General features: G+C 41.2%; 1 protein-coding gene across 2 annotated transcripts; it reads right to left on the reverse strand.

Annotated features, from left to right (window-relative positions):
- Window positions 1-25,677: 25,677 nt before the first annotated feature.
- Window positions 25,678-188,615, reverse strand: KCNJ6 (potassium inwardly rectifying channel subfamily J member 6). 2 transcript variants are annotated; one of them, XM_074602114.1, is made up of 4 exons: window positions 188,101-188,481; window positions 138,729-138,777; window positions 66,509-67,429; window positions 25,678-28,656 (listed from the first exon to the last, which is right to left on the reverse strand). In XM_074602114.1, exons 2-4 carry the CDS (start codon window positions 138,751-138,753, stop codon window positions 28,331-28,333), a joined length of 1,272 nt encoding a protein of 423 aa, XP_074458215.1. In that variant the 5' UTR covers window positions 138,754-138,777; window positions 188,101-188,481; the 3' UTR covers window positions 25,678-28,330. The 2 variants fall into 2 exon arrangements, with proteins under 2 accessions (XP_074458215.1, XP_074458226.1); XM_074602125.1 differs by lacking the exon at window positions 138,729-138,777 and having other exon boundaries at window positions 188,101-188,615.
- Window positions 188,616-288,358: the final 99,743 nt, after the last annotated feature.

Below are 288,358 nucleotides of genomic sequence, written 5' to 3' on the forward strand. Positions count from 1 at the left end.
AATTTTGCCTTTCCATAGGGGTTCAAAGACCTACTCCCGTACTACTACGGGGTATCCCTTCTTCCATGGGATTTCAGAGTAGAATAGAAGGTGAAATGAAGAAGAGGCACAGTGCACCCCACCTCTTAAAATTACTTTATTGAGCGCTAAGGGCTCAAGATTCATTTGGACAGGCAGAGAATCCAAAAGGAGGAGAAGGGCGTCGCCTTGTGGCTTTGAAGCATTTCCTAGAAAATGAGAGGGATTAGGATTAATGTCATTTGTATAGAAGAGTGATGTGAAATGGGTGTCAAGTATCTTCCATTAATCTGAAAACAACCGAAGGGTAGCACAAGGGCAGGGAAGGCAGAGAGATAAAAAGTCAGCAGGGAGTTAATGCAGGGCTCTAGGTCACTGTAAAGGGAGGGAAAATGTCCAGGTACTCTCTCTAGTAGCGCTTGATGCTTTCAAATGTCTAGGTCGTCGGCAAAATGGTGCAGATGGCTGGAGGCAGCTCTGCGGAGCTTATGTGCATCCTGCAGATTCACCTCTATGGGGACTATGGACACATACCGGTTTTACATTGGTGGGGTTCATTTCATGAAGACTTAAGAGCAACTTTCATTTTCACTGCGTTTTCTATAAATGCAGTAGGTATGCAAGTTATTGGTTAAATAATAATGTAATGCTAAAAAAAACCCCACCTTTCAGACATACTGAAAAATTAATCTCATGCTATTTGGCTATCATCACAATATCATCATGAACTATCTGCTTGCTAGCTTTTTGCGTCATGTTACGACGGTATTTGAGCATCACACAATATTTACAATACACCTAGTGTCAAGTTCTCAGATTTATAATTTCTTTGGGGGAAAGGAAGGAGAAAGACATTAACCCAAGGCTTCTAGGTATATTTTACAACAAATTGCAAAAACTGGCAGTAATGAAACAGCCAGAAGATACATTTGCTTCTACATTTTTTAAAAATTTATTTTTATTGGGAATCAAAGGATCGATATAAACACAATATAGGCCTTAAATGTTATTAGTTACAGCTTGAAAGCAAACACTTGAATACAAACCATGTAGTTAAAGGAAGAAGAACGAGAGATGTGGAATAAAAAAACCTAAAGGTAATACAAAGAAGCAACATGAAGTGAATAAAAATTATAGCGTAATTTGTTTCTTAAAAATAGAAAACACTATTGAAGAACGAATAAGTCATTCAGAACACCACAACAAAATGAAAATCTGAGACAGGATGCAGCAGAAGAGAAGGCAAAGACTTTCAAAGGTGAGTAATTATATATAAAGGAACATTAATGGTAAAGTAAAAGGGAGAATAATGCTGAGAGATCCTGTTTCCACCTTAATTCCTGAGGCTTATTTACTTATTTATTTAGTCTTTAAAAAAAGGAGAAAAGAATAAAGGGAAAAGGGAAGAAAAGTCTTGACTTCATTCAACATTCTACTATTTTTCTCATTGTCTTTTTTGTCACCTAAAGAAAGGCAAAAGGAGCGAGAGGCTTGTCAATAAGGCTGATGTATTTAAAATAGACTATTTTTAACCCGTGGATGCCTGGAAACTAAGCTACTTAAAAGTTTGTAAAGCTAACCATAGGAAGCAAGTCTGTTGTCAGTAGGTTGAAATTTGCTTTGTCTAGACTACAGAAAGTACTGGGAACTGAAGAAAAGCACAATAGGAGATAGTAACAACAAAAACCAAAATTCAGGACCCGGGCACCATGATTTTTGGAACGTGAGATGGAAACATGAGTTGAATTGAGAACCCTGCCATATTTCCAGTCAACATTTATCTATATTGCAACACTACCCTGCACTTTTTTTTTTCATATAGAATATCTACCAATGAAGCATAAAGACCCTGAGAAAATCCATTATTTAGGTAGATTTGTAAGATTATTTTAAAGGTAGTTGTCATGTATATATTATGATTTGATGGTGCAAGACAGTATTTGTTCAAATTGTGGTTTATGGTATGCATCTGATTCGTGCTCTCTGCTTCCCAGCATCCTCCCTTGCACCAGTCTTTCAATGACAAGTGCAGCTTCTAGTAAAACACGCTGCATATAAGGCAGATACAGAGATGGTGTAGAATGGCCAGTTTATGGCCCATAACCATGGGCCATTGGGAAGTAGAGAAGTCACCACAACTTACTTAACCTTGAAGACCCGAGGCAGCCTATGAATTAATAAAATTTAAAGCAGAGTCAGTCCTCCCCTTGCCCCATGCCTTTCTTCTCTGCCCCTGTGATGCACCACAGAATTTCACTCTTTGTCTCCACTTGAAGTGCTTGAAGAATTCAGTGTTGCTTCTGCAACAATATCTTGTCTCTGAGGAGGACGAGATATTTTCCATAGTAAGACGAGTATTCACACAAGTTGTGCAAATAGTTGAGCATATGTCCATAAAACTTGCTTTCCAGGAGCACATTTGGAATGAAGTTTGATTGCTTGGATCTTCAAGAAAAGCAGAAGCTAACTCATCTGAAACAAATTTTCTGCTCTGATCTAACAAGTTATTGTTGAAAAGGCTCTTCGGCATTTACACAGTTCTAATTATTCTGATATTTTGTATGTGCTCTGTCTCTCATCAGGGGCTTTTGGCATCTATGGTAAATCCATTTTGTTTTATCTTTCTCTCATCTTTCTGTGCCCTCAGGTGAACATATCTAGTCTCTGTCTTTCTAACAATGAATCTGCCTGTTCACTATTTCTTCCTCTCGATGTTGTTAAAACGAGAAAGTTTTAGTAGTTTTTCTTTGTAATGATGAAAGGCTTGTTGTGCCAAGGTTCTTACTTTAGCCGCTTTATACTGGGTGAAAATCAGCTGTAAAACCAAAGTATCCAGTAATGAAATCGTCCAGTTTTAGAGATTAACCTCGGCAAGACGTATTATTCTCATCCAAGTACCAGTTGCTCGGGCCATGACTGTAGTGAGTTTAACATTGTACCTCACTTTCCGGGCAGGTTTTGCTTGTGGCTTTGAGCTATAGAAGGCAAAGAAGCTTCCTGTTTGCTCAAATCTCTGCCAGTTTGACAAGAGTTTCCCTTGCTAAGAGAACTGGCGTCGTGATTTTTATGCCTTGCTGTTCATTGCCTCTTTCACAAAGTACAGCACGGGCAATTTAATCTCAGTAAGGGCTTTTCCTGGTTCAAATGTCAAAATGTTTCCTGTTCAAATGTTCCAAAGTTTTATGGCTCTAGGCTTTTTGGCTGTATAGGTGTTTTAAAAACAATGCAAAGCATATGCTTAAAGAAAATGTTTTTCTCATAGTGGAAAACACTGTGATTTTAGTCATTCTAAGTGGAAATTATTTGAGTGGTTTAGTTGCTAATTACAGTAGTTATCAATAATTTGAATAAATGACTGAAAATAGGAACACATAGGATAGAGGTGATTTATTTAGCCTTATCTATGACTATTAATCTTGTCATAAAATGAAATAATGTTTACGGCATCTTGTTTTCTGGGTTTTTTTTTTGTTTTTTTTTTTTTTTTAGTCACTTTTCCTCTGATTATTAAATTAAATTCAGAAAGGTACAAAAGGTACCTGCTGTAAACAGAAACCACTGACTTAAAAGAACACAACCAAGAATGATGTGGGTTTTAGCACATATTGATGAAACAACAGCAACTTGTAACTGTGTATTCCCAATACGTCTCCCAACACTTGAAGAGAATTTTATTTGAACAGGCTTTCTTTTCTTTTGTGATAGCTGTTCTTCTGTTCTCGTATGTTGCTTCGGTCGAACAATCTAGAATACCTTGAGGAGGTAATGTGATAATTTCCATGAGCAGAAGTAGTTATTTGGTTCTTACCGTCTTTGAGCTGTGCAATGGAAAACGTGGTTGAGAAACACGAAGATTTTTTTATTTTTATTTTTTTTTTTTCTTTAACAATGTTGCAAACCTTAGGCCTTCACCTGGCTGGTTATAATCCCTGGTGCTTCTCATGCATTGAGAATGGTAACAAAGAGAAGAAACACAGAGAAGAAAATGTAATTGACTGTATCATGATGACCCTTGGAAAAACTATGCTCTACTTGGATCGCATTTCTGCATTGACATATTTCTCCTCAGTACTATAACCTTGGAAATTTTTCTGCACTGTCTGCCCACTGCTTTGTTTCCTTTCCACGAAGGATTCCTCTTCTCAAGACTTTCTAGTTCTGGCAGATGACAATAAATGGGGTGATACATTACCAAAGTGCTCCACTTTAATTTTCAAGGAGGAGTTGTCACAGAACCCAAGTTCTGAGGAGCTAAAGAGGAAAGGAGGAAGAAACCAAGCAGTTACTCATTAATTACACTAAAGTTTATCCATCTACCTGCCAACTGTGATACCGTGTTTGTGTCACATCATCTGTGTCCAAGATTATGAACTCATTGCAGTAAAAATTGTGAGGAAATTGTCCTGTCTGACGTGGTGTTATGTGAAAGCAGACCTGGTTAAGGTGTCTTAGCTAGAGAAGAACCTAATTCTACTGTGGGGTGACTGGGAGTGGTGAGATTCTTGTCCTCCCAGAGACTGATGCACCTGCAGGTGATCATTGCAGAAGGAGAAAACCTAGGTCAGGTAGATATTAGTGGTCCTTAGTGTAATTTCGGGAGCCCTCCAAACCAGCCAATACCTCTGAGAATTTCTGCAGTCCCCTGGATTTTAACTCTGCCCATTTTATTGCCAGGAGGTCCCTCCTCTCCCCATTCATCTTGTGAAAGTTTTCTAAAAAACTTTTGCATGGCTCCTGTCTGAATGGTCTGCTTTTGGGAAGCCCTTCTCCCTGGAAACAGAGCACTCGGCAACTTTCGGTCTGTTGTGAAAGGGCCATCTCAAGGTAAGGCTCCTTTGAGGCTTCCTTTTGGGTTTCTTCCAGCACTGAGTTCTCCTTTGGCAGATTAGTGAACAGGCTTCTTCAGCCTGTGGAAATAAATGTTAGAGCGTGCGGATGAGCAGTATGTGAAAACCAAAGAGCTCTGATGAAAGTCTGCTAGTGAGTCGTGCAGCAGTTATGCCGTCTTTAGATGGTACCTCCACAGCATATGCCAGACATCAGTCACTCTTGGACCAGAACAGGGCAAAGGGAAGGTTTCTTCCAGAGTGAACTTGGGCCTGTGCTCACCCTGCTAATGCAGTCATGTTTACATGAAGATGCCGGGCAGTAAACTGTGACAGAGGTGTAGGAACATATTCCCTTCTGCTGTGCCTGCTTTGGCAGCATTATGACAGACAGCTGCAACAAAGGTGCTTAGTTGCTGGTGTGAGATTCTGCAGAGATTATCCATCAAAGCTAATAGGTCTATACAGAAGCAGCGTTTCCAGAGGAACTTTATAGCACAGTTTGCACTTTTTTTTCCCCACCAAATTTTTAGTGAGCTACTTAGAAATGTATTAGGAATGACTGTAAATGGAGAAACAGCTTTTAAGCTAGTATTTGCAGCTTTGCAACTGTGAAGTCCAGAATAGCTCACTGTGTTGCTACCTGTGACCGTACTGAGATGGGCATCTCAAATAAGGAGTAATAAAATAGTTTCTCTCCTGCTGTAAGATACATGTGACAGTTGGAGCCATTCAGTATCTTTGTAAAGCCATTTATCTTGAAGAGTAGAAGTCCTCTTCAAATTCTAAAATCCTTGTTACAAGCAAAAAATTAATTTACATTTCTTAAAGCAGTCTTTCTTAAGGATGACACCACCAACAACTTTGCTTTTTGACAAGATCATTGCCAGCAACTATAATAAAATAAGAATTCTGCAATAAATATTGAATCTTATAAACGGTACAAAGCACTTCTAGCCAAACACTCTTTAGAAAAGTTGGATTATCCAGTAGAAGAAATGTTTTGTTCTTAAAATTACTCATAATTTCCAAGCATAAGTACAGCCCCTGAACTGTCTTTTAAGACTTTTAAAAAGAGGGGTAGAAGACAGAATGATAAATAGGAGAACAGAAAGGACAAGTATATCATTCATCAGTGTTTAAAGTTAGAAAAATAGAAATGATTGTAGTCCAAAATATCATTTATTACCACTTCTGTTGAGGTAACATTTTATTCTGCTAAGTAAAGAAAAATATATGGTGGCAACTGTCCTATAAAGTACATAATGTCCTTTTTTGTTATGATAGTCACAAGCAGATGTGGCTAGTACACAGGGGAGTCTGGCTGGGAAGTCTCTTTTACTTTCTCAGATTCTGTTTTCCTCATTTTTTCCTCTCTGAATGTTTCTTCTGAATGTTTCTAGAAGAGAAACTCAAGCCTCCAGGTTGGAGTTTGGATGAAGGTTAAAAAAAACTATATTAAAACTATATGCCTTGTGATTTGGTACAAAAAGTTGCCCAAGTAGCTTGAATAAAGAGTCAGCGAGGCAGGTGACAACACGTGTCTTCAGCCTGTTGCACACGCTGTGCACGTCAGATTTCCTGCACTTGTACAGGCCAATTTGCTTTCGTGTGTTGTGTTGTTATTTCTGCACGTACAATAAAGCTGAGGGCGTCCAGAATGCCTCAGACTGGCAGAGTCACTTAAGCAAAGGCTGACTGCGTTGCACGCCCTGTGTCTCGCTGCAGTTGTGCAATGGCTTCCCTGTGCCTGCACTGCTCCTTGTATGCGTGTGCCATTTCTGTAAGGCTGCTAGAAACTCTGTAGATTCCTATTAAAAGTGGTTGTCTGACACTCAAAGCTGTAGATTCAGAAGTTAAGCAAAGGCACAAGTAATTTCTGGAAGGTAATGTCTGGATTGATAACAGTCACCCCATTTTATCATGGTCAGAAATAAAAATAATTATGGATAACTTACGTACTAATCTTTTAGGTCGAAACTTTGAAGGTTACTGTAAGAAAGTCTAAAAATCTTGTTTCTTAGGAAATAGTAATAAGAAAACAAGTTTTGACATCTATCCTTAATTCTCATGTCTTCTGAGAGAACATCCGCTTCTGTGGGTAAGGGCTTATGCTGCCCTGAGCTCACCTCTTCTTGGCCCTGTCCATTTTCTGCTCAGAAAATAAAAATTTTCGAGAGTATGAACAAGTAGCTCATGACCTCTGTAGCTGGCTGTAATTTGAACAAGGACAACTAATAGAGTAAGCATTGGAAGAGCGAAAGGACCCAGTTTCCTTGCCCTGAGGGAGGAATGGTTAAACAATCAGACAGCATCCTAAGGTTGAAGGCATTGGGCTTATATTACAACAAACTTTCCACACTCTTGTTTCCCCTCTGAAGTGGAGGTAGTTGCGCTTTCCTGTCTGACAGGGTGTTACATGAAAGCAGATCTGCCGAAGATGCCTTGGCTAGAGAAGAACCTAGTTCTACTGCTGGGTGACTGGGAATGGTGAGACTCTGGTCCTCCATGTGTGGTCAATTTTGCCAGTGCAGGCACATTTCAAGTCCATTTCTGAGCACTGTAAATGCTTCATTAATGCTTTTTAGTTCTCTTTCAAATATTTCCCTGTTTTCTGTTCAGTTTTGTCTTTATAGCATTTTGTTTTACAGGTGTAAAAAGTCTGAGGGGACTTTGTTCCCAGAGAACTGACACGGAACTTCCCTAAGCAGAAGGCCAGTCTTGTCCAGGGCAAAACTTGGGAAACACGATCCTTTGTGGTCCAAAGTAGAGCAATCTGTAATTGTCTAACCTAGGAAATGCTGAAGTCCAGACTTCTCTCATTTGTCTACGACTCCTCTCAGTTGAAATATATTTATGTCTAAGTCAAAAAGAATATGGCATGTCCTTAACACTGATGACTGGTCTTGGAATTACTGCCTTGAACCCAACATGTTTCCATTGGGAGCTGACCAATTTTCACCTGCAGTCTAATTAAGTTTTGAGCCTTTTGCTCAAAAACATTCTCTGTTTCTGACTTCAGGTGATAAGTGGTACTTTCTCTGTGACACGATGCAAATGCTTGTGGAAAATTAAGGTAAGCCCATTTAAAATTATCTTTTATGTGGCCCAATCCGTGTTTAAAATGGAAAAGGAAGATTAATGCCATAAATAGTTCTACCAGACGTTTGCTTCACTGCTGTGTAAATTCAGACCAGAAACCCCAAGCCCTTGTTTGTTTGGGTCAGCTTGTTTCAAGAGATATCAAAAGCTTGACGTCCTCTCAACTTCCTTAGGAGAGGTGCAGTTGATTGGGGAAAGAAGCCAGAGTGTGGCACAAGTTCAAAAAAACAACACCGAAAGTGATGGTGAAGAGATAAATGGCAAACCAAATTGTAGTGTCTGATAACAGAACAAATAGTAATACAAGTGCTCTGACTTTTCTCCAGCTAATAGAAAGTTGAGCCGTAATCACCATATTTTATTTAAATGAAAAGCAAACCCCCCTTATTTTTGACAGAGAAGCGCGTAGGTCTTTTACTCTGCTCCATCGTCTGGAAAGCAAAGGGAACAGGATGATTCCTGTCCTCTCTGCCTATCTCTGGCTCCGTACAGAAGGCTCGAAGGCACCTGTGTAAATGGGTTCTGCTCATGAGGAGGCGCTTCATGGGAGCCTGAGGGCAGGGAGGGATGGCAGGACTCTGTTTTAGAGGGTAGAAATTACTGCAATGCAATGCAAATGAAAGCAATAACAATATTTGAAGTGACAAGCGAAAGGTCCTGGACTAGGAGACCTGTATCCTTACTAGACATTTGGAAAGAGGGTGAGGAATACAATGGCAAATCCCGTAAATGACACCGGGTGGTAAACTTGGGCAAAGTTCATGAAAGCTGTGAGAAACTTGAGAGGCACCTCAGCAAGCTGGGGAATTCACTGAATGGCACGTGGCCTGCAGTTGGGTATCTGCAGCTCAGCGAAAAAGTCCAGGGCGAAGGACTCGGAGAGGAGTGAGAAGAAAGGATGAAGGGAATGGAAAAGCTCTCATGGAAAGAGACTGAAAAGACTCAGGCTGTTTATTTAATGAGAAGTGGCAAAAAGCATGTAAAAGAACTAAAAATAAAGCCTGGTATGGCGCAGTGGAACTTTCTACTCACCTTTCTATCTGTGAGGTGAAGTATTGTTAAATTGTTTTGCTTGCAAAATTGAAATTGAGTTGAACTTAAAACTGACAAAATCAAAGCTTTCCTATTCTTTGCCTTGCTAAGCCAATATTGCTCGTTTCCATAACCTTCATTGGAACTAAGGACTGAAAAGAAAGCATTAGATAGCATATGGATAGTGATTAATCAAAATGAATAACAGATAGTGACGAGGAAAACGAAGACTCAACCTTAGAGGCATTAATTAGTCCTAATTATTGAAACTTAGGAGAAAACTTCCTTGCCACATCTTGGTACAACAAGCTGCCCGTGATGCTTTCTACTGTAGCTACTCTCCTTGAAACTTGGGTGCTTGCTGTAGTTGGGGACAAGATACTGAAGATCTATGACCATCTAAGGGCTTTGTCAAAGCCTGCCTGTCCTGCAATCTTCTCCTTCAACACCGAATCCACATTCGGCTTCAGCTGTATTACATAAAAAGCTCCTTGTCCCTTCTTTTGACTGTTGGCCAAACTCACACAGCTGTGAGTTCAAGAAGGCGTGTTTTAAAATCCAAATGAGAGAGAGAAGGATTTAGGAGGGTAATAGGAGAACGAGGAAAAAGTAGATCTAAGCATGCACATTTCTACTGACTTGTTTTTCCTCTAGTTTAGAAAGCAAACCCTGACGAGGTAACGCTTCACCATTATCTGAAACAGGTTTCAGTCCAACTCAGTAGAAGGGCGTATTTGAAAAAGCTTAAGAAATATTTGAATTAAAGTGGGTTGTTAACACATCTGACATGGTTTGCTCGTGTCTAATTATAGCGACCGCTCTCTGTGTGTGTTTGATTTTTTGCAGGGTGGCTGGAGTAGCTGTTTCGCTTGGCAGCGGGTGTGCTGGGCTGTCACCCCTCTCTTCATTCACTGAATTCTGACACTATGTTTAGAAGCACCAGCCATCCAAATTATAACGGGCCTCATACTTTGCATTGAGACTGCAGAAGTGAAAGCCAATTAAAACAAGTGCCTCAGCATTTGACTTTTTTTTTTTTTTTTTTAACTTCATTTTAAGATGTTCTCTTAAGGGAATTTTTTTAATGAAATCTATTTTGGTATGGTACACTGAAGATGCGTTTATTAAACAGGCCTATTTTTTTTAATCTAGTACGTTTCTCATGCATTCAAGGCAATTTCCCCTCAAGTATTAATTTAGAAGAAGGAGAGAATATTTCTTAAACATGGGTTTGAAGAGGAGGGAAGGAAATGGCTTCAGTCATGTAACCTCTTCATTCTCCCAGTAACACTGTCTGGAGCGGTACCTGCCTCCAGGCACGAGAAAGGAGGGGAAATTCCCATGTGCAGCCCCCTTCCCATCTGCACTGAAGCAATGTTGACTCCTGGTTATTCGTTGTGTGTGTGGGATGAGGGTTAAGGCACTAAGCTGATTCTTGAAAATTAAGCTCTATACCCAGCTCTGGACCAGATTTTCAGCATAGCTTTAGACAAGCTACTTCAATTCCGTCCCTGCGTTACGCACCCTGCAAAAATCTGCAGCAAGGCAGCTTTTTATAAAAGATTTTTTCCGTCTTGCATCTTTTCGGTTATGATTTCTTCATGAAGTTTGAGTAATTTCTCTTATGGGCACAAGCCAACAAGCAAATAAGGTGAAGCATTCTACTTCTTCTGAATGGGTATCTCCGCTCATTCTCTCTGGAAACAGGGGAAAAGCACTTTGTAGTTTGTGACTGCTCTCAAGTAAGAGACAAAGCGAAAGCTTGCAATACTCTGCCAGCTGAAGAAATGGGGCAACCAGTGAAAGTACACTTGAGTCCAGGAGTTCTGGACTTTGTCTAGGTGTACCATGAGCAAAAAAACATCACAAGGCTGAATTCCTCAGCTTGGGAAAATTAAAGGCATTAAGGACTTTAAAAAGCCATTTGCTACAAAGTGGTGAAAGTGGAATTTGTGCTGTATTTCTGGGGCAGAAAGACAAAAGTGCTAACTCAGTCCCTGATACTTCAGGAGAACATAATTCAAGAAAGGGAAGACGGTAGATTAGATAAAGTGCAGAGGCTGCAACTGTCAACACAGAAATAACTGAAAGTGAATTTGAGGTAAGAGATATGAAGGATGAACGGCTATTAATAATAATGAGACATTGAAAAAATGCCACAGCCGTCGGGGGAAGAAATCTGAGAACGTAATGCTATTAGAAGGATTTGTAAAAATAGTAAGATATGTTTGCAGGGGATGTTTCTCAGTCATGTCGGTGGAGTAATGGAATATAAAATGCAAGTTTCTAGAGCTGGTGCATTGGAGGTCCATAAGCAAGTTGGACTTCTGGAACTAACCAAAATCCATGCCAGAGAAAAAACGTTACAGAAATAGCTGAACTGCTGTATCAGATGACCGCAGTGAGACTGCATTTGATACAGCATGGAAAGCAGAAACACTTGTACACATCAGTCAAGAGCGGAACGTGACAGGAAGAAAGCGGAGTGGATAAAGCTCAAAGAAAGCAAAGAATTTAAGCTAGCAAAAAAAAAAAAAAAGAGAAAAAAGGGAAAGAAATAAAACCTATGAAATCCATCTATTCTTCTGATGCAATTAGAATTTTCAATGGGCAGGAACCATTTTTTTCTAGTCGTTGAGCCTGGACAAGAATATGGAGGGGAAAAAAAGTAGTGAAAATAGTGCAGGCTCAGTGGAAAAGGTATCATGCTGACTGGCTGGAGTGATAACAGGGTTTTTTTCCCTGAAGTACAACTGAAAAAAGTGCTGTCTGGCTGATAGCTCCCTCTTTTCTTCAAAGTGGAAGTTAAAGAAATGTGTTGGTATGCATTTGAGCAGCTTTGACCTGATCTGCAGTTTGCAGAAGAAACATTTACCAAAAAAAAAAAAAAATCATTTCTCTCCATTTCAATATTAATATAAAAATACAGGATGCCATTATGGTAGATCGTTAACCATCAACAGCATGAACATTTGACACAGGGCACCAAATGACATAAAGGCCTTCCTGCATGTCTCTTGGACCTTCAGCTTCCAAGCAACCAGGCTCTTAAGAAATTTAAAGGAACCCATCAATTTTCATGGTTCACGATGAGGCCAAGGTAAAATAAAAAAAAACAACCCACTATGAAATGGATTATTTGACATGAATAATCATTGTATTTGCTTCTGTTCCTTGAGAACAAGCCTTACCAAAACAGCAAGATTTTTTTTTTTTTTTCCCTTCGGTTCCAAAAGAAGCACATTTGCCTAGAACAACTTCGGCCAGCTCTGTCAATGGCTACTGGTCATTGCATGAGAGCATCCCTCCCTTGGAGGGAGATGTGGCTTCCCTCGCTGATCTCCTGGGCAGCAAACACCTACACACAGGCAGCAGGTTGAGTGTGTCTCTGGAATTAGACCGGTAACTTGCATGCCTTGGTTATTATTGTTCAACGAGGATGAAATATAACAGCTTTACAGCCCACCGTGTTAAATGGAATTCAATGATGCGTCATTTACAAAACCACATGGTTTTAAGATGATCCCGCAATGTGCTGAGTAGCTCTTATAATGTTCATAGATGCTAATTTGGGAAAGGTATTTGTGCCCACCCATGACCTTAAGCGCACAGCTCCACTCCTGTGCTTAAAGACAAAATTTCCTAAATTGGTGTCGCAATACCTTCAATTCTTATTGAAAAGATCACAGAATTAAAATGAAAATGTTGATGAAAACGTGACCATCTTGCTCTTCTTCCAGCACATTTTAGCAAAACACAAACAGCGTTATTGCTGCATGTTACGGTAACAAAATATGCATGTTGTTTGGAGGGTGTAGGCTCGCGGTTAGTTTGCATAGCAGCAACCGTTTTCTTGTGCTTGCGCAACATAATTTCCTCTGAAGAGTCGGCTAATTTATTTGCTATCCTTGGTCCTTTTACAGAAGTTATCTTACGCGACGTAAAATTTGGCATGAAGGAAGTAATAACCTATTATCATCGTATAAAATTATATGTGACTATACTCAGTTCCTTTATACCAGTAGGGGACTGAATCATGGATAATGCTGTTTCTCCTCTTCTTTGTTTAGGTAACAAAATAAAATAATAGAAATTGATTTTCAGTTATTTACCAACTTAAGAAAAAAAGTGTATTAGAAGTCAGGTGTGGGAGTTGGTATGTATTTTAAAGATTCATATTCCCAGGACTGGGCTTTTTTGCATCTCCATTCATTTTGGTACATTGAATTCACTTAAATTCTTATCTACTTTTCATGATTTTTATAAAAAAATAGTTTGAATCCAATCATTCAATTTGAATATTCAGTTTAGAGGGGATATAATGCTATCAAGGGGTTTGAAGTCCACTCCCCTGTCATATGTAAAGCAAACTTGAAACAAATGTTTGCAAAAAGGTGAAAAACAGCTAGAACTTTGTGGAACAAAAGCAACAGCTTATGGAAAGACAAAAGGATCTTTGTTTTTGTTCTCTTCCTTCCCTTGCCCCTGAAAGGACTCCTGCCTCTGATCTCTCAGAGACATTTTTTTTCCGTCTTCCCCTTTTTCTTCCTCACCGTGTTTTTTTTTTTTAACATTTTATCACAGCGTGACTGCTCTCGCCCATCGTCCTCCGTCTGTTCATCTCCAGACTCGCTGAGTGTGCTCTTTGTATCCATTGGCATCTTTCTCTTTCTGTGCTGTCCCTCGTCCCACTCTTGCCCTCGGGCAGAAGCACCCTGGCTGGGATGCGGTGAGGTTGCTCTGCAAGCAAATCTTGGAAGGGTGGTCCATCTGCCTCCAGCCTTCACATCGGAGGCACATTGTGGCCTTTGAAACACCAAACTGCCATTGCCTTGAATTATCCCTCCTGCTGGCTTTCTTCTGGGGTGTCTCCTGCTATCTCTAGAGTTGCTTCTTCAGAATTTCTACAAAGGTGTATCTCAATCCCTCCAGGACTTTCCGTAAGAGATTACTGGGCCTCTGTCCTCGGACCCCCTATCTTCTCCCTACCTGCCCCCATTTTTCTCCCATTCCATCCTTGGACAAAAAAGCAGCCGCCATCTCTGTGGAAGACTTTGTAACCTACCTCTCTGCTCCAGTCCTGCCTTGTCTGTCCCTTGGATCAACTTCGCTAAAACTCAGATATATGGCCCAAAAATTTAAATTAAATTGATATTTAAATGCAAATTTCTGTGTTATGAATTTAAGGGTAAATTATCAAAAGCCTTCTCGTCTTCCTTGTGTTCCTCATTTGCATTTGAGAATAACTCTCCATATATAGTACCACAATAGTTTTATGTATAGCTTTAATTTTCCTCCTTGTAGCTTCTATTTTTTTGGTGACATTTACAGAAACCTTAACACTGGTTAGTCCACACGTTCACTGATACTCAAGCCTTACCCAACTTAACAATAATGCTGCATCGCTTCCTTTTCTCTTCACATTTGTCTGTTGTCTCTAGCTTTACAGCTGAGACTTGTCTACTTGGGAAGTTCATCTAAATTAGCTAATACTATAATTTGAAGTGGATTAGTTTGATTGCGCTGCATCAGTTTATGGCACTTACTCAAAGTTTAAATGGGTTTAATATGATTCAATTTATTCCGCTCTCCAAATGATGATCAAAAAAGGTTCAGTTAGAGTTAATTCTTATGGACTTTTCAGAAGAAGCAAATTCTAAAGAACTCAAGCAATGAGAAGCAGAGATTTGCCTTGGGATGTGGCGCAGTGGGTGGTGAGGATTTAGTATAGCAAAATGACTGATGAGGCAAGGGACAGGGTATGGAATGGAAAGCTGAGTTCTCTGAAAAAACTGAGTCCTGGTAAATTAAAATTTGCTTAAATATAAAGCACATTTAAAGAAATCTCTGTTTGTTTGAAGTCTGATTATAGTATGTTACATAATAACCCAGTGTTGTAACATTTAGAGAAAGCATAAAAGAAAATTTACTTTGATACAATGTGAGAAAGTGCCACATGAAACTGTCGAAAAGCAGTTTCAAAATGTCTCAGAAACCCAGATCATTACCCACTAAAACTCATTATTTAAAATTTTGTATTTGCAGTTTATTAGCTGTTTTTCTGATATAAATCAAAGCAGAACTCCACAGCCATAAGGGCTGTAGAAAATATCCTCATCCTTTTGTCCTATAACCTAATGCAACATTATTAAATTTGAAGTATCCTAGTAGCAGTAATGAAGCTCTGACTAGGACAGTGCTTGGAGGCCGACCTTTCATAGCCATCTTAGCAATTTAGGAGCACAAGCTCTATTGAAAAGCATCTTACCAATTTAAATGTTGTGCTTGTTAAGATAACCTTGTAATTTTTTACCTTTTTAAACACTGGAGTTTGTAATGCTGGACAATGGAAAAAGCACAAACCAAAAGAGGTTGTATTTCACCTACTAGAAGCGTTAGAGGGAGAGTGACACTTTTTTTCTACCTTGCTTCTTTTCTTTCAGCAAATTATCAATGTTTGCATGAAATGGTACGAACCCCCAGTGGCTAACGATGAAGAACCGCATTCATAGGAGAGAGGTGACCTGGAAGCACAACACACAAACCTCATCAGTTTTGACCACGCGTAGGTTCCTGACAGATAATTTCTGTGACTGAGTATCCTCTGTTTTCAGGCTAATGTCGGTGCATATTCCTGTAGTGCCATAAAGGCAATGACTGACGTATGCCTACATGCGTTGCACCAGCTTTGAACTGAGTAGTTCAGGTCCCAGCAAGGCAACCCCAGGAACAGACCCTTGGAGACCTGTGGAGCAGTGTAGCCTGCATTTAAGCTGTGCGTGCCGCTCGCTTTTGCAGGTCAGATGAAAGTGATTTTGCAGGCAAACTGGACACGTTTACTCAGATGACGTTTTGTCAGTTTCCCAATAAAATGATTGCCAAATCGATCAAGAGTAAAGCGTGACGTACTGATGAGGAATGTGGCTTGCCTTTGGCTGAGGTGGGTAGAACATGGGTCAATGAAAGTGTCTGGCTGCGGCCCACCTCCAGACCTGAGGCTGCAGTGAGGTCCTTGTTCACCCCCACGTGCTGCGACATCCATCATTTCTCAAAACGTGGAGCCTTGGATGTACACTACCTGCAGGTGAATGCAGCCTTGAAAAACCACTGGTTTGTCTGTGATAGAGATGGGAAGAAAACCCAGCTCCAGTCATACTCAAGCCAACTTTAATTAATATTGCAATTAATCAAAGCCCAGTGAAAAATTGTATGCAAAATAGGTGCATGAGTTTTTCCCTTGGGTCCTGGAATTCTGTAAGAAATACTCTGGAAAACCAAAGATGCAAAAAAGGAAGCCTGAACTGTAGGCTATGAACTAAGGAAAGCAGATCTGCATTCTGAGCTCTGACCCGTAGCTGTCCTTCCAGCTAAGAACACAGTGGTATTTTGGTGGATTAAGCACAGGAAAATTATAACAAGACAATGTCCAAAGCTGTTTATTGTTCCAGAGGAAAGAATTTATTTATTTGTATCCCTCTTTTTTTTAATAAAAAGAATTTCCTAGAGCAGTAGTTTCATATATATTTTATTTAAAAATATAATTAGTTGTTGAATTTTCTTGTGCTTTCTTAACAGATATGCTGTCATCATTACCCACACACAGGTTTACCAAAATTGTTTCTAGGGAAAAAATAAAAGTATGTGAAAGTAGGTTAATAGCCACACAATTACTTTTGCATACCTATCTCATATCTTCTCTTACCTAACACAATAACTATACAGACACTTCTGTGGCAGCAAGTAGGTAACTGCGTCTTTCAGAAATTTTTTCTGATTCCTCCCTATTTACTGACTGAGATGATTTGTGCATGTGCAGATTTACTGATTTATTAATAAACTTCTATGTAAGTATTTTAGAATACATACAATTTCCTAATTTGATAACCTAATTGTATTAACATTCAACTTCTGAGATTTATGTGCAAAAGCAGCTGAAATGTATTTGATATTTGAATAAAAAGAAAGGGGACTGTCCCTTGAAGTGGTTTAGAAAAAAGGTCTTTGTCTGCATGTTTTGCTTATCAGTAAAAAGCTTCTAAAGGTTATAAACATGTCTTGAAACAAAGAGGTACGGGAAAGGTTTCACTTTTATCTGAATAAAATTTCCACCAACACCTTAAAACTGAAGTGCTGATTACATTATTATTTCTTACTCTACTGGGAATGATACAGCAGACTTCAGGCTTTGAAAAATTTGGAATCCGTGACTATGAATAAAGTGGTTTCTAAACCAAAGTCAAAGTCTTTATTCGTGTTTATCTAAAATAGTTGCTTTATTTTTGTCCGTTTTCTGAATTAAGTTTGTCTGTTTTCTGAATTAAATGGAAGAAAAGCTGATTGTAATTGCCTTTCAGGCTCTGACTCTAGTCATTGGTGATATTAAATTACAGCAGACTTTAAAATACTGTTGCAGACCTTTAAAATACTGTCATTTGGTAGTTCAATTAGCACTTAAATTACTTATAATTTTGATAATAAAAATTATTTTTCATAGTTAATTTTTGTAAAATGACCACACTAAACAACAGAAAAGTGATTTTTAGGTGGTTTTGTGTGTCAAGTGGACATTGTTGATCCATACCATGAAGACTTCTGGGCACGTAATTTTGAAAACGTTAGCCTTTCTCCTTTCTGTACCCAGGTGAGGTTCATTCTGTGCCACGTGGAAAACTTGAAGAGGAAGGACACGTCAAGGGCTTGTTACCAGCTGGCTGCCTGCAGCGCAGATTACTGAAGGGCCAGCATGCCGAGAGGAAAATGTTTCTGGTTTTGAGGGCTCCACCCAGGGCTTCCAAGAAAAGTGTCAATTATTTGCTGCTAGTAACTTGAATTATGAAGAAAAAACCTTGATAGTAAGTTATTTATTATTGCTGAAGGCACTCTAAAGTCACTGCATTCACCATCAAACAGGTGCTTGTTCCTTAGGAAAAGCGGGCCTCTCTTCTCAGGCTGTTTATCAAGAGCAACATCAAGAACACAGCTATCAGGCTGAGGTGATAAAAAAAGCCCCAAAACAAAAAAAAAAACCCACCCCAAAGAACCCTAAAGTATACAAGTTAGTGAGATATTCAGGGCATCATTTGGAGAAGTGGGAGCAAGCCCTCTTTTTCCCCTCCCTTTTCTCCTCCTTTTCCTCCTTTTTCCCTTTTGTTCTCTCCCCCTGATTTTTTTTAAACTCCTTTTTTTTACTTATTTTTGGCCTTTTTTGCCCCACAATGGCATTTTTCAATTGCGGGACTGCCGCAACGCAGAAAAATGTAGTTGGTGCTTCCTCGGTGTTTCAGATGTGACCTGGTGGGGCCGTTGCTGGAACATGCCGGCATTTCCATCCCTGTGCTCGGTAACCCTTCCCCTTTCTCCCTCAGCTCACAAGCTGTCAGCTATGATGATTTTTTAATCATTCATTTCTTAGACAGCTATCCACTCATTCCAGGTAGACCGGGATAGAGTATTGCCTTTCAGCCTTTAGAGGCAGAGCTCCAGTTTCAACCAGTGATTAAAGAAAGTCTTTGTATCTCCCTGTGAATTTTATGGTAAGTCTGCTCAGAATTTTTCAATTTAACCCCAATTACTGTTATTATTTTTTTTTTAATCTGGATACCTCTTCAGAGATTGCAACAGATTGACTGATAATTCGTAACCTGATGGGTGCAAACTGCTGAGGAAGGAAGGAAATCTGGCTCAAGCTTCTGCAACTCTGTCTTTAAGATGATCTAAGATTAAAAATTTCTATCTGAGTCAGTTACAGCAGGAAGTTGAGTCTACGCTTCCCAAATCCCAGGTGGGTCCTTGACATTTTGGTCCAAACCCTTTACAAGTCCATTTTTGTGAAAATGTTCGGGATGTCATATTTGGAATAGTTTAATTTTAGCTGTAATCAGAGTCATGGCAATGACTGGTTCTTATTGTAAGGGTGAGCTTCACTACTACAGATTTCTTCACTACTATATATCTTCTGCAGGGCGTTTTATTTAAAAAAATATTAATACCTATTCTTTTTTACAGTAGGTAAACTGACATTAATTTGATGGTGTGAATTTGTTCATTCTTTGCAAAGATGAGCAATAATGGATCTTTCAACCTATTTCAAGAAAGAGTCCAGCTGAACAAAACATTTTGTTCTAATCTCAAAATGCTTCATTACTTCATTTTGGAAATGTGAGGAGAAAAAACTGTGAAGGGGATATTTCCTTCTGATTTGTGAAGTGATATATTTTTTTCCTCTGAAAATTTTTTCTCTGAAGCCGTTCACTATATTGATCTTGTTCTAATTATCAGTACTAATCCACAGATTACTCAATAATTAAAGACCCAAAATGAATTATGTCTTTACAAAACTAGAATTACTTTTGAAAGGTCACATTTTTTGGCCATGCAGATTTTTAGCAAATCAGTCAGAGTGATGATACAAATAGAGAACAAACACAATCATTAAAAAAGAAAAAGGAAATTATTTAAATTTATGAAATGAAGCCATAGTTTTCTCTGCCGTTTTTCAGGAAAATTTCTATGTAGTTTTCTTTTTCTGTTTCTGTTTTATTGTTTTTTCTCTGGGAAATAAGGCTAAGCAGAAGCTTAACTCCTTTTCTATGTATTAGTTATCATATTAGGTGATCTTTCTGTGATTTTTCTTCACATTCATTTTGAATTTGTGCCTCTTGAGAGATAACAGCTTTTTACAATCGGTACTATAGGTACTAACTAGCATACAGGTAGTTTCTTCCCTGTCATGTAGATGGTGGCAAAAACCCCTAAAGACGGGGTCTTGAAAAGGCACAAATTTTTTGTGTGCATTGAACAGTTTCCTCCTTTCTTTTGAATTCAGTAAGTTTAAAACAATGCTGTCTCTTGTTGGTATTACTTTAATGTATTTCATGGGGGGAAAAATTGCTGAATGGGTTTTAAGTGATGAATTCTCTCCCTTATCTCTTCTTATTATACAGATTTCATTTTGATGATTTGGCTAGCTAGCCAACTTTTTTAAGCAATAGTTTTGCTCGTGCTTTCCTATATTTATTAATAGTAATTTTTTCTATGTCAAAGAAATGATACTTGTGTAGAGAAATTAAAAAAAAAACAGCAGCATTGCTTAGCTTTGAACTGTTGATTCTAGTGGCCCTGCCCTTTGGTCAAAACTTCTGTTGGGTTTCATCTGTAGACTTTGCACTTGTTTATATTCCTTCCTTTCTATTTACAGGGATCTTTTGTATTTGCTATGAACCATTTTACCTTTTTGATTAGAAAGTGTATTATGTTGTTTTCGCCTGTTTTTAGTATTGAGTTTGTTAGAAGTAAGGATTGCTGGTTTGTCTGCTAAGTGGTGGCTTCCGTTCTTTCCTACGGAAGCTATAGGACAAGCATCCTCTTCTTGCCCCACTGCTGTGCCTTAACCCGATTTCAATAAAATGCCTTGCATTGGGTTTGAGTGGCAAGGTTTTGGGGTGTGTGTGTGGGCTACAGAGGTGGCTTCTGTGACAAGCTGCTAGAAGCTTCCCCCATGTCTGATAGAGACAATACCAGCTGGCTCCAAGATGGACCCACTGCTGTCCAAGGATGGGCCCATCAGCAAATGTGGTAGTACCTCTGTCATTACATATTTAAGAAGGAAAAAAAAAAGCCCTGGGTGGCAGCAATCAGAAAAGAGGAGTGAGAATATGTGAAAGCAACAACCCTGCAGACACCAAGGTCAGTGAAGGAGGAGGAGGAGGTGTTCCAGGCACTGGAGCAGAGATTCCCCTGCAGCTTGTGGTGAAGACCATGGTGAGGCAGGCTGTCCCCCTGCAGCCCATGGAGTTTAACTGTGGAGTAGATATCCACCTGCAGCCTGTGGAAGACCCCACACTGGAGCAGGTGGATGCCCAAAAGAGGCTGTGACCTCATGGAGAGTTCATGCTGGAGAAGGCTCCTGGCAGGACTTGTGACCCTGTGGGGCAGCCGCACTGGAGCAGTCTGTTCCTGAAGGACTGCACCCTATGGAAGGACTCATGCTGGAGAAGTTTGTGGACAACTGTCTCCCATGGGAAGCACCCCATGCTGGAGCAGGGCAAGAGTGTGAAGAATCCTCCCCATGAGGAGGAAAGAACGGCAGAAACAACGTGATGAACTGACCGCAACTCCCATTCCCTGTCCCCTTGCACCACTTGGAGGGAGGAGGTAGAGAAACTGGGAGTGAGGTTGAGCCCAGGAAAACGGGAGGGCTAGGGGGAAGGTGTTTTAAGATTTGGTTTTTATTTCTCATTACCCTACTCTGATTGGATTGGTAATAAATTAAGTTAATTTTCCCCAAGTCATATCTATTTTGCCTGTGATGGTAATTGGTGAGTGATGTCTCCCTGTCCCTATCTTGACCCATGCGCTTTCCGTTATATTTTCTCTCCCACTGTCCAGCTGAGAAGGGGAGTGATAGAGCAGCATTGGTGGGCACCTGGTGTACAGCCAGGGTCAACCCACCACATGCCTTTAAGAGAGTCAAGTCATTCTTTACTCTTGGTAGCATCTTTAGCACATTTGGCTGTGCTTTTGGTGATCCCTAGGGTGCCTAAAAATATGTGCCTACAGCCTACTGCAACGTGTGTGGGTTCTTTAGACTTTGGCACGTATTTGATGCGGATGGCATTTCAGTCAGGTGGAGACCTCTCCTGACTCCGTCATCTCCTAGGGAGCCTAAAAGCAGGAGCAAAAGGCAGCACCAATTCTTACGTCATCATCTGAGCAGATGGTCTCCCTTCACAGAAATGCCTCCTAATTCCTACTGATCTTGGTAAGAGCTGGTAAATGTTCAGGACTTCTGAAAATCACAAGCAGAAATTTAGGAGGTTAGCTCTAGCATCCCATCCATCTAAACCAAAAATGTTGCCATGAAAAGGAAGTAACTTCTATCACCATCTGAATAAGATTCATTGTGATGACTTCAAAGTGTAACAGTTTGGGGGTCCCACCCGCAATCTTACTGATGTTCTCAGATTAGAGATTTCTCATTAAGATACCATAATCTTTTTTAGAAAAGGTCCTTTTCACTTTGAGCTTAATTTGATTACAGTTACGTTCTTAGGAAGATTTCTTAGGCGTTTTAAAGAGCTCTGGCAGCGGTGCCATGCTCCAGCTCCATTTCCTCAGCTCAGCAGAAGGCTGTGTACGATGTGCTGCGCACGTGAAGTAGATCAAACACTGTGCATTGCGTTGCCATCCTTTCGGAACTAGAACGGTGCCATCTCAAGCACCGCATCACACATCCTTTAATATGGATATTTCAGTGAGGAATTTGGGTCCTCCTTCCTGGGGAAGTGGCCAGGAAGGGCGGCTGTGAGGATTTGTGCCTGTGTGCCAGGCGCTCTCCTTTTCTCAGCTGGAAAAAGTCCAGAGGACTCCAGTCCAACAGGCTGTGAAAAGCACGCGGAGGAAAGTGTGGTGGGGTAACAGTTCTCCACCAGTTCTTCCAGTTTAAATGTTCCAGAAAAGTAAATGCAAGTGACTGCCTATAATAATTTGAGGGAAAACAGCTCTATGCCTTGGAAGAGTGGCTGGTACAGACTTCAAAGCAAGCTGGTGGCAGGATTGTGCCCACAGCTTCCAGAGGACTGCCCATGAGCTGCATCTATGAGTTTGGAGCTGCCATCTTTGACTTAAAAAAAAAAATAGAAAAAAAGTGCGGAGGGCTCTCCCCAGTCCTGCCCTCTAAGAAAAAAAAACCCTCAAAGCAGCTAGTATGATTTGAAACACTAAAGTTTTTATGCTGTGTGGGTAACACACAGGTTAGAGAAGATGAGGAAAGAACTATGGTTTATATTTGTGAATTTGCTTAGAATAGAAAACAAATTTCACACTTGAGATGAAATAGCAAGATATTCGTGTCTCTCTATCTTTGGATACCATGTCTGTGTGCTATCTGTGTGAAACTATACTAGAGCATCAGTATACAGACAATAAATGGGAGAATGGCAAGTGGTAAAATAAATATGTTGTTACACTGAGGTTGCCACTAGATTATAATTTCTGGAAATCTAGGGGATCTGAAAAAGTGGAAATTGCTAGAAGTAAACTTGAACTAAATGCACAAAATTAAGTGTGCCCTGGAATGTCTAACACCACCCCTCCCCTCCAAAAAGCCAAATCCTAGAAGTTTAAAATTCACTCAGGAAGCATAGAAGAGCATCATTTAATGCGAATAATAAAGACCAGCTTTCAGGTCTTGTTTTTAACAACTAATTACAGTGCCAAGCCTAAATTTATGCCTGCTTTCCCAACGCATGTTTCCAAACAGCTTGTTTACAAGCTGAAGGATCGAGAGTGGAAGAGAAGCCAACTTTTGGTTTTGTTATTAAATTTGATTTATAGCCTAAAAAGGCTGAATGAGGTGATGTGGTTGTTAAGGAAGCTGATATTCTGAAAAGAAAGATATTTTGGTGGACAGAGATTACCATAATAGTAAGAAGTTTGTGTTTCACAGTCAGAAGCTCTGGTGGCAGCTGCTGAGAAATGTCCTACCTGAGGTGCCCGACTCCTCACGTTGCCCCATAGACAAATGACATTTTCAGCCTTCAGCATCTAATTCACATCCACATTAAACAACTGGAGGAAATGGTATAAATTCACCACTTGCTTAAATTCTAATCTGCGAAAGACAGGAGTCTCAGATACACCTTCCTCCTGCCGGCCAGGGTTTCTGGGCATAACATTGTGCATCCTCTCTTGCTGTACTCATCTGACAGCAAAGCTGGAGTGATATAAAAGGCCTTGGCTTCCCTCCACCTCCTGGCGAGGCTGGTGTGGTGGAGGGTGTTCAGAGCGCATCAAACAAAGGCCTCGTGGGATTTGCCCTCCTAGGGCGTGGTAGGTGGTTGCATTCAGAGATGTAGGCGAAGGCCATGGTGCTGCACCTCTGCAGACGGCATCTGGCTCAGGAGGTGAGAAACCTGAGCACCATGCTGTTCCCAGCATGAGGTCTGCCATTTAGCCAGGGAGCACCCTGATCAATAGGATGGAGGCTGCTATGGACCCAGGGAAGGAGGAATTTTCCACTCTTCTGTTAAAAACAGAAGGATTTAAAGTTCCTTTGGGCTAGCAGGAGCTATTCAAGAGCCAGTCAGCCCTTGGCCTAGGGGCTGGGTCTCTGTCGTTGTTATGGCAGGGTTAGTTTCTCAGGAGACGTGGGAAATGGCTTTGAACCTCCTGGGCTGAAAAGAGCAGGACTTCCCTCTCCTAAGTAGCTCAATACCATGCAGCTGAGCAAAATGGGAACTTCTGTCCTGTGGCTGAAAAGACAAGAGGGATTTCTTCCCTGGTTTTGAAGGATCTGCGTTTCCTTTTTAACTCCAGCAGAGGAACATGGGCAACCCCAGATTTGGGCGCCTCCCTGCACCAGAGTTAAATCCAGAGCCTGTCTTGAAGTTAACTGCAAACCATCCACCAATCGTTTTCCTCTTGCATTTGTCAGCACCTTGTCCCACCTGGCTGAGCAGCTGGGGACCCTCCTGTGGGTGGCCACGTCCTTCCTCTGCCTTGCAAAGGGTGCGCAGAGCTCTGCCGCGGGGCTGTGCAATCCTCTCTGCATGCGCCGCAGGTACCTGCACGCTTGCAGCAAGGCCCTTCGTAGAAGCAGACTTTCGGCTTTGATTATAGAAGTTAAATTTGTTGACACAATGCCAATGACTACGGTTTTGTAGGGCAAAGATCTAGATCATAACAGCTTTATACTGCTCAGAGAATGTTTGCTTTTTTTTGTGTGTGTGCCTATTTTGAAATCATTTATGACATTTATTTTAATGCTGGTAAGATGGTATTTACTGCTAAATAATAAGCCAGAGTTTCAAGTATTTGCTGAAGGTCAAATTCTCACCTGGTATAAATTTGTGTTGCTCCATTAAAAGCAGTATGTCTGTGTCTATTATCAACACCTGAAAGATCTGGTTTGGAAACTTGGATGGGGAGAAACAATTAGTGTGTCATGCAGAAAAAAGCCCATTTCTGTTCATTGGAAGAAGGAATTGAGAGCTGCATTAGATTACTGAGAGCTCACATTTATCTCTGCAAATTCTTTTGCTTCTGGAAATCACAAGATACTCTGAGAAAAAGACATCAAAATGTATTAGTGAAGTACATAGAGATGGGTCTTGATTAATTATGTAGTCAATTATATTAAGATGTTGCATTATTCATGTTCCTTAAGTGTGATTTGCCAAAAATATTCCCATATGGCACTGATATTTCGTAGTATATTGTTTTTGATTAGGAGATGAAGTTCCCGGGGTAAGTTATTCATTGTTAATGAAAACACCACTCAGTATATACGGCTTGAAAATCCATTGTTAATTAACAGCATTCAATTCTTAATTGTCTTTTTACCAGTTCAGTTGAAATCATTGACACAAAATACATTGTTAAACTGCTTAATCAATCATTGTAGAAAAATAGAGGTGTTTGATAGGGACATTCTAGTACAAAGTTTACGTGAAGCTTCCCCATTGAAAGCTTTGGAGGCTTCTATTTTTTTTTAAGCTTATGTTACAAAAATGAGATTTCATAAACTTTACAGTCCATACTACATTAATACCAAAGACAGTAAAATACAAGGGGAGAGAGAGAGAAAGAGACGAACACACACACCTTAAGCTTTAAGTGCCCTATTCACAAAAATATAGCTTACACATGCGCATGCCCCAGTGGCAGAAAGTCTATTTTTTATTTTTTTTTTTTTGTGCTGAAGGACACAAAAAAGGTTGAATTAGGGCCCTGAGCTGCTGTTCTAATTAATGCAAACTTTTGTTAAACTGCAGCGATGAGTAATAGGGTGGCCCAGTAAATTACAAGAGCAAAAAGCAGGTTTGTCCTCAGAGGAATGCTTTGCTTTCAGCTCATGCACCTTTAGCCAGGACTGACACACGCGGGCGGCTCGTCGCTATCGGTGCCGCGCTCCCCACCCCCGGCTCCTCTGCTCTAGGGCTTCCGTCTTCCAGTGGAGCTGGGGAGCCCCCCTTCCTTCAAAACGCTCAGTACCCGCCATGGGTGGCCTGACGGGCGGGTTGTGATGGGTGAACTGGAGCACTCGGCAGCCGCTGATGCTGGGGCAGAAGAACGAGCTTTGAAAGGTCTGCAGCAAAAGACGAGTGCTGTTTCACAAAAGTTAAGCGTAAGTAGCCTTTACCACAAAGTTGGCAGAATCAGCCAGCCCGGGTGGGGGGAACGAAAATCCGTATTCTGCACCATTCCTCACATCCTGCTGCTTTGTGAAAGCCTTCTAGGGAAAACGTTCAGAGCTGAAACAAAAACCTCTTTCCGTTCGGCCTCATCTGCCAGTCCTTGGTGTGAAAACCCTTTCCCCACACCCTGCTCTGCCCATCTCAGGATGAAGCACAGCTACGGGACCTGCAGAAACCCCACTGATTAGCCACACGCTGTGAAAACTAGCAAGGGGCAGTTGTTTCAGCAAAAAAAATCGAAAATCGGTGTGAAATTAATATGAAAGCTATATCACAGTGCAAAATTTCCACCTGCCCACTAAGTTTCTCCTGAGGTTATTATTTTTTTTTTTTCTCTTCTATTTTAACGTAAATGAGTCTGTACAAAAATGCTTCGGATTCTCTTCAGTGTATTCTTCCTTTCTGGAGTAGGCAGGCATTAAAAAAAAACAAAATTAAGGCTGCAGCGTCTTCTCCTTCGCTGACAGAAATGCTGCTCCCGATGGGCCTGAGCGAAAGCCCGCCGAAAGCAATGTTTTTTTCAACAGGCAGTATTTTATGCACGCTGGGCCTGACTTGAGTGGTCCTTAGCACTGGGCGATGCTGCACCGTGTAAGCAGCCCCGCGGGGAGCGCGTCCGTGACCCTGTCGCCGTGCTCACCAGCTCCCCTACTCGCATGAGCGTTGCCGCGTAAGCGATGCAAGTTATCGCTGCCCCGTTAATTTTAAAGTCGTCAAGTCGGGATGTACAGGATTTACACGCATTTACAGCAGCCAAGGAGCGAACCTAAGGTGAAGAAAGTCATCAGGGAACCGCTCTCCTGAGCACGGGTGGCAGGAACCGTGTGTTTAGCTGAGAAACCCTGTTGAAGCTTATACCCAGGGATGTCGCACCACCCGTGACTCTGCTGGACCGGCCAAGCACCGGCGCTGTCAACAAATGGATTTCATTGATTACGGCTTCAGATGAAATTCATCTGTTTCTTTGCCAGCTGAGTATAGCTAAAATCTACTTGCTAAGGTGCAACGTTCAGTTTTCAATGGCTTGTGCTGTTTGTGTAGCAAACTACTCCACTGAAATCCCATGGTTTGGGTGGGGAGAAGGGAGAAGTTTCCCTAGGTATTGCACATAAAGGATAATACCTCCACATGAAACATGCTCGCTATATTCAGAGTGTACAGGAAAGTCTGGTTTGCTGTGAGTTTGCCACAGCCTAAATTTTAGGTCGAACTGCCAAAAAAATAACCAGGAACGGTTTGCCTTATTTGTAAACATTTTCACAGTATATCAGTAATTATGTTACAATTTCTCTACCCTGCCCTCTCCCAGACTTAATGGCTTTTTAGAGTCAGCGAAACGATCTGTTTGGCAAACAGTGAGGTACTCTAAATAGCTGCCAGTCTGGTACACTGAAGAAAATGTCATGCACTAGAAGAGCCATAGATATAGGGGAAAAAAAAAATAATCAATATTACACTCCAAATATTTGAAGAGAAATACCTACTTGATGGGTAGTTAGTTTTTGCATCCCAATATTTCTAGAACTCTTTTTCTAAACCTACATTAATTACACATCTATGTACATTATTTAGAAGTTCTTTACTACAGTACTTTTGTACATGCGGTGTTTATTACTAAATGTAAAGTAATTACATAAGGCATATGTACAGTATCGTGTTGGATTGCAGATCCCTCTGCTCACCTTCGTCTTAAAGCTGCAAGGCCCATTTCATAGACGCTTGTCACCCAGTTTGTGAGACTGTCCTGAAATACATAAAAACTGGAGCCGAGGCCCATTTCTTTGATGAGCATTAATTAGACTTTCCTTTTAAATCCCATGTATATGTTCCCATTACTTTTTTTTTTTCTGTTGTTTTTGTGGATAAACCTGGAGGTCTGAACTCAGAGGCGTGCCGAGGAAGCCAGCAGTCATTACCAGGGTGGGGGTCGAGATTCCACCATTGATAATGGGTATTGCAGCTTTAACCCACGCCTTTGCTTAGTCTGTGAATCTCTTGAGTTTAAGTTGGGCAGGTGGCTATTTCGCATCTTAAGTATTTATTTTCCTGGAATTAAGAATAACAAGGAAGAAAAAAAAAAGGCGTGTTGGAGAAAGAAAAGGGGAGCAAAGAGGGAGAAGATAAAGAGGTGGTGTGGCCCTTATGCCTCTGGTGGTTCTACACTTTGGACTCATTCTCCAGGTTGGCCACATCACCGTTCCTTTCATTTTGGTCTTCTTGATTCTTTTCTTCCTCTTCAGTTTCCAGCTCAGCATGCTGGTCCAGCTTGCTGGAAACAGACCACGTCAGGGGCAGTTCTGCTCGGCTGGCCATCTCTGCCAGCTCTTTGGCACTGTAAACTGGTGTGTTGGTCTCATATGTTTCATGAAAACTGTTGTAGTCAACTTCATAAAATCCATCCTCCAGAGTGAGGACAGGGGTGAAACGGTAACCCCACAGGATCTCACTCGTAATGTATGAACTCCGAGCTTGGCAGGTCATTCCTGTAACAGAGAAGTAAGAAGTGCTGTAATAAGGACCCGCTGCTTTCACAAATCCTTACTTATTTATTCATATAGGCAGAGAATTGTTTGTAAAAAGACATATGCTAGGAAAGAAATAGGTTTGACATCATATGAGGTTGAGTTTATAAAGCAATTTTACAATGTGTAACCTACTTGATGCCCTTTCCTTCTCTGCATGTATATAGTAAGTCTGTAAGCATGTATATGGTAAGTCTGCGAACAAAAAGATTAACATTTCTTTATTAAATGCAGTTCTTCTTCCTGTATTTCATCAATGAGTAACTCACCCGCTGACGAGTCTCAGATGGCTTATGGAAAATGTACATGACAAGCCTGCCCCACATCAGTTATTTAGAAGGTAATCATAAGCAACTAAAAAAAATGTTTAATTTTAGGGGCACAAATGGCAGTCCTTAGAAATGCACGTTGTTTCTCTGCACTGCTGGCATCAGATAAACTCACATGGAGAATCTTGCGAAGAACAAACATTGGTAGTTTAATGTCTCCGATCTTTTTCAGGGCTGTGCAAACTGCTTCAGATAATTCTGCCCTCCTTCTCTCGTGCCTCCTCTCCAAGCTCAGATAGCTTGCTTCTGACAGGTGAAAACTGCTGTTTCTTGGTGCTCTGTCTTTTTCACGTGTAACGTTACGTTCAGAAAGGCATTTACCAGCTGTTACCACACTGTGGTACTTCAGCCCTTTTCCAGCGTTTCCCTCCGCGTGCTGCAGCGCCCCAGACCCTGCGGAGGGGCGACTGTCGGGGAAAGCTTTAGCATGAAACCGTTGCACCGTACCTACCTGCTACAGCCAGGCAGAAATGAGAGTGTGCTTCTATTGTACTTACTGATCTTAATTTCTCTTTCCTTGTGCCTGACAGGAGCACTGAAGCCTTCTTTTTTCTCGGTTTTGCAGGACAAGACGTGTTTGCATTTCAATTTTCAAGTAGCGGACAAATGGAAATAAAAAAGAGCTTACCGTCTTTCTGTTCATTTCACAGGTGGGAAGGGTGGAGGGACATGAAGCCATATGACAAAAATAATCTCTTGTGAGATTTCCTGTGTGATTTTTTAGTCTAAAGGAGATCTTCTTTCCCACAAAATGACAGAGGGAGAGGAACACGGGGGCTCGCAGAGCACTATACATACGAGAAACGCGGTAGTTGTGCATCAGCTTCCCCAAAGGAAGGTCATTTGTTTGTTTGCAGCGCTCTTCTGGGCAGACCCAGAAGACAGGATCTCCCTGCCCCCGGAGGAAGGCATCAGCAGGCTGGGGACAGAGAGGGCCGGCAGCAACCACTGCTGTCCCGGTGCCCTCCCTGATGTCTCAGGCACCCCTCTGGGCAGGTCTCCTACCAGCTCCTTTGTGACACCCCGAGACCAGTGACCCCCAGATGGGTTTCCCCAAAGGGGTGTGCCATTCCTGAGACTGACGTCTTTCTAATCCCTTTCTCTGCTGCTGAAATTTGACTTTGAAGCGAGTGGGAAATTCGGAGTTTTCATTACAAGGGCAAGGAGATTAAATACAAAAAAATTGAAGTCCCTTTGAAAGAGTATTGCCTTCCTCTGCTCAGATCAAGTACTCAGTGATCCTGCTGCTTTGGTTGGAAAACTTCATTTGACTGGTGGGAAAGAGGGGGGCAATTTTCTGCAGAAGTCAAGAAGATTAATTGAACTAACGGTAGAGTTACACCTCATTAAAACCAAACCCTCATCTGAAATTTTGACCTGTCTCAGTTTTTAATTTGGTCTCCCATTCAACAATGATTTAATACCTATTTCTTTTCCATAGCTAGACAAAATACTTTCAGAGCTAGAATGAAAGAGTTAGGATTTTTCAAGCAAGTAAGTTGAAATCAAGAAAAAGACTTCATCAAGTGAGGGATGTGTGTGAGAGAGAGACCTTATTATGCTCTCTAAAGGTTTGAGAAAGCTAATACAGAAAAAAACTTGTAAGAAGTGGATCACAAGGATTCCAGATTAAAATGCGTCACAGTTGTGGAGACCCTTGCAGTGATTGCCAGTGTGCCTGGAAGCAGAACAGAGGGAGCTCTGCAGCTCTGCATGGCACGGCTTTACCAGTCTCTGCCTGCGCTGCCTCAGAGGTCCTTCAGCTCCACAGTCAGCAGAGCTTCTGGGCTGTCTTTCCTGCATTTAAGTCCTTATCACATATTATGGTCTAATTTACACGTTTCATTATACTCTCTGGTTTTAATTGCCCTGTGAAAAGAAATGTGACTTTTATTATTTGTTGTAAGTTCTGAACGTGCTCTTGGTTGACAGGGGAGGCTGCATCTTGAGTGAGGGCATTTTACGCTTTAGGTTTCCAAGTATTGTGTGATTTATTCGGAAATTGTGTGGTTTATATGTAGCTATAGATCTGTTGCACAATGACTTTAAAAATGACTGTGGTTTGACATTTTGACTAGTGTCTCATTTTAATTGGACCCCTTCAGGGCAGACGAGAGCTGGGGAGCCTTTGGAGCTACTTAGCTCAGCATTAATTGGACTTCTTCAAAATAAGCCGGGAAATTAAGAGACCCAAATAATTCATTCTAAATTAATTAAAACTGTAACTGGAAGGAACGGTCTATTTGAGAAGGAGTGTCAGAGCCCAATGAAAACCTTGAGGCTGGACTCTCAGGTTCTGTGGTGAGGGGCATGGATTGAAGCTGGGCAGCAGGAGGTGATGGAGGAGCATCCCCGCTGGGCTGGGCAGCTGCCCCATCCCACCCATCCTGGGGGCTTCAGGGGTCCCCGCACCATGTGTCCCTGCTGCCTGGCACGGGAGGAAGACAGCGGCAGGATTAGGGCTACAGTGCTGTGGGCTTGGACCTGGTCACCTCGCTGCATACTGTGTTTTAGATGCGCCATGAGCTGGTGGGACCTCTGATGGTTGCCCTTAACTGCTGTCTCCCTCCTTTAAACCGGAAGGATTTTTAATGAGCAGTAATGAGCCATTGTATATGTTGCAGCTTTCTGTTAGGTCTTAATGACATATTTGTGGTTTGTTTGTTTTATGTTTGCACAGGCTAGGGAATCACGACTGAGTGTTGTGCAAATACTTGATTGCTTGGAAAGTTACCTAAGAAGTAAAATTAATTGCCATCTTACTTCATTGTGGGTTTTTTTAATCATGTTTAATGTTCAGTTAGGGCTTTGTGGGCTGTAACCAGTGTCATAAGAGTTGCCACTTCTCTGTGAAAGAGACACACCACGGTAAGTACTGTTCCTATCTCTCCCCCATCCCTACTGCTGGGTCAGAACTATGCAGGCAGAGTTGCAAGTTGAATTTTGGTCCTTGTTATACTGGAAGAGGCAAACTAAATTACGAGGATTAGGTGAAGGAGAATTTTTTTTTTTTTTTTTAGGCAGCCAATCTGATATGGCAACATTTTTATTGCTTTGCTTTCAGATGGGAACAAAAAAGGTCCTACTGGCAGTGCTCGGATTAGCTCCATGTATCTGGAATTAGCAACTAGATCAGGAGCCAGCCTGCTAAGCCACTTTCTGTCTGCTTTGAATTTGACAAACAGCTGGGCTCCTGCCACAAGGTACCTGTGCTGAGGCATCTGCCCATGGGTTAGGCTGTAGAGGGCTTGGTCACATCCCTGACATTATGTCCTTTTTGCTTCAACAAGAAGGTGTGACCGTGCCCTGGCTCCAGACAACATGTGGGTTGTTCCTCTCTGGAGCACGGTCTGCGCGGTGGCTCCCTCTGCCTGACTGGGAGCATGGACACTATTTCATGGCACCCCATCAGCAATTTTTCTTGCAGCTAGAATGAAAGGTTTTATCAAGCTTAATATTTGCACCATGCAGTCTATGAAAATGACAGAATAATTCCCTTAAACTGTTGCCGGTACGTGGGTAAGGTTATAACCCCACCCTTGACTGATTAGAATTAATAACAAAGTTGATGCCACCTCCAGATTCATTACTCTTGAAAAGTTGCCCTGTGCAGTTATTTTGAGGTTATAGCTCGTTCATGCTGTCTACTGTTATTTAGGCTTATGCTTTGCACTGTCTTACAGTGCTACAAGGGTTTGGTGTGGTGACCCAGTGTGACTTGATGCATTTCCTCACAGCGCGCTTAATTTAAGATTTCATGGTAGCTTACACAATAATATGTTGTGTCATGCACTCTTACCATATATTATTTCGCTTTGTGATGGGAGCCGTCAAAACCAAAATGCTACAAAAAAGTTATGGGGAAAAGGGTACTGCAGAATCATGGCATCAAATACATATTTGGGCCAAAATACAGTGATTTTCAGCTCCAGGTCAGGCTGCTGCAGACTACACAGAGGGACAGCCTCATTCAACTTTTGTTTTATTTGGGGCCGTCTTTATTACCACAGGACTTTTTATTTCCAAATTCCACTCCTGTGATAAAAAAAGGACTGTAAATGAAATGAGAGGGGCAAGAGTTACAGACCATTACTGTCTGCGTCTTTTTGGCTGACAGCCACGATGTCAAGCCGATTTCAGGGTCTGGCGATTTTCTGCCGGGACTTAGCAGAACGAGGCAGACTTTCCGCTGCAAAAGTTGAATGGGATATCCCATAAGAACGACCAGTTTTCAGTCATTGCGTGGGAAGTTTGCTTCACAGTTCAGTTTGGAGTAAGGCCTCAGCAGCAGAGAACTCAAGTGTGCACAGAAAATAGTGGTGTTCCCATTTCTGGGGGCACATTCGGGAGTACAGAATTTGGTCTGGGGTCTCCAGCTGGGAGCTGAGACTTCCATGTGCACACGCGGTGCTCCTGTTAAATTACTTTCACCCTGTCTTTATTCATAATTTCCTTTGCTGAACTATCACTGTAGAGATTTTTATCTACTTTGTCAAAAGTTCGTTTGTATGATTAGAACTTTTTTAAAACAAACCTAAACATAAGGGAAATTTTCTACCCCTTGAGATTAATTTCTATGGCCTCTGTGTCAGTGTTCACGATGAAACTAGTTTACTGTAGGAATTATGAAGAAGGGGAAGTGCTGACCCATAGCCTTAGAGCTGACTTTTGCGCCTTGCCTGGGGCAAGGGTGAGAAGATGAGAGAATTTTACTTAAACACTGTGATAATGGCACCGATATTGAATTAATCAAATGAATGTGCACCAGTATGGTGCTCAAAAAAGTTACAGTGACTTTCTAGGTTTGTATCTGGGCGTTGCTCCTGTGTTCATTAAGTATCCTACAAGGCAGAGAGATGGTCTCTGCCCAGGTGACCTTTTAGTCTCTAATATATTTGGTGCGAGATTTGTCAGTCTGCTATTTTTAGGTGTTAAGGAGAATGAGAAAGCAATGTGTGCTATTAAAAACAAGCAAAAGGCTAGGAGTCAAGAACTCCTGATTGATATCTTGGTTCTCCTGCAGACACTGTGTGGGCTTTGGCAAATTACCTAGCTTTGCTGGGTCTCTTTTATTTGGTGGGCCACAAGGGACGTGCTGAGATTTAAAGGCGGTAGATGTGCTTGCTGTATATTCTCTTCCTCATCTAGACTTTCACTGTCGGATTTGTACTAAACAATTCTCCCTGGTGTGAAAATGATTGCCTCAAAAAAGGACAGAGATTTAGAATAAAATTTCCATAGTGCCACCAAGTTATTGTCAGAAACGTTCCATATTAGTTAATTCATTCTCTTTAATCAAGCTAAAAAAAAAAAGATAAAAAAATCATGTTGTACCCTGAATTTGCCACTTTTTGTAAAGCCCAAAATATCAGTTGTCATTGCTGGAAAATGTTGCAAATACCATGTTCTGGTAAGACATTTCCCCCCTCCTTTTTGTACTTATGTACATCTGACAAGGAATCAGTGTTTTTTTTCAGATTTATTTCAGTAAAACCCCAATAAATATGTATAACCTCTCTTTCAGAGCTAGTGATGGGAAATTCCCAGGGGTTCTGATAACTTGATTCAGAACACACCTGGAAATTGGATGCTTATGTCATCCTGAGCAATGTCTAAAGCTGTTGAAAGGAATAAAAACTGGACAGGTGCCTGCAAGCATTTTCACCGTATCTTTGCTTCAGCATGCCTGGGAATCCGTGCACAACATCCTTGTGTTGTGGGTTATGAATGGTCTTCTCCATGTCCCAGCTACATTGCAGCACGGCCACTCCTGGCCCTGGCCCTGGTGCAGGGACTGTCTGTGTGAGTGGGAGAAGAAGGGGTGGGGATGATTTTTTTTGTCCCATAAGAATATAAGAAATTAACTTTCATTGCTTTTTTGTTTGGTTGTTTTTTTTTTTTTTTTCCATTTTTAGTGTTAAAACCGGTGCGTTTTTTCCCCCCTAAATTGAGTAATTTGCTATTTCTATTTTTGTATTTCTTATTTAATCAGACCAAGAAGCTGATTGCTATATTTGAAATTTTATAGCTTTGATCTAACGCCATCTGTGAATTCTGATCAGAGGTCTTTGTGGTAGCTGCTGTCTTTGTCTCACAGCTGATGACAGGACCAGGGACAAGCGCCACATCAGAAAATGCAAGTTGCCATTGAGTGGGCTGGAGCTGTTGGCCTGACCACCACCCCCAGTAATAAAATCACACCCCCTGTGGGAGAAGGCACGTGTTATTATTAGGTCATGTTTGCCTAAGAGGCGACTATGCACGGGAAACTGAGCTGGTGAGAAGCCGTAGCGTCAAGTCAGTGGGACTTTCTGACACTCCAAAATCAATTTCTTTCTAAGCAAGGTGAAAACAAATAGCAAGTATAAAAAAATGCAATTGATAGTAAGTTAAATTCTTAAAGTTAAGAATTCTTAAGTTAAACACATTTTCATTCTGTCTTCTGCAAATGTGATATGTTGTATAATGCAGCATCTAAATTAGAAAAAGGTGGACGCGTTTTAGTCTTTTTCAAAATATTAAAAAGATGCACATTTTTTTACTGCAGTAGAAGATTTCAATGCCAGCGTAATGATATTTTCCAATGGAAAAATGCTGAGTTAGAAATGTTTCATTTACTTGGTTAATATTTCTCCTATCAGGAATTAAATATACTGCATTGAGCATTTTGTGTCTATTTTCTTGCTTTCTAACACTGCAGTTAGATGTAGCTTAGTCTGAGGAATTGTACACACATAAGGCGGAAAATCTTGTCTGATTCAACCTCAAATGTGCTGCCACTTTTAGCTAACAGTACCATACACATTCTCAATAAACCGCTTCTCAAAGAGATGGTACAATTACTTTTCAGACAATATTTAACCTTCATTTAGCCTTATATTCAGGCCATGCCCAGCAAATCAAACTGCCTGATGTGCATGAATTTTAATCATTTTTTCAGCTGCGCTTTTTTAAATGGATGATGATTACATTTTTCTGTCGACTAAATCTGGGGAAATTTAATATATCAAATAAAGCAGTGTCTGACCAGAGAGAGAAGCTTGTTCCAGAATTGGCACTCAGAGTCCTTGGAAACGGGAGACTTAATTCGGTGGAGCTGGAACATGAAGTACCAGGATTTTGTACCCGACTCTGTGTTTGACTGTTGGGATACATTTATAGATTCGGTGCTTTCTCAGACATTGAATCGGCACCAGGCAAGCGCTTTATTTCTCCTAGCAGATACCCACCTAGGAAGATATAGGGGAATCGTGTTTTAAAGAAGCTGCAGTACACAGTTGTAGCTTCAGTGGCTCTGCTTTCAAAATAGGAAGTACTGAGTAAACAGAAGACCTGTCCTGACCTTTTAAAAATACATTGCTATCGATCCATGGGTTTCCTCCTGAATTTTGGCCCACAGATGGGATGCTCTCCTCCTGGCGCGGTGCGCAGGCAGCCTACTCATCAACTCCGTGACAAACAGCCGGGAGCAGGCAGCAGAGGCACCGGGCTCCAGCTGAGCCGCCTGCTGCCGCCTCGCCGGAGAAGGGTCTTGGTAGGATTTTTCTCTAAGCAGCGCAACCTGAACCCACCAGGACAGAGATACAGCATGGAGCAGAGAGGATCCTTGGTGGCAGGGGATGTGGAGAAGACCCCTGGCAGTACATTGAGGCTCATAGTCCTGTTTATGTTTTTGCACCTATCCATCTCTCTCACCAGGTTGCTTCCATCAAAGAGAGGATGACCAGCCAGCAAGAATCACAGACTTTGCATGAGCTCCTGTTGGCTTCTTATTTCTTTTCCACAGTCATAAGCAACATCTTTAATTCTTATACCGGAGAACCTCAGGAAATACATAGTTCGCTCAAATATTCCAGTTTGGTTACCTCGGCATTTGAAAGCACTTTGGGCTTAGTCTGTTTTATGGTCTCTCTTCAGTCACTAGATTCACTGCTACTGGGGAAAAACATCTCATAAAAACACCAGGAGAGGAGAGGATGGTGGGGTATGCTCAGCTGCACACTGGTGTGAAGGGATTCTCTGCCACATCTGGCTTCCTGCAGCCTGATCTCAGGCTGAGAGAAGCTAAAGGGACACCCTTTTCCTCCATGGGCTGTGAGTCCCCTGCTCTTTCCCTCACCTTTTATGAAGAGGTGGAGGGCCACAGAAAATCTGGTTTTGGATAAAAGAAGGGTGAAGAAGGAGCTGCCTGAGCTGCTGCATTACTCATCTTGGGGAACAGAGCAGTAGAACAGATCCTCTTCTATGTTCTGCATAAACCCAAGGACTAAATGAGATCAGCACCACAGAAGCAGGTTCCTCTCTCTCCACTCCTTGCTGGGGAGGCAGAATACGGGAAAGGGATAGATATAAATTGCAGGTAGGAAATGAAGAAAAGAAAAATGCATCCTCTAACACTTCTAAGCTTCACAGTTTGATAAAACCCTATGTCTTTTTGAAAACTCCAGCTTTGATATGCAGTTTGGATGGGAACTGCTTCTTCTCGAAAATGTTCAGGCTAACATTGCAAGATGCAATGTTTCACTGGAACAGGCTGACCAGAGAAGTTGTGGATGCTCCATCCCTGGGGCTGTTCAAGGCCAGGCTGGATGGGGCTTTGAGAAGCCTGGTCTAGTGGGAAGTGTCCCTGCCCGTGGCAGGGGGGTTGGAACTAGATGGTCTTCAAGGTCCCTTCCAACCCGAACCATTCTATCATTCTATGATTCTGTGATGCAATCGTTGTGATGCACCTGCAGCAATCATCTCAGGGCAATGACCAGGGATGGCATTAGTAGAGCTGGAAGCTCTGCAGGTTGCCTGCTCAGCTGCTGAGAATATAGATCCTGAATGCATTTGGCCTTGGAAAGGAGTACAAGCATTGTTTATGTGAGAGCTCTTCTAAGATAGCCAATCTTTTGTGGAAAAATATATCTGACTGCTATATTTGCTCTATGCTACATAATGCATAGCACATGCAACCCTCTTGAGGAACATGTATTTAGCACACAGTAGTAGCTGGGACTGAAACTAGAACAAGGCATGTTTGGGCATTGCTAAGATCCCACATTAGCATCAATGCCAAGAGATGACTGGGAGAAAACCCCCTTTAGTTGGAATGATGATTGCTGTGAAAGAAGCATTTTCCGTAATGGCTTGTACCTGCTGCACACTTGTGCTGTCACGGCTGTGAGATAAATGTTTAATTAAAATATACGTGTGATCTATTTCACCTCTTGCTGTGCCGACTTCTTAAACACGTAATTTGAGTCTGCATGTTTGGATGGCTTTTGTTTCTCTTCTTAAAATGATACAAAGAGAACAGAACATCCAAGGGTTGCTCTATCCTGAACTTTACTGACTTAGAGCTTGTTATAAAAATGTCACATTTTACTCTGGAAATGTTTGTGAACCTAGGATTAAAGACAAAACAGTGTGAACACGCAGCTTGGCATGCTGTAAAATTCAGGAAATAAGGAAGATCACTAGCTTTTTGACAACAAAATCTGTGAATCACCCACAAAGTATTCTGGTAGCTGTTTCTAGGTGTGTGGCTAAAGGCATTGCTGAAGCCTGGTTTGGCTGTTGTGAAATCGGAGGAGGAGATGAAAGAGAGTTCAGGATAAAGCACTTGTTTCTGCCAGGCAGATGCTGGTGAGAAGTGATGTTTGGAAATGCAACAAAAATAAAGAGAAATTATGTTCCATCTAAAATCACTTGGATTTTTGGTTAGCAACAAAACATTTCAGTGGGGTTGCCTGGGCAGTTTCATAACAGTGTATCCTTTTAGGTGGGCTGGAAAACAAGCTAAACGTGGGTAGGTGGTACTTGCTTTTAGAAGAGACAACTTGAAGAAATCAGTTTTTCTAAAGATATCTTAGTTTCAGAGATGATATTTTTGATTTATATTTCACCCGAAAGAGTACCAAGAGGACTAGTGTAGAGGTGCTCAGTGGTATTCAGAAGAAAGCTCTAAATCCTGACAGCATCACTGAAACCGTCATAGCTACCATGTGAGAAGGCCAGCTATTATCACATGCCAGCCTACAAAAAGCAGCTGGGCATGGGGTTGTGTGAGAGCCAGATCAGTCCAGCTCCGTAGCACGGGCTAATAACAATACAGCTGCTTTCTGGTTCTTTAACCAAGCAAACCAGCATCTAGCCCTTTCTCTGGACATTTGGGTGAAGCTCAGCTCCTAGAAAGTGCTGCCTTTTGGTGATGGTTGTTGGACCAGTGCTTAATTCATCTGGCAGCTCCTCCTCTCTTCTCTCTGGTGGCTTAAGCATGGACCTGCCTCTAGCCCTGTTCCAGTTCCTATGACCTGTTGGCAGTGTAGCCCTTGGCAGGTGGAGAAATTTTACTCACATACCTCGAAGCATGTCCCTGTTTTTCACAGAATCATAGAATAATTTGGGTTGGAAGGGACCTTAAAGGTCATCTAGTCCAACCCCGCTGCAACAAGCAGGGACATCTTCAACTAGACAAGGTTGCTCAGAGCCCCATCCAATCTGACCTTGAGTGTTTCCATGGATGGGGCATCTACCACCTCTCTGGGCAACCTGTTCCAGTGTTTCACCACCCTCATTGTAAAAAGTTTCTTCCTTACATCTAGTTTAAATCTACCTTCTTTTAGTTTAAAACCATTACCCCTTGTCTTATCACAACCGGCCCCGCTAAAAATTTTGTCCCCATCTATGTTGTAGGCCCCCTTTAAGTATTGAAAGGCCACAATAAGGTCTCCCTGGAGCCTTCTCTTCTCCAGGTGGAACAAGCCCAACTCTCTCAGCCTGCCCTCATAGGAGAGGTGTTCCACCCCTTGGATCATTTTTGTGGCCCTCCTCTGGACCAACTCCAACTGGTCTGTGTCTTTCCTGTGCTGAGGGCTGCAGAGCTGGATGCAGTACTCCAGGTGGGGTCTCACCAGCGACCAGTTTTACAGGTCTTTAGTGTAAGAGCTGAAGATCCTCAGTGTTTTGGTCCTGTCTGAAGGACGCCCACACTGTACACGTCCCAGAGCTAACTTACATGCTCTGGGAGGAAGAGGAGGAGGAATATCTGGGCTAGTTTTGTTAGTATTTCAAATGATGGGTTTGGATAGTAGACCTTATACCCTTTCATTTTCTTAATGGGAGGGAGTTTAGGCAACGAAAGATTTGTTCATGCTCCTATTTAGTGTGATTGGTCAACTCCTTTATAAAAATCTTTTTAAGGGAAACTGTTAAACACAGAAAGCTTAAAAATTCATCTGTCATAACAATAATCTTTAATTAAAATTTAAATTAGGTTTATTGATTCAGCTATTGTTATCTTTATCATAACAGAAGAATCAGACAATCACAGACTTCATGCAGCTCTGATTTTTGATGAACTTTTGCAGGCCTTCTAGCAGTTATGCAAAGAAAATCATCTGCGCTGTTAAAATCCTCCCACTGAATAGCAAGTGGGTTTTGAATTTTTTTCTTTTTTTTCAGTTCGTAGGATGAGACTTATTGAGTTGATGCTTTCAGATTAATAATATTGGCTATCTGACAACTTTAGCAGCATATTTTTGAAATGCAGGACTGAGCAAAAACTGACTGCCTCAGGGAATGAGATGCAAAATCTTTCCCTTCTGAAACACTATTTAATATTCAAGTTATGTCAAAATTTTTATCCATATTTTAGCTGCTTGGCATCCTGTCTGATAATAGGTGCTATTAATATACCTCCTAGTAGATCAATGACCATTTTAGAAAAATTAATACTTGGTTTTAATTGACTTTGGTTCTATTTGAGGTGAGGAAGAAGCTGATTCTGATCTTTAATTACTGCCTAGCATTCAGCAAGGAGTCCAATAAAGGAGAATAGCAGCAGTAGAGTTGGGATTATAGGAAAGCTTCAGTACTCCTCTGCTGATATTCCTATTCTGGGAAAAAACAGGAACAGCACACTTGAAGATCCAGCTTTTTCAATCTAGCACTTTCCTCAATGCCTGAATTCATTTAAAAAGGAAAAAAAAAAGAAGCAAAAACCCAGCAAAAAATATTTTCGTCTATTCCTTATTCATGTATTGTAAATATTTAAACTAATTGTTTCTGGGAGGAGCATAGACAAATCAATCCTTGAGAACATGCTGTGTCTGATTTTGCCACGAACATTTCCAAGTGCTGATGGAGTGCAGAAATTCTGAGTTTTTTTGATGTGTGCACCTCATTTACAGAAGGAACGAAGTCATTAGGGTTTTTTAGGACCCCAAAATTCTCCTTAGTTTAACAACAATTATCTCAGGCAATGAGAAAAATTAGTTGTTTTAGTAAGGACAAAATAACAAGCTCGAGAAGAGGTGGCTAGGTATGTGGAAAGCTGTCTGAGGAAAAAAAAGAAAAGAGGGTGCTCGCACTCAAAATTGTGCAGTTCCCAGAGGCGAGTACCCAAGATACCCCAGAGGAGTCTGGAAAAAAAAAGACCGGGCTTTTGAAGCAAGCAGCACCTTGTATAAAGGCCTGCATAATGTTGTCTGTTTCTTCCGAGTAATTAATCATAGAATCATAGAGTTTCAGTTCAACCCTGAGGATGGGCTTTGGTTCAGCAAAGATGCTAAGCTTTTTCTCCGGGAACAATGATCAGAAAGCACTTGTTTGGCAAAGGAGTGTTTTGCCTCAGGGTGTTGTGGTGCTGGGTGGGTACAGGGGGCATGAGCTGTTCCAGTCCTCCCTGGCTGCGGGCTCTTGAGTGGTTTCAGCTTTACTGCTGCGGGTTGTTTCATTCCTCTCTATCAGTCATGAGGTGGCACTCTTCTACCAGAAGAGATAGCTTACAAAGATTTTGAAGCCTGCATCTATATAAACCGAGAAAAAAAAGAAACAATCCCAGAAAAATATTGTTAAGAGGTTATTGCGAAAGTAACTTTTGAAATGTCTGGGCGGGCGGGCAGATGAGACACCCCAGGATGCTGTGTGTTTGCAGCAGGAGTGTAATATCTGAAGGAGACGATTCCTTCCTGAACTCTCTTTGAGCTAGAGGGTAGTAGCTTGCTAGATTTTCTTCTGACTCCCATAGAGATTTGAGGCATTTCTGTACAGCAGCTGCAGATTATATTCTTCTTCATGACAAGCACAATTACACAGTCTCGCAGCTTTTATTACTGCTGCCAGACCACTGCTAATTTGGAGCACTTCATTGGTATATGCTCTGTACAATGAGCACTTGGCTAAAACTGGAAATCCTTTACTCTCACGATATCCTGCTTCTCAGAGAATAAACTAGATCAGGCTCCCAGTTTCAGAGGTAAACAGGGGAAAAAAAAAAACACCCCAGGCATTTCCGGCTAAAGAGATCTGTCTCTAACATTGCATATGAGTGTTTAACATGAGGTTCTAAAAAATGTATGCCATAGCAAATGGAAAGCACGGCGCCAGATTCTAGTCTCAGTCAGCAGCAGTTCAAACCAGGAGCATCTTCCACCAGGATATAGCTATTCCAGACTGTGGACCTGACTCAGATCTCCACAGTTTTACACTTTCATGGGATTCTTGCTAAGTCCCAAGCAATGTAGCAGATGTCTGCTTGTGAGGCAGCATCCTCTGGCTCCTGCTGTGTTCCTAAGGCATGTTTAACCTCCAGGATGGGAAAGAGAAATAAAACTTGGCTTGCTCTCTGTGAAAGCTTGCTGATCCCTTCTCTCCTTCGTGCTTGCAGTGAAGCAGGCTTGGGTAGTAGGGGGCTCAGGAATGGCTTTAAAGCTAGCTGTACTTCCTTCAAACAGTGTTAATCACAATGCCGGGGAGGAATAAGAGTTCGGAGACAAGGCAGGTTGAAGAAGGGCATGTGAGTTTGGGAGGAGTTCAAGAAAGCATCAGGAAAACACCGAATCCAACCAGCTCTGTGCCATGCAGTGAGCCCTTCTCTCTCCTCCCACCATGACATAAGTTTTCCCTGGCTGCCAAATGAAATAAACTGTCACTGCCTTCACTTCGTACTTACTCCAGGCAGAGATGTTTTTAACCAGAGAGATAAAAGAAGCACAAACTGTGCACAAGGCACTTTATTATCTAACTAAACCCAGGAGGTGTTCCTGGGACAGGTGACAGATTGATAGGGCCACCTTGGCTTCTTCCCCATGCTTCTACTTGAAGTACAGCTGAGGACCTGGGCCCTGATGTGAGTAAGTGTTCATCACACCCCCCGAGGCTGAACTCCTGCCTGGCTAATCTGAGATCAGCGGGGACAGAGCTGTCTCAAAGAATGAAGACTCACTCTTTTTAATCGCACATTTCTAAAGAGAAATGGGAGAATAAACTGTGATCATTTATTCCCAGCATGGGAATGAGCACTGGAACTGAATTGAAAAATGTTGCTGCACCCCAAAAAGCCCAAACCCTGACATTAAACATTGTTTTAAGAGCAACTACAGAAGTGGCATGTGCTGGGTCCTATGTGCATGGAGCATTACCTGCTGATACTCATTCGGTACAACCCAGCTTCTTGTGTTTCCTATCAATTTTAAAATTACATTTTATTCTGATTTTGCTGGAAATTGAGGTCAATGCAAATACAACAATACAAGCACAGAATGTATTATGCCAATAAGTTTGCACCGGAATCTAGAAGCTCAGCAGGGAACAAATTATTAAGGCTCAGAAAGGACAGTATTAGTAATGTTTGGCTCTTGTTTCCCGTGACCTTTTATCTGAAAGTCTCAAAGGAAGGGAAATATCATTATTGTTGTTTTACCAATGGGGAAATTGAGGCAGAGAACAGTGACTTGTCCTGAGGCCTTATTGAAGGTGTGTAGTGAAGAAATGCTGCTGTGGTGAGGATGCATACATTTTGATAGTCATTTGGGGGCATGCTGGCTATCTGCTGTCATTTGATGTGAGCCAGGAGGATATTTTGGCCTAAAGCACTGAGGTAGTTTTCATGGAGAGCTAATTTTTGAAATAGCATTTTTTTTCAGATCCTGTTATTTCGACACAAGGCAAGGTTCCGCTTGTTACCAGAGTCTCAGCAGAGCTCAAAATCTTTCCTAAGATCATTGCTCTCCTTTGCTTTAAGCAGAGCAGGGTATGGATGACAAAGCTGGAGAGCTTGTTTTGGGAACAGAAGGCGGATGAGATGGGTCACGTTATGGAACGCAAATGTGTTTTCCTGGAGTCACAGTTGTGCTTCCTCAGCCTTTTCCTGTTCTCTGCACAGTGGAGCTCTCCCCCTCTTTTAATCACAAATGAAAAATTTCTACTTTGAGAATAATGGAGATTTTGCCTGCGGGTGCTGTGATAACATGAGGCTGTGGCACGTGCACAGGCGCGCACACACGTACAGATATGCAGAGATGTACGGCGATACCGAGGTCAGTGATTTTGTGGTTCTCCTATACCCAAAATAGCAAATCCTTGATGTGTAAGCCTTGGAAATCCTCAGTCTCTTCAAATGCTTAATGAGATAGGTTGATTATCATCAATTGAAAATTAGTTCTGTCATACGAGGGGAGGAGAAGAGAATTTAACTGTCAGAAGTGGGAAGACAATTAGCAGACTTCAGAGAGGCACTGGGACAGTTAAGAAGTTGTTACAAGAAAATAACTAGGAAATGATGGATAGATCAGGCTGTTATAAGCATATGATTAACCTGAACAACAAATTACCACAAAATACTGAGGTATGATGGGATTAAATCAGACAACACAGTGAGCGAAGTTCTGTTGCACAATCACAGCATGGAAATATTTGGGGTTAAAATTTTTGGAAAAGTTTAACGGCATTTCCTCCCTCTCCCCCCCCACCAAAAACATTTGTAGTGCAGAAAGCTTCACTTGATTTCTAATTTGGGAAAATGCTGTACCAAAACTCATAATTCTTTTTCTGCACAGTTTACCGGGGTAGTATTACACATTTTGGCAGCAGGAAAACTCTGTAATAAATGATAGCTCTTTCAGCCTGTTGGCAGTATACAGTCCAGCCATCAGTCTTGTAAATGTTCCCATAACCATTGAAAAGTTGAAATAATTTGGAACTGTGGCTTAACACATTATTAATCACAGAGCAAAGGGTTTGCTCTGATTTCACCAGGCGTACTAACGGAAAAAAACCTATGATCCTCTCAGATGCCAGCACAGGGATAAAAGCGCAGCTAATCATATGCTGCTCCCATGATTGAATACAGGCTTCAAGCCCAGTATTTCAGGGAGCATTCCTCAAAGTTTGGTCAAGTATGAAGGCTTTCATTTAACAAATCCCTTTGTGAACTTGGACAGGTTGTTTGTGTGTCGATGTGTGTGGAGGAGGAGGAAGGAAGGAGAAGCCAATTAATATTTCGTTCACCTTCCTGACTGATAATGAGAAAGAGAAATATGATATTTTCCCCTGGTGAACTGACTGTTCTAGCTGTGATGTGTGCCTTTTGGGCTAACCAATGATCCCATTTCTACGGGCTGTAAACTAGCCAGCTGATGAGTCCAAAGCCAATGACAGGGTGATGGCCCAATCCAAGGTTCCGAGAAGTCAAAAATACCTTCTTCTGTGTTTCTTGGCTTCTGGAGGGGAGCAGCTTAAGTCTGAATGGTAGTGAGCTGCAAAAGTCTCTGTTGGAATGGGGCTGCTCTTCAGGACCCCTTACCTTTGGGGAATTTCTCCAGTTCTTTTTCTGACTGCTGATTCACATTAATGTTTGTGAATCCAAGTGTGGGAATACAAATGGAGTTTCAACAAAAGAACTCATCCAAAGGAAATCAGCCAAAGGTAATGAGGATGTCGTGAGTTGGGTTATTCATATCTAAAAGGTATAATTCATCTTCATGAACTCTGCAATACCTAGCAACAATACCACAACAGCTTTCCACTACATATGATGCCACATTCAAGCCAGCTCAGGCTGGCCTGCTGCTGTTTGGGTTATTGTTGTACCTTGAACTGAATTGCTGTGAACAAATATCTCAAAAGAGGGAGCACAATCAGAGCCCTGACACTGCAAAACTCCTGAATAATGCTGTAGCTTGCGGCTCTGTTGCTAACAGGAGAAAGATGGAGATTAAGATGGCAGCTGCAGAACAAAATTCACTTTGCAGCCTTTTTACACTGTCATATTTAAGAGAGACAGCCGCAAGTATAACTGATGAGGTATGATGCTTTAGAGGAGGACAGTCTGGATTTGCAAGAAGTTTTGAATGTCATTTTCCCACAAGCACTTCCATCTCCCTTCGTAAGCTAATTTTAAAAGTTAATGGACTAGATCCTTGGATGTGTTAGTGATACATTGTACTGCCTCGGTGGTGTGAAAGAGCACTAAAGGCAGTCTCCTCTGTTGCTGGAGGTTTTCCCCTGACCCAGGGAACTGCTGGGCAATACGGGTCAGGCAGAAGGGATCTTCCATGAGCCCTGATATGTCTGGAGCAAAAGCTTCTGGGAAAGAAGTAGGATGAGAGGAGTAACCGTACACCCCAGTTTTGAGTGATGACTGCCTTGGGGCTCTAGGCTGAAAGCAAAAATAATTTTACAAGTTACCTATAAAACAAAAAGACCCAAGATTAGAAGAGCACTGAAAGACTCTGAGAGGTGTTTTGCCTTGCCGTGGCTTCTCCACGCAATCAGCAGGTGTGGGCCTCTGCCACTTTTGACTGCATACTTGGAAGAAGGCTTGAAAAACAATGAGGGATAAATGATTCCCTGCAATTCATTTCCTCAGGTGTGTCTGAGAAAACAACCAGTTCCCCCCCCTTTTTTTTTTTTTTTGCATGACTTACACCTACTGGCATGTGGCTGGGGTCGGTGCAGGCTGTGCTGAGCTTAGCATCAGCCGCTCTGGGACCTGAGGGGGGGTGCTGACCCAGCGGGGCACCGACACATCCACTGCGCAGTCAAAGGGGAGCCTAAACTAAAGGCTAGTGCCCTGGGTTGCACCTTCTACACAAATCCTGCAACGCACCCACTTACTAACTCCACGTTTACGTGATCCGAACTAGGGGGTTTGGAAAATTGTGTAGATACCCTGGGAAACCACAGGGTGCAGCAGAAATGGTGTCCATTAAAACAGCACCAACTGTGATAATGTTTACCAAAAGGAAGAGGAGGCTGGTGGGGGGCAGTAACAACTTTAGCTGGCCAGTTTTAATCTCCTGTTTTAAGTCAGTTTGACTCCAAGCCAGGGAGAGATGCTGACAGAGGGACTGACTGCACGGAGAGAGGTCTGAGCCCTGCTCTCTGTTTGCCTCACCCTTCTGATGGGAATGCAAGCCCACAGTAAACCAACATGAACGCGGCATCTAAAAAAGGAAACAGAAGTGAATAGGCAATCAGACTGGTCACTGTTACAACTTGGTGCCATCATATAGCAATAGTTTAAACTTCCTGCAGCTTAATTCTATCATCATCCAAGAGTCTAGACAGGCTTCCTGCTCTTCTGATTCAGACTAGATGTTTTCCACACAAGAGCTTAAGGTTATTGTTGCCATATTTCAGTTGGAGGAACGATTTCCTTGGAATTAGTCTGAAACTAAAGATGTGGACATGTCTTAAGCACAGCTGATGATTCTCCTCCATTTCAGGTAAATGGACTGACTTGGTCCTTCATCTCCTACCTGGGCAATGCAGTTTAGCAGGGCATAAAACCATGGGTCCGATCCATGCCGAATGCCGAAGCACTTCCAGAAGCACATCTTACTTGTCATTACATCTCTACAGCAAGAATAAGAATCATGTGCTTATTTTCAAGGTTCTCATTACCTGAGACCTCAATAACTGTGGACTGTTTCTGTTTTGGGTAAGAACGGTCAAAATGGAACTTTTCAGTTTTTACAGAGGCAAGATACTGAAGAATAAACTCCAATGACAGTTAAAACTCAGTAGTTTTCATCTGAAATTCCAGACAGGCATTTTTGACCTTGTCTTTTTAATACAAACAGGGATTAGCATGGATCAAAGATAAAAAAGAGCCAGCCATTGCATCCGACACATATTTTTCCTGATGCAGGGAGGCTATGGACCTCTTCTGATACTTTTTAGTTGTGCTGTATAAAGTCTTTAGACACTGCAGCAGGATGGATCTGTCTGAGATGGGACAAAAAGGAGCTCCCTGTGTAGACAGTAATGAGACCAAGAAAGAACACTTCTTTTTGGGAAAAGCATCACTTAGAAAAGGAGTCTTTCCTGCTGCAGTCAGGAAGGGGCTGTGGGAAAGGATACACCAAGAAATGTGAAGTAGAGAGCTGCAACTTGAGTGGTCAAGAGCACCTTTTCTTTTTCCCCAGACAGGACAGGGGACAAGAAGAAAGGGCGGGTCTGAATTTTCCTTTTCTGTTCCTATTGTGCCAAGCGTGAGGAAGCAGAGGGTCAATTGGCTGAGCCACCCATGAGCAGAGTGGATGGCTCAGTGGGACAAGACCTTAGGGGCCATGACCACCTAAGCGGGTGGGGCTGAGGGCTGATTCTTTGTTTTGCATTAGGCTTTGATACTCTAGAGGGGACAAATTCTCTAGGCTAACCCAAAGACTAGGCTAACCCACTTCCATGCTGCACTTCCCCGAAGAACTGCAATGCAGGAGCAGCACAGATCCAGGATGCGCAGCAGCAGCATCCAGGCTAAGCAAAAATGCTGTAGGATGGAAAACTGAAGCTGTGGAGAAGTGGGTGACATAGGAGCAGGCATGCCCCTTCTGCCTGTTAGGTTAGTATAACTTCACAACCTGTCACAGAGAACTTGAGAAAGATGGTTTGATTCCAGAAAATGTTAGTCCTAAATCTCAGTGTTTTATGGCAACATGGAGAGGCATAACTCTCAGGGTGTACCTGTTGGTTGTCAGCATCAGAACACAACCTAGAATGCGAATAACAATAGCTAGAGAAGTTTTGAACTGTAGCTCGCATGAATGTGAGCTACAAGAGCAGAGCAAGTTTCCCATGTTCAGGAAGGATGTGTGTGCATTTTCTGTGTCCTGAGCCCTTCGGGTCCTGGTCTTGGTAACACTCCTGCTACTGACTGTACAATTCAGCACTTGAGGTGATCAGCTCAGGTAAATCTGAGTTGAATGTAAATCTGGCCTCTATGTGGCAGATCTGCCTTAAGGGGAGGACAGTGGGGAAGATAAGAAAACTTTCTTTATTTTTTCCTTTTGTCTGTTCTTTTCTCTTTCTCTCCTTGTCAGAGAATGACAGATGTCTGTATGTCAAACTGACACACCATCAGGTATAATCTTGAGCTGAATGAAGGCTGTAATTTGATTAAGGGGCTCTGACAGGTTTCGAAACAATGGCAGTGTTTTAAGACTGAACCTGAAGGATTTAATTCATTAATAGTGTAGGTGCTGCATAATACAGTTTTCATAAACCTTTTCTACTGTAGCAGCTGGAACGTCCCTCTGTCTGCTCATCCTGCTGAATTCAGAGGGACTGAATAGAGCTGAAAGATCTTGTGAAAGGGGCAGCTAATGAAGTGAAACTTCAGGGAGGCTGGGTTCAGCTAATGAAGACCTGCAGTGATTTGACAGCTGCTGAGAGGTCTGTGTGGAAAAGAAGCTGAAACTCTCACAAAACACAGAATTGGTTTGAGATTAATTTCTCAGTTCTCAGTTCAGATCAGTGTCACAAAATTAATAGACTGGTGTCACTTGACAAAGTCCGTACTTACACATGGGGGCTGGTATAAAACTAGTTAAAACTCATTAAAGTTGATTAAAGTCCGCAATGCACAGATACAAAGCTTGAGGTGAAAAGCTGTAGGTCAGAATTGAACAGATTTTTTTTTTCACTTGAGCTTTCTCAGAAAGTAGTCCAAAATTTTTCTCCCATGTCCCATATGAGGGCCTTAGTAGCAGGGTGGGAATCAGACATGTGGGTCAGACCTAACAGCTCTTAGCTTTAATGGATCAGGTTCATTTGGACTCTGGTTTGCAGATAGGTAAGTGGGATGGCCTTATGGGTTCGTATACTACCCTTCATCTTTTATGTTTTGGCTAGAAGACTTTGGATGTATGCAAGCTAGTTAAAATAACCGAGCATTTTTCTGTTCATCCAGCACCATAATGGACACTCTGAGGAAAGGTCTCCAGTTTCTTTCTGATGGATCCAGGGTTAGATCGTTGGGCTGGCAGGGGGACATGGGCTTCACTTCTTGGGAGAGAGACAAAAGACTACAATAAATAAAGATGTCTCCTGGCCCTGGAGAGAAGGAAGACCTAATCCTCTGTTAAAGTAAGGGAATCTCTTCTTCATTCCTGAGAATCTACTTCAGTAGCACCCACGCAATGTTCCTTGTATTGGAAACTTAATAACTTCACTTGAAAATCATGCCTTTTTGATGGCAGTGGAAATAACATGACTTTTAAACAAGTAGAGGAGACTGTCATTGAAGCCGAGCCAGTTCTGTGGGAGTCAGATGATTAAGGTAGATATGATGTAGGAGGGAAGAAATACTATCATTTGGAAAAAATACTGTATTTTGAACAGGTTTAATGTTCTCTTCCAGGAAAGTGGGGTTGTTATTATTAAGTGCATTACCAACATTAGATGCAGGGCTTGATTCTCTGTTGATGTGCCTTCTCTGTAATTGTTCACATCCATGCAAATTGCCTATAAAATGAGTCTAAGTTGTTACAGAGTTGTACAATTGAAGTCTAGGGGAACTTTGTGTTCGCTTTTTCAGATGTAGAAACAAAGAGGCAGAGGGTCAGGTAAGAGGGAATTTGGGTCTCATCTGGGTCATGCCAGTGTCTGCCAGTCTGTCTGTAATGCAGCAGCCCAGGGATCTATTTTCTGATGTGTTCATAAGGTCTGTTTCATTGTTGTTGGCCTGACCTGAGTCCTAGCTCAAGGCTGTGCAATGCTGTTCCCATTTTTACAGCGGGGCAATGCTGCTCCGGCATGGATAACTCGCCCCTTCCAGGGCATTGAGTTGTGCTGGGGGTTTCAAACTGGCCTCTGAGGCTGCAGCCCAGCAGCCTTAGATAGGCTGTTTTCTTGGTGTGTGCAAACAGCTCCTTAACTTATGCCTTGGCTTAAGGCACGTGCTCAGCCTAAAGCTGGTACCACTGCAGGCAGTCGAGTGACCTGAGCGCAGCTGGAGGGCAGAGGCAGCAGTGCTGGGAGAGGGTGGCTCTGCATGTGAGCTGGGCACCGGCTGATGCTGAAAGGTCTAGTCTTGCTCTGAAGCAGGTTTCACCTCTGAAGCTTCAGGCCCTCTGCTCCTCTCTTCGCTGCCCACTGAAGATGTCTTGCTTTTGGAGCATGGCTTCTTCACTGGGTCTGTTCCTGGTTTCTCTCTGGGTGGGACCAACCCAAAGCCAAATGAAGCTAAGACACGGATCTGAGCATTTTCACTCCCCCACATCTTATTCCAATGTGGATACAATGAGCATTGTGCACAATTTGGGAGTTCAAATTTAGAGCTTGAAGTATTCATATTTAGGCTTGAAGTATTGCTCACATGGTACATATTTCCCCCCATTTTAATGGTCCTGCATCAATTACTCTAACATGAGAAAGGGGGGAGGAAGCAGAAAATCTGCACTGAAAACCGAATAAGTACAACATCTGAGGTAGATTTAGTGTAATATCTTATGGTTTGGATGCAATAAAATCTCAGCGCAGTGATTATGCAAATGTAATAAACCCTGGTGATGATGCAGTTAGACTTGACTTGAAGTGACAGGAGTCTTTCTGATGATTTCAGCGAACTCAGGGTGTACACACACGCTGGCAACTGCTTCATCTTAGGGTCTCAGCATTTTAACATAAACAGGTGCCCTCTGGGTAGCAGCCCATAGCAATACCTTTCAAAACACTGTGTTTTACTATCAAAATGGGTTTGTGCTGCAAACAAACTTCTCCACAAGCAAATTTCCTTCTCTTCTCCTTGAAAAACTTGTACAACTTTCAAACTGGCAAAAAAATGAGATAAAACATAATCTGCCTTCAAATACTTTATGCCAGGTTGTAGAAAGCATCTGTTTCTTAGCACAATTATTGGTTTCTGACTTTGCGGCGGAGGAGTTAATTGGCCCTGGGCTATAGCCAGAATGACAACTGACTGCTGTATAACTCAGCCTCTGGGCCCGCAAGATGTTCTATGTTAGCAAGTATATATTGATTTGTATCAATTCCTCTACTTTACTCTAGCCTTTCTTCCCACATGCGTAACACCACATCCATAGAACGAGTTAGAGGACCCTGTTACTCATTTGTTACTTTGCCTGGGGTTTGAGTGACCATGTATATTTTAGTGACTTCTGCCCAGACACTTTCCCTGGTATTTATTGCACTCTTATAAACTCGGGGTTTTTTAAAAATCTGTGGTTCAAAATTCATTGAGGAGATTACCTTTCTTCCTTGGCAGATTACGACTCTTTTCAGGGTCCCTTTAGCACCAGGCCTTCAGACTCATGATAATGAAAGTTCAAGATTTTCCAGTCTGGAGAACAGAAGGGTACTACACCAGTAGTTTTTACAAGATTTTCTAGACTGAGATTACTGTAATTACATGACATATATGGAAAATACAGTTGCTGTATATTATTGCCACCTGCTTGGAATACTCTCTTTATATCAGCATGGCTTCATCATTCAGTTGTAGTGTGATGCCACGGGATCTCATGATAAAGACATTATAACACATGTTATAAATGCCAATATGGATTTATGAGACAACCTGCATTTTTTTTTGCTTTCACAGTACCAATTCTACACTGAGTGCTAATCTTCTGCCAGTACAGCTGTTCCTGCGCAGTGCTATTTTCTTCTCCTTTTGTTCAAACAACCTACAGGTATGTTATGTATTTTGTCCATTTAAGCCAGTTACGTCCATCCTCAAATTAAATATTTAATTCCTTTAAAATTGATTTTTCCTTATCTTTTCAAGTCCTACATAGCTGGAATGGTGGAGATAAGGCACTCTGTACTGTACTGGGCTGTTTTTACCTGGAACGTAGCTGGCTGAAGTTTACTGCTCTCCCAGTGGCCAGTGATAGCTCTGTGCTAGCTTTTTTTGGGAAATGAAGGTGGAGGGTGCTACTCAAGGGCACACTCCAGCTGTCCGATGACTGCCTGGACCCGCAAGGGTCCCTCAGGTGTGATACTCCCTGCATCCCTGCAGGACAATACACATTTTTTTTTCTGTCCTCACATCCTCACAGGTACCTGGGCGGAAACACAATGTGCTGCTGAGGGTCCAGGCTGTGACAAGGGAGCAATGTGTCTGGCTGCCTGACAGAGAAGGTACCCATAAAAACTGGGTAGCTTTGCTCTCAGTATCTGTTGAATAGATTGCTGAGAGGCAAACCAGAGCTGGAAAGCTTGGCTTGAAGAGTATGACAGTTTGAGCCTCTATTCTCAATTTGGGACTGATGCATTCTGGATTGCTCAGCTCCCCAGGCTCCCTTCCCTCAGGTCCCAAGCCATCAGCGTTTGTTGGATCACAGTGTGGCAAGCAAACAGCTGTCCTGGGGTGTCTTGGCACCAATGCGCTGCACAATCTTTCTCACATTTCCATCACGCTCTCAAAGCAGTGGTCCATATATGGCACAAAGAGCATTGGATATTTATTTTTTTTTTTTCAGATGTTGCTTTTTGTTCTGTCTTCATTTTTCCAAAGTTTGTGGGCTCTGAGGTAAGCTCAGCAAAAGCAATTGCTGAGATGGTAGAAAAAACAACTCATACCAGAAACCAGTTTAGCTGAGCAGCTCTCTCACATTCTCAGGGACAGACACCATGACTTAACTTCAATATTTTGTATGTATTTTCATCCAGCTGTTTTATACAAACACACACGTATGTGTGTATATATATACAAACACACACACTTTACCCATACTAATGGGTGAGATGTGGTATTGCCATAGTAAGTTAAACACATCACTCCTAGCCTATGCTGAAATGCCTCTCAAGTGCCTCTACTTTGTTGCAGTTCCTCATACCAGTCTTCCTCACACAAATTCCCTTTCATCTCAGTGCAAATCAGCCTGTAATTTCTCACCTCTAGCTTGGCTGCTGATATTGCATCACTGGAAATTTACATTACTGTTTTGGCCCCCAGAAGATGAATGCGGTCATTTTCTGCTCCCTCCACAGGGGTTTCTATGTCACAGCGGAGCACCAAATAAAGCTGGAAAACAAAACTGGCTGAAGAACATGGGAATGGGAGACTCCCAGCACCAACCTATCATGCCCTGGCTGTTCTGCAGTCCTTAAGTGGGAGATGCTGTATGAGTTGCTGGATAGAAATTGCAATGATTATTTATTGTTTTCTGTGCATTTTATGTTGGTTGGTTTGTAGACATCAGTAAAACTTGGCTGCTGCCTTTTCAGCATCACAGGTTCGGCTATTGGGCTCCTCAGAAGACTATTTTGAATTATTGAGATTGTGTGCCTATTGGGGCCTCCTAAAAAGAAGTGAGAATATAAATAAATGAGGAGGAGGGGAGCATGGCAATGCTAGAACAATCCAGACCTCAAATTATAAACAGGGCTTTGTGCTCAAGAAACCTTCTTGCTTCTGAAGGGAGAAGCAATTTTTTTTAATACGGAAAAAAATTCCAGGGGAACTCCCGGAGATATGTTAACTTTTTTGCTCTGAGTGTTCTGGTCTGCTTGACGTGATATTTACATAGTGTAATGAAGAGTTTTGAGAGAGATCTGAGCCCTGTCTTCACTGCTATGAAGAGGATCAGCCTTGAGATCTGTGTGCGTTTACTAGAGTCTCTAGCTCTCTGCTCTAGTTCTGTTATCTTTTAAATGAAATCATTAGCACATATTTGTAATGGACCTGCTATACCTGGTGTAATTTTGGCTCTCGATTATTTTCTTTGTAACAGATTATGCACTAAACCACATATGACAGATGGAAAGCCTGGTAGGAGGCGCTGAATTGAGTACATAAGAAGGGGAGGTACAATAAGGTGTATTTTCATGGACTGAGCATTTTTGTACACAGCAGTGTTTGTATTTGCTGTGAACAGTTTGTATGATGAAATAGTCAAGATTTGTTGGGGCTGTCTTTGTGGAACGGCTTGTTCCATCCACACGCAGAAGTAAGAGTGGTTGTGGAGAACAGAACGACTGCAGGACTGCTGCGATAAAGTGTGCCTGAGGGAAACACATCGTGCCTGATACCACTGTTCCTCCCATAGGTATGCAGTCTCCTCAAATCTTGTGAAGTCCCCTTTTAATAGACAAAAGTTCCAGTATGGGTACTTTATCTAGATTATAAACATTTATCTGCTTCTAATCTTCCATTTGCCTTTTAATTAGAGTCTTAATTGCTTCTTCTCTGAGGCCATTAGGGAGTTGACAGGCATTGCACAGCTCAATTTATTCCTTTAGGGTCCTAATTCAAAGGCCACCAGAGACTGAGACCTACTCCATGGGTCTGGGAGAGCTTCGGATCAGGCGCAAAGTTGTATATTAAACATTTGATACACATTGGTAGAGGGTGTTTCTGGACTGGATTTCTATCACTGATGGCTTTTGAATACTTAAACAGTATTTTACATCCCTTTGGAGGGTAAAGGAAGGCAGATGTAGCAAGGTTAGGATTCATGTTTTGTGTCTTAAACCCTTGTCTTGACTAATTTAACAGGGTTTTAAAACCCTGTTGTAGTTGTGTTCAAGCCCTGAGGGAAGAGTTTTAAAGAGGAGTTTGAACATATTTATAGAAGCAGCCGGAACATGGACAGGCAAATTTCATTTGACTGTTTCTAATTCATCTTTAAGTTGAAAAATGAGTATTGGGTCTATTTTGAAATATTTGTCTTTTGAAAGGACTCAGATCTTTACCTCATTATTCCTTGCTACAGGAAATAAAAAAACCCAAACCAATTTAATTGTAAAATCGGAAAGGGGAACAGAGCAGTTGTTCTCCAGGGGTATAGCTGGAGGAGGCCAGTTGTGAAAGGTGGGCTTGTGCTCATTCTGCACTAGCTGCTGTGATGCTTCCCTTGAGCTGATGCCAACCCCTCTCTCCTGGTGCTGGCTCCCCGTCCTGTCCTGCCTCACACTGCAGATCATGTTGGAAGTGCTGTGAGTGACCACTTTACTGTGTGGTCTTGACACACAACTGTAATGGTACTTATGGCTTGTATTTCTAAAATGAATACTCTGCAAAAATGGTCTGGAAAGGCTTGAGTTGCTGTAGTAGGGCCAGATCAATCACTTGCAAAGCACCGAATTTTGATTAGCCAGGCACTGCAAACCATGGGGCTATTGTGTTGTGAAGGCAGCTGCTGGTCTCTGCCTTCCCGGGAGAGTCTGCCCTTGACTCATGGTAGAAGAAGGGCATTTTTCTCAATGGCAAAGATAAACCTCCTCCACTTCACAGCTGTGTAGATGTGGCTACTGCCTTTGAAGCAGATTTTTGGTCGGACAAGAATCCTTGACTGACTCCAGACCTTTGGCTTTGGACTCTTCTATGCTTTGTCACAGCATCCGTCATGGCCCTGGTGGCAGTTAGAGACTCATTGCTGCACTGAAAAAGTAGCTCATTTGTTGTCTTCTCACTGTAAAACAAACTAATGGAAAAAGAACCTGAAAATTATGAAAAGGGAGGGGGGATTTTCCTGTCCTGGAGATCTAAGTGTAATAAATTAATACTTCTCATGCAAGGGTGAAAAAAAATTGAACCTAATGGCTGGTTAAAAAAAAGTGCCAGCACAATTTAATTGGACTGTCTGAGTCATAAATCTTTTTTGTTGTGGTGGTGCCTGGCAGCTCTGCCATAGTCAGATTGATTTTTCTCCTTTAGTGGTAAGACCCTACTCTTCAGTTCGCATTAGTCTGCATCAGTCAGAAACGTGGAATAAAAGTTGTCAACCCTGATGTGCCTTAGGGCTCCCCCTAAAGGCAAATCTTAAAAATCCTGACTCTGTTGCTGGATACAAGGCTACCAGTTGTGGTAATGATGATGATGACAATGATGACGATAGTAACAATAATGATAATTGAGCAATTCCTTGTAGTTGGATTTTGTGTTGGCAGCTTGAATCACACAAAGACTGTCCAATGGAGAGAGAAGCAGGCAATCATAGCAGCTTTGGTTGCTCATCTCAACCTCCCTCACTGTCTAGAGGGGCAGAAAGACGCAAAAGAGGGTGGCTGTGGCCAGGGAAGTGGGAGAAAATCCAGAACAAGCAGGGAATGCTGCGAGTTCATGCAATTTTTGGATCACTCTTCAAAGACTAGTTGTCTGATGGAGCACAGCCTTACTTGTTCAAGATTTCTTCTTCCATCAGATCTCCTGGAGCAAAGCTTGGTTGCATAGGCTGCCTGCCTGCCCACAGCAATGAACTCATGCTCCTTACCCAGTTCTGCCTCCCCTCTCTGAGGCACTGCTGTCTCCAGTGGTTCAGTGGTGGCCACAGAACAACTTTCAAGTATATAAAACACAATTTCTTAAGTGGTGATGAGGGAGAACAATGCAAGTTGTTAGCTTGGCTATTCATTTTTCACAGTCATTCAATTCTTCACAGCTATAAAATACTGGGAGGAGCTGGCTTTGAGTTTTATAATCATAGGCTGGAAGGGATCTATGGAGTCATCTGGCCCTACTTCCTGCACAAAGCACAGCCAAATAACTTCAGTTGCTCAGGGTTTACGCAGTCAAGTTATAGATATTTCCAGGGATGGTGATTCCCCTATCCCCCTGGGCCCCGGTTTCAGGGTCTTACCAGCTTTATGGTAAAAAAAAAGTTCTTCCTAGTGTCTGGTTAGAATTACCTGTGTTGTAACTTGCACATATTGTCTCTTGTTCTGTCACCCTGCCTCCATCTTCTCTGTAAACTCCCCTTAGGCAGGTTCACATAACAATAGGATCCTCCTGCACTGTCTCTTCTCCAGGCTGAACACTCCCAGCTCCCTCCTCCTCTCCTCGCGTGTGTCCTGTGCTTCAGCCCCTGACCATCTTGGTGGCACTGCTGGACGTGCTCCAGTAAGTCCATGTCCGTCTTGTACTGGGGGGCCTTGAACTAGACACAGCACACGGGAGCTGGCCTCACAAGTGATGAATAGAGAGGAGCAGTCACTTGCCTCAAGCTGCTGGGTACACTTTTACTAGCACAGCCCAGGACGCAGCTGGCCTTATTCACCATAAGGATTTATTTTGGTGTACATCATTGACTTGTTTAATAGCTTGTGCTAAGAGCTGTAGTTTAATGAATTGCTTAGGACTGTGTTTGCAGAGATTTTTACTCATTTTACTCCAATGAATTACGTGTGGGCAGCAACGTTCATTGTACTTGCGAACCGGAGCCCATTCATCTTCTCGGGAAGCCTGTACCTAAGGACAGAGATAGGCAGTGGTGCTTGCCAACTTCCTTCCTTGTCTTTTTCCTCTTTTATTCTCACTGTCGCTTTGGTGACATCAGGGACATGCTAGCCTTTTCCAACTCCGTTTAGCAACAGCTATGAATTCAATGACAAATCCCTAGGGCTTTGGCTAATAGCCTTGTCCAGTGCCATGAACTGTCCTGAAGCAGATGTCTTGGCTGCCCTTTCCCCTTCCCTTGCTATGATAGTGGCCTGCCTTCACACTGGCCTAACTGTAAGACACTGCCTTCCTCTGGTGCTCAGGGTGTGAGGTCAACTCCTGATCAGTTCTGTCTGGAGAAGCTATTTGTGCAGTTCATGGCTTTGTAAAATTAAACTGCTGGGAGAAGCCTGGGAACCTACAACCTGGCATCTTTTGCAGGGCAGAAAATAACAGTAGAGTGTGTGCTCCCCTTCCCACTATTTATTTTTGAGAAGCTTGTGGAGCTGATCCAAATATTTCCTCCAAATTTGTTTTCTAAATAAAATTCTGTCATTCCTCAGAAATCTCAAACGGTTTTCTCTTAACCACTGAAAATTTGGTTTTGGTGATCTCTTTCATTTTTGCTTTGTTTTCATGTTTTGAATGCTTCTTTAAATCAAGTTTATTTATTGGCTAAATTGTAAGAATGGAATATCTCAAATTCAACAACCCTGTACTTATTGAAATCCTATTTTTTAAACAAAAGTTTTGTTTCATTCCACAGAAATCCCAACAAATGAAAATTGTCAAAACCAGGAAGAACCAGATGGTGAGACACCAGAAAAAAACAGGTGGTGAGACTGGAACAGGTTACTGAGGGAAGTTGTGGCTGCCCCATCCCTGGAAGTGTTCAAGACCAGGCTGGATGGGGCTTTGAGCAACCTGGTCTAGTGGGAGGTGTCCCTGCCCATGGCAGGGGGTTGGAACCAGATGAACTTTAAGGTCCCTTCCAACCTGAACCATTCTATGATTCTATGATACGATTCTATGAATGGAAATCTTGGGAAGCATCATGTCTCATTTTTTCTCAAATTCTCTTGGGAATGGTGGGAATGAAGGAGAGAGAGTGAGCGAGCAAGAGCACAAGGCTGATCACGCAAGCTCTTTGTGCCTTTCTCATATGTTGTCACATCAGCTGCCTCACTGCTCCTGGATGATCCTCCCTCTTTTCCTCTCTTCTGCCAATAAAGCAGGTTTGGAGAAGCAAGGAGTTGAGTACAACCAGAAAAATGAGGTGTGGGTTGCTTGGCAGTTATACAGGTTGTCACACGAGGAAATGTTTTTATATCAAAATCAACTTTGTAATAATAAACCGTAGATGTTCAGCATCATTTACTGGCACATTAGCACCTAACATTAAATGACTTGTTAAATTAATCTGACTGTTGTAAGATGAGAGCACGCTGCATTGGAACATGGCTATTTGGTAGCATATTCTGGGGTTGAAGCTCTGGATTGTCCTCCTCACTTAGTGGAAAAAGCACGCCAGCTTCTCTCCAGGCGTGCAGCACAGATTAATGCTGCTATGAGCTGCAGGCAGGAGTGCTGAGAAATGTTTGGCTACCCAGTACAAGCAGTCCATGCGCGTAGGCTGCAATTGGTGCCTACGCTGTTGCTCGGACTCTGGCTCAGACTCACCAGGGTGGTGGTAGTTGGCTCCTCTTCAGTGACACAAGCGAGCAGCTCTGAACCCCCTTTGGCTACACGGAGCTCAGCTGCTTTGTAGCATCAGGGCAGTGAAGAAGAGGTAAAGAATGTCAGCAAGTCAGAACTTGTGTTTGATTTTCCTCGAAATGCCGTGATTGAGACCACTGGGACCATTGCAATTCTTTGCGATTTGTTTTTGCTGGAACCCTTTGAGGACTTTTTTGTACTGGCCTTGGGAAACCGAAAAGCTATGCCATAACTGGAGTTTAGTGCTGGCAGCAGCTTTCTAGGACAGAAAGCATATATTTGTAAGTCTTCTTTGTCTGTTTCATGTACTTTATGTAGCCAGTGGGGTTAGCTGCAGTCCAAAGCCTTGTCTTTTTAAACTATCAAACTTTGCTTTTGAATTTCTGATTTACTTAACAGCTTTGATTGCTTGTTCTTCACTGTTTTCTGTCACTTTTGACTTTACAGTTACTGCTCTATTCAGTTTTGTGAAAACTTTCCGTTGAAGGTGAATAATCCGTCTACTTACATTCATTAGAAACAGATGTAAATATTTGTAACTTTACAGAGACCTTACCGTTATCAAGGAGTGTAATGTAATGTGTTTATCCTTCATTACAATTCAGTGAGACAGAACAGGAGGAAACAATATTATACAGCTGGACGTAAATAAGCACCAAGGGGAGAAGTGAAAAGATATTTTAGAAATATGGGTGAGAACAGAGTTTGCCAAAAATATTTCCCATGGTTTTGAACTGCAGGCTAGTTAGGTATGCTTCATATCTGGAGATCAAACACAAGTGAACAAGGTAATCAACATGAAAGAATCAGTTCATTTCTGCAAAAATTCCAGGTGTGAGACACTGCCCTGACTGAAATCAGTGTGTGCCTGGGATTTCATCGCAGGTGCTCAGCAGCCTTTGTCTCCAGGTTGGTAACAACCTCGGATGACCAAAAGTGAAAGTCCAAAATTAGAAATGATAGCTATATTTTTCCTTTTTTCCAAATCAGCTGTTTCAGTGCTGACCCCTCATTTATGCCGTTGCAAGAGCAAGCGGACAAACTGAGCATGCTCAGGTTAACAGCTGTTGTCTTGAAAAATGCTCAGAAATGTAAAAGGCACTTCGTTGTCCTGAAGCATTTCTCTGGAGGGCTCAAAAATCATGTCTCCGCTTTGCAAGCAGGTGAAAAATATTCAGTGAGCTAATTCTGCCTGGGGAATCCTTTGACCTGGCTAAGGCTGCTGTGCCCTTTGCAGAGAATCATCCCTTTGGTTTTGCAAAGTGGCGATCTTTGTCATGGAGACTGTGTGGGCACAGGGGACACAAGCACTGCTCCATGCAGCTCAGCCTCTACTTTCTTGGTCCCTCCAGTAGTGCACAGTCATTCCTCTGTGCTTGAGCTGGGTCTGGAGACCCAAGTACTCTGCAGTAACAGCTTTGCAGATGCTTCGCTTCTGTGCTAAAACTGCTGGAAAACACAGTTGCTCGAAGCTAATGCTGGAGGAAGTGGTGTTTGTTAAGTGTCTGGCACCACAGGGTTTTGGGGGGAGTCTGCTGGTGGTGGCTGGGGAGGTCTGGGCTGATCCAGGAGGAGGGTGCCAGCACAGCTTCCCGCTGTGCCCTTCTGTTGGGGGAACAGCAGCAGGGCCAGGGTTAAAGCACAGCTTTGTGATCCTGTCATTTTTCCGGCCATGGAGACCATGAGCGCTGCCAGGGATAATGTGTGTCGGCTCCCGAGTGAGAAAGAGTGGTGAGCAAAGACCATCCCTCTCTGCTTGCCACTGTGCTAGGAAAGGAGAAACGCTGAAAACGGAGGTCTATGGGAGTGTGCGAAGAACTAGAAATTGCTCTTTCTCTCTGCCCAGAATGACCTAATACAGTTTGCAAGGACACGATGTGCAAAATGTAGCTCTTCTTCTGCAAGTTTCATTTTATGTTCAGACCGGAATTATTTAAGAATATCTGATTAGCTATAAGGAAGTGTTTTTTACTACAGAGGGGTCTCATACCTGCTTTTTAGGGATCTTACTTTTTAACACATGAGTTACTGCCTGATTCTGAATATTGTATCTGAACATTTATGGGAGGGAGCAGCTGTAGTTGTGAAGAGCTGAGCAACTAATTGGTGAGAAAGGTATGAAAGAAGGACAATAAGCTATTATCAAACACTCAGTAACATGTTCGTATAGTACAGCACTGTTCAGAGAATGAAGCTGTTAAACAAAATGTGTAAACCCTTTTCCCTGCCTTCCCTAAAAGTGATATAGACTCCCTCACCAAAATTTTGGTTGAAATACTCATAATCAGCATATTTCTTTTCTCATGAACTTTGCTCCTTGACTTCGTGCATACTGTTTCGACTATTCTGAAATTGCAATTGCCTTATTTAAGCCTTATAGTCTCCTTTAACAAACAGACTAATCTTTTCAACCTGTAGAGAAAGCTTCCTGAAAGAAACACCACAATAAAATCAGAGTGCCTTTCTTTGCTGGTATTCAGAACTCCATCTCATGACTGCAATCACTTGTGCTAACATCCCTAAATTTCTGTGTTAGAATTAGTAACGATGAAACATTTTGTTAGAATTAACAAAACGAAAATGTGAGAGAGGAACATAAGTGAAAGGTATTGCTGGTAAGGACTAGGGAAATGGGGATATATGAGAAGGTGAACCTAGATGTCTAAGTCTAGTACCTAGCATCAAGAGATGTTAAAACTCTTAAAACAGAAAGAAAGGGAAACTGAAGACTGGAGAGCCTTTGTATTCTGACCATTCCTGAAATTATGATGATCCAGCTTAGAGCAGAAGCCATTTATTCTTAACCCTGTTTAAATTGCATTTCAATCAATGTACGTTGGTCCCATCCCAGAGCCCAACAATCAAATCTACTTTCACCAGTTGCCTTGCAGGAACATTTGGGTGTGAGAAGTCCTGGTTCCTTTCTTCCTTTCATCTACATCCCCTTAAGAAGTAATTTGAGAGCATAAACATCTCTTCTTTGAAGAGCAGTAAAAAATTCTACTGAAAAACTGTAACCCGAGCAAGGCTTACTTGGAGAGAGAGCAAAGTCTGCTGAGATGTTTATAAAGGTTGGAACTGCTAATATACATATCAAAGGGAGGTATTTGTTAGGACTGGGCAAGGATAAGGGGTAAATATGGCAATTCATCTGGGAGAAATAAAAAAGACAATAAATCAGTCAGTCAAAGGGGCTGTAGTGAAGAGTGGGAACAGTTTTATACAATGTTTGTCTAGTCGATAGCATCATTTACTATATAAATAACCATCTATGTGAACATTTTATTGCTTTCCACACACATTTTCCACAGCTGGCAAGAGTGTTTGTTTACGTATCTATAAACCATTCTGCAAATACTGCTCTCAAGCTGCCCATATGTCAGAATTATAAACGTACCCTATTAGAAATTTATTTGCAAAATTATCCATATGAAAATAAAGTTATCTGTCTAGCTTTGTTGCTTATTTTTTGACAGTTATATATATGTAGATCATTTTCTTTCCTCAGTACTGTTTCAATTTTTGTGTTTTTATTTTTAGGCAGAGGGAATTGCCAGAGTGTCATCTAGTGCACTCTACCGGCCAGATACAACTTCACCAAGTCTGAGGTTCTTGCTGGCTTAAGTAGGTTGAAATACTTCATATTTCTTTTCTGAGTTAGAAAATGCTGCTTTCTGTAGATTAATGCAGGTTTAGAGGAGGGATCTGAACCAGGCTGCTTATGATTCAGTAACAGCATTACCAACAAGGCTATGGGTTGTTCAGGATACCCCTCTTCATTTCTCTCCTTTTTTTTGTAAATCCCTCTGTGTAAGTCTACACAGATAGATGCACACAGGTAGATGTGTTTTTGGAACCTTAAGGTGGACAGTATTATATATGTATAAAATGGTATCACCTGCTCAGTAAAACTTAAGAATGATATCGATAATTACTAAAAATAATAGCAAGTTTTTATACTAGCATTTTCCACTTTGTTACTTCTCATTAAAGGGATAAGTGTTGTCAGAGTGGGGAAGTTCTGAAAATAAAGGATTGCTTTCACCAGTCAAACTCGGGAGTGGCTTTTCTGATGAATAACATAAGCTGATGATCTCAATCTGGTTTTGACCCATGAGCAACGATACCGAATGATCATATTGCTATAGCTGAGGTCGCAGTTTCTTAGCTTTAGCTTTAATGTTTTTATATCTCATGTCTTTAACCAGTGTTGGCAGGTATGATGGGTAGTGTGTTACTTGCTCTCCAGGGCTGGAGATCAACACATGAGCAAGTTCTTTTGCTGTTCTCACTCTGCATTGGGTGTAAGAAGGAAAAGTGGATATATGATGTCCTAAATTTTCTTTCAGTGTTTACCAGGATGTAACCAGAAAATATATGTAAATTAAGAAAGCAAAAATGTCTAGTTTTGGTAGAAAGTTGTCCTGATAACACCTTCAACAAAAATAACCCAATACATGTGGGCAAAACCCAGAACAAGTGGCTACTTCCACACAAGCATGTTTTAGAAATTTTGCTGGTAATTACAACATCGGTCTTTCCTGATGCCATAATTAAGTGGCATTTTTTGATGTTCTGCCCTCATATCTCATGCAGCTGTGTGCTAGAGAGCCAACCCAAACTAAACAACATGGAGCAGCTTAAAATAGTAAATGTAGCTACCTATTCGTAACACCTTAATCCTGGATGGCTTCAGCAGGTTTTCAAACCACTGCATCCAGCTTCTGTGTTTATATGGACTCTTCTAGCATTTTAACTTAGAGTTTGGCAGTTCGAGCAGTCTGAGAGGTAGCCCCCTCCGGTGAAGGCTGATAGCGGCTCTGTGGAAGGTGTGGGCAGTATCAAAGCAGCAAAGGAGAGCCCAGGGAGCTGTGGGAGTGTGCAGGGGTGAAGATGAGGTAAGGGAAGGAGGTTTAAACAATAAAGAGTGACGAGGCTTAAGACAACAAAGCTACGTTTGATGCACTGCAGAAGTATACTGTCTTTTGATCTTACCGGTATTTTCAGTGAGATGTTTTTTTATACTTCTACCACTTGCCAATCATTTTTCTGGAAAACATGGTGTTCAGTAAACCTGAAAATATCCACCGCTCTTTGGGATGTCAAGTTCATTTAGTTGCAATGCAGAAATTTCAAAATAGTTTCAGCTAACAAACAGCAATTTCCTCATCGTCTCACCCGAAGGTGATGCAGATGTTTGAAACCTCTGTGCCTACTGCATGTATCAGAAGCACTAAACATTTCATCTTGATTTCTCTTCAGTACCACCTACTTCCTGGAAAATCTGGAAGCCTTGCGTTTACGGCTTCAAATTCTCTGCCAAGTTGCTTTCAATTTTTTTTTCTCCATTTTTGTCTCACACGTTTATTATATGGTGACAAATGCAGTTTTCTTCTGACACCACATAATAGATGTGTGAAACACACACACATGTTCTAGTAAGAGACTGCTCTTTATTTCCTGGCTCCAGTTGCAAAACATGAGTCAGGGTTAGAAAGGTTGTACCTCTGTCAGAGATATGTAATCCGCATCCTCAAGTTTTCCTAGATTTTGCTACAATAGTGGAGAAAAATGGCAAATCTGGTTCTTCTGTTTCTATACTCAGTGTTTCCTCTCCCCAAACAGATCTTTGCTTCATTTTGTGATTATTCCCTTGTATTGATTATATTTACTCACTTCAGAGACTGATGCTGTCATTAACAGGAAAAAAAAATCCCTCCGGCTCCTAAAACAAGTATACCAGCATTCTGACTGACGGAGGTACAGCAGTTTTAGAGAAAGCATCCTCCTACTATTCTGTTTTTAATGCAAAGAAGAAACATGACTAGTCCATTTGCTGTGAATTCCGAGCACTATTTTCTCTGCGTCAAGCGATATCTGACGTTCTGCTGTATAATTGTAGGTAATGACCAAACAGCCTCTTAACAAGACTCTGGTGACATAACTTCCCTTATTTATATATACCAGCTTTCAGTGTTCTGTACACTTCTGCAGTGTGTAGGGGGCCTCAGTGCAATACAAAATCAGATAGATCTTTTGTGAATTAAAGTGGAACAAGCCCCACGTTACAAATTAAAACAAAACCGAGCAAACGAGCAAGCAAAAAGAGAAAACTGAACACATTATCTCTTCCTACTGGATCCAAACAGGCTAGGAATTTCACGTGTAAGGCAGTTATTCTGCAGTTACCCATGTGTGACTGGAAGCAGCAGGAACTATGGTGCTTCCACATTAATCATAAACAAAGTTTTGTATTGATTTTTTTTTCTAAATAATTTCATCCCACATGGTCCTAGTGGTTGAGTTTCTCCTGCAATGGAATGACAAATAACTGGGTGACATGCTGTGAAAAATTTAGAAAATGAGGAATGCTATCCCGTTTTCCAAATAGAGCAGAAAAAACACTAATTCCAGTAGGCAAGATGGAACAGACAATTACACTGGGCATGCTTTTAATTTTGAAGCTAACCAGATAACTGATGCCTTTTTCAAATGTAATGACTATTGAAGTGATTCCTTTAACATGAAGCGAACCCACTGATTTTCCTTTCTAAAATTAAAGCATTTACCTTATACAAAGTATAAGAAATGTTACCTGTTGCCTCCACCATTCCTTCTAGGATTACAACAATTTCTAGCTCCTCTTTGGGCAACTGGGCTTTGGAAATCTCCCAGAAAGGACTCTGCTGGTTAATTTCATGGCTGATGATCAGTGGTGAAACCAAAAAGAGACGATCATCCCCTGTGTAATAACCTACGTTGATATCTGTCTGGTTGAGTGGTATAAATTCCCCCTCCTTTGTCTGTTTGGATTTGATCAACTTGGCTCGTATTGATGCCTCTACAATGTGTGAATTCCTAAGGTCTCCTACTCGGAACATCAGACACAGCTTTCCATCCCGCATGGAAATAACTGCGTTTGTAGAAAAAACCAAGGTTTCTGCCCTCTTCTTGGGTTGGGATATTTTCACAAACATGCAGCCAACCATGAAAGCGTTGACGATAGAACCTAAAACAGACTGCACTAAAAGCAGAATAATTCCCTCGGGACACTTGTCCGTGATGACCCGGTAACCATACCCAATGGTGGTTTCTGTCTCGATTGAGAATAAAAAGGCTGAGACAAACCCATTGAGGTTGCTGACGCATGGGGTCCACGTGCTGTCCCCTATATGATCCATATCTCCTCGCATGTAGGCAATTAGCCACCAGATCATTCCAAAGAAGAGCCAGGTCACAGTGTAAACCATGACAAAAATCAACAGGTTGAACCTCCACTTGAGATCGACTAAGGTAGTGAAGATGTCAGTCAAGTAACGGTAAGTCTCTCTGACATTCCCATGGTGGACGTTGCATTTCCCATCTTTCCTAACATACCTCTGGATTTTTCTCTTGGCACATTCTTTGTTTATATTTTTTGGCAGATCCTCTCTAGCTTGTTTGGGCAACTTTGGCTGATGAATAGTGACAGGGCTCTCTATGTCCTGCTCCATTGAGTCTTCTTCCAGTACGTTAGCTGCCATTAAAAACAAACAAACAAGAAAAAGGCAGGCATTATTTTTCTTATTATTTCTCTAAGTCAACACACAACTTCTTCCTGTATTACTGGCATGAAATTGTTATTAATCAATAAAACTATTATCCTTGTTCTTTGCTTACTTGTTAAATACACAACACAAAAGTCAAATGATGCCAAGCATCCTCAATTTATTGCTAAATAGAAATACTTTGAGGGAAAACTCTCTTTCTTGTTTCCTCTCTATCAGGTCATCCTATCTACACCCATACTTAAATTCCACAAGATGTGTTCAAGCAGATCTTTCTTCCCCCCACCCCTCTGTACAGTTTAATAAATGAAGTTTCTTATGCACCAAGGAAGATCTTCTGGGAGATAACAGATATAAATGAGGAAATGGATTTGCTTGGGGGTTTCAGTCGACAAGATGAGCAGAGAAAATGAGCAATTGTCGAGCGATTTTTTCCATCAATTGCATTGCTATGGGGAAAGTATTAAATAAGTATAAAGATTTAAACAAAACCCCAACATTTTTTGGAAAGAACGAATCCTACTCTTGTTGAAGGAAAGGCAGGCACAGTGTAACGTATACCAAGAGCAATTCAAGCACATTTCCATAGATAATCAATGTCTTGCTGATATCGAGACAGGGAATTGTATGTCCTTCTCCCAGTGACAAAAAACATACTGTACTTTGGAACATGATTTGATTTTAATTCAGTATACCTGTGGCCTTTAATTCAAGTGTGCCTTTTTCTCTAATTGTGTGGGCCTACACAGCATACCCCCATGTCTCACAAGAATTTAAAAACCAGAAATGACAGTAACTGCCTTTTTTTTTTCTTCCCCCCCACCCCCCCGAGTCTTTTGAGATAAATAGCTTCATTATGTTTAAAAGCAAGAAAAAAGAGTTTACTGAGGAGGAGAGTGGTTTAATTGAAAGGATTTTGCACGAAGCTGAGGACACAGTGAGGTCTGGGGTAACTGCTGTCTTTTTAGTGGAAACCCTTCTGCACTATGGAGCTTGTTCCTGTGGGAATTTCAGCTCTTGAACTCCTAATTTTCTCTCTTCTGGCTAATTGCTGTCATTCTGCTGCCAGGCTGTGAAGGAAAAAGGTTTCTGCTGGCTCTGCCTAGATGCTTGGCTCTGAATATAGTAGAACCGATGTGACGTTGTACCATTGGTTTACAGAGATGCTCTTCCTAAACAGTCAAGGCGTGTTGTAGGTGCACCCTGCAATGGCCACAGCTTACACTGGCGTGCTGCAGTAACTTCTGTGCAGGCTCAGGCGTGGGCTGCCCAGTCCTGCTGTGGGTGGTGACCTTCAAGCGGAGAGCTGGGAGCAAGCAGCTTGGGTTGGGAAGCACTTCATTTCCCTGCGCGCCAGTTGGCTCTGAGCACCTCTTGCCTGGCTGGGAAATGGGGGCACAAACCCACCAAAGCTCCTGCTTGACAGAGCAGTCCTGTCTCTGGCACCCCACCCACAGGCTTGTGTGTCTCTGCCTGGCACTGACCTGGGCAGTAGATCCAAACCTTCTTGCTTGGAGGAGCTACCAGGGAAGCCTGGGCTCTTATCCAGAGAGAGGTTTGCACAAGGGGCTGCTCTTGGTGGGTCAGGACAGCACAAAGAGTGTTTTAGTCTCTCTTAGCAACATGTGAGAGAGACTGTGGAGTCTCACAGCACCTTTAGCTTTTTCAAGATGTACTGACTCATCCCTGTGGAGAAAGATCACAGACCCTTGTAAAATTTTAGGGGTGACTGAAATACCCAGGAAAAAATTCAAAGGTCGTAGGCTGGTTGTCTCACCTTCTGGCCTGCTCCACTGCCAGCCAAGCCCCTGTTCAGCCCCGTAGCCTTTTCTGTGTTAAAAGAAAGGCTCAAAAGCTGACAGTAGCACGCAAGCCTGAAAGCAGTGCTGTCTTTAAAGACTGTGTGCTCCATCCTGTGTCACTTTTTCAGTTTGCTGCCGTGTCTAAAGAGAGTACTATTCAGGCTGATGGTAGCGGCAGCGCTGTAAGTCGTGTCACAAGGCAATCAGTTCTGAATGAACTTACCCCAGTTGGTGACAGTGTGCCTGCTTGCATTATCACTAGTGCTATATAATGAATGATGAAATAAACACAATAAAAAGTCATTGCAGGAGCCTTGTGAGGCAGACTTAAGCCAAAGCCAGAAAATTTGAAGTTAAGGCTTCACACTTTATGCTTAACTCTCTATTGTGCCTAAGGAAATTTCAGTCCACAGGAGCTACCACATCACTGCAGTAACAGACCCCTTAAATACTTATGAACAGCCTATGAAGGCTCTGGATTTTGAGGCTTTAATGCAATGTATGTTAGACTAGTAACGAAGGTTTGATGTGGTTCATTATCTTTAAGGCATTATGAATATTTTGCTTTCCCCTCCCAGTTAGAGCCTGGCATGAACACAGGGACAGGGTGCAGGTGTCTCCTGTTGCCTTTGAGAATATAGACTTCTGACCTTGCTATTAAAGGCCACCATGTTCTAGACCTCCCTGCCTGAGCATCTTTTACCAGAAACAGCAAAGGGTAAAAAAAACTATAGCAGGGCTGGGAGGGGACACAGATAATTATTTTATTAGTGGCATCAGGAGAAATCTGAAGGGATGTCCCCATCCAAGGATGCCTACCAGCCATATGCTGCACCTATCTAGCCTGCTTTGCACATGGTGTTTGTTTCCTATAGAAGTACTTGCTAGCAATGAAGCACCTTTTATTGATACAAGAAATTTTAGTGATGCTTTCAAAATGCTTTGTCTTGATTAAGCCCTTGTGCGTCATAACCAGCCTTTCCTGTCTTTTACAGTACATGAGCTGACCCACAAAGAGAGGTGAGGGCCATATTTTCTCAAGCGGCCGTAGGTTTTGTGGCTGGAGCAAGGAGCCACCGTGGTCCCCAGCACGCGGTTGTCAGCTGTCACTGTCACAGTAGATGGGCTTCAGAGACCTGCCTCTTCCAAGGTGGGAGAATTTTTCTTAGCCTTGAGAGGTTAGCATCTTGAGAGGTGTAGCATCTTGCTAACACTCTTGCAGACATTTTAATCTCCCTGGGGGCATCTGGCCATTTTGTAAAATCTCCAGGCTCTTTCCAGTGCTGTCATTTCTCAACTCTCAGGCAGTTTCTGAGAGGAAAAATTAAGGTCAAATTTTCAGTCTTTTTCTCTTTATGCAAGATGCCCTTTTACTCTTTCCCTCACCCAAATTATCCTACTGTGAGACCCAACGAATACGTGTATGGTGAGGTTTTTAGATCAGAATCACAGCCCATCACCCTCTCCTGGTCCAAGTTCTCATTCCAGAGTGAACCTTGGGAGCAGCAATTCCCGAAAGAAGCGATCCAAGGATTGTGCATCTGTGTGTTTCCATGGAAATGCTTGATGAATAAGTTTTAAACACATGGCAGGATCCCTGTTCACCACTAAAGCTGAGGAACAGCCACATATTGTCAGCGCCTTTGCCACAAAACACTTTGACTAATTATATTTTTACTTGATATCAACCCAATTAGCTTGTGCTGTTTATTTCATTTAATTTTCCTTTTGGTTATATAATGGCTGTCATGGTTCCAGGAACAGAGGAGTGAATAGCAGCTATCTCACTTGAGAGCTATTTTTACTCTCTCCGCTTTTCTTCATGACAAAAATATATACATATTATTAATCTGCACTGCAAAAAATTTATGTACTTCTGAACGCTTCTTCCTCTCCCAGTAAACATTATGTTTGTTTGAACACAACGTCCAGGTAGCAATACTGTGCCAATTTAGGCCAATTTAGAGCATTCTGTTCAAAGTATTTGTTGCAGTGAGTTCCTTAGGCAAATGCATACAACATGCATGAGATTTCAGTGGCTTGTTTCATTTTCCAGCAAATGACAAGGAGTTCTCCTAAATAAGTCCCTGAATAGTTCCCTTGTGTTTCATCATAGCAGTATGTACTGGTTATGGCTATATTAGTAAATTAAATGTGCCCAGGCCTATTCTTTAGCTTGGAGGCTAACTGGGGTGGTACAGCCCACGCTTATATTTTTCAACTCCCGTTGTTTTCAAAGCAGGGTAGTTCCATACAATCTGTTTATTAGGAATAGCCTATGTCCCATGCTAACACCTGAAATGTAGTCAGGAATTGTGTATACTCAGTTCTCCAGTGGTCAAAATCATGTGCCAGAGGCTTTTCTAGGAATTTTACCATACAGGCTGTTGGGTGCCAGTGCTCAGGAACATTTTATTTTCTAGCAAAGATGCAACCAGTGTTGGTGTCTGGGTCTTGTCTATTCCAGAACAGTATTGGAAAGGCCCAATCCAGTGTTTCCAAGATAATATTTTTGTTTAGAGTTTGTAACATGAGTCCAGTCTCAACAACAAACTATGAGGTGTACAGGAGATGCTCTCATGACCTTTGTAGCTGTGAATGTAACATATTACTATAATTCCTAAGCAATCATTTTATCATTAGCAATGTGATTTTTTTGTATGTTTATAGTACTTCAGAAATCTTGCCATGGTACTGTACAAACATAAAGCAAAAGGACGTATGTAGAGGGTATACTTGTCTAATTGAAATACTTGTAGCCTATTTTGATTGCATACTGTATTAGAGTTGTAGGATGACCTGCAAAATAATTAGGAGTTTCAACAGAGAATATTACAAATTATAACTGACCTTTTTGTATCAGAAGCTGATATAGAGTTCAGTGCATGTTTCACTGTAATTTAGTAGACTAATTTTATCTCTTGTAACATAGTTGTGAATGGTTTGTATTTTATTGAAAATTGACTAATTTCAAAAAATCATTTATAATCTACAAATTGTTCCCATGGGCTTTATTGCACATATACAAATGTCGAGCAGACATTGTTTTGACTGTGATTTCCGCCTGCATGCAGGTCATTCCCCACTTTCCCGGTAGGATGAAGGCAACTTTTAAGGTACGCGGGTGTTCGCATTTGTAAGGTCCAAGCTTGCCTTTTGTGAACATTTTTCAGTATTCACCTCTCATTTGCTGTGATCACAAGCCTCCCTGACACTGAACTCATCTGTGGAATATTCGGCAGTACCAGGCGGCTATTTCTGTTCCCCGCTGCCTCTGTGAGGTTGTGAGGCTTTGACATCAGGAGAAGAAGGCATAGCGCTGCACAGCACAAGGCGTTTTCTGCAGTGTTCAATACTCTGCCCGAAATCTGGGTCTTTCTGTCTCGTTTCTTGCCTGTGATGCAAGGAGAAGTCAGAGAGAGGAGGCAGACGTGGAGCTTTTGAAATGCTTTGCCTGATCTCCGGCGTGTTTCAGTCACCGTTTCTGAGCTTTGTAAAATCCCAGGCCCGATGAGCACCGAGGGCACAGGAACAGATATTCTCAGAATAGAGGGGGATTTGCCTGTTTAATGAACTCAGCCTGTATCGCTCTCAGTGAGACCAGGTAATCTGTACTGCAAGCCACTGTGCATTATCAGTAGATATGAGGAGAAAGAGTCTTGTTTACAGAAAAAAAATGGAGCTTTTTGTGACGCTAACAACTGTAAGCAGTCATTATCACAAAATGCAGATTTTCTTCTGTAGAAGAAAGGAATTAGGATCTGGTCCTGTGCTGCTGAAATCAATGCAAGATTGTCTATTCACTCGGCTGGGAGCATTGTTTAGTCCTCATTTTGACATATTGAAATGTTCAATAAACACTGACTTGGCAAATTTCTTCAAGAACCAAATTACTTATTTGCACCCATAGAATCATAAATATAATTTCAGACAGAGAATTCATGAGATTTAAATTTATTTCAGCAGCAGTTTTCACTAGAAAAGAAATGCAAATTTAAGTATATTTATGATTACAAAAGAGTCTGTAATGATGTTACCTTGTTTTTTCACACTACCTGCTTCATCATTACCTTCTAATCCAACTTGATAAAAATAACGTTCTACTATTTTCATTTCTTTTAAGCCCGTAAAGCTGCAAAATTCAGCCTGAGTAACGCTTTGTCTCTACGTAGTACAAACATTTCAATTTATTTCTGATTCTTGGCCTTTTCATTATGGAGGACAGATGATGAAGCTGATATGTGAATTTAAAAACATGACACCATTTTTGATAGTCATCTGACCTTGTAGTTTTTGTCTTGAATTCTAACCAATTTCATTACAGAATTTACCACTAAAGGCTCCAGAATGCTGTTTTTACATTGGCTTTGCTAAATGCAGCTTCATTTGAAGCACAGGGAAGCCAAACAGCCTCAGCTTTGTTATATATATGGGGCAGTGTAGGGAAGACAGATGATTATCAGTGTCTCCTGCCTGTCATTAGGCTGGGGATCCCAAATTGGATTATGAAACTTGTTTACTACCTGAAGTCTGAGTGTTTGGAGTCAGTGTTTATTCAGAGCCACCTCTGGTGCAAATGCCTGGCATCAAAAATAGATTTCTGGAACAAGGAGAGTTTGCTGTTACATATCTCTGCTTCTATCCGATTAGTCTAGTTATATATGGTTTTTACCAGACTTTTGGCTTCCAGAAAAGCTTGAGCTGGAGGTTCAGAGCAGGTAAGGGTTCTCCTGAAAGCCTGTGAATCTACACAAATTAACCAATTGTTTTTGATGTCAGCGTACCTGCTGGCCATTGACCCCCTTAGGTATTTGGTGACTGGGACCAATATCCAGAGTGTTTTTTGGGGGGTCCACTTCAGTGCAGTCTAGATGCTATTCTTTTGAACAGACTCAGTGTATGTATGGGCTATTGCTGATATCACAGGTGTGCTCTGGCTTGTGCTGTGTTCTTATTCATCATATCCCCCTGGATGGTACAAGTAATCTCTGTCACAAGCTATATGTTATTTAACAACTCCTTCTTAGCCTTTATGGCAGATGGACTATCACCCTTGTCTAGTTCTCACTACCTCTCCATTCTCAGCCTCTCCACTTTTTTTCCCTTGCTCTCATCAGAAAGGAAAAAGCAAAGATGTTTTCACCTTAAGCAGGTAATAAATAGGAAACTCTGAGAGTGACAAACCTGTAGAGCTACAAAAGGGAGACAAATAGGTGTCCCACGCAATTTCAGAGAATGTTGAACTATGAAGACTAAGCTCAACATGATGGAGGGAGCAGTGGTTACTCTGAAAACCATGGCCTACCAATGGAAGACTAGACAATGGAGGGCTACCAGAAAGGCAGAATGAAGATTCCTGGCCATGATAAGTGTGAACGGTTGGCATTAAAATCTTGCATGCAATTGCTTATAGCAATATACAAAGAAGTCAGAGAGGTACTCTATCTCTTTTGAAAAAATCAGACCTCAGTCTCCTTTGCTATAGTGTTCTTATCATCTCCACAACCAATGCGGAAAACAGCCTCCTCGCAATCAGTGTTTCTTCTGAGAAGGTGAGAGACATAGAAAGGATGCATTTTTTGCACTTAGAAAATGCATAATATTGTCACTGCTGCTGCAAGCAGAGGAGCAAGGTCAGAGGCAGAGACAGCCCAGGTGTCCCACCCTGAGTCATACCACCTGGCAACAGCAGACCTTGGCTCACGTTTAGTATTTCCATGTGGCAAAAGTACTGACAACTGCTGTAGTAGGGATAATAGGGATCATTAATGATTCACAGTGCTGACAGGCCTTAATAGCTGCAAATACTGGCCACATGCTTTCTTTCTGATGCCTCTGAGTCAGATGTATGTCTCCCTGAATTACTGTAATGTGGCATTGTCTGATGTGCCCCCTGAGAGTTTTCTTTTTGCAGTTACTCAACTCCAGCTATTTCTGCCAGTTACTATCACGTGTACTAACGCCAAAATTTTTACTTGTCAGTTGTACTATTTCTTCAGACGTTTACCAAGGACTCAACTCTCTGTCTCTGTGGGACGTATAAGGAAAAGGAGAAAGCATGAAGGAAGCATACTGACCTAAGTGTTATGAGTTTTAAACTATTTGTGTGTACGTGCCCTAACTGCTAGAAATAAAAAATAAATACTTTTTAAATCTGCATAAAATCATAGAATATTTTGGGTCAGAAGGGACCTCTAACGGTCTCTCAACCAACCCCCTGCTCAACACAGGACCAACTTCAAAGATAGATCACATTGCTCAGGGCCAAGGATGGGAGATTCCACAGCCTCTCCGGGCCCTGTCCCAGTGCTGCACCTCTTGCATTAGAGACTTTTTTTCCGGTTTATATCCTATTGGAAATTCCCTCACTGCAACTTGTGCCCATTGCTCCTTGTCTTTCACTGCGCACCTCTGAGAAGGGTACAACTTCATCTTCTCTGCAGTTTCTCTTTTGCACCTGAGCTGTTGATTTACAGTTCAGCCTTCCAGGGAAGTTGTTCGAGAGCTGGTTAAATCATGGTTTCTCCACATATTTTTCTTACTGATTACATGGAAAAAGAGTATTCTCAAGTTTTGTGAGAAGAGATGGGGAGAATCAGTTCCTTCTTCTCATGATTTTTTCCCATTAAAATTTTCCCAACTGAAAACTCTAGAAACAAAAATTAGTTGATCAGCTGAACATTTCATATAAATAATTCTGACTAATTTAATTCTGCACCTGTAATGTCACTGATATCAGGAGAGTGCCCCTGGATGTTTCTGGAAGCTGAAGTGTAAATAGGAACTTGGCTGGCCTGCCCAATGCTGCTTATCTGCACTGCTAAATGTTAGCAAGCTACGAGTCTTGGCTTTGGCCCATGCCAACTAGCGCTCTGAGACAATATGTGGGAATGATCTGGGAGATGGTATGTGCCAGGGACTGCTCCAGTAGACAGCATGTATGAGATTGCATCAGGTTTGGCTTCTTTCACTCTTATTTGCCAACACTGTCCTAGCAGGCTTTTCTCCCTCAGACATCTCCACAGGCCCCTCATGCCACCTCTGCGTAAAGCAACATATAACCTTGGTCTGCAACACAGACCTCATGTCATTTCAGATAATTTGAAGTGGCAAAAACATCACCGTTAATATACTAATTATACCTTAAAACCAAGAGATATAAAGTCCACACAAGACTTGGGCCAAGTGCTCTGCAGTTTGGCATGGACATCCTGTACCACTTGCTCTCAAGATTGCAGAACAATTCTTGGCCTGGTTTTATTTAGTACTGTAGATGAATTCAGATTGGTGATGGGCCTGGTGCATATTCCAGTATGCGGAAAGTTTAGAAATCAAGGCAGACAGCTGTTGCCCTTGTCAAAGTCCAGTTAGGCTACTAGAGAGGAGAGAAATAGACCCTCACAGAAGGAGTTGATACCACAAGTTTTCCCACTTTCACGTTGGCAGGAGAAGCCAACCCTTCTCTCTCCTCGCTGTTTTCTATCCCAACTCTATTCCTGGCCTTTTTTCCTCCCCTTCCTGAAGTAAGGGTGGTTTTGAACCTTCATCCTTGGGATAGCCAAATACAATTTTCGCCTGCATTGCTGAACAACCTTGAGACAGCTTTGTGCCTGAATATTCATAGAGCTCCTTGGGCAGGTGGGGGAACCATCATGACTGCTGCACAGACATACTCTGACAGCTTGCTTTGCTTTGATCAATGAACTATCATAAATATAAGGGATAGGAAGAAGGGAGAAGAATATTTTTGTCAGAAAGGAAGAACTTGATTCAATCAATATGCTGCACAAGTCGATTGAAGCCAATAACTTATGCAATGAAGTAAACCTGCAGACCAAGCACAAGAACGTTTAGTACTTTCCTCCAGAAATGGGCAGAAGACGCTATATATTGATAGAGATCTTGGACCTGATCAACTTAGGGTTAAGGGATCGGAGATGACTTTGAGTGTTTACTTTTTCTCTGCAAAAGATCACATATACTGAGTAAACTTTCCCTAGGTCAAGATGATTGTTCACTAGGGAAACCCCCTGGCATTGGCACTCTGGGTAGTTTGTGTGTGTGCGGTGATGCAAAGTAGTGTGCACACACACTACCAACTGCTACTTTGCAGCTGATTTTGCCCACCGGCATCTTTCTGGTGAAGTAAGGCTTTGGGAGGGTGGTTTGAATGCCATTGATAAAGATGAGGTGTTTGAACCAGAAAGAACTGTCACTTGCAATGTCTCCTTTTTAAAGAAATACAGCCTACAGAGAACGGAATGACTTTGAAGTACAGATACCTGACTCCTCCTACCCCACAATTCTCAAAAGAGGAATGAAAAAGTGTCACAAACTTCCTTCCTTAAATTATATTCCCCTCCACGCAGTTTACATCCAGCTGCACCTCAAACAGGCTGCTCCAGGTCACAGACATTGCCTAAGCATATTGGGTTTCCTTCTGCTTATTACTGTTGCACAAAATTACAGAAAGGACTGGAAAGACTGGGAAAATTGAAACAGACAAGAATTTACTTTTATTTATTTTTTTTTTAATCTGGTAATGGAGATATGACAACTTCTTCACAATCAAAGGAGGATTTTGGTGGCTTTTCCTTCTAGGCAACGTATTTCAGAAAAACAAGGTGCTTCTTCCTTACAAAATCAGGCAGGATTTTGATTTAACTTTTTTGCACACTTGAAAAGTTACTAAAATTTTTCTCATAGATGTTGGGGAAATAAAATTTCTGTGGTTGCTGCTGTCTCTCATGGTGGTGAATTGATGGACGTATGCAGTTTTCTGTTGGTTGAGATGAGTGACGTTGGTTATTTGGCCTAATATACAAAGCCAAACTCTTGCATCCAAACACTGCCTCCCAAATAACTGTCTCAGAGACTGGGCAGTTACCCCTCTTACAATTACTTAGTTTATCTGAACAGCTGCCATGTTCTTCCTATCCCCCTCCTCTTCCATTTCTTACTGCAGTTGATACTGGGATTCTGGCTGCTTCCTTTAAGCTAAATAATTAGGCCGTCGCTAGCTTCATCCCCTTTCCCTGCCAAAAGAAGTCACGGTGAAATACAAAGACCTAGTTTCTCGCTACTGACTTCCCAGTTCTACTTTGTGCAGTTTATAGACTGCAGAGAAAAAATAACTGAGAATTAAGGCTGCAAGTGACATTTAAAAATACATTTAGAAAAAAAAAATTAAAAAACTCTGTAATTTCAGCTGGGTCAATGCTTTGTTTCAGGTTGTGGTATTTTGATAACCTGGAAAAGGTAAGTGCAGAATAATACTTTAGCCACGTTTCCTGAGGAAATGAGCCTTATCCATCACTCTGTCTGGCCTTCCCACAATCACTTTTGAAACTTTGGCTGGTATTTAGGCTTTTAGATTTCTTTCAGATTTTCAGATAGGTTCTGAAAGGTAGGCATAGCAGCATTTGACAGTGTGTGGAGGTCTCAGAAATATTAAATTCCTACCAGTGTCATGAAAACAGACTGAGTTAACCACACTATCAAATGCCAAGGAATCCATATAAGAGGGAGCTATAAGAAATGTTTCTTTTTCATGACTGCTGCTGCTGCCAAAGCTACAGTCAAATATTTTTTTTCAAATAGCTATTCCTCTCAATGTCCCTGTAAAGTATCTTCAAAAAAATTGCTCCTACTTTGTGTGGAACCTGAAGGGTTGTGAGCTTTTATTTTCAGGCAGTAAGAGTGTAGCCACAGGCTGGATCTGCCTGATGCTCATATTTGATAGAAGGACTTCCACATTCAACAACAGGTTTGTTTAGGTCAGAGTTTGTGGCTTTCCATACAAAGCAAATTGAGTGAAATAAAATAAAACTGAGTCAACTCATGCTTTTTTTTTTAAATAAATTACTTAATTGGATCAGAACAAAAGATTGAATAAACATATGTTTGATTTCAATCCAGATTTTTTCTTACTTTTGTTTAATTTGAATGAAAAACCATAGAGCTTTTCTGCAATGAGCATCAGCTATACAGGATTTTATACCCATCTATATATGAATTTGTTAAAACCTTTATTCAAGCAACTACAAATGTCTGAAAGTGTGACTGAAAATGTAAGTCAAAACCCAAAAAAATGTTTCCATGTCAACAAATAACAACCTTTTGTCTTGAAATAAACAATTCAATGGTGTCTTAACCACCATTTACTATGTTATTTCACTTAAGCTACATAATAAAGTAAATAGATCTATAAACTTGTTTGAAAAAAAGAATCAAAGGAGTTGCTGTGAAATTGCTATAATTGCTTTAATTGCTATTATCCTTCTTTATAGGAAAATAGGTAGCAAAAGATAATTGTAAGCACTGAAAACTTTTGTAAATTGGATTCAATTTGGCCAACAGGATTTTACAAAATATTTTATGAAGGAAAACACATTTAATTTCAGACGTTCAAAAACGCAGTATTTTGTCTGTGAAATACTGAAGTCTAGGAGCTTTTAGCAGCAGTTTCAGAATTTGAATTTTCATTTACTTTTGACAGTAAAATTTTATGTAGCTTTACAAAACACAGTTGTTCAAAAGGATTAAATAGCCTTAAAATGGAGAGACTTTAGAAAAGATTTTGTACTGCCTATTTTGGGCGAGGTAGGGTTTTCTGTTTGTTTTTAGATACCTTGTCAAAAAGTATTTAAAATTCTTTTTGATGTGCTCTTAGTTTTGTCCATAGTTTTTTCTAGTCTGACCAAAAATAACCAATCATTCACCAGGATTGGCCCATACACGAGTCACTAGATCACCTGTTTCCTCTCTAAAAATAAGGAACTTTGACAGGTAACCGAAACCTTTCTGAAGGAGTAGAAAGACTTGATGGTGCTGGGCTCTCATGTTATCCCAGCTGGCTAGATTGCAACATTCATCTTCTGCAACTCTGTTAAGAAGTCGTGGTGGCACTTGATTCTGGGTGGCTGAATGTAGAGTTAAATGCAAAAAATAAAATACTAGTGTGGATTTAAATTTTCTTTCTACAGGGTGTATGGATCTTACCAGAACAGGCTGAAGAGGTATTATGTTTTTTAAATAATTGACGTTTTAGATGGTGTATTAGCCTTCAGCTACCAAAGCCCATCTACCTTATTGGAGCTAGCAAGGCTCAGCATGAGCACAAATAATTCAAAGCTTTCATAGCCTTTAGATGTCTTGAGAGAAAAGAGTAGCTCTGCTTTTCACATATCTCCTGATTTGTACAAGGAGAAGATCTACCTCTGAAATGTATGAGCTGTCTTTCAGGGATTTGTTCACAGTCATCAGAAATACAGATTGCTCTTGTTAGAGCTACTATGTGAAACAATAAATACGCTGGAATAAAATGAGAATTCTATGTCTTTTTTAGTCAGGTACATGTAGTTGGACTCACTTAAAGAAATAGCTGATAAAGGAGCTGGCCTTTTAAAGAGAAAACAGCTCCTGTGCAGTAAACAAACGTACTGAGCCCATGGAGGAGAGCTTTTGACGAATAGACTGGTAACAAGAACACACTTCTTGTGCATCCAAAAGCAAAATTAAATGTAAAACTGAGATGGTAAAAATAGAGCTTGGCTGCTTCAGAGTGGCTTTCCATGCATGAAATAAGAGTGGAACATTTGCAAACAAATTAGCTTGTGTATTGGGTAGGTTTTTGGTTTTCTTCTGTTTAAAACTAACACAAAGCCCATTTGTGAAGCTGAGAGCAGCGGCAGAAGGGTAACGCTTTGCCAGGAATTATGTAGGATTTCAGCTGCATGCCCTGGTGCCTGAGTCCCCCAGCAGCTCGAGTACCACAGGAACCCCCCTGGCTGGTATAAAGGATGTCTAAGGATGTGCCTAGTGGCTAAGGACAGCAATTGCAATTGCGAGAGAGGACTTTCAGATCAGAGCATGCAAAGTGGCAGAATTGCACATGTATTCATTTTTAATGAAATGACAAAAGCTCTAAAGGGCCTTCCCTAGAGGTCTGATTGTGCTCTCCTGGTGTCCCTGTCAACGTGGGAGCATAAGAGGGCATGGATGTGTGGGAATGAAATGAGGATCCTGGGATGTCAAAGATGTGGGGGGATGGTAGACAGGCAGAGTGAACTACCTGGGCACTGGCACGGTGTGTTTAAGCAGGCAGAAGCAGAAAGTGCAGGCAGGCAGCTGGGGAGAAAGGAGGAAGGAGTAATAGAGACAAGGGACTGAATTTGTATTTGGGAGGCTGGTGGGAAAGAAAGAGTTTGCAATGTTTAGACTTGTCTGGGTTTGTGTGTAGGATAAGATTCATTTGTGGTGTTACAGAGAGTACCTTTGTCTCACTCCTTTCAATTCTGGTGGCAAAACAGCCCTTTTATGCTAAAGCTGTAGCTTTCTTCTCTTTGTCCAAGACAAATGGTGATGCGATGAATTATGATGGGACAAGGAAAAACAGGTGACAATTCCTTTAAGTGACTTGACTGAAGTCTTACTCAACTCCTTGACTCTCATCTGGGGTCTGAGCTGATGCTGGATACCTCAGGACTTGGATGTACCAGCTATGAGGATAGTGTACCTGCACAGCTCCCCTGGCATCCCATGGGTGGTCAAGATGAATTTCAATATTCCTTATGTCCCATGCGAGACCTGAGGCCCAAGGGCTGCTTGGCTTCCAAAAAGGAAAAAAAAAAAAAAAAAGTTGATAGTCACAGATTAATTTCTTCTCAGGGCCAGGAGCAACCTTCTAAAACCAGGTAACATCGTATTGTACTGTCTGCATGCATGGTCCCCGCACGTCAGGAGGCCATGGAAGAACCAGAGAAGGTAATGGAGATGGGTAGCCAAAGAGGGGGAGGGGTCCCAGCCACTCAAAGAGATGATAAGAAATGCCTGGACTATTCGGTCTAAAGAAGGTGAAGGCTGAGAGTGACGTCAGGGAGATGGAGAATGGAGAATCCCACAGTACTGTGGATCGATCTCACACAACTAGTAGGAGGTTGGTTTTAAAGCAGTTACAAGAAAGTATTCCTTTAACAGCAGGTAGTGGCTTCAGAAGCTTGCTGTCCCTGGGAGATTGTGAAGTTGGACAATATCAGAAAGTTCAAAAGTGGTTGGGTAAGCCCATAGACAAGAGGTCTTTGGATAGACAGTGAAAGGATGGGGCCAGGATGCTCCCTCCAAGAGGGTTAATGCAGGAAGTAGGGTTACAGGGGAGTAGGTGGGTAATGGACTGCCAGGCTTACGTGGCCCCTCTATCATGGCATGGTAGAGCACTTTTATTCTTATATTCTCCCAGGTGTATAATATACATGTTTCTCTTTTTAAAGTCACTAACACATCCTCTGATGTTAATGGGGGGGAGGGAGGGGGTTCATAAAAAGTGGACAGATGCTAAGAAAGATATTCTATCTCTATTCTGATAGGATGACTTTGTTGTTCGTGTAAATACTGTGATCAATTGACATCAGAGGTGATTTGGCCTTACTTCATTGCTATAAAACGAATTCTGAGTTCAAATATAGAGTCTTAGACTTATTTTTTTCTTAGCCTTGCTAGTTTCCAAGGAGATCTAACCATGTAGATTGTCTGCAAAGGTGGTAATTAGCCAGAAATGAACAAGATGGACACAAAGAAGTTCTTGGAAAAAATAAAAATTTCAAAGCAGTTCTTTCTTTTAATGGCTAGTATGCAGAAGCAATCTGATCAGTTCTTTTCAGACTTTGAAAAGGCATCGTCATTTGCCTTCACAGTATGGTTTTGTAAACAACTGGCTTTCAGATTGGTGGTTGAACAGACAACTGAAAAATGCCCTCATATTGTTTTGGATGGGAATTTTTTTTGAATATCTGGCAATTAAAAATAGGATCCAACAAATTACTCTGCCTGCCTATAAATAATAATAGTTTGGAATTATAACTCAGCATTCAGAAAAATGTTAGAGTCTTAAGGCAGGGAGGAGCAAAACCAGGTGCCATTCATAAAACTTGTTCCTCTTTTCCTGCTACACAGACTTGGCCATTAACTGGGGTGAGGAGCCTTGGATTTGGCTTTCAGTAAGGCAAAGATACAACTTGAACTTGGGCTGTACTTTATGCTCAATACTTATCTTGGGTGTTGGGAGTGAGGAAGGGTGAAGGAGAAGTAAGAAGTGTCTTAACTCTTACTAACTCTCTTGTGAATGCCACCTGCATTTCCTTATTTATCTAACCCACATATTTAATACTGTTTCTGTATATAATAGCTATATTTTCCTCCTTAGGAAAAATAAAAAAAAAATGTTTAGTTGAAAAATATTTATCTAGTTTGACCCAAATGTACAGTTCTTAAACTAGAATACTTAAAGCATCATTTGTTCAGTAAATAAGCTATTTGCCCTTAAAATGCTTTATAGGCACATCTAGGATGATGGTTAAAGAGAAGCTCTAGAAGAGAAATCCTTTGCAATATTAATTGTGGAAGGGTCAGTGTGCCTGAGAGTTACCAAGAATGAACCTGTGAGTAGAAAAGTGGAAAATGTGCTAGTTTACTCTGGTCTTGTCACTTTGGAAAGTTTTCTTATTATTATTACAATTTTTATAAGGACTGGATTAAGATTTTGAGCTTGTCTCTGACTTTCACACCTCCTATATATCCCAATATGGACCTTATTTGTGTTAGCAAATGCGTATTTATTTCCATCTACACAGAATATGGGGGAGTCATGTGTGAAACGAATAATGAGGACCTGAGATACATGGAATACAAAACAATGAATATGCGCTCAGGAAGAGTGGGGGAGATGCACAAGAACCTCTTTCTTATCTGTATACAAACACAGTTTTTTTTTCCATCGGATATTGAGCTCTGAAATGATGACTAAACCCTTTATTTTGGGGCTGTTACTCCTCCTCCAGCTTGTGCGACTGGTATTTTGTTCTGGAAGGCCAGCACATGAAGCTGCATCAGAGACATTTTTATCTGACGCTTCCTCAAGCAGGCAACAGGGAGCAGCAGCAGAGCAAGCATTTCCTTCTGCCCGATGCGTTTGGCTGCTGGAGATAGCCCCCGATCTACTGTTTTCCTCTGAAGCTCAAGAGAGCAGTGAGTTTGTAAATCAGCATCCCCGGAGGAACCTGAAATGTTCAGCAGCACTAAAGTGAAGTGGAAAAACCACCGCTTTCTCTAGTCACAGACTGCCTCTCTCTCAGTGGAGGGTGGCGGAGGCAGTGAACAGGATTTACCTGCTCACAGACACAACACTGGGAAGGCGCCCTGGATAAGGGTGTTATAGTAATGCAACGAGACATTCACTCTCTTGACACCTCTGCTAATGTTGGAATAAAAAAGGTAATGGAGTAAGTACTTTCTGTGGACTGCTACGTGATTGGAGGTATCGGTCTCCTCACATTTCTCATTTTAGTGTAGGTATAGGGACCCTAAAGAGAGCTTTATCTGAGGGTCCCACACGAGCTTCTTTGAGGTTTGGTAAATGGGAACAAAAAGACTTGCTGTTGCACAGTCATCTAAGCCTTCCAGGCACTCAATCATCACCACTGAAATAGAGAGAATGTCACTTATGGACCTTCAGAACGAGCAAGGAAACACATAACAATCCACACTGGGTATTACTTGTGCAGGTACCAAAGAAGCTGCAACCCCATTTCTAAATTAATCTCCAGTTTGAGCTCTGATCTGTACAAGGAGTTGATGCCCTGAACTGCCACAGGACTGATTCCCGTGCACAACATGATAGCCACTACACGTTCACCGTGTTCATGTATTTATTATCACTGTCTCCTTACACAGAGCAAGCTCTGCTAGCAACATCTGGCAAGCCATTAATAACAGCTGACTGTGATAAATGTCTATTAGTTACAACTGATTTCAGCATTTCATGGCTGACCTGAGCGTAGGCAATCACACCGTAATCCTATTCTCATGTAAATTAAGTACAAGTTCCAATTGCAGGGATGCTGCGGCTAAATGGGCAACCTCTCACTTTTCATCTGTGATCAGCTTTAACAAATTGCCTGACTTGCTTGCTTTCACTTCCTTTTCTTGCGATTACCTTGATTACTTGTTTTTATATTTAACATTAGTATGCCTCGTCTCTGGTAAAGCCTCCCTGTCAAATCCGTAAGGAACTGTGCTTCCTCACTCACCCTGCTCATCATCTCAGTACTGTTTAAGTGTGCTGATATTATTGGGTCCAGACAAAATTAATAGGAGCTAAAAAATGCAGCTGGGCACACTGGTAGAGCATGTTTGTAGGAAGCAGCAATGTATTATTGGCAGAGGAAAAGCAGCGCTCAGTGCTGTTCACAAAACGCTCCCTTTCTTTGTCAGGCTGAACACATTTAATCTTTCGTGGTGTTGTTATCCTAGGAACATTAATGCAAATATGGGTGGCCTAGTATCTCCTCTAAGAGAAGGCATAGCTTAGTCAGGAATTGCAGGGTGAAATTTCAGGGGCCGTACTATGCTGTGCATCAGATTTTGCAATTTTAAAGGACCTTTTTGACCTTTTGATTAAAAAGACTCCCAGCATTTGTTCTCCTCCACCTCCTCATAAAGCTGTCACTGTTTTCAGTCCTTCTGTTCCGTTCTCTTCCTACTTAAAATAAAATGAAACTGTTGGCCTCTGGTCAAGTGACTTTCAGCTGGGGAACAAACCTGTATCCATAGGAGGGGACATCTACACCCTATTTTCCTACCTAAAGCCAGGACCACTGGATAAAGTAGGGGACTGGCAATTATGTGGCATGGGATCTCTGACCTGGCAAGGCACTTAAAACTAGACCCAGTATTGGCCTCGAATGCTGTTTTACTTCTTCAAGTACTCAGATCCTTGTCAGATTCAAAAGCACAGGACGAACCTGCCCCAGGCACTTTGTACTCCCGGCACCCACATGCTTTTGTCCAAGTGGTGGTTGCTGAAGTGGGCCTGGTACTTTCACAGGGGGCTACAGAGAAGATACGCCCCTGTAATGTGGGGGGCGGGGAGGGGTTGGCACTGACAACTGGGAGCCAGCAATTGTCAGAAAGAGGTGGCCAGCTCTGAGCTGTAACACTCCTGGTTTGGGAGATGATAATTTTTTTTTCTTCCCTTTCACAAGATGCAACTGCAGAGGAGAAAGAATGTAAAAGCTGTCTCTGTAATGTAGTAAACTCCAGGACACATTCTTTCCGATGACTGAGGCTCTGCCAAGGTGCCTGCTGTAGGAGTAGCTGGGGCTGGTGAGGACCCCTGGGCTCTCTGTGCCTGCTGACTTCAAGCAGTGCATGCGCAGGGCAGAGAGGTTGCCAGGGAGGAGGTGTGGGAAGCTGCTTCGCCAGCTGCTTGCCCACAGGAGTAATGCATACAGGGAGTTTGCATAGCCGGGGGACTCAGGAGGGGGGACAGTTTTCCGTTAGTACTCGGATGCTGAAAAGGAAGATCTGCCCATAATCCCCAAAGGGAGAATGGTAAGTAGGAAAAACTAACCGTCTTGGTGAAGGGACCTTGGGTTTATCTAGTTTTCCCTGTGAGTCTGTGCAGAGTCATATGTACGGATGGGAGGACAGGGGAAAGGCAGCTCACGCAGCTCTTCCCACTGGCGGTGCAGCCCAGCCTGCTTACAGCTTGATGGGTCTTCATTTTTGTAGGCCTTAGCTTAACCCACAATGGACAAGAAAAACAAAAGAAGGAAACTGTCTGCAAATTTGTTGTTAAATAGTGAGAAAAACTTCCCTGCATCCAGTTAGCTTGCTTACAAATGAGGGCAATAGCGAAGGAAAGGGACCTGAACATGTTTTGTGGGGTCTTCTAAGACAGCCAGCACCTGAAACCTCTCTGCCCTTTGGCTTTAATATGGGAAGATAATGTGGGTGCTTTGCTAATATACCTTGTGGGATTATTGGCAAATCTGCTTGGTTTAATTGTGAAGGGCTTGCTGATTCCTGACAGCTTGATGTACTTCAGCCTTCCTGGAGCTGGTGGGCCCTGAAGGAGGGGTCTGATGGGAGCTCAGAGATGGGTTTAGCCTTCCCTGTCTTGTTAGCATTAGCCAAATAGGAAGCTGGGTGTCAAGTAAGGAACTCCTGCACTGAGCTGGGGCTTGGCTGCAAAAGTTCCCACACCTGGATAAGAAAGGCTGTATGTACTCTCGGACATCTGTAGCACATGTCCCCCATAGAGCCCCTTCACTGCTGTTATACGGACTCAGACGCATCCATGTCTCTATTTGCTGCTCATTGCCTCTCTTCAAAGACTGTGAAGAAACTTCTGATTAGTTTCATGATACAAAACCAAAGGGAAATGCAATTGAGGAAGCCTTCTTTTGATGCAAATATTCTAACATTCTAAGGACAATAAAAATTTACAACATCCTATTCCTACTATGGACACAAGTAAAAAGATCCTGTTACTGACTCCCCTAAGGCCGTCACTGTGTCCTGATTCTGCAGGCTCTCAGTTTCCTATTGCAGCAGTGCTCCAGCAGGAACCAGTTTGAGTAATACTTACTCCTGTGTGAAAGGTTTTGCAGGATTTGACCCGTGGAGTGCATCTTGTAAAATCCTGATCAATTTTAAAAAAATTGTATAAAAGTAACCTATTCACTATTTTTAATGGACTTGCTGATATTTAGCTTTAATAGATTTGTCCACTTTGATGAGGACAATCAGACTTCCTGCTAGTTGCAAATTCTAAAGAAACTTCTATGAAAAGGAATATTAGAAGTATTGAAAGCACTTAATTTTTCTGCTGACCCTGGTAAACATCAGTATGAAAGAAGTGTGATGATCACTCTGTTGACAAGGGATATTTTTAGCATTTGCTAACGCTTCATAGTTTCTGCTCGGTATGAAGTGGTGGACGTATGGTGACTCTTCAGAATGGAAAAGTGAGATGCTCTAAAATTGGGCAGAATCTGTTGTTATAAGTGAAGGGATTCAAAGAAGGGAAAACCATAAGAGTAGAGTTTAACCGATGTGGGAGATAACAATGTTAGTTGCAATGGAATAAAGCAGCGAAGAAGACAGACGGGTTGTGTGCCAGGATTTGGTTTTTATTTCTTTACACTAGGCTTTTCAGCCTCAATAACTTTTCTGTCTAAAATAGAAGAGGAATAAAATTGACTTCCAAGTCACACTGTGACAGATTTGAATGTAAAAGCCAATTTGGATGTTCTGTTTTGTTTTTCCCTTGTCCTTTTTCTTTGCATTTTTATAGCTCCTTCTGATTTTTGGAGCTTTGTAGCACAGGTTTTGGTTACAAAAATGGTGGAAATTAATACCATCTTAATATCTTGTGTTCTCATGGCCTTTTTTGAATTGTGCACTATTCTCACATGTTTTAAAAGGAGTTGTCAGGGTGCCAGTCTGACTAATGTAATTTATCAGTACAAGCACCACGAACACTTCAAGTTATCAGATGTTAAACTCTTCTCACCAAATACGCTAAATAATCCAATAACTATTGAGCTTCATATTTGTGGGTAGAAAAGCAGAGCTTTAAAAGAGTCTTAAATCTCTGGATTGTAGACAGCATTAATCATGCAGGAAAAATGAGTAACAGCCAATGAGAAATGAGGGAAGCCACAGCGGAGATGTTGGTCTGCCTTTTCAAATACAGTTTACTACCCAGGCTCTGTCTAAACAATGTCTTTCAGCATTCAGTACCTAGTATTAAAGTAATTATTCACGCCAAGGTAGTTGTTAAGACTATCAATATTACCTCTACTTTCTATTGTGGAATCTGTCAGCCTATTATAGCATTTCAGATTTAGGCAGTTGGCAGCTATATGTCAAGCGCTAGCCTAGTGTTCGCACGCTCTATAAATCTAGTCACCTCCTACCAGTCGTACTTTTCTAAGCCATTCTTTTTCAGTAAAAAATAATTAAATAATTATCCTTTCCCTCATACAAGCTCTATCTTTTTTTTTTTCACCCTAAATAATGTTTTTTAGACTGAGCCCTCCCCTCAAAAGCTCCAACAGTAAGGATGCCCTTTGGACTGAAGTTAAACAGGACGTTGTACTCAAGTGGACGTGCAATGGTCTATTGCAGACTAGGGAGGGTATCAGGGGAGAAGGGGAGGTCCGAATGCAAAACTGCCAGGAATCGAAATCCTGAAAATCTCACTGAAGAAACGTAAAGCTGAAATGTAAAGCTGGATTTTTTTTTTTTTCTGTTGAGATTGCATTCTGTAGTAAACGGTTCAACTGCATGGAGAACTTGTCATTGTTTTGCAGTTGTGAAGCTTACTGTACAGAAAGAGGGGCTTTAGGAAAACTCAAATAACTGTCTTCAAAGAAGCTAAGAAGGGAAACATGTGGCTTATGCCATGCAGAGGGTAGAGTTCAGCTGCTTTGCTTGTGGACAGAGAGCATATTCAAAATTGCACTTGGCTGTGTAGCTGCTATTGGGACATTGTCTGGCAAGAGTGGCATTTGTCAAGGGCAGCATTTTGGGGGAAAGAGAGGAAGTCTTGTGATCTGAAAGTTTTCACCCTAAACTGAAAGTTCAGTCAAGAGCTACTGATTTTGCCTTTACTTCTCTAATGTTTCCTCCTTCTCAGATAGTATTTTACATTTTTTGAGCTTTGTCTCATGTGACCCTAAAGAAATGAAAACTTCCCTATTGTGAAATTAAGGTGTTAAATGTTTTCACATTGATACAGTTTTATTAACTATGACTATTTGTACTTCACTTTTATATTACTGCTTTTTCCAGAATTTTCCTTCAAATTTTGTGTTTTCAAGCACATCCAGTGCTCTTCTTCTGTTAAAACTTCCAGCACTACCAGACCTAGTTAGTTGTGTATGTCTATAAACACATTCACTGCAGAAGACAGAATGGGAACTGCAATTTTCATGGCAAAGGTAAGATTATTCTTGGGAATAAATGTATATTTTTGTTGTTGAACCAAAACACCATCCTATCACTTTGTATTCATTTCTTTTATTGCTTGAATTGGAGGGAAGTACTTGGGAGAAGGAGGCAGTCCAATTATGGTTTCTCTTGTCTGAGGAAAATGCAGAGCTTCTTCCACGTAGAAATCTGAGCTTTAGTGTGAATTTAATTATCACACTCTGCTCCCAGGAGCATTCTGTCTGCAGAACAGCAAGGCAGGCCCCCTTTTTTTCTTTTTTTTTAAACAAGAGTCTTTATGCTTCCCTGGCCTTGCACATTTGAAAGGTAAAACTACATCACTGAGAAGGACAGTCTGAAGGTTGTGTGCAGGTACTTACTTTTCAGGTAGAGCATTTCTATAAGGTCTCTGTGTTTTCCATTCTGCCCTTCCGAGAACTCTCATATAAACAGTTTCATTAGAATGGATTATACACATGCCGTACTGCTTTCTGCTTGTTTATTCATGTACTGCTCTGGCCGAGTGTCTCCTGTCCCCTCTAGTGGCTGGATGGCAGAAAACACCCCGAACCCTATCTGTGATAACCCCCTACCTGTGATCCATGTTTTCAATGTTTCTTTTCTAGCTTTTGGAGTAAACTTCTTAGCCAGATCTTTTCTTGGACTCTTTGCCCACTTGTGGAACTTCTTACAGCTGGTAAGGAAAGCCCCAAATGGAAAATGAACAAGAGATGGAATCTCATATGAGGTGCTTTTTATTCAGCAAGGAGCTAGAGTTCTTCCAAAACTTTTCAGAAAGAGAGCAGAAGATGATTTCTGGAGCAGAATTTGGTAATTTTTCCTTCATTTTCTACTCACAAACATCTCTCGATTTCTTGGAACTCATGCTAGAAAGCATTTGATAAATATTTCTGGGACTTTCTTCCCTTTCCACTTTCCCTTGATGAACTGGTCCTAGAGAGTTTGCTGCAAATATTCAATATGTTGCATTTGAAATCTGGGTTCGATTCTCCAGCTGGGACTAGTCACATAAATCCCATGACATTGTTGACATTTCCTGGCTGGCTGGGTTGGAGAATGTGTGAAAACTCTGAATTTGTCACTGAGGCCATCAGTGCAGCTGAGAGCCCCGAGCTTGTACATTCAGGCAGTGTAGCGGCAGTACGCTGCTGCATGGGGACACCAGCCCGGCTCCTGAGTGAGCTGTTGGTGTACCAGTGCAGTGCTGTGCCTGAACTCCTAGCCCAGGGAGGCCACCTCCTGTCGATGGCAACGTTGCCTTACACGCGCAAGTCTCCAGCTGTGCGGCGCTCTGTGCCTGAGCATCCCCTGAGGGTGCACGGGAGCACAGCTCTCCAACGGGGCTAGCCTGCCTCTGGCCTTGGAGCTGCCTGAAAGGTAGTCTGCTGGCACGGCTATGCCCATAAGAAGTCAGAAGGAGAAAGGCAAAGAGTGATTTTTGTTAAAAAGCTTTGCTTCTGAGCATTGGCATTGTTCTGGGAGAGACCGGATTATTGCAAGATGCCCATGCTGCTGCAGGGTTAGCCTTACTCTTGTTATGTTTGCCATTGTGTTATGAAGGATGAGGTATCATCTCTAGGAAGGGTTTTGAGAATACTCTCTCACAGCTGTGGTGAGCCAGCTCACCCAGTACAGCTTTCCTGGCAGGGATATTCAAGTCACTTGACACTTACTGAAGCCCTTTCTGACAAGTGTCGGCTGAGTCTTTTTATTTAAAGAATAATTTCATTTTCTCTTAACCTACTTTAGCCTCAGGATGCTCTTTAGAAAAAAAAAATGTTACTAAAATGATACCAGAAGGTAATGCTTACAGGCTATTAAAAGGAACAACAAACCAGCCATTAACTGGTGGCAACCAGTGATAACGCATGATTCCAGAAGGTGAAAAACACCCGTAGTGTTCAAAGACCTGTAGGCAGTACAGTGAAAATAACTTTTCAGGAGTATTTTTCCTGCTTTCACTGCCTGCTCAGGCTCCCAGTCTGGGTTGAGTCATAGAGACCTGAATATATTCCTGCCTGATGTCCCCATCTAGACTTCAATTTCCATTCATTCTGTAATATGAATTAGGTGGATGATTGCAAAAATTAGTAGGGACTCTTCATAAAGTTTTGTTTCTAAGCATGGTTGGCTTGCATCTGAAGTGAGAACTGCTTAATAGGTATCCAGATACCACCAAAATGTATCCTTAAATTTTAGCATGAGTTCATTATAAAAACACGGTAACAGGACTTTGAAATTGCTAATCTACAGAAGTGAGATTAAATGCTTTTAATCACATCTTTGGTTTTGCTACCCAGTTGCCCACAAAATCCAGGAAACCTTCTTGGTAGTATGTTTTGTCATGCACTGCAACTTGGCAGGCAGGTGTAATTCACTTAGGACTACTACCAACATACACATTTAAAATAAGCTGGTTGCTTTCAAAGCTGTAAATTAATAGGCTTAACAAAGCTAGAAGCCACAGATTCCATGGAAACCAAAAGTCCCTGAGTATACAGAGATGCAAAGTCAAATGCACGTTTCTTCATTTTGATTGTCCCTTGCAAGTAATTGCCTGAGCAACTGAGGTTATACCTGCTGTCTTTGGAAGCCTGTAAATTAGGTAAAATTGATGAGGTTTAAGAAACAAAGCAAAAAGCCCCAAATAACCTCCAAAAGAGTGAGAGTTAAAAAAAATAATAATGTTTTAGCACTGAAAATGGTTGAAGGTCTTGTTTCAGCTCTGTGTCTGTCCTCCCAACATGGAAGTCATTTCCTTATCATGACTATAGCATTAGTAGAGCGTGTAGCTGTTCATCTGCTGCCTGCCAACACACGAATCACTAAATGTGTTGCTTTTCCCGATCGCAGGGGCACAGTGCTGCAATCCAGCACTGTGCCCGGAATTTACTACAGTTGCAGTGGGAGTTATGTGCCTTGCTCTTATTTGTTATGGTTTAAGCGCTCTTCCATGGTGGGTCAGAAAGACTCCAAAAACCACTTGGCTTTCCCAGACAGTGCTTTGATTTCAGATTTCCCCAAGAGAAGTAAGACACTTGCTGACTTTTTTGCACCTTTGCAAACCTAAAGTTCAGTCCATGGCTGTTTAAAGACTTGCAGGTAAAGCTGGTCAGGGGATAATTTGTGTTTCACAACTGCTTCTGCAGTTTTTGTGGCAGCTTCTGAGGTTGTGAATTTTTTCTTCTGCACTGAAGGAGAACCAAATCCTTAAGAATTGTTTTTGTGAAATGGATCTGTGGAAAACATCCTTTTTTTTTGATTTTTCAATGTGGCTTCCCGTCCACAGTCCCCCTGACCTGATAGCCCAGTTCAAAGCCTCACAAACCCCTTCCCAACGCTGGTTTTTCTGAAACTAGAACCCACCTTTCTAAGCACTTTGGCTTTCAAAGAAAAAAGTTTTTCAAGAAACCTTTTTGTCAGAACTGTTCCAACAGGTTTGACTTCCTGGGGTGCCTGGCCCCTGCTCCCCTATCAAGCTATTTGTGGAAACAACGTAAGATATAGGGACCTGAGGGGCTGTAGGAATTTCCTCTGACTCTCCTCATGCCCCTTTACTTGGACCATGAAGCCACCATAGGAAATACAGGGTGTGATAAAGATTTTGTGCAAACTGTGTAGAAAGCGCTGAAGTTTCGCCCATCTCTGGTGAGCTAGCCTGGACTTTGGGAGCATAACGAGAAATCTGGGAAGTGAGGAGGAGCGTGCTTGATTGAGAGAAGTGCAAAATGTTTCCACAGCTTTACTGTTCCTATGCCTTTTCTATCTTGTATTTAATCAAGCTGTTACTAACGTCAAGCTGTTTTGTCTTTTCACGTGAGAAGTAGCATATTGTACCACAGTTTTGAGAAATAGCCAAGACAGAGCAGTGCTTGGAACATTGTCTTCCATCCAGGAACTGCCAGCTGTTGTGCCCTACATCAAGAATAAACTAACCACTGGGGAGCAAGGGACTGAAGGAAGAAATTTTCTGGGACGAGCAAGCTAATCAGTCAGAGAGTTGAGGTTTTCTGGGTTACCTCTGATATGAGAAGGCACTGATGTGACTATTAAGAACTGAGAAGCCTTTGATCTGTGAGTCAGTCATTCAGTATTCTTGGCCCAATGAGGGCACATCTGCTCCTCTTTGATCCACAGGGCAGACTCTGGTCTGATGATTTGCTTTCCCCAGGGGTGCGTGACTGGTTGCAATCTGTTAAGTGGACACAAGATAGTTGCCTTAGCAAAGACTGGGAACTTTGTAAAATCCCTGAAGTTTATTGATAACAGATGCATTTGTCAATCTAATTTGCCATTGAGGCTGCCCAGACAACTCTGGTGTGTGCAGCACATTAGGTATGATCTAAAGCAGCAAATTTATGCTGTTGGATGACACACAAAACACAGCCCAGTCCCTTTTCTGTTCTAGCTGGGGAAATACCACTCACCCTTTGTCACATCCGCTCTTTCAATCCATTCAGTCCAGGACCTGATGGCACCTGTCTCCTCATCCCTGATGACAACATTCAGATGGGTTGACCTGTTCCCTCTTGGCAGATACCCAAATGGGCATGATCCCATGCTGCCTCCTCCATCTCTCCTAGTCCTGGTCACCTTTCCTCTCCCCAAAATGGCCCCTTTTATTTGCTCCTAGGGAAAATATATCAGTTGTGCTAAGTAAAGCCTATCCAAATTTGTTTTGTTTGGTCCGACCCTTCTGTGAAGAGGGGATGAATTAAGAGTTGTTTATACCCTGAAATAAAACAGAAGTATTTACTGATTTTTATTGCTTGTACTGCGATGACTCAATGTATTAGGACAAAATGCTATTTAGAGTAATGAAAGGAATGGATACTTCAGTGACAGCATTGATTTTGATCTAACACAGACTAATATCTAACGCTGGCACAATGCAAATCACAGCCAAATGAGATTTTCACTTGCTGCAACAGAAAATTATTAAAAAACAGTACTCAGTAAATGCATTAACATATGGTGATACGACTGTGATTCTGTCTGCGCTCCACAGAGCTCACGGAGAAGATGTTAAAATCTCCCCTCCCCCAGTTCCTTAAGCAGACATTTCCTACTTAGAGAAGAGCAAGTAAATAAAGACCAGAACTCCTGTTTCTAACTTTCATGTTAAATACCAGTTCTGACTCTTGACTCTATTTGCCCCAGGCCAAAACTGGATCTATCTTTCACATTTAACCTGGAGAAGAGAAGGCTCCAGGGAGAAGTTATTGCAGCCTTTCAATATATAAAGGGGACTTACAGAAATGATGGGGAGAGACTTTTTACCAAGGTCTGTAGTGAAGTGACAAGGCACAATTGTTTTAAACTGAAAGGGGGTAGATTTATACTGGACATAAAGAATAATTTTTTTATGGTGAGGCACTGGAACAGGCTGCCCAGAGAAGTTGTGGATGCCCCATCATTAGAAGTATTTAAGGTTAGGGTGACTTTGAGCAACCTGATCTAGTGAGAGATGTCCCTGTCCATGGCAGTGGGGTTGGAATAGATGATCTTTGAAGGTCCCTTCCAACACAAACTATTCTATAATTTATTTTCCTTTCCTTTGGGTGCTGCTTGGCAACATGTTACTTAGTGAAATCTCACCAGCCATCCACGGTTAACAGAGTGTGTTTGCAAAACTAAATAAAGATCCTCCACAGGTCCACATGAAAGATTGACTAAAGGTTATTTCAGTTCACTGCCACATTTGTATATATAATGCATATGCTGCTGAGATGCAAGGCAGTCAGGACTGTATTCTGTAATTCATGGAAGGAATTAAAAAGACATAATGTTAACCAGGAGAGCAGTAACCATATAACCAGTATAGTCCTGGCTCCTGAGTTCCAGTCTCATACTCCAGGTATAAATCATAGAATAGTTTGGGTTGGAAGGGACCTTTAAAAGTGATCTAGTCCAACATCTTCAACTAGATAAGACTGAGTGAGCAATGAGCGGGACATCTTCAACTAGACAAGGTTGCTTACAGCCCTGTCCAGCCTGACCTTGAATGTTTCCAGGGATGGGGCCTCTACCACCTCTGTGGGCAACCTGTTCACCACCCTCATTGTAAAAAGTTTATTCCTTATATCCAGTCTAAATCTACCTTCTTTTAGTTTAAAACCATTACCCCTTGTTCTATCACAATGGGGCATGCTAAAAATTTTGTCCCCATCTTTCCTGTAGGCCCCCTTTAGGTACTGAAAGGCCACAATAAGGTCTCCCTTGAGCCTTTGCTGAGCAAACCCGACTCTCTCAGCCTGCCCTCATAGAAGAGGTGTTCCACCCCTTGGATCATTTTTGTGGCCTTCCTCTGGACCGACTCCAACTGGTCCATGTCTTTCCTGTGCTGAGGGCTCCAGGGCTGGACACAGCACTCCAGGTGGGATCTCATGAGAGTGAAGAAGAGGGGCAGAATCACCTCCCTCTACCTGCTGGCAATGCTTCTTTTGATGCAGCCCAGAATATGATTGGCTTTCTGGGATGCAAGTGCACATTGCCATGTCATGTCCAGCTTTTCATCCATCAGTACCCCCAAGTCCTTCTCTGCAGGGCTGCTCTCCATCCCTTCATCCCCCAGCCTATATTGATATGGGTGGTTGCGCTGACTCACATGAAGGACCTTGCACTTGGTCTTGTTGAAACTCATGAGGGCCTCGTGGGACCACTTCTTGAGCTTGTCTAGGTCCCTCTGGATGACAAATAAGACTCCTAAATGAGATTCCTTTTCTGATCAAGAACATGCATAGCAATGTGGCAGTTGGTGAAGAAGATTTTCAATTTTTGGCTTCTCTAGTAAGAAGTAGGTATCATTTTGAACTCTAGTGTTTCCTGGAATCTGGATAAGCACATATGTTGGTGTTTTCTAGAGGATGGTGTGAGAAAGTGGAAGGGGTAAAACACTCAAAGAATTTTATTTACATTCATCCAAGCCTCAGAAAATTCCTGGGTTTAAGGCTATTAATGTAGAATTTCAAATTTCTGTTGGACTCAAGTTCTGATCAAATTTGTACAATCCTTGTCATCATGTGTAACAGTCATTCAGGCTCTTACTAACAGGCTTGCAGAAACACACAAGAAAAAAAAGCCCCAAAAGAAAGTAGAACAATGCAAGAGACTATTCTGAGAGTCAGGAGAGTAAAGAAATTAAGTAGATGCTTTCTTTCTTCCTGAATCTCCAATCTTAGGGCTTCCTAAAGGAAACAGAAATAAAAGAACGTCCCTTCTTCTTTTGTAGAAAAACCAACCTCCATCCTAATCTATTGGGGTTTCCAACAGACTCCTTAGCTTTTAAAAAAGCCTTTTCAAAAACACAAAGGAATTTCTATTATGCTATGTTTCAAGACAGGTATTTTGAAGTTTTAGGTTTTCCAGCCATTACATACTTTTTAGGGGTAATCTCTCTTGTGCACACTGGTAGTTCATTGCACAGCTGGAGCACCTTGGGCAAATGAAAGGGTTATAATGACTCTGCTGGAGTTGTGCATTTCCCATGTCTCTGTAACCACTGGCACAAAGCAGCTCTTAACCCTCTCCTGCTGCACGAGGATTTGCAAACTGCCAGGGGACGGGGAGCCCCATATAGACAGCTGAGAGTGAGGAGAACTGATGTGAGAGGAGGCACCAAGCTCCTGCAGCTGGGAGCTCCCTTAGCAGAAATGGTGGTAAAGGTCTCATTGCAGGTTCTTCACTTCCACACACAGACACTGTTGAAAGCAAACTCACGGCGGTCCTTGTCTCTGAAGGTGCATATGGGGTACCACCACCTGCGGGAGTGTTAGAAGTACCCTGCCCTGCTGCTGAGGCTGAGAGGGCCACGGCTGTGGTGTGAGACCTACGGGTCTGAGAGTGCGCTCCATAGCCTGGGTGTTACCAACTCTATCAGCTGGCAGGTGTGGGTTCCCCTCGCACGGACTGATTGTATACGCTGCATTAAAGGCCTCCTCTTCACCGTGCTTAGAGCACGGTGCAAAGAACACAAACCCCCACGTTGTCATGCAAGTGTGACAGTAACACACCAGCCTTTCAGCCGTCAGGCCTAAGGTAATGATGGAGTAAGATATAAGTAACCCCCGCTTGGTGAGAAAGTGTGTGTTAAGGTGAGGCAAGCGTGTGTCAAAGTCTGTCATTCTTAAAATGGCTGAGAAAATGAAATAGCATAAGGGATGAATCTCTGCCTGGTAGGTACTGTCTTCACTTGTTGATTTATGATAGCTGGAGATCTCATGTAAGGTGTGTTGCTAAAAGTAGTGTGGGAAGAAGAAAATCAGATTTCAAGTGAGGAGAGAGCTCCATGCTTTTAATTTAAATAATCAACTGCACATGCTTTTACTAAACGTATTTTTTTCTGATTCTTAAAGTTGTCTAGGTCAGAATTCCTCGTGGACCATCAGCATAATAATGTCAAATAAAGCTGGGGAAAAAGTCTATGGTCGTAACAGAAAGTGAGTGAATAAAATGATGAATCATTAAGGCCCGATCAGAAGCTATTTCCATTGAATATCAGTTCACATTGGGCCCAGAAACTTGACAAAATGCCCCACTCTTTCCCACTAAAATGTGTGCAAGTTCATGCACGGTCAGATTATCTGCCTCTGTTGTGCAGTAGGTTGCTGAGCTGAAAGTGCCTTTTAATCACAATTTAAAAAATAGATATTCAATAGGGATATCGGCTCCTTATCTGTCATGGAGCTTTGTTTGCCTTTCCAAATCTATCAGCATCAGTTTTAAATATTGCCCGAATTAGAACAAATATATATATAGATCCTTTTTTTTTTTCCTGTTTGACAAAGGAGGATAAAGCAAGATTTCCCTGCAAAAGTGGTATTTTGAGTGTCCTAAGGGCAACGTGATAAGGAAATCACCTTGTCTTCAAATAAGATGACAAAACAAATCAGTTCATGGCATGAACAGGGTTTCTAGCAAAACCAAATGTGGTAGTCATTTGTAATTCTGCACCTGCCAGATGCTATCATGAAATATGCACTTCGTTTAATTGAGAAAGGATGTTGCATTGTTTGAAGAAGTAGCTTGATTTTTTTTGGAAGCTGGTCTGTGCTATGGACAAGAAGAACTGGCTTTTTATCACAAATGACCAGATCCTTATGTACCTCACCTCAGCAACAGATATACCACCTGTACGCCAGTATGCCAGAAGAAACTCCCTTTAAATCTTTTCATGGATTGCTCAGATTTTTTATGTCTTGGTGGTTCCAAGACAGAAAAGAAAATGAAAGTAAAATTCACATCTTCCATGGTGATAGCCTCCAGGTATTAGCCACTGCCATTATGATACTCAAGAACACAACAGATCGAAAGCATCTTGAATGCACTCTCTTTAATTTCAGGAAGGACGGTGACAAAGAGCATGTCTCCAGAGGTAAAAGTCAGCCATTCCTAGGTACCTCTTTGGGGTGTAGTCTGAATATTGCTTGCTTGGTGATATGAGGGGAGTTTTGAATTGTTGCCCAAAGTGACTCTCTCTCACCAGCTGTTCTGAGCCTTCCTTGCTGAGGTGCCGACTCAGCCCCCTGTTGCTGCCTGATATCCTGACTTCTGTAACGTGCCTCTGACCCCTCTCTTTGCCTTGGGCCTGGGCTGCACTGCACAGTTCTCACAAGGGAAGTCACCCACCACAGACTACATGCATTCATGCACATATTTGATGTAAGATGGCTGCACGTAGCTTGTTTGCCACTGAGTGCTGCCTCTTTCTCCAGCTGCACAAGCCTGCAGGGAGCAGATACCTACCAGCAAAATGCTTTCCATCCAGGTATCCATGTCAGCAGCTGCAAACCAAGACATCTGCTCAATGGATCTACCCAGCGCAGATACACCTCTCATGGCTTTTAGCTGCTTTACAGAAGTGGAGAGAGGGCTGTGGGCTCTTACAAACAAGGTTTGGGTTCTGTGGCCTGCAGGACCAGGGCAGCACTTAGTGGGTGAGAGTGGGAGTGCCGCAGTTGGGTTGCACTATATGGGGCTGGAATGCTGTACTGCACAGTGTGGCGGTGAGGAGTGAAATCCCCCGCCATAAGCCAGTGCCTGAATACCTTTCTGTGTTTTGTTGCTCTTGTTTTTCTCCTTGTGCTAACTGTCTGACCTGACAAGCAGGCTTCCCCTTGACGTGGAGTCAAAACTGCTTGCTGAATAACACAATTCCATCCTTTGCTTGCTGGCTGCCTGCTCGCCTTCCCCCTCCCTCCTCTTTTCCCATGAAAGATATATTCTTCTCTTCTTTTGTGCCCAGATCTGCATGCGTACTCTTTGATTGCCAAAACTTTCCCACATTCAATAGTTTGATCAGTTCCCAGATGTTTATTTGCATGTATATGTACATCCCAGCACTCCTCCCCCCACTTTTGTAAAAACATATAAATATTTGAAACAGAAAACCATGAATGTAATTTCCCCACTTTTGTTATTTTTACGAAGTACTTCAAATATTGCAGTGTGGGGGGAAAAAACAAAACCCAGCAGAACCCATACTAAGATGTAGCCTTGTTACTTGTGCATTAATAAAAAAGGATTGTACGACTGTACTAATTCTAACTTCAAAAGGAGTTTAGTGTTATGTTCCTTCAGCATATGGAGGGTTTGTTTGATATCGACTTGATTAGGATTCTCTTGGGATCTATTCCACATCCTGCCCATTTGTTTCCTTAGACAGATATTGTACATGATCCCCCTCGCTCCCCCCTGGAAATGGCTCATTGCCCTCTGTCTGAACTGCTTTACAAGGACGGTTGTAGGGAGTGTGTGGTAAAGATGACAAAGCCTGTGGTGCATGCCAAGCAGGGGATGGTTCCTATAGGCGAAAATGCAGTCTGCAGACACCCTGCCTCCAAGTCTGACATCAGAGGCAGCTTTTCCCCTTATCTCCCAGCACTTACAAATATGCTGTTAGGCATATCTTTTGCGTGAAGTGCTGGGTTTGAAAGCTGAGACAGGTGCAAGGAAGGATGAGATGCATGGGCAATTTAGGAGCTATGGTATACGTGGGTACAAAAAGAAACCGTTCAGCAAAAGAGCTGGCTTTCTATTCTGGGGTTCTGTTGCCTTTTTGTGTCTCCTTCACTCTGAGATACTACTCAGATGTATTTCTTCTTTGTTCATAATACTGGCAACTTTCTTCTGGGCTTGCATAGAAATCAGAATCAGAAACAGGAAGAAATTATGGGACTGGCAAGACTGGGACCGATAAAGGAAACCTAAAAAAAAAAAAGGAGTGACTTATTTTTAACAGGGTGGGAAATTGTTCCTGAAGTTACTCTCACATGGGAGGTGACTCCTCGTTACCTGCAGAAGGTAATTATATCTTCTAACAGATCAACTCATATAATTGGGGTCAAAACCAATCAACCAAACATACCTTTAGGCAGAAGTGTTCTTTTTTAGTTTGAAAATGGAGTGTAGGATGAATGCATTAGCAAAGTAATAGCCCCTCTACAGGGGTTACTGGTTGAAATATTCTTGCAAGTGCCATAGAGAACTTTTAGTCTCTTCTGGCCTTAAAAGCAGTAGAGAAAGTAGGAAAAAAATCCACCTTCCAGCACAGACGAGTCTGTATTCTGTGCTGATGTGAAGATATGGATTTATTGAGAAGGTCATTTATTGAAAGGACCTGGGGGTGTTGGTCAACAGCCAGCTGAATATGAGCTGGCAGCGTGCTCAGGTGGCTGAAAAGACCAATGGCATCCCGGCTTGTATCAGAAATAGTGTGGCCAGCAGGACTAGGGAAGTGATCGTCCCCCTGTACTTGGCACTGGTGAGGCCCCACCTCGAGTACTGTGTTCAGTTCTGGGCCCTTCACTACAAGAAAGACACTGAGGTGCTGGAGCATGTCCAAAAAAGGACAATGAAGGTGCTGAAGGGTTTAGTGAGCAAGTCTTATGAGGGACTGCTGAGGGAAACGGGGTTCTTCAGCCTGGAGAAAAGGAGATCCAGGGGAGACCTTATTGCTCTCTTCAACTACCTGAAAGGTGGTTGTAGTGAGGTGGATGTCAGCCTCTTTTTCCACGTAACAAGTGATAGAACAAGAGGAAATGGCCTCAAGTTGCAAGAGGGGATGTTTAGATGGGACATTAAGAAAAATTTCTTCACTGAAAGCGTTGTCAAGAGTTGGAACAGGCTGCCCATACTCTGGAGACATTTAAAAGACTGGTAGATGTGATGCTTAGGGACATGGTTTAGTGGTGGACTTGGCAATGCTAGGTTTACGGTTGGACTCGATCTTAAGGGTCTTTTCCAATCTAAATGATTCTATGATTCTTTGATTAGAGCTCTGTGTCAACAGGTCATTTGTATGGTCAAAGGAGAGAGTTCAGCACCATCTGGGGATGATTTGTCCCATATACCTGGATAATCTTTCAATGTGCTGTCTCCTTTCCTTTGCCTATGAAAGATGGCCATGCATCTAATGCAGCATCATCTGGTAGGTACCTAAAGCTATGTATGATGAAAACAGGTCTAAGAGCTCTGGTTTTAAATCTACACTACATGAATAGAGTGATCTCCCTTCCTTCCACTCTGTCTTGCCCTGTTGAATTCAGCAGGGGTTGACATGGCTGCAGGGGCCAACATGAACAGAACGAGTTGCAGGGTCACCACCCAAATTATTCTTGTTATAGAGAGGGAAAAGACATTAAGAGGGAAGAGGCAAGAGGATGCAAAAGTACATGGTTTTAGTGTAATGTAACCCATTATTTTAGAATATAATTGAACCATTAATTGGACCTGGGTGTTAACTGAGAGGCGGATATTCTTTGGTAGTATGAAGTAATTATCTACTGCCATTTCTCTTTTTGCTGCCATGCTTTCAAGCCTAGCTCAATTATCTGTTATTCCACACAGTCTATTACTAAGGTCAGCCTCTGCAACACAGTGCAAATTTCTGTCAGTTTTCTTTTGTCTTGGTGTGGCTCTGTAGCAAAGACTACGAAGAACTCACTAAATCTGTCTGCTGAGCCGTGGGTAAATGGTCTGCAAGAAAGAGGGTGTAAAGCCACATTGAATAACAAGAATAAAATAAAATACTGAATATCTTCCAGTCAAGTCAGCACTATGCATATTTGTGCTCTGAATGAGAGAGGACCCATGGAAACAAAAGATGGTGTTGTGTTGCATAATTAAATGTTCTCCCATACCGTATGTGCTCAAGCAGGTGGGAATGTGAAGCTTTCCTGGACCTTCTGAATAAGCAGATTTCTTAATTTCTCTGCTTTTCTCCCTGCCACATCCAGTAAATGCTTTGACTGAAGTTGACCCTCGGCATGGAAAATTTCAGCCCAAGCAGTTAATCTGATGGGAGTTAAAACAAGCTGAAAATGTTGCTGTAATGGGAATTATAAGGCAGCTTTAACAATAAAAGATACATCTGGGAACTTCAATTGGGTTAATTTGGCCACATTTAAATCCACCGTGAAGCTGTATAGATGTCCATAACTACTTGTGTTTGCCTGGATGCTAGATTAGGGTTTAGGACGAGTAGCCTCAATATTTGCTTGCCCCTGGACAAGCAGCAACATCACATTTTCTCCCTCTTTTTGTCTGAAGAAATGTGTAACAGCAGAGGGCAAAATATCAGGCTGTAAACAGAACTGCTGAATCTTTTGGCTAGTACGTTTCCTGTGAGCTACAAGTTAGGAAATGCCAGTGTGAAAATTCTAGCTGTCATAGCATCCTGAGCTGCCCGTCAACCTTCTGGCCTGGAGTAGCCTCTGAGCAGAAAGAAAACTGCAAATGAGAAGGTACTGCAGATTAACAGAGGAGATGCTGGTGACTGAAAGTGGAAAATCCTGAAGTATGCACTGTTCAGAGGGGTGATGCAGTTCAGGCTCAGTCCTCCCGCTCCACTGAAATTTCACCTAATCTATACTGTAGCATCAATTAATGCCTAAATGCTAGTAACTAGCATCCCTTCTAGTATCTTCACAGATTTAAAAACTCAACTATTTCAAAGCATGAACAAATCGCCAGGTTAAATGGAAAATCCAAGTACCATCTCTATACTGTGCTCTATGAAACTCATCCCAAACTTTCCTTCACGATCCATGAGGGTGTCTTTAACAGGGAGTAACTGAGAATAGATTCTTATAACCAGGCCTTCTGGAAAAGTGATAAAGTCTCCTTCAGTTAGAAAAGGCACTGTCAGTACAGCTGACTTTCTTAACAATACTTGTGGGGGTGTTTAATTATTCAGTTTATTCAGAGCAGGATTACCGTTCTAAAAATTGTTGTTCTAAACAATAATGAGTTCAATCTAGACTATGTGCAAAAGCCAGAATTCAGATCTTCAGATATAACCCACAAAGAACATTCGAATGAGTAGTCACACCACATTTATCCTCAAGATGCTTACCAAAAACAAAGCTAACAGATTAATAGGTAAGTTTGCCATTAGCTTTGCATTTCATTCTATTTACTTCTATATTAATTCTTTTTATCTGATATGAATTATTTTGAAGCAAGAAAATAATTTTTTCATGTGCAAGGTGTTCTTGATATGTAAATACAGGTAATATGCAGGAAACACAGGAAGAAGGATAAAGTGAAGAACTTCATGGGAAGGGAGATTCAGTTAGAATAAAGTTGCCATAAGATGTGAGCTTTCTTTTCTCCTGCAGGAATGGGACATGAAGATAATAAAGCTATTGTTACATGTGCTGAATGCATTTAATATTTTTAATTAGGATGAATGGGGAGATGGTAGAAAATTCCTAATGGTGCTGCATATTGCTCCTTGTCATTTCTTTTCCTACCAAAATAACTTGGTTTAGTATGAGAGAACCACTGCAGGCTTATTTGCCTTGCTGAGTTCCTTTGCTCCTTCGGGCTTCCCTCAGCTCCTTTTTTTCCCCTGTCATTTTGAGACATTAAACTGTTTTTAATCAATGTGCGATAATGCTCAAGGCTTCATTAGTGTCACTTGGCTCTCCTAATGGTTGCCCTTTTATATAATGAAGCAGGTCAAATTATAGCACCAATGTGCAAGGGATCTAGGCTGCTCCTGTGCTTCCAGGCTTCCCACAGTACTGTCAGCCAGGCAGCGTGGTCTCATGACTGCATGCTGCTGAGATCTCTGCATTGTCCTTGTTCGCTTTTGGGGTTGCCGACAGGCCAAATGAAACGTAGGTGGTGGAAAATGAAAATGAAATGGTGCTAATCTAAACTGCCAAGATGCAGAGCGATTTACTTTTCTTAGAAAAAGTGACTCTTCCCTATTTAACAAAGAAAAAAGGGAGAAAGGAGGCTGCATCCTCTTTTTTTCAGGGAAGCTGCAACTCAGAGCATCATATGACTTTTTGCTACCCAGTTATTTTAGGCCAGTTATTACTGAGTTTGGAGTGGGGTTTAGCTCTTGCTCTCCCTTTTAAATTCACCCTACTCAAATAGAGCACAAGTATCGGTCAATGTGCACAGAGTGAAGAGTATCACATAGTGTCCTGCAGTAAAGTATGAGAAAAGGCAAGACAAGACCTTTTCCCCCTGCTTGGCAGCCGCATGCTGATGGAAACCTGTGGTAGCGCAAGAGGAAATAAAATTGAGTCAAGCACCAATTTGCTTGCCTGCAGGTCTTTCTGGTACCTGGGTGGAAGACTGTCCAAGGAATTGGGAAGGATGAAGGAAGAAAGACTGGAAGGCCTTGGGAAGAAGGTGGTGGGCAGAAGATTCAGGTTGAATAATTCCCTCCTGTCAAGGAAAAGGGATTTTAATACACTCCACTTTTGATAAAACAGTGTTTGGAAGTTTTATAGATGTGTGAATGTTCCTGGTCAGGCAACCCATATGAATCTGAATTTTCTATTTTTGAAGAATCTGAATTTTCTATTTTTGAAGTACATTCATGGTTGTAGCAGAAGATACCTTGCTTTTACAAGTTAACTTAACACAGGACATGAACACAACTTCAAGTAAGAGAATGAATCTTACATACTTTCATGAGTATTTTAAAGGTTTTTGCTGAATTGTCCTCACAGGGCTTTATAGGGACCCAGCTGCATGGAAAGGAATACGCTTAGCAAGATTGTGCTAGGGAAGAGAGGAAGCATTGCTGTGGATTTCACACTTGCTGCATGCCAAGTGTGATCTGATTTCCTTAGAAAGCTTCCCGATCCCTCTTCTGCCATATCGTGCCTGGCAGAAATGTTGTACTGCTCACTTGATGATTCTACCACCAATGTGCTGTTGTCACCGATGGCTCCTATTTCTTTAATAAGATGTTATTATGTGTTATTTTGACAGTTCATCATCATCTTGGTGTTTTATATAGGAATCTGGATATTAGTTTGGCTTTTTTCTGAGGACAGAAATATTATTGCAAGAGTTTAGTTCTCAGATTGGCTTGAGATGTTTTTCTGTCAATGTGACTTACCAGTTTCTCATTTGCAGTGACAACTGTTGAAATATATTTTTGGGTAACAACCAAAAGAACCACTTTTGTTAACAATAATAATGAGAACAAAGCTTCTATGTATAACGAAAACTCCTGCTAGTAGCACAAGCAATAGGCTATGGTTTCTTGTGGAGTTGTTTATTGTTTACATGCTTACTTAGGACATCTGATGCACCCGTGTGGTCTATTTATCAATCAGTCAAGTCTCTAGGGCAGCTTAGATCACATTGCAGCAGTCATTTTCATGCTGCTCAGGTATACGAGATCATGACTGATACCTGTACAGAACATAAGGAAATTTGCTTGGTATTCCATGACACAAAAAACAGCTTAGCTTTTGATCACTTGGAGGAAAATGAGGAGGGAGAAAGGAGCGATCAAGGAGAGAATGGGAATAATTAAAGCCATTTGACTGATGCCTTCCTGTAGTTCCTAACTGCTAAGTCTGATATAGCTGTTTAATTTCAAAGGCAACTGAACTAAGTTTCCTATTGATAGAGCAGAGCTTGGAACCAACAAGACAACGGCATGCAAGAGAGAAATGACTGATTTTCTCCTGGGTCAGCACTAAGCACTCTCAGACTTAAACATTTTCTGTAGATTATGCTTTTAAATAATTTACATCCTCAATTCACTAGTAATCCTGAAACAGAAGAAATGGAAGCCCTTTCATCACACTAAACATTTTGGACTCGGGACCCCTGGGGGAAAAGAAGGGTTTATTTCTGTAAGAAGCCAGAATCTGCATAAGAGAGCTGTGCCTCGGTGGTGACAGGGCACCTACCACTTTGGACTGATTTTGTATCCACACTCACAGTGTTTGATCAGAATTTACTTCCTCTCCAGTAACAGGACTAGGGGTGGCAAAGGAGGGAACAATGCTTTAAGAGATCTTCTGTCCCTTCCCTGGAGTCCAGACCCTGGGGTTTAACTCCCTTTCTACTCTTCAGTGGTCCCATTACTTGAAACATTGAAATTATATGATGGATGTGAATGGACACATGTGACTGAGTGAAGATAAAAGGAAAAAAAAAGGCCTAGGAACAGATGTCAGTCTTCTTCCTTCTGCACCTTTCCCAGGCTGTAACTTGTGATTCAAAATGGGGAAGCACCTATCCAAAAAAACTGCTTTGAGGTAGTCCAACAGCTCGTTGGTTCCAGAGACTGCAAATGTCCCTGTTCCTACATCTCCCCCTTGGACTGCAGAGCAATAACTTAAATGGCCAGGACATTCTTGATTGGTAAGTCAAACAAATTTGTCCATGTCACTCAATGGACAATCACGTTCATCTTTTCAGTTGGCTTGTAAAATTGATTATATACTCCTGGCTTTAGCTCTTGGGTTTGCTTGTGCTCCGTGAAGGACTTGTGAGACTCTGAACAAACTGCCATGCTTTGGCACTAATATGACTAGTGCAAAGAATGGGCCAGCCATCTTCTCCAAGTTTATCAATCCTCTTCTAGATCCTCTTAAACTTGGAGAATCCAAAAAAAGTTGCTTCTCTTTTGATAATAAATATTGTGAGTATATAGGGGATGGTCTTAACTTCCATCTTTTATTGGTGATCAGTGAAGGGAGGAGGAGGCTTTTTAGACTCAAGGTAGGTCCAGCTTGAAAGCACAGCTGATGGCACAGGATCAGGGTCATGGCATTTCCTAATGGAGAAGTTTAACTTTCATTTAACAAGAATATCAGTTCCCAAAGAGCTGACTAGCTCAGAAATCAGCACCTTTTTCTTTTGCCCAGCCCTTTATTTTGCCTCATTGAACAAACCTTCCTTCAGGCCTGGACACTAAAGGAAATACTTTGCTACAACTAATGTTCTGCCTGCTTACCCAGCTATCACATGGACTTCAGGCTAAGTTCATGTGCACAGAATTCAGACATTTAACCTTTCACTCATTAAATTGCCTCTTGCATGGAAGCAACAGCTTTAGCTTAAAGTGGCTGGGTGACAAACATGGAAGAAGGGACTCTGTTCTGAAATCACAGTGTAAGAGGAATACAATAATAGCTGCAAAATACACTTATCTTCTTGTGTGTCAAAAGGGAAAGATAATTCAGGGAACCAATGTTGCCCCTCAGTTTTGTGTCTTCTCCCTTTACCCTGAGAACTCTGTATCAAGTTGTGATGCAACCTGTATTATTAAAACTGAATCCCTAGCTATATGAGTCAAGACAGCAATGTCCTGATTCAATGTATGTCACCCGAAGAATGTCACATTGCATTCTCCTCCCTGAAATAGTTACAGTTATAAAGAAGTTCTGCTATATTTTCACATGAAAGAAGCCAATCCTAATGACTGATGAAGGATTCAGCCAGCAGGCTGCAAAACTCTTAAAAGCTTTTTTAAAGGGCTCTTCAGAAAAAAACTACTAGGAAAATGACACACATGGGTCTTCCTTGGCTCCTGGTGTTGGAGTCTTAGCAACTGGTATGTTTCCTTCTGTATTATTTAGGTAAGCTCTCACCACAAATCTTTCCTCATGAGTCTCTTCCTTTTGTGGAGGGGGATGTTGTATATTATTTGGAATAGAAATATTTCTTATCTCGCTATGATACAAACCCCAGTATATAGTATGTGACGTGTTACATGTGCAAAACATTATAAGTAACCAAAAGGCTTTTAACAGAAGTATTTTTCAGACATTTTTAAGACTGTTCTCCGATTATATTCCATATTCAGTGCCACTAGATGATACATTGCGAAGATCCCGTGGGCTGAGTGCACTACACTCAACAGGCTCTCTTTGTTCCACCACTACATTTCTTTCTCCTAAAAGTTTTCTACAAGAGTCGGGTTTTCCCTCACAGGCTTCCCTTTCACTCCTCTGACTGGTCTGCAGCCAGCCACGTCAATGGTAGAGGCCAATGGCTCTGTGTACTGGTTTTGACTGGGATAGAGTTGATCTTTATAGCAGCTCGTATGGTGCTGTGTGTTGGATTTATGACAAGACAGTGTTGATTGATAACACCGGTATGTTTTAGCTATTGCTGAGCAGTGCTTGCACAGCATCAAAGCCTTTTCTGTTTCTCATACAGCCTGGCCAGCGAGTACGCTGGGGGTGCACGAGAAGCTGGGAGGGGACACTGCCAGGACAGCTGACCTCAACTGACCAAAGTGATATCCCATACCATATAACATTGTGCACAGCAAAAAGCTGGGGGAAGACCAACGGAAAGGTCTAAACACATTTACCAAGAGCTAAAAGCCTAAATGACAGGATTCTAAGCCAAGAGGGCAAGCATATGAGAGTCATTTGGTAGAACACATAACTGTTATTCTTCCACAAGAACAAACTGTATTTTGAATACTTGCTAAGGCCCTTAGAAGCAAACCTCATATTTAAAGTTTTTGGAGGTAATTTAGTAAAGGAGCTTAGTTGCCCTTAATAATATATTAGATGTAATTACTTCATTTCTTTCTTTTATTATCTTCCCACATGCAACTTCTTTTTCTGCCACAATTAATGAGTGGTTGGACAAATGCAGCATGCAGACATGCCTCTGAATGTCCTACCCAAGAAGGTGTAAACTACAGTGTTTTTTTTTTATTTGTCCACAATTTTCAAAATTTGCTGGTTTTAATTTGGAAGGCTAAGATGCTTTTAAAAAGCTTTTATTTTCACTTTTAAGGGTCACAGAGGCAAAAGCAAACCTACAGCTAACCCCTACAGTGTATGAGGAGAGAAGCACACCCCCCTACCTCCCAGCTGCCTTGAGTGGATGACCTGTTTGGGACATTGTCTGAAACAGTGCTGCCTCCTGCACTTTTGCTACAAGTTTTCAAGAAGGAGGAATTTCTGTCAGATATTACAGGAAAGAAATGGCAACTCTTTCTTTTAGCAAATCCGCGTTTTCCTTCACAAATAGTCATATGAAGCATGTTCATCTGTAAGAATTATGCATGCCGAGGTGAAGGTTATTGGCGTGGGTTTTTAATATGAATATGGAAACTTGCAGTTGAAATGAATACATGCAGCCCTAGGCTACATCAGCTTGGATGCCCATGTCCCCAGATTGTTTCTGTAGACAGCAGAGGGAGAGGATCTCCTCCAGAGGTCCCTAATTCAGAGTATCTAAAATGGGTCCTTAAACTAACCTATGCAGAAGCCTTGGAAGAGAAGCTTTCTGACACGGTACTGGAAGTCAGGTGGTGTCACTGGTTATTCTGATGCTTCATAAAATGCCCCCTGGACTATGTCAGGTAAAGGGATACAGCTTGCAAACTTCAAGAGAAGGATAAAATTAAATTGCTTAGTAATAAAAATGGGTGGATTTTTCAACCAGTCAGTGTTTGATGGTGCTACAGTGAAGTTTCCTGTTTGTCCGTATTTTATGGAGGCAGGAAAATGAGAAGAATTGATTCTTGTAAAGGAATGATGGGCCTAAGGGACTACAGATTGAATTCTCATTTGCTGGCTCCTGTACCATGTTAGGTAAGAGTTAGCTCATTCCATGAAGCAGCTCCTGATGACTGTACCCAGCCTGAGCACCAGTGTTCCCACTGTAGTAATTAGTAAGAAAGTATGAGAAGCTTTCAGACCAAGCTATAGCCTACAAGACCATAAGGACTATAAGTGGAAGCAAGAATATATGCACAAGCATGCTTTAGCTCTAAAATGCAAATTAATAAAAGTGCCTTCTTGATGACACAATTCAAATGACATTTAATGAAAGAGGGTGTATTTTGATGTGGCAGGCTTGGAAAGGATTTCAGTGATAGTTATGAAAACAAGACATCAAACCCCCCTGAAAATTACTGATCTGCATATGAGTATCATATGCCACTAAAAAAGATGAAGATAATCTACCTCCCAAGAGGAGTAATTGCATTTTGGAAGGTGAACAAAGGAAGAAAGAAATATAACGATTATATGACACAGTTGTTTTTTTCATTTTTTGACCAGCAGACAAAGAGCTGAAAAGTGTCACAAAAATCACACACACACACACACAAATCCCTCACAAAACGTGATGTTTGCATTTTGTTTCTAAGGACTTTTTCTGAGTGGCTGAATCATTCTTGGTGCTTCAGTAAAAACCATCAGATAAGGCTCTCAGGGACTTGAGGTCTTTTGGGGGGAGGGAAATTTGGGAGTGCTGGGCTCTCTCTGGCTATTCTTTTGGAGGGAGCGAGTTTCAGGCATTTGGCTTCTGTTTATAGCTCTGTGCTAACCAGCTGTCCGTGTATATCTATACTTGCATGTATTTGTTCATGTGCATATGTGTATTACTTTTGTCTGATAAAAACAGGTACAAGATGCTGTTAATTCAACAGTTTGGAATACAGAAATAAAATAAAATGGCATGTATTATTAATATTACTACTAATGATAAGCAAGAGCATATGCTGTATTTCATGTCCACTTTATTGGAATCAGCAGATTCTTTGGTGTATTTGGTACTGTCGTTTAGAGTACAGTTTTATTTGCATTTCATGGCCAGCAGTTCCACTGCTGGAGTTGCTCTGCCAAGTATCATAAGGTGCTTCAGGGCAAAGTTTGACTTGGATCTCTTCTTGTCTATGCCTTAGTGCTGGTGTGGTACTTCAAGAGACTGATATTTCTGCTTGTATGAGTGACACATTTCACCCAGCTGCCAAGCACACAGTTCCATCTAGAGGAAAAAACCCTCTGCTTTCCTTCAGAAATATTTCTTGCTATGAGCTGGCAGTAACAGACAATTGTGGGCTCTTAAAATTCTGTGTCGTTCTTCTAGCACTCTGGAGTAAGGGTGGTTAGGCTTTTTGAGTGCGCATGCCTGAGGGAGAACGGCAGAAATTCTGGATCTTCCCAACATACCATCTACTTGTCAGAGCGACTGCCAGCTGACATGGAGCTGTATTGTCTGCATTCTGAGTCTTAGTGCTATTTCTGAGTTGCCTTCAAAATCGTTACTCTCCGCAAAGGAATTCTCAGCACACTGAAAAACACTCCCTGTACCTAAGCAGTCTTTGGGAATTCAATGAAAGAATCACTCCAGGGCATTTCCAACTGAAGGCAGTAAGAGCAGCTACTCTGTATTTGCTGCTCACTGATTAGTTAATGGCAGTTTGGCACATCCCAGAGGGCCTATTCTAGCACAAATACAGAATTCTGCATCTCTGGCCCGAGGGGATCTGCCAGGCCTGTAAGGTGCCTTGGACTTTCTCTCCCTCTCTGTCAGGAAGCTGTTAACGTATTTCATGCTGGGGAGCTGTGAGTCCTCTTTGCCTTTACCCACCTTTCTGCTTGAGATCTGCCTCTGTTGCAAATATGCATAGAAATCTACCCGCTTGGAATATTTGTTTGAATCGAGCATGCACGCAAACAAGGGAACAGTTGGTGTGCATGCACTAATCATGAAAAGTAAAATTGAGCTTCTGAACTGTGTGTTTACTGGTGTTTTTCATTCCCAGCTTAGAGGTCAAATGGACACCAGGCTGCTTGCAATTTGATGGAGAGGTGATCACACCCAGACTCCAAACAGCACGTGAACTACAGCACCTGGTGAACCAGACTTTGTAAAAGAAAAGCAGTTTTGCTTGTCAACCTGAAAAAATGTATTTGTCACTGCGTAACACATATGGAGAAGGTACTGGTTTTGGTAGGCATAATGCAATTCTACCATCTCCCTATTCCTACTCCATCTTTTCAAATGAGATGAAACACAGCTGTTGAAGAAGGTAAAATATAGCAGCTCATTCCTTACTTGTGAGCTGAATAACAGGATTAGGCTCAAATGATTAATACTGTATTCGTTTCCTGTGCAGTGTGTATATGAGACTAGATTTCCTCCCAGGCTAACTGGCATATTTACACTATTTGAGGAGCTAGCAGTGAGCATTTGAGGTGGCCTGAGGTATTTCTAATTGCAACCTTACTTACTTTTGTATTGTGATGTGTCCCAGAAGAAGACGGTACTTGTGCCCAAGGCACAGAACCCAGGAAATCTGTTCCCCACATTTCCATAAACATCCTTTGGGATCCAGCAAGTCTTATCATCAGATTAATTTTTTTTTTCTGGCATATGTCCATTGAAACTTGGAGCCTTGGATTTTGTTGACCACTTCAAACACACATATTTCTGCTGCAGTGCACCACAGACTTTTTGAAAATACAAGCCTATGTTTGCACCTCAGGGGGCAACACTGCGTCACCCTGCAGTCCTAAGGAAAGGTAAAACTAATGTTTCTGAGGAGCTCAAATAATATGGCAGTGCCTTTAAATAACAAAAATTAAAATATATTGAATTCTCGTTGGCAAACATTCTTATTAAATTGGCTATTTTCTTTTTGCCCTCAAACAGCTAAAGACGTATTATTAAACGTAAGCAAATACAAATGCTAAGTAATATGAAGAGCTTGACTCAGACCTAGAGGTAAAGCTGGAAATAATTCTGTCCTTAATCCACTCTGTAGTGCCCTGTGGTAACATCATGCCAAAAGTCTAATAGATTGCTTACATCCTCCTTGGGTAGCAGAGCAAACTGGCCAGGGCACATTTTCACTGCAACATGCATTGAGATTCTTATTACACCCCTAATTGGCTTTTAAAAGAGCTTTTACAAATTTTATTATTATTACCTGATTATTGCAAGACATTTCCTTGCTGTATAAATGATAAATGGAAACGCAAGTTCAGGTTCCTTATGGAATACACAAACTAATTATTTTACCTTTGCACACTTAAGTAAAGCTTGAGGTGCTATCAGAAGCTTCAAACGGTAGGCTCTCTAGTCTTTTGTTTCTGTATTTATGTCTTTTTTTTACTTTAATCACTAAATTCCTTGGCTTGGGGAACTTTCACATGTAGCAATATTTAGAAACTATGCACACAATACATTGGTATAGAGTTGGATTGATTTTCAGGTATGTGGAAGGCATTTAGTTATTGAACTCCTCTTTAAATATTTGTAAATATTCTTCTTGAAAATGTATAGATAACATATCATGTGTGTAGTAAAGTTCTTTAAAGACAAATTAGTGTTACCCCTCCTTATGCTTGTGGAAATGGAGTCAATGGAAGAGACTGTGAGGCACTGAGATTACTGAAAAGTGGCAGAACAAAAGAGGTATCAAGTTCAGACTCCCTGTGAGATCTAGTGACTTTTTTCAGCATTTGTAGCCCAGATGAAAATGATATGTATGCCGTGGGACTGCTGCAGTGCTTAATTGATTGACCTCTCCAAAGCTGGATAGCAGCTGGTATATGAAATGTTGCTATTGCTGGTCAATAGCTGGGAGAACTTTAGACAGTTGCTGCTGTCTGTAGACATACTGCCCATCATCTCATTTTCTGCTACTAATTGGTGAACCTGGTTTGTGATCAGCTGCAGGATCAGCTAAAGGAACAAGTATGTTAGATGCCTTTGACTCATTCTTGAAGCATATATGAATTTCTGCCAGATTAGCTGACTGTCTTCTTACTGTAGTCCTGCTTATGATTTTTCAGTCGATAGGAATGGAATAATTCCCCTGGATTTGTAACTTCAGTGTAAAATAGGCAGAAAATCTGGAATGTGTGGAAGAAGTGGGTTAATAATCAGTAAATAGTAAAAGAAATAAAGCTCCAATACTTCACTGCTAAATTATCGCTTGCTCTCAGTTGTATAAGTGGTTTTAGTTTCTCTGATCCTGTGCCCCAGGGCAGGGACTGTATTTTCAATTTCTGTAGAGTATACAGAAATGCTTCTTATCATGCTTCTTATCAGACAGCTTTACAAACAAGTTATATTGCTGCTTGTGATTCTGTCAAAGCTGTGAGAGTGTGAACTTCTCAGAATGGTGAGTTTACTTAAGACACTGCACTTAAAAATGTATGTATGTTCCTTGAGCTACATTTGAGATGTCTTTCCTAAGACTTCTGCTGCAACCATCAGGGTGTCTCTAACCCTAGTCTGGTACAGTGTTAAATCAGGCAGATGGTCCCGGGAAAGGGATCTGAAGGATAGAGGTGAGATGCTCAGGGCCCCAGTGGGTCAGTGAAGAGAGGGATGTGCCTTCACAGGAGGATTCACAAAACCCTGCAAGCTGAGCTGCCTTTACTGCCACTGAAAGGGAAAGGAGCTGACACTGCTTAGCCCAGACTAACCACTTGAGTAATTATTCAGTTTCTTAATTGATGATGGGGTACGTCTGAGCCTGAAATGTCATGGAGACTGCTGATTATTTGCCTTAAAATGCCATGCTGTGCACTGCAGTGATTGGAGAGCTGCCTGCTGGGCAGCTCAGAGCTCTGGGCAGAGCCTCTGAGAATGACCTCCATAGCAACGTCTGGGAACATCCTTAGTTTTCCCAAGACTTTACCACCCTCTGCCAGATCTGTCCCTTTATCAGGCAGATTTTGTGCCTGGTGTGAACTTCCAGGCTGTTGCTTTTTTATTCCAAGCCAGGTCTAAACCAGCTGGTTTAATGCTAGCAGGGAATGCTCGCACGAGTTATGGTCACAGCAGGGACTGCACTAGAGATAAAGCCTGAGGCTCCAGTTCAGCAACATAGTGCAATGGTCCACCCACACCATTTAAGCTGGTTGCATGATCAGGACCTTAGAGTCTGTCCTGGAATACTGGAAAGAGTAAATGCCTATAATGGCTAATTAGATACAAATTGTATTGATACTTTCTTGGCTAATTTACGATAAACAGAGCTGTGATCTTACATGACCTTCATTTCTCCAGAAAGGAGGCTTTTATATTTAGGAGGACTCATTTCAGATGAGAGTAATTTAATTATATGAACAATTACAAATAGAGAAAGGGTAAACAAGGGTACGGGTAAAAGCGGGCAAGGGTAAATAGTTAGCCTTAATAAGGTGGTGTGTTCCTTCACATGGGCAACATCTGTCTCGCTTCCCTCCATCCACTTCTACAATGACTGCTGATTTATTTTATTTCTAAGGGCAGAGCCAGGTTTCAAATATTATTCATAGAATTGTAGAATAGCCCAGGTTGGAAGCGACCTCAAAAGATTATCTGGTCCAACTTTTTGTGGAGAAGGGAGCCAGATGGGATTATCTAGCACCCTGTCCAATCACATCTGGAAAATATCCAGCAATGGGGACTCTACCACATCCTTGTGGAGGCTTTTCCAGTGAATGATCTTTCTTACGGTAAAAAATTTCCTTCTTCTGTCAAAATGATGTTGAGATTTCCAGTTCTGCTTCTATTTTCAATGATCCAATGCAACAAGACACTCCAGAGTCTATTGCAGCAGGAACATGGACATCTGTAAGTTTGGCTAGGAGGGCTATTAGTTCTAAACCTCTATATTAGAATGTTTTATTAGGAAAGTAGCAATTAGTTTAAACTAGGTAACTGCTGACACAGTTTGAAGCAACAACAAAATTATGACTGATAAAATATCATTAAGCATCTTATGAACAGGTGAATTTGTGCTATGGTCTTTTCCCGAGTGTTTATGAGAGCTTAGACATGAAAGATGGAATGCCTAAATCCAGCCTGCAGTTGTCTATTTTAGCCTAGGGGAAAGTACAAACGCATTTTCAGAGCGGAACATCATGCTACCCAGAGCCATTACAATTGTAATGTGAAATGTTATGGTAGGCAGTTCGTGCATGTTGTTTGTTTGCACAAACATTGTGATCTATTTCAATTTACTTTATTCTTGTTTATATAATGCATTGTTAGAAACATTCCCTTTCCTCTTTTCTCGGTGTTTCCTCCTCACTGTGTGTAGTATGTGCAAGTACTGTTCAACCGTGACACTTGCCTTGAACTCGCTTGGTTTATAGGCTAGATTGAAGCGGTCTCCAGACAGGGTCAATAGGCATCAACCTCTCTTGCACCCAGGAAGAATCACTGCTCCAAATAGTTGTCAGTATTGTAGATGGCACAGTGTTGGAGGCACAGTGTTTTTGCCTTGCAGGGGAAATTTTGGCCTTCTAGACCTAGGCATATGACACTAACTCTACTGAGAGACACTGAGCTACTGAGGGATACTGGATCCAGGGGGACCATTCAAATGAGAATATGCTCTGATTTTTTTTTTTTTTTTTTTGTATTTATACATAATTTCATTTTCTGTCTGTTAATTCATTCATAGATTATAGCTCTGACCTCAGAATATAAAGTATCACAGATTCTGACATGTTGTTGCACCAACTTCAGCATGAGTGACTGCCACTGCCGGTACCAGAAACCTGCTCATGCCTTCATAGCAGTGAGTTCCAAAACCAAGATCCCTATGGGAAGAGTGGGACAAAAGAGGCTTATGATAGACCTGTAGCCTTTATTTATAGACCTCGCAACAGCTACTGAAGAACCTTTGATTTAAGAAGCACCTTTTATCTGCTATGTAACTTTAGATTAAGTGAATGCTTATTTTTCAATTTTGTCTGGGGTTTATTTCCAGGCATTTTTTTTTGGAAGAACTCTAGGTTTTTGCTTAGTACTGACGTCAACAGTGCTGTCACCAGAATCTTCTGTTTTCTTTGGAAAACCTGATATCCTTGTGATGGGGGAATAGAATATTCTCCTGGCCCTTTCACCTCCAATCTTGTCTGTGGTATGGAAGGGAGCTCTCAGCAAGTGAACCAAGGACAACACACAGGAGAGCGGTGGCTTTCCACGGAGGCTGAGACATTCATGCCAAGTTCTGAATGGTGGTGGGAGATGTGACCACCTCCTGTGTGGAAAGTACTGAAAGAGGAAAAAGGTGATGATTCAGTTTGTATGTTCCCAGCTGAGGGCAAAATGCATCACAAGCCAAATGTAATTTCTGCACTTGTCCTTAGAAAATAGTGTGGGCATGAAATACGACTCAGTGGGCTTCCTTGGTGCAGAAGCCAGTGAGGGAATGCAGGCAGATGGAAAGCTATCAGAGAGGTTGTTTTTCATTTTTTCCTTAGGAATCTCACTTGTTAGAGCATTGGTGCCATACTTCCCAGCCATCCTGTGATATGAGTAATGCTACCCTGGGAGCAGAATGAGGCAGGGAGGCGTGATGGGAAGGCAGGCACTTGTTCACCTTGTTTGTCTCCATAAAGTGTCGTGATGGGCTTTTTAGGCTGAGAAAAGAATATGTGCATATAACTTCCTATGAACGTGCACAGAGACAAGACGAAGCTCCTTCATGGTTCTCACATGTACAGCTGTTGGCTCCGAGAACCACAAACTCTGTCTGCCACCACGCTGCTTGTGTTCTGCTTGGTTGCACTACTGGGAAATAATGACAGCCCGTAAATGCTGAAATGAATTTTGCAGGGGAGCTTGCAAGCGGACCTCCATAGATGTGAAGCTGGAATAATCAACTGCTCGTTACCACATGTTTAAGAGGACCAGGACCTGCAGGACCAGGAGGGATATGGGAGCATGGGGATGAAGTGGACTGGCAAACTTGTCAGGGGAAGCTTGCAAAGCACCTTTCTCAGCTGCTCCTGGCTTTATCCATTGCATTTGCATAAGCACTAAATCAGAACAGAAGTTTAAAGTCTCCCAGACAGCAGTGATTTGAAGTACTGCCTATGCAACTTTTTTGAAATATGCATGTAACGAATTTCAGCTGATACATTATTAATTTTGGTAATGCCACGTCTCTAGCAACCTCAGATGTATGTAGTAATGAATGCGAATATTTAGAAAATTTGTTTTGTGCGTGCATATGTACCTGCCTGTGTACACATCTATGTGCATGTCACATGAATTTGACTGTAGCTTTTTGTAAGCACTGCTTAAGATTCAATCCTGATGCATATTGGAGATAAAAAGTTTTGTATCAATTTTTCCTTTTAACCATTTGGTTCCTGTTTAGTGACCTTTTCTTCCTAATGCATTAAGGGAATGGAAATGAATGCTTTCACTAGCTATTTATAGGAAGAGTCTTTAAAATAATATTTAAGAGGGGTTTTTCATGGAGTATTTTATTTATATTATAAAGCTGGAATAAATAATTGCACACTATACGGAGCAGCAATTCCTACTTGTCACATTTTTACAGTCTTCATAATATTTATCACTTTTAAAAATTTGAGGAATAACTGAACTGCCTTCCATCAAAAGTAGCTAGAATACATCTTAAAATGGCAATTCATTGGGGTGTTGCCAATGTAGCTGCAAAGCTTTCTATCATTTTCTGAACTGTTTAATAAAGCTAGTGGCAAATAATAATCTTTGGTGACATACATTTCTGCTCTTGGGATGCATTTAGTGAGGTGAATATAAAATAATGTGAAGTGATGATTACAGGAAGAAAGAACAAGGAGTTACCCCATCAGTCTTCTACACTACTATAAACAGAATGACTGCTGCAGTAAAATAACACTCTGTTAACTTTGTCACTTTATTCTCAAGATGGTGCTAAAGGACTGTAATCCTTTTAAATATTTTCAGTTTTTGAGGGGAAACTACAAAAAATAAAGATTTTGCTTTGTATTAATTGATACCATGGAAGAACTAATTGATTCCTTTTTATTTAAAAGCTGTAGATGTATATGTTCTTGGAGTGACTCCAGATCTATTGGCTTTGTGAAACAGACTTTCCTTACATTGAAATCCAGCTTCCAAACAGACAGTGTAACTGTACTTCAAGATCATTTTAAGATTAAAATCTCATTGCTTTATTCATAATATATGGGGAACTCATCTTCATTAACTCAGGTTTGAGATAAAAACATATCAATGTGTTGAATTTTTAGATGGAAACACAGTACAAAGTCGTAATCTTTCAATAGTTGCTGGATTTTACCATGACTCCTGTGGGAATTATCAGCACTGAGACCTTGGAATTCTAAAGGCAGGGGCTTTCTGTTGCATCACCCTTGGCAGAATGCATGTAGAGGGCGGATCCTTAGCTCTTCTTGAAATGGATTTAGCTCATTTGGGGAAATTTATGTCTGTTTCTCTTAATGAAATAGTAAACTGGTTTACTGCTGTTAGGTTTTTTGGAAGTGAATATGATAAATCACATCACTTTTCTGTATGTGATTATCTCAGGTGTTGTGCTAGTGCCTGTCGTATGTGGTTGTAACTGGTGTTGCTCACCTTGATGTGAGGACTGAGTGATGTATTCTCTGTCTTGCAGGCAGCGAGAGATGAAAAATTGAAGTCCCTCTCCCCTGTATCTGTGAGAACATATTCCCACTGATTGTCTCAGATGACTTTTCATATGATGTGCAAAGGCCAATACATTGCCAGCTCACCTTTCTTTGATGTTAAATCTCTAACCGCCATTTTAACAACAGCGCTTGCCACGTAGATTTATTTCAGTTTATGACGACTAGTTTATTTATTCTTTTAGACCAAGTGGGCAGAAATAGCCCAGAAATTTAACCAAAAACGGAAAGAGAATTTTTTCCGAATAAGATTGTAGTGCAGTGAACAACTGACACCATAGAAGGTGCAGAGGGCTCTGACAGCCTTCTCCACCCCTACAGCAAGCACAGGTATCTGTCATGCTAAGGTAGCTTAATGCTCTCTACTGCTTCCTTCCTTTCTTTTTTTCTTTCTTTTTTTTTCCTTTATTTTGGGTGGGAGTATTTCTTAGAAAAGTTACACTATCTGCACCTTTTTGCAAAGAAATTTATGTCTGACTGGAGGCCAGGAGTGCCTTGTTCTGGTCTGATATTTATCTCCCTAGCATTGTCTCAGTAAATGACTTCTCCTTACCACTTTCTGTCTGTGGTTTATGCCATACAAAGAGGCAGCATTCCTCCAAATCCATCCAGTGTTTTATAGCACTGGGTACATTGCTCCAGCAACTCACTTCTTTTAAAATAGAGTCTGAACGGTCTGATGAGAAATAGATACAGTGGAGGTGTCTGGTCATGACTACCATGCTTTCTTCTGCCAGAAACCATTGGGCCAAGAAGGAAGTGCATTCTTCAGGGGTCTTGCATTAGAAGTTGTTTGTCAGCAAGGGCTCTTCATTAATGAAAGCTAGGCCTTGTCCTTCATGGGATGGGGCAGAGCTGGCAGCAGAATCAGATCACGGGTTCAGCAGCATCTCTGCCCATCAAACCCACTGGCACTGCATTTCAGAGCAAACTGTGCCTCTTTCCTCTTGAGTATCCTGATTGCGTAGCACAACTACTGGTGCACGGCTAACACCACACCTACTGCTATTTTAGTGTACTTTAGTTCTCTAGTGCTTGGTTCAAGCAGGATGAGAGCTGCCTCCTGCCACTTAAGCAGTTATTTTTGTGCCACGGGATGGGGGAGGGAGTCTGCTGCACTAGTGTGGGATCTGTATTTTAATCTGCTGCTGATGGAACATACACACATATTCCATCTGTATCCCATCATTGTATAATGACAGGTAGCTTCCTCTTCCCTTTTAAAAAGAAGAGCTGGTATGCAAAAATAACTGTATTAAAAGATCTTTTTAAAGCCACAAAGTTAGCAAAATTAGGGCTTGAATACTTATAATATGGTCTCTAATTGTATTTTGCTTTTTCTTTGATGTTTACATTTCTCTGATGTTTAGTGTGTGAACCAGGGATATGCAGTGAAAAAGGCGGCTGGTTGTACATCTAATTTCTCTTTTACTCATAAATTTCACAGGTGTATAAATAATGACTTTGTAATTAGGTGGTCGTTTAGTTCTTGGTCCCTAACTCACTTTTAGTTGTCCTTTTTGGAAGCTTACAGAAATACTTAATTAAAGTTGTGGTTGGCTGTCATTAGAACCACATGCTCTTCATTTCCTGGGTGCTCAGCTGAGACCTGGAGACTCTGGTTTTAATCTCAGTTACCAAGCCTTTGCACCTGACATTGCTGTGGCTTAGCACCTTTGTCAGAAGGCCAACTGGGATGCAAAGGAACTGGGGCTCAGGACATCAGTAGTTGTAGCCCTCGTCTCCGGTTCCTTTGGTGGCCTTTAGCAGGTAACTCCCATCTCAGTTTCTGTCAGCAAAGTGGAGACAGAAATAATTTCCTTTATTGTCTACAAAGTACTTGGATACCGTGTCGAAAGTCCTGGGGGACAACCCAGGAGGAAACATGTGAGCAAGTGGTGTGACCTTGGCAGGTTAGTACTGGCACTTCCAAACTTGAGGGTGCTCTGAAAGCACAGCTGCTTCAAGCCTTTTTACTGCGGACTGATGGGCACAGAATATGTATAGACACAACTGCTTTTTCCTTGCTACTCTCAGGTGTCACTGTCATTTACAGATCAGCTGTACATAGTTTCTCTTTTATGTTACTGGCAATGTAAGGTTTAAAGCCAAAACAAATTCTCACCCAAGAAGCCAGCCCATCACCACCTCTTCCAATCTAATCTAAGGTTGTGTAAAATACATATACATTTATATACAGATAAATCTGTGCACATATGTGTGTGTATATATCTCAATATAAGATATTTAAGAAATACTTTGTGCACATGAAAATTACTTTATTTTAAATTAAAAAAAGTCAGGTCTTTAATCCCTAGTACATCAAATGTTACCTCTAGTTATGTGGGAAGAGAGTTGAGGAGGGTATTAAAGCCTGAAATTACTGAGCTGTTTGTAGAAGTAGTTAGTGAACGTGGGCAATAATCTGCTGTTTAAAAAGCAAAATCCCTGAGGATTTTGAGTCCATGTGTTCAGTGTGCATGCATGGCATGTCTATCTAATAGATCAATATTTCACAGACCAAGAACAATTTACATGACAGACTGTAAATTATAATGGCTCCCAAACCAGCCAGTATAAATGGATTCTAAGCAGTGTGAATCAATAACAGACGCTTCTCTAATAGCTTCCCCAGTGCTGGTGGGAGACAAAAGCTGAAACACCACATCTGTTGTTCTGTTGCCACCTCGGGAATGCCTGATACTACATAGCCCATACAGTTCTTTGTTCTGGTCAATTTTTTTACATTTTCTATTGAAAATCTTGGCAGGGTAACCTATAGTCCTGTGTGGAAACTTAAGATCCTCACTCTTTATGCCAAAGCAAATCAAACTTCTGCTACGTACAGGTGTACAGTTAGCGCTTATTTAAGCACAATGTGCAATTGGCTTCATAGCCAGATGTCAGGAACAGGACAGTATGGTTTTGTTGGACACATGGTTTTGTCTCCATTGGTAAGTTTCAAAAACATAATGATGATTAAGTTGTTAATACTTCTGAAATGCTAAGTGTTGATCACGGGGAGACAAACTGTGGCTAAGGTTTTCCAAAGGGACACAGTCTGCCTCAGACAGCCCTAATTCTCTGTCTTCTTCTGCCAAATCATTCACTTGAGCTACTCATCTGAAAGTGCTCCTGCTCAGTTTGCTAATAGCCTCTTTCATACAGACTCTTATTCATTCCTGATGATCCTACTATGCCTTCTTCCATGACACGCTGCATTTTTTCATTTATTTTGTGTGGGTTATTGGTAATGAAACAGCCTTCCCCTCAGAAAAAAACAAAACAAAAAAGCCCAAGACACCCCAAACAAACCAAAACCAACCAAAAAACCCAAAGGCAACTCCTCCTTCTCCAGCAATCTCTGATTCAAGAACTGTGTGGTTTATATACATCTGTTGGTGAAAGGAGTGAAAACTTCCATCCCTGCCATCATTGTTCACTTAGCCCCACTCCCATTAGCCTGATCCTTCTCTACCAATAGTCACTCTACTTCTGATCCCTGTTCATTGTCCCCCACCCTGCTGCATAGTGGTTTTGAACCTTGAGTTATGTGAGGACTTGTCTTCTAGTACCTGTACTTTCAAAGAGGTGCGGATTTTATGAGGTTATACAGGTGAAAATAGGATATTAAGATTCTCACCATTCTCTTCCCCCCTCCCAACTTTTCTCTGTTTCTGTTGAACTGTAATTAATTTTCTGATTTCTAGTTTAATTTTCTTGTTCTATCTGACAGCTGAATGTTAATATGTCTAAGGAAGGATTTCTTACTCCTCCCTTCCAAAAAACCTCTTTTGTCTTCATTCCCAGTTCTAGTCATTGGTGTGAACAGAGGGCTCTGTTATTTCTGTCTCCATAGCATTTCATAATTTCAGTATCTTCTCTAATTTCCCTGTTTTTCCCTCACTTCTTCACTACTTGGTTAAGTGTTTTTATAATGATCTTATATGTCTTTTCTATCTAATCACATCACTAAAACTGCTGTAATACACGCTCTATGGAATAACATAGACTGAAATACAGCCTGCAAAGCTGCTGCTAAGATTTCCCCTTCCTTGCCTCTGCACATGTATACTCTCGCACCGCTCCTCCACTGTTCACTGTTGCACTTGTGTTTCCAGTTTTTTCTGTTTCTCTTCCAGTGTTTTTTTTTTCTATTATTAAATTGAAGCTGCTTCTGCCTTTCAGAAATCAGATCCTGGTTATAGACCTGCTCTTCTCCCCTCTGTCTATTCATCCTGTATCCTTTAAAAGTGCATTTCCTCAGGATGCCCCATAGTCATGAAACTGCCAGTCAGTCGTGGTCAGTGAAGAACATATTCCTTATGATGCTCTTCTTTCATGTAAGCCTGAACTCTCTGGTGCAAGAGCTGTATTAATGATTTGCCACAGATTGTCTTTTGTACAGGTTACTGTATGTATCTGATACTCTAAAAATGAAAAACTGTAATGGATGACTGGCATAAAAAGGAGGAAGAAAGAGTGGCTAGGGGTATGGCAAGTGAATTAGAACCAAGGGCAGTTAGAGCTGCCTGGTCAGTTTTGTTGGGGTAGTGACTTTATAAGCCTCAGTGCAAATACTATAGATTGCTTGATGCATTTCTGTGTATAAAAGGCATAGGAGTGGAAAAGAGGAAGAAACAAAACAGTCTTTTTTTTCCTCTGCAGTAATCCATAGATGCTTGGCTGAGATGGGCTAATATTAAAATGAAAGCACATTGTCACACTCTTCCCACACCTCCGAGCAACAGACTGAACCATACATAAGAGACAGTACTCCCTAACATCTGACTGAAGCACATTTGCTTTCACTGTGCCAAGAGGAGGATAGAAATGGTATCAACACCTTGCTTTAAAAATGCTGTGAGCAAAGATTAAAAAAAAAGAAAGAACAGAAGAAGGCGTCTTATATTTGGAGCCTAAATTGTGATTTACACTGACAATTTCAGTGGTAAGCATTTCCATCGTGGGTTTTTTTTTTTTTTTTTGTTTTAGAGGTTTTTACCTCCTAGCTCTCCCTGAGGCTATAAACCACCTCAAGAATAGTCAATCAACAGCAGCTGTACCTTTCTTTTAAGCAACATCACCTATTCTCCTTTGCTGGCCTCCCTGCCCCTAAACACAAGATATACTATGTATATATGACATAAGCCTCTTTCACTCCCCTCCTTCCTTCCTTCCTTCCTTCCTTCCTTCCTTCCTTCCTTCCTTCCTTCCTTCCTTCCTTCCTTCCTTCCTTCCTTCCTTCCTTCCTTCCTTCCTTCCTTCCTTCCTTCCTTCCTTCTCTCCATCCCTCTCCCTTTCTCTTTCTTTCTTTCAGCAGCCCTCCTCAGTCCTCACTGGTATGTAGTCTATTGTGATTTCTTAAGACTTATAAATGTCAGTCCTTCCCCCAAGACTCCCCCCACCAGATTCTGCTGTTTCAGTTCTCCAACATCTCTTGCTATATATAGCAAATTTGTCTAACTGAGTAGAAAAAAAAAAAATCCTTTACTTTCTGTAGGGAATACCAGCAAAGCAGCAAATATTGCCATGGCAACAAGCCTCTCAATCCATCAGACTCCCGCAGTATCTAATACATAATCTGTAAGGCGGAGACTAGTGTTGAAAAATCAACATAACATATTGTCACTTCAGGATTTAATATCCCTTCCCCATGACCTTAATTAGCTCACCTTATTTTGGGTAATTATTCAATTTCTGATAGAAACATCTATTTTATTTTGCTTTACTGAGGAAGCTCATGTGTGATCTACCTTCATTAAAATGCAACTTTTGACTTTTTCCCCACAAACATGCCACAAAATGGGAGTTTCTATAGTAACACACAATGCAGACTTAATTTGAAATTATAATCTCTTGATAAAGATGAGATTCCCCCAGCCCCCTTCTCAGTGTATTTTCTTTTTTAAAAAAAAATAAATGGTTTTGCCACAATGGCATACCTCTCTTCTGTTCCAAAGGAAGTTTGAAAAGAGTTTCTTAAAATTAAAACCCACCACATAACAGCACTGCTCAAGTTAAAAATACACACTCTCAGCACTCATTTTCCTTGTACATTTTAAATTTTGTATAATTTGGCTGCTTTTTGTCCTCCTCTTATTCTTAAATTATTAAATTATTTTCCTTCAGCTGTTTGTTTAATGCCATGGAAAAAGGATACCTGAGTTTAAACCAACAACGGTTGCAAGGGTTACTGGAAAGGCCTTTATCAAGTTAGGCCTTGGATTTTTACCCTAGTTTTCTAAGACATAGACTATTATGGATTCTGTTTATCACTCATTCAATGTGACAATTTAAAAAAAATATTAATCCACTGACCAATTTCAACAGCATTTAAGAAGCCTTTCAAGGCCTTCTGCTGTTGAGTGGGAAGATGTAGATCTGCAGTATCTTTTGTCAAGGATTTGGAAGTGGAGGTGGGAAAGAGGGAGAATAGAAGGATTTGATTACAGTTGGGGTGTCCAAAATAGGAGCATGAAGGTGTGAAAGGTTTCATAGGGAACTGGACTTTGCTAGTGAGGCAGAGGGAGCCAACTGTCTGCTCCCGAACAGTGGGGTGTTTGGGGAAAGAACTGACGCTTACTGCAACTGGCCCACATGAACACACCAGCTCTTACTAAATCACTTCCACAGAATGAAGCCTAAATCCCACTGTTAATCTCTCCCACCAACCATGTTTCTCCAGGGCTTCAAGTCAAGGTTCCTCATGTCCAGGAGCTTTAGCATTTAGACTTATCCATTTATTCAAGCTGTGAAAGTGGCCATAGAAACCACTGCCTCCTTCTCCTTGTGGCTCTGTATCTCAGAGGGAGGGACTCTCGGTCATGGACCCCTGACTGTTCTTCACGGACATTTGCACAAAGCTCTACAGTGAACAACAGAGTTGTGCCAACAGCCTGACAACACAAACTTTGCTACCAGTCCACCTATTTGACAACAGGTTTATGTGTGGTTGTTTCAGACCTACCCCAAAAGATAAGACAAGGTATACTGTACTGATTTGAAGAAATGTACTTTAAAACTAGACCATTTCAAGCTGTTTTGAAACGTGGTCATTTTGAACATTGCCCTTACACCTGCAAAGCCTTTGGAATTTCTGTAAACATCAGTCAACTGCGTGACGAAACCCAGAGCAGAATCTCTTGCAGTAGGGGCACAGAATGAACTGAGAGAGCACTGGGTTTTTAAAACCTGTCACATGATTAAGACATGGCAACGCAACTATATTTAAGACCTTGACATGGGCAGTCTTTCCATTGTGTGAACTGTTCTGCCCAACTAGCAGTCAGTGAGGTCATACCTTAATGCAGGGTTAATACTTTTCAAAGTTACTGACATAAAGAGATCATTTAAATTAGTTTATGAGTCTCTCTCCTTCCTTTTCATGTTAACATTATGGGCACCTTATAAAATTAGGGAGGCAGAAAAACAGTAGGAGTTTTTCTGTTCAATTTAATGGGTTTTGTATCATGCTTTTCATGAATTCATTTTTAAACATTACAGCCCAGCACATATGATTGAATGGATACTAAAAATATACAGCATTCACCCACAAATTAGTACAACAGCATGAGTTACTTGTGCCTTAAATAGTAATACTCCCCTAAATAATAATGTTATCACCAAAAAGACACTCAACCGCATGCAAGAGCAATATGCCATAGGCAGCAAACTGACTTAGCAGGAGGTCTGTAGATAGTTCTTTTCCTTATTAAAAAAAAAAAAAAGAAAAGATAAGAAAATGTGCGCCAATACACCATCCTATGTTTCAGTAGGTTTCAGAGAAAATTTTTCTTTGCCTATCATTAAAATAACTATTCAAACTATACTAGAAAACAGAGCAGAACAGGATATTTAAACTGCCTCCCAAATCTGTCAAGTGAAAGTATAGGTTTTCTAAACTCAACAAAAATGTGCCACTTTTAAGGACAAGTAATCATGCTATTTGTTGTCCTTTTGATTTGTAGCTAGGTAAGCAAATGCTTCATGACACGTGATGTGACTCCATTGTGTAAGTTCCTGGGAGCAACAGAGGAAACCTGCGATGTAGAGATAGCAGGCTCAGCTTGACAAAGATAAATATGTCAGACGATGACAATCATTCTGTGAATTTAGTTCTTGTGAATGAACGAAAATGGTAATTTAAAGTGTCATGATTTGGAAGTGTAATCATCTCTGTATCAGTCATTCACAATCAGTTGTAGTAGAACAGAGCCTGATATTGTTCCATGTATAAAGCGTGAGCTGCGTGAAGACATACGGATATGGATTGGGAGTCAGACAGGACCATCAGGTCTGACCTCCTAGATAAAACAAGCAATTAAATTTCACCCAAGGACTGAGCCCAATCACTTACATAACCCTAAAATTCAACTGACTTGATGGAGATGAGGCAGAAAGTATGTTTTTATAGAAGCCAGATACATTGTGGGTTTCGTCTCCAGTCTCTTTGGCCACACTTCTCTCAGCCCCCTCTCTAGCCGTGTGAGGAAGAAGCCAGCTGGGGAAGGACAGGGCTCAGTGAAAGCCCTTGTAACAGTCGGCAGTGACTCTTCTCAGCTTCAGAAGTGTCATGGGTTTTCTGTCTCTTTGTAAGCTGGTACATTGTCTTTGGGAATTCGATAGGATCTCTGAGGTCTCAGGACCAAACTGGAATAGTTCTGCAGCCATTCTTAGAGCTCTTACTACTGCTCAGGTGGACACAGGTCGTCCATACTGACAGCGGGTTAAAAAGATTCCTGGCCTTAAGACTATAGGAAGACAGGGAAAGTTATCTTAACTGCTGGGTGATAGTCCTAATGTGGGGCTAGTGGTGGCGATGGTAATAGGTGGCGTTCATCGGTGATGATGAGGGAGATAGAAACTAATCTCTCAAGCAGACTGATGTGAAGTTCTGTGAAAACATCCACAGAAGAACTTTTTGCCTAGTCTTTACTGGTTAGTGGATCACTTCCTTCTAGCCTCCCTCCTAGTGGATGATCTCCTTCTAACTCCTTGTATTTTAATGTCTGAGTTTCTAAACTGTGTATTTGTAGCTCAGCACCCCATCTCTGCCAGGATTCTTTTAAACTCTTTATTTACTCTATAGTACTTAGTGGCAAAGTGTTTCACAGGCTGTATGCCCTATGAAAAGTATTTCCTCAGATATGATGGCATTACAGTTTTTCTGATATCTGTCTTTTGACATCTCCCATCTCCGCAAGTTGGTGCTGCCAGGAAGGGTGAAGAGAAATGCATTTATCTAAGGTAATATTCCATCAGTTGGGCTGAAATTGCCTGTGTCTGTCCTGAGGAAACAGGATTTTATTTTGGATGAATATTGATTTTGATGAGTTACTTTATTTCAACAATGGTCAGCTATAGCAGCCTGTTTCTTTTTTCTCTTTTCTTTTTCCTTTCCTTTCCTTTCCTTTCCTTTCCTTTCCTTTCCTTTCCTTTCCTTTCCTTTCCTTTCCTTTCCTTTCCTTTCCTTTCCTTTCCTTTCCTTTCCTTTCCTTTCCTTTCCTTTCCTTTCCTTTCCTTTCCTTTCCTTTCCTTTCCTTTCCTTTCCTTTCCTTTCCTTTCCTTTCCTTTCCTTTCCTTTCCTTTCCTTTCCTTTCCTTTCCTTTCCTTTCCTTTCCTTTCCTTTCCTTTCCTTCTTTTTATGTTTCTTCCTTTTCCTTTTCCTTTTCCTTTTCCAAGTAAGTCATTAAGCCAAACTAAGAAAAGAAAATGAAGTTAGGGCTTCGACTGATATCCAGTGGAAGACTTCCAGGTGAAATGGGACACGCCATTGTAAGAGCTAGGCTTCTCAGTGTAACTTTGCTGCTGCTACTTCTGTGTTGAGCATTTGCTTTATAGGTATGTGCATTAAGAAATGTACTTATGAAGTACGATGATGACAAAGTGGAGGGAGTTCAGCAAAGAACAACCAGGACTGGAGGCCCTGAATGTTGAAGTGGACTATAAGATCTAATTCTGCAGTTTAATTACAAGGTGATTAGAGAGCAGTTCTGCAAGCTGGCAAATATTTGAAGAGGGGAGACAGGGGAATTTTTTACAGGAGGGATGATAATAGGAAGAAGGAGCAATCTCTCATCACATGGCAGAATTTCATGCAGTGCACAGTGCTAACAGTGAGGATCAGCAGGGGCACACAACTGTGTCCTTCCTTTTCTGCAGAGAGATATGCTGGTGCAACATGCCTGGGCTGAGACAGCAAAGGGCGCAACGATGCAGTGTGGGATAGACTGATGTTGGGCTGCAGAACATTGCACAATCGCTGCTATCCCTGCGTCTGGAAACAGTGCTGCACTGACTCAAAGGAGGACAGATCTTACAGGTGTCTTCATTCTTATTGGTTTATCTTTTAACAGCTCTCTTACTGTTGACAATGACTCTCACAGGAGTCTTTTTGGCTTTCTCTTCCATTGTAGGTCAAGATATTTCATGGTAAAAGGAATAGCAGTAAATAAAGCTGAAAGGGCCTGAGCTGTGAGTTCAGGCATTGGTTCAGAAATAATACAGTTTGAGTTAATGCGTTGTAGGCATTATTTTGCCTGTAATATGGTTAATATAGTTGTTGTTGTCCCCTGTCAAATGTTTGAAGAGCAATGGAGGCAGGTGAAAAATACAGGGAGAATATAGTCTAGCTTTAGGGATTAATTTAATACCCGATTATAAGGCTTTTAAAAGACATCTGTCAAAAATACCATCATAAGACCTTTCTCTCATTGCTTGTATTGAATAATGCAACTGGCCCTTTTTCCAATGAAGTGGGGTATTTTTCTTCCACATCAAATAGTTTATCCTACCACGTTCTACGACATTTTCCATTTATTGATTCTGGACACCTTTGCAACTCGTTTTCAAAGTCTAAGGGTCTCAAAATCCAATACATTTATGGTACTACCTGTTTAACAGCTGTTCTTGTACATCTCAGATACCTTTTTTTTCAGGGTTGTTTTTCCCTTTACTGTTGACGAGCATTCTTTGCTATTCATCATGCTACGCTTATTTCCTAGAACTAAAATCCATTACGGTCTCTTATCTGCTTGATAGCTCAATAAGCCTGATCCAGGCCAGACAGTTTTCTACAGCTTTCAGAAACATTGATCCTGTTTTTCACCATTTAATTCAACTCATCTGTTCTCTGTGAAGACAATTGATTAGACATTTTTAATGACTTCTTTATCCTGAGTGAATATGGACTTCCTGCTCTTTCTGTGGTCTTTTCTTTCAGCACTGCACACTGCTCACTTCTGCAACTGACGTCCATTGTTGGTTAGCACCTTCGGAAGATTTAAGTGCATGTTAAATAAAAATAGAAAAAGTTCTGCACTAGAAGAGCATTAAAACTGTGAAGCCGAGACCCAAATAGCTGGAAATAGACAGTTAAGGGTGCAATGCTAACTGGCCCAGATGTGAACATACCCATATTTAGGGTATGATGAGAAAATGTTATCTCAAAAAAAGCTTTAGCCACCTAACCCACATTTTTGGCAACTCAATCCTGTACCAAGGTCCTCAAAAATTGGTACTTAAATCTGAAGTGACTTCTGCTTTCAAAATTAAATTTCTGCACATGCTTAAACTAATTCTTGTTGTGTATTTCCCCTCTAAAGACTATGTTACACTTAAATGTATCTTATACCAAATCTGATATGGATTCACAATTTTGCCCTAGTGCTGATCAGAAGATGTTACTGCAATATGACTGTGGGTTGAGTTCTGTAGAAACAAGTGCTGTGGGAAGCTTTGGAGGTGTTTTATCTAATAGCTTTGTGTCTAGACCATTTAGATTTAGCATAGAAGATGAGTGTCTGCTCTGGGAAGCATGTGACTGAAAAACCCAGCTTTGTTGTGCTGTGGACCGTAGCAATGCAAAGGAAAGGCACCGAGAATTCTTAAATAGTATCAGACTGACCACAGCCTCCATTTTAGAAATGGGTGATCCTGAGCTGATAAAAGTAAGGGAAGTATTGAAACACACACCTACAATGGAAAATGACAACCTCAACAGAATAAATGTTGTTAAAGGTGTAAGTAGCAGGAAATATAGTGTTTCAATAAGAAGTGGCACTACGCAGCCTAAATATATTCACTGTTCCTAACTAGAAAAACAGAAAGTCAGACTTCATTCATAATTCAGCTGTTGGTTATCTCATCCCTCAGTTTAATTTTCACAAATATTTTAGCTTAGCAAAGTAATACTAGCAGTGCTATCAAATTTTAATACATTCTTGAAAAATCTAAGCTCCTAGAATCATATGACTATATGAAAGTCTTGGTTTTTATATGGGAAAAAAAATTTTCTGTCCCTCGCATTTGCAGAGAGAATTTAAAGACAAGACCCTTAAAAGCTCAGAGAATGCAAAGCAAATATTCTTCACATTGTTGTATACTGAGGACTGGAAGTACTGTCAATCGGCTTCCTTATTAAGACAAGTTTCTTTTGTTTCTTATTGCATATATAAGTTCACAGTTCTTCTAAGCCCCTGCTAGTGCATCACTGAAACAATAGAACTTCTTGCTTTCTTGCATAATGAACTCCTGCTTTAGAATTTCATTCTTCTCTCAAAACCTGACCTTTACCATGAAGAATAGACTGCATTTTCATTTAATGATAAGAGCATTGTTCTTTCTGTTCTTTTCATTATATACATCAGCTAATTCCTGCTGAAATAGCAACAACATCATTACAATTGCTATTATTATTATTATTAACTGTATTATTATTATTATTAATAATAATAATAAAAATCCTCGCTCTGGTTACTTGTAATTTAAATTTGACCAAAGATTTAAGGAGTTAATTTTGAAATAAATGTTATCAACCTGTATATACAGTAACAAATCAACAGTAATTAGATGTTCCACTTAATAAAACATTTATCTCTATGGCTCAATATTTGCTGCAAGACTACTCCTCCAGAAGTAACTATTACAACAGAACTCTTTTCTTACTGAAAAGTAAGAGACTATGAAAATACACAGTGTGGAAGAAACAGCTTTCCTATTTCACTCTTGGCACACCCTCATAAAATGGGTAACCATAAAAGGATAACTGAGTATCTTGAAAATAAATGACTCTAACTTCCCCATGCATGGGCAAATTACTTTCTTGAATGAGTTTTCTGAATGCTTTGGCATTTTTGCACTTGAATTTTGCATTGTAAGAATCTGTTCTTTCTAATGAATTGATGGTACTTGATATCAGTGGAAAATGTTGAACTGCATATTTGTACTTGGAAATGCTTTCTGAGACTGAAGAATCAGTATTCTAGACTGATGACATGGCTTTGGGTTCAGTTCTTCAAAGTCCTGATTCTGTGTATGCACAACTGGTGTTGCGTTCACAGGAGATAGCATTTATGCATGCACCACCAACTCATGATGCGATAGGAAAAAGATTACATTTCTGAACAAAAGATAAAAGGTGTAGTATGGGGGAAATAAAAAAAGTTAAAGTAGAAAGGTCCTATATGTCCTATAGCAAGACAGAGTATGGTGGATATGAATTTACTGTAAACATACCACACATTTTTCTTGTGTGTCATAAAGCAATAATTCAAAATAATTAGAACCGCTCAAAAACTTCCAGACTACACTGGCACATGTAAATGTGACTTTAAAGTAACTCAAAGCAGAAACATTTTTCTCTTTATGAACCCTCTCTACAAATATGAGAGAGCAATAGCGACACTTCAGATTCAGATACTGTAGAGAAGAAAAAGAAAGCTTTTGGGAAAAGCACTCCACCACAAACCAGGTCTCTCCTAGGGTTTGTCTGCTCCTGAAATTCTTTCTGGTTAGCTTGATTTTTTTGTTTGGTTTTTTTTTTTTTTACCCACCCCCCCCTCCCTCCCCCCCCCCCCCCCCCCCCCCCCCCCCGAGTAAAATGCATGGCATGCCAAATTCAGAAGGTTTTGTCTGGAGTCATCTAAGGTCTCAGTATTCATTATTTCACTGCCTTTGGAAGTAAATTTACAGACATTTGGAGTGGACATTTTTGCAACAAATGAAGGAACCTCCTTATTTTAAACCAACTCTTCTGCCTCTGGCTGTCTTCATGCAGGTGTACCATGCAGTTTAACTGGGTAGCAGAACAAACATGACTGTTTATTGATATGCCCCTATGGCCAGAGTACATCTTAATTGTCTGTCACTTCTCTGTTTAAATGCTTTAAGGCATCCAACCTTGCCCATTTTCCATTCTAGCCAATAGCGAGTTCACACCGCTCATATCACACATTGATTATGCTGCAGCCATCATATGGCACACCACATCCATGCTTCTGCAAAATTTGGAGCTGAGACCTTGGATTTCCTCATTACCTAAGGGAGAAGAGTTTGTACAAACTCATCTGTACACCAGTGACATGGAGACCTCAGACCTCAGTATGGATGAAAGAGAAGGGACACACTGACATTCTCACTTGGTCTTCAACAAAAAGCACATCTCTGGCAGGGCTTTTAGAAATACCAGGACCCTAAGGAGAGCTTTGCAGGTGCTATCCAAGCTGGTGAGCCATCATGTTGCAAAAGAAGCAACCAGCTAGCCCCTGGGATAAGGTAGACATCCCACAGATACCACTTAGGGCTTGTGATGTAGACAGCTTGATTTCACCCAAGGCAACTCAGGAACATGCCGTACGCCTTGAATAACTGGATAACAGGAGAAGAAACTGAAGGAACTCAAGAGGAAATTCCTGTCAATATCACGACGCTGGACCCTAACAGGACTTTTCTAAGGTACTATCAAGGCGTTATCATATTTGGCTACTCACCAAATGTCTTGTAACAATTCTTATTCTCCAGAGTATTCAAAATGGTGATCATTCCTGAGGACTGAATAGCTCTGTATAGGATGTTTCTCTGAATATCTAATTCTTCATATTGTCCAACTACATCAGGCTGAACATCTGATACCTTCCTGTATCACTTAATATTTGCTCTCCTACATTGCTTGCTGTGCTTTAGCTATTTGCAGGCAAGATGATGACATGATTTGAGTTAAAAATTACCACCAGTGCATGGGAAGCACGAGAACAACAGGAACAGGAGAAAACCATGGGGAAAATAATTTGGTTTCTGGTTGCCGTTTATTTATTTTTATTTTTTTTTCCTGCTCAGCTTTTAAATATTCTGAGATTATATGAGGTAAATTGCTCAATTCAGGCATATGCATATGGATGTCAAGGTATTATAAAGGAATTCTTGGGCAGCTTTCTATTAACTCTGTGCAAGTGTTGTAAAATAATAACTTGGGGCAAAGAGTGGTCTTATTTGGTATGCATTTCTACTTCAATATCAGCTCTAAGGGACTATCCCTAAACATTTAGCACAACATTTTTTTCTAGTTTGCACTTTGACTGTTGTATTTTAATGATTTTTTTTTTAAACTTTCAAGGCACACAGTTGTCTCAACACGCACAAGTAAAAGGCTCTGTCATGATACCTTGTATCTTTCAATAATCATAGAAGTCCTATAGAAATAGGACAGAAAGTATTACAACATTTTTTTTCTGTACCAAGCTTTCCTACAATGCGACAGATCCTCTGAGAATGGAAATACAAAATGTTACAAAAATACAGACTGTTATCCCTGCTGGCGAAGATAACAGACTTGGAACAACTACTGCATCAGTGTTCTGTCAGTCTTCCTCTTAGCGTGCAATGTGACGCGAATCTCAGGTACGGGGATTTTCTTACTGCAGAAACATCCAGAGAATCTTTATGGAGAAGAAGGAGCAGAGAGCAGTGCTTGGTAACTTCATCAGAGCATTTTGATAGAGAGAAAAAGAGCAGTGTAGGGAAGGTGATTGATTTTTTCTGGAACTGTGCAGAGATGTGAACAGAGGAAAGAGACAAGAAGCACAGCTCTTGGGTGAAACTGAAAGGAAAATAATAATTTTATTATATTGGTACCATTATCAAGCCACTTCTTGAGGCCTTTGAAACCCTCTAAGGCCTCAAAGGCCTTTCTTTATTTTCTCAGTTCCAGGAAAAAGGCCCTGCAGTCCAAACCAGAGGCCCATCCTATGCCAGCTTGTTGCTTCCCCATTCCATTCATTTCCTTTTAATCTGCACTAGCTTTAAAATGGGCACTGTGGTACGTTCAGGAAGAAATTTCTTTCCAGGTTGCAACACAGTTTATCATTTATTAAAAATATTTAAAAATGTCATGAAATCATCTGAAAATTTCATAAAAGGCTCGCATGAAGTATGAACAAATCCTTATAGAAAGCAGCAAGTCAATCATTTTAAGAAGCATGCTGTATTAAAGAAGCAAAGTAAAAGTACTTCACAAGACAAACACACATCCTAAAGGAAATTCAAAGTGCATTTTTGAGCTTGTGTTCCTGATCAGTTATAAAGATTTATGGAGGCTGCTCCTCTGACTCTTCAGACCATTCAGAAAGTCTACTTGCTTTGCCCTGACACTTTTTGGTGAGATTCATTCACCTTGTTTCAGAAAGGTTGTGCCAAGTCCAGCAAGTACTTAACACATAGAACAGATACTACTTATCTGCTTCCACCTTTGATAACAGATCCCACCATTGTTCCATCCGTCTTCCACCCCTCCATTGAGACATAATTATACAGATATCCAGCATCCAGTAATGCCAGAAAAGTGATGGGGTAGTGCGATGTTTCTAAGAATGACATTGTACATTGACAGAGATTAATGGAGAAAAAGTGACGTTCCTTATAGCACAGGGGTTCTCTAGGGTCTGGTATCATTGTCCTTTTGGGCCTTGCTAAACTGTATTGTTGACATTTCTACTGATACCATATAGGCTTTACTGCACCATGGAGAAATACTTCTTTCTGCTTATGAATACTGCAGAAGGTATAGAAATGTGTACCCTGTTGGTAGCTCAAAAAATTAAAAATCTCATCTGTGAATCTGACTTAGAAACTTGAATATTGCCAGGTCTTATGAGATGCAGACAGTGTGGGAGAAGAAGTAGTGGACAGAACAGCATTCAGATAACAACGCACACCTCCATCAAGGACTTTAATGAGAGTTGAACTACCCATCAGTAGGTTGCCATGCATCTTATGCCATTGCCTGTAGTCTGCTACTGATTAGCAATGCTCTCCCCGTGGGGAGAGAAGCTCTCAGGTTGACTTCTGCATCCTGTAACTGTGCTCGAAGCTTAGGAGTGGGGTCTTTGCCACCTGGATGTTCTGCTGCCTCTATCATGTCTCCCAGGTCTGCAGCACCTTTTTGTGGGATACGTTGTTTCTGATCCTGAAATAATTTTTTATAGCTAGGGGTGACTCTGCCCTGTAATGGCATATGTAAGGAGATACAGAGAATGATTTCAAAAGGAAGTGAAATGAACTGGGAGAGCAAAAAGGTAGGGAAGCATGCCCCTAGGAGCAGTAATTCATAAACTAACAGAAAAAAATTATCTGGAAACAACTTTCTAATGTAAATGAGTCTTATGCATATCTGTGTTTCTGTCTTTCTATAGTCTCTGGCTGAGCAGAGAAACAGATTTCTCCCTTTTAAAGTCAATTTATCTAAGCTCGCATAGGCTGTGGAGCTAGATAAGTTTTGAGAAAGAGCCTGTGGTTTGCCAGTATTTTGTTCTAAATTGCCTCCTAATTTTGTTCAGAAATAGATTAACCATTCTGAGTCTCTCAGCTACAAGTGTTTATAGGTAGTACTCCATTATCTAGATCCTGTATTATGGCAGAAGTACAAACTACCTCTTGTTGATTACATATTTAAGACAACACACACCTCTTAGAAACCAGTGAAATCCATAGAAAGCTTTCCACATATATCTCAGGGCATAATTCCTATTGGATGAATCTGGCACAGGCAACAGTCTGAATAATTGCACTGGATATAGTGCAACCTTTTGTAAGCTTGTGAAGAAATGTATGCACTAACCCAAATCAAGTAAATTAGGCACTTGTTAAACACAAGTAGTTACGTTCTATTTGAGTAAAACTCAGGCTCATGAAGTCAAACACGTAATAGCTGCTTTGCTGGATTTAGGTCCAAATCCAGTTGATTTAAACAGTGCATGAAGGAAATAGCAGTCCTTGTTTTGGGCATTCCTCTTTTTTTTTTTTTTTTAGGAGTGGAATGATTTATGGTGAAGTTAGGAGTGAAGACAGGGCTGAATGAGATCCCTGAATGCAAGCACTATTTTCTGGTTTTGTGGCATTATGTAAGGGAGGGGGATAGATGGAAAAAGAAAGTGGTTGAACTTCCTATTTGTACTCACTCATTGACTCTGTCAATTTGGCCATCTCTGTTTCTCTTTTGGGCTTCTCCTGGGGGAACAGACAAAATAAAAAACAAACATATATATATAATATATATATAAATATAAATACACTTGAGGGCAAGTGGCAATGTGAGGAAAGGACATTAGTCCTTTATATATTTCTGCTTTATTTAGGGATTTAACTTTACTCCTAAATAGCCTGCACCTCTGGGGGCTTTTTTCTTGTAGTCTCTGAATTGTGTCAACTATGAAGTGTGAAACTTATATTTATTTCTCTGTGTGTATATCTAGTTAGAGTAATTGAAGTTATTAAATCAAAGTGTTAATGGAGGAGGAAATCCTCCTCTGTTTTGTGCTCTGCACTAAAATATGCAAGTGTGCTAGGACTTCCTGAGAAAAGGTATGAAAATGACCATCCCACAAAACAGATATACTGAAGGAAAGAAAGTGCTTATTTAGAAAGAAATAAATTTCATACGGAAGCTGGAGTGAGTGGTATGGCACTGGGTCTGACACCGAAATGAGCTGTCTGAAGTACTGCTTCATTTATTTCTTTGATAGATGAGGGACTCCCAATCAAACTTGCTTATCTTTGTCACTTGTCTTTGGCATAAATTTTTTAATCTAATTTTGTTTTCCCATTTCAGACACTTGTTGTAGATGTTGTAACTAAGCCTGTTTTGTCAGAAGGCTTGGGCAATCCAGAGCTCTTAGGTTTGGCAGAACTCCCCTTAACAGGGACTGATGCCCCAAAGCACGCCTCAGCCAGAACAATGGAGGCCGGGTCCAATCTGCTGATTTCAGAGGTAGAGTTAAAACATTCAGACCTTCAAAGCTGGCTTTGAGAATATGCAGTGGGGCTGCTCTCACCCTTACGATCCCTGAAATTATACAAGCATCTTCAGTGACTGAATCCCAGCCCTGTGGGTAAGCTGAGCTAGTGGTTACCTGTCCCTTACCCCACAGCTGTCTTCAAGATGAAAACATCCCAGATATTCACTAGTTTTAACCACAGCTGACAAGTCCAGCTGGAAAAGCCAAAGGAAAAACGGCCAGGTGTCAACAGTTACTAATAAGGGGTGTGGGAGCCTGCCTCCACCTCTGTCTCACAGGCCATGGGTATGCAGATGTCAGCTCTTGATCCAAGCAGCTTTTTTTCCCAAAAACCTCAGCAGAGGAGAGGATTTCCTCCAAAATATGACTTTAACAGGCAGCAATCCCAAAGAGATGCTCTCTGCCCCCTGTCTCAGCTCTGGTGTGGGTTTCTGGGCAGGGTGGCCTGCAACAGCTACTGAAGTGATTTGGGACAGGATTCAGCATGGCAACATCCCTCTTTGGATGGGTCTGTACAAAAAACTAGCACTGGGGCAAGCCATGGGCTGAGAATGGTGTAAGAATGGTCCCTGACAGGTCCTATTCGACAGTATAGACATAGTCTTCCAATGCTATCTGACTGTGACATGAGGAGACCCTGCTGCGGGGGTGCCAGGCTGTCACAAGTGCTACCCCTCCTGCTTTATTTAAAAGAGTAGGATCATCTTATGACTTGAGAGGAGGTGAGGTCTGACCATCTCTGTCTTATCCCAGTACTGGCTTCTATCTCTTGCAAAAAACACGAAAGAAATATTTTCTATACCAAATATGCTACTACTTGCACTTCATAAAGCTAGACTGCTGCTAACAAAAAGCTCACGTTTCATAGTAATTGGAATGCATGAAACAAGCAGAAAATGCTTCACAACTGCATGCACACCCCTTAGAGCATTTCATATTAAGACAAAGGTTTAAGGTTACGCCCTGAATCTGTGGTGCCCTTAGTTAATGTTAGTGCCCTAAGTCATGTTGGTAATGTATCATTCAGCATCAGATTCATGCATTACTATGAAAGAAAGAAAGGAGGAAGAAAGTAATAACACAAGAGTGCCAGTTAAAAAAAAAAGGTCCTGTATGGCAATTTCTTGCATGGTATTAATCATCAAAGGAAAGCACAGTGCTGTGGAAATCATCAGTAATTTGTGTCCATGTTACTTTATAATGTGACCTTAAAACACCTCCTTCCACCAGAGAACTTGTAGTTTATCAGGAACGAACAGTTGGGGAAGATAAATGTTGAGCCCTAAAGATGGAAGGCTGGATTTATTAGGCTAATAACAAGCTGTGATTTTAAATATTAATACTTTGCTCTTGCATATTATTAAATACTTTTTACTAATGATGAGGTCTATCATAAGGACATAGGAGACTAGAATGTCATTTTCCTTTAAAGTGAAAGTATTAAATATAATATATAAGGAGAAGATCAGAAGATTTTGAGCTTTGGAGTTCTGCTGATGGTCAAATATTTGTTTTGAAGAAGCTGGTAAAGGCAAGCACTAACAGAATGCACTTTTTCCTCCAGTAACGTCCTGAGATCACTGATAGGTAAGCACAGAAACATTTACATGTAAAGAAGCTGCATATCTTCACTGCAGCAGTTAGAGTATAGCAGGTTAAAGAAGCAAGCTAAGGTTCTCAGGCTTATGATACTGTCACGGGTGTGAAATATGCCATTAGAGAGACAACATGAAATTGCAGACGAGATTCAAGTAATTGCTGCATTTGAAAATATTGAAAGAGTTTTGTTTACTTGTCCTAAGAAAAATGACCAGGACTACTGAAGTTCTGATCTTCCTTCTTCAGAAGATAAAGGTACTCTTGTATGAACGTTGTTTCTCAATAGGACAGGTTAAAAAATGACATCCCATTTTCCAGGCATTTTATTGAAAAAAATAATATTTTTTATTGTTATCACTGAGATTTAGAATCTGTATGAAATTATTCTCTCAAGTTTTGCATTTTTTCCTTTCTCTAATGATCACTAGTACATGCACACACACACACGCACACACTACGAAGTTCTTCTGGAAACTAAGCAAATTTTTCCACTTGTCTCTTTTATCAAAATGGCATATTTTAAGAAAGTTTGAACACCTCTAAGAAATCTGGGTTTTGATGGCAGATAAAGAAGGAATTCCATCCTTTCTGACAGAATGAGTTCTAACAGATTAACTTGGGGAATCAAAAACATTAAAACATACTTTTGGTCCTGACTTCAGCAGATGTGATTTTGAATACAGACTGACAGCAGAGTGAGACTTTCTTTCTTTAAAAAAAAGTAAATAAACACACAACAGAGTGTATCATTTCAGGGCAGAACTTGTCTTTAAGGGCAGACTTTGGTAGTATTCCCTCTTGACATCACTGAATAAACAAACACATCATGAAAAGCAGGCCTTATTTTTCATCTCTCCTAGCTCAGTGAGGCTCATATCTTTTTTTGTAGCAATGCCGTCAGCATGGAGAGATTTCTCCAGGGGTCTGAATCCATGGGCTGTTGCTGACAGTGTACCTGTCCTGGAGCCAAGAGCCCAAATCTTCCACAACCTCAGGGGAGCAGCAAAGACAGACTCTGCTCTTGTAAGAGACTGGATTGTGTGCAGAGATGTGCTGCCGTTTCATACCTGTGTGATATGGCTACCGTCTTCCTGGGTGCATAAAAAGCAAGAAATCCTGCTCTTCTTATTTTAAATGATATGCACGTAAAGTGCAAGTGATAGATGATATTGTTGTGATGCAAGAAGGGATGTGTGAAGTGTAAATTGGTATGTGAAGCATGCTAACTTCAACTAGTAAAAATGGCTATCTAAAATGCTTCTTTATACTTTTGCACTGTTGGTGAGGTCTTTCATTCAGCTGCGGGTATAAGAAAGAAGCTGGAAACTCTTCTTGTCTAATGGAGTCGTTTTCCCTTTTTATTTATTTTTTTTTCTTTTCAGCTGTGTGCCTGGCCTTAGTTTGGTTGACACTGCTGTGAAATTTGCACATTATTATCAACTCATGGCGCCTTTTCTTACTGAATAGTCAGATAGGTTTAAACATACTTCCTTTCTATAAGCTTCTTTAAGGCAAATGAACAGTTGCCCAATCCTACAATATCTCAAGACTGTGGTGTCCTGCCTTGCACTGAATTTAATCTCAAATTATCATGCTGTTGTGACATTCATGGGTTTAATGTGATGCTCTAAGTGCCAACACAGAAAGCGTGGCCTTCACATTACTCTTTCACTTCTCAGCCAAAGAAAATCAGGCACCTTTGTATAAAGCTCCCTTTGCCTGACTTCCCATAGGCTGCCGTAGGTTCTGTCAGAAGGCGCACAAGAAGATGCCAATAGTGCCAACAAGGCGGTGCAAACTTACATTTTCAGTCATGTGTAAGGAGGATGCATCAAATGCAATCATGCAATCCAATCATGAGAATTGCATCAGATTCCAGATGGGAATCAATACATGGAGCATCTAGGTAACTTCTCTTGTAGGGAAACATTCTTGGGCAAGAGAGTGCATAATCTTCCAGTAATTTTTCTGATAGAAGGACATGTTTACATCCTGTAACTTCCTCTTCAATGACTGTTAGCTTCAGCTGGCACAAACTGATGAGATCATTGTCTTTGTTTTGTTTGTTTACTGCACAGCTGAAACTTCTCTTCTTCTTTTGCCAGTTCATGAGTGCAGAGTGTGCCGACATTCTAGGAATCTGTTGAAGTAATCTAAAACTTTGGCTGAAATTTCTAATAGTATTTCACCAGTCCTATACTGGCTGAGCTATGGCTCAGAACTCAAATACATTATATCCATTACACATACTTTTTGTGAAGCTTTGTTACTTTTGAAAGTAATTCACTGGCAAATCCCTAGTAATTTCATTGATATATCCTTTAAGGCAATAGCTATTCAATCACTAAATGCAAATTCAATGAGCAAGAAGCAAAGAAGAACCTTTTCTAAAATTTTAGCTTAGAGTAATCTATCTTGGGATATCTTAAATTACTTTTCAAACTACATGGAAATGGTGTTATGTTTGAAACACTATTAAATGAGACTAATAGAATTTCATTTTATATAGTGTCTTTCATGCTCATGACATCCTCAAATGCTTTACAGTAATGAATTAGATACTGGTTGTTAGGCAATGGTGTGTAGGCAAATGCAGCACTCATTATGTGCTATTCATTTTAGCAATAGCCTACACTCAGCTCTCGAAAGCATAGCCTATTTTAGGTGGAGAGGGATCTTTGGAAGTAGTTGGAGCTGTTCCTTTTGAAAAATACCATAGGAGCTTTCATTTCTATCTGGACATGTATCCAACAAAGGGAAAAAATAGCTTAATAGCCCATCTGTAAGACCTCTAACAATAAGATGCACCGTATTACTGCATTATTTTACTATTACTAAAATCCAAGTTGTATACAAGACCTGCCTATGGGAGTTGCTTTTCATGCCTCCCTGTACCAAAGCTAAAAAATGGTGTATATCTTGTTTAATTTTATTATTCTGTCTTGCCCATCCCAAGAAAGGTGGTTGGTCCCAATGGCCTGTTTTGTCTTGTCTTCTAGAATTAACTCTTGGGGTAGGGACTGTAATGACTACACTTGTGCAGGACCCAGCACAGTGTGATCTGAAGCAAATTATCTTCATCCTCAGCTTTAAAGGTGAGAATACTAGCAAGTAATCTGCATTCCTTTGCAGTGATCCCAGTGTTTGAATGGCTAAGAATACATTTTAGAAGACTATCCTGTGCTTGGCACAAGGGGTGATTTCAATTTGCATCAGTTGGAAAGAGCTTAAAATACAGTATTTGAATAGATGGAGTGAGCAGAGTTCACTGAGGGTGTACCTTAGCTGGGTTCACTAGAGTTATCGAGCAGTAGGGGTGAGTATGGCTCATTAACAGGTTCAGATGTCATAAAGCACTCTCAGTAGCTCTGATATAAGATGCTTTACATGCAGGAAATTTGCATTAACAACAGGAGGAACTGAATTTATTTCTCTGGGTTCTAGAATATAGTTTTTACATTTCTCAGAGTTTTTAGTTAACTTACTCATCATTCACACTTGGTCTGTGAAATATGTATGGAAAAATCTCTGGTTTTTTCCAGGCAGAAAATCAAGCAGGAATTCTAGAGAAGCTTGTCAACTCCCCTCAGACTCAACATACGAAGCTTACAGAGTCATGTATTAAATTCATTGCAAATACATTGTCATTCTCTAACTGTAAGGAACAAATATTCACATATTAAACAGCAGGGATGGCAAGTGGTGGTTCTGAGGATAGGAAATCTTTCTAGGAACAGAAGCAGCATAAATAAATGTTACTGACTGCTATTGAGTATGTATGGACATTGTTTAATGTACTTGCATCTACCAGAACACAAATAAATAAAAATTTCTTTGAACAAGATAAAGAGAAAAAAGAATCTGAGAGTTTGCAGGAGAAAGAATAATCATACCGATGAAACAAACAAAAAAAAAAAAAGAGAGAGAAAAAGATGTTATGTTTTTGGCATCTTAAGTAAGATCTAAGCTGTAGTAAGTCTCAGGTTTTCAGTGTTTCTTAAATAATCTAAAGAGCTTCACAATTTTAAACTATTAAAATTGATTGCAGAGAACATGAATCTAAAAATTATTAAAAAATCCTACCATTGACAGCAAACCTCAGAACTACAGGCATTTAAATATCTTTAATTTATTGTGGTAACAGTGCCAGAAGCTGCAGATTATTTTACTAACAATTCTGTTTTACATTTTTATGCTGTTAGATACTTGTTGCTTCTGCTGTCAACTGTGGAAAAGTCACTTAAGGCTTAATACAAAATGGCCATTAAAGAACTAATGGGAACATTACACAGTGACAGGTTAATAAAGAAATATTTGGGGTACCTAAAAGACCAAAGGTGGGAGTTAAGTAATGTTGTGGTATTACTACATGATTAAAGGCAGATATATTTTCTTAGTTTCTTTGCTCTAGAGGATGAGGTATACAGGCTTAATTTTCTTCTCCCATTACAAAGACCCTACAGAATGTCTGAAGATCTATTTGATTCCCTCAGATCCCAGTAAAAATACATTTCTTCTAACACAATGAGTTGGGCTGACTAAACACTAGCAGAGCTTCCACTTCTGTACTTTGACAGACAACGAACTATCTGTACTGTTTGCTTTTCAGAAGCTCAGCTTGGGTGTTCTAACAAATTATGGATGAAGTTATTGCAATGGTGTATTTAAGTCTTACATACAACATTTCTAGCCTACATTGTGAAACTAAGCAAGTGTAAGTATAAGCTGAAAATCGAGAAGACTATCCTGGCAACAAAGTGATGCAGTGTTGCTATGCTAAAAAGACTGGAAAGCTTTTTACTTAGGGCTATTAAGACTACATTGGACAAACCAGCACAAATTACATCTCGGCAAATGGTCTTCAAGACAGAGTGGATAATCTTACACATGCTTTGTCATCTAAATCTCCAGAGTGCAGGTAGGGTGGCTGTGTACAATTAATGCATGGTGAAAAGCTCTATATTCTGTAGAGATGTTCTTACCAGTTCAAAGACCTTTGTATCAAACTGTTAAGAAACTGCTGTTTTCCTTTTTAGGGCATAATTCATTAATATATTCTGAATTGTAATAGAAGAAATATAAGTTACCTTGAGATAACAGGAGCTACCTTATTTAAAAAAGTTGGTAGAAACACAAAAGAGGAGATTCAATATAGAAAAGAAACTTAAAAATGCTTATCCAATCTTTTCAGCTGTTAATAATGTGTATGTTTAGGTTTTCATGAACTCATTTCTTCTGTGCCCCTCAAAGGGAAAATCTCAGCTGGTTGTTTGTATTCTTATAGCATTAAATTCCATATTTCAATAGGAATCACTTAAAGAACATTTATAGACTGGGGATTTCACATGAAAAATTATAAGTAGAAGAATTCCTGAACTAATCTAGAAACTGTTATTCAAACTATTTAAGAGAATTATGATCTAATAAAGTATGGTTTTTTTAATACTTGCCTTGATGATTGTAAAAATAACTCATAACTGAATAGAACAGATCAACCATTTCAAAACAGAACCTGTTTCCTCAGGTACCTTGTGAGACTTAAATGATGAACATACAACTAGGAGAACTGACATTTTTCTTTGTTTTGTGCTGTGATCATGTTCATTCCATGGAAGTTCTTAAACAAGAACTGTCCTCAGTGTCAGATCTGTCTCCGATTGAATAATACCAAAATGTCTCACACAGTTTCCAATTTTAGCAGTCTTTTGTTGTTCAATCTATTTTAAAAAATCTTCAAAAGCAGACATGTTAAAAAAGAAAAAGTAACGTGTCAGATGCAAAAATATGAATAACGAAAATACCTCCCTGTTCTACTGAAAAATATCTGAAAATACCTCCCATTTACTACTCCCTGAGAGAAAATTGAACTTTTGGTTGCTTATGTCAATATTCAGGCTGGCTTACACAGGTCTTTTTTGGTGAAACTGCAAAAGTATAAAAAAAGAGAAATGCTGAGGTAAATCAGCCTTTCTGAATTTCAAAACTGAGACTTCATTTTTAAGTTGGTGTCTTCCACAGAGAAAAATCAGAAAATGAGAGTGTAGCACTTTCCATATGATGACTTTGTTATCAGTGACCTTCCCACCTTAGGGTGAAACTCTGTCTTTCCCCAAATGCACAAAGTCACAACCCTGGGCTTCCATCTGCCAGCTTTTCAGAACTAATGAAGATAATAAAAGGAGCTGCAGCAGAAGCAGTCAAAATGGGGACCTTTGGACACAGAGCTTGGGGTTCATGTCACCTAAGTTCAGCCTACTAAAAATTTGGATATACAGTCTAAGCAAGTTATTTAGGCTCCCTGTAGCATCAACAGAGGGCAACCAGAGCAGACAAATAGCAGGTGGACATGCTCAAGTCATTAGAAACACAACTGACATGACTAAATCAAACTAAATACTTGTTATATGGCCAAAGGGGGTAGGAAGCCCCGTCTCTCTGAAATTGCTGTGATATTGACTATCGTCTTTCTGCTGTGCTAAAGATTTGCTCCTACCCTTCACCTCCTGTTCTCCTCACCCCCACGTACTGTTTCTTCTTCTTGTTCTCTCCTGTCTTACGCAGCCCATCACCTTTCCTAAAATGCTCTCTCCCTTCCCTTTCCTCTCCATCTAACTTTATAACTAACCTTCCCTCTCTTCACACTCTCCCACACTTCCAAAAAGAATGGTTGTGAAACTAGCACACTGTTTGTTGCTATCACACGGTGCACGCCTCCCTCTACCCCTCAAACCCACATGTACTATCTATCTTATCTAAATAGACTCTACATCTTTGAGGCAGGGACTGTCTACTGCTTGAACTCTGCAGGCTCAATCATAGCATCACCTCAAGTCTTTAGACTCTGTGGAGATATTTGTATTTCAATAATGTGTAGAATATATTATGTTATACATGATCATAAATGACAGAAGTATAAAATGTTCATTAATAAAAATACCAAACAGGATGAAAATCATTGCACTGTTGCTTTCGCCATTCTCCTGGTACTTAGACCAAGCTGACAAAAGGTTCTGACTGCTCTCGGAGACTCGTGCTCTTTGTCGGCTGAGGCTAGAGGTAGCATTCACGTTTATGGTTTCAAGCTAAAACCAAAGGCTGTTTTCTCTAAGGGAATGTCATCTTGGCACAGTGCAATGCTACCTAGAGATCCCCAACCAGCTTCTGGAAGAACAATAACTGTCAACAAGTAAATTAGTCTGCAAGAGCCTTGCACTAATGTAACTGTGTTGCCAGTACTTGAGTTAGCTTTTTACCTAGACATGTTTTGTACTGTGCCATGTAGACATCTGTATTGTGTCTTGGGGATTTGAATACATTTTAACTGGAGCATCCGGACAAACTCTCTGTGAATCGGGCTAAACATTTGCAAGTCAGACACAGCAAATCTATGTGTTTCTCAGGTACTACTGCTGATTGCACTTTATATACAGTGTACTTTACATACAGTGCCATATAATGAAGAGGTTTCAAAATGTACTAGCTTGAGTTGCCTTTAAGTTAAACCACCCCCAAAATAATGTATATGATTCTAGTGATGAAAGGTGAGCTCATGAAGCTAGCCGTTTCATTGCTTTTAGTCTAATTAAGAGTTAATAGTAATAAAATATAATGGCTATTAGCTTCTAAAGGGAAAAATATGTGATCTAATAGAGATGGGATGGGATAAAGCATTTTATTCCATTACAGAGATATCAAACTGTAATGACAGTACCACTAGCAGATATATCCTCTAGGCTCCTCTGTTGTACTTTGGCGTCTCTAAGGTAGCGGCCCATAACTTTCCTACATGATTGCTCTTTCCTGAGCCCTCTAAGCTCCTGTATCATACACTCTTCCCTCACTATTGCTCTAAAGAATTCCCTGCTTCTTTGACATTACAATGCTCTGACTTTTCCTCTATCTTTTTTTTTGTTTTTGTTTTAACCACTCTTCCCTCTTGTCTGAGATGCCTCCATGCATAAAATAGAAGCAGCAGTATGGCAGAGAGCAGGCTCTGGAGATGCCCATGGGCCTATGTCCTGTGTGAAGGCTGAAGGCTCCTGGTGTGGATAAAAACCTTGTATGATGGTACAGAGAGACCAGAGAGCAGGAGTATGCTCAAGTCTAGCCTATGTATGAAAGAGTGAGATGCTCACCTAGCCCCAGAGCCGCACTAGCCCACTAGAACAGCCAGCACTCAGAGAGGGCAATGCCAGGCAGCAAAGACTGACAAGAGCATCAGAGCTTTATTGCACATCAAGCACAAATTGCTTATCAGCTTCTTGGTTTCTGTCACCTTGACTGTATTTACCTGTAAACTTAGGACAAGTGTCCCCAGAGAGACCTCCTGTCTGCCACTGATGGGAGCTAATCCAGCCTCATGCCCTTGGAGGGGCTCAGCTGGGAAGCTGTATCACCGTTAAGACTGTGGGTGCAGCTCATCAGCTTGGCCCTGGGATGCACTGATATGACTGTAGTGTCTCCCCTTAAGAGGCAGGACAGTTTCTGATACGTTGGATATAACTGCACCGTGCTGCACTGGACAGTATAGAAGTCAGAGGTCTCTAAGGTTGCTTTGTGAATTTTCTGGTTATATTATTCCAATTTTGGGTTTTCTTGGTCTTATACTTTATTTATTTGTGGTTAACAATGGTTACTTTTTTGAGAAAAAACATTACAGTTACCATTTTTAACTCCATTGTCTCCTCATTTATATATTTTTATTTATTTATGTATTTATGTATGTATTTATTTTATTCATTGTCTCTTTATTATTATATATGTCTCTCTTCATTGTCTAAAATGCAATTTTCCACTGCATTTTAAGATTACGAGGAGGTTCATTATTACTCAGAACTACAAATATATTTCCTAAGAGCTGTTTTGTGAAATTTTAATCAAGAATAAATGTAGTCAGAAGAAGTACTTAAGTATTTTTTATCTCCGAGTTTTAAAACATACTTATTTCCTATTTTAATGGTGTCTTTTTTCCTCCTCAAATTATGCCCAACATTCATTCGGTTATGTAAAAACCTGCCTGGTTAATAAAAAGATACGCACATGACAGTTCCCATACTGTCCTATTAACATAAGCATTTTACCACTGTGCAAAATATACGCGATACATAAAAATCTTCTGAGTTTTGTAGCTTGAGTTGATTTTGATATCTGCCACATAATTCTTAAATGCTTGACACTTCAGTCAACTCTATGTAATTTAAGGCTAAATTAATCTTTACTCACAGAAAATGGGAACAAGATTCAGGTAAGACGTTTTGCTGTTTCTTGATATCTTTTAGTTAAAATTCCTTTTTTTGTTTTGTTTTGTTTTTAGAAAATAAAGGTCTACTTCTAGTCATTCGTACTACAACAGAGCAGTTACAGGCGTTCCTAACCATTCAATGGAACAGCTCGTTCTGCTTTGCAAAACCTTGGTGTGCAATTTCATGGACTATTTTTCATCTCTTTCTGTTTTTCTGTTTCTTTCCAGAGCAATTTCAGCTGCAGAAGCCTGGAGAATGCTATCCAACGTAGGCATCCTGATTGTGAAATTAAGTGCAGGCAGACCTGCTATACATCTTCATGAAGCTCTGCTGGATGTGGTCAGACCACAGGTACCCTCAGTCTAGACAGAGATGTCTCAGTGCAGGGTCGGGGCTTAAGGCTCTGAATTCCTCTCAGGCTTTTCTGTGGTATTCGAAAAGCCACAAATTAAAGTGACTACCTGGGTTTGCATTCCATAGGAGAGAAATCAATTCTCCTTTACTTTTTCTAAGTATACAGCAGTAACGAGGTGTCTTCACTTTTTGTCCACCCTCTGAAATCAACACTGATGATGCAACTCCTCAGATCAGAATGATTTTCACTTTGATAAATTGATTGCTATGTAATTACTAATTTGATGCAAGCTGGTATGAATCATGGCTACAAAGGGTTTCATATCAAGCAAGTTAAAAGAATGTGATGTTTACCATAGTGATAATAATAACAATTGGAAAATTTAAAGCAGGCACTCCAGACACTTACATGAGGGGAAAATTACTTGTTTGGGCTTTATGAGATGGTGTGTGATTGTTTCTGCAACTGGTGAGATAGATCAGGTTAATGGACCGTCACCAGAATGACCCAGATCTTCCCAGGTTACAGCTGTCGGTCTTTTTTGCAGACAGGTCCACCGTATATTGAAGCCCAGCATGGTATTTCAGTGTTACAGCCTTGAGGATCAGCCTCTTCTGAAAGGCTTCATCCAGTACTTCTGAGGATCTGCTTAAATCACACCTGCCTTTTCCATATCATTCTGCACTTGCTTACAATCTGTCCTTGTGAAAAATACATTTTACCTTCAACTTTTCTAGAAATTTTATAATTCAGTTTTAATATACTATTAGAATTTGCATTTCTGCTACTGAAGGAAGTTGCTGATGTGTATAATTCCCAGGATTAGCATTTATTACTGCTCTTTTTTTCTTCATGTAAAATGAAAGAAAACAAAACATTTTCCCTCTCATACTTCTCTGTCTTCCTCATTTTTATGAAATCTGTTCTTTTAAAGTTTGGTGTTGCTTTTCATTGTGTTGACAGGGACTGCTACTTTGTGGCTTTCTCATAATTCTTACTTGGCAGTTTTTGCACTGCAATTATGATGAGTGTCCAAATTTTCCAAGCTACCGAAAGTTTTCTGATCCTATTAAAGGTGTGGGTGATGAATACCTTTGGAAATTAGGCCCTGAGTGTTTTTAACAGAGTCATTATCTCGGTATGTTGTCACAACAACTAGACCCTTTCAGTGATTCAGATCCAAATGGAAAATCACATCCCAAATTACAATAAATGTGGGTACATGCAATTATCATCACAGAAGGCACTTCAGTTTCCATGCTCATTTAGTCATGTTTTTCTCAGCTGAGCCTGCCAACAAGGGTACTAATTAATGTTTTTTCTAATGTGGACACCTGCCCATTAGGAGCTACCAATTCTTTGTATATAGAGAAAGCTGTCAGATGGTAATTACCTTTTGTTTTCTGCTACTCAGGTCTCCAAAGGAGAAGTTTTTCTCACATTATCAGACAGGCATGAGACCTCTAGCACGTTTGGATAATTTTTAATTTTCTGCTTAGGAGGGGTTCCTTTGGATGGTTTTGGGTGTTTTGTGTTTTTTGGGTTTTTTTTTTTGTTGTTTGTTTGTTTATGAGCTCTATTTGACCTTATCCACAAGGTTGCATCACTTCCAAAATCACTTATTTTGTGATTTTAGGGGAATTTTAATTTCAAGGAGAAAGAAATTATTACCATATTACTAAACTGGTCCAGAAAATTACTTTGGCGTGCCCAAACACATAATTATCAGTAGTCAAGAACTACTGGATTTATCACATCACAGCTCCACTTCCAGAAAATGCATACAGAATATTTAACCCCAGCATTTTATAATTATCTTATACTTCTATATTTGAAAAGAGAAACACTCCACTACAACTCTTCAGTGAATAAAATCTGTTTTACTACTTTGATATATACCCTGGGCTGTATTCTTCAGCACAACTAGGATTATTATGATTTTATATCCTTTCTTCATTCTGCCTAGCACACTACCGTACATTTTTTATTACAGAAGTTATACGCAGTACCTCCTTCAGTGAAAGTCATGATGGTAATCCAAGCTAGATTAGAGAAATTGAAAAGAGCCACAAACCATCTACAAACTCCCCGTGCCATCTCCCCTCTGGCCTCTTTCTTGGTAGATGCACAGCCAAATCATAGAATCACAGAATGGTTTGGGTTGGAAGGGACCTTAAAGATCATCTAGTTCCACCCCCCCCGCCACGGGCAGGGACACCTCCCACTAGACCAGGCTGCTCAAAGCCCCATCCAGCCTGGCCTTGAACACTTCTAGGGATGGAGCATCCACACCTTCCCTGGGCAACCTGTTCCAGGGCCTGACTACCCCCATAGTGAAAAATTTCTTGCTGATATCTAATCTAAATCTACCCTCTTACAGTTTAAAGCTATTACTCCTCGTCCTGCCACTACATGCCCTTGTAAAAAGTTCCTCTCCAGCTTTCCTGTAGGCCCTATGGCACTCTTCATGTTTTGCATGTATATTTTGTTGAAATGCATCATGATTTAAACCTGATTTCCTTGGTGTTCTCTGAATCTGAAGGTCTCTCATCTACAGAATGTGTTGTATTTGAAGTATACAGCTTTTCCCTCGCTACCCTTTTCCTTGTTGCTGCTGCTAATGATTTTAGTGAGTTTAAATCTTGGACTCATTCTTCAGGGCCTGTTCTGCCAAGCATAGCCACATTGCATGGTACTCCACTCCTCAAGAGATTAGCAGGGCTGCATTCTGTGGGAAGAAACATCAGAATTTGTCTTTCTGTATTTAGTCCTAAGGAAATCACCTGCCTTCAGCCGAGCCAGCTCATGATGCATGAATAGAGGAGAGAAAGACAAGAGGAGGGATAATGACAGGTAGGCGAGAGGAAATATCGTGTAGGGGTAGAAATGCTTGAGGGAGCCTAAAGGCATGGAAAGGTAGAAGAAATGCACGTGAGTTGTGCAAAGAGGAGATGGTTGCACAGCAGAGCATAGCTCCTGTTTGGAGATCGGAGGCAGAATGGCTGTGTCAGCATGGCAGGATCTCCTAGAGGAGCCAGTCAGCATCCTAAAAAGCAGAATTTATTAGCTTGGACATAGTGCTGTGCTAACATGGCTATACTGTGTTCAGGTCTTGAACAACTATTTGTGTAAGATGCGTGGTGTGAGGTGCACCAGCCTATTCAGATCTATCTTAGAAGACGGCACTGTTTGATGGGTTAGTGCATGATGTTTGACGAAACCATGAAATAACTGAGCTTTCGGAGTTTAACTTTAGACCTTGAAGGTTCAAGATGCTTCCACTTGTTTGACAGAAGAGTGTGAAAACAGCTTAATAGGGAGGAGAGCTGAATAAAATCACTCCAGAAATGAGACAATGTTCAGTTTCAAATTGATTGTGTGGACATGTGCATCCAAGCAATTCTTCTTTTTTTTTCTTTTTCTTTTTTTTTTTCCCCAGCCAAAACAATGGCAGTTAGACAGATGAATCACTAGTCTTTTCTGGCAGTGCTGAAGGAAAATTTAAAATGGTGACTTCTTCTTTGCACTTTAATGGAGATGCTACAGCAAAGATTGGTATTTGATGTGACTGGAAAAAATGCCTAGTTTTTTCCTGTTTGGAGACATTGATGTTAATACCCTTTTCTATACCAACTTCTGTGTGTTTTTTTTTTAATTTTATTTAAAAAGTCAGCCATTTTAAAATACAATATATTTATAAATGACCCCAGGGCTATAATTCTTTTTTATTCTGATTTCCTACTGAAAGAACTCTGTTGTGACTACAGTGTCTTTTTTTTCCTTTTCTGAAAACTTTTCAACAGTTTTGAGATCAGTTTCAACCACATTTGTCAGAGCAGCTACGGGTTTCAAACACAATTTATCAGGAATTTTTTGAAAATTGGCAGCCTAGAAAGAGACATTGCTTGGCCTGAACTTACTGCTAGGCAGTGGAGAATTCACATGGGACAGTTCCACAGGAATTTGTGCCTTCTGCTTCTCCAAGAATTACCCACAGATGGTGCAGAATATGCACCTTCAGGGGCTCAAACAGTGACAGTTCTGTGATTCGTTAAACTTAAGTAGCTTCCCTGAAGGTCTTGGTAAGCCACGACAGTCAATATGTTTACCCCTGAGGCACAATTTCAGCTCTAGAGTAATAGTTGTCTTTGGTGTATTTGGTTAAGTTACAAGTTTCTAGCTATGGGATAAAAATTTTAATCAGGTAACAATTTATATTTAAACGTACTGCACAGAGCCTTGCTTGCACAACTTTCTGATGCTGTGTAGTTCTTTGTATTTCTCATTTTTGCTACAGCCTTCTGTCTTCTGAGAAGAGTATAAAATTATGTCATCTTTACTCTGGATGTGATAGGACTTGGAGAATAACTCACTGTGTAATTCTCCTGACTAGAACAGATTGCCATTTTATTTTGTTTCAAATGGATGTCTCCTAGATTTTACATCACCCACAAAAAATGAGTTTGATTTTTCATTTCATTCATACTGAAGGAAAGACATTCAGCAGTAGAACAAGAGTACCAGTTTAATGTAAAATATGCATTAATTATTCCCTTTTAGTAATTAATTTAACACTGCTTTCTCTCTTCTTCTTCAATAGTTTAAATTCCTTTGTTGTGGTACTTCCTGAGATGACCTGCTGCTGACTGTACAAAGTGCACTTAGTGCTGTAGTATTTTTGGCTAAGCTGAAAATTATTGGTGGTCTAGAATCCTTGACAAAGTCTATTCATCTGCTTGCCAGCCTTCATCATGGATTAAGGTAGCAATACTGCAAAACCTCTCTAGTCAGGAAAGCAATTGCACACCTGTTTAAGCAGATGGTTAAAAGCCACTGAAATTGCTGTGTGGTGGCATAATGGAGAAGGGCATGAGGACTTGTATTGATAGAATACTTCCATTATGGATAGATGTTCCTGAAATGACAAGCCTCCATGAAGTTATTAAGAGCAGGTGCAGATGGATGAAAGAATGGATGAGGAAAGGTGGGGAACAGATACCTTAGTGTTTTTCTCCCACGGTGTGCCTATCCGTCCAGAAAAAACAGTCCAATTGATTCTGAATAAGAATTAGTAAAGGGTGAATTATTTTTTTACATCACAGTTTGGACTTTTTCTGCTTATTGGGACAGCTCAAGACAGATTGTGTGATGGCAATCTTATGTGTGGTGTTTGAATATATAATAGGAATAGGATCCAGCAGCATGTGTATACATGGTGCAGAACAAAATGTTCTGTAAACCTTGACAGAAAAGTATATGTCCTTGCCAGCAATACATACCCTTGAAAGACATAGAAAGCTGTTAATATGTGTACAGTCTATCAGGAGTGGAAATTGAAAAGGGGAGGTGAGACAGGGGAGATTTTGTGGCCTCTATTGCCATTTATCACTTTCTTCAAATAGACTGTAACCCATGAAGATACCCGATCTCCTTTTAGGAGTACCCCAGATCAAATTGCTGAGCTCCCTGCAGGGAATTCATTCATCTGTCTGCCAGTCCTTGTGAATTATTTAACTCCTTCGGGTCTGCTCAGAAGGGTATTACTTTGTTTTAACCTTGCAGGCTGCACTGATCAGAAAAGGCACCTTCAGTTGCCTTCTATCTGTGGTCTCTTTTCACTGTTTTTCCACACCCTGTCGGCCTTAGAAGTGCTGTGTCAAATTACAAAAATCATTGATCTGTCCGGAGCACATACTGAGACTGGCGGAAATTTCATCTAGGCAGGTGCTGACACTGAGAAATGATTGAGAGTAGATGTCCAGCCAGCTCTGAAAGTACTTTGTGGGACACATCTACTTATTTTGGCACCTAAACACCTTAAGAAAACTGACTCACTTTTTTTTTTTTTTTTTAAAATCTGGAAAACAGTAAAGAAACATAGATAATTAAACTACTCCAAATGACAATGTGTAAGTACCATGCAAGGGTTGTATTGCTGCTCTTGTTAGTACTAGAAATACCAGTTCTTCAAAATGGAAGCTGTAATCTACGCTGCAAGTAACACTGAGCGTGTACCAGCAGTGTTGAAAAATGCTCTTGTAATATATTTTGAGAGGTTTTAAGGATATTGTTGCACTGTATTTGTTATGTATTTTATTATAATGGCTATATTTACATGAGGATCTCTTTACTGCTATGAGAATACTTTCACATTTTAGGGTAAAATATCTTCTGGAGGTGTAGTAAGAGTATCATCTCTGTGACAACTTCGTGTGTTCCAAGTGAAACGAGGTATTATATTATAGAATTGTGTTCTTGCTAGAGTGGATGTGTCTGTCCCAGGATATCCTGTCAGGACAGCTAAGTCAACAAATTGCCATGTCTCTAATCGGTGTAAGAATAGCCAATATAAATGATGATACAGTCTCAACAAATGTTGCTTGCTATTATTCTTTGGTGTGTGTTAGCAAAATTGTATCTTGAATTACTGTGTTTATCATTCCTTATCAATTGCCCAACAACGTGTTCTGTATTTTTCTTGCTTGTTGAAAAATCATTAGGTTAAAATATTGATTTTTTTTCAAGCTGGACAAATTAAAATTTAATAGTAGTGAATTAGTCAGCAATACTTCCTACTAATCAAAGATTTCAGAAGTGAAATGGACCTTTGAAATATCCATTTTATTTTTGCCCAGAAGTAATCTCTTTAGGCTCTGAGCCAAGAACTTGCTAGAACAGAAATCAATCTATACAGCTTTTCCATGAGGGCCCTAAGGTGTTCAATTATGTCTAAAAATAAATGGACTGGTTTTGATTGTGGACAAATCATTCAATTTGGATAAAATAGGGACCTTCCCATTTCCAAATCTTTGGTTTTTTTATGAACCCTAGTCCAAAGACAATTGCGCTGAGACTGGTCTTCTATCCCAAAAGACTTATATCAGTCTTCTAATCAGAAAAAGGGAAGACAATGGTATGAAAGATACTATTTCCTTCATCTTTTTGGGTGCAGTCAGAAGCATAGTGCTGGAATTTGTCTAGAAAAGATTGTTTGCTTGATTTTGTTTTAAATAAATGGATTGCACAAGCATCTGACAAGAATCTGAAAAACTGCCTATTTCCAGTTTTCCTATCTTTGATTTGGGGACACCTCTTTTGTAAATGAATACTTTTTTTAAGAACTTTTGGTGCTTTATGAACCTTTTTTGAAAAGAAGTCCTCATGTCTTTGAAGGGAGTTTTCATGTCATTATGAATTGCTCTGTGTCCTGTGTAACAAACAATTTAAAAATGCAGCTCTCGGAATCTTTTCTTGCTAGCACCTCCTCTCTTCCTTTGTTGCCATGGTTCTCTTTTTACTTTCCCATGGAAGCCAAGCTCAGAAGAGAGGTTTGCATTGACCGTGTTGAGCTTGAATGGATCTACCTAAACACAGAGCAGGGATTTGTTTGCAGTATCTAAAACCACCATCTGCAGCACAGGTCTAACATAAGGGTTCTTGTCACATGCTTCTTCACAATGAAAGAGATATATATATATATATATATATATATTTATGTGTGTATATATATATATGAGAGTATGTGTCTGTCTACTGGTCGGTCGGTTGGTCGGTCTGTCGGTCTGTCTGTCTATCTACCATTTGTATGTAATGAATGACAACCTAATAATATCAAGACACAAACTGCATTGTCACTATGTGCGGAGCAATGGTATGATTGATTAATTCATTACTAGACAAGGTTGGATTTCCATTGGTGATAGCAAGGTAATGGCAATGGTGGCATCATGTTTAAAGAGTGCTTTATGAGGAGATTTTTTAAGCTAATGAGGGTAAATCACTTTGCCAAGTGAGATATGTATTTTTCTTTGGGCAACATTATGATGCATCACCTCAGAACACAAATTGCTTCTTGTCTGCAAAGAGGAAAATCTCTTACTTTTTGTTCTAGAGACCTTTGCTGTATTTTTCTTCTTAAAGATTTTTTACTCTCTCTGGCTTTTCTTGATTTTGCATCTTTTTTCCCCATGTATACTTATTTCTTTTTCAAGAAAAAAAGGATTGATTATCAGAATTAGTTATCAATAAACCATTGATTAATAAGAAAATATAGTAAAATAGTACCCAAGGCATTAATTTGAGTAAATTTAAGGCAATGCTATGAGTTAACCTGCAGGAGATACCCAAAAAATCAATGACAGTCTCAAATCAGTTATTTCTTCTATGTAGAAACCATCCTGCAAAGATCAGCTCTCATTGGTCATATCTGTTTTCCTGTCAGGGTTGGTTTAGTCTTTTGCACATACTGCATGTTTATAAGGCAGGTCTTGGATTCAGCCATACCTTTCATTAACCAATTGGTAGATTAAAGAATAGAAAAAAAGGATAGAAATTGACTCCTGGTTCTGATTTTCCTTTTTTTTATTGGTCATTGGGAAGGCTGATTTTTTTCCTCCAGTTCGCATAATACGTGCTCTTGTGTGCTTGCCCCTTTTTTTATTTTCTGTCTGGAACTGAGGATATGCGGTTATTTTGATCAGAACTAGAGAACAGAGGATTACATCTGACTTGCCTGGCATGTGGAGTTCCAACATTTCAGATATTTAAAATATTTGCCATTGCACCAGAGTCTACTAATTTAACTTCCTTCTTCTAGTAGGCTGAAAGGGGTGTTAAAAGTTGGCAGAGTCCATGACTTTAAACTAACTCATGTAATAGCAGGCCTGGCTTGGTAAATTATTTTGACAAATTCTTGTTCTTTGCCTACTAATCCACTTTTTGTGGGAAAAAACCCACGTACACTTTGCAGCTTGGAATTGCTATAGTAATGGCAAGAAGATACATTTTTTCAGCCTGGATAGTTTCTCAGGTGGCAGTTTTCTTGCTGATCACAGAAACAAGATGAGAATTAACTGTATTCTGTGTTTTTTGGTTATGGATGAGTGAGTCTTTTTTTTTTTCCTGGGTGTTAAGGTATTACCTTATGTTTCTTCTCTAATCTGTGAACTCCGAATACAAGGGAGTAAACAGATGTTGCATGGGTAGGCTTTTATTTATGGTTTGGGGTAGAGAAAAGGTGTGGCTGCTCTAAAGCAGTGCACACAGGAAGGCCCCCAGAGAGTCTGAACTTACACTTTTAACAAGATGTAAAAAAGAGGAGTAACACACCATAGAGCACTGGAAATACAAGGAAATCCAAGCTCCTATGTGGACTGCAAATAGCCTTTCAAACTAGGGTTGGGGTTTTCTTCCCCTGTGATATTGATGTGTCAACTTCTGTAGTCAGCTGTCATAGCCTTTAGAGAGCGCCTTAGGAGCAGGCATATGAAGACTGTTCTGTAGGTCAGCCCACATTAGGAAACTGGAGATAATATTTGTTCACTCAGAACTAAGCTAATGTACTACAAAGGGCCAAAGAATCAAAAAGAAGCACTTGTGGAATCTGAGGGCGAATATATAATGCAATTACAGATATTCCATTCTCTGCAAACAGTTTAGCACCACACTAGTCAGGACTCTGAGTTAAAAGAAATTATAAAATAGGTGCCATTCTCTTATAGAGACATTAGCTTTCAGTTCTTACAAATTAACAAGGGCTACCTGAACAGTGTGGTAGAAAGATCACTGTCATTGGTGAGTGCAGGATTGACTTTGTGCACAGGAAAAGTAGACAACAGACTATTGGGAATTTAAAAATCACTATTGTCTTGCAGCTTGGTCTAGCCAGATCTCTGGAAATTCAGGCTGCTGAGTTGAGATGGGTATGCCTAAGGAGATGGGGGCAAACTCACAGAATCACAGAATTACAGAATGGTTGGGGCTGGAAGGCATCTCTGGAGGTCATCTGGTCCAATCCCCTGCTCAAATGGGGACACCTAGAGCCGGTTGCCCAGCACGTTGTCCAGGTGGCTTTTGAATATCTCAAGGATGGGAGACGCTACAACCTCCATGGTCATCCTGTGCCAGTTCTCAATCACTCTCACAGCAAGAAAGTGTTTCCTGATATTCAGACAAAGTGTCCTGCATTTCAAGTTGTGCCCTGAAATGAGCCTAGCTCCATCCTCTTTGCACTTGCCCTTCAGGAATTTATATACATTGATAAGATGCCCCCTTGAGCCTTCTCTTCTCTAGGCTAAACAGACCCAGCTCTCTCAACCTTTCCTCATAGCAGAGACGTTCCTGTCCCTTACTTATGTTTGTGGCTCTTCATTGGATTCTCTCCAGTATGTCCATGTTTCTCTTCTACTGAAGAGCCCAGAACTGCACACTGTACACCAAGTGTGGTCTCACCACTGCTGAGTAGAGGGAAGTTCCTGCAAAGCTACTCATTTCATCCATCCAGTGGCAGGAACAGCAGCAATCTTGGCTCACCATAGCCTTCCCCAAGGCCTTGCTCTACCAACTTTGTCCATCAAGAGTAGCTGCGCTTGAGCTCTCCATTTTGGAGTAGTAACCTTTGACCCTGGTGTGCTTCTGAGAAGCTTTAAGCTAGCTCTGGTGTGGCACAGAATAATGCAGCCAGCCCCAATGGAAAGCAGACATCGGCTCATCGTGTTTTTAATGCAGTCATATTTACACTCCACGCACTCAGAGCAGATCCAAGGCCCATTGAAATCAGTGGGAGGCTTTCACTTGGCTTCAATGGGCCCTTGATCAGGCCCTTAATTAGTTATACTTCCATTATTGCTCAGCAGGAGTCTGAAGGCAGAACCTTGTATGTTCCTGTCTCTTTTTTTCTTGAGAACACTCCTGTTATTGAAACATGATGTGACGAACCTCCCCAAGGTACAATAAAAAAGTCTTTGTGTTTTTTTCTGCCCTTCATGGTTACATAGAAATCTATAGTTCCTTTTGTTTTTTCTTTTGTTTGTTCCCTCCCACAGTAAGCACACTAATTACCTGCTCCTTAAGCCTTTACACTTTCAGTCACAGTAACCTTATTGGAAAGGATGGGTTACAAGAGAGACTTCAGGATCTAGACTTAAGCAAAAAGCAGTTTAATATATAAAAGCATCCAAGTGATATAGGTTCTGTTATCCCTCTTTGAAAAGTTACATTGAGACTTATGAGCCTAAAATTTCTTGTGCAAGTCTGTGGGAGTTTGGAGTGCAAGTCAGGCTAGAAAGTTCTAGCAGAGTACAAGCTGCATCACTGCAATCCCACACAACTCTGCAAACCTAAAACTAAGAATATTTTTGAAAAAGATTTGCGAAGGCAGAGGTGAAGGCATCCTAAACTGCACCGAAACAAATACCCATTAATAATTCCAGATATACACATCATAATATATGGCCTGATGGGCTTTTTTCTTTTTTTCTTTTTTTTTTCTTTTCTCATCTGTTAGACTCCTGAAGGGTCAGATTGTGTTTGCTTAGACTAGACTGGTCTCTATGGGGAGTTTTCTGTGTGGTATGCTGGAGCGAGCATTTATAGGAGGCTTGCTATCCTGCACTAATGCACTGCATGAACATGCTCAGGACAGCATTCACCTTGCCTCGCTTCAGCCACCCACAAGAAGCATCTACTTCTGCGGACCATCCTGTCTGTCACTATAGGCAATCAGGAAGAAAAGGCACTGCTTTGCTCCTTCCTAAAGATGACAGGGGGAATGGTCCTCTGGAGGTATCTGTCTCCTTCAATTGATTATAAGGGGCACCCAGAAAAGGGACTGAACCTAGAGGTGTAACTTCTTGCCATCTGTGGCGAGGCAAGACAAGTCCTCCTCCCTTTCACTGGGTGCAGTGAATGTTCTCCATGAGCCCAAAGCACACAGTCTTCTCAGTTCTGTTCGACATGGGCACGTTCACACTGAAGGTATAGTTCAGTATGGGCAAGCGTATCAGAGGCTGTCTGGGGTAAACATAAGGACAAAACTAGAGATAACAGACACCTTTGTCAATAAAGTGCAATCCTGTCATCTCAATGCCTGGGAAACTCCCAGTCTATCTACGGCGTTATCAATACCAAAAGCTCTGGGTGCAATGACTAGGAGTATATTTCACCCAGAAGGAAAATCACCTCACACACCAAATACATATGCATCGTGGTATTTGAGGCATAACCCGTGAAAGCGGAGAGAATTCCATCTGTCCCACCATTTATGGGCACTGCATTTTTACTGTCACTTTTAAAAAAGTTACGTTAACACCCACCTCCAGGCTAAGTCTTTGCGTATGCAGCTCTGTTCCAAAAACATTTCCTTTCTCAGCTGGAGAACCTGCTCCTGTTTTCCCCATCTCTCTAGCTATTCTTTCATGTTGCTAGTGCAGAACAAGACACTGAATACAGCTGCATAATATGTACGCGTATGTCTTCAGGGAAGGTGAGGAGAGGCGGTTGTTGCCTTTATAGGATGCAGAAGTGCTTTAAAAAGAATTTTTATGACACTGTCTGAATATAAGTGACCACTACTTGAAATTAAAATCTAAAGTAAAACTTACACAAAAAGGTATCTTCTGATAATTGTATACAGTTTACCTAACAGACATAATGCAGTATTTTTTATATGTGACATAAAATACATTTTCAAAGCTCAGACTTAATCCGGCACTTCATCTACCACCATTCATGTCAGTTGCCTTCACTCTGATTCCATATTATTTGCTTTTACACTGCTCTTTTCTTGCTGACAAAGGACAGTAGTTCTTAAGAAAGGACTTTCTTGCTTCTCCTTATATGATAACATCACCGAGATAGAAAGAAATACGTTTTCTTATTGTGTTAAGCCTTAACAATTTGCAGGTAATTCTACTGCAATGAATTCTACTATGTGAAATTGTGGTACCTGAAAAATAGACATCTATCTGCCCTGTTAGGTTGTAAGTTGCAGTTTGAGCTGTGCTAATTGCTTCTTATTACAGTGTATGAGGAGGCGTGGGACACTCAAGGACAGAGAACGGGCTGGAAGTGTTTTCCCTGACCCACGATAAATTTTCCATATTGTTAATGGGCTGCATAAAGTTGCTCTGATCTTTGAGGGATATGGTTCTTTCCTCTTCAAATATACGAAGTCAGAGACTAATTGTTGAGTAAGACAAGAAGTCACAGAAGCTGAGTTCTAATAACTGACAGAGATAATCAGGTCATAATTTAACATCTGAGCAGAAAATGAAGAATCTTAGTTGGAAACACACGCTGGGGCTTGGCATCTTCTACATTTCCATTATAATGCACATTTGATGGCAGCAGTGCACAACAAGGGTTCAACACCCTACAAGAACAAACTTTTTAAAAGCAGAAAAAAATTAGTCATCAACTGGACTTATTAAATTTGCTTTAACTCAGTTACATTTCTGAAAATTCAAAGATTTTGCAATATTTGTGCCTCAGATGTGCATTGCTTGCTTTTTAATGGAGGAGGTAGGAGGATGATCTGTTTCGGAGAACATGGTGGCAGCAACCCCTTCCCTCAAATTTACTGTAATTGCTCCAAGGACTAAGAAATCGCTCAGGGCAGTGAAATTCTGAATTTTTCAGTCTGCTATGCTGGAGGAGTCCTGTGAGACTTTGAGTCACTAAGGTTATTTTTGCTCTGTTTTAGCTCTGTATCTCACAGTATTGCTGTGTCTTCTAGATGCACACTGGTGATGGACTCGTTCATCTTTATGAAGTATGCATGTTAGAACTGCATCATGACTATTGACGTGACCAGACACACTTGGGCTAATTTTCTTTTGAGGATTGCTAGGTGGATGACCTGTTCTTGCTGCCAGTATCTGAACTGCTATTTCCAGGACCTGCTTGAACATTTTTGCATACCTCTGTGCTGTGCTGTGCTGTGCTATCACCTCTTCACATAGGCAGATCATACACATACATAGCAACTGACTGCCATAACAAAGGTGACGGATGCAAATTCATTTACAGTCAAGCTATTGAATTAGCTGTCTCTTTGCATTTACACACACTAGTCCATGAATGTACAGACATAGCTCTCAGTGTACTCATGTACAAAAGCATGTGGGCACAAACGCACATACAGTCTGCACATCGTTTAATTTGCATTTTATTTTACTACACTTATTTTCCTTGTTATTCCTGCCAGTGATTTTAATGGACTCCTTTCTTCTCTCCTTATTGATTCCTGCATTCCCTTCATGGCAAATGAATAGAAAAGACAATATAGGGAGAAAGAATTTGAGGAAAATCCTCTCCAGACAACAATTTACATTTCTGAGGCATGCTGTATATTTTACTCTTGAGTGAGGCACCTCCAGTGTGCTTGCAAGGGATGTTATGCTGACAGAACCAGTGGAGAATATAAGAGTGATTCACAGTGAAGACTGGTGAGGAAAATTTGGTATTTACAGTCAAACAAAGTCCTCCACAGACTTCTGACTACATAACCTTTAATATAGAAAAACAGTTAATAACAGTTGCCCGTAGATTTGCCGTGTTGAAGCAGAGACATGGAACTGCATATATAATGGAACCGGGAAGCTTTCATCATTTTCAGAACTGACAAAAATAGTGGATATTTAAATATTTTATCTTGGCTTATTATGAGCTGGCATTTCTCTGTACTTACTAATGACTGAATGTATTGTGGCTTAAAAAAGCTTCAATGCAGCCTACCTGAAGGTGGATACAGTTAGCTAGGAAACACGGGAGGGGAAAGGAGATTATTACAAAGGAGACATGACAATATGGACTAATAGGTTGTACAGGTTAGAAGAAGTGATAATATGTTTTTCTTTTAAGCCTTAAGACGTGTGTCATCAGATGTCCTAGGGACTTCGGTCCTCCCTGCAACAGTTAAGCATCTTTCTAGAGATCCACACTCAACCCAGAAGGGAGAGAGTCCAAATAAATTACTTAAGTTGCCTTTGAATCATCTGATTTTAATGGGAGTGTTCTAAAATGTAAAACTGTAAGAATGCTCAACACAATGACAGCTCTCTTCTCATTAGGTAGCAGTCCCTTCTGTGTCCCTGGGTGACACACTGTTGTTTTTTCGAATAGTTAATCACCTCTTTTGTTAAGTAAAGATATATTTTTACATTTCTACCCATTGAAATTCAGGTTCTTTGGTTTGGTATTGAATTATCTATTGGAACGGTCTCCAGCTTCTGGGGGCTTGAAATAATGTAGTTAATCATTTTAGTTTTGGATTAAATTTAGATTCATGTCACGTGAAATCCTGCAGTAATCTAAAAATATATCCTGCAGAGCTTTGTCTGTGATTCCCAAAGAGATATAAACAGCATATACAGATATATGATAAATCTAGTGTAGTTTTTGTATATTTATTAAAAGGACATTCAGTTTTGATATCTGTGTTCAGTAGTTATTCTCCATCCTACACATGTCCAATGAAATCTGAAAAAGTTAGTTACAGCGTATCCTCATATCGGGGCCATTTTACTTCAAGTTCATTCCGCAAAGCGAAATGCTGCTTGAAAACCCTAGGATTAGTATAGGCAGATATTGCACAAATGATTCATGAGGCTACATTGGATGCATTTCCCCAAACTGTTTTTTAAGAACTGTTTTACCACACCATTCTCCCTTTAAAATATCTACTCCTTCCAAAAGTAGAAGGCTGCCTCTGCTGGCAAGATCCAGCATAGTGAACAAGGGCTAAATGCCAGGGACTCCTTGATTCTAGCAGCAACTTGTTCTGTCCCTTTAGCAACAGGTCTCTTTGAGAGGATGAACCAAATTAAATTTCAGTGGAATTTTCCATGTAACCGTGTTTCCCATAGATAATATATTCACCAAGCCTGCAGAAGCTAAAGAAATCTTAGGTGGCAATTGTGGAATTCATTTCACCTACTTCTTTCTTCTTAAATGATGCTGATGCCGTTTCTGCTCTTTCTGTGGCCAATGGAGGCAAAGACAATCAGTCAACAAGCAGGCACTTCCAGAGATCATTTTATCCCACTGAAAACAGGATTTGAGATAGGAGATATTTATTTCCTCTCATTGACTAACTGCAGAGGGAGCGGTCCAGCTCCTCCCAGCTAGCTTTCACAGCTAGCATGACTGAAATAGCTGATTGTTATTAAGATATACTGGAAATTATGACAATTTTTGACCATTGCATTACACATTATTGAAGAAATAGCAGCACAGAGCAGTTGCATTCTCCTTTCCAGAGTCAAAGAGGAATAGTTGGCACAATAAAAATCAAGATGCTGCTTAGATCTTCTCTGTCCTCCAAGGCTCTGTCTACACGAGTAAGTAAAGAAATGTGTACGAATGTTGTGTCCACTGCAGCTCAGTTGTCTGTAATTCTGAATTGTTAGAGTGCCCATGAGTGCAGTTTTGGCTTAGGCCAACTGGCAGTCTCCCACTCTCAAGTATCCTTTGGGAGTTAGTATGGGCCAAAGTCCGTTCCTGGCAAGCAATTTGGGTATAATCATATGTTTTGGAGACTGGAGGGTTTGGTATTAGTGCCTCCATGTCAGAGGGCAGTCCCAGGCATTAGTTCATGATGACCGTGGCTTACTTAGCCGTGCTCCCCTTCTTACTTTTATGAGAATTTTAGCATTAGTAAAACCTTTCTGTTGGGCTTTGTCACAGCAACTCTACTTGTCCTATAGACACTAGGAGGTTGGGCGTTGTTTAGATTCCAAGTCACAAAACTGCTTTTATATTTTACAGGTATCCTATTTGTTCTGGCAAGCTAGCACTATTATATCTGTGTAAAAGGAAACTGAGCTCATTTAAGAGTCTTTTAAACTATTTATTTCACTCAGCTTTTTATTTGATGGGGGAAAATAAAATATCTACAGTGCTGGCTAAATAGGAGGTCATTAAGTTGAAAGGTATCAATTTATTTCTCAGCTTCACAGAAAAACACTTTTAAGAGGTAACATTTGAAGAAACATGGTCTTTCTTTCTACAAACATTATGGTAAAAACCATTAAAATGCTCAAAGAGTGTTGAAACTGTTCCATTTAGTGTTTCCCCTTCTCCCTTGAATCATGATAATCTTTTTTAGTTACTAAGTATATCTCCTATTTTATTGCTGGAACACCCACCCATAGGAATTACATTATATAGCACTGTCTAGTATTTTATTGTGTGATCTTACAATTTAAAGTGTAGACTGCAGAAGTGATAAACTGCAGATTGTTTGCTCATTTTTTTTCTTTCCTAATGACGATTAACTAAAACAGAGGAAAAGCTATATCTGATGTCTAACCAGGTGTATAGTATTTCTGCTTCTTTATATCGTATCTGTGACACATTCCTAATGTTGTACAATTGACCAATAGGTAGATCATTTTTGTGTTTGATTTTTTTTTTTTCATTTTCCCCCCAGAAGACATCACATATAGCTTCTAGCAAAAGAACTGTGGTCTATAAGAAATCATTTTTCTTATTCCACCTATCAATGCTGGAATTAATAGTACTCATTCTTCAAATGATGTTTTGCCAATGACCGCCGTTTTCACTTTAAAATCATATGTTTAATGTCAAAAGTATTCAATGTTTTATGTAAAATTATGTACTTATGTTAGACATCCAGGTGAAATGTAAGACACAGTGCTGAAGTCTGTTTATCCTGCTTTACTGATGAAGCTTGAATTCAAAAAGACACTAAGAAGTTAAACTACAAAGATAACCGTGAAAATGTCCTTTTTTTCTGCAGTGGGAGTTAAATGAGTGTCATAGATGTCATGGATTTTACATCTATTTTTCATCAAAGTTTATGGTGTAATAAAGATGCATGCTAGACTCTGTGACGATTGAGGAATACCGTATTTGAACAGGGGGAGTGGAAGAGGAGACTGCCAAAACATGGATTACAGAGCAACAAAATCTTAGGTTCAAAGGTTATTCAGAATGGTATTGTGCAAGTAAAGAAAGCAGCTCTGCTGCCCAGCTGCTCCAAGGATGCCAACAATTGTTTTAATCTTGCCAAGGGGCTAGATGCCAGTGACAGAAATTAACATAGTGTAACATCTGTTTTTGTGATTGCCACCCAAAAATGAGAAAGGAACATCCAGTTGCTTCGATACGCATGACTGAAAAGGACATAGGTTTTTTTGTCTCCTCTTTACCAGAATATGCTTTTGTGCACTGGTGCTTTTCCCAGCCTGTTCTATGCAGCCCACATATTGTATGGACTTCAAGACAATGACATTTTAGGACTGGCATCAGGGCTCCTCCCCAGTCATAGCTGTTCATGGGGTCCCGAATCCAGGGTGACTCAGTCGGTGTTCTGGAGCCTTTCTTGGTGAAGGCCTGCTCTCACCTCCTCCTCCGCCAAATGTCTCAGTGAGGCAGCCAAGCATGCTTAATTCTTTCTCAACATCCGTGCACAGGGCAGGATGCTGCTGGCAGACACAACCAGTCTGTTGTAATTTACAAGCAACTTGATAAAACAGCTGTCCTACATTTCTGAAGTGCTGAACACCTTGAAGAAACATTTGGCTAAAAGCAACATAAAACAACTTTGAAGCTGTTCAAAGCAGGGGCTCCGTGGAAGCAAAGCATAAGAAGGAATGTAAAAAGTCATCAGGCATGATCAAATCTAGCTGTAAGATCCTTGCTCTCAGGAGTGGGATGCACTGCTTCTCTTGTGCCTAACTCCCTAGAGGCAGAAAGAATCAGATATTTCAGGATGGAATATGCAAGATCTAGCATGTTTGGGAAAGGTTCTGCAATGAGGAGAGGAACTCTAGCATGTTCTCCAGTTGTTTCCAGACCTTTGTTTTTCTAGCTAATTATTCTTGTTTTAGGAGAACAACATGTATTGCTATTGAACTTGAATCTGGTCTTTCAGACCTTTTCTTCACTTTGTCAAGATCATTCTGAATGCTAATCTTATCCTCTAAAATACTTGCGTACTTTACAAGCACAGATGATTCCTTGTTCAGAATGTCAATGCATCTAAGACAGAATTGGGCATTCTACAAACCCAACTTGACACATCCTTCCATACTGTCAATGAACCACTGATAACTTTTCCCTGGCACACTTTTAGAACTAGTTTTGTAACCACGACGAGGTAATTTCTTCTAGACCAAGTTTCACTGCCTCCTTATTAGAATACTGTGGCAGATGGTGTAATGTCTTAATGAAATCAAAATATATGACCTTCTCAGCTTCTTTCTTAGCCTGTGTTGATCTACTGTGGAATGAAATTAGACCGGCTTGATGCAATGTGCTGTTGATAAAACCATTTTGGTAGCTCTCAGTTTATATTTTCTGGTGCCTAAGGCAGATTTTATTTTTTAAAGAGCTTGAGTTAAGGTGAGTGGTCCGTAATTCACCAATTTCTCTTCCTTTTTCTGCCAATCATCCTTCTTGTTAAGGATGGGCACCACACTTGCTCTTTCCAATCTGCTGAATTTGCCTCTTTCTCCATGAATTATTGGGTAGCTTTGATGTTGTCTCAGACAGTCCTTTAAAGTATTCTTCAGGCTTAATTGATTTGAAAACATCTAGCTTTGTATACACTGTAGCCTGTACCTTCCCAGTTATAAGGTAAGATCTTCCTTCTTGGTTTGAACACTACTAGTGCCTTGTCCACCACAGGCCTTTCCAGTGAAAGCTGATGCAAAAACCACACAATTCAACTTCAGCCTCAACTCTTCAACCTACTGACTATCATCTGTAACTTTCCTTCCTGTTGAGAAGCAGGCCAAGACTCTCCCAGTGCTTCCTATTGCTACTAATTTACCTACAGATGAGTTTCTTGCTGTCACTGATGCCTCTTGCAAGCTGAATTTCTTTCTGTTTCTTGACTTCCAGAGTTAGCCGCTATTTCCTTCAGCAATTATCTTCAATGCTATGACATAGTTTGTGTATGCTTCTTTCTTGTAAGGTCAATGTGAAATTCACAAGTTAGCTCAGCTGATCTCTTACTACATTTCTTATACTTCATCTGGATTCCTCTGCGTGTGTGTGTGTGTGCCTGTGTGGGTGTGTGCCCTTTCTCTGAAGGACGACTTTCCTTAACTGCTGTAGCTTTCTACAAAAATCCCTCAAATCCCTATGACCAACAGCTCCTGCAATCTGGATGATTCTGCTAATTACCCATAAAATGATTACTGATCCTTCTATTTCAGTGACCTATTTTGATTCCCCAATGTATTAGCACCTTATTCCTTTCCTCTTCCATCATTACCTGGACACTTGCATCTAGTCCCTCCCTATACGAATTTTTGGCTGGATAAGCACTGAACAAGCCTACGGTGTCAGCCACCTCTCAAGCCTCTGTTGCACCAGTTAACTTTTTATCTTGATCATCTAGTAAGATGTCTTTGCTAATGCAAGAAAGACAGGAAATAAAAGGGAAATAATCAGTCTTGTTCAATGGATTGACTCACTCATTCACTTCATCAATTTTATGACCTTTTCAAGAATGGCCCTATTCACGCCTTTGATTTTAGGTCCTTGTCAAAGTCACTGGTATTTACGCATACATAGTATCATAGAATCATAGAATTATTTAGGTTAGAAAAGACCCTTAAGATCATTGAGTCCAACCACAAACCTAGTACTACCACCAAGTCCACCTAAGCACCACATCTACATCTTTTAAATACCTCCAGGGATGGTGACTCCACCCCTACGCTGGGCAGCCTCTTAGAACACTTGATAACCCTTCAGTGAAGAAATTTTTCCTGAAAGTTTCTGTCATCCTTCCCTTCAAGGGCAATTAAAAACCTCCTCCAGGAGGAAGTTTATAAGTAAAGGTGGTCTTCCTTTCTCTTTGTCAGGAGGTGGCACTCCTCTTACCACTAGCTCATGGAACACCATTCTGCGGTCAAAGAAGCCACACTTCAGTTATAACTTTAGTTATACCGTGTGAGCAGGGGGGCTGAACCTTAGTTCTCATACCTTCATGAGCTTGGCCCTTCTCTAAAAGAACTGGCTAAGACTGTGTTTCTGATACTTATGTTCCTTGTGTTTCCCTAAGTCCTTCACTCCACCTCTCTGAGCTTCCTAATTAAATTTGATTTACTCATTCAAGGTAGTATCAGTGTCTGGATGGTTAGTGGTACAGGTAAGCCTGAGTAACTTTTCAGTTAGTTCAGACTCAGGCTGATTGGCAGTAACACATCCTCTGAATTCTTGAGGAGTTATATCATAATACATTTGAAATAACTGTTTTTCTGGCTACCAGGATGATGGGTCTGTTCCTGATCTCAGCAGGTGATTTACTCAGGAGCTGGAAACTGTCTGTCACAAAAGAAGGATGTAGCCGACTCAATCCCTCTTCTTCCTCCTGTTCTGTTACTGGTACTGTTGCAAAACTTATACAATCATCTACTGTCTCTGTCTAAGAGGTTTGCTGTGTTAAAATGTTTATGAACATTGTTTCATATGATGGCCCCATCTCACAGCTTTCCTTCATGAGTCTTATGAAATTCTATTAAGTGGGATCTCCAGTGCTGAACATCTTTCCCCTCTTGACCTCATGGAAACGGAAATAGAGCCCTTGCAAATGTAGGCCAAGGCTTGGGATGAAGCATTGACCTCATCTGTCACTGTCCTTAGTGATGCAGGTTGACAAATACTTGAGAGACAAGATACTTCTTGTGGAACTGCCTGTATTCATCAGCCCCTGTTATCTACATTGTGATACTTGTTCACACCTTATATTTAAAACTCTATCCTGAAATTTGTATTTAATACCTCTTGAGAGCTACTGGGTTAGTGGCTTACCAACCCATTGGCCTTGATGAATTCCGCTGCTTTGTTGTAAGGGAGACACTGATACCTGTGGTGAATTAATGGTGGGACTTTCTGTTGTACAGAATTGCTAACTTGGGTTCTAAAAGTTGCATAGCACTGTTATCATGAGCGCATGCCTATGTCAGAAGAAGTCCTGCCTCTTGATAGGACTAATTCTCCAGGGATCAGCACCACATGCTTTATATTCCCAGAATGGAGCTTAAGGACTTACGCATATCTTGAAGAGTGGGATTTTAATAAATAAGCAGTATTGCTACTCATGATATTTGACCTTTATGCTTTCTTTTATTCTCTGTTCAGGCACATTGGGAGAAATTCAAACCCTTGCTGAAGGAAGACTAAAACTCCTTCATTGAAATGTTAGCAAGTTTACAGAGGTAACACATTCTCTTGGACTCTGCTGTTAAAAAAACCACATTCTCTGCTCTCTCCATCCCACAACTCCCCTGTTTTTCATTGTACTATCTTTTATCAACAGCAGACCTGATTCTCCAGTGCATCATGCCCTGTATGTGCAAATGTTGCACATACAAATTTTGCACCTTGGGTAATTAGTCTGATTGAGATGGAGGTTTTACTTTACCTTGTGCTAATGCCAATATCCTCCTGTTTTGGAGACCTGCTCTAGTGTTGCTGTATGCTGTTCACACTCTTGCGAAGTGGTTGTCAAATTTTCCCATCCTGATTTTCACAGGTACGTATGTGAATCTCCAGAGTTCAAGGCAGGGGAGAAGCACACTTCTGACACTGGAACGCCGTTACTTTGTAATGGGAACTGGTCAACTGAGAGTTTGTACCTTTCTCCAAATAGATAACTGACCGTGGCTGTGCTGTGTTGAGCTTGGCTCTCAAGCTGGGTTTGCATCCAGCTTTTGCACATGGCTGGTTATATAATACTGCAGCAGCATAGGGAGACAAGAATTGCTTGATGAGGAAAGTGACAGTGGAACGGAGCACTGAATTTCATTATAAAGGTGAACAACTTCAGTTTGTGGCAGCTAAGAGAATGAAGTTTTTTAATGAGGATTATTTGGATTAGAGGATGATTGTACCAGGCAGAATATCCATCTCTCTCTGTATGTAATAAAGTGCTGTAGCCCATGGAATTTAATACAGTGACCTGATAAAAAGCATGCACAATTGCATATTTCGTACTAAATTCCTGTGGCCCAAGTCTGGTGCAAATAGTTGCCCATTGGTAATACTTGACCATGGAATTCTTCTGACATTCAGAAATCCCCAGGTGGGCATAGCTGTATGACCATCAGTAGCATGTGGAGATCATGCTGGAAGCTTTTGCCATCTCTTGTTCTCCATTCATGGCACTAGACTGAAGGTACTCGGAGCCATCCAGTATACTACAGAGCAGCTCTGTCATCTATGTCACCAAAGAACCCAAACAAGACTGGGAAAAAACTCTATTTCATCTGTGGATCAGCTCCCCATACCTATGCCCACCCACGCTGAGGAACTAGATCTGTAGAAATATAGTTTCTGCCTGGTGTATGATTACTGCATTCAGCAAATCGCTGAGTTTCTGTCCTCTGGTATATGATCCATTCGGTACAACAGCAGTGAGATTGCATGGCATGCAAATCAGGAGTTACTTTGGCCTGCATGTCTTTCCATCTTATCTTCCTTTTGTGGCACTGCCAATAATGTAGAGCTGTAAGATGCTTTGTGCTGCATCTACTGTAGTGATGCTAAGCTTGAAATGTTCTTCTTTCTGTGGGAGTTGCTAGAGGCAGAAGAGCTTCACTTTGAGATCCCACTTAAAAGTTCAAAGTGCTAATAATTAGGAGAAACCATTATTTGACTTTAAACTGAATGTGTGTCATCTGAACACTCAGTCTTTGATGAGTCTGAGAGAGAATAAACAGAACCCTGCAACATTGCTCTCCCAGTCATTGCCCTGATGCTGCTGCTTTGTTTCCTAAACTGAAATTCTGCTTTCTGGTTGTTTTTTTTTAGTAAGGACTGTGCTCTTTGATCTTGCCCCATTGCCTGTAAAAGGGGTACAGGTTAATAAGGGTTGTAATTGCATTTTATTTAGAAAATCGAGTACTCTGTCTTCCTGTGGTTAATGCTCTGAAGTGTTTCTTAGCACTTCTTAACACTTCACCCCTGCATGTTCTTGAGGTCAAAATATGTCATTCTAGTAGGAGACAGAATATATCATTCCAGTGGAGAAATGAAAACAATTTCAGTATAGGCATGTACTGGAGGATGGAATTTACTCCCTTCTAATATGCACAAATTAGAGTTTGCCTACTCCTCATCACGGGATAGTTGGTCGTCATTTTAATATACCTTTATACCCCCAAGCTTTCTCATTAATTTATTCTTGAGTAATATATTGAGGAAGAGAAGGGCTCCTTTAGGAGGGATGCGGGAAGTCCCTCCAAGTGTGGAGGGTAACTGTGGCACATTTTCAGAGGCCCAGTGGGGATAAAAGGCTTTGTTCATCAGCCTTGACAAACCATAGGAAGCAAAAAATGCTTTTTGCTACAGATATAAGGAGCGGGAGAAAGAGCAAGGGGAAAAGAAGACAAAGGAAAGATCAGCCACTTGAGGGGGAGTAAATAATGAGTATTTAGTTTATTTCAGTACCTGAAACAGCTGTGGTGGCCTAGCATATAGACGCTTGTATTAGTGGAGCTAAGAAAGAAGCTGGAGAAAAGAGCTTGATCAAAAGCAAAGCAGAACAGGGGTATACTTGTTTCATAATTCCTGGAAACGTTCTTGCTGTGCTTTTATTAGTTGACTGGAATGGCAATAGTGTAATTCAAGTAACTACTGTAGCAGTGTAAGTCAATCAGAAATTGGACTCTCTTAGGAAAAAAAACCTGATTGTGTGATAGTTAATGCTGTTAATTCACATTTTCAATTATTATCCCATAAGGATATGCCTATGAGGAAAATATCACTATGCTAAAGTTCCTCCATGAAGATTGATATAGGTGACAGAAAGTTAATTAATAGTTTCAATTTATTCCCACGGAAACAAGTAGGAAAACTCTCTTTCACTTCAAAAGGGGCAGCTACCTTTTATGTATGACTAGTATCAAAAATACACTGTTGAAAATATCAGAAGAAAACAAGCTCATGTTAAGGACTCAGAAGTAACTGAACCAAAACTTCTATGTATAACTGTATATGCCCGGATAGCTCTACAGACTTCAGTAGTACAGAGCTACTCATACAAGAAACATTTGCCAAATGAATAATTAAAATTTTTTAACATATGCCTTTTTTTAACATTTACCTTATTTTGCTGTAAATGAGTTAAAAGTTTCTCCAAATTAAGCAGCTTCCTATTCCAGTACACATGCACACAGAAAGAATATAGATAAAGTATTTGGTGAGGGTAGGAACTCTGTAGAGGTAACATTTTATAAAGAAAAATTCCAAATCCATTTCTGGGCTGTGATGCTGTGTACACCTACTTTCTGCAGGAGAAAGCTTTACAAATGAAATATAAACCTTACAGAAATATGACACGAATTTTTAAACGATTGCCAAGTAATCACTCTGTGATAGACTATTCACACAGAAAATCAAGTTATAGCCTGAGAAACAGCCAAGTTAGCAGCAAGAGATGAGGATACTCAAACTGGAAGGAATTATGACATTTAAAAATGAGAATAATGAACATGAGAATATTAAAAGTCAAAATACATAAGGAGTTCCACGATGACTGTAAACAGGAAAACGATATGCCTTTTAAGAAAGACGAGGTGGATCTAGGGAACTACAGGTTGACTAGCCTTTCTTCAGTCCTTGGGAAAATTATGGAGGAAATTCTCAAAAAAGTTATTTCCAGACACATGAAAGATAAGAACATGACCAGGAAGAGTCAACTTGGATTTATCCCTTGGAAAATCATACTTGACCAATCTGACAGCCTTCTACAATAAAATGATTTGGTCTGTGGAATAGGGCAGAGTAGCAAGACTTTAGCAAGACTTTCGACACTATCCCACAACTCCTGCTAGCCAAACAAGGACAAATGGACTGGATGAGTAGACTGTACGGAGGGGTGGAAAATTGTCCGGACCTTTGAACTTGAAGTGTTTACAGTTTCAGGTCTAACAGTTTATGGTGTTCCTTGGGGGTTGATACTTTTTGGGGCAAGTGTTAATGCCGGGACAACAGGACTGAAGGCATCTCAGCCAGCCTACAGATGACACCAAACTGGAAGGAGCTGTTAATGCACAGAAAGGATAGGGATGTTACTCAGAGGGATCTAGACAAGCATGAGGAATGAGCTATCAAGAACCTTATGAAGTTGAACAAGGACAAATGTGAAGTCCTGCACCTGTGAAAGAGCAAGCCATGCGTCAATACAGGCTGGGGACCAACTTGATAGGTAGCAACACTGCAGAATAGGACCTGTGGGTTCTACAGGCAGCAAGTTGCACATGAATCAGCTGTGTGCCCTTACTGCAATTAAGCCTGAATCTACACTGGGGTGCATTAGTAATAAATTAGCAAGCAGGTTGAGGGAAGGGATTATTTCCTTCTGCTTGGCACTGGTGAGGTTTGACTAGAGACCTCCAGAGTTCCCTTCTAACCTGTTTTTTTCCATAATTCTGTGAAATGATTTAATAATTCTTATATTCAGTATTGTTTATTAGGTTTTGTTCTGAGTTCATTAGAAGTCCGTGACAGGGGTTAAGTTAGAGTAATAACTATACATGCACTGAACAAGAGTCTTTTCACACTGAACAAAATCCTGAAAGTTGGTAGGACATACAAGATTAGGTTCTTCATCATTGGGACAGAGGAAATATTCATGGTCAGTATAAAGGTAAAGCATTTTATTTTCCAGTTACTTGTGTAAACATTTTTATTTGGGGAGAGAAGCTTTTTAAAAATTTCCTTTAACTTTTAGTTCTAATAGTTCTAATTTTGACCTCTCTACTAATCGTCAATACATGTTTATCTAGCTGCATCAGAACTACACTGTTCTCCTCCTTTTTGCCTCCCATGTTGGTGTGTAGGATTAAGTAGAAGTGCTAATTCTAGGTTATTGAGTATGGCTTTGATAATTAGAGTTATAACTGGAGGGTAAGGTTTGAAGTTTAGCTTTGGGTTTTGGGGTGGGATTTTTTGTTTGGTTTGGTGGGGTTTTTTGTTTGTTTGTTTGTTTTTTGTGTGGTTTGTGTTTGTTTCTTTGTTCTGATGGTGCATCTTTACCAATGGCACTCAACTGATTATGAAGCCAACTGACAAAATCCAGTCTTTAGCCTGACTGCTGAACTCTGAAACGTATGCTTTGGGCCCAGCCTCACTCAACTTTGGATTTCACTGAAATGAAAAGCTAGCCTGAAGCCAGAAAACTAGTTGTTGTAGAAAGTTACAGTTCTTCCTCGGTGTAATTTGGAAAAAGTGAAGCCTGATTTTTCTTTCTCTTCTGCTTATAAGGGGGCGTGCCTGAGGCCTTCTTTTCAAGAACGAAATAAAGATTTCTTGTCATTTCAGTTGCCAGTCGTTGCTCTTACCTTTCCCAATTGTACAGCCCAGCTCCTTAGCTTGTCTTTGTCTTGAACCATATGGGGTAGCCCTGCCTACACACTTGATAGCTGTAACATCAGTTGGCTACTGAAAAGGTCCTCTTTACACAGGATGTAGTCCAGCATGATTATGAGCCATGATATCTCTTTCAGGCATAATATAGTTTCCTCTCACTCAGTTTCTCCTTCATCATAGTGATCTCTATAAACAGATGATCTAAACATTTTTCTGTCTTGCTTTTGAAGTGATGGAATGGTTGGACTTATTGCCATAAATTGATATGGGTCTGATCACCCACTATTTGTTAATGGAAAACTTAATTAAGGGAAAGTAGAGATAGCATAAATCTGACTTTATTCTGAATTTTTGAAAATAATTATGATATTTCATTGGTTGGTGCGAGGAACTATAACAGATGACATTTTTTATGCCTTTGATTTGATCATTTCAGCTGTGCTTACCTCTACCGCTGTTGACTGATATTCCACGCAGGTTGCAACAGCCATTAATTTTAAAATAATCTGCTTTAAAATATATCTTCATATTTACTCCTAAATCCATGCTTTGGACCTAAAGCAGGCTGATCCTTATTAAAGGTCAAGCAGAAATACTCAGGCTCCAACTTCTGGTAACTGTTTGGGTGGATACGAGCCATTTCTGTCGAAAACGCCCTATGTTTACCCCTGGGAAGCCACAAAACTCCCATAGGAGTACCACATGCTTGCACTATGGCAAAATGTGAGAAACTCCATCTAAAAATCTTCATAAAGGAAAGAGATTTGGAATATTTGTAGATGTTTCTAGAATATGTTATTCCCTCTATCCGCTGGCTGCAAACTTAGAATTATGTAGCACAAATAGGAACAAAGTTTAGGCTGAATTATACAAAGATTTCTGATGACAGGTTTAAGTAATGAAGTCATCCTGAGATGTACTAAGGAAGCCGTATGTCAGAACCTTCACTCCTATATACCAGCCTATTTAAAATAAATTTACATTTAAGGTCTGATATGAAACCCATTTAAGTTAATGGAAAGACTTTAATGCCCTTTGACAAAATGCATGTACAAGATCACATATTTTCTGTGATTCTATTTCTGTAACAGCTTGGTAGGATTTACTGTTGCTATACATTTCCAGCTAGGCTTCATCCAATTCCTTTTGTTATTACTATTTCCCCTCATGATAATATCATACATCTTTTCTCTTCAGCATCTCTAAGCATCTACTGATTTTCCTACCAGCCAGCAGCTTAATTCTCTTCTAAGATGTGAGTTGTGTGTGACCCTCCAAACCCACCAGTCTGGCTTCTGAATGCAGCTGTAATTAAAAACAAAACAACAAACAAACCATGAGTTCTGCTCTTTGCAAACAGCTCAAGCCAGAACTTCTTCCTAATTTTGTCTGTCTGTTGGTTGGTTTTGTTTGTTTGAGGTGGGTTTTCTTTTTTTTTTTTTTTTTTTTAAATTCTTTGACTTATAGAGTACTTCAGTTTAAATTCTGATTGGAGATACATTGGCTTCATATCTGCTGTTGTTACCTCTTACTTCATGAAATAGCAAAGCTATTTCCTGCAGCAAACACTGCTGGAATGCAGTGTGACAATAACAGACATTTGCTGTTTTTGCACAGTGGGTACTATTTCTTTTCTGGTTAGCAGTTTAGAATACCTTTGTAATTATTTTTATATATCCAGAAGGCAAAGGCTTTCATAGTGTTGAGTTAGTGTATTAACTGCTGTAGCTTCTTGTGAAATGCATTTCTGAGCCCTGTGATCTGGTAAGAGGTGAATTCGAGTTAAAACCATACATTTGCTAGTTGCAAGGGGTAGAGAGATGGGAAATAGTGACCAGCAACATCTGGATGTTGCAAATTGGCCTACATTTCAGTGAGCCATCCCAGAACTATGGAATGGCCTGTTCTGAATATGGGACCGTTTATGATCCAGTTCTAGGGTTTTTTCCTTTCTTTTTTGTGTGTCTTTATTCCTTCTCTCTTGAGCCCTTCTCCTCCCCACCTCCTCCAACTTTTGACCCTCTTAAATTTTTACATAGCTTTGCAATCCCTGACTAGCAATGAAGAATGCAGTCAGACCCAGAATTTGGCACTGGGATGCAGCAGAAATTTGTGGTCACCTCTGAAAAGGTTAAGTCCAGTTGTAGAGAGAAAAAGTAATGGTAATGAATGTCTGGAGAACAGTTACACGACAGCTGTGTTCTCACATACAGCATAGCGCTCACAAGTGCAAAGTCAAAACTTAAAAACAACTACCACAAAATCAAATTGTAAATATCCTACATATAACTACAGTCACCATCACTAGAATATCACAGATATTGTTGGAATATTTTCTTAGTAACTACAATCTTCTATTTGTATGTTTCTCTCTGATTTTAATAGTAACTTCGGTATGTTTCTGGAACGTACATTAACACTGCTTTGTTTGTAATCCTAAAAGACTTCTGATGCACTTTATGCTTTAATGTAATTATGCCTAATAGATGGAATACAGCAGCTTTGTAAAGATTGTTCATATCCCTGCCAGATACTTGGCTGAGATAAACATGTATCTAGTTTATTTAACATGATTAACTACCTGAAGTATTAGGATTCTTATACAGCAATTCACAACAGCTAAGGCTTGCAAGATTACTGGAGAGACACTGCATTTTATGAGACAGCCCCAGTTTGACGTACACACCACACTGGGTAGCGCTAATGGGCTGCAATCCAATAGCCTCCTTTCTCCTCCTCCCATGTAAAAATGATGCTGGGTGAAGATTTGATAATCCCTAGTTCCCATTTAGTAAAGAATTAAATGAGGCATTTTATTTATTTCCCATCTAACTGATATGCTTTCCTGCATTTGTACCAGAGAAAGCCAGCAGCACACTAAAGAGAGTACAGCACCAGGGCTGTACCGAAGCCGGCACGGTTTCCTTTACTTCCCTTCCAGCTCAACCTCCTTTCCTCTCTGCATTGACATAGAGGCCATGAATCAGAGCCCGTTGCAATTGATGACAACCTTGATATCCCTGAACAGTGGCTGGTTTTAATTACTAAAAAAGGTTTCCTTTCATTTCCTTGCATAACTATGGTCTCCCTGCTGCTGCTGTTGGTTCCAACTATGGTAGTCTAAGGCCACCTCTGGGACCAGGAAGCACTGAGCTACTTCGTGCTGCAGCTGGGGAGTGTCAGAAACAATGGGAGAAAAAAATAAGCCTGACTTCTACGTAATATTGAGATTTTTATCAGCCAGCCAGGAAGGCAGTGATGTAGGACCATGCAAATGAAGAAGTTCAGTGGGTACCATTCTGTATGGAAACTCTGAAGACAGGGATTCATCACGCCTTCGGCAAGTGTAGACTGCCACATTGATTTAATTACTTGAGACGCATCCCATGAAACTTGAGGCACCAAAATGTGACACCTCTAGAGGTCTAATTGAGATCTTTGGTGAGCTAAAGTTGCTCTATAGAGTTGCCCTTCAGAGTCGTCCAGCTCTTTTCACTGATCCTATAGGGAGCCCAGGGAGGCTATACTTCTGAAGCAGGCATTGCCTATTGAAGCTTTTTCTGTGAAAACCTGGACCCATAGAAATCAATGGGGAATTCCCTCTCCATGTCCAGACAACTATTGAGCTGAAGAAGGAGATTCTTAATTACAATCATTTAGCATAAATGCTTCTTTTCAAGAATGGGAAATTGATCTGACAAGCTGATAGAAACTGCAGACTGTGTGTGTCAACAGAAGGGGGAGGGGGGGAGAAAAAAGCAAGAAGGTAGGAAATGTCATTATTTTCTCATTCTTCAAATTAATACTTTGAGGAATAATTTGGCAATTGCTCATTGTTCTAATGAACCCCTGCTCCTGATTATGATAAATACTAAATTATATGATAATTTCTCGTTTGCTTTCACTGACAAAGTTGTCTGTATTGACAGGACACAATGAGATTTTTTTTTTTTAAATGGAAAGCAAAAGCAGAGGATTTCCTGCAATGCTGCAAAACTGCTCTGAGCTGGTGAGCCTAAAGCAGGGATGCTTATGATAAAGCACTGCAGAACACAGTTGATTAGAGCATTGAATTAACTATGTTCTCGTGTGCTCTCTCTCTCATCATCTTGCTCGTTCTTTCAGCCTTCTATTTCACCCTTTCAATCTGCACATTATTGTTTTCTTGTCCAGAAGTTTTTCTGATAATTCAGCACAAATGCCAGTGACAAGCCCCAGCGTTATGCTCCAGCAAGTCCCAACAAATCCTGCACATGGTGGCCTCTTCAGGTCAGGCTCTTACAGTCGATGTAGATTAAATTAATGATGAATAATACAAAACAGCTGTACAAACCTATGATATTTAGTGTTTATTTGCCTATCAAATGCCATCACTGCTGTGACTGTAGCAATCAGACTAGCACTTCTCTTCCTAAAGGCACAGCTGGACTTAAAGACCCAACACAGTTAGGTCAATGGGTATGAAGTGACTTCAAAGTCAAGGTTAAGGCTGTTTCTGCAGGCCTGTGATGAGATGTAGAAACATATCCAAGCTTGTGCTAAAGCACCTCTCCCCACCCACACTGTCTCCAAACACTGCCTTTAGCCATGGGGCACAGGAGGATCATGGGGCACAGCCTCAAGACCAAAAGACAAAGATCACCTTTACATTTGTGCCAGCGTCCTGAAGTCTCTGTGTCAGGATGAGTCAGATGCTTCCTCTGGTTGGGAGGCTTTTCTGGTTGGGAGGCTCAGATGCCCACTTACACGTCAAAGTCTGAAGCTGACCTCTCTCAGTGTGAACCATTCACTACGCATATGACAGAAAGGGTAGGCCATTGGCAGTAAGGACTAATAGCAGTCTCTCTGGCTTAAATATTTGAATGAGCCTTCACTGTCTGCACTAACACATACAGTGCTATTAATGCAAGTGCTTTAAAAAACTTAAATCTCTGTGGAATCATAATTTACTCCTGTGAATTGCAAGCTATGCGTGAAAATGTTAGAGTTTTCTGACTGCAAGGCTAGTTCTGCCCTTGGATATACTACATTATTTTCCTACCAATGTGACAGAAGAAAGCAAATGCTTCTTGGAAGCAAATAATATCAAACAGAAGAATGCTGTATATCATGAATGTGCGCTTCCAGCCATATACTTGCATTCATTTTGAGGCCTGATAGAATGAGCCTTTCATTTTCTAATACTAATGTGATATATATTATTGTAATAAGGCAATGTGTCTTCTGAGGGCATTTCTGATCTTATTGTCAGTTAGACCTACAATAACAGTATGACTCCTATTCTTGTGGATCCTTATACCAGGAATATCATGCTGTACCTCATACCCAGATACCATCAATGGCTAACCTGAAGTTGTAACTGGCAAATAGAAGCAGGGAATCAATGGCTTTTCACCTTTTAGTTATTTTTTAAATTCAAAACTCTATCGACTCATACTCCAGAGCAAACTTCTGTTAGAGGTTCTTCTCAGTTATGTTAGAACTTCTTCTGCAACCTCTGGCATGAATTGGGGCTTGTGCAGTCAGGACTGTGTACAGTCCTCGCACTCATGCAGATCTTCACTGATTTTACTGGGCATTGTGTGACTGAGGTCCATTTGCATGAACTATTGGTAGAAATTGCGTATTTTTTAAGAACTTTAAAATTTTCTTTCTTTTCCCCCTGTATCTGAAGACAGGATGTTCTACTGGCCATATGTAAAAGCTTGTGAATAGAGTGCATGGTACTAGCTAGCAAAAATCTATTTTAATGAGCCTTTAAAATATAAACAAGATGTGTTTCCTTAGTTGTCAAATTCCCTTGGCCCTGCATGATATTCTACTAGACATTCCATGGGTGATGAGTTAAATGAGGGTGGTGCTCTGAGCCTCCTTATGGACATGATTCATATCTGCAGCACAATGACTTTGCAGCTGCTGGAGTAATGTGTAGGACTGAAACATTCCAGGCTCTGCACATGACTTTTGACCACAAAGGCTTTCCTCCTCCAGCCCCTGCATGGCCAGGACAGCTTCCATTCACCTCCTGCAGTATGCTGGGTTGGGGTGGCCTGGTGTGGGCTGCCCTTTTGACAGAGACTCCACAACACTGCCATGAGGCTCTGCCAGATCGCTTCATGCTTCCATGACAGCCAGCATCCTTGGCCATAATTAAAAATTGCAGCGCTGTGTGAAAAGGTGGAGTTAGTAACCTCCTATTGTTCAATACTTTTATTCCAGCTATTCGTAACACACATATAATAAAATTGTATTTCCAATATCCATAGTATTCTAGTAAAGCATCCCATGCACACTTTTGGGGGAAAAACCAAAAAAATCTTCCAGAAAGTCACTATCAAGTGGGAATGAGATTAAAACTCTTTTCTTGGGTTTACTGTTTGGTAAATTTAGTGTTCATTGTTTAAGAAACATCATTCTCTTTCTGCATGATCAATATTTAAATATTGATACTTAATATACCAGGAATATTGTTTTCTTGTATCAAACTGCCTCCACCAGTAATAATTGTATGTTCACATAAACGTAACAAACACATTAACCTAAACCACAGCTCTTTTTAAAAACTGACAGTGTTTAATTGTCCCAATTAAAAAGCAACATTCTGTCGCAAGCAGATGATGAAAACACTGAACAGAGCTCCCAAGCTTTTAACAACAACAAAAATAAAAGAAATAATAAAATAGAAATGTGTTCTCTGTAACGCTTCAAGAACTACTACTTAAAATATAGTTTAACTTCTTTGGAAGAATGCTAATATGAATTCTTTTACTTCTTACTTTTAAAGAAGCATATAAACAACACCTGAATAAAAATCTATTTGTATATGTGAAAATACCATGAGAAGATCATGACAAACCCAGTAATCTTACACCAACACTGTCCAGAGTTTCTGATATTTTGCAGGTAAAAGAAAGAACAACATAGAGCCTATAGCTGTGAAATATTTGAATAAATGTGTTGTGATTGATATTTTATGAAAATGTAAATTAAATTCTTTTTCTCTTGCATAGTTTGAAGGAGAGAACTTGTCTTCCTTTCAAAATACCATGTTTCAATAAAATGAATATAAAACAAGGCTACAAATACATGCTTATGAAAAACAAATAAGTATTTTCTGCAGTGAAATTATGTATCTTGGAAAGTTCATACTGAACATGATGTAAATGCACTGGCAGAAATTACACAAATAATTCTGTCTTTTACTAAACTGATTAAGGTTGTGGGGTTTTCTGTTGATGTTCCTATAATTAATTTTTTTAATGTTGCTTATAGGGCAAAATCATTTTATAATTATCTGATAAAATTATTCTGACGCTGCAGGAATATTGCCTTACATAACAAAATCAATAGCTTGAAGTATTATAAATGGTCTGGTAACTGCCCTGAAGAGCTGTATTCTATTACTTCTCTTCATTTTCCTACAGGAAAGTAATGAGTTCCCAAGACCATACTTACAGTTCAGTCCTTTATTTCCACACTCCCTATGAGATAGGTCTGAAGATGTGAGGCCCATCATTAAGAAATTCAGGTCTCTGTTTCCATAAAGGCTTAACTCATTAGTTCACTTGGCTTGTCAAGAAGTGTAGTTAGGGCAAATTGTGGATCTACAGTTAAAAAGACTTTACTTCAACTTGTTATTCTTCGAGATGAATTTGTTTGGAGTCCCTGCATAAGTACAAAGCCCGACTAAGTCCCATGCATGAATAGGACTCATCTATGTGGCTGTCTCTGCTAAGCTAGGACTTACTTGAAACAGACCTTTTATAACAAAGAAGGAACGCAGGCAAAGAAGGAACCCAGTAGCTGGTGTGATTTCACAGCTTGATTATAGTTAAAGCATAACCTCAAGAGGCTGAGGACTTGGATTCAAACCCAATAATTCTACATGTATCTATAGTTTACTGCCTAACAGGACCAAGGCAAGATTAAATAAATCTTGTTTGCTTAATGAAAAAAGAACATCCTGACACAGCGAACAGCACAAAAGTGACTAATCCATCTCTATCTTCCCCAGTGAATATTATTCATTATGCTGTTTGCTTTTCTAGAATATTTTTTCATAGTCTGAAGCAATAATTGCATATGTAACTACTAGCATGAGATATGTATAGGAAAACTGAGCCAATAATTTACAGCCTATCAGTGCAAGAAATATCTCTTGGCTTTTGGTGAATTATCACTAACCTGCATACTTTTTCCACCTACTTTGTGTATTTCTTTAAACTAGTCACCAAATGTCTGAGGGGAACAGTTCTTGATCAGGAGGTGTTTTTCTGGTTAGTTGATTGTGTCTGTCTGACTGGCACAAATTCCACCTGTATAACTGTGCACCTCAGCAGCAGGATAGCTCCCTAAGCTAAGAGTGCAATTTCTTCAAGTGCAATTTCTCAACAAGTTTTCTTAAGAAAAACAAGTCGAGAACACAATTTCCGCAGGACTCATTTTATGGATGTCATATGTGTGAACAGTCCTGCTGGGGAACCAGTTAGCTATAACAAGTTACTGAGAACCACTGCAAAAGAGTCGTAAGAAACAACCTTGAGCAAGTTCGTTTAAATGATGCCATTTCTAATGCGTTTGCTCTCCGCTTCTGTGTGCATTTGGCTCGGGAAAGTTTAGTGGCCCTAGGTGACGCTTCCCCTGGCTCCCGGCACCCGGCAGGAAGTGGCACCGTACTTGGAGATGGCTCTAGCAGAGGAAGGCAACCTTTTCTGGCGCGGGAACACCGTCGGGGGGTTCCCCCGGCCCTCCCAGCCCAGGGCCCCGCTCCAAAGGCCCCCTCCGGCCCCCCGCCCGACGCGCTCCCGCCGCCCCGGCGCTGACCAGTGTTCTGAAGCTGCCGCTGTCCGCGGTGCTGAAACAGGGCCGGCCCGGCCCCGCAGCCGCAGGCACAGCGCACGGGAGCTGGCGGTGCGCGGAGCGGCCGGGGAGCGGAGGACATCGCAGCTGGGGGGACACGGCTGGCGCGGCAATAAGCAGCCACAAGGAGCTCGCCCCGAAGCGGCTTCCTCCTCCCCTTGCGGCCGAAGAAGAGGCTCCGGGCGCGGTTACTCGGTGGCATCTGACTCCCCGCAACCGCGGCTCCCTGAGCCGTGTGGGGCGGCCCCTTCCCCACCACGGTCCCCCAGCCCTTCGCCGCCTTTTTTACCGGGAGAGAAAAGTTTTGTCTGTGGTATCTTTCTCCCCACCTTTGGGACCGGACCTGGCCGGGAAGGCACAGTGGCGGGGGCCGGGGGAGGAGAAGGGGGGAGTTATCTCCTACTTATTTATTTATTTAGCTCCTTCCTCCCTCAGGTCGCCATGGTGATACCGAGCTCGCTCTCCCTCAAATCAAGAGGAGACGGGCACCCCTTCGTAAGCAGCACCCCCTCCCCTCCTCTCCCGCTGCCCCTCTCCCACGGCGGAGGCTCTCTCCCCGCCCTGACCGCCCAGTGGGGCTGGGGCCGCGCCGCCCCCTCAACTTGGCTCCGGCTCCTTTCAGCCTGGTCCCGGCTGCCCTCAGTGCTACCCTGGCTCCCCTCAGCCTCGCCCGAGCTGCCCTCAGCGCTCCACTCCTCAGCCCAGCGCGACCCCAGCTCCCCGCAGCGCAGCCGCCCCCCGTTGCCTTCCCAGAGGAGGAGTGAGACGAGAGCAGCCAAAACAGCATCTTCCTCCACCCCCGCTTTGAAGTTCTTCCCGGTTTCGGCGCTGCCGCTGGAGCGCCGCTGGGGAGGGGGCGGCCGGGCGGGACGTCGTCCCTGGTCGCCCCTGCCCGCGGGTACCCGCTGTCGAGCCCCGAGGCGAGGAGACGCCACCGCAGTCCCGGCCCCGTCGCGGCGGCAGCGCTTTGCCCGAGGGCGTGGGGCCGGGGCTCCCACGCGGGAGGCTTCCGCGACGGCAGCTGGAAACGAGGGCCTCCGGGGCCGGCCCGGTTCCCCGTCGTGTCCCCCCCTCGGCCGCGGCTCCCCCGCCGCCAGCTCGTCGTTTGCCCAGCCGAAAGCGGCCGAGGCTGCTCGCCCCCCGGTTACATAAGGAACGCACCCCGTATCCCGCGGCACCGCCGCTGTGGCTGCCGGGGGGCTTGAGGAAAGGCGTTTCTAGGGGGGGAAGGCGGGGGGTGGGGGAGCTGGAAAAACGCGGCAGCAACGAGTCGTAAGGGCACAGGCACCAAAACGCAAGCCCCGAGCCAGCACCTCCACCGCTTCCCTTCGGGTTACCCTCCCCGCCTTACCTGGCGGCGGCACGCTGCTCTCACTCCATGCCGGCTCCCCGCGGGACGGGGCAGGGCGGCGCTGCCCGGCTCTGCACCGGCTCTGCACCGGGCTCCGGCTCCGGCTCCGGCTCCCAGCCGGTGGGTGCGTGCTCGCGTGCGAGCGCCGCTCGCTGTCACACGGCCCCGAGGATGCTGTCGGGCGTCTCCATTCCCCACGCCGCTCGCCCACCCTCCCGCGCCGCTCTGCCGCCGCGCAGACGGGCACGCCGGGGCAAGCGGCACCCGCCGGCTGCCGGGGCTCCGCTCCGGGCCGCTTCGCTCCGCTGGTAGCGAGAGCTGGGGGGCGACCGGACGGCCGCGGCGGCGCCGCGCGTGTCTGCGTGTGTGTGTGGAAACGAGGGAGGCGGCGATGCGCGGCGCGGAGCGCGGCGGGCGGGCGGGCGGGCGGGGGAGGCACGGCCCCTCAGAGGCAGCCGCGGGCGGGCCCAGGGGCTGCGGCCGGCGCCGGGGGGCTGCGCTAGCCCGGCCGGCGCGGCGGCGGCGGCGGCAGCGGCAGCGGCGGCGGCGTATCGGAGCGGGGCTGCCGGCAGCGCCACCTGCGGGCAGCTCGGGGAGGCGGGGGCGGTGCGCTCCTTCCGCGGGGGCGGCCCTGCCCGCTGCCTGCGCCTCCCCCCGGCCCGAGCGGGGCGGGCAAGCTGCCGCCGGCGGGGTGGGGAGCGATGCGGGGAGCGGCGCCTAGCGGAGGTGTGATGGGGGGAGTGGGGGTCCGCCCCCGCCGGAGAGCTCCGTCACCTCCCGTGGAGGTGGGTGACACGGCGGGAGTGGGAGGGGGCGAGGCGCTGGCTCTCTCCCCACCGGAGTGCGGGCACCAGCCCCGGCAGGCTGTCGCCCCGCCGTCTGCCCCGGCATAGTCCTGCCTTGCCCAGGTGTGCCCTCCCTGACGTGGCGTCCGAAGGAACCACAGGTGTATCCCGGCGACCGGCGGAGTCCTGGGTCTGTGTGCCGCGGGACTTCTCTGGTGCATAATAAGGGCTGATCTCGCACTGCAAACAAGCCTCCACCTCCTTCAGGGCGCTTAACAGCATCTTTACCCACCCTCCTTCCTGACTTACTGTGTGGGAAGGTGGTACCCTTGACGCTACTTCCCCAGTCTCAGGTTTGGTTGAAATTGTCCAACAGATACGACGTTCCTGGGAAGGAAGGGCAGCTGCCAGACGAACAGGCAGGTGCACATGTTCAGACACTAACAAACACCTTAGCTAAACCTCCTTGTCTCAGAAAACCTAGCTGAAACTAGAAATAAGACGACATTTACCAGACATCATCCTAAATCATTTTTCTTGTAGGATGCATCCTTTCCAGGCTACTCCACCTTACACACCACCTTTTGTGTCTACTTTGTGTTAAACTACCTATATTCCAAACTAATGCACCTATTTGGTGGGAAGCAGAATGGGCTTGTGGCTTTTCGGGTAACATAAATAATAGCAATCTACATTTTCACAAATCATATCAGTTTCTCTGTATATTTTTTTTTTTCTGAGATTAGCTGAAAGCACAGGTCCACAGCTCATCTGTTGCTCTGTGACCATGGATCACCAGTGATCTTATTTTTTCTCCTTCTGAGACAAAAGTAGTATTTTAAATCAGCACTGCTTTAGTTTGTAAATTCTCCTTATTTGCATTTCCTTTCTCTCCTCGCCCTTCCTCTTCACACCTTCCTACATTTCCTAATGTACTTTCTGGGAATGTTTTTTTTTCCTCTGTCTATTTTATCTGAGTCCATGCGTTTGTGTTGTGGATGTATTATATCATGCTAGTCTAAAAAATGGCTGTGTTCTAGTTTCTTAAGCTTTTCCCATAAAAGGGAACCCCACTGAAAAGAGCAATATGAGGCCTCTTCTTCCTTGGAGATTTGCACAACTATTCATTTCTTCTTGTAAACTACTGTTCTTTAAATTTCTTCCCTAGTGCTAGGAGCGTATCTACTGGAACACTATCTGTTCTCCAAGCTGAAGCTGCTTTTCTAGAGCCTGCTCCACTTGTTACTCATTTTTCATGCTTTCATTTGCCAACACAGCAGGAAAAGTGGGCATATTAAAATGGGAGAAAGCATTTCTGTGAAACAAGGGTATCTATGAGCTTATCCTTCCTGACTTCATGATCCTGACACAATGCAATGTGTGATAGGGCCTTTTATCTCTATTAATTGCTAAATATTTCAGGAGGAGCAGCATATGGATGGTTACATTGAGCTTGGAACCATAATAGCATCATTAAATTGCACAAACCCTTGTGCTTTCCAAATGGCACTTTTTCTCTTGGGGCGCACAAACTAAAATGGCTCTTGAACAGGTGCACAAATAATTATTTTATACTTAGCCTGCTGTCCCCCTTCACTCTATTTGTCTCAGTTGCAGTTTTCTCTAAGCCAGCCCCATGAATCTCACTGCAGACTGCAGAACCTCTCAGAGTCTATTAATACTTATGCTAGCACACACAGAAAAGATGCCTGCTACTTTTTAAGGTCCCAGGCAAATGCCTGACTGGTACGTTGCTGAGATTTCTTTTCCCTTTGTATTTCAGTTGAAGGCCAAAGGAGTACGTGAATTGGCAGACTCTAAATCCGTATTGCTTGTTCAGGGTGATTTCAGTTAATGGGCTTTTACGCAGAGATCCCTCCCGCCTCCCTTTGGACGGATAGTCCCAGAAATGACTTCACCAGGCTCATGCTTTGCCTGAAGGAAGAGTTTATGTCAAGAACCGAAGTTTATAGCAGCTTGAGGTTTTTGGAATTGGTTTTGGAGAGTACATTTTTTAAACAATAGGAAAAGTAGAGGCATGGGTTGATAAGGATAAGGTGGAGGGGATTGGTACATCCTACTTCAGGTGTCTAATCTTAGTAATTTACATTAGGAGTCTGCTCCAATTAGGCCATTGAAGACGGGAGTCCAAGGAGGGCTGCTCAGTGCACCTAAAATAAACTTCATTTTCGAATTGCCCTCTGGAGGGTTTTGTCTCCCTCGCCTCTCGTTAATTGTACAGGGATTGTGCAGAGGTTGTGGAGAGATTATATGGAGACTAACTGCCTAATCTACGATCTGACGCATGATTATCCCCCTCCAGTTTTCATTTTGCCAATGCAACATGGCATTTAAATGTGGAGAAATCAGTTGCCAGCACCTCTCTAGGAGTGATTTTGATGTACGCTTGCCAACTGGAGATGGTTGTATTTCAGTGAAGCTACAGCTCCCAGTACAAAATGTGAAAGCATGTGAATTCCCATGACCTTATCCTGCAAGCTTATGCAGCTTCATGCTCTCATTATCTAATTCACATCTGTAAGTGTACGCAATGCCATCAGCTTGCTACCTACACTGTAGTTTCTGATACGCTAAATCACCTGCGCCAGTCCTGCATGTATTTTGCTTGCTGTGTGCATTCTGCAAATGCAATCCCATGCACGACAAACAGCATTACATGTTTGATGAAATTGAGCCAGAGCTATCAGTTCTTCCCTTCAGGTTTGGAAATGTTTGCTTTGCTTGGTTTACGTCCCTCCTTTCCTCCGTGAGGGGTGAGTAGATGAATTGAAAATGTGTCTGCAGGAGAATTTCCACCACAGAATAGTGTTTTATACATAAACTCTGAGTTTTAACTACTTTAAAGAGTCAGTGATTTTAAATCTACTTCATTAAAGGATTGCTGTTGAGCTGTAAGACAAAGTTTGTCCAATGTTCTTCTCAAAATTATAGCACTTACCCGGCGATATCAAAATCACCCCTGAATGTATCAAAAAGCTTCTGTTTTTATGACTAAGATGTACACTTTGACAGTCATATGGCTAGCTGATCCCGACCCCTGGCTCTTATGCACCGTCACAAAACAAAAGCACCTGAAGATCAGGCTTGGGCGGGTTTTGATGTACAAGGGGAACAAATAATCTGGTAGCTTTGGAGAAGCCTCCTTGCCTGGAGCCTCCTTTGCTCCTCCTCTTGTTATTGCACTTTTTCTCACTGCCCTAGAAAGTGTAAGTCTAGATATTGCTTCAGACTATATGGCAACACCGAGAGCTTTTTCGCACAACAGTGAGAAAAGCTATGGTTACAAATGTCTGCTTAAAGATCAGCTAAAACAGTTTTGGTTCACACAACTTGATAATATTGACAGAGGGTCAAAATTTGGTGATCTAACAGAAGTTTTAAATCCTCAGTAGGTTTTATGGCTTGTTGGAGTTGGGGAAATTTTGCAGAGCAAGCCATTGGAAACTGAAGGGGAGATAAGGAGACACTAGTGGGTGGAAGCTGTCTGATTTTGTTTTCTGGCAGGAAGAATACCAGAGGGAATTCTCTTTCCCAGCCTACCACCCCCATTTTTTTCCTTATTTACACATCAATGCATGATTTTTTGGTGTCTAACATTTCCATAATGCAATCTGGTAAACCTAGCACAGCTGTTTTGAAAACCTGCCTGATATTTAAGATTGCTTTACTGTGCAAAAGCTCCTATTTCACTTGCTAGCCTTCCCATTTCTGGATGTCAAGATAGGGAATGGCTATAAATATGGAGTTAGGTGTCACAGTTGCCAAGATTTATTATAGAGAGTTTTGCAATAACCTTCTCCCCTTTGCCCTTTATCTATCTTCAGTATTCTGCAGGGTAAAGTCTATCTTTCTTGATATTTTTGGATAGTACTTAACACACCAAAGTAACTTTCCTGTCTGTGATCAAGTACTTTTGTAACAGGGGAACAAAACAAAAACAAATAAGCCAACCTAAAGCTATTGATCTTCATGAAGCATTATAAAAGCTGCTTATGTAAAGCTCTTTTGCAACCATCGCAGAGACGCAACGGAAAGCTTGGAATTTTGCTGCATGCAGAAGCAAAATCTCCCCATGTTTTCCACAGTATCCCATTTGATGTGCAAACTGTCTTGCCTGATAGCGTAGCTTCATGCTTGGACAACGAATACCTTTCTGAGTATTCTTCCATCTTTGTAAACTGCAGGACACATACCAATCATATAAAACTTTTTTCCCCTGCAAGCAAATTTAATTAATCAAGGCTTGATTAATTTCAATCCCCTTCTACTCCTTTTAGGAGTAATTATTTAAACTCTTTAAATCTCAAGTGACTTCCTTCAGCTCTCTTGTTTGGCTGTGATTTCTTAATCAATTGTGAATTTTAATTTCAACAGGAAATTTTTTGTTACTGGGGTCGCGTTAAATACTGCATTTGTGGTCTTCCTTGTATATGTTATAGAGCAGTCCATCACTGCTTCTCTGTCACTGCTTCTAGTCTTTCCTCCCTGTCTCCTCTGCCTCCCATTTCTACTTCAGCCTCCCATTTCCTGAAATTTGGTTCATAAAAAATTCTCAGCTCTGTTACGCTCTTCTGGGTTAGGACTAGAGGTCCAGAAACAAAGTACAGGGTCATTGGATCATGTCTGCACTGTGCCGTACAGTTCCTTCCTGACAGTGATTGCTGTTTACTGTAAAGCCAATCTGGTTTTTGTTTGTTTGTTTTATTCCTGGTACAACTCCTGAAGCATTACTCACTATTCTGATGGTGAGAAATTCACTTTGACATTATACTTTAAAATTTTGCTTATCTGGTTAAAACCTTTTTGTTCAGGTAGTGAATTTTCCACTAATTTAAAATCATGCTTACCTCATTTTCTCCCTTCCCTTCATCTGATCTACCGTATTTATGGCACAGAACTTAATACCCTCTTAGTCTTTGTTTTCCTAGGTTGAACTAGACCAAATCTTGCTCTTTTTCCCTTGTACCATGAGCTCTCCTTATCAGCCCGCTGGTCCTTCTCTGTGCAACATCAGTTTAAATTCATCTTACTTGTGCAGGAGGAACAAGAATTGTGACAATATTACTGCAAAAGGCTCATCAGTGTCATGTACAACAGGAACAATATTCCCCTCTCCCTACAGGAAACGTCCTAGCTGATGTGACGGAGGATCACATTTACTTCTTTACAGTTATATTGCACTCACGGCTCTGTTATCCTCTGAGTGAGGAGGATACAGTCAATTCCTTCTCTTTCCTTGTCAGTCCCATCATGTTCCTTAACTCAGGGCAGGAATTTCTGATTAATTCCTGACTCTGCACTTTGTACTATTAAATATCACCCCACACCTATTACTTCACTCTAGTTTTCAAGGTCATGCAAGTCACTGTGATATTCCCAGTCTTCCTGTTTTACAGACAGTAGTGCCTCAATTTGTGTAATCGACACTTTTCACTGGTACTTTCCTACTCTGCAATATAAAATAGTTTTGGCTGTGTCCAAAATTTGTCCAAATAGGAGAAAGGAAATAATTGACTTCAAAAGTCAAAAGCTAAAAACTATCAGTCTCATTGTTCAAAGTCTAAAGTAAGGTAGTGAAAATGGTGATGGTTCCTTCCTGCTGCAAAATCAGTGAGATTTTGTGGTACCGTCTCCCCTTCTGCAGTCGTTACATGGCAGGGCTGACTGGTTGTGACCACAAGACACTCCTCTCCCATGCACCTCTCCATTGGTGTGATAATTCACTACTATGGACTTAAACATAGAGGGGAATAGGTTGCATACTGCAAGAAAAAGATAGGGGAAGGTAAAAAAAGGCCTGTGTTTGGTTGTGGGTAAGAAATGATGCTCAGCACCCTGACATTGAGACTGGAAAGCTGGTTTGCTGCTTGGGGTTAATCCTGCCAGTGTTATGAAGGGTATTGAAACTGAAAGGGCAAAAAGGCTTAGTGAATATGATCAGTTATAAAAGCAAAGAGGAAAACTCATTTTTCCAAAGTGATGATTATAAACTACCCAATTAAGTAAACAAAGAAGTAGTTAAAAAACCAACACTGACAGACATCAGATAATAAAATTAATTATAAACAGCAGCCAAAATTCAGTAAGTACGAACTAATCAAAATACTTAATTAGGCTTTGCAGTAGCTACTTTTCTCCCTACCACTATTTATTACAATTTTATCTGGGGGCTGGTGTCTTTGGTAAGGCTCCAAAGTGTATAATAACTAGTTTGAAAGCCTTATGCTCCTACAAAATAATAATATTTTGAAACACGGTACATTTCAGGCTGACTCAGCACAGTAAGCAAGGACCCACTTGCCCTAAATTAAGAGATCTGAAAGCTGATATTGCTTCTATCTGTTCTGTACCTCTTGTGGTGTTAAAGGGGCTTGAGGTACTTACCAATATGTTAATTCTTGGCCAGACAGCTGCCGTTTGTGTCATTGCAGGTATCCTCTCCAAAGACCACAGGTAAACTGGTACTGATTTAAGGAAGTAAAAGATCTGTATTAATAAAAGTGGATCTGCATATAGAAAACAAGCTAAAGAAGCTAACGGCAATTTAGAAAAAAGTCCCCATAACGGATATATCATCATTTGAGGTAAAAGAAAAAATGGAAAAAAAAGAAAAAAAGAAAGCAAATCTTATTTCTTTGGATTCAGGCATGTAAGAAACAGCTACCCTAATTTTTTTGGCTCCAGCCCTAGTTTCAAGGTAGAACCTGGTGGTGAGTTAAACTGCTACAGACTGATCACGTCAATCACAAATAGATACCCTGACTTTGAATGATATCAACAGAGGACAATTCTGCTGAGGGGCTTTTAAGGAAGATGGATTCCATTCGCCCATCATTTACAAACAATTCTCAAGGATGCTAAACTCTGTAGTCAAAGTGTGCACATCCCCCTTTAGGGGGTGTCCTTATATAAGTATAGGCACCAAGTCTGGTGATATGTGCAGAAGTGCCATGTCTGGCTACAGAAACCTATGGGTTCTAAATGGGAGTTTTATTTAAAATGTAGGGTCTCTTTAAAGAAAGGATGGATTTTTGTTTAATTTAAAAATTTGTTCAAGTTAGACTAATGTAAAAGGAACTTGTTGTTTCGTGCCAGTCATAAACCATCGCTGCATAACTCAGTGTTAGCAATTTTAAACCCTGACAGTTTAATTACAAGCTGATACCAGTCTTTCTATATTTATAACTACATTTTGATTTTTGATTTGTAAATTCTGAACTAAGGGAAATGGACTTTGCACAGAAAGAAATTGGATTAACATCTCAATTTCTTTTTGTCCAAGTCTATGAGATCATACACAAGCTGTGTTGGTGTCTCTCTTCTCTTTTGCCTCATAAGAAATTAAATGTAATGAAAATACACATAGTGCTACCGTCTCTTGTTTCATGAGGCAGTTCACATTTTGTGGATAATACATTAAAACAGAAGCAGGCAGCTGGGTGATTATCCCTTCTGAAGTCTGGCTAAAAGAACTAGTCACAACCATATGCTGCTGAAAAATTGGAGGTGAATGAACTGGTTCCTTGTAGTGTCAGTCCAGATTGTGGGATCTTTTCCTCTTCCAGCTCTTTCATATGGTGCAAACTGGTATTGAAAGTTTTGGACGAGCTCCTCATCCTGAGGGCTTTGCCCTAAATCTGTCCCACAAGGGCACACACCCCTGTGCCCATCCCCTCATGGTCTGGGATAGGGGAGCCATGTAGGAGCAGGCTTGATGTAATTTCTAGGCAAGATTTGGACTAGTGCTGGACCTTATCGAGTTCAGTGCTGTGACTGTCATCCTCTGACAAATCCTCAAAACAATAGCTATGCTGAAGAGGCCTTTAGAACCTCTGAGACAACACAGGATTGGGTCAGTGCAAAAGCGTTAGATCTTTGCTTTGCTTTGGACTTCACATCCAACAGTGACATCTGGAGAACCAAAGACTTCAAAAAAACTCATAGTGGCAGGCCATGTTATAAACCAAGGACAGAGTGCAATATCCAGTTTTTCTGTTGCTTATCTAGTATTTCTATTGCATGGTTGATGGTTTTCATGGTCAACGGATGGAAGGTGGCAATGGTGTTGATAAATTAAAGGTGTTACTAAATCATCTATTCTTTCAATTTGGTTTTAAAGAACCCAGACCCAGATATTGTAGAATAGTTTGTACTCTAAACTCTCCTACGAATCAGGAACTTTGTTCTTCACAGTTCTCTGTGCATTGTACCAGCACTTACATCTACAAAAAGTAGATACAGCTAAAGCTGTTATCCCTCCTGTCATTTTATGAGTAAGATATTTTATATACTTGCTTTGCACTGGTGTCTTTGGCCATTTGGGTTAATATTAATCTAAAATTTAGGCGCACAATGAAATAGGCTTTCTCTGTGAACAGTGGAGAAGGCAAGCCATTCTGCTCTTTGTATCTTAGACATATCCTACTGTGATGGAAGATATTTGGGCGTTTCTTTTTTAATTTGTTCCCAGCAGTGTGATGTCCTCTAAGGAGAGTGGGTGAGGAGGAACCCCTTAAAAGAGGGGAGATTTCCCCTTCTCAAGGGAAGCTGTAGCACTTCTCAGGGGAGCAGGTGCCAGAAACCACTGAGTAGCGGAAGTAGAAGAAGCAAGGAGAAATTCCCATCATGGTCCTCAGGGCTTGCTGTTCCAGGAGAGTTTGAGAAACTGCTGGGAGCATCAGGAAGGACATGTGCTGTGGGGATGAGAGACAGCAGGAGAGCAGTGCAGGAGCAGCAGGATAAGCCAGTATCTGCCACCACTCACTGGGCTGAGTGAGGACCTCCATGGAAACAAGGCGAGGAAAAGGGGGTAAAAGCAGTGATTAAATCCTTTCTATTTCTGTTCTGTCTTTTCTTGTCATGTAACAGCTTTTGCCATCTAGAAGTTCATCACCCTAGTTCATATGCTACTACATCTTTGCCTTTTTAAGTTTAAAAGTCTCTCGGCCTTTTTGTGGAGTTTGCCATGAGGAAAAAGTACAGGCACATAAACCTCAGCAACCTGGGCAGCTCAGGATCTGGTTGCAGTAACAGTGAGATGAATTAACCCCTGCTGATACTTCCTCCTCTGAGGGCTCTCTGGGGGCTTTTATAGCCAGTGTAGATTAGATACCTGCACCAGAACAACTGGAATTAGCTGAAATGAATCCTGTACTGGCATACAGTGAACTGTGAAGACTGAAAGATGGCTGGGTGGCATAGCTTCTTGAGAAGCAGGAGAAGGGCTGAGGGGGCAAACCTAGAAAAAGGGATCCATTTCCATTCAGTCAGAAGGAGGTCACCAGGGAGTTGTGCGGGAGCAGGAGTCTGGCTATGTGAGAAAACCTGGGAAAAGTCAGTGCAGGGATGGCACTCAGCTAGGAGAGATCTTAAGGCAAAGCAGAAGAGGTTTCTGGTCAGGACAAGAAAAAATTATTACAAGGGATGTCTCTTCTAAAGTGATATTTTGTCTATTCAGACACAAACGACAAAGAGAAATGTGAAGGTCTAAATTCCGAGCTGGTATTAAAAACCCCGCTATCAGTTCTCTTTGTTTCGTACCCAGATATGACTTAATGTGAAATTTAGAAGATATTAAGAAAAACAGTATTTTGGTTACCTGGAGCAGATTTCCAGTAGAGTTACTTGTTATATTTTCATGTATGCCAAAGGATCTGTAGTCATTCACGTCACTGGGGGATCTGCCTTTGCCAGAAAGTGCTTAGGCAAAAAAACCCAGACAGCTGAATTTCATAAAATTCACAGATCTAGTTCCACGGAGATGTCAGAATAAGCAAATGGATGAGTTAGGAATGATTATAGCACAAAATTCAGATTCTTATTTTTATATAGCACAAAAAACTATGTACATCTTGCTTCTGGGAAAGTCAGGAATTACAAACACAAACTAATAAATGCTGCATTAGAAATAGTGCATACACAGCCAGTCTGCTTTTGTATGGTATCTACAGTTGAAACTTGCTAGCCAATATTGTGAGATTTATTTCCAACTGAGAAGGCCACTTAAAGCTCAGTAACTAATGTGATTTAATAAAACACAGAATAATGCACTCCTACTTTCATTTTCCCGAATGAATATTAATCTCAGAAAACAACAAAAAAGCATGTAATCACTCAACGTGCTATTTTACAAATAAATTATATCTAAACCAAAACACATACTGGGTTTAGGAGATTCTTATTTGGCTTGTACCGGCAGTTTCAGAGGAAGCAAGAATCTTAGGAATGTTTCCATAAGCTTTGATGATACTGTGGGCAGTCTTTGCTGCAGTCTCTGCCTGTCAATTAATAAGTAGGCCTAATTCTCTGTGAAAATACAAACCACACACATACACACGCAGAAATATATAGAGCGAGATCCTGGCTTTATTAATGTCAATAGTAATTTTGCCCTTGCTTTCCACAGGGTCAAGATTTCACCCAGGATATTTATAGCCTCCAGCTCTTTCCACTCCTAAGTGGTGGTAAGGGCTTATAATTTAATTTCTATCAAAGTAATAATGTCTGAGATACAGAAAAGCCACTCTCTTTTCCCTAGCGCACTTCTTTATTACACAAAAGACTCATAAATAGAAGCCTAAATAACCGCAGATCCAAAAGCTCTTCAAACCCAAGAGGTCTGTGCATGTCTCCTGAAGTCTGTGCCGTTGAGGCTGACTCTGGTACGGCAGCATCCTGGAGGTGTACCGCCGGCGTGTGAAGAGTGGCAGGCAGGCAGCCAGACAAGCAGCCGGCCACCCACACATCGCTGCAGCATGCCTGCCGTACGACGTATGCTTTCAGCAATCCGCTTGGATGCTTTTAACTTTTAGCTTTCTGCTTTGCCTTTGATTCATTGACTGTTCTGTGGAGGGTGGAAGATGTCTGGACGAGAGCGGGCTGGGTGATTTTAGGTACAAAGAAATACTGTGCCTTAGTGGCTCTGGTGTAAATGGTTGGGTTAGGAGGGGAGACCTACAACTGCATGTGGAGTAAGTAGTCACCTGGGCACAGGTTGGCTGAGGGGCAGCAGGGACCGGGTAAGAGATGGATCCCTGCTGCTTTATCTAGGCCAGCCACAGAGCTGACCTGGTTCTGTAAACAGATCGATGTTATAACAAACCAAAAATGCAGGCAGGGGGCTGACACAGCTCCTTATAATAGAGAAGACATGACATTTTTGATGAGTCTTCTCATTTTAGTTCTGGCATGAGCTGAGTTAAAACAAACAAACAAGAAAAAAGTGGTTATGGAAATATTGCAGCATCAGTAGTAGGCAGTGTGAAATTGCCCTCTTACTGTAAAATGTAAACAGTAGGCATCCAAGTTTGCCAGTTATATTTTGTATTACACAGCAAGGAGAAGGTTGTTGGTTTTTTAATCAAGTCCTTCTCCAGGACTTAATGTAAGGTAATACACAATATGTAATGTTAGCAGGGGAAAAAAATAGCTGAAGGGAATAAGAAATGAGCTGGAAATATTTCTACTTCTAACTTGCTGGTTCAAATCCAGTCCATGTTGGTAGCAATCAAAAGTTGCTACCATCTGTTGTTTGGCGGCCTTTGTGGGTGAGCTGTGTCGCTGTGGTCCCGTGGACAGGTGTTTCCATAATGACACCGTTGCTACCCTTGGCAGTCGCTGGTAACCTTGCTGGTAGCCTCTGGAGGGAAGCCAAAGACTGCAATGAACTTAGACACAGAAATATCTTCTCTTTCCCCCATGCCGTGCCTTATTAGATTCATGAAGCCACGTGTGGGCTGTTTTCAGTGCTATGACCTGTGCAGGAAAGCTCCTGTTGTACGTAGCTTGGTCAGCCTGTGCCTGGCACAGACTTCCATTCTCCCACCCAGGAAGAAGCACCACAGAAAGGACTTTGCCTCTGGGCATCCATGGGCCTATTCCCTGGGCACTCACTGATGTAAAACACTGGGAAGGGCTTCTTGAGTGGCATCCAGAGGCTGCCAGGGTAGCTGGTTATTTTTCTTTGGTGTCCTCTTCTTACTGTTTTTCCTCCCTAACATCACTCCTGCCTCTGTGTCTGTTGGCTGTCTTCTCTCTCTGACGCTGAGCTGCGTGTTTTCCTGGCTTTGTTCTGCTTTCCGGTATCCTTAATCTTCATCGGAAAGTCTATAAGAAGGTCCTATAAAAAAGAAATAGGATAGCTATAAGTTAACAATCCTTTGGTAGCCCTGCCAAATTCCGGGCAGTGGTCTGAAGCAGTCAAGGCTTCTCTAGCACTCTGTAGTTTAAGCTGCCTGTAATTTGGTGGATTCTTCATGATTTGCCAGGGTCTAAATTACTTTCCGTCTACTGCAGCTCAAACATGAAAAAGCAAATAATTCATTTTCAAGGAAAGAAGGAACTACCACTTGTGCGGCTTCTACACTCCACTCTGTCCATCAAAATGTTTAAAGAATTTAGCATGGAGTGAAATACACTACATTGAGCTAACCTATCAGGATTTCGGGTTGAATAGCAGAAGTGCAACTTCTGTAATATGACAGCATGAGGGCCCTTTCACTGGAAATGCTCTTTAATCCACACTTTTTTTTAAAGGAATACAATTTCCATCTTGCTGCATGGGATGAAAGAGAAAGCCAGTTGGCGCTAATAGAAAGAGTCTCATTGATTTTATAGGTTTGGATCACGTCCTTTGAGAATACTGGTGTTTTCGAGAGAGAATTTTGCACTCTTATGCCTCAACAACATGTCTTGCATCTTTGATCATCTTTCTTTACTGATTCATAAGATTTATTGAGAAGGTGGTATTTTTCCTGTGTGAAAACCTTGTCTGGAAAGAGAGGTATTTGTACATAACACAGATTATTTGTACATAAGACGTATTTGTAACACTTGTACATGTTACCATTTAGAAGTCTCCTGTCACCACCATTCTGTGGTTGAGCTAATAGACCTCAATACTCATTCTCTGGTGCACCACAGTTTTTTTACTGAGCCCTTGCTGTGCGTCCTGGGCCTGTGGCATGGTTTGGAAGGTTTCAGTGGCCCAGCCCAGAGGTTTCTTATGCCCCAAAACAGGGGCATAAGAATATTGGAACAACTGGATTTTCATGACAAAATTTGCAAGCTGTTCTCCTTTCCTGGAAAAATGCAAAATTCTGTGGTAGCCAGCTTTTGACAAAAGCAGATTCTTTTCCGTTTGCAGCACATAATTTTAATGAAAATTGCTTAGCTGAACCCCAAATTACCTGCTGAAAACCAGTATTGATTGAAATATGTTCAGGTAGCCTTAGTTTACCTCCAGCTGACTGGGAAACTTACCTTGGTCTGTGGACAGGCCAACTGTACAGTTTGGGTTGAATTTTAACTGGGCCTAATGACTTTGTAAAAGGTTCTGTGGTTGCGTAGGAAACCCTTCTGATTAGAGGCTCCTCTGCAGTCCTGACTCTGCGGGGAGACAGGTGTAAATTGGCTAGATTATAAATCCTCAGTCCTGACCTCAGTGATCCACTGACTGAAGGTTAATGGCTGATACTAATTAGGGAATGTTTGGATACAATTGCATGACATGCACTGTGGTGTCATTTGTATCACACAAGACAACTTTGTTTGCACTCAGTGGGAAAAAAAGACTGATTGCCAATTTATGAAGTTTATTTTTCAACCCACATTTATTGATAGAAACATATTAACTCTACTAATTATCTGGAGATAAAAAACTGTGTCATCTGTTACAAGAGACCATCTCCCTTGCCTGCGGAAATCAGCCGAACTTTGCAGTTCTCACTTTGCTCTGGCTCTTCTTCATGAACTGTCAGAATTTCCCCTCACGCCCTGCATGGTCATCTCTTTTATGGCTTATATTGATTCATTTTACTGGTTGGCTATATTTAACTCTCTTTGAAAAAGTGTTTCTTCATCAGGGTTGAGATGAGTTAAATATTAAGGATTTATGACCTTGCTCATTTTCTTATCTGTTTCTTGGAAGATTTATGAAGTATTTTATTATCTATGAAGTGCTCTCTTGATTGTTGATGGGGGAAGCTTCTCGGGCCACTGGGTCTTGACTGTCATAAGCTTTTTTTTCCCCTCTAAACCAGACATCATGATGCACTCTGCAGTAAAATGGGTTCAGTAGTTCACCTGTACATTATGTCTCCATTCATGGTAGAGAAAGGAGGAGCTGCTTAATGTAGGGATGTCATGACAATACGGTACTATAGTACAATATGGTTTATATACATAAACTAAATAACACAATTTATTAAATTTTAATATGCATAGAATTATACTTGCATAATGATGTATAGATATATAAAATCCACACCTCCTATTTATAAAAAAATAGTTAGATCTTTGATTGTCTATGAAACTTTGCAGGTTCGAAACCAGCTTTAAGTTCCTCCCACTCTGATTTACTGCTGCTGTCGTTCACAGCGTCATTTTAATTTCAGTGGAAGGCGCCTTGTTCCCTACATGGATTTTGGCTTTTCACCCTGGAAATGCTGACTCTTTTCTGTTTCAGACTTACTGCTGAGACTTGAGGTGTCCGAATAATGTTAAAAATGAAGCACTAACTTGGAAGATGAAGGGAAGAAGACAGCCTGAACTTGTGCACCTTCTGTGCTTCTGACTCAAAGTCCACCCTGCGAGTAAATGACAGTAGCTTACTCAGCGCAACCAGCTCCCCATTTTCTCCTAGATGTACCATTTTCTGGCAACCAGTCATTAAAATCAGCAGTGCTCTAATGACGTGCTGAACTGCTGGGGACATGGAGACAGAAGACATGCAAATATTGAGGGAGTCGTAAGTAATCATTTCTCAGAGTGTCTGCTCATTTAGAAATCAAACTCTTACACTGAATAGTGAAATACTGCTCCTTGTCAGCAAGACTCTTTCCCTGAAGGCTGACAGAGGCACCCTCATTCTCCCGTTGTGGTTTTCTGCCTCTATTAGTTATAAATTTGGATACTTTGATCTGGGACTCATGGATTCTGTTTCCAGCTCTGTCACTCATTTGATACGTGACCATGGGAAAATCGTATCTTTTGCAAAGGCATTGCTCAGTCAGAAGAAAGTCTCCGTACACAGTACTGCAGGCTAAAGCGTGGCCGATGAACCCTCTCAGTCCCAGCTTTGTCAGGCAGGTACTTTACGTAGGTTCAAGCTGTTGACAAATCCCGTCTGCTCTGCCCACAGGTGATCCTAGCAGCCACGCAGGAGGGACACCAACCCACTTATTTGCCTGGTGTCAGGCTTGTATGTGACAAAGTTGGCACAGCAGATGGGATACTCGGCAGATAGCTGGGTTAAGCAAAGCACAGTGGAGCTCGTCTGCTCTGAAGGCATGAAAGCATTTGGGTGCCCTGCCCCAGCGCTGGGCAGAGTTGGAGTTTGCCTCTCAGCCTTCCTAACCAGTTTGCACTTAACTTGTCCCTGAATACATTTCTAAAGGCAAATGGTTTATTTGTGATTCGCCAATTTGCCTTACAGCTCAGGCCTAAAGCCACTTTTTAAGTAACCACAGAGCTGGAGCCCTGCTGCTTTATGGAAATGCAGCTGAAGCACTTGTATGAACAACTCCCACTTACAGAACAGGCAATACAATGAAAACCGCTTATGTGTGTGCTTATAATACAATGCAGACTTTCTACGCATATTTTAAGCTGAGTATTTGAAAAAATGTAACCTGTCAACCTTTGTGATTTATATCCAACATTTTCAGGTGCAAAAGGTTAAAGAAAAAACATATTATTGTTTTCACCTTCACTGGACATGTTTGCAAACAATCACATATGTTTAAGGGATTTTTGTGCCAGCTGTAGTTATACCAAATTATACAATATTTCATAAATAAACTGTCACTTATTCAGTATCTTTATTTAGAGGTGCTAAACAAGAGACTTCTCCCTGCCTAGTAGAACACACATGGAGAGAAAAATGTTAGCAATCTAACCCATGGAATAATTTCAGTTCTCGGGTTTAGTTACAAATAAAGTCCCATGGCCAGTCACCTGAGTTTAGTGACTCCTAATGCTTTTAGAAGGAGACCTGTGTGAATATCTCAGGGCAAAGCTGTGCCCTGGCTATGGCTAATACTTAATTAGCAGGAGCTGGAGGCAGTCACTTGGAGGTTAGGCTTTAGTTCACTCTGTGGTTACCCATCTTCTGACTATGACTTGGAGAAGACAAGACAAAACAATGCATTTGTTTTTACAAACCTATAGGTAGGTATAGGTGTATAATATGCAGTGGTACTTCTAGAGTACGTGTGTAGCACAGATATCACAGCTGATATTTCAAAGGTATTTGCAGAATCTATGCCCCATGCTATTATATATATCTTCATAGAACAGGTATATGAATCTAAAAATATATTAAAACCAAAAGTTTTAAAGAATTTAGATGACAAATATAAGCAAAACAAACTGTACTAATTCTACCATGCATTCAGCTTGGTATTTTCACAACTTGAATTATGGAAGAATTTATGTTCAGCCTGATTTTTCTGTTAATTACTTTTTGCATATAACGTGAGAGCTACTCATGAGTCAATTGATCGCGGGGTTGCATTTAAAATAAACAGAGCTCTAGCAATTGAATTGGTACACACTGCCACAACTTTTTACCCTTTCATTCCATCTCTGCAGCCTTGAATTCCTCTTCTCACATACATAAGGCTTTATAGAAATCTCCAAGCCCCTCTTGTGCTGAAAAGCCTCTGCATTGTGGAAAGCTGAAATACTGCAATAGGGATGGTTACATTAGAAAAGAGGTCTTCTCACTGTCACTATTGTCAAAATTCTTGTGAATTACATTCACTGTAACAAGACTAGCTCCAGTCTGGATTTAGAACTGTAATTATAACCATTGCATGCTGTCTGAATGGATTTGGTCTTGAAATGCAGTATGTGAGAAAAGTGATGCTTTTCCTCATATGGTGGCAAATCAGCGAAAGAAAGAGCATTTATTCGAAAAGCAATTTCTTGTGTAGCACTCTGCTCATACAAAATAGTTTTTGGCAATGTTTTTTGTAATACAGAGTCATTTTCTGTTTTAAAGCCTGCTGAAGTTTCAAGTTGAGTTATTATGCGATTGCTCTAGACAGGATGCTAGAGTAGCAAGTTTGTGTACTCTCTCAGCAGGGTTTGGAGCAGTGGATGGAAGAGGTGTAAACACGTGTTTGTTTATGAGCATTATTCATAATTAGAATATGTGACAAGAAAAATTAGAGAGTACACAGATGGAAAGTAAATGGTTCAATAGTTATATATGACACATATTAAAGATTTTTTCACTTGGGAATTCAGTATTTGGGTTTGATTTAGTTTGTGTAATTATCTCAGATACTTCTGAGATCATATATCTCTTGGGTTGGACAGAATTAGAAATACCAGCTGTGATTTTGTGCTCATTTGCACATGCACAACCCACACAGTGTTGTTCCTAGTGATGGCAGCCTAATGGTGGTTTTATAGATCTATTGGTGAGATGAGTCAACATTTTTTATGGCTGTCATTTTTCCAGGATTAACAGCCAAATCCTCCAGTCCTTTCTTGCTCTTAAGGAGTTAAGGATCCTACTAAAAATCCTTATTCCCATAAACACCCAAGCTTCAGTAGTGAATATCAATTGTAGTTAAGATGAAATTGATTTCACTGGAGGTGATTGTATGAATAATAACTGAGGGAGAAAAAGCCATAGAGATTGCCCCTAATATTTTCTTTTACTGAAAAAATGGATCTTAAAGATCAGAAAATAAAATAGGAAAACCCCATACATTTGCTATCTGTCCTGGTATGGGAAGGCAAAATTTGACATAGTTAATTTACTTAAAAAGTAGCATCTTTGCCTTGATTTCTGTGTCTATAAGAGCATTATATCAGCTACCTTTGGTCCACTAACACCATGTTGAGATTTTAAGGTTTAGAAAGATCACTCAAAAATCTAAAGTTGCATCCTTCAGAACTTTTATTAAAGAATTTTGGCCGGGTGTTGAATCTTTGATTAAAGCGTATATTCCAAATAACCTCCCTCATCTTCTTGTGAATGGAAGGCATCATGATATTTTTCACACATGATTGATCACACTTCTGCTAAAAAAAGGTATCTCAAATCTGGTGTGAATTTATTTATCCATCATTCATAAGAGCCATTTGCACTACACTGACATTTCCTTCATTATCATTTATTTTCTCATCTTCAAGATCTTTAGAAACAGTTGTTGGGTCACCATGCTATATTGATGCATTCAACACAGCATAACCAGCTGGTCAAAAGAGGTGATTAATTATCCCACTGTATTCAGCATTGGTGCAGCCTCACCTGGAGTGGTGCATGCAGTTCCACAATTTAAGAGGGGTGCGAAGGTCCTTGAATGCATACAGAGGAGGGCAACAAAGCTGGTGAAAGGGGTGGAAGGAATGTCCTATGAGGAGCAGCTGGGGACTTTGGGCTTGTCTAGTTTGGAGAAAAAGGGGCTGATGTGCAACCTCGTTGGTCTCTACATCTTCCTGAGGAGGGGAAGTGGAGAGGGAGGTACTGATCTCTTCTCCTCGGTATCCAGTAATGGTTCAGAGCTGCATGAGGGGAAGTTCAGACTTGACATTAGGAAACATTTCTTTAGCAACAGGGTGGTGAAACACTGGAACAGGCTTCCTAGAGAGGTGGTCGATGCCCCAAACCTGTCAGTGTTTAAGAGGCATTTGGACAATGCCCTTAACATGCTTTAACTTGGTCAGCCATTAGTTGGTCAGGCAGTTGAACTAGATGATCATTTTAAGTCCCTTCCAACTGAATTATTCTGTTCTGTTCTGTTCTATTCTATTCTATTCTATTCTCAATAATTGTCTCATTTGGTGAAATCCCTGTCTCTCAAACTGTACAGTGGCTTCTCCAGCCATTGGGTATATTTATTTTTCCTGTAGCTCTCTCCCATTTTTCATTTATTCTTTCTGGAATATGGACCATGGAGCTGATCATAACAAACACATATCGCTCTTACCACTGCCACTGTAAAATCATCTTCTTGCTACTTCTCCCCGTGGAAACACAAGCATCATGTTAACATATGTTTGTGTTGACCTATGTGACTCCTGTGCCCTTAAGACTGTTGTGTAAACTCTGCCAGTCAAGACTCCAGCATCTATTCTCGAGGTCTTACAAGTTTTACTAGCGGAACATTACAAGTGTTGCTCCTATAACTTTGCTTTTCCCACTCTTTACCTGCATAATACTACAATATGTTCAGCTTAAATTGCAATTCAGATTGCTTTGTATAACTGATCAGTCCTCAACGTTATTTACCATTCATTTTGTCCTCCACAAATTTCATACATAATAATTTTATGTCTCCCACTCTCACTACATCAGTGAAAGCTGAGCATGCAGAAAAGTATAGTCTATGAAGAGCATGAATTGCAATGATTCATTTGTATGGCACTCCTTTGTTATTTCCCTCTGCTGATTTTCCATCTTTTACATTTCAGAGTTTTGTCTTGAAATCAGTAATGGAATGTAAAATGCATTTCACAAGGGAAGGTTGATTTTATTTTGGTCCAAATCCATCATTTATATATCCACTACATTCTACCAGTACACCATCTGGTAAGGAGACAACAGGGGTGAATTACACGTAATGCAATTATGGTGTGAAAACACAGCCGTTTCTGTTATTCATTAGATTGTATTACTAAAATACTTAGTAAAGATTAGAATGTAAACTAATAATACTTTTCAGTATGCCTATAAAAATATCTCTACAGATTTTACAGTACACACATCTCTTAGGAATGTGATTCAGTATTCATTGAAACCATGAAAGATTGACCAAACCAGGAAGTCTTTTGAGCATCATTCCTGAAACTTAGCTTCCTAATCTCCTTCCCTGCTTCCCTCCCTTCCTCCTATGCTCTTCACAGTTTTTAATTTTTATCCATTCATTTTAATGATGTATCTACTGAGTATCGTCCCTGACACATAACATTATGTAAAACATACAAGGCATTATTTTATACAGAAGCGACAAAGTTTGAAGTTCATAATTGGAAAGAAGTTGTGTGAAGGTATCTTGGGCTTCATGGTGCTTATGCTGGGCGCTGTAATTTGCAGCATTGTATTCTACTTCATGTCCTTCAGTAATCAAATAATTAATGTACACAGATACTCCTACAGTTTATGCTGGGTACACTTGTTATCTTGCTTTTTACACTTTAAAAAACATGCCTTATGAAGTTTTTCTGTTGTTTTTCTAAACAGAAATTTCCCATGGTGTATTGGACTAGAATCTGGAAACCTGTATTTTCAAAGAATTTTTTTTAACTAGTCAGAGTTCTAGACAGAAGGGTATTGAGCAGTTATGGTTAGCTATGTGCTTAATTTTCACTTACATATTTTTCTATATTGTGATCAGAAACACAGTTCTGATGTGCAACTCTGCTGTTATTCTTAAAAACTATACGTGTCAGATTTTGTCATATACATCCTGTGTTTATCATCAGCAAATAGTGGCTGCCAGTCAACCAAAGCACAATGGCTATTGCTCAGTAGCATCTTCAACAACATCATTATGCAAACCATTCCAAGCATTTTACCTGACAATGTGCAGATATTTATTAGTAACAGAGTAAAAGTGACTGACTGGGTCACCAAGGGGATGAAAACATGGAACATTTACGTATTTCCACATATTTATTTAATTTGAGCAGAGTATGGGGTAAACACATGAAGATTATGTAAACATAAGATTAATAGAGAAGCCGGACATCGAACATATTAATGGTCTTACTCATTTTTTTCCATGCATGCAAGTATGTTTGTACAAGCTTACCTCCAGATAAATACAATAGGGAAGTCATACACACCACTTTCCGTATTTATTCAAACTTGTAATGTAAATTTTATTTCTGCTATATACATAAAAAAGTCCTTACCATAAATGTACATATATTTTTAGGCTAGTGTGAAGTACAGAAAAATTAGGTTTTACGAATTAGACCTTAACCATGCAGGGATTTTATGCAGTGATAAATAGCACAGCTCTAAATATTTAGTAGAAGGAGTCATGGTTAATATCCGTTCAGCATTTTAATTTGCAAAGGAACAGATTTCCTTGCTAAAAGAGACTGGAACAGGGCACATCAGTTTACGCTTTCATATATGAGGCTTATGAGTGAGGTTCTGACAGAGAACCTGGCTTATTTTCCTTGCTCCTGCATGCTACTGAGAATAAAAACATAAGATGTAGCTAAAAAATAAATAATGGGAAAGCATATTGGGATGAGATTTTTGGTGGTTTATTAATTAATTAATTATTTTTAATCACATTATGGGTCACTTGTAGATAGCTGTGTGTAAAGGCAATTGATGGAGTGGGAAGGAGGGGAAACAAGGTACATGCCTTGGGTCTGCTGAGCACTGTGAGTCTGGATACTAGGCTGATCACCTGTTCTGATTTTATTAATGTTTTGCGAGTTGTTGAGAAGTGACTTGCTTCTCCACTTTTGTGCACAAGGTCCTTTTAGACTAGATAGACAGATGATGACTGGCATAAGAGTTTACTGAAATGATAGCCAGTTATAGCCAGCTGGCAACCTTTTTGAAGTTGCTTATTTGAAGTTGGGCAGGTCACCTTTTGCTTCCATAGTTAGTCCTTTTCCTACAGATCCGATTCATATCTCCAAATGAGGGACACCTGCTTTGAAGCAGAGTAAATGACAATTGCACTATAATTCAAGAGTGGAAGAAGTAGCTGTTGATTTTGTCCCTTCTGTAGTAAAATCTGCAAATATCAGACCTCTGCAATTCTTTCAGAGGACACAGAGCAATGAGCAGGGAAGAGTGGACCTGAATATATCCTGAGAGTTATAACTGCCCTTGTTAAGAAAATTTCAATATGTCATTTTATACGTCGAGAAATACAAGAACGTGTGGTGATTTTTATTCATATCTCAGGCTATACAGACAATATAGAAAGCTTTCTTAGAAATAAAAATAGAATGCTTCTACTAGTAAAGAAAGTCTTTGGATCTGTGACTGATTATTTTCTTCCCTAAGAAGGGCAAAAGTCTATGCGGGGTCTTTTCCTACTGCAGTGGTAGTTTTTTCCTGCTTCAATGGATTCACAGAAAATACTAAGGTGGCAAAAGAAAAAGTACTTGGACTTAATGCTATAAAATTCTTGACCTAGGAAGGACAATTCTGCCTTTAGTAAGAAGTTTTATTTTTCAAAATACAGATGTCTCATTTGAGTAGACTTTACCTGTCTATATCTCACAAGTATGAAGTGGCTCTTGATTGGAAGGGATTACCTCTCTGAGCCACATGCTTAGGTCATTCAAATTGCCTTATGTCCATGGGCTTGATTTTCAACAGCTGAGAACTCAGTTCATTGGTTCTTTTCTTGTTACTGTTGAGGTTAAATTATCAGAAAATAAAAATAGATGTAAAGTTTCATCCAGAAAAACGTATGTTTGTTTAAATTCTGCTAAGGTTTTTTAGTCATAAATATTACTGGCCTCGCAAATGAGTTGTGTGGGAGTAGGATTTCTATGTGTCCATATTGCCTGCAGAATAATTGAAGATGATGTATTTTTTAAACTTCATATCACCAAATGTAAATGAAAGATGCATGATAGAATTCATTATCTTGACTACAGGCAAGAATTTTTTTCTTATTCGTGCTTTTCCTCAAGCTTGATGTGAATGTGTAAGTGAAAGGTTGGTGTGCTAACTCTTGTCTGTTTTTCGGCTTTAGCTGGGAATGTTATAATTGTGAGCCTGTTTGGGGCGCATAAGTCCCTGATCCATGCTTTCCCCACCCCTACCCCTTTTCTTTTTTTTTTTTTTTGGTCTTCAGGTTGCATAAATCATTAAGAGCAAAAATACAGCCTTTCTGTGCTTCCCTGGCAGCTGTTACTTGGAGGGACCATTTGTGTTTGCAGGGGTAAATTGTTCCCAACCTCAATTTCAACCTTTTTCCCTCTTGCTAACTCCAGGTAACCTGGATGTTAATCTTAAACAGAGAGGTGACCTTGCTGACGTGGAGGCCTTTTTCTATGATGGTTGAACCAAAACTGCCAACTTCCTTTATAGCAAGATTCCAAGAACTGGCAATAAAGTCCCCGTTGGTCTGGGAACAAAGTTATACATTGCTAGCACAGCTGCAAAAGATTTTCACACTGGTACCCTGACTCATCCTGTCCCTTTGCATTTTTATGCATGCATTTTGCCTTCAATTTTTGAGGGGTGATTTTTCACTCAGTCTTTCAGAAAATTACTTTACCTAGCAACAGTAAATAAGTCGGATGATGAACAAAGCTAAAGTTACTGCACAGGTTTCATCCTTGCTTCCATGCCTCTTAACTGAGTTTGATGGGCAGAGCTAAGAATATATTTACTTAATGTGAGCTGTAAGTCAATTCAGATGTGAATGTTGAGATACTAAGCACAGCCTGATTCCTTATGAGCTGTGGAGTTTTGATAGCTGACTCAGGGTTTAGACTATTTAGCATCAGCAAAAGCCTAATATTTACAGCGGAGATGACACAAAAAGACTCCAACCAGGGATTTCATCAGCTTGGTATTTAAATGTTTGGTACCCACAGATACCAAGGCCTAAGATAAGGAAAAGAATTCATCACAGCACCGGTTTTAGAGCCCGTTTTGTATTCAGTCGCAGTGTACATTGTAATTTATGGAAGAAGATTTTGAAAGATAAATTTTGGGGTTTGCTAGGGGAAGCTGTTGAAAACAACTGCATTATGACCTATGGCATGTGAAAGAATGAGCACTTTCTTTTTTTAAGGTGGGTCCCCTGTCCAAACTGTGACCAACTAGGAGAAAGTGTTGGCTACTAAGCATCTTGGGCCTCAGATTTCTCAAGTCTGCAGTTAGAGGCTGGCATTTTATAGGTTTGCAATCCTGTTGTATTTAGACAACAGTTGCTCAATGTGGACACTAACCGCGGGGGCAGAGATCAGCTCACAAGGCACATAACTTTGCCTGTTTTTTAAAAGCTGTGAGGTGCTGTGTAGTGCCCAAGAAGTTTGAAATCCACAAAACTCAAAGCACTTAAAGGCTTTCTTGTAACCTGTAGCTCCAAATAATTGTGGAAATAAGCGAGAAAAAGAAGGAGGGCAAGCAGAGACTGATAAGGGACAGAAAATTTGTTAAAAAGCAGCCCAGTGAATAAGAGGTTGGAGAGTGGATAAAAGACCATCTTGGAGAGGAAGGGAGCACCCTGGCAGAATGGAAAGAGGACAGTGAGCATCGTCGTGGAAACAAATGCTTGTTGCAGAGAGATGTCTGAGAGGATTTTACTCCTCCTGGAAACATAAGCAGTGAAGGAAGGGTGTGGTAACAGGAAACTTGCAGCCCCTGAGCACCAGGTAAGGGTCAGAGGAGCTGTGATTTTATAGCATGGTTTAGATGATGATAATTTAAATGAATCCTGGAACTTTTCCAAATAAATGTGGTCCTTAGAGCTCTGAGTGACAATAATTTCTTTGGTTTTATAATTTCCTCTTACAGAGTTCATGAAATTATTTTATCTAAAAGTCATGTAAGCCCTCAGGGTGGGATTTCCCTTACCTAACTTCAGATAAATCCAATATAGACATCTGCATCTGTACCATTCATCTGGGACTTTTGTAGTCAGTGAAGACAGCTGTATACTTCCTGGAAGGGATTCTGCCGTTTTAAATCTATTTGAAATCTCTGCCTTAGGAGGAGATGAATGATACCCTAGACCCTTTCTGTCTAAACCCCACCTACACTGTTCACTGCCTGCTGTTAAGTACCACATCCCTATTGATAATTGTTACTCGTCATTTCTCCTGCTTTAGTGAAAGCATTAAATTAATAGTCTAAGACATAGGGATTGCTCTTGAGAATTTCTTCACTGTTCTCACAGGCAGAAGTATTCTCACGGCAGTTCGTATTTTCTTCAAGTTTGTGGAAGGCTGAGAGAGGAGGAGAGCATGAGTGAGGGGGATTAAATTAATTATGCTGGCAAATAGCAATATATGTTAAATGTTTACTGTGGATAACAATAATTTATTTCGTTCAAAACTTTGGAGAGCTAATTCAAAAAATAGTTTTACAGTGCAAGCTTCCAGCAGAACTACTTTTCCTAGAAGGTAGGAAAATCAGATTACTTTTAGGCAGGGAAGAAATTGCTTGGACTTGTAATTATATGGCAACTTTTGCTGACACAGAAAGACTGGCAAAGACAAGATGTACTTTCAGTGGACAAGTTCTTCCACCAAACAACTTCCACTCAAACTAAGGTCTCCTTGGTTTGGCGACCAGAAGAGATGGGCCCATAGTGTGTGGTGCAGGTTTAGGTATTATTCCAGCTGCTGTGTCTCTTAATCCAATATGTAAGCAAATTGGAAGTGCAGGGTACCCTGTGCAGCTTCTTTTGGCTTTTGAGGACAGTGATACAGATAACAGATGACATACATTTTCGTCTCCCCTTTCTACATAATCTGCAATCACATCACACCCATGTATTAACTCCTTTGCCACAATAGAGGCTGCAAGTATCAAGGTGTCAGGGTGCTGGTGGAGAAGGTGGTATGAAACGACGGGAGAAGAAATGTGCTCTGGATGTCCCATCCTTCTACAAAATGCCTGGGGATGGGATACACCAGGACACAAACCGGAAAGTGGTCACTCACCAGGAAACAGCCTTTGTAAACAGTGGACTCTTCGTCCAGGCTAGTTGCTTCTCACCTGGTTTTAATTTTAATGATGGGTTTCCGGATAAACGATGTATCTAGCTGTAGCTCAACAAATAGCAAGACAGGGTTTGAATGAAAAAAGGCAACTTGGGTGTTCTAAAAATCCACAAAAAGTAAAAAAAAAAAATCAAAAAAAGGGATTTCCAAGACCTCAAGCCTCACAAACACCAAAACATTTGTTTTATCCTCTTTTAGCAGTTAAGGAGAAGGAATAATATAGCAATAAAAAGGACTGCAAGTTAAATAACCTAAACAAGTCAGGAGAATCTCTGGTCCTAGAGAACTACTCAGGAAACTCTCTTAATAAAATATTTGCTTAGCAAGATAAGAATGATAAGAGTTTTCTATTTATATTTTATCATCCTCAACATAACTATGTGAATGTTTGCACATAGACATTTTCAACACTTGTTCACTGTGGAAAGTGTTGAGATGCAACTGGCATTTGTTTGCCTTAAGAATAAGACTGCAAAACCTAGAACAGTGTTTTTTTCTTTAATACTTGTGATCAAAGGTGGAAGCCCTATTTTATAAATGTGAACTCAAACTTAGTATCTTCCAAAAAATCAGTTTAAATCTTCACTGTTTTTAATAATGCCAAAAGATAGGTCAGGCTAGCAAGAGGCAGAGCAGGGAGTTTATGAGATGAAAGGTGGAAAGACTAAAAAATGAATACTTAAGAAAGTAAGAGAAAGACAACATTTGTGTGCAGTGGGGCAATGTGAAAACCTCAGAGAGAAACCAAATGATTTTTCAGTGTGTGATTAAAAAGCCAAACTCAAACCCTTCAAAGATCAGTAGCACAGCACATTTCCAAAGCATGCTGCTGCAAATACATGTATGATAGACCTGCTTGACCTTTTTATTTTTTATTTATTTGTTATTTTATGTTTTATAAATTGCAAAGGCTCCTACCTCTGGGCTCACCTATTTGGGTTTGAGAGGACAATGTTATTCTGGACATGAGTTGGAGCAACTGATTTTCTCATAACTCAGTAGGGAATAAAAGGAGAAATGTTTTTAAAATGCAAGTAAAGCACTGCCTTGTTATCTGCACATTTTATGATGCTCAGCAAGAATCTGGCAGTCTCTGTTATGTCTTGGAAAAATATATGAGTGAGACGTTGTAGTGAAGTCTTATTATTTGGGCTGTGGGATTTGGTACAAGAATTACTACACTTCATTTACCAGGTCAATCGTCCGAATTATTAACATAACAAAAAGAACTTAAGGATGGCTATCAGCATTAGTGAACAAAGTATATTATGTGAAGATTTATGCTTGCTTATTGCTTGTCTTTGTTTGATTATTCATCAATTTGCAATCTATGGTAGTTCACAATTAATCGGCCAGCCATTAGTGTGAATTAGTCATGCACGTATTATGTGATGCACTGTTTACTGCACTTGCTTGCAATATGAAAGAGTGTATTGTACAGCCAGTTGTCTGATATGTGCCTCTACTAAGCACATCACTAGAAAAAAGGACGAGCATAGAAGTTTTGGATGTACTTTAGCATCTGTCCTGAGTATTGTTTTTATTTTATGAGCCTTAAGGGAAAATCTGTTCAAGAGTTGCCTTTACATTTATTTTCACTGCTAGACGAAAGGAGGTATGAAGAAAGTACTGAATTTCTTCTTTTACAATCCAGCTGCCAAAAAGGCAAAACCTGGTAAAGCTCTGTGTTATCCTTTCCTTACACCAATTAACTAATCTTTATAGTGTTGAAAAAATGGCTATTTACATAAGTGCCTATCTCTAACTAGTCACTGATTTATTTAAATAACTAAGTTTTATATTAATTACTTGATTTAATATACTTCCTTTTGTAGTTGCATATTTTATAGTCCGTATTGTTTTTCATCTGCTTTATTGATAGTCTTCTGATTTATAGAGCAGATATCAAACTTCCTGTGAAGTTATTGAAAGGTATTCTCTGTGTTTCCGTTTGACCCCATTGGGAGTAATGGGATGTAACAATAAGTGCTATGACTCTGGTCTGGCATGGCACTGAAGTTAGCGCTTATCCTGAAGTGTAAAAGTAATGTCATTGAATGAAAAATTTTGCACATCTTATGTGCTTTATTTGATTTAGGCTTAAAAGAATAAACGTTATTCCACTAAGTGTGTGAGTTACTTCTAGAGCCTGGGTATCATGTATATTTTATGGCATTTTGTTATACAACAAGATGCTCTCAGATTGGCAGTAATCATCCTGATTATAAATTAGCCTGTGTGCACGTGTGTGTATAAAATAGCAATGGTTGCTCCTAGTTAATTCAAATTTACTTGAAAGGTCCTAATATATGTCATTGTCAAGCATAAACTCCCAGACCTTCACAGCAGAAGGATAGCTGTTGTACTCCAAAGTATAACCTGGTCCCCTATAGTGGTGCACACAATGGAGTCTTTTTTACTGTGGGGAAGTTTGAGTACAAAATTATCTGGATGAGTATAGGCCTGCCACCCACCCCCACCCCTCCATGCCCCTCCGAGGAAGCTCTTGTGCACTTAGAATACACCTTCTTTTTTTTTTTTTTTTTTTTAAATTAACCTCACTACATAACACCTGATGAACATCCAGGCAGCGTAGATAAAGACAGACAAGGAAAATGTAGTCAGTGAGCTAGCTCAAAAGGAAAGATGGTTGCATGTATCCATTGCACAATGACCGGTCAAGATACTTCACTATTTACCAAGGAGTGTAGCAATAGGACAAGGAGTAACGGTTTTAAAGTGAAAGAGGGGAGATTTATATTAGGCATTAGGAAGAAATTCTTTACTGTGAGGGTGGTGAGACACTGGAACAGGTTGCCCAGAGAAGTTGTGGATGCCCCATCCCTGGAAGTGTTCAAGGCCAGGCTGGATGGGGCTTTGAGCAGCCTGGTCTAGTGGGAGGTGTCCCTGCCCATGGCAGGGGGTTGGAACTAGATGGTCTTTAAGGTCCCTTCCAACTCTAATCATTCTGTGATTCTACTTACAATTGGTATGAATGTGTCTCCAAAACTCTACTTAGTAACAGTTAGTAAATGAGAGTAAATACCCAGATGTGGAATTTTCCTGTTCCTACACTGCTGTACAATTTACTCTGCGCAGATAGCTGATCTTATGCATTTCAAAGTTGGCTTAATGTATTTTATTTGAAAATTACTGCATAATAAATTCTGTGACTCTATGTCACAAAATCAATGAAATATTAGCAGGAATTTTCAAAAGAAAATTGCAGTCACAGCACCTTCAGGTAGGTCTTTTCATCACTGGTCAGCTGTTCTGTCTGTTGATTCCAACAACAACAACATACAGCTCAGTAAGAAGGAAATTAAATTTCAGATATTGAGTCCCTATAGGGAATGTCTCCTTGTGGCTCCCTTAATCAAAATATGCTCCATTTCAGAGAGGAAATTAAATCAAGGTGGCCAGCTCCCCTCCCTTCTCTCTCTCACCATGAATAAGTAAGCCAGAACTGCATTGATTTATTGAGGAAAAGAGTGATTTCCAAGGGGTAAAATGTACATTTGGAAAAAATGCACAGTGTACCTGTAAAGCAGAGCAGAAGGTTATTTCTATTCCTGGACAATTCAACCATAGTAAAAAGTCTCATTGCAATATTACTAAGGGTGTTATCAATATCCCATGTGTAGGAAGATAAACAGTCTCCTCTACAATGTGCTGCAGGACACGAGCCTAACCAGGTGAGCTAACACATATGGCAAGAAAGGTGTGAATGGCTACAGATTAAAGTACGTTTTCTGACGCTTGCGGGGCTTAATGTGTAAAATACGAGGTGCTTTGAATTTCCCTTGCCTTTGTGGGTAGCTTGGACACTCAGCATCAGCTGAGGGAGGATGACAGTAAGTCCTGCTTACACAGAGGTCTCAGCATGGCTCATTCATGAGAAGACAAAGAGGCTGGGAATCATCTGCCTTGCAGGATATATACCAGATAACTGACCCAAAGACAAAACAAAATACCAGGGCTGACTTTCTATCCGGATGGTTTACATCCCTCCAAAAGTTTTAGCTCAGGCTGGTAACCATCAGCTGTGTATTAAGCTCTTGTGGATTTTTTTTTTCCTTTCGCCATTTCCAAGAAGAAATAAGAAAATCTCCAACAGTTAGAGTAATATTTTCAACCAATTTTGTAAGAGAAGACTCAGATAGGAAAACTAAGTTCAGAAAACAAAAGGGTTTATTGGGTGCTTAATAGAAAGGCTTAGTGGAATATGCTTAATATCATATAGGGGAATGAAGCACCCAGCTCCTGCCTAATTTCAGTGGGGCTTAGTCGCACATCTGTGCCTCCAGAGTCCAGCCCTTAACATTTTAATTTAAAATCCAGTTTACAGTTAAAATGGCTCAAATTCAAGGTAGGTTTTTATCCAACCTGCTTGAAAACCTTAGTTTGAAAACTGTGTCACCTTTTGTCCAGGTTCTGTCCAAAACCATAATTCAACTACATTTAGCAGTTCTTATTCCCCAGCTTTGGGTGTACGCAGGAAAACAAGGAGGTCTGTGGGTAGGATTAGAATACTGGAGATGGGATTTCTTTAAAAAAAAAACAGTCCATGGGCTGAGAGCTGATCACTGGAAATCCCACTTACTTTGTTTAGCTCATTCAACAGAGCCTGAGTTGGAAGAAGACAATGTGCAAACACTAGACTAACGTCTCACAATTAAACACCACCTAGTGAATCAACAATGAAGCATATGTCTCCCTGTCAAAATAAAATAATTTACCAAACATTACCTTTAGATAATGTGTGCTGTATTGTTGGTGACTCGTGTAAAGTCAGTAATTCAATGACCTATATGGATCTTGCTATTGTTAGATTGCTAGCTCCAGTTTCTTTTAACTGCCACTCTAACAATGTGACTGATTAGGAGAACGAAGCCGTATCAAAATAAAGCTATAAAAGGACTAGAGTTTGCATGCTGGTTTTGAAATTCAAGCTAAATCCCAAATCTGGGGCTTAGCTCAGCACTGAGATGTCCAATCAAATGATGTGTTGTCCAGTAGCAAACAAAGTGGTCTTTACCCTCACCGTTGCCTATTAGACGTGCATCCACAAATACTACAGAACTGCACTTTGAAAGTATTCTTTTCTAGAAGCTTTTTAGGGACTAAAAAAAATGGCATCTACCACCTGTACTTGTGAGATGATTGGAAAGAGTCTAATTTACTTTCTCACCCCCCATGCCACAAAGGAAAAAAAACCAATCTGTTCTGGGATTTTCAGAGCAGTTAAAATGAGGACAGGATGATGGGAGAGGGCAAATGTGTCTGTTACGCATGTGTGCATGCATATAGACTTATGATTATCATTCCTTCTCCTAGTCCTACACAGTAATTGGTAAATCACTGCCAGTACAACAGGATCTCAAGGCTGCCACATATTGCCTGGTGATATAATGCTGGGTCATCTTCCGTACACATTTCTGAAAAATACTGTACTGGATTTCTTTGTTATTGGAAGAACTTCCGTCTTCACCAGATGTATATACTGTCTTCAGGATTTTTTCTTGGGTGGGCGTTACTTTACAGCAAATTCACCTGATTGAATAGCGTCAAAATATTAACTCACGCTTCTATGCAGAGACAACTGTTTGGATAATTTTGTGTGAGGAAAGTTTTACCTACATTATCGTCAGCTGGGTCACCTATTCTTGTTCAATTTATGTTCATGTTTAGTCTATGCTGATTTCCTGGCCTCATCTATCATCACTGAAGAGAGCTAAATTACATTTTGGAGACTTTTGTCTTGATATTCTGTATGAAAATGAAGCCCAGACAATTGCCTGACAATAAAGAGGTGCCTAAAGCATGTGAAATGAGTCTCATTCATAGAGGATACCATACAAAAAGCAGATTTTAGCATATGCTATCTTGCCAACCAGTTGTGGCTTCTGAAGTCCTCCAAGTAGACCTGAGAGCATTAACGGACAGCCTGAGTAGCTGCAGTAACAAGAGTTCTTATTTAATAAGTTTCAAGAGTGGTTAAATGCTGTGAGACAGACTCACAAACTAAAAAAAAATATTATATTGGTATTGTTGAAGAGAAGTATAACAAGTCACTCAAATTGCTCCATGCTGGAAAAGTTATAGGGTTCCTTGCAATTCTCCATTTATCCTGAAGCAGGAGTAGACAATGGCAGTGATCAAAATGGACAAATTTGTTTCTTATTTTCAATGTCTTACTTCCCCGTGGGGATGTGGGGGCACTGAACGACAGGGTCAGGTTTTCCATAAAGGACCATAAAGATGATCTTTCATTGACTGTTGTAAAATATAAAGATGCACTTGCTACAATATCCTGTACAGTTGGTAGGTTCTGATTACCGCTTACAGAGCTAATCACAACTCTTCCAAACTTACTGTTATATTTTATATCAGAATACATTTTATGTTTATAAAAAATAAGTGTATTTGAGCAGAGGTGAAGAAGCTGAAGAGAGATTTTACACCAAATTAAACTCAGATGTGCTATTTTCAGAGAGGACATAGCAAAACAGGCTATCACAGGGTAGCAGATCTTCACAGAACAGCCGATACATAATGGCAATTCACGTGTGCTTTATATTTCCCCTGCAAAAGAGGATGCGATTTATATAAGCGTAGCTTCTTCAATGAAAGTTGGTTGAGTTAACTCAAATTCACTTTCCTTTTTTGCCTGCAATGGCAATGTATGTGTTAATGGAGAGTTGCAGGAGATTAGCAGATGCATATTAAATTCTTATTCTATGGTAACGCTTGTGTATTTGAACTCTTGATTGTTACTTGATATCCCAGGCAAGCCAATGTTTGCTTCTCTGGTAGGCCTGACTAGATTGTTTCTAAAATTGGCAGCTGTCATTGGCTTGAATGGGTTTAAAATTCGAGCTAAAAATGTCTCTTTATGTAAATAAGCAACATATTTTATATTCTCAGTCAGTATCCTCTAGCAAAGTCTGAATGTGTTTGTGAACAACCCATCATTATATCTTAAAAAAAAATCTCAACATTTGTTTGTTTATGTAACGTTTGTTTTAACTCTGTGAATTGTTTATGCTTGGTGGAAAGTGATTGCAAAGTCGTAGTGATTTTGGATTATTTTGGGGACATCTATAACAGTGCTGACTCTTGATTCCTCTGTACTTGCACACACGAGTCACTCTGCATTTCTGTCTTCCTTAGAACAGGGCTACAATTATTAACCTTGATCTGATATCTGATGCTTGTATTTGAAAGTAGCAGAATCTCCAGGGCTATCATTATAGGCATATGAGTCACATCCCATCTTGAAGTTCTTGGTTTATCCCACTTGCTGTGGGTAACATTTGCATTAAGCTTTTCCATACAATGATAACACTTGCATGGTGTTCTCCATGAGCAAAGTATTGTACAAATATTGGCTAACTAACCCTTGCAGAACTTACGTACTGTGAATAAATGTGTTATAATCCTCAGAGGTGAAGGTAGGAGAGAGTGAGAAGAAAAAAATGGCTCTTCACCCTTCCTCTGCAAAGAGCAAGAAAAGTTTTCCCTCGTCTTTCAGATTTACGTGAGATGCTTCCCTTGTTTCTTGGACTGTGCAACCATGACCATTTTTTCTGTTTCCATTGACTTGGGCCTTGTCTTGTCCTTGTTTTACAAGGAAAACAACCAAAGGAAGAAGGGAATTGCACAGGTGCTGTGCAATGACTCTCTGGCATGGCTGCATGCAGACCAGGAGCACCCACCTCTGCATCCATTGCACTACACCTGTCCACACCTATGTATGTAGCTCTTTTCCTGCCAAAATCTTTTTCTACAGGTTACATGGGTTCACCACCTTTCCTTAGGGTTTTGCACTATTTTATAAGCAATCGCTGTTAAGAAAACACTCATAGATGCAAATGTCAGAAGGAAAAAGAATGAATTCAGCTTTGGTTGCTGCAAATTGTCCATGGTTACTTGAAAGAGAATCTCAGAAGTTGTATGTAAAACTGTATGGTGTCCTCTTCAGGTACAAGAAGCACTTTGAATACACAGCGTACTCTTCTGATTTTCAAAGGCTCCTCTGTTCTGTAAATACAACTTGTCTGCGGTAAAGCTGTCCTGCTGCAGGGCTCCGTGGGTAACCCCTGGCCCAACACATCAGGAAGATAGATTTTATGTTTTCATCATAGGAATTAAGAGGCATTTATGCTCCTTGTATCCTGGGTGGATTGGGAATACAGGGAAAATGTCAAGCTCTCTTTCTCTTTGCAGCTTAAAGTTGCTGCTACTGGCCAATGCAATATAAACACAGGGAAAGTAGGACACCTGAATAGATGCATTGACTTGAGTATGATTCCTCATGTGTTTAAAGATAAGTGTGCTCTGATGGTCACAGTGCAATTGCTGAATTACATGAAGGTCAGAGAGGGAGAACAGCATCTCACAGAGATGCATTTTTCTTGTTCTGAGTTTAAAAGGCTGCAGTTTGTAGTGGCTGAAAATGAGCAAAACAACTACTCCACAAGGCAGAGATGTTGGGCCAGGGATTGTAATACCTATCTATGTATCCATGCCACGCATAGAAAAATATCAAGGAGTTGTGATGGGATATATATATTAAGTTATCAACAAGACGGCTGCTGCAGTCATGCAACTCCTACAAATACTTATCATCAATCAGCTCTCCAACATGCAGGCATCTAATTACAATGGAAGGAGATCAGCAAGGCTTGGTCAGATTTTCCAGACTTGTCAAATTTTCCATTCAACTTAGGCTCTTTTTTCATTACTGCGTGCTGGACCTTTGTCTGCTGTATCCTATCCTCCTCCCATTGAAATCAACCAAGTCATTGTTTTTCTGATGTTGAGTGGGTTATTGAACTCAGCTACAGCCTGAGTTGTTATATTTTGCTTCCTTTGTTGGCGAGGCCTTTCCTGCTCTGTAAACACATTTATACTATCATGGCCTATATGACTATCTTGATTCTAAAATAGGCAAAACAAATAGAGCCTACCCACCACTTATTATTAGCCTAACTTTTATTGAAATACGAAGGTTAACATTTCATGTGTTTTCCAATCTTTTGCAGTGAGTCTGCTCCAGAAAGTGCCAGCTATAAGAGTGGCAACAGGAAAAAATGACTCATTTTTGCTCGGAAAGAGTGATCTCAAAGGACTGTGTCACCTGGCTGTGGCTTTTATTTAAAACTGGGATTATGATAGCAAGGAGAGAAGTGCTGAATTATTATAAAGAGTATTTCTGCTGTTAGTTCATTAGTGTTTTGAGCCAAAGAGATATAATATTTGCGTTCTTTCACTAACATACAAAGATGACTGTTAAAAAATGAGAGTTTTGTTAACATCTGCTTTGAACATTCAAGGCACATCAGCTGATGCCTATGGGATGACATTTGCTCTTGTCTAAAGTACGAGTACAATGTCTGCTCACCATTTACCCTGCAGGCGTACATGCTTTAAGAGGTACCTATGATTTTTACAGAGTTGCACAATAGTGGATTTCAGACAATAAATAAATGATACTAACTGAAGACAGCATCTGTAAAGCTCTACCTGAGTCAGTAAGTCATGATAATGACTTTTTTTTTTCTGCGCAAATGCAAATGCCAGGCTTGTTGATCAACAAAATATTGCAAATGCTGACATGGGATTTGAAAGAATCTGCCCTCTTGGAAAGACATGCCCTCTGGCAAAAAAGAATTACCCTATCATTTGTTGTAGAGATGGACACAGAATCATAGAAAGGTTTGGGTCATCTAGTTCCAACCCTCCTGCCATGGGCAGGGGCACCTCCCACTAGACCAGGTTGCTCAAAGCCTGTCATCTTTTTCTTAGGGATGGCTATTGCATATGTGATCCAGGATGCCACGTTTAGCTGCTCTCTCTCTTTGTCCCTCCTCTGCCCTTTGGTTGTGTGGGGCACAGGCAGGGGGGAGACACCACCGCAGCTGTTGCTAGTGGCAATGCTACCACTAATCCTCCCCATGCAGTTGTTCCAGGACCACCTCAGAAGAGTTTGAAATGAATTTGTGACAGCAGCTAAGTGTCATGGTCCTCTAAACTACAAAATTAAGTAAGTGGATTTAAAGCAGGTGGCTTAAATCCTTTACTGAGGACCATGATGAAAGGAAAAGCCTTGGCAGATCTGTAGGGCTGTCCCGATGATTGACATACTGAGGTATTACTGGTGTTGCAGCTTGCTAGAACTTGAAATTTCACATCTTAACACATATTTGACTAATTTTAGAGTTCTGAGGGTTTGACAGTGAATACTCCAAGCAGAGACAGTGGGAGAATCAGCTCCTGATCGCCCGGTGATGCTGGTGGGTTTTAAAGAGCAGAAGAGATCTTTGTAAGGGAGACACTTGTCTCACTGCCAAAGTTGAGACCTGTATGTCGAATGAGGATGGAGAGTGTTTGAAGGTATAAGTTTGTCTTTTTTGTAAAGGGTTGCATGCTGCCCAGCAGAGCTGCTGCATCTCTCTATGTATATCACAGAATTAGCACAGTGATGCTGGTCAGATCAATAAATTTTTCATAATGTTAAGCTAACTTGTCATGTAGGCTCCCACTCTAGCAGTGGAGAGAGAAAAAACCCTCCAGTTAATTATTTGTTCCAGGTGTCCAGGTGTAAAGCAAGACGAACGCTCACCTAATTTCACTGGAGTGCTCTGAAGGCTATTTTTTCATGATGCAGAGAGAGGGTCCCATACACTCGTCATAAGCTCCATGCATAAACCAATAAGAAAGATAACAATTTATTCCTCCATCCTGATTGTGCAAGGTGGTCTGGGCCACAGACTGAATTACAGCAGTAAAAACAAATCATAGAGCAACCGTCTGGGTAATTGTCATTCTTTTTATACATGAAATGAGATGAGATAGGGCTCCCATGTGGAGATAGGGCTCCCATGTGGGCTCCCACGGAGTACGTGACCAGGTACTCACCATCATGCATGCACACAGAAAGGCTTAATTGGAATTACACAGAAAACAATGGTTTTGTTTTTTCCTTGCACATAATGACTAATGTTGCAACCTCAGTATTTCCCTCACTCCCTTTTTTAATGTGAATATGTTATTTTTTCACTGCCCATGTGTCTAGGAAGGCTTTAATATGAAAGGCTACAGGCAGCAGTGTGTGAGTTGTAACAACTGATTTAGTGGCTGATTTAACCATGTCAAAGTTTGAAACTGATGTCATACTTTGAGTGTGGAAGTAAACACAGAGAAAAAAACCTGAGTGATCGAGAAACAGGCCTAAGCACCTGGAATAAAGCGTTCTATCAGTGACAAAATTGCTAGTAGATTTGTAAACCTGGAGGGCTGACAGGCAACAATCTTCGAAAATAGGAGACGCATTAGGAAAGCATCAGCTCTCTCATTAAGCCTAGTACTGATGAAGTTTTTCCTGTGCTGTCAATTTAAGGTTTATGCAACAAAGCCAGAGTTACTTCATACCCTAGAAAAATTAATCTTCTATGAAACTTGGTGTTGCTTTAGGATTTTCCTATTAAAGTGGCATAAAATGCTGTTACATCATTTTAACAAAATTAATGTATGTTGGTCCAGTTTCGTTTCAATATTTGTCACCGTTTCTGAAAATTGTAGAAAAGGGAAATGATATTTTTTAAAACTATCTGATACTGTGCAAGTCTGGCAACTGTGTTTCTGAATGAATCCCACCCTTCAGTTCCTGAGTGTGGCCATGAACAAGACACTTCACATTTGGACAAACCTTGGAAATTCACCTTCTCACATCTAGGAAAGGCCTGTGGCAAAAGAGGCGCATATATTTATAACCCTTTTGTTGTGTCCCTCTTCTCCATTAGTTCGAAGTGCCTGAAGGATCTAATCCTACTGCTGGACTTTTGCAGGAGAATCAGTGAGCTTGTGGGAGAAATGGTACTAGTGGCCATCAGTGGAGTTGTGCATGGTCTTTAGGCTGTTGCACAAGTCTATTACCTGCTGCACAACTCAAATTAAGCTCTGGTTTGTCCTTTATGTGAAGAAATTTTCAGTCTGTTATTGGCTCATGTGCAGGTATTCATCTTGAATGAAGGGCATTTCTAACAGAAGTCCTTTTAGTGCATGCTGGCTATTTCAGTGTTTACAAATAGAATGGGACAGCTTGCTTTGAAAAAGATTCCTACCTTTTTTTTTCCTTCAGTGGAGATAGAAAGGAGCCTGTTTGTCTTTACAGAGTTTACTACACCGTCTGGACGTACATACAGCCTAGCTTGAGCCTCTTCTCTCAGACTGGTAGGGTCAGTCACAACAGAGTAAACACACGGACTGGACATACTGCACCAATATACTGCACCACTATACTGGATGGTTAGCTTCTCTTCTGTGGTAACATAACTAATTTATCTAGTTACAGTCCTATGATGTTTGTTTCCCATGAAATCCAGAGAACATTGTTTGCCACGATGTTTTTTAACCTCAATTCCACCGTTGCTCAAAAAGGTTCCCCACTTAAAAGAGAAAAATGGATTTCAACAATAACAAGTAGCACAACGTGTATTTTTAAGGGGGGACGTCTGAGTTACAGTGTGAGCAAATGACGTGAAAAGTGAATGTAATCCAGAGCTAGGATTAATACTACTGCTGCTAAGCTCGCTTATCTTTTCTCTACTTGACATCAGTAGCTCTCACAGTGTATTATCTCCCTCAGAATTCATGTCTGCTGGAGGTCCTAACTTCTTGTCCACGGAGGGAGCTTGTGCAAAACTTCTTCCATTGAAAGTCTTCAGGGTCAGGTAAAAGGTAACCCTGGCATCATTTTTCTTTTAAAATATACACAGAGCATTTCTATTTTGTGCATAACTGAAATTCATCCATGCCCAGCAGGTGGTGATGTCATTGCTGAATACTTGCTTTCACAGTGACATCATTGGTTCTCCTCCCTGGGTCCCCACTGATCACTGCAGGTGGCCATGCTGGCGTTGTGGTGCAGCTGAATAGGGGTCCTTCTTCACTGCTCTGAAAATGTAGCCCAGACTGTGCTGGATTGAGATGGTAGAAGTCATTCTTGGTTTTACACAACATACATATGAAATACTGTCTCAGCCTATATTTCAAATTACTATGCTGTCATCCTGGGCCCTGACGCAAAGTCCACTACTATCTTTCCAGGGATTAAAACTGTGTTTAAATAGGGCTCATGTTGAATGGATTTTACAGGCTGTTGCACGCTTCATTTAGTTAATTAAAAAATATGGCCCACGTTACTCTTAATTTTTCTGTGCTTGCAATAGGTACCAAGCAGTCTTACAGTTTTAGCTTCATCTGTCACAGATGCACTTTTCATGCAGTGATTCATCTAGACATGGTGTAATATCCTGGTCCACCATCTAGTTTCAGAATTCTTTGGTTTTCAGTGGGTTTTCCTGTTTTCTTCTTAAGACTCAGTGAATTCCAGAAATTCCACTATGCAATGCTTTTTGACTCTGTCAACTCTCTACACATTTTCCCCTTACTGCAGTAAAAGATACTTGCTGGCATTTTTCTTCAGTTGCAATTTCATGAAGCTCAAAATATAATTTTAAAAGATTAGTCCAACCATCAAGACTTTTCATTTTTATTTAAATAAAGCACTTCTTCATACCTAACACAGCCATTTTAACAATTTTCTGAAGGCTGGTTTGGTTTTTTGGGGGATTTGGTTTCAGGTTTTTTTTCTTACTTGCTGGTTTAATCCACAGTGATTTTCTAGGAACAAATAGGAAACCTTTCAGCCACTTCTACTCAGTCCCAACTCTATCTCCCATTCGCGTTGCCAAGTACTGTATTCCCTGCTGTACAGTGAAGAATCAGAAGTATGCACTCAAATTTTTATAACAACCACTTTTTAAACACTATGAAATGATATCCCATAGCTAGTTCTGTTCTGTCCCAAACAGCTCTAGCTAGAGCCGCTCTGTTTCCCGCAGGAGAAGTGGTACTACACAGGGTTGAGGTGCAATGGCTCGTCTCTTCCTCTAAGCAGTTTTATTCAACAAGAACACATAAGGGCTCTGCATAGTTTCATATGCATCTGTGCATTATAAACAATGCATCTTTGCATTGCTAAGTGAAAGGGCCAGATAAATCTGGGAGCAAGAAGAACATCTGTCTATCAGTCCTCCAGATCAGCTCTGCCAACATTCCAGCAACGAAAAGCAGCCACAAAACTTACCAGACATTTATATTAGATTGATACCTCTGGAATATGCAACCCAGTGGTTGCATACAATTGCATTTGGACCTAATCATGGAGAAACTGGGAGACAGAGGCCAGCTGTATAAAGACAGTTTGGCCAATAGTTAGAAGCATGTTTAAAACATTTCCCCCTGCCCACTACCCCCTCTTCCTTTTCAGGATCCCCAGATGGAATACATCTTGGGCTTGGATTAATCTTCTGTGGATTTGACTTTCACAAGCAATATATTTTATTTTTTTTGAGATTTGCACTCCTGATAATTTCTTTTAAAAATAGTACCTTACTTGTGTGCCTTTCATTGCCCAAATGCCAACTCTGTTTTCAATAAATGGGGAAGTTTCATCTTTCTTTAATGTGAATCGAAGACCAGCTATTCAGCTTTCACTATTGATGCAGTCTTTTGGCTTTGTTCTGTACCACAACTATGTTTCATGCTGAATCAAATTAGTTTTTATACTTGACAACTGATAAATAAAAATTCTAATTTAAAAAATTATTTCAAGGGAAATGAAGTTTGGAGAGAGTGAGAAAAACAGTCTATTGAAAGCCAAATTCTTGGAAATAAAACTAGGGGACAGAAAAAATTTAGGTGAAACACAAATTATAAAGACAGCTTCTTTGCTGAATCAGGCAAGTCTCCAATTCACTGTTTCCATGAAACATGGTGCTGTGTTCACATGTCACAGACAATTTGTAAATTCCAGCAGGTCTCCTGCTTAGTCCTACCATCGCTCCAGCAGATACCACATATTTGCTGTATTTTTTATATCACACTTAAAGAAATTAACACAGATTGCAGGCTGGCAGGAAAAAAAAATCCCTGGGGAGATGCAAGTTTGTACCCTCTCTTGGGCAGATGAGTCAAATCCCACCATCTCTCCCCTCCGGCACAGACTCTTGGAAGCAAAATCTTTAGCTCGCACATGCTCAATGGGACATCTCTGCTGGAAACCTCTTTCAAGAAATTAACATGGAGATGCAAATAGGAAATTATAACTCATTTCACTAAGACAAGAGTCCACCAGTTACTTTGTTTCAGTAGCCACTGAGCTAATTATTTGTTAACACATTGTGCAATAGCACATTTTGGGAGCTTATGATGGTCCCATTTAGCTCTTGCACAGATCATCTTTTCTTGCAAGAGCTGATTGACATGGTTTGTTCTGTACATTCATTCGTGAATTTAGTCTGTAATAAGTGTGAGGATGACAAAACTTAAGGCTAAACCCTAACCACAAAATGCGTGCAATGAAGTCTACAGAAGTTATTCAGTCACATCAGAGCACCTGAAAATCACCTGCCATTCACCTTTTCCTCACTTATGGACATCATTATCGTTTGCAGTATTTGATTGCTGCAACTCTGTGATTAACACATTCATAGACAAATTTCTTCTTGTACAGGAAACACAAGTCTCAAGTACATCCCTTCAGTTCCTCACTCCTGAATTTGGCTCTGCGTCACTGCTCCAGGGAGCAATTCCTGACCCAGAGGCCAAATGCTGCAGAGCAGTTTCTGACCTTTCTGGAGTGGATTTGGCACTGTGTACCTCTCAGCCTGGGTCTCCTCTGGGAGATATATACCGAGCATATGAGAAGAAAATGTTACATTTCTTGTCATTTTTCAGCTCAAAGTGCCAGAAGTGATTGTCAGGTTTTTTTTCCAGCCTTCTAGAATAGTGTTGCTGGTTACAGGATGCTATGCTGGTTATATGCAGGCAACATATTGATAGAGTACTGTGCGGGTATAGGTGGGTTGAGAGCTGACCAAGAGACTCTCTGCACACCTGATGTGAAGGTGTTCAGAGTTTAGGTGGTAGCAAAACTGTAGTCAAGTCTAACCTGGTGAAACCCTCTACCGAACAGGTATGTGTTACAGGTGTCTCTAATTTCCTTCCCCTGCAGCTAGGGATACGGTGGTTGTCCTACCAGCACAGATGCACTCTTTGGCTGCCTAGTGCTTCTGAATATGGATGATCTCATGTGAAAAGTTCGAAAGCGATTGCAGGGAAAGAGGAGACAGGCAGACTGCACAATTGCATAAACCTTGTTTTCCTAGGAAACTATGGGAAAAGCCCAGCAGTTGTTAGCAAAACCTTTTTTCCCCACCAGTCAAATTATTTATTTATTTATTTATTTAATTATTGACTTCACATGCAAAATATCCATAGGACCCTGTGGAAACTGTATCCACACATTGCAAAGAACATGATGGCATTTAACTGTGCTACAGACATGGGATGCACCAAATGAGGTGTCTCTGCTGGGCACTGATTTACCAGGAGATGCTTAAATGGCTGTGACTCTGTCCCCTATTCCCATTGTCATGGTGTCATGTATTTTCTCATATCAGGCTCCAGTGTCAGTGCCACGGGATTTTGTTAAGCCCCTGCACCCTATCTCCGATCTGGAGTTGCACCCTGCAAGAACGCCAAACACAAAAATGCTTTCTTTTGCATCGGTGGCAATTTTGAATGTTGTTTGATGACCTGCTCCTTTTGCTTTGTGTTGCAAAGACCCGGGGACACTTGCCAGCTCCTGGGGTTCAGAATTCCTCCCTCACCACCTTCAGCCTGCTGCAGTCAAAAGGGGAAGGGAAGCAGCTACTGCTCTGCCACACAGCCACAAAGCAGAAAGCACAGCTTGTTTTTGAAACTACATTCCCTACTTATACAGGCTTTTCCTCTCTCTCTCCTCTATCTTTTTCACACTTTACATTTTACTTGAATTTTGTTTTCTAACCTTGTGCTTGTGTCCCCTGCTCCCAGAGTCTCCTGGCCTGTGCGAAAGCAATCCGACTGGAAATTTTGTTCTCTTTCCCAGGGGAAACGTACAGGCTTTCTTTTCTAAATCTGCCTTGTGCATGGCTGCAAAAATCTTCCATTGCCGTTTCATATTTTAGGAATGAACAGAGCAAGGAAGGTTTTTGCAGCCTTCACTCCCCGCTTGTTGCGAAGGGGCTAAGGGAATATTTTTGTCAGCCGTCCACACTAGGTGGTATTTTTTTCCTGCAGTGCTAGGCACAGAACTTGTGAATTCATTTCTGTGTTCAATCATTAGACAGGTACTTCCAAATTTTCAGCTTGGGATTTGACAATGTGCTGGAACACTAGATGCATTTTATTAAAATCATATGCTTTGCAATGAAGCACTGTACGTGTGATATTGCCTCACATTTTGACTGCCTCAGCCTGAAATAGCCATTCAAGCTCTTTATACTGGACGGTGCGCTAACTGGGCAGTCTCCATTTCAGCTGGATCAGGTATGAGCAACAAAGTGCATTTCCTCAAATTAGACTGAGCATATGATATGGATTTGTACCACATTCAGCCTGGGTCTGGGGGACAGATTATTTCTGGCCTAGTATAAAGATTGCTGAGACAAACATACTTTCCTGACATCTTTTTGAAAAAGTTTCAACTTAGAGAGTTATCTTTTACTGGCTTGGCTGTTTGTATCTTGTAGTTTTTGCATTTTTGGTCTGGTTCCTATACGCCCCACAGTTCAATTGACTGTCACAGAAATACCGTCTTCATAGCACTCTGTAGAAATAGGGAGGTTTGGCTGCAGAACGTTGATGTGATGTGACGCGGAATGGAATCAGATGTTGTGCTTTGGATATCTTGAATAGAGCTTATCAGCAATTCATTGAACAACTCTTATTTCCTTTTCCTTTTTTTTTTTTTATTTCTGTTTTTTGTTTTTGGGTTTGTTTTTTTTTCCCAAAAAAATTCAAACCCATTTGAAAGCAGACAAGATGGTACTAAGTAGCCTGGCTGGAAATGTTTTGGAAAAAGCTTTCAAATTTGCCCGCACCATATTTCACTATTTTGATTCAGAAAACTTCATTTTGGGGATCGTAGTGACTATTCTGATTTTTTTTTCTCCCGAAAGATTCAAGCACTAACTACAAAAAAACAAAAAGACAATAAGACTAAGCAAAACCCCCTATTCTAATAACTCAGAAACTACACAGTGTGACTCAAGTTGACTTTTTTTTTTAATTTTTGGAGTTGTCTTTCATATTTTTACACTGTGTCTTAAAACAGGACACACATAATTTTTAAAACATCAAAAATTCTTATGGTGCAGGGAAAATTCTCCCTTCTGGTCCCAAGCTTGAATATGATAGATTTCATCAGAAAATATTTCACACTAAAATGTCCCTAAGAAATCATTGAAACCTATTCAACTCCACAGTTGCTTCCTTCAGAATTTTTGATCACCAAGAGCAAATGGAATTAATTATGTCTTGTGTGTGTGTCTTTGAGTAACTGTAGAATTGGACTAAAACAGTAAACATATCACAAAATCTCCTTGCACAATAAAACCAATACTAGAAATTTAGACTAACTGAGGCTGGAGGTTGAGCTGGTCTTGTTATGAAAACAAAAAGAGAATTCCCTTAAATAATCTGTGCAGTAGATCTGGGGACACTAACATGGGATTATTGTTTCTGAGAGGTTAAAAGTGCCCTAAAAGGGACCCACTGACAAATTCTACCCTCTCCTGTCCCGCTGCCTGAGGGCTGCAGGAATGTGATGCTGAGGGTGAGTTGGAGGCTGAGTGAGGAAGCAATTTATCTGGCAACCAATCTCGTGTTTGCTAAGTATTAAAGGTAAGAAATCTACTGCTCTTTGAGGAAAAAAACCCACCCCATTAACTTCACTGCCAGAGGAAATCAAATTTAAATTCAACTGTACGTGCTTTTAAAATAAATCTGTAATCCTAACTTCAACAAGTGCAGCCGAGTACAGTAACCTCAACAGAATCTGCCCACTCTTTTCTAGGCTTTTTGATTCATCGGACATGTGGGAACATGCATGTGTGAGTGTAAGGGGACTGGAGGCCCATATGTGAGGAGATCCTCTTGGCAGCCAGCATCCTTCTTTGGGAAGGGATCCAAGACAAATTCTTGATGTACTCTTAGGGATTAATAAAACAGAGTGGAATGGGAAACCGTTAGATGGGATATAGATACAGTGGACTGTTGTGAGTGATGGATTGCCCATTATCTCCGTGACTTGGCAGGCAACTGCGGAGAGGCTTCTCTTGAAAGAGAAGTTGCACATCTCCACAAGTTGCAATATACTGTGGAGTGATGGCCATCTCCCTGTGGCTGCAGAAGTCACTGCAAGTGGCCACAGCCCATAGGACAAGCCAACACGGAGGACATTATTATTATTTTGCCTCAGCATCTATCTGGGTAAGCTAGCAAATGGAGATGTTTGAGGGGAGAAAAAAAAGTTTGGTTTTGCCCCTCTTGTGTTATGTTGACACATTCAGGAGATGGTACCAGAGAGAAATAGAGAGATATGAATCTGAAGAAGGAGAAACAGGCTGAGATCCATGTGGAGGTAGCTCAATGACATAAATGACACCAGTACTTAGATGCCTCTTCACAACACCACTGTATGGAATACGGACAACATTTTTATTTTCTGCACTCTGTAACAATTTCTTCCATTATACACTGTGCAGAGTTAGATATCTGATATCTCCTAGCTATAGTGGTACTCCACCGGTGTGGTATGTAAGGGATGCCAGCCATGGGAAGCAGGACAGTCTATCTTCTCAAGCAAAAAACACCAGAAGAGGTGTAGGACTGAGACATTTATGTTGGCTGGAACAGCATGCTTACTCCGCTCCATGACACAGCTGGACCTGAGTTTCTGCGGTATCTCAAGAGTATCGTCCTGCCAAATCACTCTCACCTGAGTGGAGAGGTGGAAAATGAGAGCATGACTGCAGGTGGAGGTGTGAGGTCAGGAACTCAGCAAGGACTCCCTGCTGTAGATTGGATGAGGACTTGGGGTCTGTGTCCAAGCAGGAGGCAGCAGAAGAGGGTTTGCCTGTTGAATCAAACACAGGAAGCTCTGCTGCTGTGGGAGGAAATAATAGTGAGAGGAATGAAGCTGGTGCAAGCCACTTCTTGATGCATAGCTTGTGAACCAGCTCTGGTTTCTACAGAATCGGACCAAACAACTTCCAAAAGGATCACAACAGCTATTTCCAGCATTTGCTACTATTTCCCTACGTGGCTCTGGAGCTGCTCCCCCTCTCCCACATTAAGAATTTTAGTTTAAATTCATGTTTTAAAGCATTTTTTCTTCCAAGTCAACTGTGTTCCAGGCTAGCGCATCATATTGCTGGTGTGTGGACAAAGCAGGAGCAAGGTAAGGTCAGTCTGTGTTCCAAGGGGCAAGACTGACAGCAGACTTTCTGTCTGGTCCCACTGGCACATAAACAGCTATTTTTGTCAGAAATGAGAGTCTACCCAAGATCTGATTCAAGATAGGACTGAGAACTAGGTCCCTTTTTGAGGTTATGTGGAGGACTGTGGGGGATTGCAAAGTTCATAGGCTAGAAGAATTACTTGGATTTGCCTTCCTTCATAGGATTTTGTTGCAACAAGAAATATTACCTTGAATCAGAGGGCTTGAGCCAGACTCGTAGCCTCCTGCTCCCCCAATGCCTGGGAGGGGAAACATGTACACTGGTGCCTGCGTGCTTGAAGGATCACATCATGGGCAAGAAACTGCTGCACCACACCACAGCAAGAAGTCATCTGTGCAAGGATGCAAGGGTCTCCTGGGCAAGGAACGCTGTTAGAGGTGCAAACACCACAGCTGCGTGCAGTTCTCTAGCCTTTCGCTTGCTTTGTGGCAAGAGATTGCTTGTGGGTCACAGATGAGGTACCCAAGATATAGGAAGCCTGAATGGGAGAGGGATCAGGGAACTGTATGGCTTGGAGATCCAGGTGACACGGCAGGGAAGTGTGCTGCATCTGCCAGATACCTCTTGCACAGTGGAAACTGTGGGTAACGGAGACAGAAAGGTTAGCCGGTGGAAAAGGTATGCAGAATTTGTGTCTTTCCTTCTGCTTCAAATATAAAAAATGCACTCTTCTTAACACTTTTTGCTTTTCCTTTTTTTTCCCCTTTCCTCGAGCTTTCCCTCAGATTAACTGATCTGTCAGGAATTCCATATTTCTGTTTGTCTAAAACAACCCCCTTATTCTGCATAAGGATCTTTTCGCATTAGGAAGCTATCATCCAAGGCTGTTAGCATTTCCAGATATTTTCCTTGTCACAATTGAAATATTGCAGGTGTCCTATTGACCTGGCAGAGGAAAGTACTAGCCTAATTGGGACATAACTGCAGGTGGATTTAATAAGAAAGCACATTGGTAGTCTGGCCCTTCACTGGGACCACCTGATTTTTTTAGTCTTGGTAGAGACTGTGGCTGTGTCCTGCCCTGCAACTACACAGATTTCAGGTGCAGACACTCTGAGGTCATGTTCCAGGCATGGAAGTCACATAATCCACGTAGATGAAGGAGATGTTTGCGTCAGAGGACTGCCTGCTCTCGTATAGCCAAGGCCAAACAGCATATATCCTAGCAGGTGACCAAACTGAGCTGAGGAATCCATTTGACTGACAGCCTAAAGTGATCTGCTCTCATTTATTCTGCAATGTGACCAGGTCCTCAGCTGTGCTGAAACAGAATAATTCCATCTGTGGTAAATGAGCTGGGGACTTGGTTTCACATTACATACATTTTAATGACTTTGCCACAGCATGTCTTAGGCTTAAACCCACCAAGTTCTATACATCTGAGAAGGGAGGAGGGACTGCAGACCTTTAACATCAGTCTTGCTCACTTGTCATGTGTTCATCATACACATGGCTGGTATTATATGCTCTTATATCTCCAGTAAAGGAGTGCCTTCAGCAGTCCACATCTCACGTTCACATTCATGGACAGTAGAATGGTGGGATGGTTCACCTGTGAGAAAAGACAGCTACTCTTCCCCGACTCTGTGCCTCCTGTGAGTTACACTATATATTTCTTCATGGCTCATGTATAAAGGGCTTTGTTGCCGTGGGGCAGTCAGACACTGAGTAAGATGCTGCCCTGCAGCTGTGACCACATCACAGGGATACAGCTAAAACTGAAGGGGCTGAGAGAGGGTGTGAGCTTGCAGAGGCATCGCATAGAGCTGCCCAAAGCTATAGTGTTGTCACGGCACTCATACTCTCTAAGACGCTTGAGTATGTGAGTTTGGTGCCTTGAAATCAGTGCTCAAGGAAGGAGAAAGTTCTGTGCTTTAAAGATCTCATAGCTGCGAGCGCACTGCCTGCTTCCTCACACTGATATATGCTGCCGGGGAGCAGACAACGCCACAGAATGCAATAATAGAGTTTGGTTTTGTTTACTGACTTTCATACTCTGAAGTGCTCGGAGCAACTTCCACAAATGGCAAGTTAAATGTTAACAGTTCAATGTGTTGCACAATTCCTTGGATGAATTAACCCCTGTAGTACTAAAAGCTTTCCGCTTGCAATCTTGCAGCCTGCTCTCTGCTTGAGGCTCTGTACCCTTTCAGCTAAGCTTCTCTGGCAGGTTTTTCCAGAGCCCTGGGGGCAGTAACCTTTTCTGTGTGGGGCTTGTGCTGCTGCCTTCATGGTGCGAGCCTCAAGAGCCCTGCAAGCCCAGACATTGCTGTTATGGTGGGCCTCTGTGGGAACTGGTGTATGCCATCAATTATGGGCTTGGCTAGTAAGGCTTTGGAATATAAGCCTGTCTCAACCTCCTGTGTGCAACAAAAGCCTAAGTAGACAAAATTCAACAGCCGGTATGAACTCAATAGAGCATACCTAAATTTGTGCATTAGAGCATTGCCAGCTGAAAAGAGCACCTGCTGGGCCAGGGTATTAAAGATCATGAGTAATTTTTATCAATCCTCCTTCTTCCCCCTGCTTTCCCTTGAACTTCTGTCAAATGCACAATTCAGATATCAGAATCCCAGTAATATATTGTATCAGAAGCAAGTTGCATTTATTTTTCTTAGCATTGTTTCCAAAATAACTGAGTCTGGTATGAGCCATCTGTCAGTAAAACCCCCTCTCTCGTATCTTTTAAACCTGTTGGACAAATTAACCTACAAGTCATTAAGATAACTAAAATTTTGTAATTTTGGTGAAAATCAGTTTCACTGTGCGTGAGGGAGACCCAAACTACTGCCCCAGTGTGGCACAACTCAGCGTTTCTGCACTGTTAATCTATTAGCTGCTAACAGATGTCCACCATAGGCAAAGTATTTGTAACTGACCACATCTTGAACTATGGCTTGTACTTGTACCATCCACAATTCTTCTTACATCCCCACGTTATAGGGTGTCATACAAGAGCCAGTGAATACCAGAATGGGGGACTATGGCAATGACCATGAGAAGAAGGACACATATCTCTAGGAAATGAATTTGATTAGTTCTGCTTCATGTGGAAAAATTTAGAAAGTGGGATTTGCTATAAGCTCCAACAGTGGTCTTTGAGTCCACTCTTATGAAACCTAGTATTTTCCCAATTGCAGATTTTCTTAATTAGCCATCTCCCCTTATCTTCTGCTCTAACAGGAAAAAAAGTAGCATTCAAGTGTGTGAGTCTCATATCCATCTTACCTTTCGTTGGCAACCTCACCAGTTCTCACTCATTTAAGTCTTTGGCAAGCTTTAAACACTAATTAATGTACTGTATTATCATATCTGCTAAGTTGTTTCTGGTGATATTTGACAAGTTCTTATGTTTCTCCTTGCCAATCTTGTTGTTTTGGATTGCATGATGAAATAATGTATGCTCAGATCAGGCTGTGACTGGGGAGTTACTGCTTGATAAAGCTAGTGACTTTCTTTTCCTGACTATTGCATTTTAAGCTGTGTTTATGACAGACTGTCTGACATATTAGACATAATAAAGAGGCTAATAAACAGTATTATTGAAATCCACATAGAAGATAGGTCAAAACTCTGAGAAGAAGAAAACACTGTTAATTATAGATGGAAGGCTGGCTTCTGAAAGTGCTGGAGGGTGTGTTTTAAGGATGTTTATCTCCAGTAGGTTATGAAAAAGTCAAAAGAGCACATCCTTATCAACAAATATGTATGAATTAAATTTGGAAATAAATATCCGTTATATTCCTTTATCGAGTTATCAAGATAAATGAGATGCCACAAACTGAACTTTTATCTTCAGTGACATGATGTTTTTCTGTTTTCTGGTTTTATTTCCTTCCTCAAGTTTTCTCTTTCCCTCCAAGCCAAAATGATTTTTCCTTTCCTGTGCTCAGCTGAAAGTAAATGAGTCTTTAAATGGTTTCTCCATTCCTACTGATCCTTGCTACTTCATAGTTTTGTAATCAAAAAAATCTCCTCTCGAGTGTAAAGGAACATAGTCTTCTAAAGAAACTCCACATACTCATTTAGGAGGATATGTTATCTTTTTCTATAACTTGCTTTTTCTGTCAGCTATATGATATACTAGAGCTTTAGGAATTCTTAATATACTAAAAATGTTTTGCCTTTCACAGTCACTTAATAGTGAGTGATTGCTTGGGCCTGTAGAGCTTAATTTTATTTTAATTGGGCTGGATCATCCCTAGGCAGGTGATAGTGAACATCTGTAGAAAAAGAATTATTCCGCAGTTTAGAAGTAATTGGACTTCAGTATCTCTGCAACAAGAAGACCAACCTTTCTATAAATTGGTAATTCAGGGGTGCCTTCCTCTAAATGTAACATTCCCTTGGCATTTTTCCATCAAGCTTGGGAACAGCTTCATTAAAATGCTCTTGCAACCAACACCCACCTATGGATGTCCATAATTCCATAGGGATCCTTGTGAGGGTTCTTGTGTACCACATGCAAAAATAACAGGCGTTTTCTGTAGAAATACTTGTAATGAACTCTCTATTTTGGAAACACCATGATGATTCCAGATCAGAGGCAGCATTGCTATGTGCAAATAGAAGCTATATCTATAATCCAATACTTTTACGATTGTGTCAAATAGGAAGTCAAAGCAAAAGGATATGGATCTCTGTCACAACTCAACCTCTTGCTGAACAGTTTCGGGGGACACTGTTAAATAGTCATGTGATATTTAGCAATGGTTGGAAGCCACCAGACAGTGCGTAAATTTGCAGCAAGCTCTGAAGAGACACATAGAATGAATGAAGACATCCTAGAACTGGTTTTGGAATCAGTTTATGATGTTCCTGTAAAACAGAAGAAAGCAGAGCTTTTCTTTACCTACTCAAGCCAGCCAGAAATAAAGCTGTGCAGAAACTGTAGTGCACTGTAGATTAGCGGCAATTACTACCACTCATTGTAGCAGTAGTCTTCTGCACCTGCCAACAGCTCTATGTGGTGTCTGGTGGTGGGAGGTGTATGGAGCAGACATTTGGGCATGGCTCTCACCCCATTCCTCTTTTGTCCTGTTGATATGGTGAAAGTTGTAGATTCTCAGTCTGTTGGAATTCAAGGAATCGGATCTTTCTGTGGCACTTCTTGCCTGATCTATAACTCCCAACTGCACTAAGGCTCCCAGATGGATTAGTTGCAGCTTCTGCTGTTCCTCCATACCGAGCAGATGTCAAACAGGCCTGTCAAGTCTCCTGTGGTGAGCGAGAGATCCTTTAGCACCTGTCTCCTCACACTTGCCTACTGCCATGCCACGTCTCACACATTAGTGCTGCTGCTGCTACCTTTCCTTCCCTCAGGGCTCCCCTCTACGCACTCCTGACCGACAGCTCTGCAGTCTGTTCCCCAACTGCGCCTGGTGCACAAGGGTGGGAAGAGCTGCGGCACTGTGCTCCGTACATCTCTGAGTTCCTCTCTGGCGAGTCAAACCCTGTGGCCTTCCTTGCTCAAGTAGCAGATATCTGGTTCCCATTTGTGTGACTGGACATCTCCCAGCCTGTGACCCTCTATGTGAATCTCACATTTTGGAATTGCAGTGGCCTGAGGGGTCAGAAACAAGTGTGCTTATGGGAATGGTGGCATTAGATGGCATTTGTAGCATCTAAACCTGAAAAGCCTTCAGTAGAGGACATTTGAGAATGCAAAAAAAATGTATTTATACTCTCCAGCCCCGTGTGTTCCACCCCCTGTAAGTTGAGGAGCAAAGGAGCAACCTGCTTCTCCCTCCTCTATTTAACTTCCATAGTTGAAAAGGGAACTGAAGAATGAAATATTTTTTTGATTAGCAAAGATATATTTACACCAGCAAGTTGAAAACTGAGGATTGGCATCACTGGAGAATGGGATAGGGACTGAGCTGCTGGTGGGCTGAGACCACTGTTCATGGCTGGAGAGATCCCCCTGACCTTGACTTTCAGTGAGGGGACAGCAAGGATGCGGTCTCCAAAATCATTGACTATGTTCTGCTTGGGGAGCTTTGGGAGGCTGAATGGGCATCATTGTGATGGAGAGGTGAAAGAGGGCAAGTATCTTGAGTGTCTTGAGTTCCCCTTGAAGGACAGCAGCCAAAACAACCATAAAAATATTTTTTTATAGTTCCTCAGAACAGAGTGGCTGTTTAAACACTGCTTGTATTTGCATTGGTTGAGACTAGGGTCAGAGCACTTATTTTGCACTTTCCTTCATTCCTCTGAAATGTAAATACATTTCTTTATGTGCTGAGTGATTTACTTCAGTCCACAAAGGCATTTCCAAAAGGATACAAACACTGAATTTAAGTATTCATTTGGTACTGTTTTTCATTTAGCCTTGTGAGTTATACTCCCAAAGAGAGGGGCCAGGATCCTTGACAGGTATTTATCTATCTAATGATGCCTTAGAAAAATATGCCATGTAGAGCTACTGAGGTCATGTTGACTGCAGTATGAAGAAGTATGAGAAACTGTGCTAATACAACTCTTGGGTTGTGAATATTATATATTCTTCAGAATTATGTTTTGCTCACGGTTTATGGCATTGCTGTTTTTACCTTTGATTGAACTGCATAGGTACTTGTGAACTTGCAGGGGATGTACTTTGCATTTCAAGGAATAACGTCTCTTGCCTTTCTACGGTGATTTGGTTTTGTATTTATTTATATAGCATTCATTTGTTTTCACAGAAGGGCTAGGTAGCAGTCACTTTTATTCTTTCTTTTTTTTTTCCTATTAGGTATTTGAATTTAAAGAATTACTAATTAACTTCTTTAATAGTTAATTTGTATAGCAATTTAGTCTCACTGAGTTTGTAAAAGGTGCTGTTACTTCTGAGAACATGTGTTACATATACATTTTTCAGCACTTCAACAGAAGTACCTTAAGTATAGGAGTTAAAACTTGTTAATCTTTACACACATAGAGTAACAATTCATATTTCTCTTCTCATTTAAACGGCTATAAAGCAGCGTGTAATGACTGTCCTATGTAGGACTGTCCTGTGCAGTAGGAAGTGTGGCACTGTGCTTCATTTTCGGATCCAAGTACACAGAACAATATTGGTTCACAAAGGTAATATGGCCAGGCAATTTATGGATGCAGATCCTCTTTGTTTTTCCTAAGCAAATGAAACACTTCTTAGCTACTTCTTTGTTTGAAAAAAATAAAGAATATGTCATTGACAAAAGCCTAATATTGCTGCCAAACTGCTGGGGATAGTATAGTTCCTCATGCAACTAAAAGTAAATTGGTGTTATTAGCGGAGGAGGAACTATTCAATGTTATTCAGGTTGTTTAATACTTCCCACATAAGAGCATGTATTTAATTCTTATCTGTGTACTGAACTTGAATTTCACTTGGTTGAAACTTTTCCAGACAAGCGATATGCCTTAGGTGGATGTTTTGAAGGAGAGAGAAGATCTCATAATTCATTTGTCTTTAATAAGAGGCTCAAGGAAAAAAAATGTGATTTTTCTCTTCAGTGAAACATTTGGTAAACTTTTCTTGAAGTAAATCTTCACCACATGTGCTTGTAACTTAAACATGGAATTTAGCAACAGGTATCCTTTTGCAGTTTCATGTCCATGAGCATGTTCCAGCTGAGAGCTAAGCTAATCAGGATCTTTCCTGTAACTACAACTTCAGATACCTGCAGGCGACTTGGAGTCCATGCTTCTTCAGGGAGAGAAGGGAGGTGCTCTCAGTGGCTCTGCTACTGAATCTAGAACCTAGAACCTATTTTACACTACTGAAAACATTAAAATACAGTATGAAAAATAACAGAAATTGGAGAAAGAGCCTGGGGAAGGTTTCTGGTGGATGATACCAGGACTCAGCAGCCACAGAGGTTGCCTAGGCAAGCATACTTAGACTGTAAGCAGGCATGAGAAGTGAATGAGGGGAGATGACTAGTGATCTTTGATGCGACAAGTCATGGGATTGCAATACAAACCTTTAGCAGTGTAGTAAAAATACAAGAATTCTACAGACCCAGTGTTTCCTATGACATAACAGAAATTAAACCACTGCAAATTGTACTGTTGTGATGTAGAACATTGAACTATCTGAAGCTTTGTATTCAGGCTAAATTATCTCAGCTACCCCTGAAGTTCATTGGCTGTCTAAATCATCTCATATTGCTCTGAAATCATTGTTTCTTGGTCACAATAAGGCTTTTATACTTTAACGCCCTGCCCCCCACCAAACTTTTGTGGAAAGTGCTCCTTTTCCTGCTCTCTTCTAATGTTATATTCACTGAATTCTGAGCATCAGCAAAACTGATATAGTCAGTAATTATAACAATTTATATCTTGCTGCAAAATCCCATGGAGAAAGATGATCTTTGAAAAGAGAGGAAGATTATTGTCTCCTGTTAGAGAGATCTGACTCCAGTACCACATATTACTCGTTTAAGAACCAGATTAAATTATCAAAGACCAAACCAAATTTTAAATTTAAATTATAAATCAACAAGAAGAAAAAAGCAGATTAGATTATTGAAATCTTAAAGCAGTGCTGCTCTGACAGAAATCAATGGAAAATGGAAAATCAAACAGAATGATTAAAACACGCTGATGGATCCACAAAACAGAAGCAAAGAATATTAGATTAGTTTGCTAAAATATTAAATTAAGCCACTAAATTAAAAATACTCAGGTGACAGATATGCTTATCTCGTAATACAGTTACCACCCTCTTTTAATGTTGATCTATTATTTTATCTTGTCAATGATACTAAATCCTGCCATGGATAAAGAATTTCTCAGGATACATGTAGAGTTTTGTTTGTTGGTTCATTTTTTAAAGAATCTGTCACAGCTTGACCTTAACTGGGATGCACTAGGAGTAGGTGGATCTAGAGCTGGCTGGCAGGTCTAGCAATAGAGTCCTCACTGCTGCCGGCAATCTCATGCAAGGGCTCTGACGTAAGGGTGTATGCTGGAGAACACATCTTAGCACAGTTAATGCCATTACAGCCTTGTTAACTTTTCAAGAGAAATTACCTCAATGAAAATTGTGATGAAGACACTGCTTATGAGGATGGATGTCTGCATAAAAATTCTTTTTTTCTCCTACTTTCTGTCTCCTTATCTGTTTAGTTTTGGGCAGGACAGGTACTGTTTCTTGAAACTAGCAGAACAAGGTTAGTTTTTTGAATTGAAGTTTCTAGGCATTAGTACAAATAAGCAGTGACAACGACAGTGATGACCTCATTGCCATAGCAACAGAAGCAGTGATGTCAGTCACTACCACTGCTTCTAATGGCAAGAAATTTAAGAGAAGTGAAGAGTTGCTGGAAGGAGAAGGAGACAGCCTGGCTGAGAGTTTGCTTATGAGATTGCCTAGAGACTAGGAATGAGGAGAGGATTGGGGACACAAACCCCAAGATCTGTTTGCAAAATGTATTTGTGCATGCTTAGCTGTATTGCTGGCCAGAATGTTATGAAGACCCCTAATTGAAAGAAAATGTGTCCTGGTAGTTCTGTCAATGGGAATGATGCAGAGTCTACAATGTTTTCATGTGTCCATGTATAATAGATGATGCCAAACATTAAGCATGTGGCATCTAAGCCACTCAATAATGATTCAGTTGCTGAAGTATAGGCATGTAATGGGGTTTGAGATGCTATAGGATATCTGAGACATCCACATGAGGCTGGCAGAAAGACACAGGAGCTGCAGGAGAGGCAGGGACCTTCTGGAGAGGCATTCAGGCAGGACATGGCAGGCAATCTCAGCTGGCACTGGAGACCTAGGTTAGACAAGTGTTTCAATCTGCCAGTGCCTGGTGGAGTCCCACTGTCTAGGCTACCTGTGGAGACGGCTGCAGGTGGTGATCCAGCCAATCTGTCTGATACATTTGTTCGAGGATGGGATGAGTTGCCTTGTGGCAGTGCCCAGCTTTCTGTTGACTTTGGAGAGAATGTGAACAAGTAGCCTAACATCTAGACATTAGATGAATTAGATGATGTCTTACAGAAGCTAGTCAGGCTTAGTGACCGAACAAGGCGGGGCACTCTTGTTTGAGACTGTCCAGGAAACATTTGAGAATTTCCCCTATGAAAAGTCCTGTCAAGGAAAAAAATCCTGAGACACCCTTCTATAGTAACACTCTCTGGTTTTAACATGCAATTTTCAAGCAGAAATATACTTGAGGACTTCCCCCGCTGGTTAGTTTTTAAAGGCAGTAAAGTGGGCTTAGAAAGAAATTTTTGCAGTATATTCTACTGGAAAGCAAGAAAACGTTAGCTGTGTGCACCAAAGAAATAGGATGACATGAACATTAAAAAAAAAAAAGATTTAGGGTCTTTATCCCCTGTGCAAATACACTGAGAAGCCTGTGGTTACCTTTAAGGAATACTTTTTCGGGTAGGTCCTTTGAAGCTAATTCAGTTTGACAACAGTGAAGAACTGAGCCCACCAGTCCCAGAAATTACTCACTGTTTATGTTTTTTTTTACCAGAATGCAAATATTTCTGTTCTGATAAGGTCGTTGTGATTGTAAAGGCTGCATACTTTCATTACTGTTTTTGTAAAGGGAAAGTTTCTTCATGAAGAAACCACCTAAAGGCTATCAAAGATACACTGTGTCTTCTCTACAGCCTATTTTCTATACACCCTTGTTGTGTAATCATCTTAAATTAGAACTGTTTCTTTTATCAGCACAGATTGGATGTGTCATGAAATAGCTGAATCCCAGCTGGGTGGTCCCAGCATGGAGCATTTACGCAGTTCTTCAGAAGCAGGTGAGATTTGGATCTGCATGGACTCACTACCTGCCATGTCAGCATACATTTTTGGAGAACAAGATTTCCTGGATCACAGGTAGTGCATTGCTGCTTCACAACAACTAATGAGAGTGATGTGATTAGCACTGAATTTAGTTCATCCTTTGAAGATATCTGGTTACACTGGATATCGACTTTTTCAATTAATGGAAATAGTTTTTATGACAACCTACATGCACAAAAACACATCATGTTGGAGCTTGCTTTGATAATGGATGTATTTTTATTTAGGATGACTTAGTCTTGGGTCGGTACAGAGTACCTAGAATAATGGAAAACATTTTAGCAAACTGTTCTTCCACTGCCTCATGTCAGGCATGTACATATACTTTTGAAAAATCAGTTTTAGTATATACAGCTATGTTTTTAATTATACTTTAAAATCGTAAGTTTTGAATGTTCTTTGTCTTGCACCTGTTCTATTAGGTTTGTAATAACTAGTAGAATTTCAGCTTTGATATAAATTGTTTTACTGTTTCTTTTCATGCTTGCCATGAAAAGACAGTGAAGAATAAAACATCCTTTAAAAAAGGAAATTGATAAATATTGTCCATGTCATATCTGTCTGGTAACATTTTCTAATAACTTGGGCAAGTCATGAGCGCTAAGCAAAATGCACTTCTTAATTAGAAAATGTATTTTGAATTGACTGAGTTTTGTAAATCACACCAGTATTTTTGAAAATCCCATGTATGCAAGCTTAAAAGCCTAATTTTATATTTGTCATTTTGAAAATGATAGTCTGCGTGTATCAAAAAGTACGGCCACTCTATAACTCTATTGAAAGCCTAATCACTTCAGTTTTTCACAGTGACAGATTCTGTGCCACTAAAAAGATTTAGTAGGAAAAGAGATACTTCTCTTTGATTCACATATTTCTTTATAATCTTAACTTCTAGTGAAGTAGTAGTGCACACAAGTAAAGCTATATGTTCTGTTAAGAGTCTGTAGGCCAACAGCCTTTATTGTAATATTCTGTTTTTTGCCTGTGATAGTACTGTGATATTATCGTGCAAGATCTTGCTGGTAGTGACATTAAAATAAAAATATAAGTTTGTTAAATAAACATTTTAGTCTGAAGTCGCAACAGCCCAAATATTCCATTTACCTTATAGGCTCTACACGACCTAGGTGAGTGATGAAAACAGAACAGTAAAAAATTCCTAAGTTGTTTTGCATTTTAAGATGTTGCTCTTAGCAGATACTACAAGGACGGACTACAAGGCAGCAAGCAAGGCACAACAGTGTCCTTTCTGCATCTTCCAGTGCTTCGTGGCAACTCACCCTGCTTTGGGACTCACTGTGAGTGTACGCAATACCTTCTCACCCTGGGCTGTGGACCATAGAGACCTACAAGCTGTCTGTTCTGGAGAGGGGCATGCAAATGTGCTGGAGACAATGAGGGAGGTTGAAAAAGCGCGTTGGAGAACAACGAGAGGTAGCTGGTAAATTTATTCTGGAAAGTTCTGGAGACACGAAATCTTTTGGTGCGGGTGGTTTTGGTGCAAATGACTTATTTTGTAAAGAGTTTTTAGAGAATCTTTCTCCTCTTTCCAGTTTTGATTTTTGTTGATATTGTTCCAGCTTTTGTGTGAACCCCAAGTCTATAAATTGCACACTTGGAGGAATTATTTACTACAGACATTGTACCCAAACTTCAGCCTGTTGCTACAAACAAGATGCTGAACAACATAAAAGGGAGTGAGGAAAATATCCAGGTGCTGCTGTATTTCAAAATGTTATAATAGCTTAATTGGGAAAAAGAAAAAAAAGAGTAATTTGTCATGGTTTCTAAATGGATCATCTCAACTGTTCAAGGAAGGTGGGCAGCTCAGAGTTAGTACATTCAAGTGTAGAAAAATCTGTTAGGGCACAACAAGGACTGTCTTCTCCTGGAGGGCTGAAGTGCACTATCCCGCAGGGTCTGAACTCAGCAGGCAGAGCCAAGGGGCAATGGGGTCCGTTGACCGCTCCTAATGCAGTGAGGGGTTAATTCAGGGCCAGGATGCATCCTTGGGGTCCAGGGACAGGGCCAGAGCCAGGGCCAGGACCAGGGCTAGAGACAAGGTAAAGATGTGAGGCCAAAGTTCATCCAGGGGACAGGGCCAGAGATGGAGTAGGGAAACAAGCTACAACACCTGTCCTAGGGATTCATCCAGGAAATGAACTACTAGAGCACAGGGCTGATGCCACCCAGGAGGCAGGGTCTGTGGGACCCACTATGGCATTGCTGGGGCAGACACTGGTTTCTCCAGGCTGAGATGAAATGGGTTCCTGGGCCTGTGGGTGGAGATCCTGGTTGAGGCTGGCTGTCAGGCCTGCTGGGGTACTCATGTCCATGACAATGTAATGTGGAGAAGGCATCTCACAGTGTGTTCTCTACATAACTGGTGAGCTAATTTTATTTTTTCACTCTTTGTTCTTTTATTGTTGAATTTTCTTGGCAGCTCTTTCACCCCCTGATTTGACTAACTTTGAATGTTGTTGATCTATGCTGCAAAGGAATGATTAGTGCTTAATGGTTGTCAGACATCACTCTGTACATTTATCAGACAATCTATTTAAAATTGAAGGAAGCGGTTGGAGACAAACAAGCAGAATTACCATGTAAAGAAAGTAGAGTTAATTAATCTCAAACATTTCCAGTGTATCAAGATAAGAATTTGCAACATCCGAAGATGTAAACAATGAGTTTTTTTCAAATTTGCCAGGACTGAACATGCCACTGAATGAAGCCCTGTTGGTTGAGGTAAAGTCTAAAGATGCTGGTGACCCTACTAACGGGACCTTTTTAATATCATCATTACTATAAAAACATAGATTTGCATTAATTTTCATTCTGTTCCAAGCCTCGCAGTTACTCTTAAATACTTACTGCATTCTCAGGACTGAGTGTGAGGGAAAGGAGTGTTATTCCATCTGCTGTCCATGTTCCAGTGACAGTCAGTTGGAATCTCAGAAAAGGCTAGACTTGGCCTTTTATAAGGATACTGAAATTACAATACCACAGAACACTCATGGTTTCTAAAAGCACTGAAATAAATAGGAGTGAGGAGATGGGCTACAGTTTGAGAGCACTGCACTGTGAGTTTTGATGGAGATTGGTTTGACTTAATAGAGAGCAAAGAAGCTGAACTGATGTAAGGCTGGAAGAAGGACAGTGGGATGGTTCTCTTGTGCATCCGAATAGATGGATGACAAGTCTGGGGGTTGTTCCAAAATGGAAAGACAAAGACATGCCTTGTGGGATGTAATGTCTTTGTTTCTGTTTGGTTATTCACTTGGAAGACTCCTTTTTGATGCCAGTGTGGTGGTGTTATTTTTATTTACAGAATATGATGGAAACACCATCACAGAGGGCTGATTGGCTGGAATGAGAATACTGTCAACTTTTACAAGATTGGAAGTACTGTTTTTCCTATTCAGTGCCAGGTGGATACAGTTTGAACCTTCTGATGAGTTTAGTAAGGAATGAAGAATGACCAAGATGCTGAAAATAAACCTAAATAAAAATTTGTCACTGTCTAGTGGAAACCATATATGAGCAGGAAGTCTGACGAGCCTGTCTGCTGGTGGTTGAACTACTATTTCCACATAGACATATTGAACGGCTCATTTTGGATGAGGTAAGTAATTTTTTTCTTCACTGGAAAAAATCACAGAGGCATCTCAAAAAACCTTATCTGTGCTAGCTCCCTCTGTTTCCTCTCCTTCTTTCTTTCTATCTTTCTCCCTCCAAGGAAATGTGGTGTGTTTTTTTTTTTTTTTTAAACTGGAGATAATCACAGTGACTGCGATCACAGTGATCTGCTTTCCCAGTTCAGAAATAGGAGAAGCGTAGCAGCTTTTCTCCCTCCTTCTTGCTGGTAGCAGTGCTATGAAGTGAAAGTTTGTCTCCTTTCTCCATTTTCAGGCTTTCACTAGCACTTATGTTCTGGGTCTCGGTTTGGTGTTTACCTCATTTGCCCCACACTTGAGATAGTCATGGCTCAAATCCAGCAGTAGTTTCATTTTTGTTTCCTACTCAGAACAAATGGACATAAACCGTGCCAATTCCAGTTGGATGAACTCTAGATGGCAACCCAGTAAGCTAAAGGTGCAGAGTTAGCAAAGTCCACACGAACAGGGCTTTGACAATAGCCCAGTACCTTAAATTGTATCAACTTATTAACCTGATGTCACAATGCATCTTTATTTGTGTGATGCAGAATTGATGAGTTTAACATCATAATTTATTTCTGAGTTTATTTTTGTTTACCTGTGTGTGAGAAGGGATTTCTACTGTCATTTGTTTTTTCCATTAGAAGTCTCCTTCTTCAGCTGAGGAAATGTGATGACAGAGTCTGGTAATAAATTTTTACTTTCTTGACTCCTGTTAATCTAAAATCACGTTTTCAAGTAAATCTTGATACTTTACTCCATGGTGCACAAGAGAGGGTTACATCTGCTTTGCAATTCTTTTTCGTTTTTACCCCATCTCCTGTAAATCATGTGCTCTATTTCTTCCTGGTTTATTTCTTAATTTACACCATTTTTTTATAAATAGACAGAGACAAATGTTTTCTTAGAATTTCAGCTTTTGTCAGAATTTCTATACTGTGTTTTGGCAGTTTTTAATCACAGAACAAATCCATCATGTTCCCCATCACCTTCGCATCCGAAAATCTGCATTCATATTCTTGTTAGGTTCTGCTGTACTGCATACAGGAATATTGGCAGGATGAGAGATACGTGTTTGACGTTGTCAGTGAATCTGAGAACCTTTCCAAGGAAGCCTTGGGGGAAGGTAGCTTGTTCTTAAATTTGCAATTTCTGGTGAGTGGTTTAAAGTAGTTTTATTAATAACTGCAGACTTTTTAATAAGGTGACAGCTGGTAGAATAATTTAATGGACAAGCTTGAAAAGCTTTTTTTTTCTTTTCCCTCCTTCTTCTTCCAGAAACAAACTGTTCAAACTGCAAATAAACACTAGTGGGTACAGAATCACACATTTCTGAGATGTTAATGTGGGGTTTGCAATTTGCATATTCAATTAGGAGCGGCTAAGTAGGCATTTCAACCGTTCCAATTACGCTGGGGGCTGCAGCCCGGCGGTACCTTGGACAGCTCAGGGTACGGCACGGCGCCTCCCACTGCGCGGCCAGCAGCGAGGCGGCAAACTGGCCCAGCCGGGGCCCGGGGAGGTTTCCAATTCCCAAAATTTCACGACAGGTTCGAGTTTAGTGGTGTTTTGGGGGTTTTTTTGGTGGTTTTTTTTTTGTTTGTTTTTGTTTGTTTGTTTGGTTGGTTTGGTTTGGGTTTTTTTTGTTTGTTTGTTTTGGTTTGTTTTTGTTTTGGTTTGGTTTTGGTTTTGTTTTAGCCCTGAAGTAAATGAAAATCTGCTGATTTCATGGATGGAGGAAGCTGAGTAGCGTCCATGTAAAGGTTTCGGGCTCCACTTCATGGACTAACTGAAAAAGTAAAACTGCATTCTGACGTAATGGAATAAAATAAACAGTGCTCTTCAAAGTGAGAGGCCTGCTGTGTCTTTTAATGAGAAAGTTCAGTAGAACCCACAACAGTTTAAAATCACATGCAACCAATGAACATGATTCTTAATCCTCTTCCTCTCTGGGACACTAATTTAGCAAAGGATTTAAGTATGTGTTTATCTCCATTCCTGTTAGTTAGGCACTTGCAGCACTGGAGTTGATGGGACTGAGCTTTGTTTATAAAGCTAAGCATGAGTCTTGATAAAAAGAGTTGGACAACCTTACTGAGGCTCTGGGCAATCCAGAGCTGAGGATCCATTCAGCAAGCAAAGCCTGGTAATAATCAAAACTGGGTCAAAATGTTATGCTTTGAGTGTAACTGCCAAATAATTCTGTTTCCCTCAAGCTGGTGTAAAAAATAGGAATGCTGATTGAAGCTGAAGAGAGAAAGGAAAAGCTATATATCCCCCAGGATTCATCAGTGTTGGCAGACTCCTGGAGAGCCCTCTATGAAGTCAGTGGTAGGGAATCCAGGGTGGCTGGTGAGCACAGTCTTGGCTCTCAATCAGCAAGTGCAAAAAGCAGGTGAAATACCTCTTGTAGATGCAATGCCCTGGTTACCCAACCCCAAATACCTGGTATAGCCAAGATTGATGTTCACTGGATGCCCTCGTTGACCAATTGCATGACACAGGACTGCAGCCCCTCCCACTAGCAACAAAAAGATGAGTGGCCAATGTCCTGCTTGGAGAACAAACATTCATATGTTGGTGGGAGTCCTGGACAGGCTGAGGGGGGCTGGCAGACCCAGTGTTCTCTTCTGGCAATTACACTGTCTAATAATCTAGCTCACAAAGGGCATCTGCTTCCTCCATGTAACAGGCTAAAAGAGGACTCGGCATTTTGAATTGCAAGGCTTACCCTGTGGGGCCACTGAATCATCTTACAAGAAACTGCAGACTCTGCACTGTCAATCTAGGTTTGCTGAACTGCCCTCTGAAGGCTTTTAGAAGCACCTGACTCTCTGTTTTTCCAAGATCACATAAGCATCTAATTTAGATAGTCTGAATCACCCTGGTGGGGTGAGAAGCCTAAATTTTAGGTGCTGCAATGCTACACTTAGGTGTCTAAAAGGAGAAGTCTGAATATAGCTCTAAGGATCTAATGTGTGGGTTAGACATAAAACACTATCAGGTTCTAAATTATAGGGTGAAGTTAATTTCAGGCTCCCATCACTTCAGACTAATTAGTGCAAATTAAATTTCATCCTTGTCAACTGGGGAGAGTAGTGCAAAATATGCCCGTTTGGGATTTGATTGAATACCTTTCCTGCAAAAGATCATGCAAGGCATAGATTTGACTGTAGAGACTGGCCAGAATCTTTCCAAATGCTAAAGAAAATTTATGAGGAGAGGAATACAACCTTGGCTTAACCGGAACTTCCTGATGTCTAAATGTCCTTTGTGGCTCCTTGATTTGAAGGACAGTCATTTATGTCTTATTCTGTGCAGGACTGGGATGGCCAGGGAGAGATCCTCGATTGACGTTCAGTGTCATTGCACAACAGTGGAAACCTGCAAATGTATAATGTGATGTGCCCTAGGATGCCCATGATGAATGGTGAGTTGGTGTCTCCTTTGACTTCAGTGGAGCTGGAGAAGTACTTTTTTCATCTGATTAAGTCATCAGCATATGATTTAATCATTCAAGTTGAACTGTACTCCTGTGCATATATATATATAACGACTGTGGTTACATCATGCACGTCTCTATGCATTCAAGCAGCTAGAGTACTGCAAACTCTGAAATAGAAGTGAGTTATTTTATCCTTGCCTAGGGAACACTAGAGCTGGTTGTGACAAATAAGCTATCCAAAAGAAAAGTAAGTATGCACAAAAGAAGCAGGAAACAGTCTCTAAGCTTGGAGGTTACAGTGTGTGAGAGGAGGAATAGCAGGCAGCTATTTCCTCACATGAAAGAAGAGACCACACAGGTGTTCATAACCTCAGTGAGACAGAGTACCAGTAAGTCCCTGAGAGATTTTGTCCAAACCTCAGAAACCTTGTATGCACTTAGCGTCCTCAGGCAGAAATGGTCCAAGGAGGACTCAGCTGTATCAGCTGGGCTGATTGAGAGCATCCCACAGAAATTGTGCCAAGCAGAGCAGGAGTCGCCACCTTCAGAGACAGCAAAGGAGTACGCTGGCTAAAAGGCTGAGCTGATGACAGATGCGCCAGGTAGTGAATGCTCTTGGGGTTCTGCTAGGAACCCACCACTCAGCATGACTTTGTAGAGGTCCTGTTCTGAACTTCTCTTTCTGTCTGCCTCCACGGAATAAGATGAGCACACTTCCTATCACCTTCTGTGCACATAGATGTACATGTGCACATATGAAGTATTTATATTCTCTCTTTTGCTTTACCATAGCGATCATTGCTTTGATGGGGAGAACTGGCCAGTAAGCAAAGCAGTACAGAGGTTTGTGCTCATACAGTAGTTAATTGTAGAGAGCTCCGATTTTATGAACGTTGGCATCTCTAACTGAAAATGAACAGAAAAATTTAGGACACAAGGGAAACCTGGGCTGGGTATTAACTATTACTAGCACAAAAATGCACAAGGGTAAGTGAGGGAGACTACACAGAGGGAGATCAATTTGTGTGAGGGTCATTTTTTTGCATATTATATTTTTGTCTCTGTTATATATTCTTAGTATTCCTCCTAATATTCTGCCTTCTGGGGACTAAAGTGGAGAAGGTGATAGAGAACAAGGCTAATATTCAATAATGTGCAATAGCCGAGCTTAGTGAGGACTTCAATATAACAACTAATATGCACATCACAGCCTACACTGGCCTTAAAAGCTGCAGCTGCAAAATCCTATGTGTGTAGGACTAGCTATTGCCAGGGAGGCAGGGGCCGGGGGGGGTGGGCAGGATCAGGCCCTTGAGGGACTGCCTTGGTGCTGACTTGCTTGGCACAGCTGTGTGGAGGCTGTCCTGCACTGGGGACATGTGCCTGTCAGGGATGGAGAGGTTGGTGCCCGGCACACTGCGTCCCAGAGCATGTTGAGGGTCTGCAGCCCCTAGCTCCATGCACATTGCCTCTGGACACCCACTGTAACGCCACCCCCTCACTCACCTTGTGCTCAGGGTGACTTTCAGTCTCCCCCAGGGTGGGTGCTGGCTGCGGGGAAGAGGGGCACCGGGAGATGGAGAGCAAGACCTAGTTACAAATAATCCATCTAAGTACTGCAAGGCAGGACTTTGCTTTTACACCCTGTGTCCCCAAACACTGAGCAAAGCTGATGAACACCCCACTTGCTGCATTTGTTTTAGCAGCAAGATGCAGCTTCTTCAACAGAGACAGGGGTATCGTGCTGCACAGCTCCTCTGTTTCTGCTGGCATTTCACTTTGTGCTGTCTTTGCAGCTGGCCTTGGTTTCTCCAAGACAGTCCTGTCACTGTCCAATGTTTCTTCTACAGTGAATCGCAACTTTCCTGTCCTTGCATTGGAAACGATAGTTTGAGGGAAGGAGAGTTTATGCCTGAAAGCTTTTTTTTTCCTGATTATATCTGCTGTCTAGTTAATAAAAATAATAATAATGATGATGGCAGTAATGATAATAATAATAATAATGACTCTACCTGCAAACTACACCTTGCTTTGAACAGGACAGTGATTTTTAAGGTATTTTGTTGCAAGTCTCTGCTTTTCTTGAAAGTTGTGGGATGCAGTGTTGATGTGAGAATGTCATTGCATGTTATTAAGGGAAAACTGAATTATGGCAGTGACAATTAAGAGAGCCTGAAAATGTGTCTATTAAACTCTGTTTTACACTTCACATTTGGGTGAACAGCTCTCAAGGGTTCTGTCTGAGCAAAGTAATTAAATTTGTGTCTAACTTTCAGGTTGTGCTTTAAGTTATAAACTTAAAAGAAAGCATGTGCTCAGCAGATTTGCTCGTTTGCTATATAGAATAAGCTTTATTTGAATTATTTGAACCTGAAGTTTCATCCCTTACTTTTTCTAAGTGTATCTGTTTGTTTTTATTAGCCTACTCTGTTAAAGTCCTTACACCATCCCTCACTATCACAGTACTTGGATGCTGTCCTTGGTTTATTCTGACTGTCGTCTTTGTATAGTATTTTAGTAGCAAATTGTTAAAAAAATGATTTTGAAGGTCTATGTTGCTGTTTGTACATGCGAATAAAAGGTGAAAGAAAGGTACCATATCTTCATCCTTGTGAAAGAAATGCCATTGAGTTGGGGGAGTAGAATTGCTTACCAAAAACTTCATTGCACGTTACAGGCTAACTTAGAGATGCTGAATGCAGATGACTGATTGCCCCTTTACAGAGGGGACCAAGATTTTTAATTTGACCAGCATTTCAATGGGGTGCCAGTGGAGAAAGCCCAGAGCAGGTTGGATGCACCTGAAGTAGACTGTCAGGAGAGGATCTGCAGCATGCTGTGCCAGCTGGGGATGCACAAAAGCAGAAGGCCTCTTGCTCAGGCCAAGTGGTACAAATGGACAGACACAAAGCCTCTGTCCCCAGGCTACACTGCTGTCTAAACAAGAGAGGCAAGGTCTGTTCACCAGTGGACTCTGGTCAATGAGGAGCCTCATGGAAACGCATCCTCATCCATGCTTTTTTTCCTGCACACTGTCAGGAGCTCTTACGGGTCCGCGTGATCCAGAGGGGTGTGTTGTAAGCAGTTGCTACAGTAGTTATATTCCTCTCACCATGCTTTCTGTGCAGTGAAAAGCTCCAATGCCCTGTTCTCAGGGCAGCGGGGGCCCTTTTTTTCCCCCATAGAGTGATTTTATCTCTGAGGGAAAGCACCACTCACCAGCACTTCATTGTAGTAGTGAACATACACATCACCAGGCAATACAATCTTCTATCATTTTATAATGGGAAATTAAGCTTTAGAGGAAGTTTAATGTGTTCATTCTTAGCATATTGTACTAAGTCCAAAAATAGACTGCCAACCAGAGTAATTCTATGACTTCATTTTACAATCAGGGCAGCATTTTTCTAGCACTTAATTAAAAAAATATGTCTCACATACTGGTTGTCCAATATTTAATTTTCAGGTTTTGCTTGTCTAGAAGCCAGTGAGGAGGCAGTTCTGTCTGGGTAGCTGGATGCCTCATGCCTTCTTCTCTGTGATCAATTTGGACAGAGGCATGAGAACGTGCAGCACCAAGTATTTGTTTCATTAACATCCAAACAAAAATGAGATTATTTCTTCTTCAGCGTAACATTGTTCTGATGTTCCTTGCAATTATTGGCTTGAGACTGGGTTTTTCTTTGGGCTTTATGATGGGATCTCATGACCCAGAGAGATAGGGGATTACCCCTAGGAACCATGAGATTGTGGATCCTGTGGCTCCAAACCTGTTTTGCGCAGAAGGTGCAAAGAGGCTGTAATCAGTCTGTCAGTCTTCATAGTGTAGTGGTGAAACTAGAGAGGCTGTGTAACAACTTGGATAACTATTAAGTACATTTCTTCCCTCTGTAACTCTTCCTAGGATCCTACAAAAAAAAAAAATATTACTTCATATGGGGCACAGACTGTAGACTGAACTCTGACATGCACTCTCATTGCATTGTCTGTCTAACCAAAACTTACCAGAAGATTACTTTTCATCCTCTGTGTTTCTTGGCCAAGAGCCTTTCAATAGCATGGTGTTTTGATGGATAATATGCTTGGGTGAGCATGGTACAAAGGACAGGTTTTGTGAGGTTTACTTCAAATTGAAAAGACAGAAGGTTTTTAGTCTTGTTTGTTCTGCTGTATTAATATAAACCATTAGGTTCTAAATCAAGTGTGTAACAATTGAGCTTAAAAGATACAATTAAATGATCACTTTATCTGTCTTTTCTGTCGCATGATCCGTGAAAGCCTCTATTTGATAAACAGTACAGCTGTTAATAATGTAATGAATATAAATAGGAGCAAGAAGAATGACAGGACAATATGTTTGCTTGCATGCTAATGAACACGGACTGTATGGGTGACTGGGTTACTTAGGAGAGGGTGAGAGTGAAACGAAACCTTCTCCATACGCATGACATCTAAACTTTAAAACCTGCAAAGATGTAAAAGGCAGCCGCTCACTGGCTACGCCAGTGGTCTGTGGATGATCACATGCTAGCAGAAGACATGCTGTCACAGCTGATTCATATCTGCTTTTTCTGGCCAAGAATCTATAATGCACATTATAAACCAGTATCTGGTAATGTGTTAGACTGATGAAGGAACTGTGCTTTTGAGTAAATTTGGACAGAGTTGGACAGAAGCACACAGAAAGCCAAAAACTGTTCTTGTGCAGAGGTATAAATATGGAGTTATGTAAAATGGGAAACTGATGGAACGGCTCCAGGTTTACACCAGAGCAGTTGGGAGCATAACACATCCCAGAAGCGTTTTGATCACTGGCTTGACCTTTCTCATGGATGGGGGGAAGACAGAGTGGGGGCTTGGGACAGTCAAAGAAACACAAGCAGCATTGCTGTGGGCTGCTTTCAGACTATATTTTGATTATTATGTGTATTGCTGGAAACATTTTCACCTGGGATAAACCCTTAAAGTAACTACATTTTCCTAGATGGCCAGAAGATGTCGATGGTCAGGCTTCTAATTTAATGAAAAAGCTTGTTGATGGGGAAAAGAAAGGGTGAAAACTGAATTTAAGTATGGTAGTACCTTGGAAAAAATCTGGGCTTTCATTTTCATTCAAGTGTCACAGTTTTAAAAATCTCCTCTTCTGGATTCTTGGGGCAGGATTGTTATGGTCAAGACATTAGATCGCAGAGAATTTTTTAAGCTCTGAAAAACAAGTAATTGTAGCCACGGGGACCACTACAACAAATATCAGCCTAATTCCTCAGAAAATGAAGGGGATTAGCCTCTGAAGAGAAGGAAATGTCCCAGGATCAGAAATCCAGACAGGATTCAATACCTGACTGTCTAGGTAGTTACAGGGTTCTCACCATCGAGGAATCAAAGCACCGACAGACACTTTTCTGATTGACAGTGCTCTAAAATTAGGCTGTGCCCCAGTCATTAGGAGCTATTTAAAAGTCAGACTTTCTAACTAACTGTTACTTACCTGTGCGCTTAGGCTAAATTTGACATGACTGTTCCTTCAGCTTTTTTGTGTGTGCCTTATAACAATAATAACATTATAATGAGGAATCTAAAAGTTGTTGCATCCACAGCAATTGCCGAAGAGCCAAGAGCTGGCTGGTTGTCAGGGCAACGGCGAGAGCACGCTGAGCGATACTCAAGGAAAGGCTTGTGCTGACTCTTGCTTTGCTTCTTTTTAACGGGTAGCTGATGCTCAAGTTAATTTTCAGGGGCTATTTAAAACATCCTGCCAATCTAATTGTCTAAAAATCTGGAAAGAGACATTAAAATGACATTTTTTTTTGTATATTACTTCCCTCCCCTTCACTGTATGAATACGAAATTGCATTATTTATTGTTTTCACTCTGTATCTCATTCTAAACCTCAGAGAGGCTTTTTGCAAGTTTTCCTCTGGAGATCATTTCTTTCAGACACTCCTGTGGGTCTAGAGCAGGGCAAACTGAGTGCCATCCCTACGAAGCTGTTAGTCCCTGGCACCAGGGACTACTGCATTGCAGTGCGTCTGTATGGGAGCTGGAGGGAAAGCCAGGGCTTTTGGTCCCACCTGTCATGAACAGAGGGGAATGAGGGTGAGGAGGAGGAGGAGAAGGAAGATCTCCAGGGCAGAGGCATGCTGGCTGAAGGCAGCAGAAGAGAGGACAGAGGTTCCCCCCCTTCTCAGCACCATGTCCCATGCAGCCCTGGGGACCCTGGTCTGCATGAGGGAAGATGAAGTCACCTTTGTCATCATAAGGTTTCATGCATGACAGAGGGGTGCAGTACCACTGGCTGACCAGGAAATTTGCCTCTGTGACTAGAAGGGGCTTAAATGCATGCTTTCAACCGAAATGTCATTTCTGCTAGGGATGGAAACGTGAAGCTGCCTTTAGCTCTTGTACAGTAACATGGACGGCAATGAGAATGCTGTGCCTTTGAAGGCAAATTTGTATTAAAGGTTGTTGTCCCATTCCAGGTAGTATTACCTGTTGACCTACTTTGCTCAGTATCTGGCAGTCTGTGACTGCCAGCTTTGTAATATTGCATTGCAGTTTTGATATGCCAATATCAGCAAGAAATTATGCCATGCACCGCATCCATCTCCTTATGTGGGGCTTCAGTCTGGAGGCCAGCAAGAACCCCAGAGACAGTAACCAGTCAGCTTCCCAGTTACCAAACAGAAATACAGGAGATACTGCTTTTTAACCCATACAGACCCTGACCCCAGAGCGGCTGTAACTGGTGTTGTTATCACGTCTAACTGCTCACAGTGCAGATGTGGTGCCTTATGAGGAGAAGTGTTCCCCAGCTCTTCCTCCTGGAGGTCTCCTGGAGGATGGGCATTCCCTCATGGTGAGCCTCCTGCTCCAGTTCCCTTCTCCACCTGAGCCTCAGGATTCCTGCCCTGGTTTCTGTTTCAACCTCAGCTATGCCTCTCTCTGTTTTGCTCTGGACTCCTGTTCTGGGGGGATTTAGTCACAGTGATTCTAATCTCCACCCCATTGTGGACCTTAGCACTTCTGAGTGGGCATCCAGCAAGACAGAAGACCAGTGTTTTCTCTCCTGCTTTGGAAAGAATAGATCTGAATGGAGAACACATACAAAGGAGAAAGCTGTTATTAAAAGTGACGTGTAAAGTATTTTTGAAAGATTTGGCTTTTTATGTCACCTTTCCTTGTTTAAGAAATGTCTGGGCATGTTTTTAAAATATATTTTCTCCTCTCTTCCCCGGTTCTTCTCAAGAGCAAAGTGAGTGGGAGTGTTGAATGGATTTGATCTCACTTTAGGGGGAGAGTGTTACATTTTTAAAGAGGGCTGGTTTTCTCCAGAAAGGTTAATCAGTCATTGAAGTTAAAGTAGTGCTAGTGAAAACCAAACTGTAAAGACTGACTGTAATTTTCATGAGTTGTATTAATAGATCTGGTGAAAGAAATTGTAGACACATTGCAATTTTGGTGCTAATATTTGTTCTGTGACATGTCTAGAAAGCTGGGTGAAACGCACAGTGGTTTTGTGTCATCTGTAATTGTAGTTTTAAATGGAAGTGTGAGTAGCCGTTGAAACAAGGGTTGAAAATAGCCTTATGGTGATTTTACAGCAAACCTTTTGATCCAACCCCATGCCAAGCAACCTTAACACTTATTGCAAATAGGCTACCTTCCTCATGTCCTCTTAGATAGATTCTTAAATTGTATTTAAAGGTACATGACGGAAGAGACTGCTAGCTTGTGCTTCGGTAAGTCTTCACCTGTTTCAGAAATCTATGGCATTATTTTATCTAGCTTATAAATGCTATAAATTGCTCTAGTAACCTTCCAACCTAGGTTTGAATCTTTGTTTTTCTATTTCTACCCGTGACTCATGAGTGCTTGCTGGGAGGTGGGAGTATGGAAGTACGTTATTCTCCAAAGTTCATTTGTTCTAAAATAACTTACTGAGAAGAATCGCTCGGCTTGACTCTGTCCTCTGGTTCCTTGTATGACTTCAGCAGCTCCAAGGGACAGACATTCTGAAAGTGTGACCATCGGTGTTAGAAAGCCCATTTCAGGGCAATGAAGGGCCCTGACATAGGCCTGACACTGTTCTACACTGCACCAGATCCAGACCAATTCATAGCACATAGCACTTTCCCTCCCCTCTCCTGTGCTGAGTGTGTGCTGATGGCAGATCCAGGAGAAGAAATGGCCAATTATTTACTATCAAAGTTAACAGCTAGCCTGAATAAGGCATGTGTTAGGATTTCTCTGGCCCAGTGTTTGCAAGAACCTATCACAAAAGACATTGTTTTCTCAAAGGGCTGGCTGTCACAAATAGAAGAATAAGATGGTATGTGCAGTCTCTGTGACTCAGCTGTCAAAGTTTTATCTTTTGTGTATACAAGAAATACTATTTGTGTAATGAAGCACATATCAGAAAGGTTGTATTTCTCCCAGAGATGAAGTAAAACAGTACTTACGACATACACCATAGAAGGTGGCTTCTGTAAAAATCCATGCACAATAGAAATATTTCTTCTCTGAGAGCACACTGTATAGCAGAGGAAATACCAACGGTGCTGGTTGTATCCAGGCCCTGAAGCCAGATCCAGCTGTACAGGAGCTGTACAAAAACCAGTTTGTAGACCACGGAAACAGACCTAGAGGCATTTACAAGGAGCAGTAAGACCGTTAAATATCATGCTGCAGCTATTGCTCTTCATCCGTGGCATGTGTAACCCTCCCTGTCCCTATTGCAGGTGGAATGTTTTTATACTAGCAAGAGCACAGTAAAATCAGGAAGCTGCCATGCTCACTGAGAAAAGGCACTGGCAGCCAGGCACCACTCCTGAGGAAGGGGGAGAGCGGTGCCGGGGGACGTCAAAGCCCCATGCTTTTGGCCACTCCTGAGGAATCCCTCAGCCTGGGAGAGGCACTGCATCTCCTTGCACCGCAAACGCAGAGAGCTGGGCTGGACGACATTCATGGCTGTCATAACACAGAGCACTGACAACTCAAACAAAAGCTTAGTAGAAAGGTATGTCTCAAACCTGGGACATAGACGACTCAACCAGCACTACTGAGAGATGCTCCTCTCCTGGTTCTGGAAGGTAAGTCCAAATGCTTTTTGTCTTGAGAACAAAGCAGAGCCATGACCACCCTTGGCAGTGATAGTGATGGGTGTGATGCAACTGCTCACGGATAGGGAACACAGGCAGGAAGCAGGAGTTTTGTGTGCTTTCCATGACCTCTGGGATTCAGACTTCCAGCTCCTCCCTTGGAGCTGTCCCAGGCCGCAAGGCAGGTTAAGAAGACAGGAGCTCTTCCTTCGTTTGAAGCTATTCCACTTGGCAAAGGCAACCAACTCACCGAGTTGGGAAAGCATGCCTTGGACCTGTCCTCTGCTTTGGGCTGGGGAGAGCTCGGTTTCAGTGTGCACATCTAGTATAAGTTTGATGTGAATACATAGCTACAGTTACAGCCTCTACTGCCAGTGTCATTTCTGGTCTATTACTGTAACACTCCAAAGTTGATGTGGTAATGATATTTTACCCCTGGTAATTAAATTTTAAGCTGTGTTGCGCCTAATTTTGTGTTCTTTTCTAACCCACTTTTTTTTTTTTTTATTATTTAGGAAGCTCTCTATCAGTGGATGTCCCTGGCTTTAAGAGTAAATAATTTTGTACTTTAATTCCTTTCTATTTTAATTGTGTTCATCATCAAAAGCAGCACATAGATACATGTGTTTACAGCTACCCACAGTGTTTGTTCTGTGCAGTAGTGCACAGCTTTGAACAAGTTAGATAAAAAGATAAGGAACCAAGTGGCATTAGATTGTATCTCTCTGCACAGATAATGCCAATGGAGTTACCTGGCCTTCCTCAGTATGTATTCAAGAAAAAAACAATATACTGGCATATGGAACTTAAAATCAGGGTATGATTTTAAATTTCACATTCTAGGCCACAAAATGTCACAAATTTCACATGAGAAGTCCACAGGGAATTGAAAGTCACAGTGTTTCGGAAAGGGTCTACCTAAACTTGACTTGAGTATGAAGCTTACCAAGACGTGGGGAAAGGGGTGAGTGTCTGCACAAGTGTTTGTGGGCTAGCTATGACTACACTACCTGAATATTTCACTAATATTAATAAATTTATCAGCCAGAAGCCTCTACCTGTCACCCGAGAAACTCTTGCAAGCATTTAAAAAGAGCTGACTGGTAGAACCTTTTGCCCATTCAGGCCCCACTTTGGCTTGTCCTGTCCAATGAGACCCGTTGTCATGCATGGTGAGCCAATGGGTAAGCTAGTGTTAATTAAACTGGTCTCCTAGAGCAGTGGGCAGTGAGTCAGCTTTCAGAATGGGGAGGATGGGTGGAGAGGCATTGTGCTGACAGAAGAGAAAACCACCCAACTGTGGAGTCATCTGTGAGTATAAAGATGGATTGAACCTTCATTATGTTCCCTTCTCTCCATGGTGGCTCTAACGCAAACATCTTCTATATACAAAACCAGACACATGTATATACATGTATGGGGGTGCAGGCTGAAAAGCTTTTCATTCCTGGAGACGGTGTCAATAACTTCACATGGAAGAGTTAAGTCATGTGAAAGAGGATTTGTTATAGATGTGGGCAATTATAAGGCATATATGTGGTACATACAGGACAGAAATAGTGTATATGTCTACACTAGGGAAGGCCCAGCCCAGAGGGTGCACGGCCTTCTCTGCTGTGCAGCAGCAGAAGCGGGTGTGCAGAAAACTTAGGGAAAATGTACCCTGCATTTACACAGACTAGAGACAAAAAAAAGAGTAAGTAGGTGGAAAGTAAGCTGTGAGAGGATGGAAAGAAACGCCAAGGGTCAGCCTGGCTGCTGTGTGCGGTGGTACCATGGGGAGGAAGGGAGCTCTCTCATTGATCCAAAGCTGAAAAGCAGCACAGCAAAGCAAGCAAAGTGTGACTCCCAGTACAAGCAGCCGCATAAAACTTAAAGACAGGCAGCTTGTTTATTTGAACCTTTCTGTCTGAATGTACTGAACAGGCCTCACTGGATAAGGAGGAGACAGGTCCAGATCCTAATGGTTTGGAACTGATATTTTTAATGAGTGAGTGTTCCCCAGCAGCTTGATTGGCTGTCTTATAAGAGTGCAGTGGGTCTAGTGTATTAGGAATATATTTGCTGGTGATACAAATAATCATATATTTCAAGGATTTAGAATTGAAAGATTCATATCAGTACATTTAACTATTCTAATTCCATGAAGCAGAACTGGGATTAAAAAAATGTGTGGCAGCCAGAGTTTCTTTCTGCTCAGAGTGTTTTTCAGGCTCCGTGCTCACTTATTTTGAAATAAACCAGCTGCGGTTTTGTTGTAAAGCAGAATCCCATTAAGAAAGACTAATTGATTCACCTTTTAATCGGGATGCATGGAAGATTATTGTTTATCAGTTCACTACCAGGAACTGTTTTGGCACCTTAATAAATCTACAGAGCAGCTTGGATGTGAGGTGGAGAGATGTTTTTCGTTTATCTTCTTATGACATCAGAATAGCTTATGCCTACTCCCTATGGAAAAATAATGCAAAGCTGTGGCCTCATTTTAGCCTTATCACTTGTGATCATTCTGCTCATTTTAAATGACAGACTGATGACCTGTTAACATATTATACTAGTTCCATTCTAGTGATCAAATCACAGCAAACTTGCTCAGCACTTTCCATTAGTGAAGTGATTACAGAAATTAATTCACTTACAGTCTGCAGTACTATTCCTGCCTCTTTAAAAGTAAAAATGAATGCACAGTCATAACCTCAGAAGAATCAAAAATGATCGTGAGCCTCCACTCCCACTCATTTCATAAGCCTGTCTCTTCAAAATATTCTTTTACTCTCCATCAAAATGCTATTTATTGTCTCTCTCTGTAGACATGGTTATTAGACATTTCATATATAATGCCTCATACATTTTCCCACTCACAGGGGTTTAAGCTGTCAGCTAGGGGGTTTGAATAGCAAGTAGGAATAGATGAAGCTAATGACATTAACACTATAGTGGCATAATAAAAATTGTATTAAATGTCTTGAGATGTAAAACTGTATCAAATACCTTAATGTGAGCTGAACAGAAACAGTCATTATCTTTTAAAGCTATTGTTTTTATAAACCAAAAGACCTCTTATTTAGTGAATTAGGCTCTACAATCATTTGCTATACCTGATGATTTCTGGTGTTTAAATCTTTTTTTTTCTCCAAGACAATTACATGAACTACCAGACTTCAGTATCCTAGGTATGTTCAAATGAAGAATATTAGGTACTTTACTTGGCCTGAATTTTTTGGTTGTTCACTACCTCTGAAAGTGGGACATTCTGGCTTGAATATTTAAATATTGATGTAAGAATTGAGCAGGTTGGAGTATTTCAGGTTTTGCAAGTGTTTTTGTCAAATGTGGGAAAAACTGGGACATTTTCAGGCATACACCGCTTTCAGAAATCACACGTGTTCACCAGCCTACGTATCTCCAGACCAGAAAGGAATCTGGGGGATAGAAGACAAGAGGTAAAAGGGAGGATACCAAGAGAAAGATACATCTTTTCCTTCCAAAATATCCTAAAGGAAGGGCTTAGGTTGTCACCTGGGAAGTGTAGTGTCTACTCCAGAGCACATACAGTAGAGAAAGTTATTTTGCATCCCACAGCCACTGAGAGGACCTGCTCTCTCTCCTCTTTGCCGAAAGACCTGAAGAAGCCTAGTTTTACTCTGCTGCAGAATGAGATTTGAACATGCACATATTTCTCAAAGAAAAAACAAATATTTTCATGCCCAGTAATAGGTAGCGGGGTATTGCTAGACATTCAGGTTTGAAAGCTTTCCCTGAAGCAAGCAAGCCAAACCAAAGATGAGAGGAAACTTAGTTTTGGAAGTTGGTTGTCTTTTGCGAAGTGAGAGAGATTATTTTGGGGGAGTGAGTCCAAGTCAAAACCTAACTTAGTCACTCTGGATCACCCTGAAAGAAGCCTGTCTTTCTCCAGTAACTCTGAGCTGGCCTGAGAAGACTAGACAGTAAGGATAGGTGCCTATAATTAGGTACAATGAACACTCCCCAACACACCTGTTGCTATTTCCCAATGCACTACAGGTGGTATTTTAAGCTTCCCAGCAACATCAGCTACTGTACAGAAATCTGCAAAATACGTGCCATCGATTTTGAGACAGAACTTCATTTTAGTGAAGACCTCTCTTTATAAAAGGATAGTACCATATGGCCCAGCATATCAAATCTAAGCTATATAAACTTATATAACTTCTGCTGTTGACGAACACCACACAGACTTAGTCTAACTAAGGAACAGGATTTCATTCTGAAAGAATTTGCCTAGATACCTGACACTAATTTTCTCAGAAATGAGAATCATGGTTAGTGAGGAACCCCATTTGTCAAGAACTTAGCCATTCTCATAGTGAAAAGACTATCCTCTGTATTCAGAAAACCCCAAATGAACAAATCTAAGCTCCTGGGGGTGCATTTTTCTGAATTTGGCAGCCGCCGTTCCTCAATTATAATGAATAAGTAAGGAGGCAATTATTAGTCTGTGAATTAAATACGGGCACGAACCCACTAGTTATCTCCTAAGCAGAAACTGGTGGTTTTTTACACTGAGTTGATGATAATCATCACTATATTTTATTAGATTTAGTAAGTTCTCTTTTCCTGATTAAAATGGTGATCCATTTTCTGACTGAACATAGTTTTCATGCTGATTTTGCCTTTTTTATATTTTTGTTATGGAATATATAGCTAAAACAAAGCAGGAAATGAACATAAAGACTGCATGCCAAATAATCAATCAGTACTGGGGTGTTCCCTTGTTGTTCTTCTCATGCTGAGAGCTCTATAAAATAATCTGTAGGAGAGAGGAATGACTTTACCCACCATTACTCCTTCTCTAGGACCCAACAGCAAACATACTTGACACCCATGGTGAGTTCATCCTGCTCCATTTGATCACTCTAATTGTTTATCATGACACCAGCACACCCAGACATGCAGAGAGGGAGGAGGTCTGTCTGATGGGTTACCCAGCACATGAATTACATCAGGGTTCTGTGGTCACTGGTGCCTGTGACTGTGAGCTGGGGGCATGGGTGCTGGATGCTGGAGGTGGTCTCGGCCCTTGCAAGCGTGTATGAGCATTGAAGAACCTGGAGAAGCGGGGATTGAGAATGACAGCTACCTACCCTTTCGCCTCAGAAAATGAGGGCAAATATGGCCAGCTCTGAAAGTTGTGCAGCTGCTGCACGGAGTAAATAAGGGCAGACCGGGCAGAAAAAGATGGATAGAGCCCATGAGGGAAAGAAGGAGCAGGGACAGGTGGACTTGGGCAGGATGGAAGAGGCATTTGATGTGAGGGGGATGTCTCTTGCTCTGCTAACATGTGCACATTATCTGATTTATTTTTCAGCTCATTTCCCATGAACATGTTTCAGAAGCCTCCAGAGCCTGAGACCTTGACTAGATGTTGATGCATCTCCTCTTGCACTCTGATCTTGGTGGCATCTGCCCAGCAGCATCCTGCAGCGGAGCTTTGCCCACACTGATGAAGTCCCCCATCCAGCAGAACTCCTTGCTTTGGAGAGCAGGATGACAGAGAAGATGATGCCTGAGGAGAGGGACTTGGGGGGATCTCGGGCCTGCTACCTGACCTTTCTTCCACTTGCATGGGCCATGCTTTTCTAGGGGTACATAAAAAAGCAGGCCCTGTGAACGTTACAACATCATTTTCTTGATTGTGTTACCACATTGAGAGGATGCAGCTACTTCGATAGGCAGATTCAGCCTGCAGAGAGTGCAGTGGCTCTACGAAAACTGGACAGCTTGTGCTCTCTTTTTCACTGCCAGCAATCTGACACTATGTCTTCTCACTTCTGGGCACACACATAGTCAGCCAAATTTCCTTCCATGGTCAGAGTCCACCTGCAAGAGTGCTCCTGCTGTTTTGAAGCATGTAGGATTTTTCTCTTAAGTGTTTTTATGAATTGAACATGCCCTAGCTAACCAGTGTGTCCACTTGAGCTTTCAGGCAGTGCTAGTGCTCTGATTTTCATAGGTTTCTGTGGGACCTTTCATGCTTTAACTTCCTCTGTGTACACAGTGTCCTTCTCATGGTTCCTAATGAAGATTTGATAGAGGTGAGAATTCACAAGTGGGTCTACATTGTCTACTTTGGCAGCAAACCTTAGCCCTGCAAGCTTCCTAGCCTGCTGTCATGTCTGGACCACACATATATATGCACAAGGAACAGCCAAGCCAAGACTTGCACAGATGAAGTTGATGAGCTGTTCCCTGCAGGAGAACGAAGATTTCAGAACAGATTTAGTCACCAGCGTGTATATGAACTGGTAATCTTGTTCGAAAACCTTTTTCTGCTGGCATTCTGGAAATTCCAGCTATATGACAATTGGCAAGGCTCAGGCTCCACATGAAACTGTCGTCTGTTAGCTTACTACTTCAGTTGTGATGGACTCCTGGGTGGTATGAAGCAGTGCTGAAGGTAGTTAAGCAGCTTGCATGGTACACTTGGCTTTTTGTATGTGGGATTGTTTCTCACCACTTTGCTGTTAGCTCCAGTCTTTATGTCCTGAGTCTGGATGTCTTTTGTCATTCTGCCTGGTGCCTAGACTGCACTTTGGGGGTGAGAGAAGTTCACCCAGAAGGACTAGGTAATCTTTCTCCTCTGTGGGCTACAGAGATGGCCAGCTCAGATTGAATAAGACAAAATAGCAAAGATCTAGAGAAGGTCTGCAAATGGAGTCCTGAGCTGAGGGCGGGAATAACATCTAACACAGCTTTCTGGCCAGGGGTGTAGTGTCAGATCCTGACCTGTGATCTTCTGGGAATTGTCTCCATCTCCTGAGCCTCTGCTGTGGTGCTGACAGCTCACACATTTCCAGGAGGGGGGCTACTGCTTCTCTGCAGGTCCCAGTACAGCAGGGGGACCTGCTTGGTCAATGACCCCCAGCAGAAGGGGAAGTCATGGCCCTCCTGTGCACCTGCATGCTTGCACATCCTAGAAGGACCTGCATTTAAAGAAACTGCCTTGGAAGGTACCAGTCCCCTGGCTTCAGATGTATGCCACGTCCTCCTCCTCATGCATGAGAAATGGATGTGTGTGCCTTCCCTTTGCTGCCATCCCCTCTACCATTCAGCCCCTGTGACCTTGCAAGTGGAGCCCAACTAGTAACACTGCCAAGGAGGGCTGAGTGCTTGGGCTGGCTGCCACCATGCTCTCTTTGCTTTCAAGCACAGCTGGCTCCCTTTGCTCTTCCTTCCTCTCTGCACTTCTCATCCTGATATTTGACCTAACATTACAAAGCATCTCAGAAACTATGATGATGACCGTAGTGCAGAAGTACTGGCAATACATCCGTACTACTTTGTGACTTTTTTTTCCCTGAATGCTAGAGGAATGCAAAGTAGCCAAAAGTATGGGCTACTGACTGCTTTCCTTTGGAGCACCGCGTTTATGAACAGAGAAATCCTATTTTGAACTTGGATATTAGTGTTGTGAATGTGGCCGCTACCTACTAATTCTCTACCTCCCTACAGTACTGCGCTTTGTCACAGTGGGACATTTTGTTAATCACTACTGTATTTCACCTGGAGCCTCATTTAATAGGGTTTTGTTGAATAAGTCAGAAAGAAAAACCCAGGTAGCTTTCCAATTACAAAATGCCTAAATGACATGCATGCTAGCTCAGCCAGTGTGCACTTTCTTTCCTTTCTTCCCTCTTTTTTTTTAGCATGGCATTTGGGTTTTTCACAGCACTTAATTTGCCTTCATCAAGAGAGATCCTAATTGTCAATAATCGTTGCTTGTCCACATGAATGAACAAGGAGAACCACACTGTATGCCGCTGAGGAGCCTGTGGGCTTGGCAGAAAAATGCTAGGCATCCCTGACTGAGGAAAGAAGAGCTCACGTTGCTGCAATATTTGGTTTGCTTTCATTCCGTCATTTATCTGAAATGTTTACCGAGCATAGCTATTATCTGTCATGGAGACTGGAACAAGTTCATTTTCATCTCTTAACTCTCATTCTTGCAATTCTCTGATGCTTGCTCTGCTTCAGGTACTACAACACCAGGAAAACAATGTTCTCAAACCTTCAGATTTTGTTTGGTTGTTTTCTCATGGCTGACTCCATCACAGTACAGGCGGCATGAATTTCATTGATCACAACAGACTATAGTTTTCCTTTGTAGTGTTGTTTGAAAGAAATAGCAGCCTTCGAGTAGCAAAAGTGGGTCTGGATGTCTTTTGTCATTCTGCCTGGTGCCTAGACTGCACTTTGGGGGTGAGAGAAGTTCACCCAGAAGGACTAGGTAATCTTTCTCCTCTGTGGGCTACAGAGATGGCCAGCTCAGATTGAATAAGACAAAATGGCAAAGATCTAGAGAAGGTCTGCAAATGGAGTCCTGAGCTGAGGGCGGGAATAACATCTAACACAACTTTCTGGCCAGGGGTGTAGTGTCAGATCCTGACACTTCTCCTGGACAGCAATTTCTCTGTGAGAAAGAGTTAATGGTGGAAAATGAGACCTGAAACTTTTCAGATGCAGAAATACTTTGGGAATTACAGGGCATTTGGGGTCAGAGTCGCTGCTGCAGCCAAGGTCTGCTGGGGCCGGGGTTGCCAGGAAGCCAATTATGAAGGATTTGTGTCTGGTTGCAGCAGCCTGGGGATTGCTCCAACCTGAGCTCAGCTGGCTCTGCTTCCCCAGGGAGAGCATGCCTGCTCCAGACACTGCCAACACACGTGTGCTGCCCATCCTCCTTCTCACCTAGCTGTTCACAGCTGTGTGGAGGGAGTTTAAAGAGACACGGGGAGAGAGAGGGACTCAGTTTGCCGAAACAAAACAGTTTCTGTCCCTGTGTGTTCGCCACTGAGAGTCAGACCGATCTTTGACGTGTGTCCTATATAGTCCATTGGGACTACACTTATGTTGTCTTTGGACAAGTTTGGGTTTAATTCCTGAGACCTCTGTGACTCAAGACACCTACAACCACTCTTCTTATGGGCTCAGCTGCAAGCCTTACTCAGCCCCAGACCTCCCTATAGCTGGGGCAGCTTGGCTTGAAGAACACATGGGCTTTCTTCTGACTAAGGTCAGAGTGAAAACACGAAAGCCGTGAGGGTGACTGAAGAACATGGATTTAAGTATACACTTAAGATCTGTATATATTTTCTAAGGAGAGGCCACCTGCCCTTCTGGTCTAAGTGCTCAGTTGCTTGTCACCACATCAACACGTGGTATCCCTGAAGAAGTAGTTTGTGTGATATATCATGATTCCCAGCTGATCTTGTTTGGTTTTTTGGCTCTAATTAAATGGCTCCTTGGTAGACAAATAATAGCATCAATATCCATACCTGTTTGCCTTGAAATAAAGACTGAGTAGCACACCACAGTGTCAGGGTACAGCAAAGCAACATACTTCTCTGAAAGAAAGAGTACTGTTTAAGAAAGTAGAAGGGTGTTTGAAAACCATGAAAAATATGGACTCATGCAGGGAAACAAACACTGTGATGTTTAGGACAAACCAAATTTCATAATATCAGCAAAAGAAGCTATAGTAATCTGCAAGAAGGTGTTATTAACATTTAGAACTGATGGCTGATACTTCAAAAGTCAACTGCATAAGTGCTGCACATCAAGATGCATATTTACATGTCATAATTGAGGGTTTGACTGATTGTCTCAGACAGGCCACATGACTGAACCAGTGCTACTGTAAGATCAGGGCCTTCTCTGCTCTCTAGACTCTGTTTTTCTGGCTTTGCTTCCTGCCTGTTGTGAAATTGTAGGTTTGGATTTGGTTTAATTGCTGTTTTTAGACCTTCCCACCCCTCTTCATGAATAAAAGCACTTTGCATGGCTTTCTGGAGTACCTAGGCATAAGAAAAAAGGAAGGAACCCTAGAAGTTATTTCAGGGGAGACCAGGAGCTACTCAGATGGCACAGGAGGTTGTACAAAAATTGGAGAAGGGAAAAGACAAACTCAGTACTGAAGGCGATGGGAAGAAAAGATTATTTGAATGCTATAGAAATGAAACTGTGGTGTAGGCTTTACACTTCTTCTGAATTTACATGTTATCCTTGAATGTTTGCTCAAGTTAGTTTAGCCTATTAAGTTTAGGTACACCCTAATAACAGTTCTTCGTAAATCATTAATGTTTTTTGTTGCTATGTATGGTTATATGTTTTATACAAAAACGGTGGAAGCGGTGCTGCTCTGGGCAGGTGAAGGCACTTGTGTAACTGTAGCTGACTGCAGTAGTTAGACTTCCATACTGAATTAAGCAGGTTGTCAGCACAAGGGTTGTATGCATTAAATCCATTTATATTTGACTAAACTTCTACAAAAGCTGAATGCTGGGTCACACAAGGGAAATCAGATCACTTTAGTTATCAACTTGATAACACATGTATTGCTTTGTCTCCTTGGTTTAAACAGAGCTAGTAGGCATACAACATTATTTGACAGTGCATATGAAACGCAGCACTTGAATCTGTTCTCTTATGTGGGATACTGTCTCCTCTACAAACACCAGTCTGCTTAGGGAGAAATTTGCAGTTGTGCAGACACACAGCATCGAGTGCAGGGATTTCTTAAGCCCTGCCTAATCCCTGTTTTGAGGCTATGTCACACAGCCCCTGTGCAAACCCTCTGTTAAAGATTCAGTTTCACCTTTTCTTTATTAGTTTTGCTCTGATGTTCAGCTTATCCATCAGCTTCCTGGGGTATGCTACTCTGAAAGTTCAGGACAGTGTCTGTTTATTCTGGGTGATTTGTCTTTCAAGTGCCAGCTTTGGCCAAACTATCCACAATAGTAACTTCTAGAAATCCTGAGCATTTCCCATTGCTGGCAATGCAGATGCTTCAGAGAAAACACGTTCAGTTTTCCTCTAGCTTTCATTTCGAAAGAGCACTCAGGGCTTGGTTCTGCTCGGCTCTGCTGCAGGAGAGCGTGATGTTTTCTCCCTCTTTGTTGCTTCTGGGCCAGGATTTAATCAAGCAGGTAAAAAGTAATACACTTTTGTCTTATCTTCCTTATTCAACACATATCTTTATCTACACACCTATCTAGCTATCTGATATATAAAACCAAGCTACTTTCCACTTCCCTTGGCCAAAAAAAAAGGAGCACTATTTCCAATGGACTAAACAGAGTTCATAGAAAATCTGCCACATTCACTGAACTTGGCATTCCCCCTCCTCCCAGACCCTCTGCCTGGTGTAACAACTTGATTTGAAGGGGAAATAAGTCAGGTCTCTTTCTGCCAGTGGCGCCAGTACACATCTCTTGCTGTCGATCCCACCCCACGGACTGCAGCAGGAGCCAGTCTAGACAAGCTGTTTCCTCAGAAGACTTTATCTGCCGAGACAAGTCCCACCCTTGGCAAAGCCCTCAGCCATCTTTATTTAACGTGCTGGCAGCTGTGAAGTGGTTAACAGTGTTGGCCTGTTAAGGTGCTCAGCCTTGAGGGGAAAAAAAACAAACCAGTCCTCCCTACACAGCTCTTGTTGTGAGCGGTGTAAGAGAAGATCTCTCTCCTGCTTTCTGTCATTGCGGCTTGCTGCAGTGGGTTGTAGTTTTTCAATAAAAGCTGCATCTCTGCGTGCTATCTGCTTGCTGTGCTGTGTACTCTGCTGTTCTTCCACAGTACCATATTTCTCTGGGAAATTCAGGCTGCTTTTAAGCAAATTACTCCGTCCTACCGTGGTCTTTCTGCTTAGGAAGTGAAAGAAATAAACTGATATTTTAGCTGCCTCCTCAAGACAAAAAAGAGATAATTTCTGGGTTTGTAGCATGCAGGTTTAAGGCCTGTCCATCCCAGAATATCTTGTGCAAATCTATAATTTGCACTGAGACCAGAGCTTAACCCCTGGATAAATCTGAGTCTGTGCCATGTTTGTTCTGAAGTCCCCAGAAGACTGTGGATTTAGGGGACTCATAACCCTTTGCACCCACGTTCCACAGAAGCTCTGAGCCAGCACGATGATATCCTCTTTCTTCTTTACATAGCTTTGATGGCACAAAACAGACGCACAGCTAAAAAATCCAGCCCCTTCACAAAAGGGACTTGGAAGCTGGCAAGTAACTACAACACTGATGGAAACAGCCCACAGTCCAGCTGCCCTAAGGTCAGCAGGAATATAACTGTAGTCTTCAACTACTTTCAACTTTCCCTCCAGCTACGCTAAGAAGCTGAGACTTTGCAGCTAAAAACCGAGCTAAGTGAACATCAACTGAAGTTTGAAATCGACTCAAGTGCCTTCACATTCTTTTCCTTGAAAACTGTTAGAAAATGTGTTCATAGTCCCCAGCGAATTCAAGAAATTAGAACTTTAAAATCTTTTAAGTGTTTCATAATGTAGGAAAACTGAAAAGTTGTCTATATGCAAATAGTTTCTGTATGTAGCTTCTGTTCTTCACCCCATATTTGATTCCACAGGGGTCTTCTTGTTTAAACAAGTCATTAATGAAAATCTGTGTTGTCAGTGCAAGGGCTTACACACTTAATTGATTTGGCCCTGGTATGCGAGTGGTTTACAAACATCCATAAGCTGTGCCTCTTGAATGTCTTTTCTCTGCAGGATGAAGAGTTTGTTCCCACAGCCACAGGGAATGGTTTTAATTACACCTGGGGATCCCAAAAGAGGAGATTTTCTGTGATCTTCTTAAGATCATATTTGCCAGTGAGATTTATCTTGCCCAGTTGCAAGGCAGACGTCTCATGTAAGGCAATTATCTGAGTTTCTTCTGTGACAGAGAAATTGGCATATCCAGTGGGATTTCCTCCCATCTTTAAATGAAAAACAGATGAAATTAATCTCACTCTAAAGGTGTTTCTACATGTCTAATGACCAGAGAAGGAATCTAGATGATTTTAGATACAGAGAAGGAATCTAGATGATTTTAGATACTGCTAGGTGAGATATTATAGGACGGATGGATAGGACAACTTAACTTTTGAGACATGTTTGTGCTCAGCTGTGATTTTTGCAGGTGCATTTCCTAGCTCTGAAACTGAAGGTGATACTAGAGGTATTTCTTATTGTCCCAAGAGCTTGGGTCTCCATTATCCCACCAGCTGTGCAAAGGAGCACCCCAGAGCAAGGTCCAAGCTGGCCTGGGGCTGTGAGCACTGGGGCATTACCCTGGGAGCTCCGTCAGACACAGGCTTGAAGGGCTCAGTTTTCATTTCAAATAAACTGGGACTTTCCCTCTGTGTGGATTGGGGGTAGAACATGCACTGAGTTTTAGGACAATGTTGATTGTAACACCTCCTTGCTCAGCTGCTGTTTAAAATCCTATTTTAAAATGTTGACAGACAAGGCTTCCTGCTGCTCCCCCCCAGCTTGTATTTATAGTCAGCTAAAATACTGAATTTTTAATTCTCTTTCCTGACATCTATAAATTTCTGTGTCAAGTTTCCCATTTGTGGCCTTATCTTTAGTTTCCAGGAATAGTAACAGTTTTCCAGGGTAACAGGAGACAGCGGGCCCAGCCTTTCTAGAAAACAGGGTTACCTCTGTACAGAAAACAAGCTATGTTAGAGAACCCTCTATTTCATTTCTCAAAGCAGCAATTGCAGGAGTTTTAGTCTGGGGCTTGTGGAAGGGCAGAATGCTCCTAGTTTGACTTTGGAGTTTTCTTTTACTCAAGTGGTATTTGGATTTGTCGACTCAGTTTTTTCATACAGAGAATGAGAGAAGAAAACACCACATTCTCCACTGGGAAAACCAGCAAATTTGAAATGGGGCCAATGAAAGATAACAACCATGGAAGCCTGCAATATAATTTAATTGTGTTAATTTTCAGATGATTATGCATATTTCTTTAAATAGTTCTGCAAAGTTCTCCCTCCACCCAAAATGAGTCTATTCTCTTTCTTGGAACTTGCCAGAAATAAAAAGTAAGAAAACAATTGTAATCCTGAACTTCCTTAAGCTGTTCAAATCCAGATATGTTGTCTAGGGAATCACCTCATTTCCTCCTAAAATCTTTTACATTACATCCACGCCTTCTGGTCCAGTGTGAGAATTTAGCTCATGGCTTATTTCAGAGCTATCTCTCTGGCTTATGTCGTGTTGATTTATATGATGTTAACACAAAGTCACACTTAGAGAAATGGGAGTTCAATAATAACATAACCCCATCTACCTTTCCCCCTTTCTAAGAACAGGAGTCAGAGCACAGGAGGTACTGGTGGGAGAGAAACTACTGCCAGCGGCTGCAAGCTTGACCCAACACAACCAAGAAGCTGGGTGGCCTTAGGACAAGTCACGTCTTCCTTCTCCCACCATTCTGGTCCCATCTTGCTTTTCAGAACAGAGGCAGGTCTTGGAGTCTGCTGCGCTGGGAAAGGCTGCTAAACACCAGGGAGAGTCTGAAATCCCATGTGTTTCACAGACATCTCTCCAAGCAAATTTATATGACTGCATTTTTTGCCAAAACCCAGACATGACTGTAGTCATTTGTTTCATGTTGTATGGCTTTCATTTTAACATCTGAACTAAGAGTGACATGCTCATAAGAAATCTGGTTAATCATCCCGTCTGTCTGATCAATGACCTGTCTATCGTAGGTTGTGCAGGGTAACTTGTCCCCTGGGACTTGTCCATGCTCATGTACCAGTTGGGTCAATACATCTCAGTAGATCAGAAAAAGATTGCTGAACATGAGGACAAATGACTTTTGATTGCCTTTCCTCTTTGTGCTTTATTGTACATTGCTTGCTTGATGAGGCTAGTTGCCCTTAAAATGAACTCTAGATTCTTTTTACTCGAACATGGGACCAGCTTGTTAATCAGCAATCTGAGCAGGAATTTTGCTATACTATCTCTTACATGGTTGGACTTGGAGAGTTGCTGCCATTTCCAGCAATCATCTGTTCTATTTTGTAGCACAGAATAACCCCCAGCTGTAAGGATTATTACCCCTAGGGTTTAGAAACTCTAGGCTTTCTTGAAGACAGCAAGTGAATGTGCACAAGCACATACGCACAGACCCTGAAATGCACAGCAATCCAAATATTCATCTGTTTAACACTGAGCCTGTTTTTTGGTTGGCTGCTGGAGGGTGATGTACTGCACTCTGGCACTGGGCAGGGGTGCTAGGATAAGTACACTTGAGCTTCAGGTAGCAGAACAGCTAGAGGTAAAGGATTTGTTTCTCTGAAAAGGGACTTTTTATGTATATACAAGACATATATAGAAGAAAACAGATCGATCATGGCCAATATTGGAAACACATTCAATTCTTGCTGACTTTCTCCAAGATTTGCAGAGTTTACAAGCAATAAGTTTTGTTAGCGAGGGGTCCTGCAGGGGTAGCCTCTGTGAGAAGAGGCTAGGGGCTGCCCCATGCCAGACGCAGCCTGTTCCAGGTGGCTCCAAAACGGACTGACTGCTGGCCAAAGTTGAGCCCATCAGCTCAGCTGGTGGTGCCTCTGTGAAAATGTATTTAAGGGTAAAAAACCCACTGTGTGGCAGGTGTGAGAGGAGTGAGGATAAAACCCGTGTGGGAAGCAATCCTGCAGCACTAAGGGCAGATAAGAAGGAGGGGGAGCAGGAGAGCAGCTGGGTGGGCGGCTGGCAGCTGGACAAGGTCAACTACCACAACAGGTGATTGCTCTGCCTGTGAAATATCTTTCCAATGTTCTTTTGTAACTGATGAGTTTGGACTCTTCTTCTCTCCCATTTGTTGTGATTTCACCTCTTTCATCCCCAGAAGCTATGCAAAGTCTGTAAGGCTCCTCTTGCCAAACCTATTTCAGCCTGCCAAACAATGAAGAAACTTAATTCCCTACAGCTCCCCTTCTCAGAGTCTGTACATGGTAACACCCTCTGGAGTTGTGCATGTGAGGATATTTTTTTTTTTACTACATTAATCTAGGGATCAAATCTGATTCTTAACAGAGCAAATCCTTTGTACTCATTACAAAGTCATGCATGTGAGACAAAAGAATTCCCTTCTGTAAACTGCTCTTGATTATTTTTTTTCTTTCATTTCATACTTAATTGCTGTCAATCCTTTTTTGGAAATAAAATAATGTAGAAATAATCTTAACATCCCGGAAGCCAACTTCAAAGATACCCTTGCTAATTAATTTAGTTATTTTTGTTTATTATTTGCTGAGGTGAGATTTTAAGGCAGGAACCTGCGCTGTGCAAAATCTCTGCATGAGAGTGAAAAGGCAATGGCGAACCCTACGTTGTTCCCACCGCTTATCTGGATGGACAGTCCTATTTCCCGATTGGCAACCTGAGGCTCAGCATCGCTCACAGTTTAGCTAAGGATCACCTTTCAGAGCAGCTATGGTTTTAGATCAAACGTGAAAGTGCAGGGAAACAGCAGGCTTGCCTGCAGGATTCATAGATGTATCTACCTTGAGTGGACACACGCAGGCACAGCAGTAAGGTGAAAAGGTGGAAGAAACACTAATGGTGCCCAGTGCAGCACACAGTCCCAGTTCAGTGGGCCCTATTTCAGAGGCAGATTGTGATTTGATGCAGCCTGGGCAGAAGCCAGCACGACTCTCCTGATTCATACTGGGTTCAGATACCCTCTGGGAGCTTCTGCCACTCCCTTGCTTGCTAGCAGAAATTTGTTGCAGCTGTAAACACCTTCAACTGGCTTTGAATCCAGAGCTCGTACTCTTTTGCTCTTCTCAACCTCTGAAATTTCTACTCAGGAAAATGACAGGAGTGCATCTTCTCGTCCTCTGCTGCTTCCTTCTGGGCTGTGCAGTCCTGCTCTCTCCTTCATCCCTGCTCCCCTATTCCCTTAACAGACTGCCAAGAAAAAGCCATGTACTCCCATTTCTGCTTCTAAAGTGCCTAACTGCTGTGATTGTAGGTGATTGCTCTAGGGCTGGACAAGCCTGCAGTGCTCTGGGTGGCTATCCATAGTCTCTGTTATACATCTGATTAAAGCAATTCAGCATCTTGACAGCAAAGCAGTGAACCAAGAGTGCAAGAGAAGCAGCTGATCATTAAGGCACAGTTGTCTCTTGTGTCAGGACTGAGCTCCAGCTCTGAGTGGTGGCAAAGACCAGCTTCCTCCAGGTTTAGATAAACTACTGCATCAAAAATGTTTATGGGCCTGATCATCTTTTACTTGGTACTGCTCATTCTCTGCCACGTGAGCCAGATCATCAGGCCCCCAGGGCTGCCTTGGAGTCACCATGGGCCATTCGGCCCATCTGATGGGGTCTCCTCAGGGCACACTGGAGATGGTTGCTGTAACCTTGTGTGCCAGACAACCCTTCCCACCTGCTGGCCAGGACCTCTCAGCTTCCTCGCTTCTAGGAAGAGTCCAAAGACTTGATTTGTGAATAGTGAATTATATAATCTGTGGCAAAATTCCCAATGGATGACCAATGTACACTGACACAAAACATGACCATTATGAGAGAAATCAGAAACAGAGCTATTAAAAAATGGACACAAAGGATGAAACACTGAAGAGTTATGAGTGGCCAAAACCTTGTTGTCAGGATGAAAATGATCATGCAGTGATAACTTACAATAACTGCAGTGAATTCTCTTCGGGCTCTGAAAGTGGTTGGAGCTCAGTGGGTTCTCTGTGGAAGCACAATACATTGCCAGGACCGAGTTGGTGGGAAATGCCACAGGGTATCCGTGTCCTAGTCTCAGTCCTGCTGTTTACTTGCTGTGTGTTCTTGGGTAAGTTATTTCTCTTCCGTACTTTCTTCACGTATAAAACACTGAGGGTTGAATTTACCTCCTTTGTAAAGTTCAGTGAAATTTTATGAATATTGAATGCCATATATGAGTGCTACGGTTCTTGAGACTCCCAGGATTGTCCCTGTTTCAGTGTGGGATTGTGGGTGGGAAGGAATTTGAGTGACAAAATATCAATATCTGTTTTATTTTTGTTCTTTTTTTCTTCCTTTCTGCATATGTATTTAGCTCTAATTTCAGAATGTGGAAGTAAACAGAGAGAAGAAATTTAAGCAGAGCCCCTGTGGAATCAAGATATTCCAGATAGCTCTGAAGTTACTTGTTTGTAGTCTGAAGCTTCAGTAGAGCTGACAAAATCAGAGGGCTGGTCACAGTGGTGACACATGGCAAAGCTGAGTGTGACTTCTTGCAGTACAACTGTTCCCCACCAGCCAGCAGGAATGGTGACTGTTCCTCCTAACGAAGCCACATCTTGAAATGAAACATTTTTCTAAGGTGTTATCCTTAGAAATGGCCTCTAGAGTCAGAGATATGGAGCTCTGGCATGTTGAAGAAATCAAGGGCGATCCTAAGAATTAACAGGAAGACGGCCATGGACTTCACCGAATCCAAAGGTTCCCACATAATGTTTTATAACTTCGGCAACATGTTGTGCCACTAGGGACATGACATAAAAATCCTACCAATACTTTCCCACGCAGAGGTTTATTATTTCAGCTAGGCTGTAATCAAAAGTAGAGGAAAAAAAAGGGAAAGCACAAAGCCTACGGCACTGAAAAGGGAAGACAAGGCAGGAGAGTTATGAAGTGCTCTTACTTCTTCTTATTTGATCAGAACTTGTTTGCCTTCCCTAACTACAGCCAGGATTTCATTGCAAAAGTACACACAAATCATCCCACAGGAGGATGCGCACAGACCTTGCTTGTATGGGGAAGTGCTCCTGGGGAAGTGCCAGTGTTGTGCTAAGAGTTAGGAGTTTCAGGCTCCCCATGTTCTGTTTTGCCTTTTCTGATTTATCTGTTTCTCGCTCCACTTGCAGTGCTTTCCTGCTGGCGCTGACATCGCAGGTGCTGGCAAATGTCTAGAAGAAACCAAAAAGGTTCAAAACATTTCTGAGCACACAGATTTTGTGACTAGTATAATGCTGGGTTCATAGTAATTTTTCTTTATCTTTGGGTCAAAATGATAAATTACTTTTGGAACTAATATGCATTTTTAAAACATTTCACTCTGTACGCCAGTTTCAGACAGATGGTGACATTTTTCTTCATTATACTTCTAATTTTTCTAAGGAATTGACTACCCAAGTAAAAAAGTCAAACCAATTACAGCGGGCTTGGGGGACACATTTTTCCCACAAAAGAATACACCTGAAATCTCCTGGCATATTGTTTATTCAGAAGAAATATGCATATGAATGAAGACTGCTTATGCCTTTAACTGTATCAAATCAGCATTACCATCACAATAGAAATCCCCACAGAAGAAAGCGGTTTTTTGAAGCAATTGTTCTTTGAGCAATGATGTTAGCGATATGCTAGCACAGAGTAGATTTGCCAGGATTTCAAACTTGGAGCCCCTCAAGGTTGTAAACCCAATGGATATCTTTTTCTCTTCATACCTAATCCATTGGATGCCTGCTGGGGGCAGTAAAAGTGATGAAAAATTTTAGTACTAAACTGGCAGAATAATGTTGCCCCACTCCCAGGGTTGTGAGCCTGTGGGAAGAAATAGTAACATCCTCCATTCCTGTTGTGGCCTTGAGATTGCAATTGGAAAATGAGTTGTTGCTGTGTGAGCTTTGCTCCCTCTGCACTCAAAAACGCAGGTGCTTAATGTCTGAGGAAATTGCAGGAGGACACCCTCACTTGTGTGAGAGGTGCCGGTTGGGTCAGGGTCCCACTTAGGGCTTGAGATGTGATGGACATCCCAGGTGCTAGTGGAAACCACAGCATGGATGTGAACAAAGAGGTGCCTGAGGGGACACGATCTGCCAGAGGCACATGAGAAACGTAAACATAGGCCCTGAGGCTTCCAGACTGATGTTTCAGTAACTCACCTGTAGTCCTTTATTAGGCTGTCATCTGGCATCTGAGGTTTGGATAGCATTTGTTCCTTATCACAATATTTTTGTTGTCGCTCTCGTTATGATCTGCAAGAACAAGGAGCCTGGGGATCCAGGGCTCTTGAATACTACGCAATCTTTAAATCACTGGAAATACCATGATATCAAATGACATTTATCCAGTATTTCAGTTCAATAGTTTATAACCTGTGCCTACCCAACCATGACCACAGTGTTGTATTTTTGCATCTATATTGCTTCCTTGCCTCTTCTAGTCATGAGCAAAGTTACAGCTTAAACTCTTGTTTGCTTAGTATTATTATTATGGCATCTGCACTATGCCTTGTGTTCAGTTTAGTAGGGGAAGTTGGTCTGTCTGAGACTAATTTATACAAATAATGTAAAAATAATGTGAATCTCAAGGGGTATGACACACCAAGTTGTTATCGTTATATCCACCTTAGTGGTATCTTCCATTGGAAACCAACCTAATCTAATCTCTGACACATTTCCCAATTACAGCAGCTGCAGTGATTGCAGAAAAGTGCTGCAGAAACAGATGAATTCCCGAGGCACAAATCTGTCTGTCTTTCACCAGCTATTGGGCTGATGCCTGGTGTTTCTTCTGGTGCATTTGCCTCAAAAAAGCCCATAAATTTTTGTTCTTCCACTTTGGATGTGTCCAGAGAGGGAATAAAGGTGAGTAATTTAGGACCTGCACCAAAGTACACCAAATAGGATGGGATATGTATATGTATGTGTGTATATACATACATATACATATAAAAATCACTTTAACATCAGAACCCCTTGACTCTGCCAAGAAAGACTGTTATTGAAGAGTAGTTCTGGTGGCAGCACTGATGCTTTGTTTCTATCTGTGTTATCCTACTTTGACAGGTAATTTGGCTCCAGGATAGTGCTGTGTATCAGTCACAGCAGAGATGCAGGTACTCTGACAAACCCAGTTAACCAAAGGAAGGTTGCAGGTTACAAACCCAGTTGTTGCAGATCCAGTTTCAACAAGTTACCCTTGTTGCTTCAGACACATCGGTTTGGGCATTTATTACGTTGCAGACAACCCAGGTACTGATGAGGCTGTAGTGCGGGAGGCTTAAAGAGCTCTGTTACAGCTGATATTTTGTTCATGGAACTAGTCACAGCCTAAACTATGTAGTTTGCACATGTTACAATGCAATTCACAGACGGAATTTTATGGTGTCAATAAATACCTTGTTTTGCTACCATTTGACCTGACAGATTATCCCACAAGTATGACCAATCTCAAAAATTTGTTACCAGCATTGGAAAGATTGCCCTAATCGGGAAGCACACCTGGAAATAAACTGCTGAAGTACTGAGAGAACAAACTCTCTCAGTCACCAGGAGATCATTTACAGCAGTACCAGCATTTTGGAAAGGACGTTTGAAAGAAAGATGCTCCAATGCCGGTAGTCTTTTCTGTGGTATCCTGGAATAGAAACTTTTTGATTTAAGCTAACGAAATATTTGCCCATCTTTAACTGCTAAATACTAGAATGATGCACTGTGAGCCGTGTACATCCAGGAGGGTTAGATAACGCGACGGGAGCCGGAGAGGTTTGCAGGACGGAGATGCCATCTAGTGGAAACGGCTGCTCTGCAGGGAGAGACCTCTGTAACCTCTCTGCAGGAGGAGACGGTCCTGGCACTTCACAGGGCGCCGCGGGCAGTCACCCTCCGTCCCCTCTCTGCCGCCGCCGGGAGATGCCGACAGCTGAGCCCCCAGTGCCACCCGCAGCCCTGGCATGGGGACATACAGCGACACCGGATTAGGTCCCCAGGTGCCAAAGCCTTCAATAGCGTGGGGAAAAAAAAAAGTGATTTGTGCTTTCCTTGATTCCCGAACTGCTGACAGTTGTACTGGAAACCGGTCGTACTCCAGGTGCTTGAAACGTGGGGTTTGGAGGGGCATCCTGCTGCGGAAAGTCCTGGGGAAGTCCAGCCTCAGACACAGGGGGTCGTTCTCTCCCTCCCTCTCCTGCTTTGTCCCTCTGGGCTGCTGACAAGCGAAACAGGTTCAACAGGAGCAAATGAAAGGGTGTCCACCTCAGAGGAGCCCATTTTCTGAGAAAAGGTGGTAGACGGTTAAGGGCTATCCCATGCAATGGATTTAAATATGGCGATACTCAGGCTGACTGTGAACGAGCCACCTTCCAAACCTAAACTGGAGGGGGGTGCGGCGAGGGACCGAGTTCAGCCTTGCATCAGTATCTCAGTATTGCACTTTTTGTTTCGTTCTTTTTTTTTTTTTTCCCTCAAAGTGTGTTAACTGCTGACAATGTGATACCTGCAAGACAAAATTAATTTCCATATAATACAGTAAGTGTTGGGGATATAGCTACTTATTGTGCTGCACTGGTCAGGGTGCAGAAGGGAATACGCTGCTACACCCCAGTGGGTAGCAGAGATGTGGGAGGGGTGAGGTGAAATAGCAAGAGCCACGGAGCGGCTCCAGAGCTCGCACAAACGGCCCTGGAGTTCAGCTCTTCCCCCAGAAATCCCCACTCCACATCAGTCTGTGGGAGGCTGCTTCATTGACTTCAGTTTAGAGCAACACAGGCTTAGTTTTAGGGACCTTGCCAGTGCCTAGAGACCCAAGATGTGAGAGCTGCTCTTGAGGACAGGACAGTCTCCATTAAAGAGGATCACCATTCGCTTCCTATATCAAAAGACTATAGCAAGGGTCACTGCATCACCAGTCACAGAGAGCTTTGAAGATCCAGAGAATTTTGTATGTATTAGTCTTTATTCTTAATCCACAACTGTGAATGAAGGGATTACAACGTCCTTAAAACTTCTTCATGAAATCAGATGTTTGGAGAACAGAATGTGAATTGCTGGCTCCTGAGATCACTTTGCAGATGTATAATTTAAAAATGAAAAATGTTGCTCACACATTCAGTCAGTTCCATTTTTCCTTCCTTTTCCCTGTTGCTGCTCTTCTCTCATCTATAAATAGCTACTTGAGTGCCTGGTCCCAAAGCAGTACTACAGCAGCTCTTCTTATTATCAGCAAAGCTTGATCATTTTTTTCCACCAAGAGCTTAAATGTGCTGACTTGAGTTGCAGAAAGACCTGGATGTGGGGGAGCTGCCCTGGCTCTGCTGTTTCACACAAGAGGCACATCGCCAGGCTCTTTGTGCTGGGACTGGGCATCCCATATGACTTCTTCTGTGAAGCCATTACACTGGAAACTGTTTCAGCTGGAATCGACCTCCTAATGCTCTGTAGGGAGGGCCTTGATACCAAAACCAGGGTTATAGATCCCAACAGTGGGAGTCGGAAACTAAAAACATTGAAGGCATTTTGTGTCTTCAGAATGGTGAAGTTTCTTGTAGAACTTGGCCCTTATGTTCTCAGTTTGATCAAGTCTTTATCTCTGCAGTTGAATATGTTTTGATGATGAAAGAGCTCCTCAACTTCTTGGAGTTCCACCTGTGCTAAAGAAATTTTGCAAGAGTCATCCATTGTTGCTCACACCAGAACCCCTCCATCATGGTAAAGCCATAGCTCCTAAGGCAAGCAAACTGCTGCCCCCATGGTTGCAGTAGAGAGTGTTGGTGTTTCATATGATGCTCCAAATATCTGCTGAGCGTGAATAAGATGCCCTATTGCATAAGATGCTGGTTGCAGCCAAAAGTCTATTTGCTCTGTCGTCTCCCATAGCTGAGCTGATGTTACCAATGGTACAAGCAAAACTCCAGAAACCAGCTGCACCACAGAATGACGCGTGGCACAGAAGAAATGTTTAACTATTAGTATGAGGGAGACTGAAAAGTATTAAGGGTACTAAGTACTGTTATGCTAGTTGGGTCTACTGCAATAGTGGTGAAAATTATTTCTGTCCCACTGACTCAAGCAACCAAGTCATTGTCAACACCAGTTGAAAAGAAAATGGTTGGGAGATACTCAAGGTGGGGAGAAACAAGGGACTTCTGATGCTGACATCCTTGTCCGTAGCAGGTTGTTTTCCAAGAGCAGATAGACCTAGATTTTTTTTTCCAGTTCTCAGTTAAGAGCTTTGTTTTGCTCAGTGCCTGCTGCAGTTCACTCTGCAGCAGACTCTTTCTATGTAAGAGGAATTATTTGTACTTCACTCTTTGCCTGCACAGCAAGGACTGCTTCCCTCAGCCTGCTTTGTTTGCTTTTGCAACAGTACAGCTCTTCTTTATTCCTTCTGTGGCTTTTTCTTTTGGTCTTTCTTCTTCCTTCTCTGATGAAAGCAGATTGATGCTTGGCCTGGACATAAATTTGCCAAGATGTTTTTCAGGTCATTTATTTATGAACCGATCATTAGCACTTTGTGCACAGAGAGGGAAAAAAATAACAAGGCAAAAGAAATAATGTTGGCTTTTTCTCTCCTCTCCGGAAACTTTAGAGTATAAAAATATAAGAGAGGAATTTTTATTATTATTATTATTATTGTTATTATTATTGCTCCAAAAATACAGCAGTAAAGCCTGAGCTGATGCTGATGGTGAAAAAAAAAAAAAAAAAGAAAAAAAGACCTCAGTTTGCAAAATGACTGCAAAGCCAAAACACTCCGCAGCCTAAGTGATGTGTATGATTCTGTCCAGTACGTCCAGCTGAGTCAATAACTAGGTGGAGGAGCTGCCATGAGCCACTGCTTTGAATCCTTACCAAAAGGCCCAAAGTAATAGTAATAATAACAATACCCGTAAGACACTGGTGAATTCTCTGTCAAAACGGGCTACTTTGAACCAGAAGCTGCACATGGATGCTGAAATTTTCATGAATCTGGAGCTTTTCAGCAACAGCTGCTTTGCTCCTATTGCACTGCGCTCCATGCTAATGCTGACATAGACGGATGCTCTTCACCAACCGGTGCCCCACTGCTGATTAGCTAAGGCTTGTTTTCTAGTCACTGTGGCATATATAAATTTCAAAACCTACCAAATTCTTTTTCTCAGCCTCACAGCTTGCTCTCATAACTTGCCTTTAAAGAGGTAAACAGTGGCATCTGAGTACTCTGGCTAGATTGTCTTACCTTATGGATTTTGCTTTGATTTACGTAACATTTCCTGTCTGACAAGAGCTCTGTCAGTGGTTACAGCAGCAATTCGGATCCCGCCAGCCCTGGAGCAGCAAACAAAACAGCAGCTGGGTGGTGCACATTATACTTTCATACTCAGTCTGTTTTGTGTACCTAAATAAGTTGGGAAGAAAACATGATAAATTGATTTTATTTATCAGCCAGAAAAGCAATTTGTAATGAGGAGGGGATTGAGGGGGAAAAGGAATGTGAGACTTTATTAAAACAATTGCAGGTTTTGTTTTTCTTGCTTCAGATTTGTTAACAGCACTATCAGAGCACTGTTGCTAAATGCCATTGGCTTCAAAACCATGTTCTGTTTCCTACAACTAAGATATAAAACTGGTTTTAAAAACTGGACACTGTTGCCTGCATATGGATGTGTGGCTGATGGCGTCCGCCAACTTTTTAATTTCTACCTCTGGTTAGCCCTTACTGTCCTTGCTGAGCGCAGTGCAACTGCACGGGTGTAATTCAAGGTGGAAAGAAACAGCAGTAGTCCCTCATTTGGGGTCTGACAACTTTTCATGCCTCTTCTTCATACAGCTGTGTACAAAGTCACTCAACTGCAGCGGCATGGGCTGGTGCTGTGCAGGGCCACTTCAGGGCCTTACCCTGACCTCAGTCAAGCTGCAATGAGAAATAACTGTTCTGAAACTTGCAGACAATCCTGTTGGTACTTCTGGACCCTTTCTGACCAATGCAGGGTGTATTTGTGCATAAAAGATGTATACTATATCTATGTCTATGTGTCTGTGTGGTTTTTCCATAATAAATTCTTAAGAATGGGCGCAAGAAACAATCTTATCCTCCAGCTACTAGTCAATGCAGAAGGAGGGAGAGGTTATGGAAATAGCAGGTTCTTCAGCCCCCAGATGATTTGACTAAAAAGGTAAGAAAAAAAGCACTTTAACTAATGTGAATCTTTCAGCTCTCCACAAGATTACACAGACTTTTACACTTGCTACAGAAAGATGAATCAGTAGTTAGCTTCTAGAATAAAAATAATAGGAATACTTCATTCATCTGACTTGCTCTTATCCCTGCTGAGCCAGCAGAGCTAAGGACGACGACACTGGGAGGTCCAGGTGCTGCTTTCATTTCCCTGTTACTGTATAGACTGTGTCATTTTTGGCACGGTTTACTGTGTCGAAAATGGAATGGCAGTGTTTTAGGACCCTCTCCTCACCAGAAGACCTCAGGAGCCTTAGCCCTGTAGCTGTTAAATAGGAATTTCTCTGGATCTTACCCAGTGGTTGAAGACTCTGTATGAATATTTGCATGCTGAATTATAAGTCTTTCATCATAAAATATGCCACCCTTTTTCTGTGACTGCATAGAAGTCTGCCCCTGATAAGAAGGGCAGTAAACTCCTAGTTTTGTTGTTGCAGGGCTTGTTCCAAATCCCAGCAAACCAATGGAAATTTAAGCTGGGAACCATACATCCGGGAGCCCAGCAGACCCAGGTAGTTAATTACTCCAGCCCTGCTGGATAATGAGGAGGGACAGCCATTTTAAACACAATGTAGCTATTACAGCGCGGATGGCCAG

This window comes from Larus michahellis, chromosome 1, assembly GCF_964199755.1.
Source record: "Larus michahellis chromosome 1, bLarMic1.1, whole genome shotgun sequence".
NCBI classification, from domain to species: Eukaryota; Metazoa; Chordata; class Aves; order Charadriiformes; family Laridae; genus Larus; species Larus michahellis.

Bases quoted from the DNA above. Each gene is read 5' to 3' on its own strand.
- KCNJ6 (XM_074602114.1), bottom strand. From the start codon at position 138,753: ATGGCCAAATTGACAGAGTCAATGA. The intron at 67,430-138,728 runs GTGAGTACAAAT...TTTTAATGGCAG, and splicing joins CAAATTGACAGAGTCAATGA to CTAACGTACTGGAAGAAGAC. The intron at 28,657-66,508 runs GTAACATTTCTT...TCTCTGTTACAG, and splicing joins AGGAATGGTGGAGGCAACAG to GAATGACCTGCCAAGCTCGG.